Below are 249,122 nucleotides of genomic sequence, written 5' to 3'. Positions count from 1 at the left end.
ATATGCATTTCAATGGACCACAGTGACCAAAACAGTCATGTGAATACCTAATGTGTCAATGTGCTGCTCAGGCCAACACACCTTCCATCTGCCACAATCTGGGCTATGTCTGTAGAATAATATACCTTTGTAAACTTGATAATACAACTGTACTTTCACATAACCTTTCTTCCCAAAATAACTTTTAACTACTTTCCAGTTGTCATCAAAGTTTTCATTTGTTCTGAACTGACTGCAGACTTTTTTCATACCTTTCTTATCTTTCACTCCTTAATGTAGATAATTCTGAAATCTCTCTCTTGATTTCCATTCCTGTGTTCATCATCACACTACACTGGTAGCCAGATATTGCATCAGCAATACCATTCTCTTTCCCTTTCCAGTGTTCTACTGTGGTTGTAATAAATGGCCCACCTTGTTACCCTTCTGTGATACAATTTTATTTCCAAACATAATAAAGGTTTTGTGATCTGAATAAAGTTTAACTTCATGATGAAATAAATAATTACTGAATTTCTTTTTTCAATGATGATATATTTCTTCTTGTGTTTCTGTCCTGTAGGTGAATATAATTGAATTGGACTATACAGCGCATTTTACTTCTGTTTCCTGAAACAAATGAACCAATCAAGCCTGAAACACAGCTATCCATTATTATACAGAATGGCAAAGGAAGGTCAAATATACATAAATCTCACTCTAAAAAAAATCTTCTGATATCTTATCAAAGGTGACTTGACAATCCTCACTCCATTCCCATACAACATTCTTTTTCAACAGATTATTTAACAAGGTGCATTTAAGGCTCAAGTCCTGACATACTTTGCATCAATACCTAACACAACACACAAACCCATATCATACTAACAAATGTTAATCTGTAAGATGATGGAGGTTTAAGCCTTAGAAACGCTTTGTGACTGGTAACAGTAAACGTTTGTATCATTTGACGTCAATAACATTTATGATAAAGCCTAACCAATCGTTTACATTAAAAACGTACAAGGCCAGAAAATGACTTTAACTCCTTCTTAGACGTATGTGCAGGGAATTTTGCAGTGATTTCATCTTTTTCATTACTAAGCGAAATGTCCTGGTCTGTTATTGTGTGACCAAGAGAAGTAAGTGGTATCACTGCAAATTTGCAATTCTCTAGCTACAAAGTCGTATTTCCCTGTATCAGCTCCTCCGTAAAACCAGAAGTTGAGTCAAGACCAGTTAAATATTTCACATCCTGAAATTTATTCCGTAATTCATGTGTGTTTTCGAAGTGAACGTTCTCTCTCTTCAAGTACTCTTTCACGTGTCTTGTGCTCAAATCTAGCCTAATCCCATCATATTTTTTGGAAAGTACATTTAAATATTAAATAATTAAATATCCAGAAGCAGAAGAAACATTATTAATTTTGAAGAACAATAAAAGCAGCCTGGTAATCACTTTACAAATTCCTCCAGTGGCACCTTTGATCTTGACTCAAGTTTCTGAGAAGGCAACAAAATCCTCCCAATCATTTGTTCTATCCCAAAGATTATTCGATATTCCACAAGTATTACATCCAATATCGACTAGTCTCTAACCCCTCCTATTATCAGTTTGAACATAAATATATGGACTCCCCTGGTTATCACAATTATAAATCTTTTCATTTTCATACAACAAATGTCTTCTGTATCTCTTTCTCTTCAGGTTTTTCACTCTCCATAGGTTGTAAATTTCTCAAAACTACTGACGCTTTGTTGTGCACATAATTACAAGTATGTTTCAAGATCTAATAACCAATCAACTCACTTTGCTTTCTGACTCCAAAACAAGTGGACACTGTTTCTTTAATATTAATTGGCATAAGCAGATCATCATGTACTTCCATATTATTCACGAAATCATCATTAAGAGCTACAAATATGCTCTTATTACCTTCCATCAATCTTTTCTCTTTAACCTCAACATAAATCACTCCATCTAATTCTTCACAAAAAATGATATCATCATCACTCTCAACATCACAGACATTATTAACAGAATCATTGCCTACTCCATCATAAACGACATCATTCTCAATAGCATAAGCATCAGAAAAATCATCATCACCATCAAGACGACTTCCAGTCCTATCTTCTCTAGCCTCAAATGTATGATTCTCTGTCTCCACACATTCAATCTCAGGACAAGCAGTTTCACCACTCTTCTCCATAATTTCATTACTTATCACCCTTACAATACCAGACTCATCACAATTATCATCTTCAAAATCTTTAGCGAAACTCTGTTATTGCGACGATACTCATCAAATAAATTTATCAAGACATCATCATGAAATCAGTTTCCGCCTTCAGCTTGCTGTTTTAGTCCTCTTTTGTTTCCCTTAATACATCTTCCCTAAATTCCTTCCCAATATTTATCCTAGTTACTTGGTGCAAATTACTGTCATCACTACTGTGGTACCCCTTCTGAAATTAACCTCTTCCACTTCTGAAAGTATTAGTAGCCTGATTTAGCTATCAATTTCGTCTCGGTCAACCCAACAGACTCCCCATGAGGCTCTGTCTAGTTTTACAATCCATTCCTTGTATTTTCAAAATCCGTGTCACCCAATCTTCTTTCATTATTCTCCAATCGCCTATTTCGTTGATCATGTCGCATTTCATCAGCACTATATCGATCATTACAATTATTTTTTCTGTGGTCATAATTTCAGTCTCTGTCATTCCAATGATTCTCTCTCGCCATGGTAAATAATTCTGTTATCCATTCTTCTATCCTCCATCCACATGGTGATAGATGAGCCACTCAGCTTATGTTGGTAACATCCGTATTCTCTTTGCCTTTCCCTCATACATTCACATTTTCCCGTGATATATCTCGACTTATCAACATATTTTAAAAATTGTTCACTAGGGTCCTCTGGTCCCTGTACTAACATCCATTGTACCATGTGTGGCAGTAATCTCTTTAATGCATCTATTTGTATGTTTCATCTAATAGCTTACCAAGTGAACAGCTGTTTTAAATTATTGTTTACAGAAGTCCTTCATACAAATACTACCTTCTCCCAAACATGTCCCATTCAAAAGCTCTAATTTGATCCTAGCTTTTTAGCCTTATGACTAAAATTTGTTCGAAAATTAAGTTCTGTGGAAGTCATATCTGTACATATGTTCTGATTAGCCCACGACAGTGCCTCTCCATCTAAAAATATCTTCACAAACTCAATTGTCTGTTGTCAGACTTACGGTTAGTAAAATTATCCTTACAGTAGGCGCCTCAGTGGTCCATGTCGCCTACAGTGGACTGGATAGGCGAGCGGTGACCTCTCCAGTTGTCAGGATGCTAGGAATTGGCTGTAGAAGCGTCTGGAACGCCAAAGAAACATTTCCTAACTCATAACATCTTTATTCCTGCCGAGTACAATGTGGCTTGGTGATATCAACGATCTTCCCCGAGTCCTCGCTGACTCGTAGCGATGACACCAGATCCGGGCCGCGCAGTCTTGCTAGCGCAGCGTGCTGTGACGTAGCGGAGGAATGTCCTTACATCGGCCGCGCGTGGCTGGCGGCGTCCAGCTGGGCGGTCGGCCTGCTCGGCGGCGGACTGCAGGGGGCTCCGGGTTTGAGTCCCGGCGCTGTCGGCACGAGAGGCGTTCTCGTAGTGCGGAATGTACTCTATCCCACCCTGTCTTCTTCCGTGGTCCTCGTGGTGGCTCGTCCGCGGTGGAAGGCGGAACGGGCTGCAGTCCCCCAGCATCGTCGGCTCACCCAGTTGTGACGGCGGATCACAGGGCCTAGGCCCCGCACGATCTCGACGACGGCTCGCTGATGTGGTCAGCATAGGCGGCGAGCGAGTCTGCAGCAAAGTTTGCAAATCCTGGGTTGATGATTGACAGCGGCAGCAGAGAGGACTAGAGCTGGTACTGTCCCCTCACGTCTGCTGCTGGATGCGCCGCCCTTACTGCAACATTTCCTTAATAAAGATTAACATGCCGATCACCGAGCAGAGCGCTACGCAGCGACCCATTACACATCTAACTGCAAGTCTAGCTGCGCGTGCGAATGCCCTGTTGCTATCAAAGCTGGCGTATTTAAAGGAAGCACGAGCGACGTCCTGACGTTAGGCTCGTTTATAATGACCGCTTTCGTTCCACATATACTGTTGATTCATCTGTCGTACTCGCCCCTTAGTTGTTCTTGCGACAGAGTTACGTGTTGGTACGACAGACTTACGCGAAGTTGTGAAATGCAGTACAGCTGACGCTATACCTCTGTCTTGCACTCTACGAAAGTCTCCGTCTAACACAAACCCGTGTGCTAAGCAATTCTCTCTCGCCTGTTGTGTGTAGCCAGGCCATTGCCCCTGCGCGACGACGCATTCCGAAATATGAGAAATCCTCTTAGCTCTTGGCTAACGTGCTGCCTCTGGCTCTCGGCATAGGCAACGAAACTTTGACAATATTCCACGTTTCCAACTCATTACTATTCCGCGACACCACACTGAAGTCCACTGGATGGATTTTGTTTTCTTGTGTTCCTGTGGAAAGCTCTTTGCAAATGATTCCAGCATCCACTTCAGAATTTTGCTTTCCATGTGAAGTTGTCTTTCAGCCTTGATGTTAAAAGTGATCAACCTGAAACTCAAATATCAACTTTAGCACTTTGACGCAAATTGCATTACTATCCATGCTGCGGTATAGCTGCAACTGTGGGGATAAAAGAAATGTTACCACAGAAACAATAAGAAGTGAATGTTAACCAACTTGTCGTAATATTAATGTCAGATAAAATCGAAGTTATTGCAAATTGGTGGCTTTAGCTCATTATGTTCAGAATAATAATTAACTATGTGAACTTATCTTGTTCTTGACGCTCTTGATGATTCGCTGTACATGATCCTGGAGACGCGCATGGTAGCCGAGTGGTCACGGACCCCATGTCACGGTTCGCTCACCTCGCCCCGTCAGAGGTTCGAGTCCACCCTCGGGCATGGATGTGTATCTTGTCCTTAGCAAAAGTTAGTTCAAGTCAGATTAATTAGTGTGAAAGCCTAGGGACCGACGACCTCAGCAGTTTGCTCGCATAGCCGTTACCACACATTTACAATTTTTTCCTGGAAGTTTGTTAAGTGAAAATATGCTGCGTACTGCTAGATTCTCAATGATCACGTAAAGACAGGTGTAGTATTTATTAGGTCACAGAGGCTTCATAGACATCTTTTACCTCCCATGCTGCTGCTAGTCCCCTGCACTTCTTCTCTTTACGCAGTTTTTACAACAATCAAGACTTTTTAGACACAGTAAATTCACTGATTACAAAAATTTACATCAGCCTATAGATACAATTGAAATGCACTGAATATCATACCACCTGAACTATAATTCTTCTCTTTTTAACGAAACATCGAAACGCTTTGAACAAACAATGCTGATTACTTTTCTGTTTATTACGCAAAAATTACCATTTCCCGGAGATTTATAAAATGGTTTTGATTTCAAATATGTGTACACTATTTTCTTGGAACGAACAGAATTACAATAAATATTGCAGTAGTCAAAATAATAACTTTTTTAACATCATCAATAAGATTTCGTATTTTCAGTAACTACTAAGTAATTAGATATTTCTGTGATTAGCAGTTGCATAGCAAGTTGACAGTATGTTAAGCAGGGGTATGAAAAGTTTCAAATATTATAAAAACACAATTTTTTGTCTCTTTTTATCTCCTTGTATGTAACAGAAGCTTTGTAACCTCCCCCTTCCTAGTCGAACTATTGGATTGCTATATAATCGACAGTGATTGCATTTGCCTAACGAATTATTACACGCAGTAGGGTTATCGTTACCAAAGGCAAACAACGGCGGTTAGCAGGAGGAATGTTTACATCTACATCTACATCTACATCCACACTCCGCAAGCCACCTGACGGTGTGTGGCGGAGGGTACCCTGAGTACCTCTATCGGTTCTCCCTTCTATTCCAGTCTCGTATTGTTCGTGGAAAGAAGGATTGTCGGTATGCTCCTGTGTGGGCTCTAATCTCTCTGATTTTATCCTCATGGTCTCTTCGCGAGATATACGTAGGAGGGAGCAATATACTGCTTGACTCTTCGGTGAAGGTATGTTCTCGAAACTTTAACAAAAGCCTGTACCGAGCTACTGAACGTCTCTCCTGCAGAGTTTTCCACTGGAGTTTGTCTATCATCTCCGTAACGCTTTCGCGATTACTAAATGATCCTGTAACGAAGCGCGCTGCTCTCCGTTGGATCTTCTCTATTTCTTCTATCAACCCTATCTGGTACGGATCCCACACTGTTGAGCAGTATTCAAGCAGTGGGCGAAAAAGCGTACTGTAACCTACTTCTTTTGTTTTCGGATTGCATTTCCTTAGGATTCTTCGAATGAATCTCAGTGTGGCATCTGCTTTACCGACGATCAACTTAATATGATCATTCCATTTTAAATCACTCCGAATGCGTACTCCCAGATAATTTATGGAATTAACTGCTTCCAGTTGCTGACCTGCTATTTTGTAGCTAAATGATAAGGGATCTATCTTCCTATGTATTCGCAGCACATTACACTTGTCTACATTGAGATTCAATTGCCATCCCTTGCACCATGCGTCAATTCGCTGCAGATCCTCCTTCATTTCAGTACAATTTTTCATTGTTGCAACCTCTCGATACACCACAGCATCATCTGCAAAAAGCCTCAGTGAACTTCCGATGTCATCCAGCAGGTCATTTATGTATATTGTGAATAGCAACGGTCCTATGACACTCCCCTGCGGCACACCTGAAATCACTCTTACTTCGGAAGACTTCTCTCCATTGAGAATGACATGCTGCGTTCTGTTATCTAGGAACTCCTCAATCCAATCACACAATTGGTCTGATATCTCCGTATGCTCTTACTTTGTTCATTAAACGACTGTGGGGAACTGTGTCAAACGCCCTGCGGAAGTCAAGAAACACGGCATCTACCTGTGAACCCGTGTCTATGGCCCTCTGAGTCTCGTGGACGAATAGCGCGAGCTGGGTTTCACACGACCATCTCTTTCGAAACCCATGCTGATTCCTACAGAGTAGATTTTTAGTCTCCAGAAAAGACATTATACTCGAACATAATACGTGTTCCAAAATTCTACAACTGATCGACGTTAGAGATATAGGTCTATAGTTCTGCACATCTGTTCGACGTCCCTTCTTGAAAACGGGGATGACCTGTGCTTTTTTCCAATCCTTTGGAACGCTTCGCTCTTCTAGAGACCTACGGTACACCGCTGCAAGAAGGGGGGCAAGTTCCTTCGCGTACTCCGTGTAAAATCGAACTGGTATCCCATCAGGTCCAGCGGCCTTTCCCCTTTTGAGCGATTTTAATTGTTTCTCTAACCCTGTGTCGTCTGTTTCGATATCTACCATTTTGTCATCTGTGCGACAATCTCGAGAAGAAACTACAGTGCAGTCTTCCTCTGTGAAACAGCTTTGGAAGAAGACATTTAGTATTTCGGCCTTTAGCCTGTCATCCTCTGTTTCCGTACCATTTTGGTCATAGAGTGTCTGGACATTTTTTCTTTGATCCACCTACCGCTTTGACATAGGACCAAAATTTCTTACGATTTTCTGCCAAGTCAGTACATAGAACTTTACTTTCGAATTCATTGAACGCCTCTCGCATAGCCCTCCTCACACTACATTTCGCTTCGCCTAATTTTTGTTTGTCTGCAAGGCTTTGGCTATGTTTATGTTTGGTGTGAAGTACCCTTTGCTTCCGCAGCAGTTTTCTAACTCGGTTGTTGTACCACAGTGGCTCTTTTCCATCTCTTACGATCTTGCTTGGCACATACTCATCTAACGCATATTGTACGATGGTTTTGAACTTTGTCCACTGATCCTCAACACTATCTGTACTTGAGACAAAACTTTTGTGTTGAGCCGTCAAGTACTCTGAAATCTGCTTTTTGTGACATTTGCTAAACAGAAAAATCTTTTTACCTTTTTTAATATTTCTATTTACGGCTGAAATCATCGATGCAGTAACCGCTTTATGATCGCTGATTCCCTGTTCTGCATTAACCGATTCAAATAGTTCGGGTCTGTTTGTCACCAGAAGGTCTAATATGTTATCGCCACGAGTCGGTTCTCTGTTTAACTGCTCAAGGTAGTTTTCAGATAAAGCACTTAAAAAAATTTCACTGGATTCTTTTTCCCTGGCGCCTGTTATGAACGTTTGAGTCTCCCAGTCTATATTCCGCAAATTACACAGACTCTTCTGAAGAAAGTATCTATTCTAAATCTGATTTAAATACTGATGATACTTTTGAAATGGGTGGAATGTAGTGCAGTTGCTCACGAACGCAGAAGGGAAAAGAGTACTACGTAATATTTGATACAAAAATACTGATTAGCTGAAAAAAGGATAATTAAACGGTTGTCAGCCCGCCATGGCAATGAATGTAAAAAAATCATAAGGAAGGTAATGACAAAGAAATTTAAGCAAATAACCACTAGCATGGCAGCAGAAGGTTGTCACGATTTTCCACAACACAACAGGTCACAAGAAAATAAATTAAACATAAAGCACAGAGTTCGCAGTTACTCATTCTGAAATACTAAATTTTGAAAGTCAAGTTAACTGAAATTTCTGACTGGGTGTAATTTGAACTTTGTTATGTAAATAATGACTTTCAGTAATCTTAGTGTAACCTACTGCAAAATGCAGAAAAAGGCAAACACTTCGTTTTCGATTATTGAAAGACTGAATTGAATTTACTTTAGGCAAATGAGCTGCTGATTTAGTTCTAATATAACAACGATGAAATACATACCAAGACAGAAAAAGCCACTCGCTAAGCTAAAAACAACATAGATGAAATTGAGCGTTTTTAATTTGTGCTGTATCTGTAGTTACTAATGTATGCCAGTCAAATTTTACGTTACTTTATGTGAATGGAGTTAGTACTCAGAAATGCAAATTAGTTAAGCCGCTGCAACACAATAATGATCAGTAACTGAGCACAGGGTGAAACCAACTGCAGGTGTTTGCTCACGTCGGTACTAATAATGTGTGTCACTTTGGATCTGAAGATATTCTCTCTGGGCTCGAGCGGCTAACAGAAGTGGTAAAGACTGCCAGTCATGCTTGCAGGATGAAAGCAGAGTTTAACATTTGCAGCGTAGTCGACAGCACGGACAGCGGACCTCTGGTGCAGAGCCGAGTGGAGTGTTTGAATTAGAGGCTCAGACGGTTCTGTGACCGTGTGGGCTGTAGGGTTTCCGCTGAATAGGTCAGGTGTCCACTATACGCAGGAGGCGGCTACATGGGTAGCAAGGGCTTTGTGGCATGGAGTGAGAGAATTTGTAGCTTAGAGGGCCTCGGGAAAACTCGAGATGGGCTTCAGTCACAAAGGGTGCAGGCTGAACACAGAGAGAACATAGATACAGGAACCATTTGTATAACAGTTCTAAATTGTCGTAACTGTGTTGGGACACTACCAGAGCTCCAAGCGCTATTAGAAAGCACTGATGCTCAAATCGTTATAGGCACTGAAAGCTGGCTAAAGCCGCACATAACCTCAGTGGACATATTTGCGAAGAACTTAACGGTGTTCCGATAAGATAGGCTAAACACGGTTGGCGGTGGCGTGTTTGTTACAGTTAGAAGTAGTTTAACTTGTCGCGAAATTGAAGTAGATACTTCCTGTGAGTTAGTATGGGCAGAGGTCATTGTTGGCTACCGGAATAAGATAATAATTGGATCCTTTTACCAACCTCCCAGTTCAGATGATACAATTGCTGAAAGGTTCAAAGAAAACTTGAGTTTGATTTCAAACACGTACCCGACTCATACAATAATAGATGGTGGAGACTTTAATTTACCCTCGATATGTTGGCAAAAATACATGTTTAATTCCGGAGGTACGCATACAATATCGTCAGAAATTGTGCTAAACACATTCTCTGAAAATTATTTCGAGCAGTTAGTTCATGAGCCCAGGCGATTAGTAAACGGTTGAGAAAATACACTTGACCTCTTAGTAACAAATAATCCTGAGTTAACAACGAGGATCAAAACCGATTTAGGGATTAGTGAACACAGGGTTGTCGTAGCGAGATTGAATACTGTAATCCCCAAATTATCGAAAAATAAGCCATAAATATCCTATTCAAAAAGCAGATAAAAATTCCCTTGACGCCTTCCTGTGAGACAATCTACACTCATTTCAAATTAATAATATAACTGTAGACCAGATGTGGCTTGAATTCAAAGAAGTAGTATCGGCAGCAATTGAGAGGTTTATACCAAATAAACTAACAAACGACGGAGCTCATCCTCCTTGGTACACAAAACTGGTTAGGACACTGTTGCAGAAACTACGAAACAATTTAGTCAGACGCCAAATCCCCTAGATTCGTGATCCTTTACAGAAGCTCTAAACTTACCGCGGAGTTCAATGCGAGACGCCTATAACAGTTCCCACAACGAAACTTTGTCTCGAACCCTGGCAGAAAATCCAAAGAGATTCTGGTCGTATGTGATGTGTGTTAGCGGCAAGAAACAATCAATGCATTCTCTGTACGATAACAATAGGGGTACTATTGAAGACACAGCTGCCAAAGCAGATTTACTAAACACAGCCTTCCGAAATGCCTTCACAAAATAAGACGAAGTAAATATTCTAGAATGCGAATCGAGAACAGTTACCAACATGAGTAACGTAGAACTAAGTAACCTCGGAGTAGTGAAGCAACTCAAATCAAGGTCCAGACTGTATATCAGTTAGATTCATTTCGGAGTATGCTGACGCATTATCTCCATACTTAACAATCATATACAACCGTTCGCTCGACGAAAGATCCGTACCCAAAGACTGGAAAGTTGCACAGGTCACACCAATATTCAAGAAAAGTAGTAGGAGTAATCCACTAAATTACAGACCCATATCGTTAACGTCGATGAGATGCAGGAGTTTAGAACATATATTGTGTTCTAACATTATGAATTACCTCGAAGGAAACGGTATATTGACACACAGTCAACATTGGTTTAGAAAACATCGTATCTGTGACACACAACTACCTCCTTATTCACATGAGGTGCTGAGTGCTATTGACAAGGGATTTCAGATCGATTTCGTATTGCTGGATTTCCGGAAGGCTTTTGACACTGTACCACACAAGGGTCGCGTAGTAAAATTGCGTGCTTATAGAATATCGTCTCAGTTATGTGACTTGATTAACGATTTCCTGTCATAGAGGTCACAATTCGTAGTAATTCACAGAAAGTCAACGAGTAAAACAGAAGTGATTTCAGGCATTCCACAAGGCAGTGTTATAGGCCCTTTGCTGTTCCTTATCTATGTAAACGTTTTGGGAGGCAATCTGAACAGCCGTCTTCGGTTGTTTGCAGATGACGCTGTCGTTTATGGACTAATAAAGTCATCGGAAGATCAAAACAGACACCAAAACGATTTAGAAAAAATATCTGAATGGTGCGAAAAGTGGCAGTTGACCCTAAATGACGAAAAGTTTGTCATCCACATGAGTGCTAAAAGGAACTCGTTAAACTTCGGTTACACTATAAATCAGTCTAATCTAATAGCCGTAAATTCAACTAAATACCTAGGTTTTACAGTTACGAACAACTTAAATTGGAAAGAACACATAGAAAATGTTGTGGGGAAGGCTAACCAAAGGCTGCGTTTTGTTGGTAGGACACTTAGAACATATAACAGACCTACTAAGGAGACGGCCTACACTACGCTTGTCCGTCCTCTTTTAGAATACCGCTGAGCGGTGTGGGATCCTTACCAGATAGGACTGACGGAGTAAATCGAAAAAGTTATAAGAAAGGCAGCACGCTTTGTATTATCGCGAAGTATGGGAGAGAGTGTCACAGAAATGATTCAGGATTTGGGCTGAAAATCATTAAAAGAATGGCGTTTTTCGTTGCGACGGAATCTTCTCACGAAATTCCAATCACCAACTTTCTCCTCCGAATGCAAAAGTATTTTGTTGACATCGACCTACATAGGGCGGAACGATCTCCACGACAAAATAAGTGAAATCAGAGCTCGTACGGAAAGATATAGGTGTTCATTCGTCCCGCGCGCTATACGAGATTGGAATAATAGAGAATTGTGAAGGTGGTTCGATGAACCCTTTGCCAGGCACTTCAATGTGATTTGCAGAGTATCCATGTAGCTGTAGATGTAGATGAGGCAGAAAATTTGGACTGGAACTAGTCATTAGCAAACAAACAAAATTGTCAGTAAATAATCAGTTGATATATTTTTATGATACTCCGAAATTGCATGGAAAGGAAAGGGAAGGCGCTTTGTAATACTGTCGGAGAACAATGGCAACACAGGTGTCCTACAAATTTTAAATATCGCAGATAATTATTTAGGTTATCCATACTTTGGGAAAGCAGTGTGACTGGGTAATGCGTCTAGAATACCAGTTATATTTTGTCAGTTAACAGTCTTACTATGTTGTAGCTGAGCGGACGAGGATGAATGTTGCCAACGACAATCCTGAACTGCTACTGTTTATGGTGCTGGTTGAGAACCACGAGTCGCCTCCAGAGCCACGGATACTTATCGAAGAATCAATAGTTTGAACAGAGGGTTCCTCCGCCTGTCCACTGTTAACGTGCTCCTAATACTCGCGGGTTTACGAATTAGGCGCGCATACAATGACGCAATAATAGCTGCTCACCATATCTGAGGAAGTGCCCAACAAACACTCCCGCACTCTTTCATGACTGAAGCTACTCTGCCTTCGCTCTGCTCGCAGCGCGACAGAGACCCTCCATACGCAAAGGTACAGCTACTGCCATTTCGTCGTTGATATCTATATATGAAAGATAAAGTTTCCTTGGTTATTAGAAATTTCAATTTTTATATTATAACAATCGATTACATACATTAAAAATAATTACAGTATTACATTCACTTACATATAAAAAATAGTTTCTTTAACAAAGCCTACAGATTCAGAAATAGAAGTACAGTACAAGTTATCAACAGATATTAAGCGCTGAAAAATTTTTGACGGTGTAGAATGCATTTTATCTGCATTTTTGGAGTTACAGCTTTTAATTGCAACTATACAAATTCATTTTACATGTTCCTAGCAATGGATTGATGTAATATTGACGAGTACTTTGACTGATGGTATTGAAAGTTTAATTTTAGTATTCAAAATGTGAAATTACTTAAATAGGTTCTGTCTAATCACACGACAGTTAATTAGCAAACTGAATTAGTTTTAGACTCGTGCGAAATATAAGGTAAATTAGTTCTGTTAAGCGTTATGAGCCCGCAGCTCGTGGTCTAGCTGTTGCGTTCCCGGTGTCGATTCCCGGCGGGATCGGGAATGACTGGGTGTTGTTGTGTCGTCTTCATGATCATCATTCATCTTCATTATGGTCGAAGGAAGGCAATGTCAAAACCACCTCCACTAGGACCTTGCCTAGTACGGCGGTGCGGGTCTCCAACATCGTTCCCCTACGCTCTGTCACGAAGTATGGGAGGACTTCATTGTCGTCAGTCGTATGAAGAATGAACGGCTACGTTTCATCGTTTAATCTGACGTCTTCAGTGTAATATTTTCAATAAATTAACATCTATCGTAGTAAATCCTGACTTGAATGTTATAACGTCTGATACTCCTCATTACTTTAATTTTCCTTCGGTTTATTTGTCAGACGATATTCTATTCGATTGTTCGTCCCATTCAACAGGCCTTTCAGTTTTCCTCACTTTCACCGAGGACAGTGATATCATATGCGATTGTTATCGCTGCCTCTCGATGTAGTGCTTGAAAATTAGAGGACAAAGCGCCTTGCGCACTTTTTAATGGGAGATCATATCTGAGGTTTCCCTCTGTTGTACGTTACCCGTCCTTCCCTGTAAACTATACACCTATTTTTCCAGAATTTCATAAATGTTGCAACATTTTCCGTTGTCAAAGGACTTCCATAGAACGGAAGTCCTACTATCTTTCGAGTTTTCGTAATTCTTGTCCTCATTATTACGCGGAACGACATGACTGTCCCACTACGCCTTTACCTTTTCCAATACCGAATTGATTGTCAAGTTATACATCATTTATTCTCTTTTCCACGTTTCTGTTTGTTATTCTTGTCTACAAGCTGGATGCATGAGCTGCCGAAGTGACTGTGAGAAAGTTGTCACATATTTGTGTCCATGCTATCTACGAGATCTTGCATATGATGGGCTTTCGAAAGTTCCATGTAAGTCCCAAATCCCATGCATTCTACACAGGAACTTGGAAAGTCGTTTTGTTCCGAGTTCCCGCAATTATTCAGGAAATGCTGAGTTTTTCCAAAGCTCCATCATGCTCCTTCTCTCATAATGTCTCGCTTACTTCGGGTGATATACATTCTTTTCTTTCATCATGGTCATATAATGTCCCTCCTTTTCATGGAGACCTTCAAGGTTCTCGTTCCATCCATGTGATTTCTCTTCTCCATTTCTAAGACTTTATTAAATATTTTTTCTCGGCCACTCGTTCAATCTCTTCTTCCCAACTCTCATAATCCAGTACTTTGAAGGTATTTACAAACGCTTCCAATTAATTCTTTTCTGTTTTTTTCACTCTTCAGTTTTCGCATACAAACATACTTTTTAACGATCATTTCTTCGGTTAAAGCTTCATTTTTTCCGTGTTAGCATCGGTTCCTTTTTATAGAATTTGATTTCCCCTTGAACAAACATTGTTTCCTAGCTCTCTTAACCAATTTCTCTGAACTTTCTTCAAAGGCTTCCTGTTCTTTCATTTCTGTTTTCTCCACTGTTAGCACCAATACACACATTTGTTCTAAACATAGTTCTTCATCATCCTTTCTCTGGCTTACAACTTTATATTTTTCTACGTTAGCAGCAGAATTTATTTTTCTACAAAAATCGCTTTCCACATGTGCAATCTTTGTTACTGTATATTTGTGGCTTGTTCATTCGTATTCTATTTTCTTTCCAAGTTATTAAAATTAGCCCAACATTTCAAAGAGTCTTTTGACCAAGATGTAGATTTAGTCATTCAGATTCTCCAATACCTTACTTCAAAGTTACCTTAGCCTACTATTGCTCATGTATACATTACAGCTATCTGCTACCATGAGGTCTTTTCTATTTTGGCGAATACGGCTTTGTCTTTAGAAAATCGGGTCATTCCGATTTTCAATCAATGACAAATCACTCGCACGTGGAAACAATCCCTGACTTACTTCATTACCATTTCAGTACACCTACTAACCCATTCTTGTCTGTGGGCAACAGTGTACAATTTGCAGGCAGATCGCCGAGACGGGCACTTGCGTAGAATCCTGCCAACGCTGACGTTATCTGATCTTCTTTGTAATGTTGGCAAGCACTGCAGTATTCGTTTGCTCTGGGGCTCTTTCTGCTCCCAAAATCGTCTAACAGATGCAGCTTGATTTACTAATCTCCATAACACAAAAGTTACAATCATATACTATCTGGAGGGTATCAATTATCATACGGAACTGGTGTATCACATGTTGCAAAAAGAGAACAGTGCAGTTAAAGCACATACAGGGTATCAGTAACATTCGCTGCCACACGGAACAGAAGACGGTAAGAGTTTTCAGAGTTGCACTAGGATCTGCTTAGTTTAAAGTATACACTACTGGCCATTAAAATTGCTACACCACGAAAATGAAGTGCTACAGACGCGAAATTTAAGAGACAAGAAGAAGATTCTGTGATATGCAAATGATTAGCTTTTCAGAGCATTCACTCAAGGTTGGCGCCGGTGGCGACACCTACAACGTGCTGACATGAGGAAAGTTTCCAACAGATTTCTCATACACAAACATCAGTTGACCAGTGCTGCCTGGTGAAACATTGTTGTGATGCCTCTTGTAAGGAGGAGAAATGCTTAGTATCACTGTTCCATCTTTGATAAAGGTCGGATTGTAGCCTATCGCGATTGCGGTTTATCGTATCGTGACATTGCTCCTCGCGTTGGTCGAGATCCAATGACTGTCAGCAGAGTATGGAATCGATGGGTTTAGGAGGCTAATATGGAACATCGTGCTGTATCCCAACGGCCTCGTATCACTAGTAGTCGAGATGACAGGCATCTTATCCGCATGGCTGTAACGGATCGTGCAGCCACGTCTTGATCCCTGAGTCAACAGATGAAGACGTTTGCTAGACAACAACCATCTGCACGAACAGTTCGACGACGTTTGCAGCAGCATGGACTATCAGCTCGGAGACCATGGCTGCGGTTATCCTTGACGCTGCATCACAGATAGGAGTGCCTGCGATGGTGTACTCAATGACGAACCTGGGTGCACGAATGGCAAAACGTAATTTTTTCGGATGAATCCAGGTTCTGTTTACAGCTTCAGGATGGTCGCATCCGTGCCTGGTGACATCGCCGTGAACGCACATTGGAAGCGTGTATTCGTCATCGACATACTGACGTATCACCAGGCGTAATGGTATGGGGTGCCATTGGTTACACGTCTCTAACACCTCTTGTTCGCATTGACGGCACTTTGCGCAGTGGACGTTACATTTCAGATGTATTACGACCCGTGGCTCTACCCTCTACCCTTGCGTGATATTGTCAACCCCAGCTCTTCATTCACTACACTTACTACACTTTTTTTGTAAAGCAGTTTCTACGGTTCTCTCCACCAATAACTGCTAAAATTTTTATTAGACAATTTGTCTCATGTTCTCCCAAGTTATTCTGAGGTCTTAGTTTGTTCAGCTTATATTGTTTCTTAAGTTTCAAATGATTTCTTTGGTTAGTGAATGGCCACTGGGTATCATTCCAAGTAGGTATCGGTTACTGTCAATCCCAGCACAAGGAAATCTCTTTCTGTCCTCCGTATTTTGCCAAAAGGTATGCAGCCTGGTATCTTCGTTTATCAGCTGGCACCTATCAAAGGGTTTTCAAAAATTGTTTGTTATGACTAACTTGTTTCGTGTGCCAAGTTCAGATGAACTTAATTTTTTCTAAATTCGCTTTTGTTGACCCATCCCTCCGTTCCAAACTTCACCAATAACAACTTTCCAGTCTCCCATTATCATTAAATTTTTATTACCTTCCATTTTTCTGAAGAACTCATGCAAATAAAAACTGTCGCAATAACTAGGTGTAAGCTGATATATGAAAGCTGTTGTTGAGGTCTAAGCTTCCCAATTGTTAATTTTTTGTTTCTAGTGTACCACACAATCAAACATATAGTTTCAACGACGCAAACCTACCACAAAATAGGCACAATACAATCTGCCTCATGCTGAAGGGGAACACTCGGGAAAGCAATTATACAATTATCAGTTTGATACCTTATGTTTTTCAACCCTTTCAGACCTGAATTTTTTGTAGAAAACGGAAAATTTTTCTTCATGTGGAAATGCTCCAAGGTGATTTTTTTAAAATGATTTTTAGATGCAACATTTATACACAAAATATATAGACGTTTTCAGAACTTACTTTGTAGACTTGGTTCCATTTTATGGTCTAAAATAGTTAATTCCGAAAAATTATCTATTGTAATAACTAGTAACATTATCATTGAATAATTATCAAGCAAAATAACAGCAATATTCAGTTACACAGTACAATATAGGGAACCAACCACTTCCGTGTAGACTTGTTGAGTTGAGCTACTGTTCACTACTGCATACAGGTGCAACGACTTGGTGATATTTTCAGGGTGATTGGCAACAGTTGGCTGCACTTGCGCGTGATGAAAGGACTGAAAATTCACAAATGTGCACCTCAGGTCTCCATTGTAAAAAATAGTTCTTTTGCAGCGAATACACAGTAAAAGTTAATATGCACAGTTGTAGCCAAACAGCCTGAAAGGGTTAATAGTTTGGAGAGGTGTGTTCCATATAGCCAGTGTATTGCGCTTGATAAACGAGTTGTATAGTACACATCAACAGTGAGACTAAATATTAATTAATATGTCTACAACCATACGCATGGTTTCAACACCATAGTGTTGTACCAGCCAAGGTACTGAAGATGGTAATGTCTTACCTTTAACTGACCTTTGAAATTACTTACCTGGCCAACTGCTGAAGAGACACAGTTTAATGTCAATTCAGAATCATTGCATTTATAGTAAGTATCTTCCATAAGGCTGCAACAACTTTGTTTTCTTCATCAAAAATAACTATATGTCGTTGGCGGTTTCTGTTTAGAATTATCAGAGTGCAGTTAGCCTGCGAAGTGTTATTGGTGCTTTGTGACAATGTGATCTAATCAGGAAGAGATCATTAGGAAGTGACTCACACACATGTCAGTGCGTTTATGCCTTAAATGAGCAGTTCTGTCGTCATGGAGTATATTATTTCGTATCAGACTTGAGTTAACACTTCTCTGTGGGTAGAGTAGGCAAATTACACAAAGGGTGATGACCAATAGCCCTGCACATATTCTTATCCAGAACTGTTGCTTCAGTAACTTGGAGAGTGTCATGTAATTTGTAGTAGTCCCTTGTAAGGAGGTAAGTAGCAGTGTCAATATGCAACCAAAACATTAACAGAACACGAAATAACTGAAATATATTGCATAAATGGATTCCATTGGCTTTTAAACTACATGCTCTCCACTATAAGTCTGCATAACCCTTAGAAAAATTAGATAATAGAAACCTCTTCAAATTGCATTGTGCCACTTTTGCAAGTAATTAACGCTACCCAATGAATCTGATAATATTCTCTGACAACAGACACAAGATGATGTACAGCCTATAGATCTTTCCAAATTTAGAGGCGTTCCTTGTCTATGTCTATACACCACATGCAGCTTACGACGTTTGATGGCTCCTTACTCTTTCTGAAAATGAAATGCAGAGTAACAAAAGTCCCTAGGTGCTGTTTTATAATTTCTATGTAGAAAATAAAGACACAATTTCATATCGTCAAGGTGGGCGATCTTTGGAGGCCAGAGGAAGAACTGTCATTCATTTTGGAACCAGGATATATGTGTATGCAAAAAGATGAGGCTCCTCCTAATGACATATTTTCGCTGTATTCTGCCATCCAGTTTTCTTTGAATAAGGCAGATGTCAGCACAATTCAGTGATATTTATACTCATGGTAGTCACATTTCCAAGCAAATCACCAACTTTTAATAACTAAACACAGCACGCCACTGAGCACAGAAACACTATCTTTAACTTCTCACTCTATATTGGTTAATGATGAGACAAATTTTTTAAGAGTTTGAATATTTATAGTTCCTGACTCCAACTTAAAATTCAAGAGACTAGAGTGAAATGTAATTTCATAGTTACAGGCTTCTCGAGAAGCTTGTGAACTGTAAATGAAAAAATTTGTATTTTACAGACAGTTACCAGACTGGAAAAAATTGCCTTCTTGTAATTGCACTAACTGACCATAAGTCAGAACTATCGAAAATTAATACATTAATACCACACAATTGTGAAACATGGCTATGTATTTGTTAGTAATGCCAAGGAGTAAAATTTAATAAATCATAGGTATATTGAAGTGAAGCATTCAAGAAAAGTGGGGAATTACGATGAATCTGAGTACACTTTTGATACGAACAGAGTCATCAATAAAATAGCAATATATTATAAAAGGGAAATATTTAGAAATATGGACATTATGACAGATATTAATAGCAACAATGAAAAAAACTTGACTATAAAGGAAATAATGTACTAGACAATCAGTTAGCACACAAGACAGCTCACAGTTTTATGGAAAATTGTTAAGGATAAATCACAAAATGAAAATATATTTAATTAATTATTTATTAATTTTTGGTAAAGACAGGTGCAAGAGGTTCATTGAAGGAGGAAAGAGATGGACTTAAAAAGTTATTCCTCATAATATCCATTGTCAGACAGCACTTATATCAATTATTAAAATTATGGGACTAACAGAGTGCCACAAACTCTTGTTTAGTGTGGAAGTAACTTTCAACCCAATTCTGAAGTATATTTCCTGATCTCTTTGTTAAATATGCTTATAAGAAAGATGGCATGGAACTTCGAAATAAGTCTGTTGAGTTTCCTTAAAGGCATCGTTTTCCTAATTATCTGAGCTAGAAAAGTGTTCTAAAGTATTTTCACATTTAAATATTGAAAATTTAAATAATATATTTTATTTGGATATATACTCACCTAATATTAATGAAGAAATTAGCAGTATATAATTTTTAATCTTTACAAATATGTAAGTCGACTTCTTGCCAAGTTACATATGAAGCAACTAATTTTGAACAACATATGTACAATGGAACAAACACCTCTTTTAAACATTGCTGGAAGGAGACATTTTGAGATTGGGGAAAAGTGATGAGCTATATCCCACTACATTCAATTAAGTGTCCTCGTTATATTTTTGAGTGTTCCAACACTACACATACGTCAAGCAAAATTTATAATAGTAGTACAAAAAAGTTGCTGTTGTTAATCTTGTCAGAGACAGCGATAGAAGAAATTTTCATTAATGCTTCTCGAAGAATTAGTAGGTCCAGTTGTTTTCCAGATGAACTCATAATAAGCAAAAAACGACACACTAAATTCTGTACTGTAACCAGTATAACACAAAAACTTAATGCAGCGTAGTTTGTGAATATTGTTAGTGCAGCATTGGGAAGCATGTAGAACAACTAGAAATTCAGAATAAATCATTTGTAATGTTAGAGTTACATCATGATCCTGAAGCTAGTTTTAATCATTCATCAATCAACTTGATTCCCTGTTGGCCTTTTTAACAGTACAGACAAAGAAATTACCTTTGTCTGTCTTTATAAGAAAGACTTTCCTATACATGTCTCCAAAATAATTTGTTGCAGCCATTGAAAGTATCTCCTATGGAAACTTCTAATGTAGGGAGTAATATTACAAAACCAAATCCAGTGTCCTCTTGAATCACAGGCTATAGTTCCTTTTGCAATGTGTTAATACTGATCAAGGTACAAAATCTACTAAACATAAGATGATTAAGAGAGTCAGTAAGCCAAAATTGCTTATTTTAGGAAACACCTTGAAGACATGGAGTGGAGTGGTGTATACAGTTCTTGTGACATGAATTAAACATTTAGAAATTTTATAAATAAAATCTTCAAGAAGGATTTCATAACTTTTTTGATTGGGCATTGCGAGAAATATCTCATACAAATCATTATAAATTACTTTAGTAATTTAAATTAAACCCTGCTTTAACAACAGCAGTGAAGTCCACCATAAAATCTTTAAAGTAAAAGCATTTTATTGATCATATAAAGTATCAATGAAAATAACGAAAGAGTTTTCTTCTGAGTTTAGGAATATATTTAGTTATTTGTTTAATCAGTCATTTGTCAGTGTCACATTTCCTGATTGAATAAAATTTTTCAATGTAATCCTTTAAACAATATATTAGAAGAAAAAATACTAAGAATGTATTATAGGAAAAAATACTGTCAAATTTTCACCCACTTTTACTTTTATCTCCATATTAGAAAATTCTAGAAGAGGTAACATTCAAAGGACTTTGTAAGTGTCTGACATCAAATAATATATTGTCAATGTAACAGTCTGTATTTCTACAGATTTCTGATACTATGAAGGCTACTTACACATACAGCAAGGATATGTCTAATTCTTTAGACAATTAATTACAGCTTGTTTGTGTACTCAGTGATCTTCCAAAAGCACTTGACTGTGTAAATCACAATGTCCACTCGATTAAAGAGGAATACTATGATGCCAAAGAAGATCTACAGGTTGCTTCCAATCTTATCTTCCTGGCAGGAAACTTAGGGTGTCAACACCAGATAGATATATCTTAAGGTATCAGGCATCTTCCAACTGAGAACAAGTTACATGTGGTGTCCCACAGCTTTCCATCATAATTTTGGGGTAGATCAATGACAAATCATTACAAATCATATCCTAGTTCATTTTTCTAGCAGATAAATAACAAATCAAGTATAGATTTGGAAATGTCATTAATGGTAATTGTTATTAAGTTTAATGTATGGTTTCTAGCTAATATTTTGTCACTATTAAAAAAACGCTCAGTATGCTGTGCAGAACTTGTAAGAAGCGCTCATCCCACCACTCCCCGGTATATTCTTAAAATATGACACCAGGTAGAAGGGGCTGAAAGTTTTAAACTTATGGGATTCCGAGTTCATAATGAATTCAACTGGGAGTAGCATATCACACAACTCTTTAAGGGCCTAAACAAATGACTTTTTTGGCAATGTGGATGCTGCAACTCATAGCCAGTATAAAGATAAGAAATGTAGCATATGTCACTTCTTTCCCTTCCATAAAAATGTGGTAAGGGATAATTTTTTGAGGGAACTAATGAAACGAACTGAAAGTACCCCACATTTGAAAGCATGTATTATGAATTATTTAATGTTTGAACTCAGGAATGTCCACCATGACATATTCAAAGTGCTTCGGATACTAACTTCTTCTTCTTCTTCTGTGGTGGCCAAGCCAAGGATTGGTTTTGCAACAGCTACCCGACATCTTTCACGATGTGATCCATGTACCTCAACTGTGGTCTTCCTCTTGTTCTTTTTACCTTGACATATTCCTCTATGATTGTGTTCAGGAGTCCTTTATGTCTTAATAGACATCCTGTATGTTGCACTGTTCTTTTAACAATGAAACTCCAGAAGCTTCTCTTCTCACCTGCTCTTTCCAGAACCACTTCGTTTGTGACCTTGTCGATACATTTTATTTTGAGCATGTGTCTATAGCACCACATTTCAAAAGAATGTAGCTTCTGGTCTTCCTCTGTCCCAAGAGTCCATGTTTCACACCCATAAAATGCAACTCTCCACACATATCATTTCAAAAATCTTTTCCTGGTTTCAAGGCTGATGCTCTTAGATGTTAAGATCTTTATCTTCTTGTTAAAAGCAGCCTTTGCTAGAGCAATTCTACTTCTCACTTCTGCCTTGCTCCTTCCATCCCTGGTAATATTACTGCCCAGATAAGTAAATTTACCAGCTTGTACAAGCAGTTCATTGCCTACATGAACTTTGACTTTCACTTGATCTTTTTTGTCACATGCCATTACTTTTGTTTTTGCTTTATTAATTATCAAGTGCTATTCTTCCCCCATAACTTTAGCCATTCTATTCGGTAGAACTACAAGAACTTCTACACTTTCAGCTAGGACAGCTATATCATTGGCATATTTTATCACATCTATTCCTTGGCAATGAATTACTACACCTGTTTGTGAATTTAACCCTTACTTTTTTCAGCGCCTCTCCAACGTATAGGTTAAAGATAACAGGGTATAGTGCACAACCTTTTCGGACACCTTTCCGTATCTGCACCTCTTCTTGTTTTGTCCATCCTCAGATAACTGCTGTATCGTTTTTGTACAGGTTCCATATAATTTTTCTATCTTTATAGTCTATTTCTACTTTTTTGAGTACCTCAAACACCTTATACCATTTACCATTATCAGAGGCTTTTTCTACATCTACGAAAGCTATGTAGGTTGTCAGGTTCTTATCTAATCGTTTCTCTATTATTGGTTTTTGAGCAAATATTGCTTCTCTGGTTCCTCTATCTTTCCGGAATCCAAACTGATCTTCGGAGAGTGTAGCTTCGACTTTTTGTTCTATGCATTTTAGAATAATTGAGGTTATTATTTTAGAGGCGTGGGTAACTATGCTGAGCGTTATATAAATTTCACATCTCGTAGCATTTGCCTTCTTTGGAATGGGGATCATAATGTTTTTCTCAAAGTCTGTAGCAACTTTACCCTGCTCGTACATGTCGAAAACAAGATTATACAACTCCTGATTCAGTTTTGCTCCTCCAGATTTCAGAAGTTTGTTGTTTTTAAATTTTTTTCAGAGCTAGTTCAAACTTTTGCTTTAATATACGTAGGTTCACCTATGTTGTGTGCATCTACTTCTGTTTCTTCTTCAATGATGTTTTCAGACAGTTCTGGTCCGCTGTACAGTTTTCCTATATATTGTTTCCATCTTCTTGCTACTTCATTATCTTCATCCAATATATTGCCGTCACAGAAGTATCTTCTGTCTCCAAAGAAATGTCTCATACATTTATAGGTCTTGTCAATATTTCCCTTTCTCATGTTGTCCTTAACTGAAATAGAGAGATCATCAAGGTATTTTTCTCTTGCTTGTTTTGCCTCTCTATTGATTTTGTTTTTCAGGATACTAGCTACTGCACAATATAATTATATTTCAATAATGATTGTCATAAACAATATAACTCCTTTTCAAACTAAGAGGTCGGTTCATGAAAGCATTACCAGAAATAAGTTAGCATTGACAGATATTAAAGTCACTATCTCTTTTTCAGGAAAAGAAATTTTTATTAGTTTTGAAGCAGATATAAAAATTTAGCTGCTGATAATAAAGTTCAGTCCAAGAGTAACTTAAAGGATTGACTAGTGGCGAACTATTTCTAACAAAACGACATATTTCTTATTAGATGTGTGAAACTATAAACACATCTAATCTAAATTCCGGTTTCTTGGGTGTGCCTACACACGAAAACTTAAAATTAAAAAAAAATATTGCTCAGTTTTTCATATAGCTAAATTCTCTTCATACAGCTGCTTTTTTTTTAGAAAAGATGCAAATCAGTATCTTCTTTTATTTCTACATTCCACTTATTAACATCTTACTGGACACTTCTCTCAGGTAGCTATTCAGAAGAAGTAGCGTGAGTGCAAGCAGCGAAAAATATCTTTCACATGTAGCATTTCAACTACCAAAACATACAGGATGTCCCAGAATTTGGGTCTATTCATTTTCCTATGCTGTACTACATTTGATTTTCAAGCATAAATATTAATTATCTTTTGAGCTAACGTTTACACTGTTGATATACATGTTCAGGCAAAGCTGCACTGAGAAGAGCTACATACAGTGAGGGCAAATTGTTAAAGAACAGTAAGTAATATAATTCACCTCATTTGCCAAGGGGATTTCAAAGTATGACATTCAAATTTTTTTTTAGACTGCAATAGACAGGAAACGGTCACATGTTTAATTAAGTGCTGAACCCTGAGAAGACAGTGCTGTAGGTTCAGTCTCTTATATCAGTGTTCGAAAGAATTTATGCCACAGTATTGACACCTTCTTGAAAACCAGTTGAAAAGTGCTACTAATAACTTCAGTGTCTTTCATTTTAATCAACTATGCATTTTTAATTACAATAGTATTGTTATTTCGGCTAGGAATACATTAAAAATAGGAGTAGGAAATGGCAAGATTGGAACTCTGTAACTTTGTTAATCGTGACTAGCTTGTGAGATACACCAGGAATTGTGCATGGTGTTCGAATCGTGAGACATGTTGAAGAACGTTCCCCTTCGTGCAGGGTTGCCACAGTATATGTTTTTTTTTCAAAGGTGTTCACACAAACAACAGACCATCGTACATTTTTGGGAATTTAGAACACCATGAACATATGCCCTAGCGAAACTGGTCAAAAGAAAGGTATCAAATTTTTAAAATAAGAGTGATACCTATAGAATCATCACAAGAAGAACCAGTGTAATCATATTATCAGTAAGGCTGTCAGTTGATCATAATGCTGTTTTCGATATGCTACCAGAAATATCTTTGATAATTTGAAGAAAAACGTAAGCTTTATTACATTTGTCAAAGCAAATTTGAAATATATATTTATGTTAGTCCTTCTGGGAGCTTCTCCTAAAATAAAAATGAAACGTTACAGTGGCATCAGCTGTATGGAAGGAAAAAGAGGATTGCCTCTTCTGCCACACTTGTTCGACAAAACGTACATTTAATCGCTAAAGTCATAACGTTCATTTCTAACAAAACTTAACCACTGCACTATTCTTTAATACTTAATTGGTCTGCATTCGGACTGATTCAACATCAGACCGTTGTAAATCGTGACTTTCGTCTCTGACACAAGGGATAAACTAACGTCATTTCGTTGGTGAGATACCAGCCATTCCTTGTGTCATAATTATTTCTATTGTTTTGGTTTTACTAACGGACATGTACTGAGAGACCAAAACAGGTGCCACAGCGCTTGCCATGAAGAACTCCCTTTCGAGCGGATAACAATTCAAATCCCCTGCCATCGAGATTTTGAATTGCTGTGATTTCCCTGTCCTTTAGGCAAACAATCGGATAGAGGTTATGAAAGGACACAGCCAACATTCTTCCTCTGTCCGTTTGTATTCCGTCCTTAGTGGCCTTAGCGTCGACGAGACTAGAAGTCCTAGGTTTCTCTCCTTTATTTGTGGCTCTATGAGAATAAAATGATATAAATTTGCGAGTATAACATTTTTACGTTATGTGTGTTTGAGTGTAAATGTGACAGTTAACATTTAAATTGATTATCGAGGGTGACTACAATTAAAATTACTATGTCACAATGTAATAAATTTTAATTTGCATTATTCTGCGTCTTAAAAGTGAGTACATTAAGTTCGTCTTAATTTTTTGCAGATTCTGTATTTATTTCTTAGCAATATTTCATACAGTGGTAATTACATTAATTGAACCTTGCTGATTCAGTAACTTCCTCCACACATTCACAAAATCAAATCTGTTGGTACACAAAACTAACATTCTATATTCTTTATGTCAATGTACAAAATATGAAAGTTGTTTTCAGAGTAGTTGGTCGTATTCGTCAGAAATGATGTCATTCGATTGCTCTTTATATATAATCCTTGTGTTTTGGGATCTATGTCGATGCTGCTGACAAACTGTAGACGTTCATCGTCTTGAGCTATCATGCGAAAGTTCTTTGGGTCGTGAGGCTTGCTCGTGTTCCAACAGTAGATTGCCATTTCATCCAGCACGGGGAAGAATAGCAGCTGTCCCTTCGGGTCCACCACCATTACTCCACTCTGTCCAGATAATTCCCCTGGCAGATCAACCTGAAACGGGTACACCAGCCTCTATCAGAAAGTTGTGAACAGATGACAGAGCAACACTACCCCTTCCACACATTTCAGAATTTCCTTAGTAATATCCCTTAGTCGCTCTAAATTAGTGGAGTTATATACCGTCTATGCAACTGAATGAAGTCAGTTTATTTATTTGCATACGGGTGTCGCTTCTTTTATTTGGGATGCATTATCAGTAGCCTGAAACAGAAGTTTCTTTTTATACATACAATAAACGTATTATGAGATAGATGTAATACGCTGCTGTATTACATGTTGTCATGTATTTTTATTGCTTTTTAAGTCAGGAGCAACTTTTATAGCACAACTTCCGTATTGTAAATGTGTCGTTAAGTGCTACGATTTCCAGCGCTATTAACACATGTGTTTGGTCCTGGAGACGTATTTGTTATCTTTCATACTCCAACTGGCTGGTTACTGGCTTCTTTCATCCACATTCGTCACATCACATGCTTCTCTTTCACTTTCCGTTTGGTGATAAACATAAGTGTGTTTTTGATATGTAGTGATGTCAACTGTTGCGTGTTTGTCTTATGTTTGTGTTGGTTTTGACGTTTTTCATTTGTTATGTGTGTGTGTGTGTGTGTGTGTGTGTGTGTGTGTGTGTGTGTGTGTGTGTGTGTGTATGTGTGTATTCTGCTGTGTGTAAACATATTTTCAAAATAAATATGGGTTTGTATGTGTGCGTATGTGACATTTTTGGTTACACCACAATATCCATACTGAGAAGAGTATATTCTGAAATTAGTGATTAGCTGACCAAATATTTCGTAAACATTATACAGGATAGTGAGTGCCCCGCAGAAACGCAAGTAACTTCAAACGAGAAAAAGGGCGCGAAAAATTTAGCAGAGATGATCAGCAACCTCATAAGACTATACACTGGGAGCCAGTTGTATTCATCAAAGCGTCATATTTGGACAATTTCATTAAATAGGTGAAACATTTTGACGTAATTTCAACTTGGTTTAACGAGGGGTAGTCTTTGAATGCCTTTAAAAAAGAGAAGTACGTGACAGTATGTGATTACAAGTTTAGTGGCGGATAACTAAAGTTGGTGACATCTTAAAACTATTTAGTGATAATACTAAGAAACGTTGTGAAGAGGGACGATTACGCAATTTTAGTATCAGGTGAAAAGAATGGAAGACAAATTTTTTGCAAAGTATCTACAAAATGCAGTACATTAGTAAAGGAAATCGCAAACTAGAAAATAATGCGACTAAACCTACAGTAGCTCACAATTGGTTCCCCTCTTACTTTAGCAACAGGCAGCAAAAAGTCATTATTCACAATGTTGATAACGGCTGTGATGTGGCGTGTGAGTGGGGTAGCCGGCCGCGGTGGCCGTGCGGTTCTAGGCGCTTGAGTCCGGGGCCGCGCTGCTGCTCAGAGCCATTTGAACATTTTTTTTTTTTTTTTTTTTTTTTTTTTTTTGTGAGTGGGGTACTGTCATATGGAAGGTGCCCCAGGGATCGGTGTTGGGCCCGCTCCTGTTCCTTGTTTATATAAATGATATGCCCTCTAGAATTATGTGTAGCTCTAAAATATTTCTGTTTGCTGATGACACTAGCTTGGTAGTATAGGATGTTGTGTGCAACATTGACTCAGTTTCAAGTAGTGCAGTACATGACCTCAGTTCATGGCTTGTAGAAAATAAACTAACTTTAAATCACAGTTAGACTCAGTTTTTACAGTTTCTGACACACACTTCAACAAAACCTTACGTTTTAATCTCACAGAACGGGCAAATAATTAGTGAAACTGAACAGTTCAAATTCCTAGGCGATTAGATAGATAGTAAGCTGTCGTGGAATGGAAAGCCCACGTTGAGGATCTTGTTCAAAGACTTACTACTGCCATTTTCACTATTCGAACGATATTGAAAGTGAGTGATACTTCGACACGTAAATCAGCCTACTTTGCTTATTTTCATTCACTTATGTCGTATGGTTTTATGTTTTGGGGTAACTCTTCCCATTCTAGAAGGATATTTTTGTCTCAGAAACGGTCGGTTCGGGCAATAAGTGATGTGAGTTCACGAACCTCCTGTTGAGCTCTGTTCACGAGTCTGGGTATTTTGACATTGGCCTCTCAATATGTATATTCCTTATTGTCGTTTCTTGTTACCAATATTAGTTTATTTCCAACAATAAGCAGCTTTCACTCGGTTAATATTCGGCAGAAATCAAACCTCCATTTGGATCGGACTTCCTTAACTCTTGTGCAAAAAGGTGTGCAGTATACTGCTGCATCCATTTTCAATAAGCTGCTACACGAATTCAAAAAACTTTGCAATAATCCACGCGCTTTCAAATCGAAACTGAAGAGTTTCTTCATTGGCCACTCCTTCTATTCTGTCGAGGAGTTCCTAGAAAAATTAAGCTGATTCTCAGTGTATTGCTGACAGCGTTTGCTTAAACTTATAGACTGATTTTCTTTCAGGTTCATGAACATATATTTTTATCTGTTATTACTTTTATGTTGTAAGTTCATGTACTGACACGTTCCATGACCTTGGAGATTTGCTCCTCAATTTGATCCTACGGAACTTGACTTGTAAATAAACAAATAAAAAAAAGTCGTCCAGCTGTTGGAGTCCTTACTAAGTGATCTTGAAAACAGAGATCTAGCGCGTCTTCAGAGACACGACGTTGGGATCGTAATAGTTCTGTGTAACCCACATGAAAGTGTAAGAGAAATAATGGGGGAACAGAAATGGGAATCCTCGGAGAAATACCCGTAGTCCGCGAGAACCACTGTTATTTCTATTTAGAGAACCCCCATTCGAAGACGTGTATGTAGAATAGAAATCATGTCCCTACTCATGCATAATTCTTTCTTTAAATTTCGCGAATAATGTCACAGCTTTCCCTTGAACTGTGACAATGCCCACAATGTCTCAGCCGTAGTGTGCCTAAAGCTGAATATAAAACGAATCTACTCTTACTTCCGAATGGGGTTCATCATTTACTCCGCTATCTGTCCGCCCGCCAATCGGCAGAATGTAGTCACTATGCTCCTACAGGATGAAGATAGAGGTCCCGCTCAACTTACAGAAGCGAGAAACGAGATAGAATATAACCCACATGACGTTTCCTGGATAATGCATGGATAATGGAAACTCCATTTCTACAGAAAGCATAGAAAGAGGTGCATCCTGTAATGGGCAATTCCACTTATAATGTAATGACGTAGCGTGTACGCGAATCAAAGTTAAGTTCTGCAGTAAACATAAAATGAGACCAGTTTCTTGTAATTTAGCACGTTCGTTACCTAAATATTTTGTTCGTAGACTATATAGGTAAATTTGGTAGGTAACAACTTGACAAAAAGTGTCTCTAGCAATAGCCAGTTTCCTAGGAAACTGTACCGATGAGTTCAGTCTCTGCTGACGTCTCAAAAACACTGATTCTTTCCTTTTGTTTTGTGAGTAAAACTGTAATTACTTATTGTCTTAGTGATAACTAAGGATAAAATTAACTCTCTTTTCTCACCATGGATCGCAGATGAGCTGTAAACGTTCAGGAAGTATCCAGTGGTAAACACGAGTGGAATAACGGTGCATAACCGTTCTTGTCTCTTGATTAATTGGAGTTTCATAGATACTGTGACAGTAGTGACAACCTCACCTGTTACACTCCACATTAAAGGCTCTATACTGTCACATCATACACTCCTGCGACAAACGGAAACGCAGTTGCCTAGGAAAGCCGTTGTGTGAATCTTAGTAGAGTGAACTCGGATACCTTTATACTCGACCAATATGGTACATTTCTTTGCAGTTCTGAGAAACTGAAGGGTACAGAATCCGGGCATCACACCAACATAAGTATTCGCTCCCTGCCGAAGTGTTTCACATACTGTGTCACAGTGGATGAAAGATGACGTTACCTGCGTCTTGACGTCCAAAACGTCCCCGTCGCTTGCATCTCGGATGACCTGCTTGTCGACAACGCCCTGGATGTTGCTGGCGAACGCCTGGAAGTAGAGTTTGCCGTCGCAGCTCTCGTCGGCGGTCACTCCAGTGAGGCCAGCAGGTAGGTAGTAGGCTGGACCTCCCGCCTTCGTGAAGAAGTAGCCGGGCTTGGGGTGGAAGTACTGGCTCTGCAGGATTTTGGAGGCTCCAGTGGTGAGGTCCGTCACCGACAGCACGTTGCCTCTGGGGTCGGTGGTGTAGGCCGTCAAGCTACCATCTGGACACGCATCCACCTGAAAACAAAGTGATGCCCGTAAATGTCCTTTAACACACTGGTCATCTGTGTTCTGAAGAAACCACAGTGCGTAGGTTAGACAACTCTCAGTTGACTGACATAACAATTTACTTAAATAACAGAAAAGAACTGCAAATTTTTTTCAAGGAAACAACGTGACTGCACCATGGAATGTTTCCGAAAACTATTTATCTTTCCTTCCAATGTCGACATATAATCAAGATTTACCATAGCAGTAGATCAATCCCAGTTCTTTCAATTATACATTCACTCTCTTAACTATCTGACAATAAAGGAACTTCTTCCATAATATATAACAAACAGTTAAAAGAATAGTATGAAAAGGGGCTGAGTTATATTACGGTTTATTCCCACTCCAAAATTTTGTTTAAATACAGCTAGGTCTGAGAACTGATTTAATGCTGATAGTGGTGTATAAATGTTTTATGTGGCGGGTAAGTACCAAATTTTGAGTTAGCTCTAGCATGGGGTGGTGCTTTGCCTATTCAAACTCCGCAGTTTAGTCATCAAGTGCGCAGTATCTGTTAGACATCTCAGCCTGAATTACTAGTAAACGTTATCCATGGCGCACAAGGCGAACTTTGGTACTGTGGCAATAAGGGCGGCCCTGTACACGGAGAGTAATATGGGTACCTCTTGTTTGTAATATGCCTGTCAGAACTCACAATGGGTGACTCCTAGAACCGTGAAGCCTCTGCCTTCTGCAGACTTTGGGTGATTCGTTTGTCATTGCACGGTTTTGGGAAACACAGCTCCCACCTGTCAGATACAGACTGTGTAAGAGAAACAAAATAAACCTATTTCAGCTCACTTCTCAGCCCCATGTTCCCTCCAAACACACACACACACACACACACACACACACACACACACACACACATACACACACACTCACACACCACATTCTCTCTTCTCGAGCATCAGATGGGATTCTTGCTCTGCACTTGTAAGGCTGTTATGTGTCCGTATGTATTCTCAGTGTTAACTCCCCCGCGTCGACAGTGAATTTACAAATTGCGAACAAGGTGACAAGTGCTTAGGAATCAAGTGGTCAAACTTGAAGACATATACAACTCGGCTATTAAATTCTTTCGAATGAAAGAAATCAGAAATAACGAAGATGAGGTGGTTCAATCGAACAAGATTAAAAGGGTTACACGACTTGTTTGCTAGTATCTTGTACTATGAGAAATAATGACCCTATTGCTGTCTATTGGGAAGCCAACAGCCTCATCCAGAATTGGATTATAATATTACCGGATGCTGTAGCCTACAGAAACTCACAAACATATAAGACGGGGTTAGGGAGACCAATAGTTTCACAACAAGACCAAGTCTTCACAACCTTAGACAGACTACTTTTCATTTCGTTGACTTTCCGGGCTTATCACTGTTTTTTACTGAATACCACTCAGAACTATGTGGGAATAATTCCCAGGGTTGCTATCACAGTCATGGAAGAAATGGACAAAGTACTCATTAGGGCCTCAGACCATCTCTTACATCTGGCCAAGGTTCACATCTACAGTACTTTTTCCGCATCGTAGTTACACAAGAAATACCAATTTTAATAGGACGGGTAGTGTAAGACAGTAGTATGGTTTGATTGCCTATAATGACAATGTGAGTAAATAATACTGACTAATACTAAAAAATTTATTACTGACTATTCTTCTACTATTACTCCTGCTTCTGCCACTAATAATGATAACAGTGATAATAAATACGAAAATAGCAACAATATAAGTAGCGACATAAAATGACTTATTTACGTACAAAACAAATGTTTTCTGATACAGTGATTTCCGTGGAAAGGAAATGTAAGGAGACTACACCAGCTAAGAATACAGGGAAGATCTGGTTGGTCGAAACAAGGATTTATAAGGAAGGGCAACGAGCGCATCTAGTGAAAATGGTAGTCTTTATTGTTGCTTTATGTCATTGAGTGTCTTAAGGAGTTTTCTCTGATGGAAATAGGTGTTTCGGCCCTGTTATTCCAACAAAGGCATCAGGCTCCAGGAGAGATATGAGTGACAGTGTTTATGTTGATAGGACAGCACACGAGACAGACGGGATGTAAATCTCAGCACTTGTCTGCAGCCCGCATCTCGCGGTCGTACGGTAGCGTTCTTGCTTCCCGCGCCCGGGTTCCCGGCTTCGATTCCCGGCGAAGTCAGGGATTTTCTCTGCCGCTTGATGGCTGGGTGTTGTGTGTTGTCCTTAGGTTAGTTAGGTTTAAGTAGTTCTAAGTTCTAGGGGACTGATGACCATAGATGTTAAGTCCCATAGTGCTCAGAGCCATTTGAATTTTTTGAACTTGTCTGCACGCAGGATAGCTGTGAGTATGATGGCGAAATATGGCCAAAGAGTCGAAAATCACTAATATAACAAAAACACAAGCATTGTTCTAGTCGCCATGAGCTTTACTGACAAAGATCTTGGAAAATAACATTGCAGTAATCAATAACTGAAAGTATAAGTGTTCGTATAAGTTTATTTTCCAGGTCAAGAGGGAAGGGCCATGGAGAGATGTTAATGCCTTCTTGCCCTTACAGTTACGTCCTCATTCCGGTTTAGATTTTGTCTTTCATTATTCATAAACTATTTGCTGGGGGGATAACTGGGTATTTGTCACATTTATAGCTATTTATGGTAGGAATTCCCTATAAATTGGACTAATGAGCCTAGAATGATCTATCACTACTGCTTACGTTTTGTATTGGTTCAGCTTTAACGCTACATTCTGTTCCCTTTTTGATAGTGCACTCAGGTCATTATTGAGATTCTCAGTAGGTCTCTTGGGGATTTTTGGTTCTTTGCTTACAACCGGAGGTCGTCAGCTTACATGTTGTATATGCAGTAGGAAAAATGTATCCCACTTCATTGACATACCACTACAATGGAAAGAATATAGGACCGAACCCTAAGGGGCGCCTGCCTTCATTGGGGTTTAATGGTGCCTGACATGACGCACAGCTGCCGGTATGAGGGAAGCTTTTCTAAAATTTAGGCTGCTCAGTTTAAGAAGAAAATGCCGACGTCGACTGTGTCCAATGCTTCGCTGCAGTCTAAATGCACATGATATTCGCATCCTTTGCTTCCATAAGAAGCTTGAAGTCATCTTTTACCTTTAATAAGGCAAATAGGCTGCGATGTTTATGGCAATCAGACTGGTATTCGTCTGGTAGGTTGTTTGTAGTTAGATTGTTTATTGGCTAGCTGTAGAGAAAAATAGAGTAGCGAATCCACTATGTAGTGGAATGCCTTAGGGAGAATAAGGCATTCCTGCTGAATTTAACCTAACCTAACCCTCATTTAATGACTGAACTGCGTTGTTTGTTGGAAAGAGTGTTACATTCCATAGAATATGCGCGCCAGTAAGAAGAAAGTAACAGCACTGTCAAATATATGTGGAAGTGTAAACAAGTGCCTAAACTGCAAAACACGGAAAAAGACACGTTAAAAATTTTATGAGACTATGACTGTGCCTAGTTTACTGAACAAAAATGAGTCATTTGTCAGTAAAAGGTTATACAAGAAGGGATGTAATTAAGGATATTGGTATGAAGAATGAAATAACATCTGTTTACAAGATAGCCGCATGAATACATCAGTAATACATGTAATGAAAGATTAGTTTTCATAATCATTAGATACTAATATAAAGAAGGAAGAAGTAGAGTAAATCCGTTAAAAGGCTGTGTTTTGGAAAGATGTAGATGGGTAACGCTTGAAATGAAGACGAACAGTGGGCAGAAAGAGGAAATTTCTAGCGTATAACAAGACTGTCATAGTTTTGTAGAAAGTTCCCAGATAGAAAATGTAGATTTTTTTTATACATATTCTGTCTTTTCTAGTAAATACTCACCCACAGATTGTTGTACCATGAATCGCAGAATGGGTTCTGAATTACTATGGACTTGATGATCTCATCTGTTCGCAGGTCGAAGATGACAATTTTTGGCGGACACACATTTTTGGAAGTCGTACACAGGTCCAAAGCACCGTTGTCGAGGACGTATAGAGTATCATCATCCGCCCATGTTTTCTGAAACAAACGGCCAGTGAAGGAACTCACAGCTGAAACATGACGATGTATCTCCATAATCGAATCGTTGATTACTGCTAGGAGGACAAGACTGTCGACGCTGTAAATTAGTATACCTGGTTCTTACTAGGTATATCCTTATGGCTTACCCAGTTTGCTGTCTATGAGTTAAGTCATCGAAAACAATGAGAGAAGAAACAATTAAGAAGAAGAGTTTTCGTCACTTATTGACTGAAATTGTGATAGCGAAAATAATGGACAGTCCTGAAAGGAATGCGAACCTCTAGTAACGAAGAGAACGATTTCAAAACTAAATTCATTTTAAGGTAAAATAAAAACTAAGGCAATGACAAAAGTAAGAAGAAGTCGACCTCTGTATTAGTAAAAGATAAAGTGTCCTACAACATATTCAAGGTTTTGTTCGACAACGGCAGCTATGAAGCAATAACGAGAAGACTGGCATAACATGAATATTATTTCACCATCGAGGGAAATTATTTGATTGTTTATTAATTTATTTACACAAACATTTTACCAAATAAAATTAACAGCCCGCGTTTAGCATGCACGCAGATATCCTTGGAGGAGGTATATCAATATGAATGTAATTAGCGGTACTCAGAATCTTATTATGAATAACAATAATAAGGAAAATACAATAATTATCCTAATTATTACTACATTCTCAATTAAAATTGTGATAGAACCAAATTTCACACTGTAACCTTACCGTAAAATGAACTAAATGCTAACAACGAGACAGGGCAGAAGCACTGAAAATAAATTCTTTGTTTGGGAAAGGAAAATAACAAAAGTCAGAGACAAAACATAATGAAAGGAGAACTTGGGGAATGGAAGAAAAGGAAAAAGGAAACGAGATAAGCATAAAAACGCCAGGATCAGTGCAGCACAGAGGTTGTATGTATACAGAGTTCCAATGTACATGCCACATAAGTCTTACCGTCGTTCTGATGACGTCCACCAACTGGGAGTTGCAGTCGGTGATGGAGTCCTCGGTAGTGTGGTGGATTTCCAGGTTGGGGTACGGCTTCAGGAGCGGACTCCGCTCTCCGTTGTAGGAGATGGTGCTCAGAGTTACCGGGATGTCACCCCAGGCAAGAGGCGTCGTGACAAACATGCGGTTACGCTGGTGATTGTCCACTGCGACCCGACGAACATGGGCAGATCGTATTGTGTTTTATAACCAGACATCGAAATAGGCATTAGATTCACTGCAGAAGCAACATGACCATAAGGGCCTCTTAAGATACTGTGTTTACCTTTAGTGGAGTGTACTGTGTATTGAATCTGGGACCTAGAAACGTCGGAGAGGCCTCGTCCCGCCGTAGCCCTCAGTGGTTCACAGCCCCACAACGGACCACAGCAGTCCACGCGCCCCACCGCCACCCCACGTCGAACCCAGGGTTATAGTGCGGTTCGGCCGCCCAGTGGACCCCCACCGGAACGTCTCATACCAGAAGAGTGTAACCCCAATGTTAGCATGGTACAGTAATTATGGTTAACGCATTCGTGGAGACAGTGTTTGTGCAGCAATAGCCGACCTAGTGTAACTGAAGCGGAATAAGGGGATCCAGCCCGCATTCGCCGAGGCAGATGGAAAACCGTCTTAAAAACTATCCACAGGTTGGCCGTCACACTGGACCGCGACGCGGGGACCAGCACGGCATCCCGCTCGGGAGGCAGCGCGTTTGACCGCGCGGCCGGCTAGTCGGGCGGGTTCATAGTAGAGGTCTCGCTGAGGTAAATCGGTCCCACTACGTACTTTTCTATCTCCCATCATATCTAGTTCTACTATTAAGCCATGAACTCATTGATTACTGGGTCCTATACTTTGGTATACATGAAATAGATATAGTGTGTACCAGTTAATACAGAAATGTCTACAGATAAATAATACAACCGTGTATTTAGAAACCAGTAACATTTGTGTCAGTAACATACAACATACAATCTTTATCACTTTCATCTCATTCCTTTTTGTAGGAAACACGACAGCAGAGTTACTGATTTTATTGTACTTATTCCACCTGCTTGACACGAGAGCATCATGGGGGAACAAATATGTAACGATTATGAATGTGAGAAATGTATTTCTAACTGGGACTCTTACTTGTCAAGTCATACTTCCAGACCATTTTAGGGTCGTAGCGCCTGGTGGCCGTCATTTCCTTCTTCAATTTCCCATCGTCTCCAAATCCGTTTTTGAGCTATTTGGCGGCTCTGATAGCGACCAGCAGTGGTTCCTCTGAATCACTGTGGCTCGTTGCCCCCTTCGTCCCTGGGGGCGCCTTGCATTCACCTAACTCTTTCCTGAACGTTAGATCTTCACACACATGTCCAGTCGGTGATGCTTTATTCACAGTTCTGGGAGAGAAGAACGTGATGTAGATTACTATTGTGATAAAGACACCGTAGCTGCCACACATATTATTAACTCAAAAGTTTTCCGGCAACAATAGCATAAATATTGGCAGTGTGTCACATATAGTGCGCTTACACACCCAGAAAGACTTTATTGACATAGCCTTTGTCCTCGCGTTTCCTACGAGACCGATACATGGCCAGCTGTGACATTTCCTTCATTACAAACATCGTAATGTTACTAAATAAGCAGCCACCAGTCGCAAAATCACATTATCTTTATTTACTTTTGCAAATCGATTTCAACTGATTAACAGCCATCATCGGTGCTTTCAACGAATATGTGCCCTGAGTAGTAACACTGTATTAAGCAGAGGTCACATAAACTTTATGTTTGACCTCTGCTTAATACAGTGTTACTACTCAGGGCACATATTCGTTGAAAGCACCGATGATGGCTGTTAATCAGTTGAAATCGATTTGCAAAAGTAAATAAAGAAAACATGATTTTGCGACTGGTCGCTGCGTATTGGGTATTTTTATGGCTTACGGTTGCTGCACAACTTGGGAACCACATGGAGCCAACCATTCAGAAATATCGTAACGGTTCGTGAATGTCAACAAGTATTCCGGAGATCCAGCTGTCTTCAAGCATCTAGCCAGCAAGGATTTTCAGCATTTTCGTGACGCTCTTCTATGACTCAAACAAACTGTTGCCCATTCCAACTTCTCTTCATATTATGTGGTAAACATCACCTGGTATGGGTCCGACACACTAGAGCAACATTCTAGTGGAAGCCTCTAGTGGTTACTTTCAAGTAACCTTGTTTGTAGTGTGATTGTCTACGAAAGAAGTCTACCACCTGCCTTGTGTACAACTGTGCCTATGCGATCACATTTTTCAAGAATCTCATCAATTATCATAAGTTTACCACCCACTTTGTCTACGACTGTTCTCCTGCGATCGTTTAATTTTACATCCTTACACATTCTTACACACAGGTATTTACGCCTGTTGATTCGTCCAATTGTGACTCACGTTTTCTGCAATATACGCCCATTTCAGTCTACAATGTAATATAACAAGCTAAATAACGTTCTCTCCCACAGATTCTATTCGCTTGGAGCGAATTCAGATGCTGAAGAAATGTAGCTAGAGTATCAAGTCCATGTGGCCACAACACAATCGAAGATATGGAAATTAATTGTGTATTCCAACCATCTACTGACAAAGCTGTTCGGTTCGCTCAAGGATGGCCTTAGCCTGAAGAAATTTGTGTAGAAGATTCCTTGTCAATGTGGGGCAGAGTATATAAGCCAGACATGCCACACAGTTCAAGAACGCTGCGATCAGATAAACATTAGCGTCATACACACCTTCGCCAACCTGGAATGTCAGCAATTGCGGAACACTGCCAGAATACAGGACATCGCATGATTTATGAAAAGACGGAAGTTTTATCCCCGGCATCATCTTCCTGGTATTGCGTCATTAAGGAAGCAATACATATGCGTACAGCCGATAATCTCATCAACAGGGATGCGGGGTTTCAACTGAGCTCAGCCTGGAACCCTGCATTGACTGCTATTAAATCGAGATTCATTGCAGAGAGACCCGTCATAACACTGGTCTAGTAGGCCGTAGGGCAGTAGCGTCTGGCCGCGCTGTTGGCAAACGCAGCGTACAGCGCACGCGCAGGAGAGCCGCTCTGGAATTTTCGCCAGAAGGAGTTTGGATATGGCAGCATGTATCTGTTCGGAAAACGCGCATACGCATTGTGCACGCCAGCGTTCTAGAAACGGGGTGTCGACGTGGGGATACCGTCAGTAGTATCTAGCCACCAGCAAGGCTGAGGCACCTGAAGATGTCGGACAGTGGCTCCGAGGAAATATTATCGAATTAGCACAGCGTGATCAGGCGGCAAACGCGTGAAAACTATTTACAGCGTACCAGCCGGAAAAGTTTGAAGAATCACTTCCTAAATCTAGCTTGACCGATCCCACAGTCGTATACTGCTCTATATCGTTCTTCTTATTCCCTTACTATACTCCCCTTTGTAGGAAATAGCACGAGGTTACCTTTTCGTCACTTGCTTCGACATGATAACAAACACGTTAACAAATACGTAGTGACAAAAAATATGAGAAACGTATTTTTAACTGGGATTCTTACATGTTAAGTCAAATGAAACGACCAATTTAGGGTAGTAGCGTCCAGTGTCCTTCATTTCCTTTTCCAACGTCCCATTGCCTCCGAAGTCGTATTTGAGCTCTTTGGTGGTCTTGATGGTGACCAGCAGCGGCTCCTCGGAGGCGCCCTTGCTCCTGGTCCCTGGGGGCGCCTTGCCGGCCCTGTGGGCCGCTCTGACTCGACCTCCGTGCCTCGAGGCGTGGCCTGGCCTGTGGAGAGCCTCACCAGCCGCCACCAGCAGCAGCACCAGCAACGCGAGCGTCGACACGCGAGGTCCCATCTCGTACCTGTTTGCGAATATTTTGTATATGAGGTTCAGTACCCTATATTAAAAAAAAACTAGTGGGAAACGAGAAATAAAGATCTCTGTAGATGTGACGTATTGGCATTAGTCCTAGGAATATGTGTGGAATATTTAGTGTTGATTGACGAGTCTGTGTTCAAGTCGGAACTATTCACTCATTGTAGAGTTCCTTATAAATTACGTAAGGCAATCTCGAAAAATGTTACCTTAACATTTGCCACCGATGCCACTGATAATTTTCCGAGTAACAATTCGCCTTGCGTTTTTCAGTAAGCTGTACTGGGTAATGTGGCAAATTTTCTGACTTACCCAAGTTACTTTTAATATTTATAGCTGTCAAACTATCTCACAGGCTTAGTTCTTTTTGTAGAATTACAAACACTGTTTGAATAAGACTTCCACTTAAAAACATGTGTGCAACTTAGTAGAACAGTAATAAGAGAACGCCGTAGGATACGGTGTCTCTGTGTCTGGAGAAGAAGCACCACATCTGTACGAAATGTTAACAAACACGTAATTACGTAATTCGAATGCTGTTTGTCAGTTTATTATTGTGACACCCACATCCAGCATACACATTCTGATCTTTAGCGCTAACAAAAGCTAAACTGCGATTCTGGCATCACAGCGTTTCATGTCTTCGACAACGGTCGGTGTTTCATTGAGCTCTTGTTTTAATTGCCTAATCGGGAAAAGTCCAAAGCTGCTAAATCAAGTTTGCGTAGAAGTCATTTTTTGTATCCGAACGACCCATCCAACGAGCTCCGACTGTTCTGTCAATAAACTGTGTTTATTTCCACGCCTTACAAGACGGGGGGGTAGGGGGGGGGGGGGTGGGACCATTCGATACGTAGATACCATACATGCAGTCCCTTAGATACAGTGGGATATCTTTCGATAACAGCGGCTGGGTTTGTTGGAAACTGCACGTTCGTCAATAAAATTGCAACCTATGATGCTATTCGGGAAAGCCCCCACCACACTTTTACAGACCAAGGTCGTTGCTTACCCAGTTCCCCCGGCCTTCACGTATTATGAACCGATCAGTACAGCATTTTAAAAATTGATTCGCCAAGCATTATATAGAAAATGTTGCTTGGAGAAAAGCTGCAGTTATCGTAGTCACCATTGTACCATGGAGCGAAAAGTTGGAAGCATGAAATTCATAATGTGTGTGTGAAATCTTATGGGACTTAACTGCTAAGGTCATCAGTCCCTAAGCTTACACACTACTTAACCTAAATTATTCTCAGGACAAACACACACACCCATGCCCGAATGAGGAGTCGAAACTCCGCTGGGACTAGCCGAATATGAAATTCATAGAATTATACTGTGGTATTCCTAGAATACTTCTTTCTTTTATTCTACTCGCATACTCAAGCTGTGTCGTGTGGATTTACTAAAAGTTCAATTGTATTTCTCTCTTCAGTTCATCTTCGCACCGCGCGTACGTTATTCTACAGACCTTCTGTTACATGAACTTTTTTACAATGTACGCAAAACCAGATCGTATGCGCTTACCTGGGTCAGGATACGTTTCTGCATTTGACTTCACTGCTGCTCTTACAGCTTGACGACATTCAGTATAAAAGAGAAACACATCCGCTTCTTCGAATGTTGTAACGTTGTGAAAGTCTGAATAGCTTCATAAGCAAGTTATGTGACCACAATAAAAGCAAAGTACCGACTCACAGATTGCTCACTAATAAATATAAGAACCATGCATAAGTTAGGTGTTTGCTTACATTTCGCACAGAAATAACTTACAGGAGATCTTTTCCTATTTGACAGAGTTTTGCGGTAGCGTAATCTTGTTAATATTTGTTTTAATTCTACACATGTTGTGTCGCCGAAGTTCTGTTTGACGCCTCGTTCCATTTTCACAAATGAAATATGTTGTTACTTGAGGAAAGTAATTCAGCAACTCAATTATAAAACCTACTAGCATGCCACAGGTAATTCATCACCTAATGAGCTGTAACTTGGCGAAAACTGCACCTCAATAAATTTCCTCCTCACATATGTATGTGGAGTGGACTGTGTTAGTTGCATCTCCCTGTATATACTACATATTTTAAGTCTAAATAACACACGCTCAAATATATAGACTATAAATGTACGTATTTATGTTTACCATATTCTGAACAGCTCGATCGATTTAATCCAAATTTTTGCCCATGTCACTTGCTGTCCAGAAAGAAGCACTTTGGGGATAAGAACCGACTCCACAAAATAATGAAGGGATAAAAGTTTGTCGCTTACTAGACTTTCTCTGTTCATGCAGTGTGTTGTTGTTGTGCTCTTCAATCCAAAGACTGATTTGATACAACTCTCTAACCTACTCTATCCTGTGCAAGCCTCTTCACCTCCAAGTAACTACTGCAGTCTACATACTTCTGAATCTGCCTACTCTATTCATCTCTTGGTCTCCCTCTTTGATTTTTACTCCACCGCGTTTCCCTCCAGTCCTAAACTGGTGATCTCTTGATACCCCAGAACGTGTCCTACCAACCAACTCCTTCTTCTAGTCGAATTGTATCACAAACTTCTCGCCGGCTTCTGTGGCAAAGCTGTTCAAGGCAATTCAGTCCGGAACCACGCTACTGCTACGGTCGCAGGTCACAATCCTGCCTCGGGCATGGATGTGTGTAATGTCGTTAGGTTAGTTACGTTTATGTAGCTCTAAGTTTAGGGGATTGATGACCTCAGTTGTTAAGTCCTATAGTGCTTGGAGTCATTTGAACCATTTATGAACAAATTTCTCTTCTCCTCACTTATATTCAGTATTTACTCATTAGCTACGTGACTGCTCATCTAATGTTCAGAATTCTTCTGTAGCACCACATAACAAATGCTTTTATTCTCTTCTTGTCTAAACTGTCTACACTCCATACAAATATTTTCAGAAAGGACTTCCGGACACTCAAATCTATACTCGATGTTTATACATTTCTCTTCTCCAGAAACGCGTTTCTTGCGATTGCCAGTCTGCATTTTATATCCTCCCTACTCTACTTCCCAAAATGCAAAACTCATCTACTGCTTGAAGTGTCTCATTTGCTCATTTCATTTCCTCAACATCACCCGATTCAATTAGACAACATCCCAGTAGCCTCCTTTTGCTTTTGTTGACGTCCATCTTATATCGTCCTTTAAGACACTCTCCACTCCTTTCTACTGCTCTTCTACGTCCTTTGCTGTCTCTGACAGGATTACAATGACATCGGCAAACTTCAGTGTTTTATTTCTACTCCCTAGACTTTAATTAATTTTCCAAAATTTTTCTTTTGTTTCTCCTATTATGTTGGACAATATATAGATGGAATAACATCGGGGATTGACTACAAACCTGCCTCATTCCTTTCTCAACAACTTCTTCCCTTTCGAGCCTCTCGACTCGTATAGCAGCTGCTATCCGGTTTCTGTACAAGTATTAAATAGCATTTGGCTCGGTATATTTTACCCCTGCCACCTTTAGCATTTGGAACAGAGTCCATGCAACTACTGAAAAGACTGCATCCCCTCTTCAGGCACCATTAAAACTGCAGTCATAAAATAATATTTTACCAGATATGACGTCATAAATAAGCAGATGCTTGTAAAAGTACGGTTTCTTGAAACTGTGCGTAAATTAACCAGACTATACCCAATCAGTAATTCATAATAAGTGCACTTAGCGACTTCCAAGAAACATAATTTCAAACGAAACTTCCTGACAGATTAAAACTGTGTGCCGCACCGAGACTCGCACTCGGGACCTTTGCCTTTCGCGGGCAAGTTCTCCACCAACTGAGATATCCAAGTCCGACTCATGCCCCGTCCTTACAGCTTTACTTCTGCCAGTATCTCGCCTCCTACCTTCCAAACTTTACAGAAGCTCTCCTGCGAACCTTGCAGAACCAGCATTCCTGAAAGAAAGGATATTGCGGAGACATGGCTCAGCCACAGCCTGGGGGATGTTTCCAGAATGAAATTTTCACTCTGCAGCGAAGTGTGCGCTGATATGAAACTTCCTGGCAGATTAAAACTGTGTGCCGGACCGAGACTCGAACTCGGGACCTTTGCCTTTCGCGTGCAAGTGCTCTACCAACTGAGCTACCCAAGCACGACTCACGCCTCGTCCTCACAGCTTAATTCTGCCACTATCTCGTCTCCTACCTTCTTAACTTTACAGAAGCTCTCCTGTGAACCTTGCAGAACTAGCACTCCTGAAAGAAAGGATATTGGGGAGACATGGCTTAGCCACAACCTGGGGGACGTTTGCAGAATGAAATTTTCACTCTGCAGCCGAATGTGCGCTGATATGAAACTTCCTGGCAGATTAAAACTGTGTGCCGGACCGAGACTCGAACTCGGGACCTTTGCATTTCGCGTGCAAGTGCTCTACGAACTGAGCTACCCAAGCATGACGCACGCTCCGTCCTCACAGCTTTACTTCTGCCAGTATCTCGTCTCCTACCTTTGACAAGAGGGTGTGACTTAAAACTGTTTGGAAACGATCTGTTCGTATTTATTGCCTGTATTTAGTTGCCTTTGGAGCCAGTTTAAAAGTGTAAAGTGCAATGTGTCCCTTGCTTGAATTCATTAGCGCGCCAAGCAGATCGCGAGAGTGAGTACTGAAGCGAGCCAATAATTTTGTTACCGTGTTACGTGACGTAATATCAAGCCATACAACTGAGTATCACAGGTAAATTTAACATCCTCTCTTGTCGTATGGTGTAAAACAGAAGAAAATCAGACATAACCTATATGTGCAATATATATCAGGACGAGATGCAAAATGCATGCGTATCTGGTCGAATTTAACGAAACTTGGTGCATGTTATAACTTTCTATACTTAAAGAAATATTGTGGGGGTAAAATCCATCAACCTCATACTTTGCTGGGGGTTAAGGTTAGACGGGCTTGAAGAGGGAGGAAGACAGAGAGAGGGACTAACATGAACTGACAAAAGGCACTGGACAGATGTGCAAAGATATAATACAGTCTTGTGTAATATAATATGGCAATGTAACATGTAAACAATATGTTGGTTGTTTCTTTCCTCTGTGAAATAGTTTTTCGGCAAAGGCGTCGCGTAATTTACTACTTGAAGTCTTCTGCACCATCGTAACTGCACCACTGCATTGACTGCCCCTGTCAGTATATAATAACCCTTTTGAGTTTTGTGTACCCGTGTCTGCACTTCAACACCTGAGTATCTGTCCAGTGAAAATAAGGTTTAATCACCTGTTATGCTGCAGATACTACCAAACCTAAAAGCATACGACTTGTAATAAGTATAATCATTGGTCTAGAAATGACGTAAATATTGATGTCATAGAGCTCGTTACATCATCCTCAGTCACCAACAGAAATATCTGTTGCTCAGTGTGTTACAACAGATGTCTAGGAATGGTAGACCACATCACGGGGCACAGTTCTTTTGTCTTGTAGCCGTTCCGCGGCGCTTCCCAGCGGTTCTAGACGCCGTTTTATAGAATTCGTCGGTCCTCGGATGACGCGATATCATCGAGCTGTCAGTATTTAGCGAGCATATGTACTGCATCTGCATATTATCTACTGCAGTTAATGGCTAAAGTGATTCTGAACAGGAAAATCTTAAAAATGATTTTGTCTAAGCGGGAAAAGGTATTTTAGAAGCAACGTCTTTCCGCTTCGGGAGGTCAGTTCGCCTTATTTTGAGGGACGTAGGTAGTCAACGAAGGGTGCCTGTTAAGCAAAAATGTGTCAATCTCAAGTCTTCTATGAACAATTGATTGTTTTACCAAGAAATTTCATACCAGAGAAAACCAGTCGTATGCCTATCAACGACTAGTATTCATTCTATGTCAAATGTTACTCCTGAAAGCAAAGGCCAGCGCAAATTTGTCAGATTTTCAAGCAAGAGCGTTGTTTCTTCACTACTAATTGGTATGTATTACTACCCGCTTTTTAGCGAAGGTATTACTGCGAGAAGGTCCTCTCAGACAGATACATATTTCAGGTGCCGTCCAGTTGAAACGTTAAGAAAGTAGCCTGTGTGCTGCTGCCAACACCACAGTCTCGAGAACTGCCGTAATAAGTACACTTACGGAAGCAAGCATCTAGATACAGGAAATTAGGAACACTGTGGCGGTCTGAAGTCTTCTACGAACAATTGATTGTTTCATCAAGGCATTTCATACCAGAGCAAGTCAGTCGTACAAGTACTAATGTCGACTACTAATATATTCATTGTGTATTACCAACCGCTCTTCAACACAGATATTACTGCAAAAAATTCGTCTCAAATAAACACATATCTCTGGCCTTTCATCTGAAACGTCAAGAGTGTCAACTCCATTGTACTGTCACCATTAGAATCTAGAAAATGGCCGAAATAACTAATACACACACTGCTTCGGACTCTGCACTTACCTGACCTCGGTCCACCGGGAAGTATAACGCAGGGACTACGACTGTGGAAGCTATATATAGGCGCATTTCAGTAATAGATGTAACCGGTTACAAGTTATCAAAGAGTGCAATATCAGTATGATTAGGAATATTTAGAGCTATGTTAAAAACATGTATCTAATCTGCTCTAAGTAATGACACAAGTAGATAGGAACCGTGTTGACAACTTGGCACTACTCATTTTTCATCGTCTAATTTTTCTCGAAGAAGATATGCTTGACGCTTTCATGGCATACTTGAAAACCACACGTGTCTCCCATGTGGGTGGGGCGATGGAGGTCGTGGGGGGGGGGCTATGGGGGGCGAGGGGGGGGGGGCATTGCTAGATCACCAGATAGCGAGCACTCCAGGAAGCTCAGTTTTCGTCTGACGAACCCGCTGTTCATGGCCTGGGGTCTGCCGAGCGCAACCAGTTCTCTGTAGCCATTAGATCTGAACACTCCTCACCGACCACCGTGCTGTGTGGCGCTATCACTGGAATTTTGAGTTAAGATCCTGGATCGTAAATACGGCATAGAATTCGATAGCCGGCCGGTGTGGCCGAATGGTTCTAGGCGCTACAGTCTGGAACCGCGTGAGCGCTACTGTTGCAGGTTCGAATCCTGCCTCGTGCATGGATGTGTGTGATGTCCTAAGGTTAGTTAGGTTTAAGTAGTTCTAAGTTCTAGGGGACTGATGATCTCAGAAGGTAAGTCCCATAGTGCTCAGAGCCATTTGAACCGTCATTGGGCGGTCGGTACACTCGACGCCACGCGTCATCTACATCTACATCTACATCTACATTCATACTCCGCAAGCCACCCAACGGTGTGTGGCGGAGGGAACTTTACGTGCCACTGTCATTACCTCCCTTTTCTGTTCCAGTCGCGTATGGTTCGCGGGAAGAACGACTGTCTGAAAGCCTCCGTGCGCGCTCGAATCTCTCTAATTTTACATTGACTTATCCATCGCCCGATCGCAACTCGTTCCACCATTCAGCTCTGCCCTGTTACTGTGCTGTTTGTTTTATTGAAAACACACTGCTGTGCGCAATAGCCTTTTGCCGCCACACGACTCCAAATGTCTAGTGCGTGCACTTCACTTCGCAACGTTCGCTCGGAAACTTTGAGATAGTCTCGCAATCATGGACAGCAACAATTCCTGAGAGGTTTCAAGCCGGTTGTCTTTGACAATGACACTCGTCTGCGGTCCTTGTCGGTTAGGATATTTTAACGACCACTTACAAAGTACCTCTTAAAACTGTGTTGAAGCATATTACAGACCGTAGTCGAAAGTGTATTATAGTCCAATTAGCCACAGAAGTAGTTTCAGTAAGCAGTTAAAAGGAATACTTTACAATGAAAATAGGTCTTTTACTTATCTTGAAGTTGGCGTTAGTGTCCGAGGTACTTGTTTCGTGGATAAGTTTAATGAAAGTGTACAACAGTCCCTAGTTGTTTTTCCAGTGAGTATGATGTGCAACGCTTAAATTTTGACTTATCCAATTTTGATTTCCATATCGTTAAATTCAGTAAACACATCACTAATATTTTCAATGTGAAATGAAGTTAAATTTTGCGTAATAAAATTTTTATGTGTAATAACTTTGTTATAACACCGCCAAATCGGGAATGTACAGCGCAGGAGAGAAGTCGGAACACTAGTAAGCTACTGCTGGTGGCTTGGGCGCCAATTTAAAGTAAATAATTATGAAACTGATAAAGTTGTTGAAGCTTTCAGCACTCTCCATGGTGCAAAATAGATGTTGCACAAATTTCTGCCTATGCAGTCAAGTATAAATCCATGTTAGTTAATGTTTTCCACACATGAAAATATTTTGAAATTATTGTGGAGATAAAATACATTTGTTTGTTGTTGTGGTCTTCAGTCCTGAGACTGGTTTGTTGCACCTCTCCATGCTCCTCTATCCTGTGCAAGCTTCTTCATCTCCCAGTACCTACTGCAACTTACATCCTTCTGAATCTGTTTAGTGTATTCATCCCTTGGTCTCCCTCTACGATTTTTACCCTCCACGTTGCCCTCCAATACTAAATTGGTGATCCCTTGATGCCTCAGAACATGTCCTACCAACTGATCCCTTCTTCTAGTCAAGTTGTGCCACAAACTTCTCTTCTCCCCAATCCTATTCAATACCTCCTCATTAGTTATAAGATCTACCCATATAATCTTCAGCATTCTTCTGCAGCACCTCATTTCGAAAGCTTCTATTCTCTTCTTGTCCAAACTATTTATTGTCCATGTTTCCCTTCCATACATGGCTACACTCCATACAATTACTTTCAGGAACGACTTCCTGACACTTAAACCTATACTCGAAGTTAGCAAATTTCTCTTCTTCAGAAACGCTTTGTTTGCCATTGCCAGTCTACATTTTATATCCTCTCTAATTCGACCATCATCAGTTATTCTGCCCCCCAAATAACAAAATCTCATCTACTACTTAAAGTGTCTTATTTACTAATGTAATTCCCTCAGCATCACCGACTTAATTCGACTACATTCCATTATCCTCGTTTTGATTTTGTTGATGTTCATCTTATACCCTCCTATCATGACACTGTCCATTCCGTTCAACTGCTCTTACAAGTCCTTTGCTGTCTCTGACAGAATTACAATGTCATCGGCGAACCTCAAAGTTTTTATTTCTTCTCCATGGATTTTAATACCTACTCCGAATTTTTCTTTTGTTTCCTTCACTGCTTGTTCAATATACAGATTGAATAACATCGGGGATAGGCTACAACCCTGTCTCACTCATTTCCCAACCGCTGCTTCCCTTTCATGTCCCTCGACTATTATAACTGCCATCTGGTTTATGTACAGATTGTAAATATCGTTTCGCTCATTGTATTTTACCCCGGTCACCTTTTGAATTTGAAAGAGTGTATTCCAGGCAACATTGACAAAAGCTGTCTCTAAGTCTACAAATGCTAGAAACGTAGGTTTGGCTTTCCTTAATCTAGCTTCTAAGAAAAGTCGTAGGGTCAGTATTGCCTCACGTGTTCCAATATTTCTACGGAATCCAAACTTATCTTCCCTGAGGTCGGCTTCTACCAGTTTTTCCATTCGTCTATAAAGAATTTTGCATCAGTGACTTATTAAACTGATTGTTCGGTAGATTTCACATCTGTCAACACCTGCTTTCTTTGGGATTGGAATTGTTATATTCTTCTTGAAGTCTGAGGGTATTTCGCCTGTCTCATACATCTTGCTCACCAGATGGTAGAGTTTTGTCAGCACTGGCTGTCCCAAGGCCGTCAGTAGTTCTAATGGAATGTTGTCTACTCTCGGGGGCCTTGTTTCGACTCAGGTCTTTCAGAGCTCTGTCAAACTCTTCACGCAGTATCGTATCTCCCATTTCATCTACATCCTCTTCCATTTCCATAATATTTTCCTCAAGTACATTGCCCTTGTATAGACCCTCTATATACTCCTTCCATCTTTCTGCTTTTCCTTCTTTCGTTAGGACTGGGTTTTCATCTGAGCTCTTGATATTCATGCAAGTGATTCTCTTTTCTCCAAAGGTCTCTTGAATTTTCCTGTTGGCAGTATCTGTCTACTACAAATCGATTGGTTTCCTAAAGTATAGACGTTGAGCTGTGTCTTAAAATCAACACATTACATGTTGGTAAATTAACGAAAAATTAAGTAACCATTTTTCGTAAAAGATGGTATTTTGACCTTATAATGTAATATTGTCTACAAAATTGTGTTTCAGATTATATTTTGGTATTTATAGGTAGACTCATTTTCATAGTGCAGTCCGGTGATAAATAAACTCATCCAACCTTACGTGGAATAACTTCGCCAGACTATATAACATTTAATAAATATCCAAAAAATATAAATCAGAATCTGTACTTCTAAAAATAGATGTAACGGTGTTTGAAAATAAAGAAGTATCATATCGTCCTTTAATCTAAAACGTAAGTTTCATAACATACTGTTGATATAACAAAGTATCGGTCAGTTTCATTCACATTACTGTAAAGGATAAGTCTAAATAGCGTAATCTACATGAAATCTCCCTTGTACCTCGGAACATGTATGCTATGTGTTTTGTAGAATTTGCGTCACATGTAAGTCTCCATCAGCCGCTGTGGCAGAGCGGTTCTAGGCTCTTCAGTCGGGAACCGCGCGACTGCTAAGGTCGCAGATTCGAATCGTGCCTCGGGCGTGGATGTCTGTGATGTCCTTACTTAGGTTTAAGTAGTTCTAGGTTCTAGTGGATCTATGAACTCACATGTTAAGCCTAGTAGTGCTCAGATCCATTTGAACCATTTGTAGGCCTCCGTTGTCGGTTCCTGCACCACTGAGTGTATACTTCCTCCAGTATTTAAGTAGTAAAACATTCCTCCATGGCCTTTCATCTGGGAGGCCCCTTTCAAGAGCAGAATGAACCACCTCGCCACACACTCATGTGGTTTTTACCACACCTACGAAGTCATTGTACTAACGTGTACGAATCGTTGATGGTTTTGTGCGGACTTAAACCTTTCTTGTTCGCCCAATTTGTCGCAGGTTTTTGATATTTCTGCAAGAGGTACTGGTGCAGTTCGTAAAAGATGTATCACTAAGTTTTTGCGTATATGAAATGCCATTGCATTTTAGAATTCCTGCTCGGGACCATTTCTAGGAAACGCTCCTCATATTTTCGCATCTCACAACTACTATAGTATTCTGTACCAATAACATATACATGCTACACCGCAGTTCTTTCATTTCGTTTCATTTAGGTTGGAAACAAGAAAAGCAAAAAGCAGTAAATACTTTCTGCGGCAGTGGAAGTAGAACATACACGATATTTGCTATACTTCAAAACCCAGCACTTGAGCTGAGGCCTTGAACATAACGGGGACGGGAGTGGGGGCTGGGGAAGGCAGCCAGTAACTGCTCGGTTGGTGCTCGTGCGTGATATAATATCAGTTCACTTCGCTGCGATAGTCCTACAGCCTACACCAGTCCCTAGTTAAAGATAAGTAACAGAGATTGTGGTCTTGTGACAGCGGAACAGAAAATGTTGTTGTCGTCGGACCTGCTTCGATTTATCAGAATATCGCAGGTAACCTACGTAAGCACTAAGTTGCCTCGTTTGGTCTGCTTCCTGTTAGCATTCCAACGTCATAAAAGTTGCATGATGTGCATGGGTCTGGCCACTATGGGACTAAACATCTATGGTCATCAGTCCAGCATGATGTGTAACACATGTTTGGATATGCAGACGGTTAGCAGCACTACCACAGAAGTAGTTTGGAGTAACGCCATCTTCATTTGTATATAAGGAAATATCAAGCTGCGGGTTTCTTATCCCGAAGACGCATTTGAACGTTAGTAGGGAGACCGTGTTATATCTCGTGTGAGGACAACTGTCTGCCTTCAAGTGTCGGAATTTGACAGCGACTGGATCGTCGCCAACAGAGGCTGTAGTTAATCGTTCTGTGCTACTGCTTCTCACGTTGGTTGCAGTCCCACGACTACCATGTGAATACGCAATACATGAATTAGCAGGACCATACTCGACGCTATGCAGTAACTCAACGGTCCCAAGCGACTAGACCCCAGACACTTTGTTTGCTTAACCATGAAGGATCTTTAGGTCAAGTACTGTTTGACATAAAATACTGCCAGTGGCCGTCCACCACAGTCGTAAACTCCGAGTAGTTTACGGGAGGCAATATACTTGGCCCCTTCCCAGAACCACAAGTGCTGCCACCTGCAGCAACGGCCAGCCTCCACGATGCGAAGTTATCTGGAGGAATTGTTTTCCAGTCGAGCTGCTCTCGTGTCGTACCTGCTCATGCTCATGGTCTGATGATGATGCCAACTGTCTCGGCAGGGTGTGGTTTGCGGCAGCTGAACATCGCCTGACCCGTCCCCGCAGTCAGTTTGTGCTGCAGAGCGAGGTAGAGAGGTTGCTGCTATTGTTGACTATTCTAATTCGGCAACGTCGAGATGAACATCAGACGACATACCATTAGATTCAGCTTTCCAAACGGATTCATCCCACCACTGACCATGAACGTTTATATCTGGCTTCAAAACAAGAGCTAGACAAATTTTATCTCTCTTTCAGAAGCCATCTTCAGAAATATAGAGGAGCTGAGGAAAGACTGATATCCCGAAGTGTGTATATGTAAGGTATTACCTTATAATGGCAATATGGAATCAGCAAAAATATAATGGACAGTTTTAAATCGTTGTATACACGCAGCGGTAACAATGGCACAAAAGTATGTGACTGGTCAACACAAGATGAAAGTCATTAACAAATTATGCAACAGCAAAATCTGGCTTTTATGGAATCTTTCAACACTAAACTGGAGCATAGTGCAATGCATCGTCAGTATACAGCCAGAAGTTAACTGCATCTAAGCTACGAGACATGCGTTAACCATGACACATATTTTCACATGAGCCAACCCACATCTCGAGTCGACAGGTGTCAGCAGGTCATAGGCGATGAAACATGAAATACATGACTAAATTGACACCTCATCCGTACAGCAGATGGAATAAAATTTTATACAAGAGTTTGTTTGGTCGACTGCTCATAACAGGTCTAATTTCAGCTTACTTTCTTTACTGCATTCGGAGATTACGAAATTACTTGAAATACAGAAATTAGAACATTCAAGAATTATTAATTTTCCCACACGCTTACACGTATTAGCTGAGGTCAGCGAAGTTGTTTCATGAAATACCTAGCCTTTCAGCAACAAAGAAAAATACATTTCTGTGAAATCCTTTACTTTCCGTAATGCTTTTATATTTTCATATACAATAAATTTTTTGGTAAATAGGGACAATTTCATTTACTTTACTGCTTCAGTGAACGAAGGAACAAGTTTTATATGTGTGTGACATACGAATATTTGGAATTCTAAGTGGAATCACGAGAATGTTGTTTTACTTCATCTCAGATGTTCCTCTTTTGAGTGTTCAAAAGAGTTTCGCAGATGAAAGGAGAGGTGTGAAAGTAATTCGATTTGGATACTGGAGAATGTTCCCTCAGTGGTGCAGGAACCAAGGACAGAAGGTAGCGTAAACCATCTGCCGATCTCATAGTATAGGCCATCGTAGGTAGTATTGATGGAGTTCACATTGAGAATACTACACGTTGTTGGCAGGTGCATGAATATTTTGGGCAAAGACCAGAGAAATCGTATTCAAGTTCCTTTAGATTCGAGAAAGTGCCTTCACCTCAAAGCTGATACTGCATTGGCTCAGAGGAGCACCTCCATTGGCTGTGTCGACTGTGATCTTCACGGTTTGTCACAATTGTTTCTCTAATCTCGCCAAAATTCTGTGATATAGGATCCAGTGAAAATGGAAAAGTTGTCAGTTCAGAAAGAGACGTTCTCCTCCGTACGCTGTGGCTGTGAATATATTATAGGACCTGTTCAAATCTTTTACGTAGTGAGTTATCGGGGGTACATTTTATTTTACCATATGTTAATCTTTCTTCCCCTTTGATTCTCGGAGCGAAGGGAAAATGAGTACTTCTTAGTCTCTGTGCTACCTGTTTTTTTATCAGTGGTCACTTCAGAATAGGCATTACACTATATTATCAAAAGTAACCCTACACCGCCAAAACCATACATCTTTTATATTAGGTGCACTGTGTTGCCACCTACTGCCAGGTACCTCATATCAGCGATCTCAGTAGTCATTACACATCGTGTGAGAGCAGAATGAGGCGCTCCGCCGAGCACACTAACTTCGAACGTGGTCAGGTGATTGGGCGTAGTGTCATACGTCTGTACGCGAGATTTCCACACTCCTAAACATCCCTAGGTCCATTGTTTCCGACGTGATGGGGAAGTGGAAACGTGAAGGGACACGTACAGCACAAAGGTGTACAGGCAGACTGACTACGTCTGTCGACTGACAGAGACCGCCGACGGCTGAAGAGGGTCGCAATGTGAAATAGGCAGACATCTATCCAGACCATCACACACGAGTTCCAAAATGCATCGGGATCCACTGCAAGCTCTATGACAGTTAGGCGAGAGGTGAGAAAAATTGGATTTCATGGTCGAGCGGCTGCTCATAAGCCACACATCACGCCGGTAAATGCCAAACGACGCCTCGCCTGGTGTGAGGAGAGCAAACGTTTGTGGAGTAACGAATCACGCTATACAATGTGACGATCCGACGAGAGAATGTGGGTATGGCGAATGCCCGGTGAACGTCATCTGCCAGCGTGTGTAGTGACAACAGTAAAATTCGGTGTCGAAGGTGTTACGGATAGGTAGTGTTTTTTGTTTGAACCGCTTGTTGTTTTTGCGTAGCATAAGTTGATGTTTTAAGCACCTCCTTGCTTACCGCCGTTTAAGAGCAATTCGGGGATGGCGACTGCATCTTTCAACACGATCGAGCACCTGTACACAATGTACGGCCTTTGGCAGAGTGGTTACACAACAATAACATCCCTGTAATGGACTGGCCAGCACAGAGTCCTGTCCTGAATCCGATAGAACGCCTTTGGGATGTTTTGGAACGTTGACTTCGTGCCAGGCCTCACCGACAGACATCGATACCTCTCCTCAGTGCAGCACTCCATTCTTCATGGGCTACCATTCCCCAAGAAACCTTCCAGCACCTGACTGAATGTATGCCTGCGAGGGGTGAAGGGTAAGGCAACGGCATATTTAATTCCAGCATTACCCATGGAAGGCGCTAAGAACTTTTAACTCATTTTCAGCCAGGTGTCTGAATACTTTTGATTACATAGTGTAGGTATTTGGTGAATGTTCATAGCTCTTTCCCTGAAAGACAGTTTTTAAGTTCACTATGCAATTTCTCTTGAGAAGTGTGGCCCTTTTTTCGCATGTATCAAAATCTCGTCAGTAAAACGAGCCACTGTAATGTCTTACCTCCCTTATATGTATGTCTTCATAGGCACCCGACACACTTAAAGAGTATTTAAAATATGTATTTAGTTTTTTCAGTTTTGATTTCTATAGAACAATTACGAGTTTCAAATTTATTTTGCTTCATGTTTTAAAATCATTTCAGTCCTCTACTAATTCCTCAGTTTCCCCGTAAAACTACACAAAACACATTTAATTTGGGGAACCCCTCTCATCTAGCAAAACTTCACCTAGTTGTCCCGTACCCCATATTCTCACATTATGGTGGTTCACCTTTCCTTGTAAATGGAGTGTTGCCTTGTTACTTCACACTAAGTGTGAAAGAAACCTGTCATCCTCCATCTTCCGAAGAATGAAATTACAGTACTGCAAACGTTGTTGTTTGTCACCTTCACGCAGAGCTTGCAGAAGTTGAATTTTGCTTGGTTTCATGTGTAAACGTCGACGCAATATACGCCAGATGGACATCGGGGTCGTGTTGAGCTGTCTAGCTGAAGGGCAAACGGATTTCTGCGGTCTCCTTATGGAACTGTGGTGGATGCGTTCGACCACTGTGTCAGACACTCGGGGCCAGTCCGGCGATTAGGCTCTACACAGCCGGCCGCTGTGGTCTCGCGGTTCCAGGCGCGCAGTGCGGAACCGTGCGACTGCTACGGTCGCAGGTTCGAGTCCTGCCTCAGGAATGGATGTGTGTGATGTCCTTCGGTTAGTTAGGTTTAAGTAGTTCTAAGTTCTAGGGGGACTAATGACCACAGCAGTTGAGTCCCATAGTGCTCAGAGCCATTTGAACCAGCTCTACACAAACAACCTGTTTCTCGGAGTTGTTTATAAATCGTCTAATACTGTGTGCTGTAGGGGGATCCACGTCATACCTACTATGAGAGTCACGCTGAAAAGTTATTGCTAGCCCGCACTGTACAAAAACGTAGAACACAAAACGCTTTCTGTTGTCCCGACACCATTTTTACTAGATCTCAAATAACATAATGCACACATCCTCATAAATTAAGGATAATGCTGATGCATGGTGAAACAACGGTCTAGTGGGCGGCTTGTGGGTTTAAATCACCTCAGGCTATTACCATGCAGTGCATCTGACCTGCGGTCGTCGCACGGTGGCGCTGGCAGCAGTCTACAAACGCAGGGGTGTGTTGGTGCATGCCAGAGTGCGTTGCAGCGGGTAAGTGTGCAGACATTTTCAGACGTGGAAATGGTGACTTTGTGTTGAAAATGGCACAAAGAACACATATTGATGACGTTATGCAGAGTAGACTATTAGGGCGACTGGAGGCTGGTCAAACACAGCAGGACGTAGCACGGGCCCTCCGTGTGCCACAAAGTGTGATCTCACGATTATGGGAACGATTCCACCAGGCAGGAATCATGTACAGGAGCTAGAGTACGGGACGTCCACAGTGTAAATCACCACAAGAATACCGATATTTCACCATCAGTGCCCGCAGACGGCCACGGTGTACTGCAGGTAACATTGCTTGGGACATTACCACAGCCATAGGAGCAATTGTCTCCAGAAACACAGTCTACAGACGACTGAACAGACATGGTGTATTCGCCCGGCGACCTGCAAGGTGCATTCCACTGACCCCTGGTCTCAGGATAACCCGTAAAGCATGATGTCAAGAACACAGAACATGGTCATTGTAACAGTGGTCCCAGGTTATGTTCACTGACGAGTCCAGGTATAATCTGAACAGTGAATCTCGTCGGGTTTTCATCTGGCTTGAACCAGGAACGAGATACCAACCACTTAATGTCCTTTAAATGGTATAGAGGGTCTGATGGTTTGGAGTGGGATTATGTTTGGTGCACGTAAACCCCAGCATGTCTTTGACAGAGGAACTGTAACAGGTCAGATATATCGCGACGTCATTTTACAACAGTATGTCCGCCTTTTCACGGATGCAGTTGTTCCCACCTTCCTCCTGATGGTTGTTAATGCGACGTCCCACCAAACTGCCATCGTGGAGGAGTACCTTGAAACAGGCGAATGGAGTGGCCTGCCTGTTCTCCAGACCTAAACACCATCGTTCACGTCTGGGGGGCTCTCGGTCGACGTATCGCTTCACGTCTCCAAAACCCTACGACACTTCAGGAGCTCCGACAGGCACTGGTGCAGGAATGGGAGACTATACTCCAGTAGCTGCTCGAACACCTGATCCAGAGTATGCCAACCCGATGCGCGGCCTGTATACGTGTGCATGGTGATCGTATCCCAGATTGATGTCTGGGTATATGCTCATGAAACAGTGTCGTTTTGTAGCACAAGTGTTTATGGACGGTTTTCTAAAGTTATCACAAATACCGTGGCCTTACAGGTCTGTGTCGTGTGTGTTCCTTTTGTGTCTAACCTATTAGCGCCAGTTTTGTGTAGTGCTACGTTGTGTGGCACCACATTCTGCAATTATCCACAATTTAGGAGCATGAGTGTAGTTAAGATTTTTTAAAAATCGAATGATTTTTATATGTCTTGGAAAACTGTGTTTTGGTGTCAATTTTATTATTCAGTTGTTCGTAATGAAGAGTTCTAATAGTAATTAGACAAAGTGATTCATCGTGTTTCTAGCAAAGGATAGATGTCATTTTGACGGGTCTTAGACTTGCCATTATTGAAAATTATATTTCCTTATTCAAATGGTGAAATTACCTACGTGGGTCCAACCTACTGATACAATAGTTAATTAAGCAACTCGAATGAGCTTTAGTTTTGATTGAAAGATAAATTAGTTGTTGGAATCGCGTGAGGGATGGGCTGTTTCATCGGATATTCCGCTGTCTTCGCGCTCATATTTCCAATAAATGAACATCTTTTATGCTAAATCCTGAGGACCGTATTTAATTTCTGATGCTCTCCAGTCCTTTAACCTCTCTTCGGTTTATTCTCAATCCAAGGTATGTGCTCATCAGGCTATTTATTCCATTCAAGAAGTCCTCCAATTTTCCTAACTTTCACTGATGATAGTTATGTAATCTGAAAAGTTATCGTTGATATAATGCCACTGAATTTTAATCCCTCTTTCCTTTTATTTCCACCATTGCCTCTCGATGGAGTGTCTGAAAAGTAGAGGAGAAAGACTATATCCTTGCCCTGCACAGGTTTGAATTTAAAACTTTTCTGTTAGTTCCCACTTGTTTGTTTTACATGTTGTACGCCACTTGCTTTTCCCTGTACACTGTACCCATTTTTATCGAGAATTTAACGAGTCTCGCAACATCATCTGCTGTTAAACAATTTTCCTGCAACTGCAAACCCTTACATGCCTCGAATTTTCGTAAGTTTTCCAAAGCTTCTTCAAACTCTTTCTCTAACATTGCGTCGCCTACATCGTCTAATATCCATTTTTTCTTCTGTCATCCTAATATGCTGTTCCATCTCCTCATAGAGACCCTCAGAGTGCTGTTTCCACCTATGCGATCTCCTTTCTTATTCCCAAGTTTCTATTAAAGATTTTTTTGTCGTCGACTCTTCGCAGGAACTCTTCTTCCTAACTCTCTTAACCCACTTCCTTGATCATTCCTCAGAGGCTTCCAGTTGTTTCATTCCTGTATTCTTTACTCTGCTGTTTTCACACTCATACAGAATTCTGCTCTAAACATAGAATTTCATTAATATTTCTCTAGATTAAAGCTTTATATTTATACATGTTAGTAGAAATCACGTTCACCCTGGGCAACCATTGTGACTCTATCTTTCTGGCCTGTCTATTCTTTGTCTGTCCTGTTTCTGAGATAGAGTTATTCCATCTTTTCAGATGGTCTTTTGACCAAGATTTACATTTATCCATCCAGGTAATCCACCGTCTTATCTCAATGTTACCTTAGCTCCTTATTCTTTATGTGCATATTATAGCCATCAGCTAGGTCGAGACACTTTTATCTTTCGGCGAATACTTGTTTGTAACAGTAAATCGTGTCATTCTGCTTTTTTGTCCATGAGAAACGACTCACACGTTGAAATTATCCCTCACTTCGTTCATCGCCATTCCAGTACACAAATGAATTTTTTCATAGCTTCAGGCACACATGTAAATCTACAGGTAGAATGCCCAGAAGCTACTCACCTGCCAAAGTTTTTCTTTTCTTCTCTTTTTTAACGTACGGATACAGTACAGCATTCACTTGCTTCCGGGCCGTTTGTGCTTATAACTGCATGTAACAGAGGCATTTTGATTTATTAATCTACACAAGACAGAAGACACAAACACGTATGAACTGAAGGGCATGAATTACCTTACAGAACTGACTTATTAGATGTTGCAAAAAGTGAACAGTGCAGTAAAAGCACATGCAGGTTCTCAGCAGCGCTGGTTACCATGCGGAACAGAAGACGGTAAGAGTTTTGGGAATTGTGCTAGGAACTACTCAGTTTAAAAGTATATGTCTTGAAATGTATGTGTCTGACGTTAATGAAACTCTCATTAGTTTGTTGCCACCATAACCCAGTGGAATTAAATTCCCATGAATCTCGATTAACAGAATTTTTCAATTAAAAATAAACAAGCTCATATAATTTTCTGAAGTAACTTTTTCTTAGCCCAGGATACACTTAAAACGGAAAACTTGCGATCGTTTTGCAGCTGTCTTTCAGCGCCACTGTGGTCGTACAGCGTGATGCTGATTTTATAAAGAGCATTGTTGCAGGCTGCCTGTATGCGCGCTGGATCGTGCGGTTAGCCGCCAGTGGCCGTAGGCTGTAGCGGCCTTTCTCTCTGACTCATCCGCCTGCGCCTGGGCACGAATTATCATGCATTCCGCCCCGGAAGCAGGCGGGATAGGCAGGACGCTCGGCCCCAGCAGCTGAAGCTAAAGGGTTCATTGTGAATGGTTATAGGTACGTACTCTCCGTATCAGATTCCTAATTTGGACTCCATATATCCTGGTGTTTCTCGCGAGTGACCAATGTACTACACGTAGATACAATGAGTCAGGAGTGCCAATAGTTGACAACACAGTGCTTTAATGAATATTCGTTCCGTTCGCAATTATCGGATCCCGTCTCGAAATTTACTAATGCAATATATATTTTCTAATTTTCCCTAAGCTTACCCTCTTTTGTCAACAGGAGTGTTAAATTGCCTTCTCGAGTTCCCCCATATCTCTTAAAACAAAGCTGGTCCTCTGTTAATCTACTTTCAGTTCACATCTCCAATTGTCCATAATTCACTATTGTTTTCTTATATTAGAAGCACAAGATAATATGCGCGGTAATTTTGTGTACCCGATCTTGCTTTTATCGGGAAGTAACACATTCATTCTCTTGTTAATCTCATGAAAGTCCCCAACTGCATAAATTTTACGAACACATCTTTCCTGGTGTACGAAGACTACTTCTGTATCTCACCAACACCAGGGTGTATACACTTAAAAGTTTGTGCAAGGGTTATTTGAAATTGTGATGTAAGGACTGAATGTGTCCCATCATCATCCTGAACAGTGCTGCCATTTTTAATTTACTCTTGTTTTCTTAAGTTAGACATACAAGGTAAAATATGTGGTAATTTTAGTTGCATTGCCAAATTAAGTCCACTGGACGAATTTTGTTTCCCCATTCACTTCTTTATGTTTATGTTGCTCCAAGACTACCATTGTCACTAAAAAAGTCTAGTTGCAACATTTCCCTCAGCTTCATCTGCTCTTCACAATATCCTTTGAAGTATTACCGCCACATGCAAGAACAACACCTCTTACACCTGTAAAATTCTTCGTTATATATGCTACTGATTTCACTCAATTTTAAACGGAACCTGTCGCCTTTAGTTTCAATCATGAAATTTTCAGATTTACTATGCTCTCTGTGTATAGGTGTTTTAAAAACATTTAATTCTACTTCTTCTTCGGTTGTCTCTGCTGTTTTCTGTGCCTGAATCATGATATTTTGTAGATCTTTCCTAATGAATTTTACTGCCTTACCGTGCCTCTCTAAATTATCTCCCTTGTTAATCCAACTGTTGTCTAATTTCTCATTCTGTTTTTTTAAGTTTTTAACTCTTAATTCCCAAATTTTACCGCACTCCAGATGTCTAACTTCGGGAATTGCTTCTCAATGAGTCCCGCAAGACTATTAAAACTGCTATTGCTATAGCCAACCATCTCCTCCTGACTGAACCAAGGATCGTTGAACTAATACTGTCTCCATCTTCCCCTGCTCGTTTTCCTTCTGATTGTACATTACTAATATCGTCCTGAACTTCATTATCGTGTGTCAGATTTTCCATCTCCTTCATCTCTTCGCTGTTATCCCTGCTTTCGTTACATATTTTTACGAAAAAAATATAAAAATCCAACAAAAAATCAAGAAAACACACCATAGAAAAAGCTTTTCACACGACCTACTGACTATGACGTCGAACAGAAGGTGAAACAAATGTAAATGGAATACCTCCGTAGTTTCGATGTCCAAGTTGATTGTAGTCACCGGTTCCCTTAATTCCATTCTTCAGTTTTCACATCGAGATTTTTCAGTTTCAAATGAATCCAGTGTCCAGTCATGAATGTTATTTTTCATATTAAGTTGTATTTCAGTCTTGATGTTAAAACTTGTCAAACTGAAACTCAGAAATGAACTTGAGCACTTATAGCCGAATTGCATCACTGTCCCAGCTCGCACCACCATGTTGTAGTACACCTGCCATTCTGAGTAAGAGAAATGTTAGGAATGTTGCCCTGAAAAGAAAGTAAAGTGAAAGTTCACAAACTTTTACTGAAATTAACGTCCAGTGAAATGAAACTTGTTGCAAATTCCTAGGTGTAACTTAGTTCCATCACAAGAATAATTAAGTTACCTTGATATTTATGCTCTTGATGCATCATTGCATATCCTGTTTCCTTCAAGTTTGTTGAGGGAAAACAGGCTGGACAACTGCATGGTCCTCAATAACCATATAAAAATAGTTGTTGTTTCAGATGTACTATTTATTACATTACAGTTTCCCCATCAAAACGTCATGTTTTACTAGCCATCCTATCTCCTGACATTATTGTTATAGCACATAGTGCATGGTTACTAACAGTAAATTCGCTAATTACAGTTACATAAATTATCGACAATTACTAAAATTAGATCATCTTTTCCTTAAAAAGGAATTGAATGAATATGATAGCTATTAAATTACATTATCTCTGTTTCTATAGAAATGTTGTTGAAATGCTTTGAATAAACAATGATCATTACATTGTTGTCGAAATGCTTTGAATAAACAATGATCATTACATTGTTGCTAATTACACAGAAACTGCTCCACCCCAAATATTTCTAACATGCAGCTGGTTTCAAATAGGGGTATGTTATTTCTGGTACGGAACTTAAAGGTTTGAAAAATATTAACAGCAAACTATCTTAAAGTAAAGCACTCATAGTAAAGGCCGACAAAGTAAGTTCCTTAACCATAATGCATGAAAGAGAATAGGTAGAGAAAACCTCACAACTTTTCCATAGCAACAGTATTACTGAAATAATGTCAGATACTACAGTAAAATTCCAAACCAAACTCCGTAAGCTATTGCAAGACTGTAACGTTTTACTGAACAAATATGAAGTATGTAACTGTATGTCAATGAATCAGTGAGCACCAAAACTGCGTGCACAGCGAAAGGTTCATACAGAAAATTGTCCCACTCGCCCAATGTTAACTCAAGAAACAGCGATTCATAATTCATAAGCAGTAAACTAAAAAACCTCATTACCAAATTCTGCACATTTGAAAATAACTACACCATGCATAACACACATGAACTCATAAGCTTAATTAAGGACATCCACATCCCACCGACAGCTAAATTAGCATCACTAGACATAGTCAGCCTATACACAAACATCCCTGTCAAAGAGACTATTAACGATATAAGAAACAATCTGCTTGGATACAAGAAAATTAGTATTGCAAAGATATATAAACTAATAGATATACTTTCACTTATTCTAGAGCATAATTACTTTAGCTTCAGCGACAAGATGTACCGACAACATGATAGTTTGGCACTGGGAAGTAGCTTAGCTGGGATATTGGTTGATATTTACATCAGTCATATGCATCACTCAGACAGACAGCACATCTCAAACAAAATAATCTACTACAGAAGATATGTTGATGATGCAGTCTTGCTTTTTGATGTACAGACAATGAAACTGACACATCAGCAGCAGATGTAAGCAAAATGTTTTATATGTTCATGAAACTAATAAAAGAATTAACTTTCTGACCTGCAGATTTGTAATAGTAACCATAAACATCAGTTTAGTATTTACAGAAAACCTACCACCACTGATGACGCTACTGACAGCTCTTCTTGCCACCCTTGCCAACACAATATGCCAAATTTCAGAGCCATGGTACACAGAATTAAAAAAGTACCAATTAGTGACACACACCAACAAAATGAAATCAATATAATTAGAACATTTGCGTATTATAATGATGGATACGACCCCATAATAATAGAAAAACTCTGCAATAAAATGCAAACTAAAACCATGGATCCACTTAATAGCAATCTACACAACATTCACTTCAAAGCAAATCAGTGTTCTGCAGAAGGTAAACCTAAATATGCTGCTCTCTCATACGTAGGCTCACTATCATACCAGATGGCAAATTTTTTAAAAAGAAAAATATCACAATCAGCTTTTCCACAATCAAAAAGTAATCCATGACGTAAATACCTCCAAGAGTCCCTACAGTAAATCAAGAATACACAAGCTCAAATGTGACAAATGCCCAAAATTCTAAATTGGACAGATGGCAGAAGTTTTGAAATTACATACAAAGAACACATTGATGTTTGAAGGCTTGTCAACTTGAACAAATCTACATTTGCAGCCCATATTGGTGAAGAAAACCGTTCAGTGAGAAACATTGAGAAAAACTTAAACATTTTACATCTAGCAGGAAAAGGAGCCACTATGAATATATTAGAAGAAATAGAAATACCCACAAACAAAAGCAGCACCCTCAGACTTTATCCTTAATGAACTAACTGAGATAGCTAAGTCCCCTTTCCTGAAAAATTTCCAATAATTATTTTCCACCCTCGAAAGCAAATAATATTGCTACACCTAACTGCAGATCAAGTAGCTAATTTATATGTTACTACAATTCTCATGAAGTTAAATGTAAATAAATAATGTATTCATATAAAAATATCTTTGACATAGAACATCTTTAACTTGTAACAGTATTCAGTCTAAAATTCACAACATGAATGTCTCTCTGTAGTAGTGTAAAATGTGTTCCAGTTGCATAGGTGAATATATGACCCTTTTCCAGCCATGGGATGTCTTTATAATGTTACGATTTATCATAGCATCTTTGACACTTATGTACATGTAAACACTTTGAATCTATCAAAATATGTGAGGCTCGTTAGAAATGTATCCTGTGACAAATCTGAAGTACTCAATGATACAAATTTACATGTGCAACGATAAGAATATGGTGGAAACGTATTCTGTGAAAAATCTATAGTCCTCAATGATACAAATTTATGTGTGCAATGATAAGAATGTGATAAAAACTATGAACATCATTTGTTGGACGAAAACTATGAAAACAAATACTCCAGACCGACATTTCACGTGAAGTCACATCCTCGTGCAAATTTGTAACACCACCATCTGTGTGCCATGCTTATAATTATGTATTATTTAAATTTTAAGACAACTAATAGATAAGAAACGAACCACATGTCCTAACGAAAGCACGAAAGCCGTCTGACGATGAATTGTAATGATTCGAAACTGGTCATGGTACCTCCTCAATAAAGGAACTTAAAATAAATTTGTAGCGGGTTGCTGTCTCAACACCATCGACATTTGCTTTCAAGTAACAGCCACGGTTTCCAACCACGTCATCATATGACAAAATTGTATTAAAGTTTTTAGGTTCTCTTCTTTTCGTCTTAATTCGTCTGCTATCCATTGCTGGCGCTTGCGTGGGTCTTTATCTACTAATTCACCTTTTTTTACGCAATTCTTGCTGTTCTCTTTACCAATAAGTACTTGAAATATTGTTGTACCTTTGGGGACGTATTATGAGATAGTCTAAGTGTTGTGTTACTTCAGGTTATCTTGTTTTTAAAGTTCCAGACGATTTCTGTGAGCTGGCCGGGGTGGCCGGGCCGTTCTAGGCACTACAGTTTGGAACCGCGAGACCGCTGCGGTCGCAGGTTCGAATCCTGCCTCTGGCATGGATGTGTGTGATGTCCTGAGGTTAGTTAGGCTGAAGTATTTCTACGTTCTAGGGGGCTGATGACCTCAGAAGTTAAGTCCAATAGTGCTCAGAGCCATTCTGAATTCGATTTCTGTGAGGTCTTGAATGACCACTGGGATTTCATTACCACTAGGTTTTGGTCACTGTCAACGTCAGCTCGTTGATAACTCTTTTTGACCTCTACATTTTACCAAAAGTTATTCGGTCTGGTATCTTCTACTATTTTCTAGCGTTTTCCGTGTATTCCACTAATTGAAAAGGCATTCAAAAAATTGTTTACTATGACTAACTTGTTTGGTGCGCAATATTCAGTTTTCCTTCATTTTGTCTGAATTATTTCGCCCAGAGCGATACCTCTACCCCTACCTTCATCTATAACGACATTCCAAATTATCATTATGATTAAATTCCTATCATCTTCGGCATATCTTAAAAATTCGTACAAATTACAATTGTCAGAATAACTGAGGTATGGCGATATATGAAAGCTGTAGCCGAGCGTAAAATTCCAATTTCTTACAGTTCTTCTTTCTACGATACTATGCAGCCACACGTTGATTTAGGTTGATTTAGTGGAGGAGTTCAAACAGCGTGGTCATCGGTCTTGTCAGGTTAGGCAAGAGTGTTGAAGGAAGTGGGCTGTGCCCTTTCAAAGGAACCATCTCGGCATTTGCCTAAATCGATTTAGGGAAATCACGGAAGACGTCAATCAGGATGGCTGGACAGGGGACTGAACCGTCGTTCTCCCGAATGCGAGCCCAGTCTGCTAACCACTGCGCCACCTCGCTTGGTAACCAAACGTTCGTTTCAACGATACAAACCTACCACACAGTATCCGGGATGCTGTTTGACATATGCTGACCGTGAAAACGCGGGGAAACAATTATATAATCATCAGTTTGATACCTCAAGATTGTTAATTGTTTCCAGTATTATACTTGTGTTCTGTGCAACCAGTGTATTGTGTATAATAAATGAGTCATATATGACGACTCAACAGTAAAACTAAATATTAATAACAACAAAAGGCACGGATTCAACACCATAGTGGTTACTATGCAAGGTGTTGAAGATGGTAAACTCTTGTCTTCAACGGGCCTTGGAAACGACTTACCTGGCCAACTGCAGAAGGGACAGAGTTTAAAGTGGAGTCCGCATCACTGTATTTGTCGGACATAATTTTCCATATATGTATCCCGGAGGTGAAAGAAGCAAAAGTCGTAGTACCTAGAAAGAATTCGGTCTCGGTCATTTGGATTTTAAGTCTGCCAAATATCCTTTTAGTTGTAAGCACACTATCCTGCTCCTGCTCTGTCCCGACAGCAGAGTCAGTGTCCAAAGACTTTATCGGTATTAGCTATTGACTAAACAGAAAAGCTCTTCTCAAGAAGTTAATCGATATTGGTAAATACAGTAACAGAAATGAACCTTCTGAAATAGCTGGAAATTCCAACAAAGGAAACATTTAGACCGTACATATATCAGATTTCTATGACTACTTTAAACGTCTTAAGGCAAATGCCGCATCGGTCCTATGAGAAGTACATGACAGATTTAGTTTCACATCGTCTCCCAATCCAAGGATGTTCTGGGTTTCTAGTAACCTCGCTGTTCGCCAGACGTTAAACCCTAAGTGCAGCGCGGGATTAGCCGAGCGGTGTGGGGCGCTGCAGTCATGGTCTGTACGGCTGGTCCCGGCGTAGGTTCGAATCCTCCATCGGGCATGGGTGTCCTAAGGACAGTTTAGGTTAAGTAGTGTGTAATCATAGGGACTGATGACCCTACCAGTTAAGTCCCATAAGATTTCACACACATTTGAACATTTGAACAAACCCTAAGTTTACTTCTAGAAGTTGTGGAAGACCAGAATTTATACACGAATTTGTGTTCCGAAATCGTACAAGTGCATGTCACAAGAAAAACAAAATTGATTCACGGTTCTATATCTCTCATTAATAACGCAGTTCCATATTTTTCACAGTTATCTATCATCAACAATGACTTTCTGTAGTTTTCACTCACATCAAATGTTTAGGTGATTCGATAGTCTGACGTCCTCTGTTAAAAAGTTCATTAATTGCTTTGGTATTTATTTCCCATTTGCTCACTTAGATGGTTTGGCGCTGCAGTCGTGCATCTATCGCGAAAGGAGAGCCATCTACAAATCTTCTTTTCAACCTTATGGTTGGTTAGCACCAACACGCTGTGTTTTCGTGTCTTTGACCTCTATCTTGAGAGCGGTGAACCTGGTGCACCTAATGTCCTTCACGATCTTGTTTACGTCTCCCATTTACAACATGAAGTAATATGTGGAGTACCCCAGTGTTACCTAATAGGACCTTTAGTCTTCACGACATACATCAATGATATAGCTGATAGAATTAATTTCAACTCAGATTTTCAGAGATGTTGCCTATGACGGTGACCCTTTCGGTAAAACACGCAGTATCATCGGAGCAAAAACCTTAATATGTGGTAATGCAACGTTGTTCCTTTCACGAAAAAAACGTGTATACAAGGATTCTCGTACTTGGAGTAACGGTACTCTGCGCCCACCACCCCGTCATCCTACCTCTCAGCGAAAGGAAAAAATATAATGTAATCTCTTTCAAGAAAATGATTTTTATGTAGGTATTACGCATGTTCTTAACAGGGTCACCATTCATCACCCATAACATTGAAAATGCTCCTTACCCTTAAGTACTATCCTCCACCCCTCCCTACAAATTATCGTCTGTCGTCTGGGTGGTCCTGCCCGTATCCGATAGAGACAGGAAATATAATCAGTCATAAAGAACCGTTATGGCTTAAGAGAGATATAAACTTGTCCCCTGCAAAAATTACGCGATTCTCATTCACTTTGAAAACTGTACCTACAGCATTATATACTAAACTACCGCCTTAAATTATCATTTTCTGGAAACAGTGCTAATTTTCTGTTTTAACCACAAATATCCTACCGGCCCTCTTTTTTCTGTAACCGTGAACAGTCTTGAACCTTAGCTGACACTAAAAAAATTGCATTACCTGCATACTTCGCCATCACTCCTATCACTTTATATACCAGTAAAGAGCGATAACAAACTACGCAGCTGTCTTATTGCAACCACCTAAGCGCAGAGTGGTTGTCGGAAGTGCAATGAAATGAATCTCACGCCACAGCCTCTCGATTTGGAATTCTAATTATAGTAAATTTGTTCCTTTCAAGAACCGATTCTGGTCTGCTCTATGAAGAAACACCGCTTGTCTCCAGTGAGTAATGGTGAGTTGCACTTCAAAACGTCATCACGTTTGTAGCCCTACATCCGAAAACCCAAAATCACGTAAAATAACATACATTTAGAATACAATGTATTGGAAAATTTCCCTTCCTGCATAACAGGTATCCTATAACCACAATATCAACACACACTTTCCACTGAGCACACTTTTGTGGAAAAATTTATTACCAGCACATTTTACTAAGTTCTTAAACAGTTTCATCAAATCAGCTTAGTCCACTTGCTAAAAAAAATAAATGTGACTTTTTAGTCAAAACTTATTAGGATTTTCAGCTGAAAACTACTATGTTCATGATACGTCTTGTCTTATTGCTGTAATAGATCAATATTGAGAAGTTGTTTCATTCAAAATCATCTAAGTACGTAAAAACACTAAAGCATGTACCTCTTCTATGCAACTAGTGAATATTTCACTGTTGGCCTCCAATATACAGGGTGCAACAACATAACTTCCTGATTTCGAAACGCAGCCTATTCGTAAATCAGAATTTTGTTTTATTTTTTACTAACCCACGAAAAACTGAAACAAGCTCTGAACATTTCGTCTAGGTTTAGTGCAATCGAGCTCACGTCTTTGGCCATTGCCTTACTTCAGATCTGTGCTTATATCAGACTTCTCTCTTCTCCTAAGTTTCTCAGCAGTGGACAATACTGATTGTATTGATATGGAAACAAAAAAAAAGTGAGGATCCTATTTCGCTCGCTTAATTCCTACCTAGCCTAAATTGATAATTGTGATAACTTTTCTTCTTCATATTGACGCTCGTATTTAATATCTGCTGTAACTGCAATACAACGATCATGGATTGTTATCGAATTTACAAATACTTCTCAAAACAAACGTGGAAAAAGTAATAACCATGATAACCAATTGTTACAATTTACCAAACATGTTTCTAAATATCTAACCACATTTCTTCTTTGAGCACCTATCCAGGTTTACTGTTTTAGTGGTGAATGTAACTCAGACAGAGAGGTAGGGAGTGAAACGGAAGAAATGAGTGTGGAAAAAAGGAGAAAATATGTGAACTTAGTGGACTTCAGTTACGAGTCCAGAAGCTGTCCACGTAAAGCCGTCGCGCTAATTCAACGGAACCTAAAGTGTAGAATTTGGTATGGAATAAAAGGTAAGTTGAAGTCATAATTTGTTCTCCTCCTAGAAGTCTTACGTGTGCTCACTGCAGTTAATACAAAAGAAAATTTCCAAATTTTGTGTAACTTTATTTTCATCATCTAATACGTAACTTTAATTATATTGTCATTACTATGCTCCACTTGAACTGGCTGCGTCACAGACAACAGAATCTGGAGAAGTCGAAAAGGCATATTTCACAATGCTAAACCAGTTATTGATGGATTAAAATTTGCATTCATGCCTATACACTAATACACTAATGGCCATTAAACCTGATACACCACTGAGATGACGTGCTACAGACGCGAAATTTAACCGACAGGAAGAAGATACTGTGATATCCAAATGAATAGCTTTTCAGAGCATTCATTCAAGGTTGGTGCCGGTGGCGACACCTACAACATGCTGACATGAGGAAAGTTTCCAACCGATTTCTCATACACAAACAACAGTTGACTGGCGTTGCCTGGTGAAACTTTGTTCTGATGCCTCGTGTAAAAAGGAGAAATGCGTACCATCACGTTTCCGACTTTGATAAAGGTCCGATTGTAGCCTATCGTGATTGAAGTTTATCGCATCGCGACATTGCTGATTGTGTTGGTCGAGATCCAATGACTATTAGCAGAATATGGAATCTGAGGGTTCAGGAGGGTAATACGGAACGCCGTGCTAGATCCATCCTAACGGCCTCGATCACTAGCAGTCGAGATGACGAATCGTGCAGCCACGTCTCGATCCCTGAGTCAACAGATTGGGGACTTTTTCAAGACAACAATCATCTGCTCGAACAGTGAGAAAAAAAATCTTCAATTTCTCACTCTATGTTAATTAATGAAGGGACAAATATTTTAAAATGGCTCTAAGCACTATGTGACTTAACATCTATGGTCATCAGTCCCCTGGAACTTAGACCTACTTAAACCTAACTAACCTAAGGACATCACACAACACCCAGTCATCACGAGGCAGAGAAAATCCCTGATCCCACCGGGAATCGAACCCGAGAACCGGGGGGCGGGAAGCGAGAACGCTACCGCAAAATATTTTAAAATTTTTAATATTTTTTAGTTCCTGATTCCAATCGAAAACGTTTACGAGTAGAGTTAAATGTATTTACCGTGTTGTTTGCTCATCTAGTAACATATAGTTGTGTTTTGTAACTGAATAATATGTATATTACAGTTATGTAACAGTTTCCGGAACTTTTTGTTATTCATGAGATCAAGATGCTTATTATACTATGTGTTAGAAATGTAGCAGCAATTTATTTTTTAAAGCAGATTTCTTCAAAAGCACTGACATATAAAAGTATCCAAGAAGTATCATGAAGCTACTAAAATACGTTTCCAGTACCGAATTGTTAACTTATTACAGGAATATATTGTGACTTCGTATCTCTCATTGATAACAGCTTTTCAGTTGTGATCTGACTGGAAAAAATGCACTAACTCCGAGTTACAACCATAGGAAATGGACAATGTAGCACCATATAATTCTGAAACATGAACTGTATTTGATAATTACTTATACCAAGGTGGTAAATTTTACAAATCAGAGGTACATTAGAATGATGCATTCAAACAGAGTGTGTAATTTGATTATATATGAGCCCATTTCGAAATGAAGTTTCCTTAAATGCTACCCAGAAACACCATTAAGAACAAATGAGTACTTATACATAGCTGTATGGATTCAAAAGATGTAAATCGCTAGAGAAAAATATAGAGTTATCAAAACGTGTGAAGACCCTACATTGCTTGCATTCTATAAGAGTTCCCACAATATATTAACAAACGAAAACGTCATAAATGTGCACATTATGGCAGACGTTAACAGTAACAATGAAAGAATTCTGTCTGTATGCAAAATGAGAGGCTGGACAACTAGTTAGTGCTTCACAATTTTATTGACTAACTATGTGGTGAATGTTAAATCACAAAAGTAAACACTTTTACTTCTCATTTTTTAACGTAAATTAAAGGTAGGGTCAGGTATTTCATTGAAGAAGGAAGGAGATATACTGAAAAATTTATCCTACATAATTTCCGTTGTCAGACAGCACTGTCATCTGTTGTTAAAATTATGTGACAAATGGAGTTCACAAAAATGAATGCTTGTGCAGTGAAGAAGTAATCTTGAACCAAAGTCGTAAGCCTTTTTCCGGATCGAGGGTTATATGCCTCTGTTATAGGTGCTTATCGTAAAAAATTACATGAAACATCTATAAAAGTCCATTGATTATCCAGAGGGGTATAATTTTCCAAGTAATCTGCGCTGGAAAAGTACTCACCAGTAGCTTCATATTTAAATATACAAAATTTATATATTACATCTTATTTGGATATACACTAAACTAAAATGAAATGTATTAAAAGATAACCTGTATGTAATTATTAATCTCTACAATCATTATATCATCATCTTGTCAAAGCTCTTTTATTGTTTACACCATGACATTCTTTAAGGAAAGCTCTAATTTTATGGATTCAGTAATACTTCAAGCAAATAATTTTGAACAACATACGTAAAATGGATTAAATGGAGTAATTATTTTAAAGATTGGTGGAGGGAGATATTTTGAGATTAAGGAAAAGTCATGAATTAATCTCACTGTGTTCTGTTTAGTGACTTTTTTACTCTACACAACATCAATCAAAGCTTACAGTAATAGTAGTAAACGTTATGGAGATGCTTTGGGAACTCAAATAGGAATCCCTAGAGGGAAATTAACGTTCTTTTCGAGAAATTCTATTGAGAAAATTTAGAGAGCCTGCAACTGAAGCTGGCTGCCGAACGATTCTACTGTCACACACATATATTGCGAAGGGACTGATGCCCTGTAGTTTGATGCCTTTATACTCCAAACCAACCAACCAACCATAAAATGCTCGTAAGGACCACAAAGATAAGCTATGAGAAATTAGCGCCCATATAGAGGCATATACACTCCTGGAAATTGAAATAAGAACACCGTGAATTCATTGTCCCAGGAAGGGGAAACTTTATTGACACATTCCTGGGGTCAGATACATCACATGATCACACTGACAGAACCACAGGCACATAGACACAGGCAACAGAGCATGCACAATGTCGGCACTAGTACAGTGTATATCCACCTTTCGCAGCAATGCAGGCTGCTATTCTCCCATGGAGACGATCGTAGAGATGCTGGATGTAGTCCTGTGGAACGGCTTGCCATGCCATTTCCACATGGCGCCTCAGTTGAACCAGCGTTCGTGCTGGACGTGCAGACCGCGTGAGACGACGCTTCATCCAGTCCCAAACATGCTCAATGGGGGACAAATCCGGAGATCTTGTTGGCCAGGGTAGTTGACTTACACCTCCTAGAGCACGTTGGGTGGCACGGGATACATGCGGACGTGCATTGTCCTGTTGGAACAGCAAGTTCCCTTGCCGGTCTAGGAATGGTAGAACGATGGGTTCGATGACGATTTGGATGTACCGTGCACTATTCAGTGTCCCCTCGACGATCACCAGAGGTGTACGGCCAGTGTAGGAGATCGCTCCCCACACCATGATGCCGGGTGTTGGCCCTGTGTGCCTCGATCGTATGCAGTCCTGATTGTGGCGCTCACCTGCACGGCGCCAAACACGCATACGACCATCATTGGCACCAAGGCAGAAGCGACTCTCATCGCTGAAGACGACACGTCTCCATTCGTCCCTCCATTCACGCCTGTCGCGACACCACTGGAGGCGGGCTGCACGATGTTGGAGCGTGAGCGGAAGACGGCCTAACGGTGTGCGGGACCGTAGCCCAGCTTCATGGAGACGGTTGCGACTGGTCCTCGCCGATACCCCAGGAGCAACAGTGTCCCTAATTTGCTGGGAAGTGGCGGTGCGGTCCCCTACGGCCCTGCGTAGGATCCTACGGTCTTGGCGTGCATCTGTGCGTCGCTGCGGTCCGGTCCCAGGTCGACGGGCACGTGCACCTTCCGCCGACCACTGGCGACAACATCGATGTACTGTGGAGACCTCACGCCCCACGTGTTGTGCAATTCGGCGGTACGTGCACCCGGCCTCCCGCATGCCCACTATACGCCCTCGCTCAAAGTCCGTCAACTGCACATACGGTTCACGTCCACGCAGTCGCGGCATGCTACCAGTGTTAAAGACTGCGATGGAGCTCCGTATGCCATGGCAAACTGGCTGACACTGACGGCAGCGGAGCACAAATGCTGCGCAGCTAGCGCCATTCGACGGCCAACACCGCGGTTCCTGGTGTGTCCGCTGTGCCGTGAGTGTGATCATTGCTTGTACAGCCCTCTCGCAGTGTCCGGAGCAAGTATGGTGGGTCTGACACACCGGTGTCAATGTGTTCTTTTTTCCATTTCCAGGAGTGTAGATAGTCGTCTTTCCCTCGTTCTTCTTGTGACTGGTATAGGAAAATAATGACAAGTATGAGTACAGTGTACCCTCCGCAACGCACTGTATGGTAGTTTGCGAAGTATCTACGTAGACGTAGATGCAGGATAAAATTTTCCTGTTCTCAATTTTGTCAGAGACAGGAACAGAAGAAATTTTCAGTTATGTTTCTCTAAGAATTAGTAACTACAGTAATTTTCCAAAATGAACTGATAATACAGTACATTCAGTTCTATACTATAAATAGAATAACACAAACAGTTAATGCACTGGTAGTTAGTGAATATTGTCAGTGCAGGACATGAAAACATGGGGAACAAGTAGATTTTCATAATAAATCATTTGTAATAGCAAAGATATCCCAAGCACTTGCAGCTGATTTTACTTGTTCATAAGTCAACATGAAGCTCTGTTGGCTTATGTAACAGTAAACACGAATAAATTAGGGTTGTTGGTGAGTGCACTACAGATTTTACTAAACACTCCTGCAATAATCATATATTTCAGTCAGTAACAATGTGCATTCCTAGTGAAAATTTCAAAATTTACGCTAACTAATTGCTCAGCCAATGACAGTATCAGTATAGAACGTTCTGATAAAGATAACAATACTAAAAAACCAAAAGTCAATGGCTTCGCAGATTATGGCCTACAATTCCTTTTGTTGTGTGTTAATACTCATCAAGTTACAAAATCTGCTAAGTCACTTAGGAATATGGTTAGTAAGCATTAAATTGTTTTGTCAGAAAACTTCTTGAAGACATGCACTGGAGTGATGTAAACAGTGTTGGTGACATGAAAAATGCCCCCCAATTGTTTCTTGAAAGATGATAATGTCAAGAATATATGACACCAGCCATTAATAATAACTTCAACAATCTGAATATAGTACTCGCTATAACGATAGAAATAACGTGCACCATGTATATTTAGAATCAAAATAAATTAGTGAATATCATAAAGCATCAGCAGAGTTAATTAAATACTTTGGTTCTAAATTTAGTAATATATTAATTTGTTGGTGTTGTCAGTCATTTTGTCAGTGGCACATTCTGAATGAGTGAATGTTTTTCAACTTAACCCTTAGTGTACGTAAATAGATGAAAAAAGTACTGTCAAGTTTACATCCAACCTATTTTTGCCTACATATTAGAAAATCCCAGAAAGGTAATATGCAGTTGACTTCTTACCTGTCTGACTTCAAATAATACACCGAGATAAAATATTAGAGCAACAAACGGAAATTTTGCAAGGTTGCATTTATTCTGCTAAAAACAATATAAGCAGGTGATAATAAAGTGGAAAAAATGTAATTGATAATGAACATAAGCAACTGCAACTTACATAAAGGTAGACAAAAATGTTCTTCGCTTTGTCCCAAGTTAACGGATTTTTACACTCATTCCTACAATTGGTTAATACGCTCGGTATGGGGTGTGATCACCTTTGGCAACAATAAATGCCTGGCAAAGACCGGACATGCTGTGAATGATGTCACCAATCTGATGACGCCCACTCTTCCTGCGACGCTGCTCACAAGTCTTGGGGAGCGGTTGGTGGATGCTGACGTGATGCAAGCCATCTCGCTAGTGCATCCCTGACATACCCTACGGGATTCAAATCGGGAGAGCGAGCAGGCCTCGCCAATCGTGCAATACTTTCCGCTTTCAAGACAACATCAACCACATTTGCTGTGTTAGGTCAGGCGTTATAGTCCGTCAGTACGGATTCTGGGTCCACAGCACCTCACAACAACCACACATGAGCTCCCATGATATCGCCGCAATACGTGATAGCAGTTAAACCTTGCTGTGTCATCTGTGCAGTCTCATGAAGAGAGTTCGAATACTCGATAGTTCCTGCCCAAACCATTAGGGATCGTCCTGGATTTCGGTCTCTTTCCACAATGTTTGGGCCCCGAAATCGTTCCACGTTCCCTCCACATACGAATCCGTCGAGAATCACTCTCCAAATCAAATCTGGATCCATGTGTGAAAAGAATATTTGCCCACTGTTCGTCTGTCCAGGTGGCATGCTCACGACTCTTTTCTAGACGTTCCCTTCAGTGAAGATACGTTAGAGGTATGCATACAGCAGATATCCGGCAGTAAAGACAATCTGTGGAAGACTTGGGTGCACTGTTTGGCTCAATACAGCATCAGTGGATGCTGCGAAGTCAGGTGCCAGTTGTCGTGCAATATTGAGGTCGTACGGTCGTGTACTTACAGCCAAATGAGGGTCCTCCCTTTCTGATGTTACAGGTGGTCGACCCTAGATTGATCTTCGATATACGGGTTCGAACTCTGTAAATTGACGTCGCATCCAACTAAACAACATAACGATTCACATTAAGCCATCAAGCCACATCTATTTTCGACTCTTTTCTTCCATTCTTCCTATAGCCCTCTGCTGCAGACAATATACAACCCGTTTTTTCTGTGCCATACCTTACTGTCTATAACTAGTGCACAGGATTTGTGGGATGTGGGACTACACGGCAAGCACTATCCCATCTGACAGTGGCCCTGACGTCATAGCAGGCGTGGTTGTCTATTGACTAAAATGCCATCATCCGTGCAGAACACGATCTTATGGACATCTGTTGACAGTTGGTCTGATTATATCGTGAATTAGACCTAGGATGGGGAAATAGCAATTTGTTGCTTTAATTTTGAACATCAGCTTACATTGTTGACGTGACAGCCTGGATTGATACAGGGTTGCGATAATGTGAAGGCTACTTACACATACAGTAAAAATGTACTTAAATCATTACACAATAAATTACAGGCTGTTGGTGTATTCTGTGACCTTTCAAAAGCAGCTCACTTTGTAAACTACAGTGCCCATTCAAAAAAAAAAAAAGAACACTGATACTTTTGTGCCACAAGAAATCCACAAAATGCTTCAAATCGCGTCTTCCTGACAGGAAACTTGTGGTATCAATACCAAAGTGACCTGTATTAAGCTCTCAGGCATCAACAGCTCAGAACTAATTATGTGAGGTGTCCCATGGGGTTCCATCTTACTTCTCTAACATCTTTGGATGCCTAGTATATTTTGTTTGCAAATAAAGAAGAAGTCAGGTATAAAATTTAGAAACGTCATTGGGTTATTATCGTTAATGAATGGTTCCTAGTCGAATTTTTGTCACTACATGTTCAAAACATGTAATAACTACCCCCCAACACCCACACCCAGTATATTCCTGCAGTATGATTGACATGGAGAAGAGGCTGACAGCATCAAACTTTTGAGACTACAACTTCATAATAAATTCAAATGGGAGGAGCATGTCACACCACTACTAAAGCACCTAAACAAATCATTTTTAGCATAGTGCACGCTGGTACACATAGGTCACATAAAAATAAAAAATGTGTTATACGTCGCTTCTTTTCATTCCATTAACCCATAGAGGATAATTTCTTGAGGTAATTCATTAAGTGAAGCTAAACAGTTGCCACGTTCAAGGGTGTGTATTATAAATTGTTGGTTGCATGCACTCAAGAACGTCTATGGTGGCACATTCAAGGAAATTAGGATACCAATTAATGTTACCCAGTATATTCATTCTTTAAAATATTGCTCATAAGCAATATATCTCATTTTCAAACTGAGCGTTAAGTTCATGAAACCAATACTAGAAATAAGTTAACTTTCATAGAGATTAAAGTCACCTCCTTTAGTCCAGAGAGATGTCTGTTATTCAGGACCAACATTTTCATAAACTTCCCAGCAGATATAAAAAGTTTAGCCACTAACAATAAATTTCAGTCTAAGGAAAACTTAAATGATATATCACAGGCGAACTCCTTATAATCCAACAACGAATTTCTCAGCAGATATTTAGATCAAAAAGTAAATCTAATACAAATTCCAATTTCTTCGGTGTGAATACTCATGAATATTTGACATTGGGAGAAATATTTTAGAGCCTTAAATATAGCTAAATTCGGTTCACACAATTGCATCTTTTGAAAAGATGCAAACAAGTATCTTGTTTCAGTTACGCATTTCAACTTATTAGTATCTTATGGCAATCTTTTCTGATATCATTCTGAAGGAAAATTGTTTTAAATACTTATATTTTAAATATTCTTTGTCAAATTGTTTTATGATCTAACGTTTACCGTGATGAAACACATAGTTTGGCAAAGCACCACTGTAAAGAGCCACATACAATGAGGACAAATTATAAAGAAAATTAGGTAATAAAATTCACTTCATTCTTTGTCAAAGGATTTTGAAGTTTAACATTACCAATATTTTAAGAGTGCTATAGGAAGGAGATGGTCGCATTTTTGAAATAACAGCTCACCGTCGAGGAGGTAGTGCTGATGGTTCAGATTCTCGTCTCAATCTACAAAAGCACGTGTAGCGCAGTATTGGTACCTTCTTCAAGCAATGGAAAATTGCTGCAAATACCCTGTCATCTGTCATGAATTGGGTGGGGGGGTTGAGTCCGAAAGTCTCATTCATCTGTCATGCAGAATAAAATTAGAAAGGAATATATTGAAACAAGAATCGTAAATGACAAGATTGGAACGTGGCAACATTGGTAGTCGTAACTAGCATATTAGATGCACCAAGATCTATGCATGGTGTTCGAGCCATATGCTGAACCACATTCCCCTTCTTGCATGGTTGATACAGCATATATTTTTCAGAGTGTTTTCACAAACTGTAAACTGCCATACATTTTCGCGAATTTTAGAACACCATGTACACGTACCCTTGGGAAAATAGTCAAAAGAAATCCTCCACAGTTTGAAGAAGAGAAGAAATACCTATAGATGCAACATGATAAGAAATTAAATTATCATACCTATCACTAAGGCTGTCAGTTGACGATAACAGTGTGTTATATATACAGCCACACAAATATTTGATAATTAGAACAAAAACGTAAACCATATAAAATCTGTCAAAGCAAATTTTAAATATATATTCATGTTACTCCTTTGGGGTACTTCTTCTAAAAAATAAAAGTAATACGTCACAGCAGCCTCATTTGAAATGAAGGAAAAGTGGAATACCTGTTTTGTTGCACTTGTTTCACAATAAATACTTGTAATGGCTAAGGTCAAAACGTTAATTTTTAAGAAAAGAGAACCACTACACTTTTCTATAACACTTACGTGCCCTGTACAGAGGAGGCCTAAACGTATCGAGATAAATGGTGTCCTTGATCTCGACGCATGCACTTCATTTCCTTTTGAGATTCCGGCCATTCACAGTTTCCCCATTATTTCTTTTGTTGTTTTGTTAATGGACATGTACTGAGACACCAAAACAGATGAAACAGTAGTTTGCACAGAAGGCTTACATTGACGACGATAATGGTTTAAATCCCCACCTTACCATTGAGACCTTTATTTTCTGTGATTTCCCTAAGTTGCTTTAGGTAAATGATGGATCGCTGTTATGAAAGAACACGACAGATGTTTTTCCCCTGCCTGAGGTTGAACGCCATGCTTAGCGGCTTTCCCGTTGACGTAACTGGAAATCCTATCTTTCTTACCGTTGTTTAAGTCGGATGAGATTGAAATAACATAAATATGCATGTGTACCATTTTCAAATCACATATTTTTGAGTGGAAATATAAGAGTTAACATGTAACCTGAGGATAGCTAGTAATTTTAGTTCCTTTTTTTAAATGTCACAAAGTAACGAATTGTAATATGCATTAATCTGAGGTTTAAGAAGGAACGAAGTAAGTTCCACTTAAATTTTTCGAGATTCTATATTTCATTATTTTCAAAAATTTCATACACTGGTAATTAGTTTCGTTGGATCTTGCTGAGGCACCATAATTCTTGGAGTTCATTAAACAAAATCTGTGCTACGCAGAATTAACATTCTGTATTATTTATGTCACTATACAGTATTTGATAGTTGTCTTCAGAAAAGTTAGTGGTATTTGATAGATAGGATGTCAATCGATCGCTCATTATATATAGTCCTCCTGTAATGGGATCTATGTTGATGCTGCTGACAAACTGTAGACGTTCATCGTCTTGAAATATCATGCGGAAGTTCTTTGGGTTGTGAGGCTTGCTCGTATTCCAGCAGTAGATGGCCAGTTCATCTAACACGGGAAAGAATAGCAACTGCCCCTTTGGATCCACTGCCATTACTCCACTCTGCCCAGGCAATTCTCCTGGCAGATCACCCTGAAACACATATACCAGTCTTAAGCTACGAACAGATAACAGAAAAAGCAGTATCTCTTCCACTCATCTCCGAATACGTTGAGCAATAGTAAGCAACACTACTATTAGTGTGACAGTTTTGGTCACACCACAGTTTCCACCATCGCAAAGGATATTTTCTCAAATGTGTGACTGGTGGAATGAATATCTCATCAGCAGAATCTAGTACATTGCACAGGATGGCGAATGTCACACAAAACGCAAGTAACTTCGGATGTACTTCAGGCAAGCTAAAGCATGTCAAAACATTTATCAGAAAGCATCAGCAGCTTTGTAAGTTCATACACTGACGATGCTGTTGCACTGATCAAAGGACCATCGTTGGACCATTGCAATAAATAACAGAAACACTTTGACGACATTTCCATTTGGTGCAATGTTTGGCAGTCCTTCAATACCTACGGCAGAGAGAAATAACGCGATCATATCTGATTATAAGATTAGAGGTTAATAACTAGAGCAAATCACATTTAAATGTCTTTAGTGGTAGTACTAAGAAGCGGTAGTAATAAGGACGAATTTCGCTGTTTCAGTGATAAGAGAGGCGAATGTAGGGCAAATCTGTAGAAAAGGTTCTACCAAAGTGCAGGAACACACACATGGCGCTACTTCGAATACATCTAGATTAATGGTCCAGCTTGTAGAGCCCTTATGCAGCCAGCTTGTGAACAGACAATAGGCAAGAGTTAAGACACGCGATGCAGGAATAGTAACAGCTCAGTGTAGACCACATGGAAGTATAATAGAAATACCTGTTGAACTCAAATCGAAATCCTTGAAGAAAGATGATGTCGTCCATGAGAACCACTGTTGGTTAAATTTAGAGAACCGCCATTTGATGCTGTATAGGTAGAGTAGAAATTATGTTCTTATTCATATATATATATGTGTTTCTTTAATTGTCACGAATAATATCATGGCTTTCCCTTCGACGATGAAACTTCCCACAATCTCGCAGCTGTAAAGCTCTTCAAGCTGAATGTGACAAATTTGCTCCTATTCCTAACTGGGATCCTCCATTTACTCCAGTATCAGCTCGTCTGGTAATTGTCTGAATCCAACCGCTGAAATACTAGAGGTGGAGATTGAAAATAAAACAAAAACCATACCTTGAACTTCCCGATCCACTGCTAGGTATGAAGAATGGAAAATAAAATCATTCACGTGTTGGCGCACAAGATTACTGCGTTGGTAATGGGAACCCCTTCTTCTACAGAAAAAATACTATGAGGATAGTTTTTTGTAACAAGATGCCTGGGCACTACTGATTACAATGGGATGTCATAATATGTTAACTTCAACCGTAAGCAAATAACGACAACAGTGTCTTGTAACTAGTCGCTGGAATATTTTCGTTTGCTAAATAGCTTTCTCATAGTTTACAGTGTTAAATTTCGTAGGCAAAGTCTTGACAAAACGCATCTAGCGATAGCTTGTTGCACGAGGGATCGTATGATAAGTTGAATGAAAAAATCAGTCTTTATTGAGTGCTCAGAATAACCAACGATTCCTTCGCTTTTGTTAGGAATAAGACTGTAATTTGTCATTCTCTTAGTAGTAACCAAGGGCAAATTATTTTTGCTTTCATGCCATGTATCACAGGAGAACTGTAAAATCTCACGAAATGTCCACTGGTAAACACGAGTGTAATAACGTTGCATAAATGTGAATTTGCCCTGGTTAATTAGGTTCTCGTAGACCCTATGATAGCAGTAACAACCTTACCTTCTATAATCCTCATAAAAGGCTCCATTGTCAGTAGAGACTGTTGCGATTATGGGAATGTAGTTGTCCGAGACTCGTTTTGTAGAACTTAGTACAGTCCACTTGACTTATTTTGTACCTGGCCTTTATCGTATATTTCACTGAGGTTCACAGAAAGAGAAGGGTATATATGCCAGAAAGTGGGCATCACATGAGTACAAAAATTCTCTCCGTGTAGATGTGTCTCACATATTGTGCGACAGCGGAACCCATGTGACGTTACCTGCATCTTGATATCCAAAACATCCCCATCTTTTGCATCCAGGATGACCTGCTTATTAGCAAAACCCTGGATGTTGCTGGCGAATGCCTGGAAGTAGAGTCTCCCGTTGCATCTCTCCTCGGCCGCCAATCCATTGAGGCCGTCGGGCAGGTAGTAGGCTGGACCTCCCGCCTTAGTGAAGAAGAAGCCAGGCTTGGGGTGGAAGTACTGGCTCTGCAGGTGTTTGGTGGTCCCAGTTTTGAATTCCGTCACCGACAGTACGTTGCTTCTGGCGTCAGAGCTGTACGCCGTCAAGGTATCCTCTGGGCAGTCGTCCACCTGAAAACAAACTCGTGTCTCTGATACGTCCTTTACCACAGTGGTCACCCGTGTTCTAAATGTACTGTAGTGCTTTCGTTAGATAACTTTCAATTCATTGGCATAACAGCTTGTATAACTAACTGAAAATAACAGCAAACGTCTTTCAATAAAACAATTTGACTGGATAATTAAACGTTTCCAAAAACGATGTTTGTCTGTTGTGACGGTACAGACCCCGTTACTAGATGAATATTTCTAGTATTCAAGCATTACTTTGTGCAGAACGAATGCGCTACATGGTGTGCGATTAGCGTAAGCGCGTGGCGCGCTCGCGCGAGACTTGCAACGTTCTGTGTAATGTCTCTGCCGCCGGGCGGCCACGTGGCCCACAGCTTGGGGCATTTCTTTTTTCGCACATTACGCGAAAACTAGGTACGTTACGGTGAAGAGCGATGCAGCAGTGGATTGTGGACCACAGCTTGGGGCATTTCCTTTTACGCACATTACGCGAAAACTAGGTACGTGACGGTGAAGAGCGATGCAGCAGTGGATTGTGGTCAGTAATATGCACCTCCTGAAAGATCATGTCACAAGACGCAAAAGTTATAGTAACCTCAAAATCGCTCAATATCACGAATATTAAAAGGTTAATAGAAAAAAGTAAATAACAACTTACAGGGATGAGCAAGCACTCATTAAAAAAACGTCTCGTCATAGCGGACCGAGTGCCATAGTCATATGTTAAGATTCATAAATAATTAGTCCTTTAAAGAGCAAAGAACTATGTACCATGGACCTTGCCGTTAGTGGGGAGGCTTACGTGCCTCAACGATACAGATAGCCGTACCGTAGGTGCAACCACAACGGAGGGGTATCTGTTGAGAGGCCAGACAAACGTGTGGTTCCGGAAGAGGGGCAGCAGCCTTTTCAGTAGTTGCAAGGGCAACAGTCAGGATGATTGACTGATCAGGCCTTGTAAAACTAACCAAAACGGCCTTGCTGTTGCGGTACTGCGAACGGCTGAAAGCAAGGGGAAACTACAGCCGTAATTTTTTACTTGGGCATGCAGCTTTACTGTATGGTTAAATGATGATGGCGTTCTCTTGGGTAAAATATTCCGGAGGTAAAATAGTCCCCCATTCGGATCTCCGGGCGGGGACTACTCAGGAGGACGTCGTTATCAGGACAAAGAAAACTGGCATTCTACGGATCGGAGCGTGGAATGTCAGATCCCTTAATCGGGCAGGTAGGTTAGAAAATTTAAAAAGGGAAATGGATAGGTTAAAGTTAGATATAGTGGGAATTAGTGAAGTTCTGTGGCAGGAGGAACAATACTTCTGGTGAAGTGAATACAGGGTTATAAATACAAAATCAAATAGGGGTAATGTAGGAGTAGGTTTAATAATGAATAAAAAATAGGAGTGCGGGTAAGATACTACAAACAGCATAGTGAACGTATTATAGTGGCCAAGATAGACACGAAACCCATGCCTACTACAGTAGTACAAGTTTATATGCCAACTAGCTCTGCAGATGACGAAGAAATTGAAGGAATGTATGATGAGATAAAAGAAATTATTCAGGTAGTGAAGGGAGACGAAAATTTAATAATCTGGGTGACTGGAATTCGACAGTAGGAAGAGGGAGAGAAGGAAACATAGTAGGTAAATATGGATTGGGGTTAAGAAATGAAAGAGGAAGCCGCCTGGTAGAAATTTGCACAGAGCATAACTTAATAATAGCTAACACTTTGTTCAAGAATCATAAAATAAAGTTGTATACATGGAAGAATCCTGGAGATACTAGTAGGTGTCAGATAGATTATATAATGGTGAGAGAGAGATTTAGGAACCAGGTTTTAAATTGTAAGACATTTCCAGGGGCAGATGTGGACTCTGACCACAATCTATTGGTTTTGAAGTGTAGATTAAAATTGACGAAACTGCAAAAAGGTGGGAATATAAGGAGATAGGACCTGGATAAACTGAAAGAACCAGAGGTTGTACAGAGTTTCAGGGAGAGCATAAGGGAATAATTGATAGGAATGGGGGATAGAAATACAGTAGAAGACGAATAGGTAGCTCAAAGGAATGAATTAGTGAAGGCAGCAGAGGATCAAGTAGATAAAAAGATGGGTAACAGAAGAAGTATTGAATTTAATTGATGAAAGGGGAAAATATAAAAATGCAATAAATGAAGCAGGCAAAAAGGAATACAAACGTCTCAAAAATGAGATCAACTGGAAGTGCAAAATGGTTAAGCAGGCATAGCTAGAGGACAAATGTCAGGATGTAGAGGCCTATCTCACTAGGGGTAAGATAGATACAGCCTACAGGAAAATTAAGGAGACCTTTGGAGAATAGAGAGCCACTTGTATGAACGTCAAGAGCTCATATGGAAACCCAGTTCAAAGCAAAGAGGGGAAAGCAGAAAGATGGGAGAAGTATATAGAGGGTCTATACAAGGGCGACGTACTTGAGGCCAATATTATGGAAATGGAAGAGGAGTAGATGAAGATGAAATGGGAGATACGACACTGCGTGAAGAGTTTGACAGAGCACTGTAAGAACTGAGTCGAAACAAGGCCCCAGGAGTAGACAACATTCCATTGGAACTACTGACGGCCCTGGGAGAGCCAGTCCTGACAAAACTCTACCATCTGGTGAGCAAGATATAGGAGACAGGCGAAATACCCTCAGACTTCAAGAAGAATATAATAATCCCAACCCAAAGAAATCAGGTGTTGACAGATGTGAAAATTACCGAACTATCAGTTTAATAAGTCACAGCTGCAAAATACTAACGCGAATTATTTACAGACGAATGGAAAAGCTGGTAGAAGCCGATCTCGGCGAAGATCAGTTTGGATTCCGTAGAAATATTGGAACACGTGAGGCAATACTGACCTTACGACTTATCTTAGAAGGAAGATTAAGGAAAGGCAAACCTACGTTTCTAGCATTTGTAGACTTAGAGAAAGCTTTTGACAATGTTGACTGGAATACTCTCTTTCAAACTCTAAAGGTGGCAGGGGTAAAATACAGGGAGCGAAAGGCTATTTACAATTTGTACAGAAACCAAATGGCAGTTATAAGAGTCGAGGGACATGAAAGGGAAGCAGCGGTTGGGCAGTGAGTGAGACAGGGTTGCAGCCTATCCCAGATGTTATTCAATCTGTAAATTGAGCATGTAGTAAAGGAAACAAAAGAAAATTTTGGATTAAGTGTTAAAAACCAGGGAGAATAAATAAAAACCTTGAGGTTCGCCGATGGCACTTTAAGGAAAGGACTTGGAAGAGTAGTTGAACGGAATGGAGAGTGTCTTGAAAGGAGGATATAAGATGAACATCAAGAAAAGCTAAACGAGGATAATGGAATGTAGTCGAATTAAGTCCTGTGATGCTGAGGGAATTAGATTAGGAAATGAGACACTTAAAGTAGGAAAGGAGTTTTGCTATTTGGGGAGCAAAATAATTGACGATGGTCGAAGTAGAGAGGATATAAAATGTAGACTGGCAATGGCAAGGAAAGCGTTTCTGAAGAAGAGAAATTTGTTAACATCGAGTATAGAATTAAGGGTCAGGAAGTCGTTTCTGAAAGTATTTGTATGGAGTGTAGCCATGTATGGAAGTGAAACATAGACAATAAATACTTTGGACGAGAAGAGAATAGAAGCTTTTGATATGTGGTGCTACAGAAGAATGTTGAAGATTAGGTGGGTAAATCATATAACTAATGAGGAGGTACTGAATAGTATTGGGGAGAAGAGAAGTTTGTGACACAACTTGACTAGAAGAAGGGATCGGTTGGTAGGACATATTCTGAGGCATCAAGGGATCACCAATTTAGTATTGAAGGGGAGCGTGGAGTGTAAAAATCGTAGATGGAGACCAAGAGATGAATGCACCAAGCAGATTCAGAAGGATGTAGGTTGCAGTACGTACTGGGAGATGAAGAAGCTTGCACAGGATAGATTAGCATAGAGAGCTGCATCAAACCAGTCTCAGGACTGAAGACCACAACAACAACAAGAGCAATAAACAAAGTTCGAGGGAAAATCGTTTATAAAATGTAGTAAAACGTTCATGACCTAGAGAACGGCACAATATAATATTTTGGGTGGCATTACACGTATTTGAAACTAGTTAAGTTATACTATACACGTAACGTGCAATATTTTTTATTGCTTGCAAATTATTATTAACATTTTTCGGCCATAATTAATTAATTATTATAGATATTAAGATTTTGAGCAGCACAATTTGAAGATCGCTATAGATTATGTCTAAAAACCGTGCTTTATGTAGTTCTATGTTAAAACTTTGCGACACAGGTCTAAACAAACAATCTTGCGCGAAGTGGCGAAATTTTGCAAAAGCTAAAAATTGATTTACGGGCGATAGAATAATCCTAGAAATTAATGTAAAGTAGTAAATAAGATGTACTTTTTAGCGCTTTTCCGATGATGTTCTTATTTCTGTCGAGGGATGTATGTATCAAAATTTGTGACCTTAACTGGTGAGATTGGTACTTAGATAACCAAGGGGGTTGACGTCCGAGCCTATATAAGCGAGCGGCCATCTTGGCCAGGGGTCAGTTGTTGGTCAGTCGTTTTGGAGTGTGGGAGGCGAGCAAGCCCCACTTGAGGGTAGCCCGTGTGATCGTTTGAGAATTCTTTTTCGCGACGATTTATTGTTCAATAGTGCAAGTGTGCAAGCACTTATTTGGTGAACTGGAAGTGCTACGATTGTTTCTGTGAGTACGATTTACGAGGTATACATCGTCGTAAGTGATCATGTGGCGTACTGTGATTCCACGCCAAAACTGTTAGAACAAAGACTGTGGGACTTGTGGTTCTGTTCGAATTATTTGAATAATTTTAGTTTATAGCAGCCTACATTACTGCTATTAGGGGCTCAGAGTCAAAATTATTATTAAAGTAAAACTGTCTCAGCAGTGCTAATTTCATTATGTGAAAGAAATGGACAATGCTAATAAATAATGATTGAGCTGTGTCGTTAAAAACTGATTTTAGTATAATAATCGCCTAATTCTTGTTCCCTAGCATAAACTATACTTATATCTGAGTCAATAATGAATTCAAAAACTATAAAAAAAATGCGTGGGTGTGGAAGTGTACTAATGCACCAAGTGTGGAAATCATTCCCTGAGACTTAAGTGAGAGCCAAAATTTGCAATAACATTTTTAACCAACATTTGTATATGCACATTCGTGTGAACTCTTCAACCGCACTTCTTCTTTATTTTACCACCCCGTCACACTGTCATTTCAAGTTGATGTCCAATCTTAATTGACCATAGGTGTAGGTGAATCCCACTTCCCTCAATTACACATCCACTCTCTTAGCCAGTCGGACAATAAAGGATTTTCCTCTACGTAAAATAAACACGCAAAGGAATGACAAGAAAGCAAACTCCGTTGTATTTAGGTTTATTCCTGTTTCAAAATTTTGTTTAAATAGCACCTAGGTCTGAGAACAGATTTAATGACGGCGGTAACACATAAATGTTTTATGTGGCAAGTAGGAGCCATATTTTGAGGCAGCTCTCGCGGGGAGTTATGCCCCTGCTGATTCAGATTTCACAGCACACTGATCCGTGCGCAGAATCTTGTAGGTATGTCAGCGTGAATCACCAGTAAAGGCAGAAACGGTATCTAAGGGCGTATACGAGGACAAGGAAAAAAAATCCCGGATTTTTTCGGGATCTCCCAGTTAAAAACGTACTTTTCCTCACGTAAAAATAAACTTCTTCCAAGGTTATTACACCCTTTTTCCTTGATAAGTGACAGTGTGTTTTCCCTCGGAGCTATCAAAACATCAATCCTTTGAATGGTTAAGGTTTTATACACCAGCGAGAACTTCCCGGCACCTTAGAAAACGAAACAAGGCAAGGGGAAAAAAAGAAACGCTTTTTGAAATGATCTTTTAATGTGCAGCAACATGTACGCTACATGTTTTTTTTATTAAGAAAGTATATATTCGGATTCCACCAAACACAGCACGTTAGTTTCCGAAGTATTGAAACAGAGATAGCAATGCGCCATTGTAACCAATCATGGGTCATATTACCTGATCTCGCCAGCCAATTACAGCAGATATTCAGAGAATAGGAGACGTTATGTATTCAGCGAATAACAACATCACTGTTAAGTAGCGTGCACGCACAAACAGGAAAAGTTAATGGTTTAAATTATACATTGTGCAGCTAGAAGAAAAGTTAAGTTTTCACATATAGTACTGGTCTTGAAGAATAATAAGCTACAAGAAAAGATAAGCTTTCACGTATAACATTGGTCTTTTTAGCATGTGTTAGACTTTCAGATACATCACACAAATGTACGAGTAAAATTTTAAAAAGTGGCGTTAGTGTCTGGTCTTCTGTGGCCGAAATTATTCCAAGTGGCTGCACTAGAAATTTTTTTAAGTTTAAAATGAGACTCAAAGGCTGTCTGATTTACGAAATTCATTGCACATTCTCACACGTAACATAGTTCACCTTGCGTAAAGGAAACGTTTCTTTGAAAATAACACTTTTTGAAAAACCATTCACAGTACTTTCCCGCGACCTCTTAGACATGGGTTCGTTTAAGCAGCTGCCACAGAGCCAAAAAACAGGCGTTAATGTGACGTAAACATAATAGTATTAACATGTCTTACATTACGTCATAAAAGAAATAAGACATCAAAGGTTACTCTAAGGGCATAGGAATTTCATAAAACATACTGAAATGCATAATTCGGCTTATAGGACACATTCACATGTCCAGATTGACAATGAAGTAGGTACCAACCTGATATTAAGCTGTTCAGTGCGCTACTCTGGAAGCAAATTTTCTTGATGTACCAGTACTGTATTGTCTCAGGTTTGATTCTTTGTTTCGACACAATGCGACACGGGCCACAAGATGAAAATGTGCACTTGAAATTCAGTGAACAGTTGAAACAAGTTAATACTGTGGAATCAAATACTTCGTTTCTTATAAACTGACTGCATCTGTGCAAAACATCAATAAAAGCCACATTTATTTATCAGATAGACAAAGATAACTTCATTTTTGTGCAAGGCGATTAATGCTTGACTACAAAAAACATGGAAATAAAATATAATCAGAAAACTGGAACTTATAACAGCCTTCCGTAATTATATGCATGTATTTTAATTCACTTGATTGCTACCGACCACAGAAATCTGTTTTGTTTTCATTTGACGGGTGAACTGTAAACGAAGAGGAAATCAGGAAACATCAAAATGACTAAACGTGAACGAGGGTCACTATCCCCCTCCCACTAAAACCCTGGGTACTCTGCGCATGCGAAAATGTGGCAGCTTGCGGTCGCCAGAAAAAAATGTGCTTTTTGCTACTGCTACAGAAGACATCAAGTAGTCAGAAAGGGGAGAGGGCAATGTTCGTAAGCCAGTCAACTGCGCACGCGTATGAGCCCTCTCAAAACGAACTTGATGTAAACAATTGTGACGTCACGCTCATTGGAAGAAGTTTGCTGTTGTGAAGTATTCCATAGTCTTCGTCCTAAAGCCTTTGACACATTTTGGTGTTTATGAGTTCTTACCAGTCAAAATTATAAAAAATTAACTGTAGGCTAAAACAGTGAAAAATTCCCGGAGATCTAGAAAATGTCTGAGTTTTTCCCGGTTTTCTCCGGGATAAAATAATTCCCCGGTTTTTCCCGTATTTCCCGTTTGTGCCGGAGCGTGTACATCCTGTATCTGCATCGGGAGAGGTGTACTTTGTTAGAGTGCTATTAAGAGTAGACGTGTACTCGGGGAGTAAAAAGGTTAATCCTTGCTAGTAATGTGTCCGTCAGCAGCCACAATTGCTGGCTCTCAGAACAGTGACGCGGCTGCATTTTGGTGAGTTTGGGTTATTGTTGTTGGGCTTGCATGGGTTTAGGGAACACAACCCTCAGCTGCCCGATACAGGTTACGTAAAGGAGCGAAAATAAACGTTCTTTAGTCTGCTCCTCACCCTCCACATTTGCACCAAATACTCAGTTCTTGAGGATTGGATTGGATTCTCGCCCTGCACATTTAATCCTTTTATGTGACCATCGTTGTTCTCAGTGTTTATGGTCGCACCTGGACAGTACATTTACAAATTGCGAACATCCTGACGAGTACATATCCAACAGGTGTTCATGACTTGAGGACATATACAACAATCAGGATGTATCCTCTACTTTAAGGAATAATGCTCATATTACTGGTTTTTCCTATGCCAACATTTCCTCAGTTTGCATATAACATTACCAGATGCTGTAGACTATGGAAACTTGACAGACACTTGGGAGGGGATCAGGGAGACCCATCATAAAACCACAGCCTCTACAACCTTAGACGTTATCACTGAGTAAGGCTAACTTCTCACTCGTCGGGTCGGTCACTGTTTTCAGCGGCCTGTAATTGAGAACAATCCGACCAAAGTTCCGACGGTTGCTACCACAGCTACGTCAGTTACTGCAGTACTAGGCTGGGTATCTGCTATATCTGTTTATTTACGTATTTTTTTATTTAACCAGACCTGATTTGGGTCGTCTGGCCATGACTTACATTAGACCAAAGTTTCACAATACCTTTTTTAAGTCATATTTACCTGAGGAATAACAATTTTTATATGACAAGCAGTATTAAAGTAGTTTGAATGCCTGTAGCAACGATGGGAGTAAATAATACATACTATTAACTAATGAAACTGTTGCTGACAGTTTTTTTGCTACTACTCTATCTGCCGTCATTAATATTGGTAGTAGAGATAATAATGACAACAATAAAAATTATAGTAGTAGGTAAAAAATAATTTATAGGTATACAAAACAGATGTTTTCTGATGTAGCGAGCTCTGGGGATAGGAAATGTAAGGTGACTACACCAACAAAGAATACTGGAAAGATCTGGTTGGTTGAAACAATAGTGTACAATGAAGGGTAACGAGTGACAACAGGGACAGTTGCGGTCGTTATTGTTGCTTTATTGGATATGCCATTAACAGTGTTCTGAAGCTCTAATGTAAGTTCATTACAAAGATAGGTGCCTGCTACTGAGAAGGACTTCGACAAGCCGTCTGGCCGATGGTGTAGGACAGAGAGAATTTTGTGCTGATAGGAACGGGGGTGTCTGCATCTGGTGATACAAGAGCGTTAAGGTCGAGGAGATGAACGAGTAACAGTGTACATTGATGACACAGTAGAGAAGACAGAGGGTGTGGAAACCGCTGTGCTTGTGTGCACGCAGCCGGGATAGCTGTGCATATGATGGTGAAACGTGATTACAAAATTCTAACATAACAACAATAACGAACACAGGCATTCATAATCAATCCGAGCCGCACGGAGCTTTCCTGAGAAAGATATTGCAGGATAATCAATAACTGTAATCAATAACTGAAAGTATAAGTGTTTGCCCCAGTTTGTTTTCCAGGTCAAGAGGAAAGAGCTTTTTATATTTTTGTATGGCATGGAAAAGTGCTTATACCTTCTTGCACACTGCAGCTACGCGATCGTTCCTATTTAGATCTCCATCTTTCATTAGTCCTAGACACTTCGCTGAGAGAGATAAACTGATATGTGACCCATGGTAGGAATTCTCTATATATTGGGTTAATGGACTTAGAATGAGCAACTAGTGCCGTTTACATTTTGTACGGCTTGTCATTTGATTCTGTAATCTGTACCCATTTTGACAATGCTTATAGGTCGATACTGAGATCATCAATAGCTTTTTTCAGGATTATTGGCTTTTGACTTAAATTCAACTGCAGGCCATCAGCGTACGTGTAGTATTTGCAGTAGGGCACAGCTGATGAGGCTTTGTTGACATACTGGTATAATGAAAAACCGAGCGAGGTGGCGCAGTGGTTAGACACTGGACTCGCATTCGGGAGGACGACGGTTCAATCCCGCGTCCGGCCATCCTGATTTAGGTTTTCCGTGATTTCCCTAAATCACTTCAGGCAAATGCCGGGATGGTTCCTCTGAAAGGGCACGGCCGACTTCCTTCCCCATCCTTCCCTAATCCGATGAGACGGATGACCACGCTGCCTGGTCTCCTTCCCCAAACAACCAACCAACCTATAATGAAAAGAGTACTGGTCCTAATACCGAATCTTGAGGGACGCCTGATATTGCTTTCCTCCACAGTTACTGTTCTGACGTAACGACAAGCACCGACACGACGGTGAGGAACAGAAGAGCAGAGAGGGCTGTGAGGCGACATCAGCCAATAGCACGCTGACTAGGACGACGCCAAGACAGGGGCGCCATCTACACGAATATAAGCGTGGCGCCGCGTAGCCGCGGCCGGAGGAGAAGGCAAGATGCCTTACAAATGCTACAGCAGTGATTTATGAGGTGTTTTGTTTTGCTTGCATTGAATTTGTATACACCAAAGGACACTGACTATTTGCATGTCGCCATTTTTGTGAATGTGCAAAGCTAAGTATTGTCAGTTTAATTTATTGTAATATGATTTGCTTCAAATGTTGTCTAGCGATCTTAGAAAACAGCTTCCTAGGCACCCTATATTAGACGAGTGGGCAAGATACTGAAGTTACTTTATGGTGCAGGACATGGCCCTTTGCTAGCGAGACATAAGGCATGAGCTAAACCATTGAACTCCACTTTTCAGGAAATTTTGGCTGTTTAGTTTGCCAAGTAAAATGTCGAAGTTGAAGGTATCAGTGATTTTATAGAATTCTAATAAGCATATGATAGTCGGACCTTGTACATTCTTGCAAGCTTCTGGTCATCTTCTGTGTTTAATCTGATTGGTATTCGTCTAGTGGATTGTATGTAGTTAGGTGTTGTATTAGCGGGCCGTGGAGAAAAATAAAGGAGCGAATCGACTATGTAGTGGAAAGCCTCAGAGCGTATATTATTGCTGAATTTATAAAATGTAGTTCTTCTTTAATGTCTGCACCGTGTTATTGCTTGAAAATGGGACTAAATTCCTTGTGCAACTGTAAACAAGTGCCTGAAAACAAAACACGGGTACTGATACGATTAAAATTTTTTAAAACTGTGGCTGCCTCTGCTTTACTGAATAGAAACGAGTCCTGGGTCAATAAAAGGACGTAAAATAGAAGGGACGAAATTAAGAAAAGTGATATTAGAAATGAAATAACATCTATCGATTACATAGCAGAATGAATACTTCAGCGTGGTGTGTAGTTAAAGATTACCTCTCATAGTCATTAGATACAAAAATATAAAGAGAGAAAAGGTAGAGGAAATACTTGGAAAATACATGTTTTGGCAAGAAGCAGATGTATAACTCTTGAAGTGCACGAGAAGACTATTAGTCAGCAAGCGGGTATCTTAATTTTATAAGTTTCTCAAGCAGAAATAGAAGGTTATTTTAAAAAATAATTTCTTTCCCAAAAAATACTCACCCACAAATAGTTGTAATACGAGTTGCATGCTGCGTTCTTGATAAATAAGGAGATCATGGGCTCATCAGACAACAGGTCGAAGACGACTATTTTGGGTTCACACACTTGTTTGGGTGTCGTTGTGACGTCCAAAACACCGTTGTCGAGGACGAATAGCACAGAATCATCCGACCATATTTTCTGAAACAAACGGTCAGTGAGTCGTTGATTACTGCGTTAGGAAAAGGTTATTCACTCTGCAGCTTAGCATGTCTGGTCCTTACATGGTATGTTGTGTACTGTTTACTATGTAAGTAACCCTAACAAAAGTGAGAGAAGAAACAATGAGACGAAGAGTTTTCGTAAGTTACCGACTGAAATTAAAATAGCGAGAATGAGAGACAGTTCTGAAAGGAATGCGATCCTCTAGTTACAATGAGGACAATTTTTAAAAAAATTGTTATTTTGAGGTAAAATACAATCGAATTCAATTACACTGCTACATTTTCATTTAAAAAATTTTGCGCTCTGAGCTAAATGCTAACAAGATAGGGTAGAAGCACTAGAAACAATGAATACAAGTTATTTTCTCCGAAAAGGAAATTAATAAAAGTCAGACAGTATGCGTAATGAAGGAAAAACCTGGGGGATCGAAGAAAAGGATAAAGAGTACAAGATGTGGGTCAAAACGCGAGGAACAGTTCAGCACAGAGATTGCGTGCCTCTGGAGTAAGAATGTACATGGCACAGGAGACTCACCGTCGTTCTGACGACGTTCACCAGCTGGGTGTAGCAGTTCGTGACGGAGTCCTCCGTGGTGTGGTGCATTTCCAGGTTGGGGTAGGGCTTCAGGCGCGGACTCTGCTCTCCGTCGTAGGGTATGGTGCTCAGCGTCACCGGGATGCCGCGACGGACGTTAGGCGTCGTGACAAAGATGCGGTTACGCTCGTGATTGTCCACTGCGACATAACGAACATAGGCAGATCATTGTGTTTTATAACCGGGCATGTAAATAGGCAGGAGGTTGACTGCATGAACAGCATGACCATAGGGGTGCCATACGATATTTAATCCATCAGTTGCAGAGTACTTGCTGTAGTAGTTCTGTCCTACTACCTGCTTGTGTTTCTACCTTCATATTTAACTCTCATTACCTGCAGATTGCTTTTCTTTGGCGTACATTAATTATATGAACTGTGTTAGTCTGAATCAGTTTATACAGGAATGTTAACACACATATTGAAAAATCATGTACTTCGAAACCACAAACATGTGTATTAGCAACATACAACAATACTATGGGATAATTTTAAAAAGGTATTGACCGTATCATTGCAGTTTGTAATCGATGATGTGTTTAAACTTTCACAAATGTGAACATCTACTTCTTTCACCGGTAGTATTGTCAGATCTGATTGCTCCAATAAAATAACGTAAATTTCCCATCTCGATTTTTTACTCAGCAGCATAATGAGCTTCAATACACGTGAGAACAAATTCACAACTGCGTTTTGATAGATTCGAAAGTAAATATGTTCTCTAACCGTGATGTTTGGTTTCACGTGGAAAATTACTTCCGACGTAAGTCTTGAGGACAATACCTTTGCGTTCACTTAGCTTTTTCCTGTAAGTCAGAGCTTCACTGACATTTCATCTCAATGATACCTTATACACACGTATACTAGATAAGAATCCGATTGAGGTTGCTGTCACAATGAAACTACCATACTTGCCACATGCATTAATAATTTGGAAGGCACCGAAGTGTAGGTTGTTCATCACATTTGGTGCTGTTGCACACCGAGAAAGACTTTATTGGAACAGTCTTTGTCGTTGTAGTCCATACGAGATACGTGGCGGGCTGTGACACTTGCCTTGCAAACAGACTTACAACTGAGGAGAAGCTTAGATCTGTCTTCAAGCATTTTGCATATCAGGTTCGTCAACATTTTCGTGACGGTCTTCTGTGACCCAAATAAACCGCTGACCATTCAGCTATCCGTCCTGGTTCCTACACACTAGAGCAAAATTCCACAAAGGGTCCGACGAATGTTTTAAGCAATCCTTTTTCTTGAGTGATTGCATTTTTCATGTATCTGACCAATGAAGTGAAGTTTACCATTTATTTCGCGTACAGCTGTGCTGATTTCATTATTTAAATTGATATCCCCACACGTTGTTACTCACAGGTACAGAGATAAGGTGACAGCTACCTATGGTGACTCACTGGTATTTTGTGCAACATATACATGTTTGAGTCCAACATAACATAATATGCTAAATAACGCATCTCCCATAATACGAGAGGCAACCTTAGATGCCTGTTTCACCAGTAAATGTAACAATTACGTCCACTTCACATGGGTTATCTTTCTGTAGTTTTCATATAAACCGTAATCAAATTCCTAAACTTATTTGGCAAATCCCACAGTCGTCAAAAATCTATCTCCTTCCACTTGTTCCCTTACTATCCTACTTTTTGTAGAAATTAGCACAGTTTAATTACTGATATTATTGTCTTTGGGTGACCTGCTTGGACATGATCAGCATCAAGCGATAATAAATATGTAGTAATAACAAATACGATAAATGTATTTCTAATTAGGATTCTTACATGTTAGGTCGTATCCCAAAACCTGTTTTGGGTCGTAGCGTCCGGTGGCCTTCATTTCCTTTTCCAACGTCCCATCGTCTCCGAAGTCGAATTCGAGCTCTTTGGCGGCCTTGATGGTGACCAGCAGCGGCTCCTCGGAGGCGCCCTTGCTCCTCGTCCCTGGGGGCGCCTTGCCGGCCCTGTGGGCCGCTCTGACCCGACCTCCGTGCCTCGAGGCGTGGCCTGGCCTGTGGAGAGCCTCACCAGCCGCCACCACCAGCAGCACCAGCAACGCGAGCGTCGACACGCCAGGTCCCATCTCGTAACTGTCTGTGAATATTTTGTAAATCGCTTTCAGTTCCCCATCAAAATTAACGAGCTATAAAGATCACTGCAGATGTGACAAATTGGCTTAGTCCTCAGAGCGTGCGTAGAATATCTAGTGTCGACTTTAGTTACTGCGTTAAGCTCTAGGCTATTCGTTCATTCCAGTCCTCATTATAGATCAGATGAAGCAGTCTCGAAAAATGTTCCTTTAACAAGTTCTAGCAATAGTATTGAGTAAATATATCATCTTATGTTATAGCTTGCAATGTGGCATATTTTCTGTCGTATACAAGTTATTTTTCACGTTATTGGCTTTCACACCATTTGACCGACGTAGTTTTTTTATGGAACTACAATATTTTCGAAGTAATTACAAATAGCCCGCAACGTAAGCTTTTACGTCATAACATAAGTGAAACTTGATCGAACAGTAATAAGATGCTGGCTCATCACTCTACTATCCCGCCGTCAGGAGAAAACGTACCACAACTGCACTAAATGTAACAATACACGTTATCACGTAATCCGAATATTATTCGTATGCTTATTAATATGGTACAAAATCACGTGTTCAAAGTTTTGATCTTTACCGTTAACAAAGAGAGATTGTGGCGAAACGATAGTACCTGTCTCATCGCAGAAATCATATCTTAGACAGTTGTCGATGTTTCATTGTTCTATTGGTTTCATTTCCCTCTTCGGCAAAAGGGCGCAGGTGCTAAATGTAGCTTCCTACACGTCAGTTTTTGTTAGAGACTTTCATTAAGTCTCTTGATCGGGGCGTTGGGAGAAGGGGGGGGGGGGGGGGGGAACATTCGTGCGATAGGTACCACATAGATCGTCTTTCAATAACAGCGGCAGAATATCTGTTGCGAATTGCAGATTCGTTAATAAAACAGCGACCAATTATGTCATTTCTGGAAGCCCCCACCACACCTTTCCAGACCGAGGTCGTTGTTTACCCTCTTCTCTCGGCCTACGTGTGTTACGAACAGAACAGTATAGCGTATATTTGTCAAGCTTCGTAAAAAAAAGATAAAATGTCGAGAAACAGTTAGTAGTTTTCGCAGTCACCAATCGGCCATTGAGCGAAAATGTGGAAAGCATGAAATTCAGTGCGTTATACTGTGGTGATCGTAGAACACCTCTTTGATTCTACTCGCACACTCAAGCTAGCCCTTAGTATCATGTGGGTTAACCAAAAGTTAAGTGGCATTTGTCTCGTCGGTTCTTCTTCGTAGTAAGCGTAATTTATTCTAGACACAACCGCCTACTTGAGATTTTTACAGTGTATTCAAAGCCAGATCGTGAGGGCTTAGCTGGATCAGGATACATTTCTATAGCTGACGACACTGCTGCACGAAGAGCTTGGCGACATTCGCTATAAACGGGAAACATATCCGCTTTTTCAACTATTGTAACGTTGTGGAAGTCTGAATAGCTCGATATGCAAATTGTCTGATCACAACAAGAACATAGCACTGACTGACAGGATTGATGCTCACAAATGAATATAGGAACCACGTATGATTTAGGTTTCTACTTACATTTTACTCAGTAAAAGTTTATACGACATCTTCTACTATTTGACAGTGTTTTGCGACAGTGCCATCTCTATTTGATCAAATTCTACAGATGTTTGTCGTCGAAGTTCTGTTTGACGTCTCTTCCTGTATTCACGAATCAAATTTCTTGTTTCATTAGAAAAGTCGGGTAATAATTTAGCAGTCCCATCGTGGTTCAACAGCAAAGTTAGGAAATTATTGCGAAAGCAAAGAAAGCTTCACTTCAAATTTGAACACAGCCGAAATCTCTCAGACATACAGAAGCTAACCGATGTGAAAGTTCGCGTAAGGAGGGCAATGCGTGAAGTGTTCAGTGAATTCAAATGTAAAATTCTATGTACCGACTTGACAGAAAATCCTAGAAAGTTCGGGTCTTACGCTAAATCATTAAGTGGATCGAAACAATACATCCATACAGTCTGGGATGATAATGGCATTGAAACAGAGGGTGACACGCGTAAAGCTGAAACTAAACACCTATTTCCAAAGCTGTTTCACAGAGGAAGACCGCAACGCAGTTCCTTCTCTAAATCCTCGCACGAACTATAAAATGACTGACATCGAAATAAGTGTCCCAGGAATATAAAAGCAACTGAAATCACTCAACAGAGGAAAGTCCACTGGACGTGACGGGATACCAATTCCATTCTACACAGAGTACGAGAAAGAACTTGCCCCCCTTCTAACGGCTGTGTACCGTACGTCTCTAGAGGAACGGAACGTTCCAAATGATTGGAAAAGAGGACTGGTAGTTCCAGTTTTCAAGAAGGGTCGTCGAGCAATGCGCAAAGCTATAGGCCTACATCACTAACATCGATCTGGTGTAGAATTTTAGAACATGATTTTTGCTTGCGTACCATGTCATTTCTGTAAACCCAGAATCTACTCTCTAGGAACCAGCATGGATTCCGGAAACAGCGATCGTGTGAGACGTAACTCGCCTTATTTGTTCATGACACTCAGAAAATATTACGTACAGGCTCCAACGTAAGTGCTATTTTCCTTGACTTCCGGAAGGCGTTCGATACAGCTCCGCACTGTCGCCTGATAAACAAAGTAAGAGCCTACGGAATATCAGACCAGCTGTGTAGCTGGATTGAAGGGATTTAGAAAACAGAACACAGTCTGTTGTTCTCAATGGAGACACGTCTACAGGCGTTAAAGTAACCTCTGGCGTGCCACCGGGTAGTGTTATGGAACCACTGCTTTTCACAATATATATAAATGACCTAGTAGATAGTGTCGGAAGTTCCGTGCGGCTTTTCATGGATAATGCTGTAGAATACAGAGAAGTTGTAGCATTAGAAAATTGCAGTGTAATGCGGGAAGATCTGTAGCGGTTAGGTACTTGGTGCAAAGAGTGGCAACTGACACTTAACATAGACAAATGCAATTTATTGCTAATACACAGAAATAATGATCCTTTATTTTATGGTTATATGATAGCGGAACAAACACTGGTAGCAGTTACTTCTGTAAAATATTTGGGAGTATGCGTATGGAACGATTTGAAGTGGAATGATCATATAAAATTAACTGGTGGTAAGTCGGGTGCGAGGTTGAGATTCATTGGGAGAGTCCTTAGAAAATGTAGTCCATCAACAAAGGACGTGGCTTACAAAAACACTCGTTCGACCTATACTTGAGTAGTGCTCATCAGCGTGGGATCCGTACCAGGTCGGTTAGACAGAGCAGATAGAGAAGATCCAAAGAAGAGCGGCGCGTTTCGTCACAGGGTTATTTGGTAAGCTTGATAGCGTTACGGAGATGTTTAGCAAAGTCAAGTGGCAGATTCTGCAAGACAGGCGCTCGCAGCCTATCCCCACTCAGTGTTTGAGAATGAGAACACATAGAGACTTACCACAAACTTCAAACATAATTTCAGACCTATTCGAAGCTTTATCAAGCTTTCATGTTTAACGTCAAATATTTAACACATTAACCCATTTCTAAAGTGCTGAGAAGTTTGATGCTCTTTTATAGAGGGGAAGTCTTTTTAAGGAATCAGTGGTTTTGCTAGTACTCACTATTTGGAAAAAGGCACTGAGGAGTAAAGATTCCCTACATACCACAAGGCTTGCAATGAAGACGCATTGAAGCATAATCCAGCATCACCTGGAGCGATTTCGGCCCAACTTGCTAGGTACATTAGTTTTTATTTGTATTGCCATAGGTGGGACGTAAAAATGCCCGAAAATACATCTTACAATTTACTTCCACTATGCGGTTTCCTTAGAGGACTGTTAAACGTATGTTATGCAATTTGTGCCTTCAAAAAAATGGCTCTGAGCACTATGGGACTCAACTGCTGTGGTCATTAGTCCCGTAGAACTTAGAACTACCTAAACCTAACTAACCTAAGGACATCACACACATCCATGCCCGAGGCAGGATTCGAACCTGCGACCGTAGGAGTCGCACGGTTCCGGACTGCGCGCCTAGAACCGCGAGACCACCGCGGCCGGATTTGTGCCTTCCTTTTGTCGTTTTGTGCGTCAACCAGATCGCAAGAATGAATACTGCGCGAGACAATAATTTTTTCATCGTGCCTCGTAATGTAAGATCAAGCAACACGACTGAACACCACAGGTAAGTTCAACATCCTCTCGGGAGTCATGCGGTGTAAAACGAAGAGACTCGGACATTATATATATGTGTAATACATGTCAGGAGAAGATGTAGAAATTATGCGTATCGAATCGAATTTAGCCAAACTTGGTAATGTTTTACTCACTACCTGCAAAGAGATTCTGTGGGTATATTTTGGTGAGGGTGATGGATAGAGAGGGGGTTAGGGTAGATAGAGAGTGAGACAGGGATGAGAGATACAGGGACGGGGGTGGGGGGGGGGTCAGGGGCAAATAGACGAAGACAGGAGGGAGGAGCAAATGGACTAATGGAAGACTGGAATAAATGTTGCAAAGTTTTGCTTCGACGCCCAAGATTGTTAAATCTCCACATGGAGAACAACTTTTGTTTAGGAGAAACTGTTCCGTGACGCTACCCAGCATTTCTAGACGCCCTGTTTTAGAATTCGTCGGTCCTGGGACTACGCGATTTCATCCACCTATCAGTGTCTACTAAGCAGGTGTGTCTCCTCCGCATGCTATGTACTACAGTGAATGGATAGTTATTCTACATAATAAAACATTAAGGATGATTTAACTCTTCAGGCTCTCCCGGCGAGATCTTGACATGTGGGATAATCGGGTCTACTGCCGAATGTTTGTGTCGCTCTGGCACAGTATTTCGGCCACGTAACTCGTTGCCTTCTTCAGGTGCTACCCGAGACTGCCGTATTGGAGGATCTGTCCAGTATTTATGCCCAGACGCTGGGTGCTCTATCTGCCGTCCGCGCCCGCCTGCACTGCCTGTAATGTGTTGTCTCTTCCCCAGTGTTCCCTCGGACGTCCGCGCCCGTCTTAGTCACCATCTGTGGCAGCTGTCTGTGTCCCGTCCTCCAATACGGCAGCCTCAGGTAGCATCTGAAGAAGGCAACGAGTTACGTGGCCGAAATATTGTGCCAGAGCGACACAAACATTCGGCAGTAGACTCGATTATTCCACATGTCATTAAGAATGATTCTCTCTGAGGTCTGCCTACTCGCTTTCAGGAGATACAGAGGACTCGCATATACCAAACAAATATTGTCTCTAACAGGAAGTGTTCCCAATGACTTGATAAATAACCTGCAAACCTTTGTTGCAGAGACTTTGAAAAATCGTGTATGTGTTCCTTTCTGCCTTCATATGTCTCTTGATTGCCCTCTCTCTCACTCACTCTAATTTGTTATTTAAATAACTTACGTGCTTAGGAAACTGCCATTTCATGCCTTGGGAATAAAAAAAGTTATTTCTTCTTCCTCTGAGGGAAGTAGGTAGTCAATAACGGGTACTTGTGGAAATAAGCACCTGTGTAAAGAAAAGAAGAAATAGTGGGTCAGTCTGAAGTCTTCCATGAACAATTAATTGTTTCACCACATTTCATACTGGAGCAAGCTAGTCACACTATTATCAATGTCGACGACTAGTATTCATTCTGTGTCAAATGTTATGCCATTAACCAGATCCAGCACAAAATGAAGTGCCACAATTTTACGCAAAAGGCTTCTTTGTCATCACTAATTCCTAGTTTTTACCACCGGCTTTTTAACACAGGTAACACTACAGGAAACTCGTCTCAAATAAGTACGTATCTCTTACATTAGATTATATTTGATTCAGTTTTCGTTCCATACACCCAAAAAAAAAGAGATGATTCTTGTGGGTGTGGAACATGTCAGAATGTACAACACACAAACACAAAACATTTGAATATAAATCGAGGGTAATCCCAAAATTAAGACCTCCCATTTTTTATAAGTACATAGACTAGTTTATTTCTACAATGGTTTACATTAGTTTACAGCTTGAACATTTAGATATTTTTCCACATGTTACCCTTTCTGTCGATGCATTTTTGTAGACGATGTGGCAGCTTTTATATGCCCATATCCTAACAGCTCGCCGCCATGCTGTTTACAAAGTTATGACTCTATTATTTCACCTCGTCATCGGTGCTGAATCGCTGTGACCACAATTAACGCTGACAGGTACTGTGAGACCCTGAAAAAACTCTAATGGGCAATTCAGAACCGGAGAAGAGGAATGTTGAGCAAGGGCGTACACATTCTCCATGACAACGCTCGCCCACATATCGCTCGGCAAACCGTTGCTCTCCTGCATCAGTTCCAGTGGAACATAATCCCCACCCACCCTATAGTCCTGAATTGGCGCCCAGTGACTCTCACCTGTTCCCTATGTTAGAAGAACAATTGGCCGGAAATGATTCAGCTCCGACAACGAGGTGAAAGAAGAGGTTCATAACTTTCTGAACTGCATGGCGGCGAGCTGGTATGACATGGGCATACAAAAACTGCAACAGCGTCTACAAAAATGCATCGACAGAAATGGTGATAAGTCGAAGAAAAACTAAATGTTCAAGCTGTAAACTGATATAAACCATTGTAGAAATAAACAGGTCTACGAACTTATAAAAATATAGAGATCTTAACTTAGGGATTACATTCGTCCTTAATGTGCAGATAATTTGTCACGCGATTGTCGAAATAGGTGAATACAGTGCGATAAACTGGGATATCTGATATTTACAGAATTAACACGCAGTTAGAATGAAACACTGTTATGCACTATTAATAGATTTATCATACACATAATACCTAATCTTGATTGTTGTGACCAAGTGCTGCCAAAACTGAAATCTAACAGACGTCTTTACTTAAGCTAGCTTAACAGTCCCTGTTAAGATATTCATATATAGAGCAGGAGGAGTTGCCTATTAAGAAATTTTTCAATCTCTGCTTAAACCGTGTTTCATCTGAAACCAAGTTTGTAATGGTTGCTGGCAATTTATTGAAAATGTGTGTTCCTGAATTTTGTACCCCTTTTTGGACCAAGGTAAGTGATTTTAGGTCTTTATGTAAATTTCTCTTATTCCTAGTATTGATACTATATACTGAGCTAGTGGTTGGAAACAGAGATGTATTACTCGCAACAAATTTCATTAAGGAATAAATATACTGAGAAGCAATGATCAGAATACAAAATTCCTTGAACAGCTTTGTACATGCCGTTCTTGAATTTACTCCACAAATAATTCTTATCACACGCTTTTGGAGCCTTAAAAATTTTTCTGTTTGATGAGTTGCCCCAGAATATAGCCTCATTTGACTTGGAATGAAAGTAAGCAAAGTATGCAAGTTTTTTTTTATATTTATATCTCCTACACCTGATATCGTTCTCACTGCAAATACACATTTGTTTAGATGCTTAAGCAATTCTGTGCTATGTCCTTCCCAATTGAATTTATTATTGAGTTGTAATCCCAGAAATTTAACACTGTCTACCTCTTCGATCTGCATGTCTTCACATGTTACACACACGCTGGAAGAAAATCTCTTACAGAATATGAACTGCATATAATGGGTGTTCTCAAAGCGTAACGGCAGTGAATTAGCTTTAAACCATTTATTAATATCAGTGAAAATTTGATTAGCAGCTATTTATAATTCTGTACTTGACTTGCTACTTATTGAAATGTTTGTATCTCCTGGAAACAAAACAAACTTAGCATCTGGCAATGTAACAGATGAGAGATCATTAATGTACGCAAGAAAAAGCAATGAACCCAAGATAGAACATTGAGGAACACCATATGTTATTAATTCCTAGTCAGATGAAAACTGATGGCTTACCTTACAGGTATTTAGCAACGACACCTTTAGTTTGCTGTTAAATAGCTAAAGATCTAAGCATTTTGCAGCATTGCTGGTGACACATTAATATTCTAATTTACTTCAGAGAATGCTGTGGCTCACACAGTCAAAGGCTTTTGACAGGTCACAGAAAATACCAGTAGCCTCTAATTTATTATCTAATGAATTAAGTACATTCTCACTGTAAGTGTATATAGCTTTCTCTATTTCAGAACCCCTGAAAATCCATGCTGTGACTTGGACAATATATTATTTGCAGACAGATGCTTAGGCAGAAACCTGAACACAACCTTTTCAAGTACTTTTGAGAAAGCCAACAAAAGTGAAATTCGTCCATAGTTTGATGGTATCGCTTTATCCCCCTTCATTTAAGGACGCTTAACTTCAACATATTTTAGCCAGTCTGCAAATGTTCTGTTTAAGAGGTTTGGAACACTACGTGCAATTGTTACCAAGGTCTCAGTTATTTTTAGAGCTACCTGTTGCTCTTGCTTTTTGGCCCCACCTGTCTGCCTTTACTATATCCTATACAGTTTTTATTTTACCGCCTGATGTAATTATCTTCTTCTCATGATAAAGTTACTTTGATGTCTGGATCACTTGCTTCTATATTCTACTGTATTTTTTGTAATACATTACAATTCTAACATCAGAGCTGTTCCTATATAGTAGATCACATCACAGATGATATCTTTATTCCTTGTGAAATCCACGGTTTATTTTTTGCCTTCTCTGTGATTTGAATTTTCAAAATTGGAGATAACTTTATTAATGAATGCTTTGTATTTTACACTTGAGTCATAAGTATTATAAACATTTATCTAGTTCATGTCTTTGAGTAATTTCTTAAATTTCTCAATGTTTGAATTATTTGTTACCCTCCTGTACCCAGATTAAATAGATTTTTTTATTCTGAAAAGTTTCAACGTTTAACACAAGATGCTGCATGTCATGATCAGATAGCCCATTTACTATGGGTTTTGTGATATGACTTTTATCCCTACATTTGCCCGCAAAGATATTATGAATAGCAGTCTCTGAGCATTTACATATCCTAGTAGCAAAGTACACAGTAGGAACTGAATTGAATGGTAGTGTTACTGACTTCAATAATTGTTCACTGACAGGGCTTTTCAATAACGCCACATTAAAATCACCAGCAACCACTATTCCTTTTTTTTAATCATGAAATGAGGCAACAGAGATTCCAGATTTTTTATTAAGAGTTTAAAATTTCCTGAATGTGATCTGTATATACCTACTATTATAAAGGACTTATTATGAAATACTACTTTTGTTGCACAAGCTTCTAAGTGCTGCTCTGAGCAAAATTTATTAATATCAATATTCTTGAAACCAAAACAAGTTTCTGAAAAATATGGCAACTCTCTCTTTCTCCATATTTTCTCTACAGAAGTAAGAAGCTAACTTGACTCCTGTAACATTTAACATATCTATACCAGTAGTCACATGAGGTTCAGAGAGGCAAATTATACCAACTGGTTTGCTCAACTCTAATTCTTCAACACAAATAAGCAACACATTAAGCTTACCCCTTAGTCCTCTGATATTCTGATGCCATAACGATAACTGATTTTGTGTACTGGCTGAATTACAACTGGGTGAACCTGCTGATAGTGTCAACAGAAGACCTTGTATATGATCCAAGCAGCCGTTCCATCTCTAAATTAACTCACCTAACAGAAGAGTTTAAATGAGGCCTCAGAACAGACACAAGCCCAAAACCAGTATATCTTTACCAGGTCACTCTCAATTGAATAATTGGATTTCCTGTCTATGCTGTTGTCTGCCCCACCCACTATCACCACGATGTCTTCCTTTGTGAAGTTTTTGCAAAGCGAACCTACAAGCTCTATCACCTGACCCAGACTTGCACTAGGTTTAAAAAATCTTGTGACTTGGTAACGTGACCCAAGTTCATCGTGCAACACTTGGCCAACACCTCTGTTTATTTCCCCAATTCCCACACCAATGTGAAACGTTAAGAAAACAAACTGCATTATATTGTCATCATTAGAGTCTAGAAGATGGCCGTAACGACTAACACTCTTCAACAGCGTGAGGCACTACACTTACCAAAGGACGGTATCCCAGAACGTATGATGAGGCGAGTCCTGAAAGTACTTGGGTCTGCGGAAGTTATATATAGGCGCATTTCGCTACTAAATAGAACCGGTTGCAAATTATCAACTTGTGCAAGGCCAATATGGTTTACAGTATCTTGTATCATTGTCTGCAGAACGTTTCTGCATTGCCCTTTGGAAAGAACAGAAGTAGATACGAACTGTGCCGATAACTTGGCACTGCCGTATAATTACTGTCCAAGTGCATATTCTCGACGCTTTCATGGCATACGATAAAAAACACACGACTCCTGATGTGCAGGGGGCAGAGAGGGGGTCGGTGGTTGGGCTGGGGCGGGGAGGGGGGGGGGGGGGGAATTGCCAGACTGCGGCAGCGCGGTTCTTTCCGTCCCTTTACGACGGACCTGCACCTACCTGTGAACATTGTCAGCAGATCATCAGTAGGAAAGCTGAGTGAAACTACTGTACTTCGACGTGAACCAGGCTGCAAATAAATTCACTAATCTACGTTTCGGGATGTTCTGAACCTTAGGTGAACAAGTATCACTGCCAAGCCCGTGCTAGTTTTAACACAGTCACCCACAATCCCTTTCACTCACGTTAGAAAGTTTCTGGTGTTGCAATTCCATAAAACGTACTAGCTATAAAAATACTGATTGTTTTTGATTGATAATGCTCGCCGAATATTAAGTCTGTCAGCACCAAATGCAGTCACAGCTTTTAGCCACCGACCTGCTCAACATGCTACACGGAATACATGTATTTTCTGGTCACAAAAATCACTTAAGATTCCGAAATTTCTACACGGCCATCGGAATAATTATGTGGTCCCTTTACCACACTTCTGATGTATGAAACACTGCTACATCCGGCAACTTATCGTTTCCATAGGAACTACTACCACATACGTCCGATCTGTTTCATGGCTAGGCTTCCACTCTTCTCTATAACACTCTGTCTTCTCTACCTGCAGAGAAAGGCGCGCGAAGAATATTGCTTTACTATTGGTCAGTTTACTCCACAGCCAATAGCAAATCAACATTCTCCCGCGTCAGTCCGCGCTTTTCATCCACAACGAATCGCAAAATTGTAAACCTCACGACTGCACTTTTTACAGACGTAATTATCTAATATGCTGAAGTTTTGTTTATGCATAAAGTTATTTACTATTGTTATTTATACCTGAATTAACTTTCCCTTTACCATGAACTTACTTCACAAATCTATTCTACAAAAATCCCCTTTGTTTATGTCCATACTTCGAAATGTCCCCACACTAAATCCTACTACATAACTGATTAAAAAATATTTTCATATTAACATTAATCCACACTCACGCATCATTCATACTGCTAAAACACATTTATAACATTTCACACACACAAAAATACATAACACTTTAAGAAAGTACTAGAACAGTTTATGAAAAACGTTCTACTACTTTAGTGCACTCTACTGGGCACGGTCGAAACTAAATCAGTCCCCTGTCCAATACTGTCCTCTATCGGCTGATACATAAATTACGTGCGCATCCAGTCTCGCGTTACCATCTGTCACTCTCCAGCTCTGAGGCACATCTCCCACTTAACCGCCTCCAAGGCAGGATCGTTATATGGCACTACGCCTCAAGACGGCGAGCACCCCAGGAAGCTTAGTTTTCGTTGGCTAGTTACGAGTCTGGCGAACGCGCCGTTCATAGGCTGGAGTCTGTATGATGCAGTTAGTCCGCTGTAACCGTTTAATCTCAGCATCCGCAGCGACCACCGTCCAGCGTGGTGGCGGATCATTGTCTATCACAGGACATTTGGTTTAAGATCCCGGGTCGTAAACATAGTATAAATCTCAATACAAAATACCCAGCGTAAAAATTTGCTACGTTCCAATGGGGAGAACACTTTAATGACAATCGCATGTCATATTAAAAATAAATAAATTCCCTGTACATGTCCGCTAACCCAGCCAAACATTTCTCTTATTAACACACACCATATGCTATGGGACTTTAGAGATCGAGCCAAAAGCTATTGGTAGAAATTCATGTTTCTGAGAGGTGGCTGAGCACGCACTTCTATAGCGAAATAATAGTCGCCTCTCAGTACGCTCTTGGAGACTCTATTACGTTGGAAGTTCCTGATGATTTGCACTCTAGTGACACCTTCTCGCTCTGGATTCACCTACCACACATACCTGTTCCCCAAATAAAGCCACAACGATTTGTGCTTTTGTTAAACGTGACAACATCCAGGTGTACGTCTGCGTATCTCCCACACGATGCTCCACGCCACTGATGCAGCTAATTCACGGCCTTCAGGTCAAGAATGAAGCCAATCTTTCCCCTGGTGCAGCACACTATGGGTGGGCGGCTTAAGTTCATAACTGAGCTACCGAAGTGCACAAACTTACAGTTAGAAACCGCAATATGATTAGAGTTATTTGAGAAGGCAAGAAGAAATAATGACAACAGTCCGTGAGCACCATAAACACATTTTTTAAAAGTGCTCAGTGGCTGCTTTCTACCATCCGTCTACCGACCACATTGATGCGGCCCGCCCAAACGTACAAAAAATTGCTTCAAATGGCTCTGAGCGCTATGGGACTTAACATCTGAGATCATCAGTCCCCTAGACTTTGAACTACTTAAATCTAACTTAAGGACATCACACACATCCATGCCCAAGGCAGCATTCGAACCTGCGACAGTAGCGGTCACGCGATTCCACACTGAAGCGCCTAGAACCGCTCGTCCACGGCGGCCGGCTCCAAACATTCTCTAATGTACCAACTTCGCCGCATCAGTCTGGCACTTACACACCATGTCTTTCATTATGTGTTGGATAAACGATGTCGTTCTTCCCCTTGAGTGTTTGCCTTCCACGTCTTCCTTTGGTAGCGTGGAAGTTATTTCGTGATGTGTTAACACACCTCCTATAACCCAGTTTCTTCTTCTCCTTAGGTTTCTCCACACATTTCTTTCCTCGGATGATTCTCCATAAAACATCCTTGCGTGGTATTATTACTGATCACAAAATTTTTAGCATCTTTCTGTAACACCATACACTAGAATTCTCTTCGGTTCTCACCCATTTACAATTTACTTCTACACAACGCCGTGGTCCACATTTGCATTCGCAGAATTACCTACCTCGTATGAAAAAATATATTTGTTGCTGCCAGACTTCTTGAAGCAAGAGACGACATATTTTCCTGTGCATATTTACTTTGTACATCCTTCTTGTCTTGTCCGTCTTTCATTATTTTGCGATCAAGGTAGCAGAATTCCTTCACTTCGTCCATTAGGAAATCAATTTTAATGTGAAGCTTAGCGATTATATAATTTTCTTAAGACACACTTGTGTCAAGACAGCAACATACAAATAACGGCACTCGCATGCGAAACATAAATGCACACAAGAGTCTTTATTTGGAAGTTTTTCTTTTCAGTTCATAATGCAGTCTGAAGTATTTCAAAGTATAAGCCACCGTTCTATATCAGTAATCAATAGCGCCACCAATAAGTAGCAGAAGAAATTGTTTGCAGTTAAATTGCTATTCCTGTCACAGCCCTTTAATATTGGTGGCAAATATTCTATGCTTAATCTATTATTTGGTTCAAATGGCTCTGAGCACTATGAGACTTAACATCTTAGGTCATCAGTCCCCTAGAACTTAGAACTACTTAAACCTAACCAACCTAAGGACATCACACAATACCCAGCCATCACGAAGCAGAGAAAATCCCTGACCCCGCCGAGAATCAAACCCGGAAACCCGGGCGTGGGAAGCGAGAACGCTACCGCACAATCGATTATTTCAAAAGCAAATTAGTGTGTTTGTCAAAAGGGAGCATGGTAGGTGAAGCATTTATTGTACTTGTACGAGGGCTACAGTATTTAGATAGAAACTGGCTTTTTCGTAACAACTCTGAGACTAGTAGTCTGTGGCTACCTGTTCTTTGCGGCAATGGCGTGTGCTCGGTGTGCACCTGTGAACATCCTATAATGACCGCTGAAATACTTATGTTGGAATATTTATATTATGGCCTTATATGGAGATACTAGAAGAAAACATGTCACTACGTAATAATTGAGGTAAAATGACTCCAAAAGTTACGAGAAAGGAGATGTACATTTTTTCTGCCACTGAAATGCGATGTCACAGCGAGTTCCAGCTAAATGGTGATTACTTGTAAAGTGCAGTTTCTCATTAACAGCTATCATTTACATTCCAAGACTGTTGAATTAAAATCGGTATAAACAACTAATTTCTTTAACGACTTATTTCCACAACCTTACAACACAAACTAAACTGACGGGAAAAAATCGTAATACCAGGAAGGAGTTGTCGACGCTAACGAAAGTTCGATACGATACTGGAGTGCTTGTGTTATTCCAAAAACCGATGCAAGGTGCCTTCGAACATGCATGTGCCGGCCGCTGAGGCCGAGCGGTTCTAGGCGCTCAGTCCGGAACCGCGCTGCTGCTACGGTCGCAGGTTAGAATCCTGCCTCGGACATGGATGTGTGTGCTGTCCTTAGGTTAGTTAGGTTTAAGTAGTTCTAAGTCTAGGGGACTGATTACCACAGATGTTAATTCCCATAGTGCTCAGAGCCATTTCAACCATTTGAACATTCATGCATGTCCGAAGGAACAGCCACTGCGGCGACTACGGCTGTTATGAAATAGATTAAAAGTATTCGCAGTTACGAATAGGACAACTATCAGCTGTATAATGGAATGACTACAATGAAAATTTGTGCCGGACCGGGCCTCGAACATGGACTTCCAGCTCATCGCAAACGATCGCTTTACCATTAGGCGATCCGAGCACCGCTCACGTCCAAACCCAAAATTCCACATGTCTGTTGTGTTTTCTGATGATAGCTGGTACTGCCTTGGTGCCTATAATGACTGTGTTGTGGATAAAAGGAGGACAGCCGAGGGCCAGCAACCAACCTGTCTTCAAGCTAGACACACTGGACCCTGACATGTAGTTACGGTCTGGGGAGTGACTCCATATGATGGCAGGAGGACTATGGTGCTTATCCTACCAACAGAGACTGAAAATTTGTAAGTAATTCCACAGCCATCATTAAATTGACTCACCAAGTGAAGCAGGCACGGAACCCAGTGCCACAAACTCACGTCTTACACCTGTAAAACACAATTCATGCACGTTAGCATGTTTTCATTCAACAATCTGGCAGTTACACCTGTTATTAGTGTACCAGCATTTCACGTTTGCAATGGCTTACCTTGCGCTAGCATTAAACCCCGATCTTACAATTTTAATAACTTAAAGCCTTTGTTGACACCCACATACGTAGGGATAAATGATCATCATAACAAAATAAGAGAAATCAGAGCTCTAACGGAAAGATTTAGGTGTTCCGTTTTCCGACGCGCCATTCGAGAGTGGAATGATGGAGAAGTAGTATGAAAATGGTTCGATGAAACCTCTGCCAGGCTCTTAAGTGTGAACTGCAGAGTAACCATGTAGTTGTAGATGTCCTGCCACGTCCACGGTTTTGAAGCAGCAGTTCAATACTAGCCCAGTGAACAACGAAACAGTTGACTACTTTCAAGAAAAGTTGTGCAGGCTGCAGCTAGCAGGCTGTGATGTACAGTCGTGGACAAAACGAGCGAGACCCCTCGCCTTCTCGTAGTGCTGATCCGCACAGCTTTGAAGTCTGCTACACAGCATAATAGGCAAGGCGACGAAGGGCTACCAACATACTACGCACAGGCGTGAAATTGGAAACTATCCGAATTTTGTCAGACTGTTTTCAGTCATGTGTAAAACTATATTAATGCCGATTAGTGTGTTAAACACAACACGTAAATATAAGATATAAATGAGAGAAGAACTAATTAGGACGCACTGTACCAATAAAAATTAATTTCAGCTTATCAAGATAACATAACTGTTTTAGTAAGACATAGTACCCCAGATCGTTACGAATTAGCAAAATACTATGCACATTTGGCCGCGAAACGGTCTGTGTCAACGTTCGGACCGGTCATACTGGATTACCGTGTTTTAGAAGTGCGATCATTCCCATTGCTCGATAGCATAAGAAACACTTCGGCTAATGAACGTTTCCTGGCTGTGGCGAGTCTAATGGAGAAATCGAAACATTGTAGAATTCGTTTGACAGGTATGTTGCCGTTTATTTCCTGGGGTGTTGCCGAATTATCCTACTAAATTTACTTGCTAATAACAGTATTTTGTTATTTCGATAAACATCCCGAATGATTATCACATAAGCGTGACACAAAAGGTAGAAAATTCATGTTTTTGAGTCCAGAAAGCTCTATGCCACAGAAACTGCAGATCATTTTGCCATTTTCATTGCGAAATTGCAGGCTTATTCATGTCTGTGGTAATAATAGAGGGTTGTTTTTGCCTGGGTGGTCTGCTTGCGTAGTCTAAGGTGCTTGCTACTGCAAGGGAGGTCTGGTTTGTTTTCGGTTTTAATCTTGATGGAGGTAGATAGACTAACAGTAAAGCAATTTTAAGAAATTCTCGCGCCCGCAATACGTTTTTTTTTTTTGCTACCTTTATCTGTACCAGCACCCTGTAGATGTCAATATGCAACTCTTGTAGAATTTCATACTTGTTACAGCCTACTTTTTCCGCTTCATTCAGTAACTGAATTGACTTGGGGACTGAATGATTTTTAGCTGAATTTCGTTATGAATCTTCACGCATTGCTAAATTTCCACACTTTCATGGTGGGTCAGCACCGGTAATCCAGTATGACTGGTCTGAACGTTGACACAGACTGTTTCGCAGCCAAATGAGCATAATATTTTGATAATTCGTAACGATCAGGGGTACTTTGTCTTACTAAAACAGTTATGTTATCTCGGTAAGTCGAAACAAATTTTTATTAGTACAGTGCATACTAATTAGCGTTTCTTCTTTCATTTATATCTTATATTTACGTGTTGTGTTTAACACGCTAAACAATATTAATATAGTCTTACACATGATTGAAAACAGTCTGACAAAATTCGGATAGTTTTTCAATTTCACGCCTGTGCGTAGTATGTTGGTAGCACTTCGTCGCCTTGCCTGTTATGCTGTGTAGCAGACTTTAAAGCTGTGCGGATCAGCAAAACGAAAAGGCGAGGGGTCTCGCTCGTTTTATCCACACTCTACACTGCTTGGTTTTACAGATCATCTGTGACCCTCATTCATGTCTTACAAACAATAATAGTCTCTGAATTGACTCGTATCGAAACGACACCCTATTGCTACATTTGCATCTGCTACAGTTATCAGAATTGCGACTGACTAAGTAACTCTAGTATTTATAGAAGGGAACGTTTTGAGGACGAAGATAGTAGAGAGAATTGGCCTTAGGAAATATCGCTCGAGAAATCTTGAGAAAAATAGCAGAATACAAGAAACCAGAAGAGAAACCTTGAAGGGAAAGACGACCGTGAGTACAAATCTAGGTCCTTCTGCAGAGATGACACAAGAAAAGCGTTAATTTGAACTTTAAATTGAATTTCCTGAAAATATTGTTTTTTGAACTTTATTTAGCTTTTTCTCAGAATCTATGAAGGTACGAATTATGGAATTATGTGCATTTATTTCTATAACCCAAATAAATTTGGTCACGAACTTAATTTTCTATAATCTGGAGTGTAAGCTGAGATATGGAGCAAAGTGCTTGGCATTTTGCATGAATTCTATTTTACAGTTATAGAATTATAATTAAAATTATTGAAATACTCCTACTCTCCTTATTAAGAAATCCTGATGAGAGAAGCTTAATATACTCAAAGAGATTAAACAGAGAAAGTTCTGTAGAAATCTCATGAATAGTTTCTGAGAAAGCGATAAGTTTATTATATTCCGAAAATAAAATTTTTAAATTCCATAAGTTACACGTATATAAACCAAAGAACTTAACAATTAATGTGTTAATGTCATGTAAAGCTTGGTACAAAATTTCATTGTCATATTTCATAGTTCTAGATTTGTTGGATCTTTTAAATAGTGTGAGATTTTCATGAACGTCCCCCCTTAGGGAAAGTTTGTAATTGTCAGGAGTTATTTTTCCGTTGAGACTGAAGTGTAATCGTTTAAGTATGACTTATCCACTTTTTATTTCCATATGGTCAAATCCAGTAACCACATCACTAGTATTCCTTATGTGATATGGAGTTACATTTTTTGCGACAAAATCTTTGTGGGTAATAACTCTTTTTTATACCACACACAAATCAAAGAGTCTTCAGTGTACAGTATAGGAGCACAGTCGAAAGACTAGTAAGCAACTGTTGGTAACTTATGAACAGATAATTTTCTGGAAGCTTCCAAGACTGTCTGTGATTCAGAATAGAAGTTACACACATTTCCGCCTTTGGAAGTTAGCACAGATCAATGTTAGTTAATATGTTCCACAAATGAAAATATTTTAAATTTATTGTGGAGATATAAGATGTTTATAAAAAAGAAAATTCGTTGTTTTTCAAAACATAGACGTTGACTTATATAATCAGCACATTGTATGTTGGTAAACACTAAATATTATTTAAAATTGTTCAGAAGTGATAGTATTTTGACTTTATAAAATAAAATTTAAAACAAAGCTGTAATTTAGATTTCTTATTGCATTTATAATACTACTAATTTTATAAAACAGCCATATTATCTAGAAACTTGTAAGCTGTGATCTCAGAAGATTTTGCAACACGTGTAAGCTTCCCTTGTCGGTTCCCACTTACTTCATTGTCTGTTGACGTTCTTCGGTATCCAAGACGACTTCCTTTCATCCACCGCCTTTCATCTGGGAGGCTACTTTGAAGAGTCGAAAGAACCATCTTGACACACGCTCCTCTGATTTTTAGCACACCTACAGTATGAAGTCACTGTTTGAATGTGTACGAATCGTTGATGGTTTTGTGGGGACCTAAACCTTTCTTCTTCACCGCCCAGTTTGTCACAGGTATCTGAAATTTCTCTAAGAGGTACTGACGTGACATAAACTTTTGGAAAGAAATGCCAGCACATTTTCCAGTTCCTGTTCGGGACCACCTCTGGGAAACCCTCTTCACATTTTCACATCTCACAACTATTGCAGCGCTCGTTTTAATATCACATAGATGCTATGATGTAGTTTTTCCGTTTTATTTAATTTAGGATTCAGACAAAAGGAGCTGTAACTGCTGCCGCGACAGTGGAAGTAAAAAAAAAAAAAAAGGAAATATGACACTTGCCACACTGCAAAACCCAGAGCTTGAACTGAGGTGTTGTAAATTGCAAGGAGGGGAGGGGGAGGGGACGGAGGAGGGCAGCATGTCATGGCGTAGCTGCTACTAGCACCTGGTATCATATCAACTAAAGGAAACGCCGTACTTTGTTGTCAAGGAGGTACAAGTTACACCAGTTCGTAGTCAAATGTAAGCAACAGCTAAGGAAGTAATGATTGGGCTTGTGACAGCACAATAGAAAATATTGCTGTGGCCTCGACCAGCTTCGATTTATCAGAATACTGTAGTCCAAGTATCTAGGAGGAAATTGGTGAGTTTAGCCTATTTGAATTGCAATATAGTGAAAGTGTAATGCGGCAGTCGGCAAACTGGCATGATGGGTATTAGACGCTTGGATATGCAAATTATTAGCGTTTCAGCGCGACCACACAAGTAGGCTGAAGTAACGCAATCTTCATTTTGTATATAAGAAAATATTACCCAGTGGGTTTCTTATTCTGAAGCGCATTTGAATATTAATTCTTGGTGGAGAGTCGGTGTTACGCTTTGTGTACGAAGAAATGTCGGCTTTCGCGAGTCGGAACTCGACGGTGACCGGATCACAACCTAAGGAAACAGCTTCTCACGTTGTTTTCAGTCCCATGACGTCATGTGAATACGTAGTGGATGGATTAGCAGGGTCATGTTCGACGCTATGCAGTAATTAAACGGTCTCAAGCGATTTGACCCCAGGGGGGTTGACATATTGTTTGCTAGTCCGTGAAGGATCTTAAGCTCGAGTACAGTTTTCATGTTGTAGTAGTAGATTTGTTCATCCATAGATCTCTTTTTGGAAGGATATAGGACGTGTCAAAGTTCAGATCAATTTAAAATAAGCTAATTCATATACACATATATTTACAGAATTCTAGTTAGAGACAATCATTAGATTTACTGCTGCTATACAATACTTTTCTTACAAAGAACTTATTAAATAATGTAATGCCACATTGTTCACTCATATCTCACTATCAGTCACTGCACACACTATACGCACATTGTTTCATAACACTTCTATCACTACACACATACACACACACACACACACACACAAACCCACTTTGGTGATTCTGGGTCATTTTCTGTACCACAACTTCCCATTTGCTATCCTGAAAACCTGAGTCAGCATCCCTCCATAATGAATTACATGTTGAGCTCAAAAAGAGGAGAGGTGTTAGTATTGTGTTATGCATAGCTTGGGGGTAAGTATTTCTAGAACTGAAAGGGGAAAAAGAAAATAAGGTGAAGGTGCTATGTGGAATGTTGGATGTTTTATAATCATTATTATTATTGTTAATTATTCATTTTTATAACATTTTTTATCAACCCCCTACTCTCTTTTATCTCAGTAATCTTCCAATGTATAGAATGTATTGCATAACAGGTACTTTTTAACTGCCCTTTTAAATAAGTATATTTTTGCAATTTCTTTAATCTCGTTTGCTAATTTATTTTACAGCTTTATTCCTTGATAGAAAATGGTGTTTTCAGTTTTATGTTTATTCTTTATTGGTAAATGTAATTTGAGTCTATCTCTTACTGCATGGCCATGGACAGAGCTGTTTGTGCAGTAATCACCAGTGCTATTTTTTATATGTACATCTGACTGATAAATGTATTCACTTGGAGCAGTTAAAATCCCCAATGTTTTGAACAGATCCTTACAATGAGCTCAGCTAGTATTTTTTGTTATTATTCCTATAGCTCTTTTCTGGAGTTTGAAAATTGTGTTCATATTTTGTGCGTTTGTTCCCAAAAAAGAATGCCATAGCTATGAATTGAGTGTACATGTGTATACAAGTAACTAAAAGACACTGCACGTTACACACTAATGACAGGATTCTAAGGGCATAACATGTTGATGACATTCTGTTTAATTAGCCTGTGGCACACTCATCTTTATGAAGAGCATCAAGTACAACTTCTGTTAATTCTACTATGGCTGACTCTGTATTTTTACCACTCTGGAAATCAAACTGTGAATCGTTAAACGATTGTATTTGTTCAGGTAATCCATTAATCTATCTTTCATAATTGCTTCTATTATTTTGGAGAATGCTGACAGCAGGGAAATGGGCTGGTAATTTTCTATGTCTTCTGCATTACCTTTCTTAAGCAAAGGTACTACTCTTGCCTGTTTAACAGCTCTGGAAATGTCCCTGATGTGAAAGATTCATTTATTATATTAGTTAAGGGGCCCTGTATAGTACCTATGCATTGTTTCAGTACACACATTGGTACTTCATCTAAGCCTACTGACATTTTTTTAGTTGTTGAACAGTTTTATTGACTTCATTCTCTGTGGTTCGAAATATCATTGCATTTAGTGCAACATTATTTACAGGTGTTATAATTGCTTTGGGAAATTTTTGCTGTAACTTCTCTGCAATACTTGAAAAATGTTCGTAAAACAATGCCAGTGGGCGGCCGCCATAGATATCAAGTTCGATCGGCTTCCTCGAGGCAATAAAATTTGTAGCCTCTTAGAACCCTAAGTCTTGCCACCCAGAGCATTTGTCGTCACTATATGTGCGAAGTTATCTGGTAAAAACGCATGCGTTTGGAGATATTCGGGTTCTGTACCTGCTCATGGTCTGATGTGGGTGGCTTGTCACCTACGTATCACATGAGCCGTCTCTGCAGCCAGTTTGTGTCGCACAGCGTGGCGGAGATGTTGCTGCTGTTGTTAAGTGTTCTCATTCGACAACATGGGGATGAGCATAAGATTCATTTTCCAAATGGAATCTTCCAACCACGAATTGTGAACGTTGGCGTCTGGCCTTGAATTAAGAGCTAGGGAAACGCAATATCTGTTTGACTTGCCATCTTCGTAAATATAAAGGGCCTAACGGCATATTGATACTCCGAATTGTGGATATACAAGGTATTACCTTATAAATGCAATCTGAAATCAAGAAGCATTTGTACAGTTTGTCGTACCGAACGAAATGGCACTGGTCCAGTGGTGGGTTTTTAACTTTACACCTGGAGTTGGTCAAGACGATACTAAAACATACAAATTATAAGATCACTTGATTAAAACTTAAACTTACGACCATAAAACATGTCCACAGGGATATCATCAGTATTAGTTACTGTCATTGAACATTAATGCATCATTTGATACAGTACTAGATACTAGTGTCCTGTCACTGAGTCCAACTGGCTATAAGCTTCTATGCAGGGTTTTGTGTAATAAAACCGTCGCACTATTGACTCTGGAGAGAGACGACGCTGTCGTCTTGGGCTGTGGTTGCTGACTGGGCTCAGAGGCACTGGGCTCACAAGGGGACCATACATACGTCTTACCCTCACCGATTTGATTCATGTCGACAGGGTGTGCAGAGCATGTGTAGGATTTCAACTTATTTACAGAAGAAGGCGCAACTCTCAGCCGCTTTCGAGAAAATAGAGTTGGAAGATTTTAGGCATGCGTGTTTATACTATTCTGTGTCGCTATCGGACAAGAAATCGGCGGCCAAGTCAGTAAGTGCTTAGTTTCAGAAGCGCAATTTCTTTGGGTCAAATTTCGCTGCATGTACTTCTTTTTATTCAAACGTAACAATAACAACAGATATATTATTGATGCCCAGACTATCAGTATTTAATGAATCATTTATTATTTGCATAATATTTATCCTGAAAAGTAGAAAACCAAATTGTCTATAGGAGGACATTGTAAATAAATGAGGATACACGACTATTCTGAATAAAATCAGTACAGCCTTTACCTTGACTTTAGGGTACCTTCATTTGTGACACAAATGGAGCACGGCATGAATCAGGATGTTACTGATCGTAAAAACACGTAAAACATTAGTTCTTGTGACGTACAGCACATATAATGAACCAAGAGTTCTTGCATGAGCATGGTTTTTTCAGTGTCTCTACTGCAAAACAAACTTCGTCTCTGTTCCTAAACGGTTCTCGGTCATCACACGATTTCGTGGCATACTACACATATCTGATCACGTCACCGAAGATTGGTTCAAGTACTGATGGTGCATGATTTATTGAAATTTTGTACAGGATTCTCCTGAAACTCTCTCTCTCTCTACATTGTTCGATAATGTACGAACAATTCTGTGGTCGCTTTATAACGTTTTTCGCGTACCTATAAAAAAAAGTTGCAATCTGCATTTACAGAGTACATTATGGAGGAATTACTTTTACATTGTCCGTTGGCAGGCCCTCTCTGTCTTGAAAAATTTCCTCGTACAAAACTAGTTTCGTTTGCTATACCCATGAATCGAGGAGCAAAAGAAGTTGGTCTTCTCTCAGGTATGGCTTCAGGACGTCAATTACAAATTTCCTGTATGGTACTATTGTGAGCTTGCCAGACTTTGAAGATGTTACTGCAACGTGTTTGTATTTGTGTGTTTATTCGTCAGTTGATTTTCTCACTCTTGGTCCAAACGACCCAGTGGTCTCTTGCACGCAAACGAAGATCGTTGGTAGCAGTTTTCCAGATAAGATGACAACATATTTTGAGGTATACGAATTTGTCACATTGCAAATATCATTTCACTGCACAAGTACCACACTTGTTCAGCGTTCGACGAGAGTTCTTTCATAAGTTGATTGACGTTGACACCCTAGAACAAGAATATAACGAGAAAATTCCCAACTAACTGACATTCACAAAAGAAATGTATGTTTACTTTCATATACTTAGTCACTATTATTATTATTATTATTACTATTATCATTATTATTATCATTATTATCGTTGATTGTTATAATTATTTTTATTGTTATAACTATCATTGTACTACTGTTATAATCTCAATTTTTTTTCGTTTGACATCAGTACTGCATAATACGTTAAATGTTCTTAATGTTATTTAGTAACTGTAACTCGTTCAATCTGAGTATGCCTGGTTAGGTGTAAGAGAGGGCCTGAAGGCCCTAATCATGCCAGGTAAAATAAATGCATAAATAAATAAAATAAACAAACATCCACAAATTAGTACCGTTTGGTCTATAAAATATTACAGCAATTTATGTAAGTCAATGAGGTACTTTTGTGTGTAATACCTGTTTGATCAATGTTGATAACGAAATCCTTGTCGTATTTTGGTATGAGGGCTCGAATCTCCATTCTGAAATTTGCTGCTGCATCAAGAACCTACTGAAGTTAAGCGTTTTGGATCTCAAATGTGATTGCTTTGACGAGCCTGATATATTCGTTTGAAGAACATTTCCCACGAGCCAGTAGCTTGAAAATTTAAATCAGGAAATTGTCTAACAACAGGAAGAGCCCAGTGCTCCAGGTTTCTCGTAGTCACTTTCCTATTACATTCTCGAGCTTCTATGAAACAGGTTCATGAATCAGTTATTTTAAGTTGCTCATGCCTTCTTCCGCTTTTTTATATGATCTTCTCGTATTTTCAATTCTTTCATCCTTTTGAGGCGTGAAACTATCCTACGAAGAGTGGCCCAACTCCGCCCTACATGCTATTTAGCTAGATTGACGACCATAATCTTGTAATATTGCGTAACGGAATAGCTGTCCATTTTCGACTGTTTCTCTGCGGCCTCGTAATAGCGTGATGAAGATGAAGCCAGTTCTGCAATTTCTTCAAACAAGGCTCATCATCGATGTTACGGTGAGCAGTTAGTTTGTCTTGTACCACGAGTTGTTCCTGGGCAAGGAATTTCGAAAATTCTGAAACATATTTCTTCTACAATTTCCATGTGCTCTTGTGTTGCTACTGCAAAAGGCTTCGAATTGATGAGATTGTTTTGGAGAAGGAGCTGTTCACTGTACAAAAGTGTTCACTGTACACAAGTGTAGTTTTTAACTGTAGTTTTGAAACTTCACTGTAAAGCGATTCGGTTTCACAGTGAGGTTCAAGTTGTCTTGCTGTCGATATATCAGGCACGTCAATACATTTACTCGTAAAATCGGACACGCTGGAGCGTTGACATGTAATTGCTTTGGAAGCTACCGTACGCAATTAAAATTTTTTTGTGTCTGTAAACTGCGTTTCATTACTATCTCAATCAACCGAAAGTTGTTTGAGAACATGCAAATATTTCAGGTGGATCAAACCTAACTACAGGATTAGTGGGACAATGGGCTCATAGTGGGCCGAAATGAGACTGCAGGACTACGGTTATACTGCTAAAGTTCTATCAAAACGTTAGAACAAAACTCGAATTTTCAAGGTGAAGATTATGATATCGATAAATGAATCAAAAAATAAATGATTCCTTAGATACTGATAATCTGCACAGATAGTAAACGAAAAATGGTAAAGAAACAGTGACAGGAGCGAGATTCGATCCAGAGTCCTCTAAGTTGTGGAAGTGTTTATTCGCTCGGCTATGGATTGCGTGGCTGGTAGCGACCTAACATTAGTACATATGCATGCTAAAAATATTCAAACTCTGTTTTCTCGAACACGGTTGAAAGTTGTGCCTTCCTTTTTACAAATCCTATCCATGATCTACACACCTTATGAATATGAATCAAATCGGTGAGGACAAGTACGTACTGCCCCCTTGACGCGAACTGAGTGTGGTGGCGTAAGGAAACTGGGTGTATCTACGTCATAGCCTCTTTTTCGTCGTTGCTTCTGCTGGTGGCCATGTTTTATGTGGTTCCTTCGCGAAATACCTACCTCGCGTTGGCACTTCGCTCTTCGGATGACATCGCACAGTTTTCAATCATTACGTGTATCCAGTGGTAATATTCACACGAAAGTGAGTGAGTGGTCGCGATGCGATGAAACTCATCAACAATTTATACAACACACAATGTCGATTTCATGTAATCTTTCAACAAGGGGTCCATGGCGTAACACCATCATCGTTCACATAGAACCAAAACTTAGCTGCATATGTTCTGAGAGATGTTCGTTAACCATGTCGGATGTGGGCTCGCTTGAACCAACCCGCAGCTCCAGCCTATAGGCTGTCACACCACCTTACGGACGATGAAATAGTAAAAACTCTATTATAAGTTATGTGGACTTTTATGATACACGCAGTGGAATAAAACAACTTAAATTTAACCTTGGTCTGTACAGCACTTTTGGACATTTACAAATTTCTTAAAACACACATTTTAGAACGTCCACGAATTAGTAATTTCCTGACAAGTTCACACGTACTGGCTAAAGACGAATTAAGGTGTGTAATTACATATCTAACCGTACAGTAACAGAGAAAAACACTTTTCTGCAAAATACTTCTTCTAATGATTTTTCTATTTTCATTTACATTATATTATATATTAAATGTCAGTTTCATCTGTTTTTCTATATTAGTGAATGAACGAAGCAGTGTGGAATCTATGTGACATATGAATACTAGAAATTATAAGTATCTGAGTGTGACAGCGTGGGAAAATTGATCTGTATAGTATTGACCAGTTATATATGTAGAGAAACGTCGTGTACTAAGGTGGCAGTTTACGGTCCTGGAGAAACAGGAAGCGTATTTCAATAATTCAGTCATTTAATGAGGGGATTAACTGATTTTGTTTTTTATTTGAAAATTATTTTTGGTACAATTGGTCTTAAGTCCCTTTATAAAGCAACAGGTTCAAAATGGAAAACGTAGGATGCAGACGAATCACGAAAGCATACTGCGTGCATTTGGGTTCACATAGTAAGAGGACAGTATTTTCGAGCTCAATAGTAGGGCTTCCACGACTGCTGTAGGCAGTTAAGGAGGAGTCAGTGCTCGGATCTTCTCGTGGTCTCACGTGTTTGCATTCACCATTGAAAAAAATATTGAATTTCAAGTAACCGTGAGATTTAAAAGATCGTGGAGTGTATGAAAATATTAACAGACTTCCATGTGCAAATTCCGCGTTTTCTCTATAAAATGAACTTAATTTCGAATAACTAATTACGCGTGGCGTACTGTGCAACTGCAAACGGGAACTCATAGTTGAAAGTGAACGTTCGTAGAGCACTGAGCGTGTATTCGAGCCACAGACCCTCCATGTGTAAATTGGTGTAAGCTTTGAAACTAAGCTGATTTAATTTACTTCGCTTGTTTAGTAGGTAGCAACACCCGACAGGAAAAGACTTTGTACCGTCACCCGTAGTCCGACTAGTTTCGATTTCAGTTTTACAGTTGAAAAACAATTACTAGTAGCTTCAGGGAAAGCTCATGTACTGCAGAAGAAGTCACCACAAGGTTAGTGAGACGTTCTAGTGTATGCTACAGAGTGTGCCGCCAAAGGACGTTAGATTGCAAGTTCCAAACCCAAAGCAGCCACAACGAATAATTTCCTATGGAGATCTGCCTAATGGATACTATTTTCCACTGTCGGAACACGCCATGCTGAATTTGTAGCAATCAAAATACTGCTTGAATTCGCACTAAGAAGACTCGAAACTTCCGTAAACGCCATCGACATCAAGTCACAATCTTTTATGAATTAATACCATAACCCACACTACCAACTTAATTTGATGTTAGCAAAAAAAATTATCAGTGCACCAGGATAGATGACCTCTTGTCACTAGAGGGCTCCCTCAGACCAAATCGCAAAATCATATCTTGTGCCGAAATTGCGTTAAAGACCTCTGCTCTGACTGGCCGAAGAGCCAGTCATCTTCCTGAAGAAGTTAGAGGTACGACTGCAGCAGAGGGCGGATAATTTATTAGAACAACTCTTGTCAGCTAGATAACTTGCTCAGAGCTGATACAAAGACCGCTGAACATCCCTGAGTCATGCATTAAGATATCAGCTGATTAAGTTGTTTGGTTTTTTACAGAAAATGTATGTTAACATTGTACCCTTTCCATATCATTGTCCACTTTGTTAAGCACAGCATTGTTCAGATCAACATTATGTCAGAAGATCACGCAGAGCTTTACTCTGTCCTTTCGAATACAAACTTCATTCTAAAATCATATTTTGAAATATCATTTCATAAGATTAGTTACTCTCCCCATTCCACTCTTTGAACCTTTATCATCACGAATTATCACATGCCCCATGTAGTAGACAACATTTTGAATATTCCAGAATGAGATATTCACTCTGCAGTGGAGTGTTCGCTGATGTGGAATTTGCTGTCAGATTAAAACCGTTTACTGAACGAGACTCTGACTCGGGACCTTTGCCTTTCGCTGGCAAGTGCTCTGCCGACCGAGCTACCCAAGGAAACCCGCGACCCGTCCTCACAGCCTCAGGTCTGCCAGTAGCTCGCCGCCTAGCTTCCGCTTCACAGAAGCACTTCTGCGAACCTTGGAGAACTAGCACTCCTGGAAGAACTGAAGCTATGAGTACGGCTCACGAGTCGTGCTTGGATTGCTCAGTCGGTAGAGCATCTGCCCGCAAAAGGCAAACGTCCAGAGTTTCAGTTCATTTCTAATCTGCCAGGAAGTTTCATATGGACGTACACTCCTCCGCAGAGTGAAAATCTCACTCTGGAAACACCCACCAGGCTGTGGCTTAGCCGTGTTCCCGCAATATGCTGTCTTCCAGGAGTCTTAGTTGTGCAAGTTCCTAAGAAGAGCTTCTGTGAAGTTTGGAAGAGAGGAGACGAGGTATTGTTAGAACTGAAGCTGTACGGACAGGTCGCGAGTCGTGCTTAGGTGGCTCGGTCGGTAGAGCACTTGCCCGCGAAAGGCAAAGGTCCCGAGCTCTAGTCTCGGTTCGGCATACTTTGTTAGTCTGCCAGAAAGTTTCAATTTGAATATTTATTTAGAAAAAGAAACTACCTTAGACGCTATCTGCTTCCTGTTGGCTGTTGTGTTTTCGAGAAATCTACATCAGAATTGTCGAGATGCGAAGTATTTAGAAATTTTGACTATTGACGGATAATTGTTTCTCTTCAGTTGCGTATTTAATATATAGACAAAAGTTGTACTGAAACCAGTTCAGTTCAAATTACGTTCTGTTCAAACGTTAGTGTACGAGTTTAAGGTTTCTAACAGTTTGAGGGTACATAGTTTTGATCATTTGCAGACTTTCTATAGAATGAGAGGTAAAGATGCGTTAAATTAGATAAAGGTACACATAGTAGGGAGCTTACATATGTGGATCTTGTCTGTCAGGATAGTTTGATGGTATTTGTGGTAATACGTAATAAGATAGATGGATTTCTCGAAAGAAAAATATCTCTGCGCTAATTTTAATAATACTGTAAGTCTTTTCCAGCCATTTCATCCACAATTTTGTGTTCAGTTTGTAAAATTTTATGTTGTGTGTCGATTGTCGATTACTTCATCACATAAACTTTGTAACCGTCTTTAAATAATTATTGAGTGAATGTGTGACTTCGGATTTTGTGCAGCTTACTTTACTTAATAGCGTTCTTTAAAATAACTCTTCTTTTTAATACATTGAATGACTGAACTTATGATGCATACATAACTGGAGTTATTGTGTAGCGTGTGGAAACTGGAAGTAGCGTACTTATTCTGCATTATTATTAGCAAAAACTTTATACGAATTGATTGGGCAACTCAATGCCCAATACCAGTAAAGGAATACAGTCACAGCAAAACACATTCAGCACCTTAGGCACTGAATGCTTTCTCCCTGTTCAAAACTGATAACTGTTGTCCCTTTGCACATAATAAATAAATAAATTTGTCTTACCCCTAAAGCAGCAACGGAATATCGAGATATATCCTGATCTCTCATGAAGAAGAACAGAATATACTACCTACAAGCTCAACGGTGTGCAACGCTGGTCGTAATACTTTGATATGTACGTGAAGTTCCTCTGGCTGCTAATAAAAGCATTTAAGAAAAATTCAGTGTTTTTGGAAAACGGGTGACCTGGACAGGGAGGCGGTACTGATTTGGAAGAATTACTAACAATTATCTTTTCAATAGTGAAATTGTGTTTGAAGTTAAACTTGGCTTTTCTAAACAACTGACAATTGAAATTACACTACTCACAAGAATTACATCCCTTTTAGTAACTGAGTCACAACAATGAGATTTATACACCAAGTGTTATATAACCTCACTAAAAAAGCATAACTACCAATCATCAAATTACCTGTATCAGTGTTAAGAAATCTTAGAAGCATTACAAAAGGGAAATATCTAACTAGCCTTTATATCCAATCAGTTTACGTACATTCTGAGGTTACTTCAACAATTGCCATTTATCAGCAAACACTTCTACACTAACGCGCTGGCAAAACGAGACTCAGAAATATTTAACATGTTTACCTTGTTTGCTAGAAGACTTCTGCTTCCACATTGGTATTTGCAATAATACGGGTACTCGTAATTGCTACATTATACTCTTACATTTGGTGGCTTCACACAGCACACCACTAAAACTGCCTACTCAATCTTCTTTCGCTCACAGATAGCCACCCACCGCTGTGTGCCAAGCGCTCTCTTACTTCAACACTACAATCTCAGACTATAAACGTATCTTTGGCTCTACGATCATGCACAGTCCGTCATTCGCTTTGTAAATCCTATGAGAGACATACATAGTTTATAATGTAATAGTTTCATTTTAGTATACATTAGTATTTTTAACATACTCGTGTGCCACATAAAAGTGTACCCCAGTAGACTTCTTTCAACTTTTGGCAAGTAGTACAGGTTCTGTATGGATCTGCGCCCTTGATAGTGTAGTTCTTATTTCTGGACATTGTAGCAGTTTTGTTTTTCCAAGAAACAGTGTTTCATGAGGTTTGGTACAACAGAAAACAGTACGAAAATCGGTCGTACCACAAAACAGATTGTGTTACAAAATAATGATCAGTTACAGGATAAGATAAACCACATAGAGCAGTTCGGAATTACATGAGAAAATTGTGCGGATCCACTATTGTTCACCAATTTAGCAAACAATAGTGAAACATAACGAACAATGATTAAAGAAAATCTAAATTCGGAATTTGAGTCTGTCAGCGATAAGTCGCCGCAGTCCAGGGAAAGCTTACAAAAGTCGCCAAAGTCATACGAAATTTTACAACTGCTAACAGACATAGCAATCAGATTTTGTGTCAACATCTTTTGAACAGACACAACATACATCACCTTGAGTGAACAGTTACACAGAACCACTCTGCGCCAGTCCAACAAGCTTTCTAGAATCAATTCGTCCAATGCTTAAAGAAGCACAAGATGAAAATAGAAAATTACTGGAAGAAAAGAGAAAACCTCAGGAAGAAAGTGGTGAATCACTTACGAAAGCAATAAAAAAATCACAGGAGTAAAGTCTTAAATCATTAGCAATTGTACAACTAGAATACGTAACCTTTAAACAGTACACAACACGAAAACGAATGAGGTTAATGATAAGGACGAATTGTTAGCTAAAATCAACACCGTATTTCCGTGTGCTATAATTTCGCAGATAAAATAAGAGAACGAACAGCTCGGCATAACGCTAAAAGAAATAAACGTACAAGTGGAAACTTTGAAGAACAAAAAGAACAGTTACGAACGATTGATGACCTGAAATGAAAATCGGAAGTTTGACAGTCAGCGCAGATAGTGTTAAATGACACAAGGACCAATTTGACCGTGTATATTCATATTCAGAAAACTTTGCTGACCGCACACATCTATAGAATTTAGATGATTTTTCACGAGAACAGTACGACACATCCAGATACTACAATGACTCGCCGACATGGTGCAATAGAGCAGATACTGGTTCACACAAAAATGGTAACTTCAGTTGGAAAAACTTTTCACGGAACATGAATTCAAAGATTTCAGGAAATACAAGAACGTAATTCGCCCCCAACCTTGGACTGATAAGTTCTTGTATTCTTTACCACCATACATCTTGAACACTAATTATAATTTCTCTGGGGTTTTTTGGAAAATGAACCAGCACCAAATAGCGCTCAATAATGAGAGAACGCCAATGCGTTACTGATTTCTACCGAGAATTTCTGTGAGCCTACTGGTCGCAGGTCACATAATATCGGATGAAACAAAGAGCAGCAAAATACTCTGAAGACCTGATAGGCGGGAATCAGTACTTATCAAACCCAAACAGTCCGTCAGAGCTAATTCACATTTGTTTAACAAAGTTACCTACACATTTGAGACACGTAAGTTTGGGTAGCACGTGTAAAGACGATTTACAAGCATTCCAAACGTTGCTTCAGCAGTTGGAATTTGATGGCCTCCCCCCATGAACCATGGACCTTGCTGTTGGTGGGGAGGCTTGCGCGCCTCAGCGATACAGGTAGCCGTACCATAGGTGCCACCACAACGGAGGGGTATCTGTTGAGAGGCCAGACAAACGTGTGGTTCCTGAAGAGGGGCAGCAGCCTTTTCAGTAGTTGCAGGGGTAACAGTCTGGGTGATTGACTGATCTTGCCTTGTAACACTAACCAAAACGGCCCTGCTGTGCCGCTACTGCGAACGGCTGAAAACTACGGCCGTAATTTTTCCCGAGGGCATGCAGCTTTACTGTATGATTCAATGATGATGGCGTCCTCTTGGGTAAAATATTCCGGAGGTAAAATAGTCCCCCATTCGGATCTCCGGGCGGGTACTACTCAAGAGGATGTCATTATCAGGAGAAAGAAAACTGGCGTTCTACGGATCGGAGAGAGGAATGTCAGATCCCTTAATCGGGCAGATAGGTTAGAAAATTTAAAAAGGAAAATGGATAGGTTAAAGTTAGACATAGTGGGAATTAGTGAAGTTCGGTGGCAGGAGAAACAAGGCTTTTGGTCAGGCGACTACAGGGTTATAAACACAAAATCAAATAGGGGTAATGCAGGAGTAGGTTTAATAATGAATAGGAAAATAGGAATGCGTGTAAGCTACTACAAACAGCATAGTGAACGCATTATTGTGGCCAAGATAGATATACGAAGCCCACACCTACTACAGTAGTACAAGTATATATGACAAATAGCTCTGCAGATGACGAAGAAATTGAAGAAATGTATGATCAAATAAAAGAAATTATTCATATAGTGAAGGGTGGCAAAAATTTAAGTCATGGGTGACTGGAATTCGGTAATAGGAAAAGGGAGAGAAGGAAACTTAGTAGGTAAATATGGAGTGGGGCAATGAAATGAAAGAGGAAGCCGCATGGTAGAATTTTTCACAGAGCACAACTTAATCATAGCTAACACTTGGTTAAAGAATCATAAAAGAAGGCTGTATACATGGAAGAACCCTGGAGATACTGACAGGTTTCAGATAGATTATATAATGGTAAGACAGAGATTTAGGAAGCAGGTTTTAAATTGTAAGACTTTTCCAGGGGCAGATGTGGATACTGACCACAATCTATTGGTTATGACCTGTAGATTAAAACTAAAGAAACTGCAAAAAGGTGGGAATTTAAGGATATGGGACCTGGATAAACTAAAAGAAACAGAGGTTGTACAGAGTTTCAGGGAGAGCATAAGGGAGCAATTGACAGGAATGAGGGAAAGAAATACGGTGGAAGAAGAATGGGTAGCTTTGAGGGACGAAGTAGTGAAGGCAGCAGAGGATTAAGTAGGTAAAAAGCCGAGGGCTAGTAGAAAGCCTTGGGTAATAGAAGAAATATTGAATTTAATTGGGGAAAGGAGAAAATATAAAAATGCAGTAAATGAAGCAGGCAAAAAGGAATACAGACGTGTCAAAAATGAGATCTACATTAAGTGCAAAATGGCTAAGCAGGGATGGCTAGAGGTCGAATGTAAGGATGTAGAGGCTTGTCTCACTAGGGGTAAGGTAGATACTGCCTACTGGAAAATTAAAGAGACCTTTGGAGATGAGAGAACCATTTGTATGGACATCAAGAGCTCAGATGGAAACCCAGTTCTAAGCAAAGAAGGGAAAGCAGAAAGGTGGAAGGAGTATATAGAGGGCCCGTACAAGAGCGATGTACTCGAGGAAAATATTATGGATATGGAAGAGGAGTAGATGAAGATGAAATGGGAGATACGATACTGCGTGAAGAGTTTGGCAGAGCAGTGAAAGACCTGTTTCGAAACAAGGCCCCCGGAGTAGACAACATTCCACTGGAACTACTGACGGCCTTGGGAGAGCCAGTCCTGACAAAACTCTACTTTCTGGTGAGCAATAGGTATGAGACAGGCGAAATACCCTCAGACTTCAAGAAGAATATAATAATTCCAATCCCAAAGAAAGCAGGTGTTGACAGATGTGAAAATTACCAAACAATCAGTTTAATAAGTCACAGCTTCAAAATACTAACACGAATTCTTTGCAGACAAATGGAAAAACTGGTAGAAGCCGACCTCGGGGAAGATCAGTTTGGATTGCACAGAAACGTTGGAACACGTGAGGCAAAATTGACCCTACGACTTATCTTACAAAATGGATTAAGAAAAGGCAAACCTACGTTTCTAGCATTTGTAGACTTAGAGAAAGCTTTTGACAATGTTGACTGGAATACTCTCTTTCAAATTCTAAATGTGACATGGTTAAAATGCAGGGAGCGAAAGGCTATTTACAAAGTGTACATAAACCAGATGGCAGTTATAAGAGTCGAGGGGTATGAAAGGGGAGCAGTGGTTGGGAAGGGAGTAAGACAGGGTTGTAGCCTGTCCCCAACGTTATTCAATCTCTATATTGAGCAAGCAGTAAAGGAAACAAAAGAAGAGTTCGGAGTAGGTATTAAAGTCTATGGAGAAGAAATAAAAACCTTAAGGTTCTCTGATGACATTGTAATTCTGTCAGAGAGAGCAAAGGACTTGGAAGATCAGTGAACGGAATGGACAGTGCCTTGAAATGAGGATATAAGGTGAACATCAAAAGCAAAACGAGGATAATGGAATGTAGTCGAATTAATTTAGGTGATGCTGAGGGAATTAGATTAGGAAATGAGACAATGTAGTGAAGGGGTTTTGCTATTTGGGGAGCAAAATAACTGATGATGGTAGAAGTGGAGAGGATATAAATTGTAGACTGGCAATGGCAAGGAAAGCGTTTCTGAAGAAGAGAAATTTGTTAACACTGAGTATAGATTTAAATGTCAGGAAGTTATATCAGAAAGTATTTGTATGGAGTGTAGCCATGTATGGAAGTGAAACATAGACGATAAATAGTTTGGAAAAGAAGAGAATAGAAGCTTTCGAGATGTGGTGCTACAGAAGAACGCTGAAGATTGGATGGGTAGATCACATAACTAATGAGGAGGTATTGAATATAATTGGGAAGAAAAGGAGTTTGTAATGGTAGCAACAGATGTCTACATTTCTAAAAAAAAAAAAAAAAAGAGTGAAAAGGTGTCATTATTGTTTTACTACAATTAATTACAGAAAGATGAGGCAAGTAAATCATGTGATACAGTGTATGTTAGTAGGAATAATAAGAAAAAATTACTGTATGTAAAGAATGACCTATAATATATTCCAAATCTATTGAAATAAATATGTTTGTGTGGACATCAGTGGAATACATGAAGGTATAGGGAGTAAGATAGAAAGGGACACTTGAGTATAGTGATCACACACACGAAGTTAACATATGGGGTTATGGGTCACACACACACACACACACACACACACACACACACACACACACAGAGAGAGAGAGATATGCAGAACACAAATATATAGTTAGGAAAAACATGAATTAGGGAATAACTAAGGTTCATATCAAAGTATACCCTATGAAATCGTCGACTATCACTCTATTACTATACCTAATACGGTCTATAATAGCATGCTATCTAGTTATAGTTCATCCTTTAGTTTGGACAATTCTTAATCTTCTTACGCATAATTTCATGTTCATGAAACTACCACCAAATACAACTGTTTACTTTATCTCTTTGTTCCTTCTGTCATTATTTCACAGATTCTTATAAATTTGTATTACCTAGCTCAGCTACTTAACTATTTGCTCTGACTAACCATTTCTCATATTTATCCTACCCACCTATTTGTTTTCTTTGCCCTACCTAAGCATTTCTCATCTCAAATTCAACTCTGTAACCATTTATTTGCTCACACATGTGTTGTCTAACTTCTTTTCTAACCTTTTGCTCTTTGATTCCTCCTTACACATGTTCCATGACTTATGAGAGAGCACTACAGTACTGTACTTAACATGATTATCATACTAATGGCGCTCCATCCTATTGTATCGGTTTGTGCAGAGAATATGCATTACAAAGAAACTCAATAAATAACACATGTTTAAGACGCAAATTCAACCTCAAAATTCCTTAAGCTAAGGCAATGCATCTTGTTACATTACATCACATGTAAATGCAAAAAGACAATTAGTCTTTAATGTTACACATGTCAGCAGAAAAATATTTATAAAGGAACCTTACCCTAATCTATGGCAAAAAGAATGAAGCTGGAAAATAAAAAACATCACCATTAATATTCCTTAAATCTCCAGAACGTCCTTATTGCAGTGCATTTTTTACCCATGCCATCTTCATTTCCAAATTTCGAAACAGCTATACTGATGGACAATATTGTTATGACATAGTTTCATACATATGTGAAGTTTACATGTTACACAAGGAAACAGCACTTAAGTTCTACAGAACTAAGTAGGGGTTAAATTTTGCATGGATGTAGCTATATACAAATCATAATAATTTGCCATCACTATAAACAAGAAAACAGACAGTCTCAAAAGACAAGTCACGAAAAATTCTAATAGGGTGTCACAAAATGTTGAATAACATTGAATAATTTGCATCAGATAACAATCAACTCCACACTAGTGAAATGACTGTTGTATCAAATCATGTTACCTTCATTCACTATCATTATATAGCCACAACCTTTAAAAATCTTACCTTTTACACTTATGAACGGAAATGCGTCCACATGACGTAGAAACTGACTGTTGACAGATACAGGGTCCCTAAGCCCTAGCCATTACTTACCCACTCTTTCTCTACGTTAATCATCATAATCATTGCCTCATGCACCATGAATCTTATAATTAGCGACTTGTGTGCTTAATTAACATGAATCTCATTACTATATTACAACATTAATCATATTCGAAGGATTTTTCTCAATATACTTTTCAAATAACAATCCCCTGCTGTGTTTTCGTCCACATATTTCCACGTAGGCAACACCTCGTAGCTGTAATTGTAGACCTTACAGTTCAGTAAACACAACTCCACTATCTCTTAATAGTTCCGGAAAAACTCTTCATTCCAGACAACACAGTTACCATCCTAATAGTCTACATATCTTATCTAAATTGGTAGAAAATGTTATACTTCTTTTTATTATCATCAATGAGTACAGTCAAGAACATTTCTCAGGTGAACAAAACATGTCTAATTATCTACGTATATTTTCAGAACTGTTTTTAAACATGCTGTCATCGTTCATTTTATTTGAAATTATTGGCTCTTATTGGTATTATAGCTGAGATTTCGAAGTTCGTAGCAGTTTGTTTAGCACACGCGTCGTGACAGGAGATTGCTCGATTACTTACTTGTTATGCCACGAAAGATGCCCGATCGTTGACAAAAGTTCCCTGCCGCGCGACGGGAGCCATTCTGACAGTGCAATAGTACATATTGTATATCGTTAACTGTTGCTGTGCGTTGCTATGCAAGAAATACTTTTGAAATAGCTGAGATGTAGTTCTATCATCCATGTATAATTTTCACAAATAGAATTATTCTCTATACGGTTTGATATGCGAAATATGATGAAATCCCTTGCTCTCATGTGTCCGTATCGTTTCAATTCCCACAACGTGGTCGTGTACAGTTCTACAAATCCATAACGTCCCTTAAATACAAGAAAGAATTTGTGACTAAGATGCTTGCATTTATTAAGTAAATGGTGAGATTTAGCCACAATTTTCTGTCCGGCCTGTAGCTTTTTGACGTTTACTTGTCCTTGCTGAGGTTTCTTTCATCTTTCTGCAGCCTTTTTGATGTTGTTTAGCTCTATGTTTACTACTTCCTTACGACGCAATTTTTACTGTTGAAACTAATATAACCTCCCTGATACGACGCAGTGGTTGTAGAATTTTGAGCACAAGTGGCGGAGATAGTGATGTAAATCGTGTGGTTACTCATTGAGAATGTCTTGAAAAGTGTGAACGTGTTTGTCCTTTACTGGTTCCTCGTCACTGATTATCTCGTAGATTTGACTTACGTTCAGTTATTTATATGTGTCGCAGTGTGTTTTCCCTTCAATATTTTGCCACTGTGAGCTATGATGTTGATTACTCTGGCTGTAGTGGTTGCTATTTGCATAATTGTTGTGCCATATATTTCGCGGATTAGGCCTACCTGAACAATGCCCTTGAGAATTTGCCTACTTACCGTTTGAGTTAGAGTATCGTCTCTGATTTTTATGACTTATATACTGATTGTACTTATACCTGTTGTCAGTACCATAATTACTGTGATGTCTGTTATTATATTCAGAGTCAGAGAGTTAGAAATTACTCGTATCCCAGTAATCATTACTTAACTACGAGAATTGTGCGTCATACGGAAGATGTCGGTTATCCCGTCTGTAGATGTTTTTGTTTACCTCTTTGTTATGTGAGTCCCGGTAACTTTTGTTTTCGTGACACAAAACTGCCTTGAGTGCCATAGTCTCTTGTGACTATTATGGTGCTTTTTTACTAAACCATTATCACTGTTGTTGTTGTGGTCTTCAGTCCTGAGACTGGTTTGATGCAGCTCTCCATGCTACTCTATATTGTGCAAGATGCTTCATCTCCCAGTACCTACTGCAACCTACTTCCTTCTGAATCTGTTTAGTGTATTCATCTCTTGGTCTCCCTCTACGATTTTTACCCTCCACACTCCCCTCTAATACTAAATTGGTGATCCCTTGATGCCTCAGAACATGTCCTACCAACCGATCCCTTCTTCTGGTCAAGTTCTGCCACAAACTTCTCTTCTCCCCAATCCTATTCAATATTTCCTCATTAGTTATGCGATCTACCCATATAATCTTCAGCAATCTTCTGTAGCACCACATTTCGAAAGCTTCTATTCTCTTCTTGTCCAAACTATTTAACGTCCATGTTTCACTTCCATTCACGGCTACACTCCGCACAAATACTTTCAGAAATGACTTCATGACACTTAAATCTATACTCGATGTTACCAAATTTCTCTTCAGAAACGCTTTCCTTGCCATTGCCAGTCTACATTTTATATCCTCTCTACGTCGACCATCATTAGTTATTTTGCTCCCCAAATAGCAAAACTCCTTTACTACTTTAAGTGTCTCATTTCCTAATCTAATTCCCTCAGCATCACCCTACTTAATTCGACTACATTCCATTATCCTCGTTTTGCTTTTGTTGATGTTCATCTTATATCCTCCTTTCAAGACACTATCCATTCCGTTCAACTGCTCTTGCAAGTCCTTTGCTGTCTGTGACAGAATTACAAATTATCGGCGAACCTCAACATTTTTATTTCTTCTCCATGCATTTTAATACCTACTCCGAATTTTTGTTTTGTTTCCTTTACTGCTTGCTCAATATACATATTGAATAACATCGGGAGAGACTACAACCCATTCTCACTCCCTTCCCAACCACTGCTTCCCTTTCATTTCCCTCGACTCTTATAACTGCCATCTGGTTTCTGTACAAATTGTAAATAGCCTTTCGCTCCCTGTATTTTACCCCTGCTACCTTCAGAATTTGAAAGAGTATTCCAATCAACATTGTCAAAAGCTTTCTCTAAGTCTACAAATGCTGGAAACGTAGGTTTGCCCTTCCTTAATCTAGCTTGTAAGGTAAGTCGTAGGGACAGTATTGCCTCACGTGTTCCAACATTTCTACGGAATCCAAACTGATCCTCCCCGAGGTCGGCTTCTACTGGTTGTAGTGCTCAGAGACATTTTGAGAGCTTCCTCTTCCATTTCTCTCCCCCAGTTCACATTCACCCACTATGTTACCTTCTCTCCCTTTTCCTACTCTCGAATTACAGTCACCCATGACTATTAAATTTTCGTCTCCCTACACTACCTGAATAATTTTTCTAATCTCATACATTTCATCAATTTCTTCATCTGCAGAGCTAGTTGGCATATATACTTGAACTACTGTAGTTGGCATGGGCTTCGTTTCTATCTTGGCCATAATAATGCGTTCACTATGCTGTTTGTAGTAGCTTACGCGCACTCCTATTTTTTTATTCGTTATTAAACCTACTCCTGCAATAACCCTATTTGATTTTGTGTTTATAACCCTGTAGTCGCCTGACCAAAAGTCCTGTTCCTCCTGCCACCGAACTTCACTAATTCCCACTACATCTATCTTTAACCTATCCATTTCCCTTTTTTAAATTTTCTAACCTATCTGCCCGATTAAGGGATCTGACATTCCACTCTCCGATCCGTAGAACGACAGTTTTCATTCTCCTGATAACGACGTCCTCGTGAGTAGTCCCCGCCCGGGACTATTTTACCTCCGGAATATTTTACCCAAGAGGACGCCATCATCATTGAACCATACAGTAAAGCTGCATGCCCTCGGGAAAAATTACGGATGTAGTTTCCCCTTTCTTTCAGCCGTTTGCAGTACCAGCACAGTAAGGCCGTTTTGGTTAGTGTTACAAGGCCAGATCAGTGAAGCATCCAGACTGTTGCCCCTGCAACTTCTGAAAAGGCTGCTGCCCCTCTTCAGGAATCACACGTTTGTCTGGCCTCTCAACAGAGACCCCTTCGTTGTGGTTACACCTACAGTGCAGCCATCTGCACCTCTGAGGCACTCAAGCCTCCCTACCAACGGCAAGGTCCATGGTTCATGGCGGTAGGAGCCAGTCTTAATCGCCGGTTATTTTTCTTAGCACAAAAGGATCCCATTCGCTAAGACATCGGTTCAGATCCCCAGCCTGCCAATGAGATTTGGATTTTCTGTAACTTCCTAATTTCTTTATGCAAATTCTGGGATGACCGTTATTAAAGAACACAGTCGATGTCGACAGGAACAGAACACCCTGTTTTGCTTCCTTTCTTTGTGATGGAAGATAAGATATTAAAGTATATGTCTATGTATTCCAGTTTTAAGCTATCTGTGTTTCAGTGTAAATGTAGGGATTAATATTTAAATTGATCATCATGCGTGATTTTAATTTTCACTTTCTCTGTTACAAAACAATAAATTTTAATATCCGTTCCGCATCTTAAAACTGAAAAAATTAGGTTAGACTTAAATTTTTGCAGAGTATGTATTTCATTCTTTTCAATACATCATACAGTGGAAATTACATCCGATGGATCTTGCCGAGGCACCAAGTTCCTTCGAAATCACAAAACAAAATCTGTTACACATAGAACTAACATTCTATATTCTTGATGTCAACATACAATATCTGGAAGTTGTCATCAGAGCAGTTGGTGGTATTTGATAGATAGGATGTTAATCGATCGCTCATTATATATAATGCTTGTTTTTTATGGTCTATGTTGATGCTGCTCACAAACTGTAGATTTTCATCGTCTTTAACGATCAACCGGAAGTTCTTTTGGTCGTGAGGCTTGCTCGTATTCCAACCGTAGATGGCCAGTTCATCTAGCACAGGGAAGAATAGCAACTGTCCCTTCGGATCCACCGCTATCACTCCGCTCGGCCCAGATATTTCTCCTGGCAGATCAACCTGAAACACATACATCAGAGTTCTACCTGCACCATACATTACCGAATTTCTCTAGTAATGTCAAGCAACACTACAATTTGTGGCACTTTTGGTTACGTCACATTTTCCACGATCGTAAAGATTATTTTCTCAGATGTATGACTCACTAAATGAATATTTCTTAAATAGACCCCATTACATGGTATAGGACAGTGAATGTCCCATAGGAAAGCAATTAATTTCAGATGTGCTTTAAGCGAACGAAAAAGGGCAAAAAATTTATCAGAGAGGATCAGCAACTTCATAACATTGATATTGATGATGCTGTTGAACTCATCGAAGTGCCGTGGTTGGAGGCAGAAACATTTCGACAAAATGTATACTTGATGTAACTAGTGGCAGTCCTTCAGTGCCTAGAATAGACAGGAATAACGTGATAGTGTCTGATTAAAAGATTAGTGGTTAACAACTAGATAACACTCTTGCAGTATTACATAGCTGATGCGAATAGAAGACAAATTTGTTGGAAAGGTTGCAGGAAAATGCAATACCCTACTGCGACAAAATCTAGAGTAATGGTCCATCTTTGTGAGCCGCTGGGAATTCAGCTTGAGAAAAAGACATCAAGCGAGAATTCAGAGACGCAATGATAGGATCGTAATAGTTCGTGTAGGTCTCATGGAAGTGTAAGAGAAATACTAAGGAACTGAAAAGGGGGATCTGGGCAGAAAGACGAGAACCACCGTTGGGTAGATTTAGAGAACCTCCGTCTGACGGTGTATATCCAGAGTATAAATTACTTCCTTACTCATATATGCGCATACGTTTTTTCAAATAATGCGATTAACACCAAGGCTCTGCCTTTGACAATAATTCCTACGGTCTCGCAGCCGTAATATGCTAAAATATAAACATAACACGAATCTGCCCAATACTTCCCTGAATCCAAAATATCTTCAGAGCATCGTTCTATATGTAAGCGCCGGAATACTTTCGTTCGCTAAACAACTGATTCACAGACTGCACGAAAACCTTACAATCTGCATTCTAGCGGTAGCCGTTTGCAGTTGGAACAGTTCGATAAACTGAGAGAAGAATAAATTGTAAGTGAGGTTTACAAAAACAGAAATATACATATGCATCACATTAATACAAGTATTCGCTCCGTGCGGAAATATTTCACGTACTGTGTGACAGAGCTGAGCATGTGACGTTACCTGCGTCTTGATGTCCAACACATCCCCGTCGCATGCATCTCGGATGACCTGCTTGTCGACAACGCCCTGGATGTTGCTGGCGAACGCTTGGAAGTAGAGTTTGCCATCGCAGCTCTCATCGGCTGTCACTCCATTGATGCCGTCCGGCATGTAGTAGGCTGGACCTCCCGCCTTCGTGAAGAAGAAGCCGGGCTTGGGGTGGAAGTACTGGCTCTGCAGGTGTTTGGAGGCTCCAGTGGTGAGGTCCGTCACCGACAACACGTTGCCTCTGGTGTCTGAGCTATAGGCTGTCAGGCAGCCATCTGGGCACGCGTCCACCTGAACACAAACTCATCTCTGTGTATCTCCTTTAGTCTCGTTATTCGTATTCTAAGGAAAACACAGTGCTTAGGATAGAGAACTCTCTGCTGACTGACATAACTAATTAAATAAATAATAAAAAGAACTGCAAATCTCTTTCAATAAAACAATATGACTGCACCATTAAACGTTTCCCCCTCCCCCCCCCCCCCCCCACCACACACAAAAAAAGATATATCTATCTTTCATTTCAATGTCGACGTGTAATTCAGAATGCCCATTGGGGTCTGTGAATCCCAGTTCTGTCAGTTACACCACAACCCTCTTAACTACCCTGACAATAATGTATCTTATTGTCCAAAGAAAATGGTTAAAAGAATAACATGAAAAGGGGCTCAGTTGTATTATGGGTTATTCCAGTTTCAAATTTTTATTTGAATACCGCTAGACCCGAAAACTGATTTCATGATGGCAGTAGTGTACAAATGTTTCAGGTGGCAGGCAGCGACAATATTCTGAGGCAGCTCTTCCATGGAGTGTACGCAAGGTGGACTTATAAGAGGTGATTTGAACTCGGCCAGTAATATGGGTAACACTTGATAGTAATGCGCCTGTCAGCACTCACCATTGGTTACTCCTATAACTGTGACACCGCTGCCTTTTGTTCACTAAGGGTGAATGCTGTTGAATTTTCGCGGCCTTAGGGAACGCAAGCCACAGCTGCTATATGCAGAATGTGTGAGAGAAACAAAATGAACCTCTTTTAGCCTGCTTCTCACCCCCCAACTTCACACCATATATTCACTTCTTGAGCATGAGGGTGGATTCCTGCCCCACACATTTAATCCTTTTATGTGCTCATAAGTGTTGTCAGTGTTTACCCTCCAACCTCAACAGCGAATTGGCAAACCGCGAACAGCCTGATGAGTACAAAGCTAACATCCCAAATGTCTAGAGCCCCTAATGACATCTTTTTGGTAGCAAAAGATTTTTTAAAAAATTAGTTATTCTGACCTTTACAGGAGCTACTGACAACAAAGTATTAACACTATTGAAAGTTAGACTAACAGAAAAACTATGTAACTAACAAAGTTTATTACAAGGAAAGAACTAATTGAAAGACTATCACATAATACGAAGCATGAAACTGTAAATAAAGAAGTCAAAATATATGCCTTACCAAGATTAACACCCATACAAGACAGTGATCACAGATAACATTTATCCAAGAAGAGATTTGTAGCCGCATGGAGCTGTATGTTCGCTGCGACTACAATGTATGTCGTCAATGGAGATGTTGATTGTTTTTCTTGTAGACGTTGCGATAACAGTACGTCTATTGACCGCTACAAGATTGTTTCACTCCGATCTGGAGTTTTAAAGCTTTTCCACTATCTTCTTGACTTACTAGTCAGAACTCTGAACAGATGTAAGATAAGTTACCGTTTAGCTTGACAACGGAACAGTTATTATACGTGAAGGAAAAGTAAGTCGCGTGATGCTTAATCAATTCTGGGACTTAACCGTCGTGACCTGTTAAAGTCATGAACATTGAAGTGTACAGCAGCATACCAACCGCCGACATACTCTCTACAAATACCCTTGAGTAGGAAACATCTACACGCGATCGTTAAGAATTCACAGGTACGACGTGCTGTCGGGAGTTGTAGTCAATGTCAGAATTTCCGATGCAAATAGGTTCAATTCCCTGAATGACAGATCGGCGTGCTTTCAAGTGCAGTGATTAAATAATTCAGAAGTTCAATAAACGTTAATGCTTCGTGTCGGATATATTATTTAATGGAACTTTACTGTATAACAGTGTAATAATTATTTCTTTAGAGAAAGCTGAAGTTAAAGTTGATTTAGTGAAAGTATTAATAGGGAATAGTAAGTTTACATCGCAATACGACGCATTCTGTACGTTGTTTAGAGAATTACTTATCTCTGGATTTACGACGTAGGAGTTGTAGAATTAGCACCATAGCGACGCCTTAACGACGCTATAATACTTCACAAATCAACACCCTATCAAGACTATAATATGGCATCGGCTTGAATGGTGCAACTTATAATTCGAGATATCATGTTATCTACGTTTGAACATTCATTTGCAAACTGGTCATAAAGAACTACTGTTATCAAGTTTCGCGTAAGCTTATAAGCCCGTCGCGAACACGCGAAGGATATTTGGTTTATTATTCCAGACACAGGGAGTTATTGCGGTACCGAGTGGTGCAGTCATTGTGTATGGCACTGAAGAAGACAGACATCCTTCGAACACCAGTGCTTCAATTATAAGCGAGAGCCGCTTATACACTGCGGCGTGCTACTCCATCGATACGCGGGTATCTGTTAAAGGGAGGTACATCTGAAACTAGCCTAACAAAGAGAGGAGTTTGTTTGAACAGTTACAGATCGGAGTTGTCGCGTTTGACGGACCCCGACCTGTGTCTACAAGACTTGAACAACCATCCCCATCGAGCCGACTCACACACACACACACACACACAAACAAACACACGCGCGCGCCACAATATGCACCAAGTGTTTATGACTCGAGAACATATACAAATCGGCTATGATTTTTTTCGAATGAAGGAAATTAGAAACAACCAAGATGTGAACAAGCATAAAGGAGCTCCACTGCTTAGTTACGGTACTATCCCTAGCGCCGTAAGCAATAATGCATTGCTCCTCTTCGTACGCCAGCAACTATTCCAAAATTACCGTATCCTATCACCGGATGCTGTAGGCTGTCGAAACATCACAGACATGTGAGAGGGGATAAGGGAGACCTCTAATTCTACAACATTACGTAGACAACATTGCATCTGTGCATGATAGTCGAGTTCATTATTGTTTTTAAGTGCATATCATTCAGAACTATGTGACGGAATTCCCATGGTTGCCATCACAGTCACGTTAGTTATGGAAGAAGCGGACTGAGTAGCTGCTATATATACTTATTTGCTTCTTTATTTATTTATTTACGAGTACCCGTATTTCATTAGGGCCATCAGGCCATCTCGTAATCTGATCACGTTTCCACTTGTACAGTACCTATTTAACATCATAGGTATCTAAGAAATAACATTTTCAATATGTAAAACAGTATTAAAAGGTTTGAGTATCCTTAATGACAAAGCGAATAAATAGTACTACCTATAATCTGATGAGTTATTGTTGACTGTTCTTCTGCTACTGCTCTTGCTGCTGTCAGTAGTAATGATAATACTAATAATAATGACAACAATATCTATACTAATAGTAGCAAACATAAACATAATTTATAAGCATACTAAACAAATTTCTTCCGATATAGCGAGTTCTGGGGAAAGGAATTGTAAGGAGACTACACCTAAGGTTGGAATAGAGATATATAGAGGAGGTACAGTGCAACAGGGACAATGATACTCATTGTTGTTGCTTAGGAGATACTTGATTAAATGTCTTCTGAAACTGGAGACGTTATTCAGATCTCTAAATAACGCAGGTCTATACTCCAGAATTGCGTTCCTGTTCCTGAAAGAAATTCGACAATGCGGCCGTAAGATGTTGTAGACAAAAAGGATTTTGAGCAGATGGGAACAGCTGTTTCTGCCGTGTTGGTTAGACAACAGCATTAAGGTGGAGAAGTAGTATGAGGGACAGTGTACGTTAAGTCAGTAGACAAGACAAACGGTATGGTAATCTCTGCACTTGTCTACAGGCAGCCAGGATAGCTGTGAATATGATGATGAAACATGATTAAAGAGTCGAACATCACAAATTTAACGAATCCAGGAATTCATGACCAGTTTTAGGCGCCAGGAGCTGCCCTGAGAAAGGTCTTGCAGGATGACATGACTGTTATCAATAAGTGAAAGTATATGCCTTTGTACAAGTTTCTTTTTCAGGTTACAAGGAAAGAGATTTTTATATTTTTGTAGGGTTCGCAGAGATGTTGGTTGATATTTGTAGCATTTAGGGTTAAACGTGCCAGGGATTCGCGATATATCCGGCGAATCAGTCTAGAAAGACCTACCAGTACCCTACTCGTTTTTTCCCTTTTTTCTTTTTTTTAATTGTTTGAGCTGTAATCTTATATTTTGCAACCATTTTGATAGTGCACGCAGGTCGGTGTTGAGATTCCCGATAGCTTTCTTCAAGGTTATTCGCTTTTTACTTTGATACAACTGTAGCTCATCAGCATACATGTGGTATTTGCAGTAGGAGAAAACGAAAAGAGTACAGGGTCTAACCCTTGGGTATGCCTGATACTACCTATCTCCATTGTGACTTTACATTGCCGGACATGATGCATTGCTCGCGAGATGTAATGTACGAGCGAAAACATTGCGCTGCACTTCTCCAGAAATTTGTGCTACTTAGTTTGGCAAGTAAAATATCGAATTCGAAGATGTCAAAGATTTTACGCAAGTATAAGAAGAACATGATAGGCGCCTCTTTTACATCCACGGTAAGTTTCATGTCACCTCTTACATTTATTAAGTTTACGAAAACCTGGTTGGTACTAGTCTAGTTGGTTAGTCGTAGTTACGTAGTCTTTTAGCTGGCCGTGGACAAAAATGCCGTAGCGAATCAACTATATTGTAGAAAGCCCCGGGGCGTATAAGGAACTCCTGCTGAATTTGTAAAATGTTGCCGTTTTGTAATATCAGCACTAAGTTTTGTTGTTGTTATGAAGGGTACATTCCCTGGTATGTGCGCACCAGTCATAAGCAGCACTCTCAAATATAAATGAAACTGCAAACACGTACCTAAAAAACAAAAGGGTATGAGACACGATTACAATTTTGTAACACCGTGGCCGTCCCTACTTTATTGAAAGGAAATGAGGCATGTGTCAGTAAAAGGATGTACTGGAGTGGTCATAATTAAGAATAATGATATTAGAAATGATATAACATCTGCTTATTAGGTGATGGAATGAACACATCAGAAGAATCTGTAGTTGAAGATTACCTCTCATAATCATTGGATGCAAATGTAAAGGGTGTCTTTTGGCAAGATGAGCTGTATAATTATTGAAGTGGAGAAAAAGACTACTAGTCAGAAAGCGGACATTATTAGTGCGTCTCGAAACTATCTTAAATTTGTAATAAATTCTCGGGCATGAAACGGAGATAATTTACAAATATACTACCTTTTCAAATAAATACTTACCAACAAATAGGTGTACAATGCGTTGCAGGCTGTGTTCTGGATGACTATGGAGTTGATGACCTCATCAGTCCTCAAGTCGAAGATGGCAATTTTTGGTGGACACACATTTTTGGGACTCGTTGTCAGGTCCAAAGCACCGTTGTCGAGGACGTATAGTGTGTCATCATCCGCCCATGTTTTCTGAAACAGACGGTCAGTGAAAGAACTCACCGCTGAAATCGTCGTCAACAGATGTCTCTACGACAATCGTGAATTATTGTACTGAGGAAAAGATTACTCACTTCGCAACTTAGTATCGCAGTTCTTATCTGTTAAGTCCTTACGGCCTATCGAGGTTGCTGTCTACAATACAAGTAATGTAACAAAAATGAGAGAAGAAATAGCGACGAGAAGAGTTTTTATAAGTTATTGACGGAAACTGGGAGAGTAAATGTAAATGTCGTGTGACTAGGGCCTCCCGTCGGGTAGACCGTTCGCGGCGACTTGCGACTCGATGGGGACGAAATGATGATGATTAGGACAACACATCACCCAATCTCTGAGCGCAGAAAATCTCTTACCCAGCCGGGAATCGAACGAGGGCCCTTAGGCATTCTGTCGCGCTGACAACTTTTTTTTTTTTGTCTTTGATCTCATTGTATTCGGTACTGTTCGTTGTATTTGTTCGGTGTGGATGTCGCAAGACACGCGTTCCAGTTCAGTCTTGAGCCGTTGACTCAGTTTTTTATTACAGGCGGGAGCTAACCCTCTCACCGAACACGCTGAGCTACCGTGCCGGCTTCCACTCAGCTACCGGAAGCGGACACTTGGACAGTGAAAATGTCAGACACTTCTGAAAGAAATGTGAACCCCTAGTTACAATGAGAGCTTTGAAACAAGATTCTTATTAAAGCAAAATACAAACGAAACCAACGGCAAATCTAAGAACTTGAACTTTTGTAACGCTAGAAGTTAAAATGTCGTAGAATACATTCAAGATCATACATGACAGCCGAAGCTGCGAAGGAATAACGAGAAGACCGGCATATCCTCAATACTACGTCATGGACGGTAATGGTTATTACTTATTTATTTATGTTCACATTCTTTTTACTTAGTAAAATTATGGACCTCATTTCATACGAAGCCACGTTACATTCGACGTCATATGTAAATATGTATATAACTAGCGATGCATATATCTTATTATGAATAATAAAATAAAGAAAATAGCTGCAAAATTATCATTATCAATTGGACATTTTAAATTAATATAAAAAGAGTTTCCAACACTGTAACGTTACATTAAAATGAACTCAACACTAACAACAAGATAGGACAGAAGCACTAGAATCATTTATTGAGTATTAGTGCTTTGTTCCGGAAAGAAAGAGAAATGATAAGTCAGACAGGAAAGATGGTGAAGGTAGATCATAGAGAATGGAACAAAAAGGCAGAGAGGACGAGATCAGGATGAAGTGCCAAGAAAATTTCAGCACACAGACTATTCGCGTGTGGAGTACGAATGTACACGCCACAGGAGACTCACCGTCGTTCTGATGACGTCCACCAGCTGGGTGTTGCAGTCGGTGATGGATTCCTCGGTGGTGTGGTGGATTTCCAGGTTGGGGTAGGGCTTCAGGAGCGGACTCTGCTCTCCGTCATAGGGGATGGTGCTCAGCGTCACCGGGATGCCGCGACGTGCAAGAGGCGTCGTGACAAAGATGCGGTTACGCTGGTGATCGTCCACTGCAACAAGACGAAGATAGGCAGTTCGTCTTGTTTTTTATAGCCAGTTAGCGAAATAAACATAGGATTCACTGCAAGTGCAACATGACCATAAGGACATCATACGATACTGAATTCACGCATAGCAGAGTACTATCTAAAGTGTATCTGTCATATTGCCTGGTTTTGATTCTCCTTTTATCTCTAATTATAGGTTACGATTGTGGGCTGCTTCACTTTTGCGTACATGAATTAGACATAGTATGTTAGCCTGAATCAATTTACACAGAAATGTTTACAAGTAAATCAAAGAATCATGTATTTCAAAACCAGAAATACATACCGGTAAAAGCAACAAAAAACAATACGATGGAATATTTTACGGATGGGATTGTCCGTACCACGGTAGTTTAAAATAGACGATATGTCTACCATAACTGTGCACTTTTTCTACATACTTCGTCGTTGGTATTGCCTAATATGGTTATGATACAATAAATATAACAAAGAAAGCTGATCGAAATCTTTCACTTTGGATCATAATGACCCTGAATACACGAGAGAACAAAATCAAACCTGACTAATCTGTTCTACTACAATGATGTTAGTTCCATGCCGACAATTATATCATATCCAAGTCTCCAGAGCAAGACATTTACCATCACGTAGTTCTTTCGTAAATGTTAGAGCTTCACAGACATTTCTAACCGATAATGCATTATCCACACTCACGCTAGGGAAGAAACCGTTGAAGGTTACTGTTACTATAACGACTCATGTGAGCTCACCCCAGTTCCTCTGAGCATTAAAATCTTAATCATAGCAGTGTAAACTTCGGTAGAAGTAATTTCTACTATTATTCTTTTACCAGAATAATGAACCCTTCTTTGTCCATGACTTCCTTGTTGCATATCTTACAGTACTACATCTTTATATTAATACTTATATTCCTCAGGAGCCGGCCACTGTGGCCGAGCGGTTCTAAATGCTTCAGTCCGGAACCGCGCTGCTGCTACTGTCGCAGGTTTGAATTCTGCCAAAGCCATGGATGCGTGTAATGTCCTTAGGTTAGTTAGGTTTAAGTAGGTCTAAGTCAAGGGGACTGATGACCCCAGATGTAAAGTCCCATAGTGCTCAGAGAGATTTGCACCATATGAACCATTCCTCACTAATCAATTGCACATCCTTTCTAGATACCATGCCCATTACAAATATTAACAGCTCGGAAGGCTGCCCCAAATATCATCCGGAAAGCTGGCACTTCACCACAAATGAAGCGGTTGCACACCAAGAAAGGTTTTTTTTTGTCGTTTCGGTCCGTATGAGACCGATATGTGGCAAGGTGTGACACTTGCATTGATTGCAGATTTATTACTGCTTTGTGAATGTGAAAAAGCATTCAAGAGATAGCTTCTGTCTGTCTTCAAGCATCTTCCATATCAGGTTTTTCAACATTTTCGTTACGCTCTTCTGTGGCTATAACAAACCATTGTCTGTTCCAGAAGCCCTTCATTTTACTGGTCAGTATCACCTTATTGCCTTCTTTGGCATGCGCCCAATACACTAGAGGAACGTTCTAAGAGGAGTCACACGAATGTTTCGTAAGGAATCTTCCATGTAGAGTGACTCCGTTTTTCGAGTATAGTCAACCGATGTGACCGAGCGGTTCCAGGCGCTACAGTCTGGAACCGCGCGACCGCTTCGGTCGCAGGTTCGAATCCTGCCTTGGGCATGGATGTGTGTGATGTCCTTAGGTTAGTTAGGTTTAAGTAGTATTAAGTTCTAAGGGACTGAAGACCTCAGAAGTTACGTCCACAGTCCTCAGAACTATTTGAACCATTTTTAATTTTTTTTTTTTTTTTTTTTTGGAGTATCTGTTCAAGGAACAGAAGTTAGCCACCTACTTTGTTTAGAACTAATTTTATGTGATCAACTAATCTTTCATCCCCACAAATTGTTACGCAGGCATTCAAAAATGGTGAATGGTCCCAGTTGTGACCCACTGATATACTCTGCTGCATACTTGCCACAACTGTGTTTCCAATGTATCACATTCTAAGCAACGCACCTCCCATGATCGGGGCATCAAACATAGCACTCATTCACTATAATTAAACGTTCATTCTGTGTTTGTTCACACCGACTGCAATCATACTTCTAAAGATAATTTGGCAGATCTCACAGTCGTCACTTTTAGATATCCTTCTTCTTCTTGTTCTGCTATTCTACTACTGTTTGTAGGAAATAGAGCGACAAAATTACTGATTTAATGTCTTTCTCTGACCTGCTTGAACACGATCAGGACCATGGAAAAACAAATACGTAATGATTAGAAATATGAGAACTGAGTTTATGAAAAGAATTCTTACTTGTAAAATGATAGCCCCGGACCATCTTAGGGTCGTAGCGCCCGCTGGCTATCATTTCCTTCTCCAGCGTCCCATCGTCTCCGAAGTCGTACTTGATCTCTTTGATGTCCTTGATGGTGACCAGCAGCGGCTCCTCGGAGGCGCCCTTGCTCCTCGTCCCTGGGGGCGCCTTGCCGGCCCTGTGGGCCGCTCTGACTCGACCTCCGTGCCTCGAGGCGTGGCCTGGCCTGTGGAGAGCCTCACCAGCCGCCACCACCAGCAGCACCAGCAACGCGAGCGTCGACACGCGAGGTCCCATCTCGTAACTGTCCGGGCATTGTTTTTTAAACGTGATTCAGTATCTTATCTAAATTAAACACTTGGTAAAGAGGAATAAAGTCGTCTGTAGATGTGACGTATTGACATTAGTCTGGGAGTATGGGTCAAATGTTTGGTGTTGTTTTCATGTCTGTGTTCAGGTTTTGACTATTCGCTCACTGCGGTTCTAGTTGCTTCAGTCCGGAACCGTGCTGCTGCTACGGCCGCAGGTTTGAATCCTGCCTCGGGCGTGGATGTGTGTGATGTCCTTAGGTTTAAGTAGTTCTAAGTCTAGGGAACTGATGACCTCAGATGTTAAGTCCCATAGTGCTTAGAGGCAAACCATTATTCGCTCACTGTAGTGTTCATTATTGATCACAATAAGCAAGGCTGGCCACTCTGCTTTGGGAAAAAATGATGGGAGGATAAAGGTCTAGCACACATTTCTGCTGTTAATGCCTTAAAATTGTCATTTTATGACACATAGTTAGCATATATCATGTCATAAACAATGAGAATCGTGTAAAACTACGTTTTCTTAAAATGGGGCATAGCTTACCCAAACTATACCCATTCACTGTTTGAGAATGTGTACACTTAGAGACACCTAACAAACTTCGAAAGTAATTTCTAACCTTCTCTAATTTTTGTCTTCGTGAAATGCTTAACGTCTAATATTTAACAAATTAATTCAATTGTAAAGTAATCTGAAGTCTGAAGCTTTTTTACAGAGAGGAATTCAATTCTTTAAAGTATCGATTATTTATTACTAACTATCTGGAAAAAGGCCCAGCAACGAAGAGCCATCTACGTCCTACAGGTTTTGCAATGAAAAGAAAGTGATAGTGAAGAATAATTCAGGATCAAGTGGAGCAATTTAAACACAGTTCGTTAGGTAAATGAGGTTTTATTTGTCCCAAAATACTGTGCGAGTAAGACTGCACACTGAAAATAGGTGTAAAGTAAAAACTTTCGTACAATGCCTGTTTTTATTTATTCCCTGCATTTGGTTGTCTTGGAGGCCTTTTAAAAGTGTGAAGTGTGATTTGTCCCTTGCTTGTGTTATTCGGTGTGTCAGGGAGATTGCGAGAACGAGTACTGCCGCGAGACAATAATCTTGTCACCGTGTTTCATGACGAAAGATGAAGCCACACGACTGAATACCACAAGTACATTTAACATCCTCTCTCAAGCCATATGTTGTAAAACAGCAGAAAATCAGATATAGTATATGTGTGCAGTGTACTCGTATGTCAGCAGGTGATGTAGAATGTATGCTAATCTGATCGACTTCAACCAGACTTGGTGCATGTATTATTTACTATATTGAAAGAAATACTGTCGTAATAAAAAGCATGTACATCGTACTGGGACAGATATGATAATGGGGTGATGGATATAGAAATGGGGAGGACGCGATGGGAAGACAGAGGTCACGGGATAGATGTACAGAGAGAGGGACGGATGGGCTGATCGACAGAGAGAGAAGGAAGCAGGAGATGGACTCAGAGAACATTGGAATATATATTTACACAGGCAAGTCCAGCTTTCTCAGCTGGTAAGTGTACGAGTTTGACTCTGTGTGTTGCACCTTAACATGTACACGAATCAGTGTGTTGGTTGCTTCTTCTCTGGTTGAAACAGTTTTTCCTCAAACAAGTCGCATTCTTCACTAACTGAAGTTTTTTATACGATCATGACTCCATCACTAGGTAGACTACTGCTGTCAGTATAGAGTAACCGTGAGGCGTACACGTGTCCACGTTTCAACACTTGGATTACTATCCAGGGAAAAAGAAGCATTAACGGCTTGCCGCATCTACTACCCAACGTAAAATCATACAACTTGTAACTGCTATTTTTATTAGTCTGCAAATGACTTAAATATTGACGTAATGATGTTCGCTTCAACATCCTCAGAAACCAATTGAAATATTATGCTATTTACAGCCGTTACACGCTCTACATATATGGTGGTGCAAATCTTTGCGATAGATGCCTAGAGGTGATACATTATGGCATGGGAAACGACTTTTGTTTAGAACAAAATGTTCTCTGATGTTTCCCAGCAACGCTAGAGTCATTTTTTTGAATTAGTCGATCCTGAGAAGACGAGATTTGTTTCGAGATCTACTAAGCAGGTGTACTGCATTTATCTATGGAAATGAATTATATATGGAGTTAGAAAACATTGGCAATGATATTCTCTAAGCAGAGAAAGGTATTTTAGAAGCTCGGTCTACCCGCTTTCCTGCGGTGCAGAGGACTGTCTTATACGCACAAGTTTTCTCTCTAACAGAAAGTGTTCTCCATGACGTGAACTATCACCACTGTACGTTTTCCGCAAAGATTTTCAGACAGTGTGTATATATTCTTTTTCGCCGTCTTGTGTCCATTCCTCGACGTCACTCACTCACGCAAATTTTATACTTAAATAAATTACTTGCCTGGGAAACTGCCAATCCATGGCTGGGGCAGAAAAATAGTCAGTACCTTTTTCTGTGAGGTAAGTAGATAGTAAGGTACTACCTTCGGAAGTAAGCACCTAGATACTGGAAAGACGAAGCAATATATCGGTCTGAAGTCTTCTATGGCAATTAATTGTTTCACCACGACATTTCACACCAGTCAGTCGTATAAGTATTAATGTCAACACCTTGTCATCATTGTATGTCAAGTGTTACGCTAGAAAGCGAGGACCGGCGCAAATTCAAGTGTTCTTTGTCATTACTAATTAGTAGGTGTTATGACCTGCTTTATAACGCAGAGATTACGGTAAGAAAGTCGTCTCAAATAAATACATATCTCAGATCTTTTATATCTGAAACGTTATGAGAGCCCACTCCATTGCATTGCCACTGTTTGAATCTGTAAAATGACCACAATAACTAATACACTTAGATTGCGTGAGAATCTGCACCTACCTGACGTCGGTCTACAGGAACGTATGATGCACTGACTACGTCTGTGCAAGCTATATATAGGCAATCGTTTACAAGTTATCAACTTGAACAATGACAGTATGATTTAGAGTGTCTTGTGAGTGTCATGTTTCTACGTTGCAGCTAAGGAAACAAAAGAAGTAGATACGAACTGTGTCGATAACTTGATACTACTCATTTTTCATCATTTAATTTCTCTCCAAGGTGACATTCTGGACGCTTCCGTGGCATACGATAAACCCCACGTGACTCCTGGGTTGGTGTCAGAGGGCGAGCACGCTAGGAAGCTCAGTATTAGTTGGTTGGCTACTTGCCTGGCGAACCCGCTGTTCGTGGCCTAGCGCGTGGGGAGTGCAACCAGTCTTCCGTAAATGTAAAATCTGAGTACCCCTCAGCGACTGCTGTACGGCGTAGCGGTGGTTTGTTGTCTAACACAGGGATTTTGATTTAAGATATCGTATAGTAAGTATGGTACAAACCTACAAACAAAAATAGCCAGCATCGAAATGCGCTACGTTCTGATGGGGATAATGGCTGTTGAGACGAAACATTTGTTAGCTAGCAATAACCCCGTCCTTGTCTCTCTCGCCAACACGTTAATACATTAAATATAGGTTCCATCAACCTGTCCTGTAACGTAGATCAAACATTTCTCTTGTTAACACACATTTGCTACGGGACACTAGGGATCGAGCCAAGGGCCGCCGATAATTTAGCAGTGTCTGGAGAGGGGGCTGAGCACCAGTTTCAGCAGTGAAACTTTAGTCGACCCTCAATAAGCTCTTGCAGAACTTAAACAGGAATTTCTCGATTTGCATTCTGGTAACCCCTTTTCGATCTGGATTCACGTATCAGACAGAGCAGTTCCCGAAATGAGGGCCCCACGATGGATGCTCACTAAGACGAATTGACCACCGTAAGCCAAATAAGCTGCTTTTGTGCACCGTTAGATCGTCCAGGTTTGGGTCTGTGATATATCCAACACGATGCACCAAGCTACTGATGCAACCTATCCACAGCTCTCAGGGTCAGGTAGGAAGCAAACCTCTCTCTAGGTGCAACACGCTGCTACGAGAGATACATGGGCGATTTTGGATTTTGCTTAAGTTCATACCTTAACAACTGCGGAGATTTTTACAACCCTACAGGTAGATACGGCAAACTACTTCAAGTTATTTGATAGAACAAGAAGAGATTATCACAGCCGTCCATGAACACCATGAATCGATCTATTAAAAGTACGATTATGAAAAACGGAATGATTTGTTGGAGAGATAGGAAGTGCTCAGCGGCTGATTTCTTCCTCAGTTTTGTCTGCTTTGATGTGGCCCAAAACCTGTATCAACCTCGTCGTGTCAGAGCAGCACTTACATCCAAAGTCTTTGAGTGAGTATTGGATATGCTAATACGTCATTATTTCCCTTGACTGTTTCCCTCATACAATTATAGTTATTCCGTCACTTGTTAACGCATGTCCTATAATATAGTCTCTTTTTTAGTTCGGTGTATCCACGTATTCTCCGCGAAACATACTTATTTCGTATTACTTCTCACCACAAAATTTTCAACAGACTGTTGTAACACCATACACTTTCATTCTCTTCTATTGCGGTCCTCCCGCAGGCTAAGATAAACTTGTCTAAAGATATACTATCTCAATAATATCTTCCTCGTATTAAAACATATATCTGATACTAAGAGATTTCTCGAAGCGGAAAATGCCATCATTGTCCGTTCATTTCTACTTTATTTATCCTTCTTTTCTTGACTGTCTTTCATTATTTTGCTTCCAAGGTGGCAGAATTCCTCAACTTCATCCGATGCGTTGTCAGCAGCTTTTCTTTTAATTTTATCATTAATCTCATTTTGCAACGACACACTTAATTCAAGAAAGGAACATGCGCGTAAAGTCACTCACTTCTGGAACTTAAAAGCACAGAATAGTTTTTATTTGCAAGTATGTTAATTTCAATTCATAATTATATCTGAGGTATTTTAAAGTATGAGCCATTGAGCTATAATCGTAACCAGTATTAGCAGCATAACTGTCTGCAGTAATATTGTCATTCCTGTCTGAGCTCTTTAGTAGGGGTAAATAATATTACTGGCGCAAGCAGTTGTTTAAAAATTTAAACTATACTGAAAAGTATAGTGTGTGTTAAAAGGAAAAAAAGTATGTAAAGAAATTATTATACTCGTGCGAGAGCTGCACTACTTAGGCAAGCACCTCCTTTATCGTTACAACTTTGAGAGTAGTACTCTGTGACAGCCTGTTTGTTGTGGCAATTGCGTGTGACCTGTATGGAACTTTGGGAATGCTGTGATGATCGACGAAAGATGTGGGAGTGGGGGGATACTTATGGCTTGCCTGTATATGGATATACTACAAAAAGACAGGTGCCACTACGTAGTAATTAATGTAACATGGCTGTAAAAGGAACAAAGAAGGATATGAAAATTATGTATGTCACAATGAACAGCGCTGTCACAGCAACAGTCCATATAAGTGATAATTATTTGTAAAGTGCCGTTTCTCAGAAAGATTTTGCGTTCAAATACTGAGACTATTGAATTATTAGTTATTTCCACAACGTTTCATTACAAACTATTTTGGCATTGAAGAATAAAGTTTGTTACTGATTGAATCACTGTAGTAAATGAATCAGTTTAGTAACTGCGTTAGTTTATCTGTGTAAATAATTGTTTTGATTAATCCTTGAGCAGTATTTCAATGTGTGTGCATGATACTATGAAAGATTATTGTAGTCATTATGTTATAATGTTATCATGTGATCCAGTGCTGCATTGGTTTCTGATACTCTTCATCAATGTAACCATTTTTCGTTTTATTCTCAATCCATCTTCTGTGCACATTACACTGTTCATTGTATTCAATAGGCCGTGAAATTTTCTCACTTTCACTGAATATAGCGATATTTTCAGCGAACATTATTGATGAAATTATTTCACTGAATTTAAATTCCTGTCCTTCCTTTTTTCCACCATTGTCTCGATGTAGTGGTTGAAGAGCAGAAGAAAATGGCTGTGTCTATGCCTTGCGTGCTTTGTAATGGTAAATCGGACCTTGTTTCCTGATTGTTCCCCCCTGGTTCTCGTACACATTGCGCGCTATCACACTACACGAATTATTTCCGAGAAGTTGCTACATCTTGCAACATTTTCCGTTATCAAACAACTTTGCCAAAACGCCAAATCCTAAAATGTCTATCGAGAGTTTCCGTAAATTTTGTCTCCATTGTCAATCACCACGACAGATCTGCCTGCTGACTGTCTTTACCTTTTCTAAAACCGATTTGGTCGTCATCTAACACATCATTTATTCCTAAATATTTTATATTTCGGGCAACTGCAGCTGGTGAAGGGCATGATGTTAAGGAGAACTACGATCTCAGCTGGTAAAATTGTTGTTTATTAAAACACGACCGGTTTCGCGGCTTTAAGCCGCATCATCAGATGAACAATGTTAATACATCATAGGCATCCCCACTGCTACTAGTCAAAATTTACTATTCAGAGAATATCGTCAATACTATGGCAAGCGGAAGTTAAAGAAGAAGTTCCCCCATTCTTTATAATTTGCCTGCATCATCATGACAGTAGGACAACTCAGTGCTGGGCAAGGCAAAATGGGTCCGCCCGAACGACAAAGAGAAACTCTCTTCCATATTATTAAGATCCTTCTTAAAATCTACTCATGTAATACGTGTTACCTCAGTTTTTCTGAAAGAAAAAAGTGTTCTTTTATCAACGGGAGTGGTAAATTCACGCCGCACGGGATTAGCTGAGTGGTCTCGGACGCTGCAGTCCTGGACAGTGCGGCTGGTCCCAGCGGAGGTTCAAGTCCTCCCTCGGGCATGGGTGTGTGTGTTTGTACTTAGGATGATTTAGGTTAAGTAGTGTGTAAGCTTGGGGACTGAGGATCTTAGCAGTTAAATCCCATAAGATTTCACACACATTTGAAATTTTTTTTTTGTAACATTTCTTCTCGAGTTCCTTTACTTCTCTTAAAACTAAGCTAGTCCTCTGTCAATCTACTTTCAGTTCTTCCTTCCATGTATCCAAAATCTACTATTGTATTCTTACGCCCACCATTCAGGATAAAATGTGAGGTAATTTTATATATATACATTCTTGCTTTTATCGGATGTGTAACAGCTACAATCACTTCAAAACCTGATGGAAATTCCCAAACGAGCTTGCTCTGATGCACGAAGTGTACCATTGTGTCTCACCAATAACTGGACATGTACGCTTCCACGTTTGTGTCAGGCTTATTTCAAATTCTGATAAAAGGACTGAATACCCTGTGCCACCATCTTGAACACTGTCGCCAATTTAAGTGCCAAATTTCAGCTATGCAAATGCAAAGATTTCCTAGGTACAGATTCTGTCAGCTCGTGTTATCTTTTATTTCATTATCTGATTAGTTTTTCCATCTTTAAACTCTACGATCTTAGCTCATTTCTCCCAGAGAAGATTATTTATATGTTAGTACGCAGCATGTACCTTACCCAGCGTCAGTTTCGTATTTATCTCTTAACGTTTCACCTAAGTGCATTCTTTCTTAGTTTTCATACTTTTTTCGGCTGGATTAATTTCCGAGGACTCATTGTGATTATATTTTTATCATTTTACAGATAATTTAAGAATTCATATAAAGGAAAACTGACAGAATAACTAGTGTGTAAGGTAAATAATGAAATCTGCAATCGATGGCTAAGCTACCAGGTAGTTACATTTCTTCGTTCTGCCTCATGCTGAAGGGGCACACTCTGAGAGACAGTTACATAATGATCAGTTCAGTATCGCAAGCTTGTTAAGTGTTTCCAGTATAGCAGTTGAGTTCTGTGTAACCATGGTGTTTAACAAAGGAGCCGTGTACCACGACTCAACTAGATCACAAAAGAAAATAGTAGTAAAGCTCACTACAGCAATACAGCTGGATTGAACAACATAGTGCTGCGCTAGCCAACTTATTAAGGTTGGAAACCTCTTTCCTTTACCTGATCTTTAAACTGATTTGCTCAGCCAGCTATAGACGCTTCACAACTATTTTACAGGAAATAATTTACCACAATTGTTTCCAAAGGTGAAAGAATAAAAAAGCTTATGACCTAAATGGCATTAAAATTCCAGACATCGGAATTCGAAATCTGTCAACTATCCGCTTTATTGCTTGTCCTCGATCATTGCCCTCTGTCCCGAAAACATTTTAACCGTTAGAAACCTTCACCAGCGTTATTTCGTCGCTAAAAGGACATATTGTTCTAAATAAATGTATCCATATTGGTAAGTAATCCGAGGAAGACAGTAACGAGAACGAATCTTGTGAAATAACTGAAATTCCAACAAAAGAACACAGAGCTTATTCCATTTAAAATCTTGAGGAGTGAGCCAGATAGCCACCAAACCATACAACATACAAGTTTATTTTCTACGTAATAAAAAAGGCTACTGACATTGAGTGATCCGACTAGTACAGCAGTAGCATCCTTCTAGGTTTCTTGTGGTCACATCGAACCGCATATTTCCTATGAGGAGGATATGGGCGATCTATTTCCTGATCTTTCCCTAGTCCTAGATTAGGCTCCGCCTAAACCTCGTCGTCCACAAAATCTTAAACAATAAATAAACTTCGAGAATTTACGGAAGACATATAACAATCTATGCAGGAATATACTCGTAGTTCATAAATGTTACGATTGGACGCTAAAAAAAATCGATTCACTGTTGTAGGTTTCTCATTAGCAATATCGTTCCATAGTTCACACTAACTGATGGTGTAATAGTAACGTTTCGTGATTTTCACTCTTTGTTGTTGCTGTTGTGGTCTTCAGACCAATGACTGGTTTGCTGCAGCTCTCCATGCTACTCTATCCTATGCAAGCCTCTTCATCTCCGTATAGCTACTGCAGTTCGTATCCTTCTGAATCTGCTTGGTGTATGCATCTCTTGGTTTCCCTCTATGGTATTTACCACCCTCACTTCTCTCCATTACTCAATGGATGATCCCTTGATATCTCAGAAAGTGTCCTACAACCGATCCTTTCTTCTTGTCAGGTTGTGCCACAATTTTCTTTTTCTCAACAGTTCTACTCAGCACCTCCTCATTACGTGCATGATCTACAGCATTCTTCTGAAGCACCATATTTCAAAAGCTTCTATTCTCTTTTTGTCTAAACTGTTTATCGTCCGTCTTTCACTTCCATTCATGCCAATACTCGATATAAATACTTTCAGAAAGGACTTTCTGAAATTTAAATCTGAACTCACTTTTAACAGATTACTCTTCTTCAGAAACGTTTTTCTTGCCATCGCCAGTCTGTATTTTATATCCTCTCTACATCAACCATCATCAGTTATTTTGCTGCTCAAGTATCAAAATTCATCTAGTATTTTAAGTGTCCTATTTTGTAATCTACTTAACTCAGCATCACCTGATTTAATTCGGCTACATTTCTTTATTCGCTTTTTGCTTTTGTTCATGTTCATCTGATATCCTTCTTTCAAGACACTATTCATTCCGTTCATCTGCCGTTCCAAGCCCTCTGCTGTCACTGACAGAATTAAAATGTCGTCGACTTAATTCAAAGTTTTTATTTCTTCTCCATGGACTTTGTTTTCCTTAAAAAAAATGGTTCAAATGGCTCTGAGCACTATGGGACTTAACAGCTGTGGTCATCAGTCCCCTAGAACTTAGAACTACTTAAACCTAACTAACCTAAGGACGTCACACACTTCCATGCCCGAGGCAGGATTCGAACCTGTGACCGTAGCAGTCACACGGTTCCGGTCTGGGCGCCTAGAACCGCGAGACCACCGCGGCCGGCTTGGTTTTCTTTATGTGCTTGTTGAAAGTACAGAATAAATAACTCACACACAAATCAACTATCATTCCCTTTCCTGCCCCTCGACTCTTTCACTCATTACTAATACCTTTTCATAGTTTCATTCACACTGAGTGTTTACCTGATGCGATCGCTAGTTGTTACGTCGTGTCTCCCATTAACGAGTCTGATTATCGGTTCGCTCACAAACTCCCATTTGCTTACTTCCGTGGTTCAGTTCTGCAGTTAGTAAATCACAGTACAAGTAGTCATAATATACCTGCACCTGTCACAGAAGGAGAGTCATCTTCAAATCTCTTTCCTTTTGGATCTCCATCCGTTAGGTTGGTTACTAGCAGCGCCTTCGGCCTACCTCCTGAGAGCAGAATAGGTGATGCATATGAAATCGTCTATGATATGGTTGATGTCTTCCGTCAACATATAGTGAAGTAATATATGGAGCGACACAGCACTATGTAAAAGAATCCTTACTGTTCGTGAGATGCAAGAGTGATATAGTAGATAGTACTAGATGCAATCTCAGATATTCATATCTGTTGTCTATGACGGTAATCTATTAGGTTAAATTTTGTAAAACTTCTGCAAATGTTATTAACTACCTCATAATGTAGCCAAGTTATTCACCAGAAGAAGCGTCAAATAGTAGAAAACTTTGCCTATGGGATTAATGATCTAACAATAGTCAGTCGTCCCAAGCACGCTTTTGACAGCTCTGTACTGAATTATGTAGTGCAACGATCGCGTAAGATCTGAGAAAGATTCCAATTTTTGGACCAATTGGTTTTCCCTGCAAGAAAATTTTCAACATTACAACAACAGCTGAGAGAAAACAGGACGTCCGGAGTCAATATAGCAAACTTTTCTCCTCCAGTGAGTCTACGCAGTATCGACTTTGCAGTGAACCTGCGTACACTGACTAAAAAGCTGATCACACTATAACGTGCGCCTCTCCATCAATACTCTAATTCACCAGTTATTCATGTGCACTTTATAAATGTAATGAGGTTAAGTCTGTGCAGCCATTTTAGGAGAGAAGTAAACTCGTAATAATACGAGAACTTAAAACGAAGCACTCATCTGGTTCTTGTGGCTCTTCGTCGAAATCATAGCCAGTCGAAAGCATGGTTCTACAACACAATAATTCCAGAATGAGATTTTCACTCTGCAGCGGAGTGTGCGCTGATATGAAACTTCCTGGCAGATTAAAACTGTGTGCCTGACCGATACTCGTACTCGGCAACTTTGCCTTTCGCGGGCAAGTGCTCTAGCGAAAGGCAAAGGTCCCGAGTTCGAGTCTCGGTCGGTCACACAGTTTTAATCTGCCAGGAAGTTTCAAAACAATAATTGTCTAGACGGTACGATCAAGTTCACTCTTAAGAGTTTAACATTCCTACTTTGTTTCTTCAGCGTAGCTTTTATTTTCATCATGTGATACTTCATTATAATGTTACAAATTCTGTCTCTGTTATGGTATATTCAGTTATTCTGAGCTACTAATTCTTGCGCCAACTCCATAACAACTACTACTCTGACAGCTACTTAACATCTACTGACTTTAAGAAGAACAAAGCTCTAAGAAGTAGCAGCTCATTGATCTTATAACAAATCGGTATTTCACATCGAAAGACACTAATCACGATAAATGCTATATTTTACAAATGTAGTCAACTTGTTATACAGGATAAATTGCAGAATTACACTGGTAATTCCAGTATTGTGACAATTTCGAATTAAATTTGAAGTGAGAAAAAATAATGAAGATATCTGAAATGCAATCTTACGTGAATCGTCTGTTTTATTTCTGTTTATGAAAAAGTAGCTAACACGAGAGCGCTTTGCAAACCGCCAAGTACGTATGGGAATTTCAGAGACATCCTAAATTTCTTCCCTCTCTCTTTGCCCATCTTCCCATCCCCCCCTCTCTCCCCGGATGCCTCCTTGTCCATCACTCTGTGCATAACCTCCTCCTGCTTCTCTCTGTATATCTCCTCCTCCGCTTTCTATAATATCAATTTCCGTCGGAATATTAATTAGAGTATCGTGTAGAAATACTGAAAGTAAACTTGTCAAGGGTTTTTCGAGATTTTGGTTAACCACTCTTGATTTTTTCGTTATGAAAACATGTGACAGCTGAACTATCAAAAGGATGGCAATAATTTTTTATTTACTTTTTCATTCAAAAAATAGCATTACCATCTACAATTACTGACACACAAAAATTTTAAAGACAAAAACAAACTAAATCCATCGAGCAGTAGTTAACTAAAGATATTCCATACATGTGGCAACTGATGTTAACTTCCTATTGTTCCATTAGATTTTCACAAAATTTTCTTTTATAAAAACCTTGTTCTTATAGTTATGAATGCAACAAAAACAAACATCAGGCAAATCTATCGAGCAGTTCTTAGCTGATGTTAATTCTTAGATGCATAAACCGATGTTAATTTTAGAATTTTCTGTTAGGCTTCCCAAAATTTTTCTTTTACACAATTCTTTTCCTGACAGTGACGAACACAACAAAAACAAAAAACAACTAAATCTTACAAGCCGTCCTCGAGCGATATTTCACACATGGGGCAACTGATTTTCATTTATGTACATTCGTACTGATTATAAGATTAACTTGTGTTATCAGATTTACAAATAAATGCAGCGTTAACATTTGATTCTGTTACATCATGTTATCAATTTAATATGAGTATCGATTTCTCCAACACCTGGCAAAAATAGCAGCACCGACCACTGCCCTCACAACCCCCAGGAGCCAACCCGTTAACAACGGACAATAACTTTATCTTAGAACTTTTTCATATTGTCCGTGTTTGCATAGAAAAACAACAGTATTAGAAATTGAGTCCACCTTGATGCAAAACACCTGGTTATTAGTTGATTTAGTTTATTTTCCCAAGCTAGTTTCTGCGATAAATATCACCATCAGTGTTTTCCTTAATGTTATTTATTGTATGTTAAATCATGTTTTTGAGAATTATTGGTCCTTTTTGCCACATATTTACTGTACTCTTTTTCTTTGCCGTTTTTTTTCTCAGCGAACATCATGTCATCTACAAGTTTGTTGGGTGTAATGTAGTGATTCTACACACAGAAAAATAAAACTTCCTTTATGATCAACAATATTACGCCATCTTGCTGTTCGCGTGATAGTGAAATTCGTCGATGAAACTAGTTTGTGAAAATAAACAAGGAAACAAATAACAATGTGTTTTGTATCAAGGCGGACTCAATTTCTAATACTGTTGTTGTTCTTTATAATGACCTCAATGCAACCAAGAAGGACACAAAATTTATTCCGATATACCACATTTCCGTCTGAGACAACTCCTTAGACCCCAAAGAGCTTCCGAATTCATCTGAAGCTGATTAAGTTATTAACTTTAACCCACTGTTCCATATAGAGCCAGATAATTTTCACGGGATTAAGAACATGTGATATTAGAGGGCAGTCGAGGTGCCATAGGATGCCTGATTGTTCGTCAGACCAGCAGTTTATGCCGACACGGGTGTAGACTTCTTGTCGCCAAAGATGGGTTCAAGTGTAGCCCTTGCGTAGAACGATCTTCAGGAGTATGACTCATAATTCACTGCGTCAAACATTAAGTGACAAACATTGGTAACATTTAATCGAAATTAAAATATCGACCGAACGTAGTTGAATAATTCGTGAAAGTAAAAGGCTGGCAACTAAATTGCCGAACGTATACAGTATGCTTCCAAGTAGCAGTTATACTTGTGCTTAGCCAATCCGTTTCTAGAGCGTCTCGTACTTGAAGGGCATGACAGCATCCGCCACACACTTAATATGAAGTTGTAGAACGAAGGGCGGCAGAGTTTCATTTAGAATGTTGAAATAAACAAGGTGATCATGAGAGTGGTAACCTCAGTGAGCTGGTGCAAGCGATGCTACGAAAAAGAGCCCCAAATCACTACTGAACCACTTACGGCCAGAACTTTCGCACTGCAGGATTCAATCGTCATTGGACAGTAGGTCCACTAGACACCTTGCATCATCATCCTATCATATCTCTTTACTTCCTTCAGAAACTGGTCTGTCTTACTTGATTTATAGAAAACATACTGAGACAGGTGACTGCAGTCATTGACTGTAACAATTCCTGTGAGGCTTGAAACCGAGTGTCTTTGATAATGTGTTAAGCTCGACAGCGGTCCTTCTCGGTTAAGATACTTTCAAGACCACTTATAGAGTACCCTTTAACACTTTTTTTGGAGTATATCTAAATTACTTTCAATGTCTACCACTGCTATAGCAATTGTTTTACTAAGCGGTTGAGAAGAATACTTCGTAATGCAAATAGATCTTTTACTTGGCTTGCAGTTGGCGTCAGTGTTCAAGCATTGGCTTCAATGATAACCTTAATGAAAATGTGTAATCGTCTGAGGGTGTTTTCCCCATGAGACTGCGGTGCAAAGCTTTCTCATCCATCCACTTTTGGTTTCCATATCATTAAATCGTCGTGAAATGAGGTTTCATTTTTCGTAACGAAAACTTAGTGCATGGTAACTGTTCGTTATACCACACTTGCATCAGAAAAGAGAGTGCACAGCACAGGTGTACAACCTTCAGTTTAAGAAGCTTACTGACATCCGTGGGCTGGGTGCGGCTACTTTACCTCAACAAATCACGTAACGCGATTATGTGAACACCTCTATGGCAACGACTCAATGTTGCCGGAACTCTATATTGTTTCAGCCTGCAGTAGTGGCCACTTTCCAGTTGAAAGCTGGCAACAGCAATGCCAGCTGTTACGGATCAACACGCCGACTCGACTGTAATAAGGAACTCTTGGTGGTTTTGTCGCCAGTGTACAGTATAAATGAAACAGACAACGTACTTGTCGCCTCCACAACCTTCTGTGATTCAAAGTACAAGTTACACGCACCCATGTTAACTAATGTGTTTCAGACACGAATATACTTTTATTATTAATATGGAAGTAAAAGATATTCATGAAACTAGAGATTTAGTTGTTTTGGGAAATTACGAATCTTGAGTTATGTCATAAAACCATCACATTATATGTTACTGCACTTACCAAAAATTAAGTAACATTTTTTCATAAATGATAGTATTTTGACTTTTTGAAACGGAGTTGGAAACAAAGTTGTGTATTGGGTTTTTGTGGTGTTTGCAGGAAGACTGACGTCTTAACATAGTACACTGACGTATTTAAATATCAATGTATAAACTCATCTCACTTTATGGATGTAATGTATCTAAAAATATTTATGTAATTACGGTACGTAATGTATATAATAAACAATGTAATCATGCTTACGGTAACCTGAAAAAGCCAGTGCAAGTGATGGTACGAAAAATACCACTAAATTGCCACTGCACGAATTCCGGCCACAATTTTATAACATAATTTCGTATCTTTGTAATAACACATTCATGAAAATAATCCAAACACATGATTCACATTTTCTATATCCGAAAACGGATATAACCACGCAGAAAAATAAAGAGGTGTCTTAAGTTTCTATAATCTAAATAATTGCATAGAATCGTGAATGACAATACAATGTACTTAAACCATTTCTATAACGTGAAATGATGTATCACTCTTTGTACACTTGTTGGATGGTCTGCTTTGATATACCAAAGTATCTGACAGTTTTATTCGCAATACGGTAAAGGCCAATTCAAAAATTATGTACCACTCTGCCATTATGTCATGCATGCACGTCGTACCATCTTACTGGGGAAGGTCCTGCATAATCTACTGCTCACCATTGCGTCCATTATACTTTTTTAAGCGAATGGCTGATAGTTAGTCGCGTATGTCTAGTTCGGTGATCAGTTGGGAATCTGCATACCTGATCTCGGGCCACCGTATATGACATAAATATAGCTACCTACGTCGCGTAGCTTAATTTATGATGGGCGTTCAATAAGTAACTCATCTCATTTTTTTTTTCTCGGACAGTTCTGGTTGCAAAAAGCGGAATTTCTTGTGGTACATTGTGGAATATTTCCGCTTCAGTCCCAATAGTTCCATGAAGCTCTGAAAGGTGGCGGTGCTATACGTAGCCTTCAAAATAGGGTCTGAAACGGATGTGCGTTCCGCACAGATTTTGTTGAAAACAAGAGCATCGCATATATTAATAGTTGCTAGCAGAGTACCTATGGAGACGTGGAAATGAACAAAAGCGCCGTGAGTCACCGGGCGAGGCATCTGACATCATCACTAGAAGGACTCGCAAACATCTCCCACGTGCTGGCTGGACGCACGCACCTGTAACTCCCCCAGAGTTGGACTTCAGCAGCCTCGTCGCCACGAATATGCAAACAACTCTTCCTTTTTCATGACAACGCAAAACCTCACATTGGTCTGACCACCCGACAGGAGCGGACGTAACTTCTTTGCACTGTTCTTCTTCGTCCATTGTACAGCCTTCATATCGCACCTTCTGTCTTCCATCTATTGGCCCAGTGAATGTGGATGGGGTGGGGGGGGGGGGGGGCGGGATTGTCAATGCAAGTCCACGTTGGCACGATGTCTCTCGGCAGAGTAGTGGCATGTGGGCATACAGGAAAGCTGCTACATGAACATTACCACATTGCCTTGAGAGGTGTGCGCTTACGTGCTCGGAAGGGTTTGCACCACTTGTAAGCTTCCGCTGTCATTCAGCACAACCTCTTTAGACGTTCCACAATATCCAGTCCGACTTAATTTCACCCACGGACTCCATTGAACAGTTTTGCCACACTCTTCTATCGTTTTTAGCAGCCTTTAGAAGCCGTTGTATGAACGTACGCGGATCGTTGACGGTTTTGTGGGGACGTAAATCTTTCTTCTCCATCAAAGTTACCACCTGTATCTGACATTTATGCTAGAGGTACGGGTGTAATTAGCAGAAGATCTAAGGATAAGCGTTTACAAAGAAATGCCACCATATTTTGCATTTCCTGTTCGGGACCGACTCTAGGAAACAATCATCACATTCTCGGATCTCATAAGAACTGGGGCCTTTTGTGTCATATACGTGCTACGCTTTAAGCTTTTTTTTCCATTTCATTTCAATTTTGCTGCAGAGAGAAAGAGCTGTAAATGCTTGCTACGGCAGTGGATCCGTAATATGTTGCCATACTGCAAGGCCCTGTACTAGAGCTGTGGCCTTGAAAATAATGGGGAGGGGCTCAACGCAAAGAAAAGGTCGCACTTCGCTGTGAAGGTGATATAAATTACACCAGTTCCTTGTTAAAGATAAGCAACCGCGAAGAAATAATACCTGGTCATGTGACAGAAGAATAGAAATTATTGCTGTCGCCGGACCTGTTTCGATTTCTCAGAATATCTTAGATAACCGGTGCAGCAGGAAGTTGCCACTGTTAAAAATAATCGTCAAAATGGCATGAAATATTCACCATGCTTGGATATGCAAATAATTAGCTGCACAACCACACAAGTAGGTTCGAGAAATGCAAGCTTAATTCTGTATAGACAGAAATTTTACACAGCCGGTTTCTTATTCCGAAGCCGCATTGCAATGTTAATTGCTAGTGGAAGACCGTGTTATGTCTCCTGAGAGAAGGAATATCTGCCTTCATGTGTCGAAACTCAACAGCGATCGGATCGTCGCCTATGGAGACTTCAGCTTATCTTTCCACTATACTGCTTAACAAGTTATTTTGAGTAGCATGAGTTTCATGTGAACACGTAGTCTAGAAGGTGAAAAATATTTAAACTGACAAACTCTGGGAGGTTGTCGGGGACATCAAAGCGAATATTTTTCCTTAATGTCATTTTTTCCTACGAGGATTATTTCAACCGGTGGAGGCCGTATTACGCACTTCAGTTGTTATAGGCCGTATTACGATCTTCAGTTGTTATAGGCCGTATTACGATCTTCAGCTGTTAGAGGGCATATTACGCTCTTCAGTTGTAGGCAATTGCTATCCACCAGTGTAGTAGTGCATTGTCTCTTTTTACTAATGGAGCGATACACATGGAGTGAGTACGCTGATATGGCTGGTGTGTACTACGTAACGCACCACAACAGACGAGCTGCACAGCGGGTTTGTCAACAACAATATCCTAATCGCCGTATCCCGCATCATACTTTACGACCTTTGCTCTCGCATACCAACGTCTGCGTGAGACCGGGTCATTTAGCAGATTACCTGGACAGGGACGCCGTCGCACGGCAAGAACGCTGCAATTTGAGGAAGCTGTTTTGCAGCATGTGGACCGTAATCCTTCAGTCAGCAGTCGTAAAACTGCACGTAACATGGGGACGAATCAGGCGAATGTAAGAACAGTCCTTCGAAAGCAGTTGTTACGTCCATTTCACTTACAGCATGTCTACAACCTATAACCAGTTGATTATCCACCCAGAGCACAGTTTTCGCAGTGGTACCTGGAATAGTATGAAATGCATTCTACATTTTCATCCTCTGTGTTGTTTAAAGATGAAGCAACGTTCGGCCGTGATGGAGTCTTCAACATGCACAATTCGCATGTTTGGAGTGAGGATAACCCACATGCCACAGTTACTAGTGCTCCTCAAGTGCGGTTCTTCGTTAATGCGTGGGTCGGTGTTGTTGGGGACTGTTTAATTGGACAGTATCTTCTACCTAGGTCATTAAATGGCAGGCACTAATACAATTTTTCTCGCCAGAATTACTGGAAGACGTCCCGCTCCCTAAAAGACAACGCATGTGGTTCCAACATGACGGGGCGCTACCACATTTCAGTCGTCGTGTGCGTTGATTGTTGGACCGACGGTTCCCAGAAACGTGGTTTGACAGAGGTGGTCCTGTACCATGGCCTGCTCGTTTCCCAGATTTGTTCCCTCTGGACTTTTTTTGTGTGGGGAGATATGCGCAACCTTGTTAACGCAACACCTGTTGCATCAGAAAAGGATCTGGTAGCCCAGATAGTAGCAACAGCAGGAACAATTCAGGATACTCCTGGGGTTTTTGCCCGTGTCAGACAGAACATGATCCGACGGTGTAACCTTTGTTTACGTGTCAATGGAGACATTTTTGAAAATATACTGTAATTGAAATTGGGGTGTGTTAATGTATTGTCTCTTGGTCATAAAAAATGGAAAAGTGTTTGATGGTTTACTTAATTTGCCGCCAGTGGAATCTTCCTCTATCCGTTTAAATACTCCTCGGAAATAGTGACATTAGGGAAAATATTGGTTTTGATGTCCCCTACAGCCTCCCAGAGTTTGTCAGTTTAAATACGTTTGACCCTGTATGCATTAGAAGGGCCGTGCTCTACGCCAGACAGTAACTTACCACTCCCAAGTAACTAGACCGCAACATATTGTTAAGTTGGTCATGGAGGGTCTTAAGCTCAAGTATAGTTTTCACATAAAACATTGCAACTGGACGGCGGTGATTGAGCCTAAGTCCGATGAGTTCGCCGGAGGCAATAAATTTGGGGACCTCGCAGAATCGTTAAGTCCAACTATCTGCGGGAACTGTCAACACAACTTGATGCGTAAGTGCCCGGTGGAAGTTAAACTTATGTACGTTCCTTCTGAGTGGACTTCGTTCAGAAATATAGAGGAACTAAGGAATGATTGATCTCCAGCATTGTGGATGTCCAAGGTATTATACAGGCAGTATGAAATCCAGATAGAAGAAGAACCAGGAGTCCATTTAGAAGAGATAGGAGATCCAGTATTAGAATCGGAAATTAAAAGAGCTTTGGAGGACTTACGGTCAAATAAGGCAGAAGGGATAGATAACATTCCATCAGAATTTCTAAAATCATTAGGAGAAGTGGCAACAAAACGACTATTCACGTTGGTGTGTAGAATATATGAGTCTGGCAGCATACCATCTGACTTTCGGAAAAGCATCATCCACACAATTCCGAAGACGGCAAGAGCTGACAAGTGCGAGAATTATCGCACAATCAGCTTAACAGTTCATGCAAGAATAATATACAGAAGAATGGAAAAAAATTGAGAATGCGCTAGGTGACGATCAGTTTGGCTTTAGGAAAAGTAATGGCACGAGAGAGGCAATTCTGGCGTTACGGCTAATAATGGAAGCAAGGCTAAAGAAAAATCAAGACACGTTCATAGGATTTGTCGACCTGCAAAAAGCGTTCCACAATATAAAATGGTGCAACTGTTCAAGATTCTGAAAAAAGTAGGGGTAAGCTATAGGGAGAGACGGGTCATATACAATATGTACAACAACCAAGAGGGAATAATAAGAGTGGACGATCAAGAACGAAGTGCTCGTATTAAGAAGGGAGTAAGACAAAGCTGTAGCCTTTCGCCCCTACTCTTCAATCTGTACATCGAGGAAGCAATGATGGAAATAAAAGAAAAGTAAAGGAGTGGAATTAAAATACAAGGTGAAAGGATATCAATGATACGATTCGCTGATGACATTGCTATCCTGAGAGAAAGTGAAGAAGATTTAAATGATCTGCTGAACGGAATGAACAGTCTAATGAGTACACAGTATGGTTTGAGAGTAAATCGGAGAAAGGCGAAGGTAATGAGAAGTAGTAGAAATGAGAACAGCGAGAAACTTAACTTCATCGACTTCGTGACCATCAATCCTGATGTTAAGGAATTCTGCTACCTAGGCAGTAAAATAAGCAATGACGGACGGAGCAATAAGGACATCAAAAGCAGACTCGCTATGGCAAAAAAGGCATTTCTGGCCAAGAGAAGTCTACTAATATCAAATACCGCCCTTAATTTGAGGAAGAAATTTCTGAGGATATACGTCTGGAGTACAGTATTGTATGGTAGTGAAATATGGAAATATGGACTGTGGGAAAACCGGAACAGAAGAGAATCGAAGCATTTGAGATGTGGTGCTATAGACGAATATTGAAATTTAGGTGGACTGATAAGGTAAGGAATGAGGAGGTTCTACGCAGCATCGGAGAGGAAAGGAATATGTGGAGAAGGAGGAGATTAGTGTTTAACGTCCCGTCGACAACGAGGTCATTAGAGACGGAGCGCAAGCTCGGGTGAGGGAAGGATGGGGAAGGAAATCGGCCGTGCCCTTTCAAAGGAACCATCCCGGCATTTGCCTAAAGCGATTTAGGGAAATCACGGAAAACCTAAATCAGGATGGCCGGAGACGGGATTGAACCGTCGTCCTCCCGAATGCGAGTCCAGTGTGCTAACCACTGCGCCACCTCGCTCGGTGGAATATGTGGAAAACACTGATAAGGAGAAGGGACAGGATGATAGGACATCTGCTAAGACATGAGGGAATGACTTCCATGGTACTAGAGGGAGCTGTAGAGGGCAAAAACTGTAGAGGAAGACAGAGATTGGAATACGTCAAGCAAATAATTGAGGACGTATGTTGCAAGTGCTACTTTGGGATGAAGAGGTTGGCACAGGATTCGTGGCGGGCCGCATCAAACCAGTCAGTAGACTGATGACAAAAAAAAATTATCCAGAAACATATAACAGACAATTTTGTTGAACCGGACTAAATAACATTCGTTGATACAGTGGTGGGTTTTCAGCTTCACACCTGGAGTGGCTGAAACGACAAAACATCAAATCACTTTATTAATACTTAAGGAAGATGAAATACTGAACTTTGTAACAATCGATGTTCACAGAAATACCTTGAGTGTTTATTAATTTCAATTATCATTAATGCATGTCCGAAAGAACAGGCACCATATCGATATCACATCAGTCATGGTGAACGCATGTCTCTTTGCTCGAATGCTTGGTAAGAATATCTTCCACGAATAATGAGTGTGTTGGGTAGGGACACCACGAATGTAGTGCGTTCAAATGGCTCAAATGGCTCTGAACACTGTGGGACTTAACATCTGAGGTCATCAATCCCCGAGAACTCAGACTACTTAAACCTAACTAACCTAAGGACATCACACACACATCCATGCCTGAGGCAGGATTCGAAAGTGCTACAGTAGCCGTGGCGCGCTTCCAGACTGAAGCGCCTAGAACCGCACGGCCACACCGGCCGGCAGTATAGTGTGAGGACATATAAGCATGTAAGCAGGAGATCCCGGTTTCGAGTCCCCGTTGATATATATCAAAGCCCGTCAGGAGCTGAAGGTATTAATATACAGTTCTAATGACGGATGCGGTCTCTCGTGAGCCTGCTTGTGATTCCAGCCTACAGGTGTCACCACTCTACAGGCCACCATGACACATTAATTATACTATTATAATTTAAGTGGCGTCTTTGCCACACAACCAGTTGAATAAAACAATGTCAATTTGTGGATAGTTTCTACAACTTTTTCGGACATTTGCAAATTTCTTAAAACACAGATTTTAGAACGTACACGAATTAGTAATTTTCTGAGAGGTGCACATGGTTAATGGTGAGTGAAGGTATTTAATGAAGTATCTAGCCTTTCAGTAACGGAGAAAACCACCTTTCTGTAAAATAATGTTCGTAAATCTTTTGTTTTCGTTTGCAGTATGTTATGTATATTAAATAATGTCAATTTCATTTGCTTTACTATTTGACTGAATGAAACAACAAGTGTGGTTGGTATGCGACATTTGAAAATTCAGAATTGTAGATAACAGATTGTGATAGCGTGGGAACACGGATCTGTATCGTGTGAATTAGTTACAAATGTATTGAAACTTTGTGTACTGCAAGATGACAATTAACGTTAGTGGAGAAACAAGCAAAGTGTTTTATTAATTCAATCGTTTAAGAGGGAGTACAGTTTGAATTTATTTGTTCATTTTAAACTTATTATGTGATGCAGTTGGTCTAAAATGCCTTGATAAAGTAATGGCTTCAGAAGGGAAAAAGCAGGATATTTAATTTCGAGTACCCGCGAGATCTAAAAGATCGGGCCAACGTAAATGACTATTGTGCATATACTGGATTTTGTCTCTAAAGTGTAACTTAATTTCGAATAACTAACTCCCTTGGCGTACTGTGCAATTGTAAAGGAGAACTGATAGTTGAAAGTGGACTCCTGTGGAGTATTGATCGAGGATTCGAGCCACAAACAAACCTTGTCTATAGTCAGATTAGCTTTGAAACTGTATGCTGATTTTCTTATTTCGCTCGTTTAGTAGTTAGCAAGACCTGACACAAAAAAAAATTTACCTACACAAGTAGTCCGACTGGTTTCGATTATAGTTTTCCAGTCGAAAAACCATTTCGAGATATGAGCACTCGGTCACTATTTAAGTCTAAAAATAGTGACCGAGGGCTCACTTCTTGCAATTGTAAACTAGAAACGGTCTCTGAACTTGCAGCCATGTTTAAAACTTGGCATTGCTTGTACGTAACTTCAGGAAAAATGCATATCATTCACAAGAAGTCACCTACAGACGTTAGATTGCAAGACCCAAACCCAAAGCCGCCGGAACGAAAAAAACTCACTAAGAATTTCTGTCAAAGGCTTTGGGACATACTACTGGATACTTCGGTCCATATTTTCAGTCACTTATTAAGGGGTAGGCAGCTGCTATGAAGAGTTAACTGGTGGAGTGACAGTATTAGTTCCGAAAGTAGAGAGGCGGCTGAAATGAATGCCGAAAGACCCATGATTTTACGCTCTGTTAATATCACAATACATAACGGAATCCTCAGTAGAAGAATTAGGTGGGTAAATAACAGGATTTTATTAAATCTCAATATCCTATAATACCTCTGTGTTAGATGCATAATATTACGCTAGTTTACAGGGAATTAGTGCATTTAAAGAGTAACTACGTCAGTAGGTTACCACAGCCTCGTCCATCGATTTCCAAATATTAAACTAACATTAGTGAGCTCTTCAGAGGCGGGGCTTGCCATGAAGCGATATATAACTTATTTCAGCCAAGAAAGGCCACTTTACACACTACACTGCACAATAAGGTGCATGGAACTTCCACCTCATCACTGTAAAAAGAGTTAATTCTGTTAGGTCTTGCTGTAGCTGCTAATTTACAAAAATTCTTGAATAAAACATCTGTGCCTTGTTATCACTTAGTGTACACAAGTTTTGCAATCACGTCTGTCCTAACACACTGTTCCAGAAATAAAAACAAGAAAATTATCGCAGTTTGTACCAACGCTTTCACACATAAAGCACCATCTCTCTCGAAAACAGATAAAGTTTTGAACTCTCTACTTATTACTCAAAGAACAACTATTATTATCACTTAATAAGCAGTTTGTAAATACAAGAGATGTTTAACGGTTACGAATGCACACTCAGATACTACGTAGTTCAACACACTTTAGGACTATGAAAGTTCTCGATTATGACTGTCGTGCACGACATGCTGCATTATTCAGTTCTCACAATAAAAGGCCTCGATGTGTCCATAAATGTCATCAACACCTAATCACAATCATTTACAAATTAATCCTTTTCCCCAAACTAAAAACTTAATACGATGTTAAAATAAATAAATAAATAAAACATGGTTAGAGCCGACCACTTGTCACAAGAGCTAGGCTAGTGCTCCCAGGAAACAGTCAATCAGTTTCCTATTTCTACTCCTAAAAAATACCGGTAATCTCCATCTTTTGACTAACTTCAGTTCCTAAATTCAGTTCCCGAGAGAGATTGCGCAGTGGTTAGGACACTGGATTCGCATGCGTCATTACGTCGGTTCAAATTCACATCCGGCCACCCAAATTCAGGTTTTCCCACATTTTCCTAAATCTGTTTCTTTTAAAGAGCACGGCAGATTTTCTTCCCGCTCCTTGAAACATTGTCAACGGGTGCTCCATCTCCAATGACCAAAATGTCAACAGGACGTGGCTCCGTCTCTAATTACTTAAATGTTGACAGCACGTCAAATCCTAATCTAGTCTCCCTTCCGAAACCAGTTAAGACCAAAACCTAAATTAATAAATTCCAAAAATCAAATAAAAAATAGCCCCATTTCTGCCTTCTATTGGACCAAAGTAAACACTGCCTTACTAAAATACCGCTGCATTCCTTGCCCCTCAATGTAACTTACAGCGAAGCCGTACAGTCCGATTCCCCCTCTCACACCCAAAACACATTAAAATATCGGCAAGCTATTTATTATAAAAAATCGTTATTCTGAGCGTTGGGTCATTTTCTGTGTTTCAGAAGTTACTTTAAATGTTAAACAATGTACATAGTGCGTTACAAAAGACTACACAAAGTTCATAGCAATGAGTTTGCTAGGAGTGTCTTTGCTGATTCGGCTTTTTCGGCTTCATAGATAACTATGTGGGCTTCCAATGCGGTAGATATCAAGATCGAGAACTAATACTAGAATACGATCACAAGAATTAATCACCCTCGCAAGTTCAGTCCACCATCATAGACGGCTTTGCTCTTTGTTTGCCACGTTATATGCAATCCATTTTATCCGAGGAGTGGCATTATCCTACACAGATGGCTGTTGCATTATACGGGACATTTTTCAAGGTGCCCTTCATTAGTACTGCCCCCCTCCCCCCTTAGAAATCCCCAATAGCAAGCACCATACTAAGTCCATCTTCCTGCCCTACTCACATATTCTCATCAGCGCGGGGTAGCCGAGCGGCTTTTGGGCGCTTTGTCACGGTCCGCGCGGCGCCCCCCGCAGGAGGTTCGAGTCCTCCCTCGGGTATGGCTGTGTGTGCTGTCCTTAGCGTGAATTAGTTTACAATTAAGTAGTGCGTAAGCTTACGGGCCGATGAACTCAACAGTTTGGTCCCATAGGAACATACCACAAATTTCCAAACATTTTTCACATATTCTCAGAAGGGAGACCCGAACTAACTAACCATTCCGGATCAGTTATTCGCAAAGTTGGAAGGAATCATCTTCCACCTACCTTTGACCGTTATTCGAAGATGTGACGTACGATATCTCTAAGAAGAATTTTGCGTGTTCTCTAGAGAATGGCTTTGATTCTTCAAGCTGACCTACACTATTATTATTATTTATTATTATTATTGTTGTTGTTAGCCGCTACCTTATCAACGTCTATACACATTTGGCACTTCATAAGGAGTTCCCCATCACGACCTCCGGGAGGGGACTGCCAAGGGGGAAGTGACCATGAGAAAAAGATTTAATAACCAACGAAAGGGTAACGTCCTACAAGTCTGAGCGTGGAATGTCAGAAGACTGAGTGTGGTAGAGAAGCTATAAAATCTGAAAAGGAAAATACAAAGTCTCAATCCAGATATAATAAGGCTGAGTGATGTGAAATGGAAAGAAGACAAATATTTCTTGTCAGATGAGTATAGAATAAAATCAGCAGCAGCAGAAAATCGAATAACGGGAGTAGGATTCGTTATGAATAGGATGGTAGGGAAGAGAGTGTGTTACTTTGAACCTTTCAGCGATAGGTTTGTTATTATAAAAATCTACAGTAAACCTACATCGACAACGATAGTTCAGGTATACATGTCGATGTCGCAAGCTGAAGATGAAGAGATAGAGGAAGTATATGAGGATATTGAAAGGGTAATACGGTAAGTAAATGGAGACGAAAATCTAATAGACATGTGGGATTGGAATACAGTTGTAAGGGAAGGAATAGAACAAAAAGTTAGCGGAGAATATGGGCTTGGAACCAGAATCTGAGACGAGAAAGATTTATTGAGCTCTGCAATAAATTTCAGACAGTAATGGCGAATATTCTGTTTGAGTATCCCAAGAAGAGGAGGTTTACTTGCAAAAGGCCAGGGAAGGAATAGAACAAAAAGTTAGCGGAGAATATGGGCTTGGAACCAGAATCTCAGACGAGAAAGATTTATTGAGCTCTGCAATAAATTTCAGACAGTAATGGCGAATATTCTGTTTGAGTATCCCAAGAAGAGGAGGTTTACTTGCAAAAGGCCGGGTGATACAGGAAGTTTTCCACTAGGTTACTTCATGGTCAGACAGAGATTCCGAAATCAGATACTAGATTGTAAGGCATACCCAGGAGCAGATATATACTCACATCATTTTGTAGTAGCGATGAAGAGTAGGTTGAAGTGTAACAGATTAGTCAGGAAGAACCATTATGCAAAGAAGTGGGATACCGAAGTACTAAAGAAAGATTGGATATGCTCAAGTTCTCGAAGGCTACAGATACAGTAATAAGTATTAGCTAAGTAGCTAGTACAGTTGAAGAGGAAAGGATATTTCTAAAAAGGGCAATCTCAGAAGTAGGAAAGAAAATCGTAGGTACAAAGAAGGTAACTGCAAAGAAACCATTGGTAGCAGAAGAAATGCTTCACTTGATCGATGAAAGTAGGACGTACAAAAATGCTCAGGGAAATTTAGGAATACGGAAATACAAGTTGCTGGGGAATGAAATAATTAGGAAGAGCAGGGAAGCTAAGATGAAATGGCTGCATGAAAAAGGTGAAGAAATCGAGAAAGAAATGACTGTTGGAAGGACTGAGTAAGCATATAGGAAAGTCAAAATAACGTTCCGTGAAATTACAAGTAAGAGCGGTCATCTGAAGTGCGTAACGGAAATTCCTCTACTAAATGCAGAGAAGAGATCGGATAGGTGGAAAGAGTACATTGAAGGCCTGTATCATGGGGAAGATCTGTCTTATGTGATAGAAGAAGAAACAGGAGTCGATTTAGAAGAGATGGGGGTCCAGTATTAGAAAGAGAACTTATGAGAACATTTTAAGTCTTAAGATCAAATAACGCAGAAGGAATAGACAACAAACCATTAGAGTTTCTAAAATTTTGGAAGAAGTGGCAACAAAACGACTGTTCAAGTTGGTGTGCAGAATGTGTGAGTCTGGCTACATAACATCTGACTTTTGGAAAAATATCATCCACACAATTCTTAAGACTGTAATAGCTGACAAGTGCGAGAATTATCGCACAATCAGCTTAACAGTTCTTGCATCTAATTTGGTGACGAGAATAATATGCAGGAGAATGGAGGAGAAAATTGAGGAGGTGTTAGACGACGATGAGTTTGGCTTTAGGAAAGGTAAAGGCACCAGAGAGGTAATTCCGATGTTGCGGTTGATAATGGAAGCAAGTCTAAAGAAAAATCAAGACACGTTCATAGGATTTGTCGACCTGGAAAAAGCGTTATACAATGTAAATGGTGCAAGATGTTACAAATTCTGAGAAATAAATGGCTCGGGCTTAAATCCTTTATCTGCCTCATATACCCCCACAAACTCATTCCCTGTCCGTGGGGCTACTTAGGTATTGACTGATATGGCGCTAGAGGAGGACGCGAAGTGTGAATTTGATCCGAGATTTTCTCTGGCGCCACATTTCTTTCACCTTCTCATTATGCATTTTCTACTCTTTATACCGAACATCCTCGAATTTTTTGACCTCTTAGCTCTCTCTCCACATGAGTACTTTGTAGCTGAATGATTGTATGTCTTGCATATCTTTGTATATTATGCTACCATCCTTCAGGGCTTTTCTGGCTTCGGTGATCCACTTCGTGCACTGAATGTTTGCTGTGTACTCAACGATGTTCTTAGTTTGTCAAGCGATAGGAGTTCTCTTGTCATGCCCGTAAAATTTCAGTCGGCGTTTCTTCTGCCATGTGATGTATTACATACTGTCCTTTCTCTTGTCTACTCTGCAATCTGTATCTTTCTTAATTCTCACTGGTCCCTAGAATTCTTCTGCTGATTCTTCTGTTTGGTTTCTTCGTATTTCCTAGTTCACCCCTGCCATCTCTGTCCTACATTTCTGATGCGCGTAAGGTTTCTGGCTCGATGACAGTGTTGTAATCTCCCACTTTTGCTCTACGTGACAGGAATTATATATTGTAGATGTTTCCAGTCTTCCAGAGTGCTACATTAATCTTATGATTTATCTGTCGTGAGGTTCTAACTCTATCCCGTTTGCCTATAACATCCCTTCAGGATACTTAAATTCGTCAACTCTCATGAGCTCACCATATTTCGTCATAATCCTTTTTGGTACATCTTTTTGGTTTAAATATGTATTCTGTTTCTTCGAAGGAGATCTTTTTCAGCCTCTCTTTTACGACTTTGATTTGCTTTACTGCAGCCTCTGTGCTATTTGTGAGTATTGCAATATCTTCAGCGAATACCAGTCAGCCAATAACTAGTCCTTTACCTTTCCTTCCCTTCCTGATTGGTTTTAAAGTCCAGGTATCATCAGTTCTTTTTCCCATTCTCTGGCAACTTTATCTAATGGTATACTGAACAACAGTCATTAAATACTATCGCCCAGTCTCACTCCCAATGTCGAAGGATTCTGATAGCTCCTGTGAGCTTAATTCCAGGTCTGTGTTTGCTAGTTTCTAATAATGTTCACTCCCTTCTTTTGAGTCCCCATCCTCCAATTCTTGGATATGTGATGGTCTCTAGAGTAGTATGCGTTCTAGAAATTTACAAAGCTGCACACGGTCTCTGTGTTTCTCATCGCTTGATATCTTAAGACGGTTTTTAAATTGAGTATTTGTTCAGCGCATGATCTCCCCGGCCTGAACGCTGCTTTGTATCGTCCTATCTAGTTTTACAGTTGGTTCTGTGCCCTATATAGTAGTTCCTGTGACAGAATTTTGTATGTGTGAAGAACAGTAAACTTATCCCCCTGTGGTTGTTAACATCGATCATGGACCCCTTCTTATGTAGGGGTGTATAGCTGTGCACTTCCTGTCTTTTGGTATTACTTCGGTCTCCTGTATGTGTGGCATGTTATTTGCTACTTCCCTGACGCTAACCGATCCAGCTTCCTTAACACTTCAACTACAGTTCCATATTCTCCTGCTATTCAAGACTTTTATGGTTTTTGTTTTCTTTCATTAAGTGTCTTATCTCCATAGCGTCTTCCGCTTTAGACCTATAATATTTTTTCATCTGTTAACTCCTTGGGCATCTCTCTGCCAGTTCAGCACAGTCCAGTAGTTCAGTGATGTACTTTGCCAATTTCTCGTCATTCTTTTGTTGTTCAATGCCAGTTCAACCTTTTTTCTGAAACACAAAGTTTGTGGTTGGTTTCCTTTGATTCTAGTTTTAAATGAGTTGTAGAAGTCTCTTCTATTCCTCTTAACTGATACTTTTATATTCTCTTCCAATTCTTTCATGTATGTATTCCTCACATCTTACTTTACGCACCCATACAGAGTTCTGTCCAAAGCATAGCTTTTCCCTAAACCTTTCTATGCGTTAAACGTTTACGTTTTTCCGCGTTAGCAGAGGTTTCTTTTTATAAAAATCGCTTTCCCCTTGAGCAGTCATTGTTACAGTATGTTTCTGGCTGGTTCATTCTTTGTCTATTCTGTTTCCGGCCAGCAAAATTTGTTCACTTTTTAGGGAGGTCTTTTTGCCAAGATTAACATTTAGCCACCCAGAAGGCCCACTACTTAGCTGAACGTTACTTTACTTTCACTTTTCCATTTCGGCTGATGCTGGTTTGTCATCAGCAAATCGTTTCATTTCGATTACCAGTGTCACGTGGATATAATCCCTCACTTACTTCATCACCATGTCAATTCACCAATCAACCATTTTGTGCCTGTCCGCAGATATATCGCCCATTCGGCTGCATGTGTACATTAGTGCCAACATAGTTATTACCTGATCCTCTTTGTAACGTCGGCAACCAGAACAGAATTCACTCGCTCTTATGTCCTTTCTGCTTACAAGTTCATCTAATAGATGCAACTTTGTTCAGAAATCTGCATAAGGAAAAAGACAAAAAAAATGTTCAAACGTGTGTGAAATCTGCTAAGGTCCTCAGTCACTAACCTTACACACTGCTTAACCTAAATTATCCTAAGGACAAACACACACACACACATGCCCGAGGGAGAACTTGAATCTCCGCAGGGACCAGCCGCACAGTCCATGACTGTGGCGTCCTAGGCCGCTCGGCTAATCCCGCTGGACATATTTCGTAAACCACATCAAATATTGACGAATCGATTCCACAGACAGAACGTGAGGAGTGGGGCTAGTGTAACTGGTTAATACAAACGATAAAAAAATACACGAAAGTATGTTTTTTAACATAAACATAAGCTTTTTTTTAAAAGGAACCCCGTTAGTTTTGTTGGTACATCTGAACATATAAAAAATACGTAATCAGTGCCGTTTGATGCATTGTAAGATGTTAATTATATCCAGAGATATTGTAACCTAAAGTTGACGCTTGAGTACCACTCCTCCGCTGTTCGATCGTGTGTATCGGAGAGCACCGAATTACGTAGGGATCCAAAGGAAACGGTGATGGGCCTTAGCTACAATAGAGACTGGAACAGCACATTAAGTCCACATGCTAACATCTTTTTATTGGTCTTTTTCCCTGACGCACATGTACATTACCATGAGGGGTGAGGTACACGTACACACGTGGTCTCCGTTTTCAATTACGGAGTGGAATAGAGTGTGTCCCGACATGTCAGGCCAATAGATGTTCAATGTGGTCGCCATCATTTGCTGCACACAATTGCAAGCTCTGGCGTAATGAATGTCGTACACGCCGCAGTACATCTGGTGTAATGTCGCCGCAGGCTGCCACAATACGTTGTTTCATATCATCTGGGGTTGTAGGCACATTACGGTACACATTCTCCTTTATCGTAGCCCACAGAAAGAAGTCCAGAGGTGTAAGATCAGGTGAACGGGCTGGCTAATTTATGCGTCCTCCACGTCCTATGAAACGCCCGTCGAACATCCTGTCAAGGGTCAGCCTAGTGTTAATTGTGGAATGTGCAGGTGCCCCATCATGCTGATACCACATACGTCGACGCGTTTCCAGTGGGACATTTTCGAGCAACGATGGCAGATCATTCTGTAGAAACACGATGTATGTTGCAGCTGTTTGGGCCCCTGCAATGAAGTTGGGACCAATGAGATGGTCGCCAATGATTCCGCACCATACATTTACAGTCCACGGTCGCTGTCGCTCTACCTGTCTGAGCCAGCGAGGATTGTCCACGGACCAGTAATGCATGTTCCTTAGATTCACTGCCTCGTGGTTTGTGAAACCTGCTTCATCGGTAAACAGGTAGAACTGCAACGCATTCTCTGTTAATGCTCATTGACAGAATTTCACTCGATGATTAAAGTCATCTCCATTCAATTGCCGGTGTAGCGACACATGAAAGCGGTGACGATGCAGTATGCGCATGACACTACTTTGACTCAGTGCACCGGCTCTCGCAAGGTCCCGTGTAATCATGTGTGGGTTCATTCCAACAGCAGCTAACACATCAACTGCACCCGCTTCTCCTGTGACGGGCCTGTTACGCACCCGTTTGCGTGATACGACCATACCTGTTCCATACAGTTGACGGTAGATGTTTTGCAATGTGCGGCACGTTGGATGCTCTCTGTCCGGGTACCGTTCTGCAAACACCCTGCAGGCTTCAGCTGCATTTCGTCGACACTCGCCATAGATGAGTATCATCTCGGCTTATTCAGAGTTCGAATACACCATGGTCGCAGTTTCTACAACACTATACTATCACAGACGTCTGGTAACACGGTGTACTACACTTGGTGTGCGTGCGGAGACGAATGCAGAATAATAATAGCAGCCAGCGCTACATGCGGACACTGCGACAGCTAGACCAAACCACAACAGTGCACTACAGCCACACTCGCAAACACGGTCGTCATCGTAAACATGTCCCTGCAGATGCTGCTCGCCGACCGTGGCCCGTGTTTGTTACAACACGTAAGTAAACGTCGGAGGTTTCAAGCGTCAACTTTAGGTTGCAATATCTCCGGATGTAATTAACATTTTACAGTGCAACAAACGGCAGTGATTGCGTTTTTTTTATATGTTCAGATGTGCTAACAAAACTGACGTGGTTCCATTTAAAAAAACGTAGGTTTGTATTACAAAACATACTTCCATGAATTTTTGTATGGTTTGTATTAACCAATTACACTTGCCCCTCTGCTCACGTTCGGTCTGTGGAATCGATTCGTCAGTATTTGATGTGGTTTACGAAATATATCCAGCGGTAACGTTAGGTGACTCACCCTGTATAATATGAATGGATGAATTATGACACAGAATTAACAGAGCAGATGTTTGAAAAAGGAACAGCACAGTAAAAGGATATGCTGGTTCTCATCAACGAGCCCTGCCACGTGGAACGGAAGACGAACGGAATTTTGAGCGTTGCGCTAGGAGCAGCATACTTCAAAAGTATGTATCTTGAAACGCCTTTATTCGCAGTTAATAATATTTGAGTAGTTTATAGCATCGTATATTGGTAGTGTAGATCTCAGTTTACGGTATTTATCGATGACAAATTAACAAGTTCTTATCATTTGCGGTAACTTAACCTTAGCCCAGTGGTGGTGCTTGTTGGGATGTTTAAGGGGGACATAAACAGCTAAGGTCATCAGTCCCCCACTTAGCCCAGTATAGGCTTATAAAAGGAAACGTGAGTTAGTTTTGAAGCCCTCTCTCATTGTTATCAGGAAGTACACCACTGTCGCCGTACTGCGTGATAGTAATTTAGTAATGAGTGCTGTTGAAAAGTTGTTCTTTGCACGCTGGATCTTGCGGTTAGCCGACACTGACCGTGCCTTGTAGCGGCCCTCCGACTAAGTCAGCCGGCCTCCAGCTAGGGCGCTGTGCTCTCAGCCCCGTTACCGACAGCCAGGACGCTTGGCCCCAGCAGCCGCGAACTCTGGCGTATCACATTCCTGAGTTTTACTTTTTGTATCATTCCGTTTCTCTTGATTGTAAACCATACTATTGAGGCTGCACTAATGCACGAAGAGCTCCGCTGTGTCTCACCAATACCTGGGCATATATACACTCCTCCAAATTGAAATAAGAACACCGTGAATTCATTGTCCCAGGAAGAGGAAACTTTATTGACACATTCCAGGGGTCAGATACATCACATGATCACACTGACAGAATCTCAGGCACATAGACACAGGCAACAGAGCATGCACAATGTCGGCACTAGTACAGTGTATATCCACCTTTCGCAACAATGCAGGCTGCTATTCTCCCATGGAGACGATCGTAGAGATGCTGGATGTAGTCCTGTGGAACGGCTTGCCATGCCATTTCCACCTGGCGCCTCAGTTGGATCAGCGTTCGTGCTGGACGTGCAGACCGCGTGAGATGACGCTTCATCCAGTCCCAAACATGCTCAATGGGGGACAGATCCGGAGATCTTGCTGGCCAGGGTAGTTGACTTACACCTTCTAGAGCACGTTGGGTGGCACGGGATGCATGCGGACGTTCATTGTCCTGTTGGAACAGCAAGTTCCCTTGCCGGTCTAGGAATGTTAGAATGATGGGTTCGATGACGGTTTGGATGTACTGTGCACTATTCAGTGTCCCCTCGACGATCACCAGAGGTGTACGGCCAGTGTAGGAGATCACCCCCCACACCATGATGCCGGGTGTTGGCCCTGTGTGCCTCGGTCGTATGCAGTCCTAATTGTGGCGCTCACCTGCACGGCGCCAAACACGCATACGACCATCATTGGCTCCAAGGCAGAAGCGACTCTCATCGCTGAAGACGACACGTCTCCATTCGTCCCTCCATTCACGCCTGTCGCGACACCACTGGAGGCGGGCTGCACGATGTTGGGGCGTGAGCGGAAGACGGCCTAACGGTGTGCGGGACCGTAGCCCAGCTTCATGGAGACGGTTGCGAATGGTCCTCGCCGATACCCCAGGAGCAACAGTGTCCCTAATTTGCTGGGAAGTGGCGGTGCGGTACCCTACGGCACTGCGTAGGATCCTACGGTCTTGGCGTGCATCCGTGCGTCGCTGCGGTCCGGTCCCAGGTCGACGGGCACGTGCACCTTCCGCCGACCACTGGCGACAACATCGATGTACTGTGGAGACCTCACGCCCCACGTGTCGAGCAATTCGGCGGTAAGTCCACCCGGCCTCCCGCATGCCCGCAATACGCCCTCGCTCAAAGTCCGTCAACTGCACATACGGTTCACGTCCACGCTGTCTCGGCATGCTACCAGTGTTAAAGATTGCGATGGAGCTCCGTATGCCACGGCAAACTGGCTGACACTGACGGCGGCGGTGCACAAATGCTGCGCAGCTAGTGCCATTCGACGGCCAACACCGCGGTTCCTGGTGTGTCCGCTGTGCCGTGCGTGTGATCATTGCTTGTACAGCCCTCTCGCAGTGTCCGGAGCAAGTATGGTGGGTCTGGCACACCGGTATCAATGTGTTCTTTTTTCCATTTCCAGGAGTGTACTTCTGCGTTTGTGCAAGGTTTTTTTGAAAGTGTGATGTAAGGATTGAAAGTCCCATCTCATCATTTTGAACAGACCATCATTTCTAACTGGTCAGATTTCGTTTGGGGTCCGTATCTCGTGGTCGTGCGGTAGCGTTCTCGCTTCCCACGCACGGGTTCCACGGTTCGATTCCGGGCGGGGTCAGGGATTTTCTCGGTCTCGTGACGACTGCGTGTTGTGTGATGTCCTTGGGTTAGTTACGTTTAAGTAGTTCTAAGTTCTAGGTGAGTGATGACCATAGATGTTAAGTCCCATAGTGCTCATAGCCATTTGAACCATTTCGTTTGGTTAGTGAACGCTTTCCTAGATGTCGTTTCCTTTACCTCGTGTTATCGCTTATTTCATTATGTGATTACATTTTCCATCCATTACTTGTGCGATTCTTCGTCATTACTCCCTAAAGAGATTATGTATAGGTTGGTTACAGCATCTGCGTTAACAAGTTTAAGTCTAGTATTTTCTTCTTACCATCTTATCTATATCCGTACTTTCTTGGTTTTGATACTTTTCCGTTACATTTATTTCTGAGTAAGTTGTTGTTTCTCCTTAATTCATCTCGTCTTTTATCCGGTACTGGTTCTTATGTGATTTTGACAACCTTAGCTCATTATCTGCTACATTTGCCCGCCCGGTTGACCGTGCGGTCTAACGCACCGCTTTCCGGACGGGAAGCAGCGCCCGGTCCCCGTTGCGAATCCGCCCGGCGGATTTGTGTCGAGGTCCGGTGATTTTTAGGCGGTTTTCCATCTGCCTCGGCAAATGCGGGCTGTTTCCCCTTATTCCGCCTCAGTTATACTATGTCGGCAATTGCTGCTCAAACGAGTTCTCCACGCACGCGTACACGACCATTACTTTACCACGCAAACGTAGGGGTTACACTCGTCTGGTGTGAGACGTTCCCTAGGGGGTCCACCGGGGGCCGAACCGCACGATAGCCCTGGGTTCGGTGTGGGGCGGCGGAGGGGTGAAGTGGACTGCGGTAGTCGTCGTGGGGTTGTGGACCACTTCGGCTGCGGCGGGGACGGAGCCTCTCCGTCGTTTCTAGGTCCCCGGTTAACATAAAATACAATACAATACAATCTGCTACATTTACTACGTCTAGTTTTAAAGGAGTACTTCGGTTCTCTTGGCCAATAACTACTTGAGGGGTTATTATACCTTTTGTGTCACATTTTTCGAAGGGAGTCTGAGGATTGGGTTTCCTCAGCTCCTCTTGTTTCTTAAGTTTCAGATTTATTCTTTGACTTCTAGGATGGCCACTGCGATTTTATTACCACTAGGTGATGGTCACTGTCAATGTCACCACAGGAATATCTCAATCAGTCCTCCATATTTTATCAAAAGATATTCAGTCTGATATCTTCTTTCATCTTCTGGCACCTTCCAGGTATACCTCTTATTCAAAGGGTTTTCAAAACTTATTTGCTACTACTAACTTGGTTGGTATGCATAATTCAAATTGCCCTTCCTTTGCCTAAATTAGCTTTCTCAGACCGACCCCTCCGTCCAACCCATCGACCAACAACAAAATCCGAGTGTCTCTTTATAATTAAATTCCTATCATCTTCGACACATCTTGATAATTAGGACAACTAAAAGTTGTAGGAAAAACTAAGGGTACGCCGATAAATGAAAACTGGTGTCGATGGCCAATTTTCCATATTTTTGCAGTTTTTCTTTCTACGGTATTATGCTATCAAACGTATAGTATCATCGATGCAAACCTACCACGTGATGTACAAGTTACCAGTTGTCTCATGCAACTTAATTGTTTCGAGTACTGCACTTATGTTCGGTATATCCAGTGTGTTTTGCTTAATAAACGAGTAATGTACCGCGACTATAACAAAAATAAATGTTAATAAAGGTGTCTACAACCATATACATGGATTCAAGTCCGTAGTGCTGCACTAGGTAAGGTGGTTAGCTGGGGCCTTTAAGTGACCTTTGAGATGACTTACCGGCCAACTGCTGAAGGAACACGGTTTCATATGGATTACGAATTATTGTATTTACTGGAAATAATTTCCCATAAATGTTTTCTGGGCGTGAAAGAAGCAAGAAGCGTAGTACCTAAAATGAATTCAATCCCAGACTCCGGGATTTGAAGTCTGCCAACCACCTTTTTTGTCGTCGCCTTCTTTCCTCTCCCTCTGTCCCGACATCATACTAACAGTTCGAAGCCTTCATCGGAGCCCGCATCTCGTGGTCGTGCGGTAGCGTTCTCGCTTCCCACGCCCGGGTTCCCGGGTTCGATTCCCGGCGGGGTCAGGGATTTTCTCTGCCTCGTGATGGCTGGGTGTTGTGTGATGTCCTTAGGTTACTTAGGTTTAAGTAGTTCTTAGTTCTAGAGGACTGATGACCATCGATGTTAAGTCCCACAGTACTCAGAGCCATTTGAACCATGTTGAACCTTCATCGGAATTAGTTGTCGGCAAAGCAGACAAGCTCTCCTCAAGAAGTTTAACCGTGCTGGTGAATACTCCGAGAAAGACAGTAACAAAAAGAATCTTCTGAACTAGCTGAGAGTTCCAACAAAAGGAAAAATATCTTGTTGCATTTAAAATTTTGAAGAGAGAACCATTCAGCCATCGGGCTACTAAGTACAAAAGTTTATTTTCTTACGTATGAGCAAAACCTATTGCCGATGGGTTGCCAGACCAGTAGAGCGTTGTGACTGTACCACGCCTCGACTGATGAGACCATTATGGTGGGCCTGTTCCACCATCACTGTTACTCGCTCGTAGAAGTCGTTTCAGGCGAGATGGCCTGTTGGGAAGAGACTTCACCTGCAGTAGTTTAGGAAGACGTTTGAAATCGCATTTAGAACATCCATATCTAATATTTCTGTGGTTATTTAAAAACCCCTTAATGCAAATGCCTATGAGAAGTACATGGCAGATTTATTTCCACACCATTCCATAATCCAAGGTTATGCTCCAGCTCTACTAGCCTTATTGTCTACAAGACGTTAAACACTAAGTTTACTTTTAGAGATTGCGGAAGACAAGTAGTAATTTACGTAGAAATTTGCGTTCCGAAATAGTGCAATTGCATGTTGTAACAATAACAAAATCGATTCACTGTTTTATATCTCTAATTAATAATGTACTTCCATAGTTTTCACTGACTAATAGTGTCGTGTCATAGTAGTCTCTCATTAACAATGACATTTCATAGTCTCCACTCACATAGTGTGTTTACGTGATACGATCGTCTGGTGTTACGTGATACTCTCTGTTAACAAATCCATTCATCGATTTGGTCCCCACTTTGCTTTTGCTGACTTCGATAGTTCGGTTCTGCAGAGCAAGTGGACAGCGCATTCCTGCATCTGTCGCGGAAGGAGGGTCTTCCGCGAATCATCTCTTTCTGAGGCATTCAACCTTAAGGCTGGTCAGAAGCAGCGCACCGTGAGTTCCTACGTTTGGCCGGCTACTTTAGAGCAGTATAGCTGATGCATCCGGTATCCTCCATAATGTGGTTGATGACTCCCGTCTACAGATGGCGTCTCAATACTCGTACATCGAGTGCCCCAGCGTTGTGTAATTGGACCCTTACTCTTTATGAAATACATGAATGATATAGCTGACTCTATAAGTTGCAGTATCAGATTTTCACATATGTTGTCTTGAATGATAACCTATGCGGTGAAATACGCAGTAAAATTAGTGCAGAGGCTGGTACCTACCACTTAATATGGAGAAATGCAAAGTTATTCATTCCTGGAAGAAGAACCGGAGGCTCTGGAGATCCGTGCCTCCTCTCACCTACCTCACAGGGAAAGCCAAAACTATAAGTTTCGCAGCTGTTTCTCTTTCGACAAAATGATTCAGAGACTTAGGTTCTTAACAGGGTTAGAACTATAACCCTTTTAGAGCTACTTAAAAGTCGCCATTCAGCTTCCAAAACATTAAAAGTTCTCCATACCCCAACGTTTAACAACATCTACAGCATTCCCACCCCCCCCCCCCACCCACTCTCTCTGGAATTATCGTCTGGGTGACCTCACCCGTATCCGAAAGAGACAGCAAGTATAATCATTCTTAAAGTACTGTGATGGATTAAGAGAGAAATAAACTTGTCCCTATAAAATTTCACGATGTGCATACACGTTCAAAACTTCTGCACCTACAGCATCATGCACGAAACTACCGCTTTGAATTTTCAGTTCACTAGAAAGAGTGCACTATTTCTGGTTTAGCAATAAATAGCCTACAGGTATGGTGTTTTCTGTAACCGTGAAATAATCTTGAACCACAGTTGACACTACAAAAATTACAGTACCTGAATATCTCCTGATCACTCCCACCACTTTACTTACATATAAAAAACGGTAACAAGCTACGCAGCAGTTTGATAACAATATTCTTGCAACCACCTAAGTACGGAATGGTTTTCTGACATAAAATAGAATGTATCTCACGCCACAGTAACTCGAAATGGATTTCTAACTGTTATGCCGGAGCCAACATAGCCCCTGACTGCTGGCAACCCATATTACACCACAGACGACGAGCTTGTCTATGTCCAAGACGTACCTTAAGCACCAAGGTAAACACCGGCTATTCACATACAAGATAATGGAAACAGACATTCCGAGCAATACTTCCTGCAGGGGGAGCTCGAGCCACAGCCTGCAGGAAGTATCACTACGCCAAAACCTGATTGGCTGCAGACAGCTATTTTACGGGCTAGAACCAGCTCCAAAGTTCAGTTCACTCCGGATTCCAACCTCGTGTATTGCGGATTGCCAGTCACAACACTAACTATAACATATTCCTCCTTTCACAACTGATTGACATCTACTCTTCGAAGAAACATTCTCTGAATCTCCAATAAGTAATCATGAGATGTGTTTCATGATTCCTGTACGTTTGTAATTCTGACAACCGGAGACGCTAAATGACGTAAAATAACATACAATGACATTTAGAATAGAATATAGGCCTACTGATGAATTTACACAATATCGTAACTTAACTTCCACTAGGCACACTTTAAGGGAAAATTATCACGTCACATTATTAAGTACTTAAACAACCACATCAAATTAATTATGTCTAGTTCCTAAGGAAATAAATGTACCATTTTAGTGGAAAGTTATGAGCATTTACAGCCAAAAACTACTTTTCTATCTTAGGTTAATGATATGTCTTACCGTTTGATTTCCCTAATAATCAACATTTTCATGTTATTTCATTCAAAGCTGCCTAATTACGTAATAATATGAAATCATGTATTTGTTCTATGCAACTTTTGAAGATGTACCTTTTGGCAGCCGTTACACAGGGCGCTGCAAAATAACTTCCGAACTTTGAAACGCAATAAAATCCACTTTATGAATCAGTATTTTGTTTTATTTTTTAATAATGTAGTTACATATTTGTTTTGTTTTACTTAGTTTTGAAAATCGTATCCAGTAGGTGACACCTCCCACTACCCATACACACAGTAAGCCGGTTTCTGCCTTTTATCTGGACTATTACAACAACATGAATATTGGCAGTATGTGCCCAGATGCAGGCCTTCCGGTCTTGTGTCGTTCTTGAACGATTCAAATGAATGCGAAATTGAAAAATTCCTGCCCCCCACACCCACCCACCCACCCACCCACACACACACACACACACACACACACACACACACACACACACACACACACACACACGCACACACACACGCAAAATCTCAAGAGGCCAAATCTAGGAACGGACTGACCACGCCCAATGGCTCCTTACTGAGATGAGGCGCTCTCTTGAAGTGTGAGCAGTTGCACCGACCTACTGGAGCCAAATGTTCCCTAAGTCAATTTTTCTCAAAAAAAAAAGAAAGAAAGAAAAGGCAGTGACCAACAATGCAACAAGGGACCAACAATCCCAGGTGAGGGACTTGCGCACCACACCGTGACTTTAAATGACTGCAGAGGCCTCTGATGGAATGCTCGGGGATTAGTGTCCGTCCAGTAGCACATTTTCTGTTTGTTGACGCATCCAGTCAAGTGACAATGTGCTTCATCACTGAAGAAAACAATTGCGTCCTCAGGAACGTTCTCGGGAAGTGCATCACATGTGTTCATCCGAGTGCTTGCACAATCGCCAACTGCCGGTGATGGAGGTCATTGCGAAGAATTCCTCTCACTGAACGATCAGAAAGACCATGTGCAGACCCATGTCTGATTGCAGATCTCCGTGGTGACAGCACGATTGAAGCTCTCCCTGTCTCAATGCTTCATGTGATCTCATGGGCCGAGGGACTCCCGTTCTTCGTCTTGTCGTACTTGCGGTTTCTATGAACATTGTGACCCATGTAACAAACGATTTTCGGCGCGTGATACAGAATTTCCCCGCATTATTAAAAAAAATGTTACTCATAAAATGAGTTTTATTGCGTTTTGAATCAGGGAGTTATGTTTCCACATCCTGTAAGTGACCAACAAAAACATTTTATGGTGTCAGACGAAAATTACAGCTGAAACAGTGGTACTACTCTGTTCACACATATTATTAGTATTTTTGCCATCAAAAGTTCTGTGTGGTATACTGGAATTCATGACATGCTCTACACATGACATGTGGCCATTATTTAAGTAATGACAGATGTGATGATGTGGCTTAATATGTTTCAATCCTGACATGTGAAGATGGCCCATGGTTGAAACTGGTTGATATTTGGACTTTAAATAAAAGAGCAGATGATGATTATTCATTTCTTTACGGCTGTTAACAGTCACCTTCCAGAAATTTTCAACAGTCAATGACCTCTTAGACCATAACCAGTGCTTGCTTTTGTTACTTGTTAATACTGTTCAAGGTACGAAATTTACTAAAACTGAGCTGTGTTTTCAGGAAACTCCTCGGAGATGTATACTGATGTGATGTACACAGAGACATAAAAGCATGTCATAAATGTTTCTGGAAAAATGATATTGTCAGAAATAGCTCAGACCAGTCACTTCAAATGCATTAAATAATGTTCACGATAATATCTGCAAAAACAAAATGTTTTTATGATTATCCTAAAGTATCAACAATGTGAATTGAAGAGTTTTCTTTTAAGTCTAGTGACATATTAAGTTATTTGTTTAATCAGCCGTTTGCCAGTGGCACATATCTTGAATGAGTGAATCTTTTTTAAATTTAATCTTTTGTAGAAGAACGTATATGAAAAAATTTCACTTTTGCCCACGTATTACGAAGTCCTAAAAAAGGTAATTTGCAATGGACTTCTTAACTGTCTGACGTCAAAAAATTTACTGCCAACAGTTTGGATTTCTACAAGGTTCTGATCCTGTGATGGCTACTAGCACACACGTAAAGAATGCGGTTAATTCTTTAGTCAATAAATTACAAGCTATTGGTTTGTTCTCTGATTCGTCAAACGCATTTGACTGCGTAAATGACAGTGTCCACTCAGGTAAAACGGAATACTATAATGTCATAAGACATCAACAAAAGGCTTCAAATCGTATCTCCCTGACAGGAAACTTAGTGTGTCGACAGCAGAATGACCTGGTTTAAGCTAACTGGCATGGTTCAACTTAGAACCAATTACATTCGGTGTCCCAAACGCTTCCATCATATTTTCAGTGGTAAGTCAATGATGTATCGTTAATAATATCACAGGAATCCTGATATACGTTGCTTGCAGATAAATAGCAAGTCAAGTATAAATTTAGAAACATCATTTACTGCAATTAACGTTCATTTTAATAAGTGTATGATAATCAATTTTTTGTCACTACATTTAAAAAAAAATCGCTATACATGCAGTTCACAAGTTGTAAGAAGTCCCCCTTCCTTCAATATATTCCTCAACTATGACAAGCAGGTAGAAGAGGATGACAGTGCTAAGCTTCTGGGATTACAACTTCATAACGAATTCAACTGGGTATGCACATCACACAACTGTTCAAGCACCATAACAATTTTTTTTCTTTTTTTTCTTGGCCGTGGGGAAGCTGGTATACCCAAGTGATATAAAACTAAATAATGTTGCATATCTCGCTTCTTTTCATTCCATAATGTGATAGGGGATAATTTATTGAGGTAAGTCATTAAGCTAAGCTAAAGTACTCTACATTCAAAAGCGTGTATTATGAGTTATTTGTTGTGTGAATTCAAGAACACCCAGCACGTTGTACTGAAGGAACCTAGTATGCCCGCTGCTGCTTCCCAGTACATTTATACTTTAATAGTATTTATCATAAACAGTATTTCTCTTTTTCAAACCAGGTGCTCAATTCATGAAATCTGTACTAGGAACAAGTTAAGTCACTCACTTTGGTCCAGAAAGGCACCTCTTTTTCATGAAAAGACATGTTCGTTAACTTCCCAGCAGATATGAAAAAGCTACTAATAACAAAACTCAGTCTAAAGGAAACTTAAACGATTTGCGAGCGCCGAGCTCCGTCTAATTCCAAAAACATATTCCTCAGTAGGTCTACGGAACCAAAAGCAAAGCTAACCTAAATTTCAATTTGTTAGTAAGTCTATGGAACCAAAAGCAAAGCTAACCTAAATTCCAATTTTTTTTAGTTTGAATACTTTGAAATTTACAGAAAATATGGATATTTTTATATAGCTAAATTCTCTTGATACATGTTCTTCGTTTGGAAAGCTGCAAATATATATCTTGTTTGATCTCCGCATTTCGACTTTTTAATAACTGATGGTAAACTTTTCTCAGCTATCTGCATTGAGGAATAGTTCGACTGCGAATAGCGAGAAATAACAAATGCATGAAGCAGTTCTACCATCACAATGCACAGGAAGTTCCGAAATTCATGCCCACACATTTTCCTATACAACGCCCCATTAGATTTTAAATCATAAATATTCTTACTTAAATTGCATTATGAGGTAACGTTTACCAAGATGAAGTAGGTATTTTAGCAAAATTCCACTGTGAAGAGTCACATACAGTGAGGACATATTATTTAAATTACAGTAAGTAGTATAATTAACCTCGTTCTTCGTTACGTTTAGCGTTATCATGGTTTTAAGAGTGTAATAGGCAGTAGACGTCATGTTTTTGAACTAATAGTTCACCATGAAGGAGATGGTGCTGATGGTCTCTCGTCTCGACCTACGAAATTATGTGTAGCACAGAACTTAATCCTTCTTGAAAACCAATCGAAAACTGCTGGAACAGCCTTCAGTGTCTTTGACTATAATCAGCTACTTTCAACAGTATTGTTAATTCGATTATCAGTCGTGAATGAATGAAGACGCATGGGAAGCCCGAGTGTAAAAAGCCATTCATGTGCATCACAAGATAACATTAGAATGGAAAGGATTAGAAATAAGAAGCTGGAATGGCATGGCTGGAGATCGGAAAATTTGGTAATCGTAACTTGGCCCTACTAGAGACATGAGGACCAATGTACAGTGTTAGAGTCATGAGAATCGCATTCCCTTTCCTGCAGGGTTGCCACATCATACGTTATTCCAGAGGTCTCCGCAGAAACAGTGAGTGTCAAACATTTCCACGAATTTTATATCACTGTGTACATATACTCTTCGGAACTGGTCAAAAGAGCTCCATCACATTTTGTACAAGTGCAGTAATACATTTGCAACACAAGAATATACGTTTAACATGAAACCACAAAAAAAACATTTTGATAATCTGAACAAAAACGTAACGTCTATTAAATTTGTCAGAGCAACTTTTAATTGTGTGCTGATGTTGCTTCTTCTGGGTACTTCTTCTAAAAAAATTAAAGTGAAACGTCTTAGTATTGTCAGCTGTATCGAACAAAAAAGGGAAATACCTTGTTTATAACACTAGTTTCAAAAGCAATACATTTAATTGCCAAAGTCCTAACTTTCATTTTTTTAAAATTAAACTACTGCGCCGTTCTCTAATACTTAATTGGCCTGTGAACAGACTGGTTCAACATCATATCATAGTAAGCCGTGTCGGTGAGCTCTGAAACGAGGAATGAACTAACTTCATTTGTTTAATGACATATCTGCTATTGTCAGTGCCCTAGTTATTTCTATTGTTTATTTTCTATTGACGGACATGCATTGAGGGACAAATAGAAGCCACAGTGGTTAGCACAAAAGGTTCCCGCTCCTGAGGATAATGATTCAAATGTCCACCCTGCCATCGATATTTTTATTTTATGTGATATTGCTAAGTTGCAAATGAGGCTATTGTCGTTATGAAAGAACATGGCCAATGTTCTTCCCCTGTTCGAGTTTGTACTCCATCCTTAATGGCCTTTGTGTCGGTCACACTGGAGATCCTAGCTTTTCTTCATTTCTTTTTCTTGGATGAGAATGTAATACTGTAAAAGTACGTATGTTCCATTTACATATTATGTCTAAGTGTAAATGTAACGGTTAATAGCTAAATTGACGATACTTTGTGATTGTAATTTTCATTTACTATGTCATAAAGTAATAAATTTTAATATGCCATATTGTGAGTTTTAACAGTCAATGAAATAAGGTGGACTTAAATTATTTGCAGATTCTATATTTAATTCTTTTCAGTATTTCATAGAGTGGTATTCGTATCCGTTGTATCTTGCTGAGGCACCAAGTTCCTCGAATTCACAAAACAATATCTTCGGTAGGTAAAACTAACATTCTACATCCTTTATGTCAATGTACAAAATCTGGTAGTTGCCTTCAGAACAGCTGGTGGTGTTTGATAGATAGGACGTTACTCGATCGGTCATTATGTATATAATCTTTGTGTTTTTGTGTCTATCTTGATGCTGCTGACGAACAGTAGATGTTCATCATCTTCAACGATCAAGTGGAAGTTCTTGCGGTCGTGAGGTTTGCTTGTGTTCCAACAGTAGATGGCCAGTTCATCCAGCACGGGGAAGAATAGCAGCTGTCCCTTCGGATCCACTACCATTACTCCACTCTGCCCAGGTAATTCTCCTGGCAGATAAACCTGAAACAAATACACCATTCCCGATAAGAACTTTACGAAGAGATAGCAGAACAAACTCCATTCCACAGAATTCAGAATTTCTTAAGTAACACTAAGCAATCAACCAATGCGACATATTTGATTACATCACATTTTCCACTACTGTAAAGGGTATTTTCTCAAGTGTGTAATTGGCTGAATGCATGTTTCTTAAACAGTGTGCAATGTTCCGCAGGCAGACAAGTACATTCGGGTGTGCTTCAGGCAAGCGAAAGTTCGTAAGAGATTTAGCAGATGGGATCAGCAGCTTTATAAGTTCGTACAATGACAACGCTGTTATTCTGATCAAAGTGTCACCATTCGACGATTATTATAAGTAGCAGAAACACTTTGTCAAAGTTTCCACTAGCTGTAATGAGTGGCAGTGTCTCTACGCCTGTAACAGAGAGATATAACGCGATAGTATCTGATTACATGACTAGTGCTACATAACTACAACAGATCACTTCTTAGAAGTTTGAAGCGGTATGAATGCGGACGACTGCACACTTTCAGTATTAGGTGAGGTGAATAGAAGATACATTTGTTACCAAGGTTCTACGAAATTTCAGTTCAGTAGTAAAGGAAATGGGATACAAGACGCTGCTCCGACTAAATCTAGAGTAATGGTCGAGCTTGTGGAGTCCTTACGAAGTGAGCTTGAGAACGGAGGGGAAGTGAGAATTCAGAGACGAGATGTCAGGATAGTAACAGTTCGGTGTGGGCAGCAAAAAACTGTAACAGATACCAGGGGAATTGGAACGGAAGTCCTGGAAGAAAGACGACGTGCTGTACGAGAACAGCTGTTGAGTAAATTCAGAGAACCTCCATTCGAAGGCATATGTGCAAAGTAAGAATATCCTGACTCGCCTATAAGACTTCTTTCAAATATCGCGAATAGCATTACAGCTTTCCATTGAGCGGTGACGTTGCCTACAATCTTGCCGCCGTAGTAAGCCTCAAGCTGAACATAAGACGACCTGCTTTATCTGCTAACTGGGATATTACGTTTTACCCCGCTATCCGATTTTCTAGTGATTATATGAACAATACCTCTCCACTGCTATAGGTGGAGAATGAAAATAACGCAAAACCAGGATTTGGAATTGCATCATTCCTAAGGGTGGAGAACGAGAAATAAAATCATTCACATGTTGGTGCACAGAGTAGCATGTAGATTTTGGAAACACTGCTTCTACAGAAAACATACTGTCAGGACAATTTCTTGTAAGTAGGGGTCTGGGTACTTTCGTTTACACTGAAATGTCATAACTTGTACATGAAAGAAAGTTAACTTGTACAGTAAGCACACAACAAGGGCAGTTTCTTGTGACTGGGCGAAGGAGTACTTTTGTTTACTAAATAACTTTCTCAGAGATATATATGTCAAAATTGGTGGGCAAAGACTTGACAAAATACGTCTATCAATAGCCAGTTCCACTGTTAATCGCACGATAGGTTGAATGAAAAAATTCAGTCTTTGCGGAGTGCTAAAGAAAACCGTGATTCCTTCTTTGTTTTATTATGAATCAGATTTTAATTTCTCATTCTCTTTGTGATAACCAAGGAAACAATTTGTTCTGCTTTCACGCCATGGACTGCAAGTGAACTGTAAACGTTCAAGAAGTGTCCAGTTCTAAGCACGATTGGAGTAACTTTGCATCAAAGTGAATTTATCTTGGTTAAATAAATTTTTATAGATACCACGACATAAGTAACAACCTTACCTGCAACAATTAATGTGAGTGGCTCTATAATCTGACGATATTCACTGTTGTGATAGATGGAAAGCAGTTGCCCATGAAATACATTGTGTGAAACTTAAGGTGGTCGACATGTGTTATTTTTTACCTGAAGTACCTGAGGTTTACAGAAACTGCATGATACATACATCAGAATCTGGGAGTCACATCAGTACAAATATTCACTCTGCACAGAAGTATTTCACATATTATGTGATAGCGAAACACATGTGACGTTACCTGCGTCTTGGTGTCCAACATATCCCCGTCACGTGCATCTCGGATGACCTGCTTGTCCACAACGCCCTGGATGTTGCTGGCGAACGCCTGGAAGTAGAGTTTGCCGTCGCAGCTCTCATCGGCTGTCACTCCATCGATGCCGTCCGGTAGGTAGTAGGCTGGACCTCCCGCCTTCGGGAAGAAGAAGCCGGGCTTGGGGAGGAAGTACTGGTCTGCAGGTGTTTGGAGGCTCCAGTGGTGAGGTCTGTCACCGACAGTGCGTTGCCTCTGGTGTCGGAGGCGTAGGCCGTCAGGCTCCCTTCTGGGCATGCGTCCACCTGAACACAAACTCACATCTATGTATGTTCTTTAAAGCACTTCTAAGTTAACAACAGTGCTTACGTGAGACAACTATCAATTACTGGCATAACAATTTATATAACAGAAAAGAACTGCATATCCCTTCCAATAAAGCAGTGTAATACATCTTATTTCAATGTCGATGCCTTGTCGAGATTGGCCATAGGCTTACATGAATCTCAATTCTCTCAATTACACCAGCAATCTTTTAACTAGTCCGACATTAAAGGCCCGTCTTAAAAAAAACGAACAATTAAAAGAAGTTCATGAAGGGGTTCAGTTTCATTTCTTTTATTCCAGATTTCAATTTTTTCCTCTAAAACGGCTAGCTCTGACAACAAATTTAGTGATGATAGTAATATAGAAATGTTTTAGGTGGCCGACAGCGGTCATAGTTCTAGGGGGTTAATTCAGAGAGTTGTGCCCCTACTTATTCATGTTCCACAGCACACTGATCCAGTGTGCAACATCTTGTGGAGAACTCATCCCGAATTACCTTAAAAACCAAAATGTTATCAGCACCGCGCGAAGTGGACTTCGGTCGTGTTTCAGTAAGGGCAGACCTGTACTAGGCGAGTAATGTAGGTAAACCTGAAGAGTGATATGTCTGTCAGCACTCAAAACCGGTGACTACTAGAACTGTAATGCCTCTGTCTTTTGGTTAGTTTACATGAATTTTTATGACTTTGTATGGCTTTAGGAAAGCCAACTCCCATCTGCCAGGTACACATTGTGTCAGGAAATCAAAACAAAACTTCTTTAGCACACTCCTCGTCCCCCACACACACTCACTTGACACTCACCTCAATCATCGGAGTGAATTCTTGCCCAGCGTATGTAATACTTTTATGGTTCCCGCAGTGTTTACCCTCCCACATCGACAATGGATTTACAAATTACGGAATACATGACGTACACACATTGATTAGGTGTTCAGGACTTAGCATGTGTACAACTAGGCTATTAAATTATTTCGAATGAAGAAAATTAGAAACAACCGAGATGAGAATGTTTCAGTAACAAAAGTAAAAGAGCTACACTGTTTGCTTACTGAAGTCATCCAAGTGCTGTGTTGTATCGTAACGAATAATGCTCGTATTGATTTCCTTTTGTATGCCAACAGCTTCTTATAGAATTTGCTTATAATATCACCGGTTACTGTAAACTATGGAAGCATCACAGATAGGCAAGGAGGATAAGAGATCAAGAGAAACCCACAGTTCCAGAACCTGCAAGTCTGATCGTCTACAAACTCGAAGAGACAACTTTGTGACTGACCGTGCTCGTCGGGTTTCCCTCTGTTTTGAATTGCATATCATTCAGAACCAGATAACCAAAATGTCCGTTGCTGTCATCAGTCATGTCAGCTATAGAAGAACAGGACTTAGTATATGCTATATTAATTATTTATTCGTTCATTTATTTAACTTGATCAGATTACAGCCATCAGGCCTTCTGTTATATCAGACCAAGGTTTCACATATACAGTACATTTTTTACATCATAGTTATGTAAGAAATATTAATTTGAATATGACAGAAAATAGTAAAATTGTTAGAATCTATAGAAGATAATATCAGTAAATAATACTGACTACAAACTAATGAAGTTACTACTGACAGTTCATCTACTTCAAATGATGTAGTTGTCACTAATAATGTTAATGCTAATACCAATGAGACTAATAACAATGATAGTACTTGCACATACAAAATTGATTTATAGGTATACAAAACAGATGTTTCCTTGTTTAGCGTGTCCTGGGAAGATCTGGTTGGTTGAAGTAAGGTTGCACAATGAAGGCTAACGAGTGCATACAGGGATATGGATAGTCGTTATTGTTGCTTTCGGAGATACGTCATTAAATGTCTTCCGAAACTGGAGATGTTATTCAGATCTCTAATACAATACAAGTGTTTACTCCAAAGTTGGGTTCTTGCTACTGAGAAAGACTTCAGCAAAGTGACCGGACGATATGCTGGACGAGATCGGATGTTCCTACGACATTGTTACGAGAAGAGCATTACAAAAGGAGGAGAGATATGAGGGACAGACTACGTTGGGTATACGTTGATACGACAGTAGAGAAGACAGAGGATGTGGATATATCTGCACCTGGCTCCACACAGTCTGAGTGGCTGTGGATATGGTGGCGAAATGAGACCAAAGAGTCGAATATCACAGATATAAGAAACGCAGGAAATCATGGTAAGTTCGCGGCGCCAAGTATAAGTCTTTGAATGAATTTAGTTTTTTCAGGTGAAAAGGGAAGAGATTTTTATATTTTTGTAGGGCTAGCAGAGATATTGATGCATTCTTGCACATTCCCGGTTAGATTTTCTTCTTCCATTACTCCTCCACTCTTTGCTGACGGGTGTAAGTTGGTATTTGTTCCATTTAGGTTTAAAGATGGTAGGGATTCCCTATATTTCTGGCTAATGAGCTGTAATTGTAGAATGAAGGCTTTCACGACCGGGTGACATGGCTGTTGATATACTTTCCGGGATGTGAGGTCGTGGTTCGAGAACTTTTTCTGCTCCTTACGTTTCGTCCAGGACTGCGCTGGACTTCCTCTGAGGCGCTGCTCCGCTAAGTCTTGCCGACTGACTGGTCGGGTGTCTGAGAGCGACTTCTATATTGTGAGAAAGGGGGGCGTGGTTCAGGTGACACGTGATGAGCAGTGATAATCCATAGCAAAGATAAGGTTGACTATCGATTACCACCTTGTCAAGATAAAAATTGTTAGCAATTTTATAGAGCCACTGTCCATATATCGCTGAGTTTCATAGCCTCCTCTTTCCTATTAAAATTATCGAGATATTTATAAATTTCAATAGCTTCTCTGTATAGGCGTGGATAGTAATTTAACGTTGTAGATAAAACTTCGGTATCCGAAAACTTCACTTGGTGGTTTCCTGGTTGAAGAGCATGTTCCGCTACAGCTGATTTTTCTATTTTTCCAAGTCGACAAAGACTTTTATGCTCTTTCAGTCGCGTATTTACGCTTCTTTTGGTAGTACCAATATAAACTCTCCCACAGGTACATGGAATTTTATACACACCACATATCGACAGAGGAGGGCGTTTATCCTTCACAGATCGTAGGTACACCATACAATCGGGGACACATAGCTTCACTTTTCAACAAAGTTCTTTTATCTTCTTTTTCGATAGAGGTAGATGACTTAATCAAATTATTAGTTTTCCTGAGTACACTGGCTGTAGGATCTCTCGCAAGCTTTTTATACTGTCCTGACGTTAAAAGGTTCAAAATTTTTCTTCGGTAATCTTCTGTATTCATAAAAACAGTAGCGTCCCCTTTATCTGCAGGAGAAACCACTATTTCTTCATCTGCATTCAAATCCATAAGAGCCTTCCTCTCACCTTTTGTTAAATTACTTTCTAGAGGTCTGCTATGGCTTAGAACTCTAGTGGTTTCAATTCGAATTGCATTCGCGGTTGCCTTAGGGATATTCCGTATACCTCTTCTATATTCGCGATAATATCTTCAAGTAGTACTTTCACAGGTGTTATAGCGTAATTTCCTCCTTTTGCAAGGACGGAAATCTCGTCTTGAGATAACACTTTCTTTGACTTGTTTATAACAGTATCAATCATCATCGTATTTCGTAAGGAGCAGAAAAAGTTCTAGGACCACGACCTCACATCCCGAAAAGTATATGAACAGCCATGTCACCCGGTCGTGAAAGCCTTCATTCTACAATCAGAAGACTCTACGGGGAGGATTTCTCAAAATCAGTTAGACGCCTGGAATTTTTACGTAAGAAGAGAGCACATTTAATTTGTACTTTAACTTTTTTGTTACGTTGTAGAGATTCGTCTTCTATACCGAACTTTTTAAAGCTCAAGAGGATGTTCCGGACAGCTCGTGTACATCGGATTTATAATCATACAGAAAGAGCACTACTTCGAGAAAGGATACATCACACAAGACGAGAAATGGATTCTGTTGACTGTGAGTTACTGAATCTTCATTTATTCTTAGCCTGTTATGATGATTGATACTGTTATAAACAAGTCAAAAAAAGTGTTATCTCAAGACGAGATTTCCGTCCTTACAAAAGGAGGAAATTACGCTATAACACCTGTGAAAGTACCACTTGAAGATAGTATCGCGAATATAGAAGCAGGTATACGGAATATCCCTAAGGCAACCGCGAATGCTATTCGAATTGAAACCACTAGAGTTTTAAGCCACAACAGACCTCTAGAAAGTAATTTAACAAAAGGTGAGAGGAAGGCTCTTATGGATTTGAATGCAGATGAAGAAATAGTGGTTCTTCCTGCAGATAAAGGGAACGCTACTATTGTTATGAATACAGAAGATTACCGAAGAAAAATTTTGAACCTTTTAACGTCAGGACAGTATAAAAAGCTTGCGAGAGATCCTATAGCCAGTGTACTCAGGAAAACTAATAATTTGATTAAGTCATCTACCTCTATCGAAAAAGAAGATAAAAGAACTTTGTTGAAAAGTGAAGCTATGTGTCCCCGATTGTATGGTGTACCTAAAATTCACAAAATAGATTTTCCTTTAAGACCCATAGTCAGTGCCATCAATTCTCCCACTTATGAAATAGCAAGATATTTAACAACTTATTTACAACCATTTATTGGAAAAACGGACTCATATATAAAAGACTCGCGTCATTTTATTGAAAAAGTAGAGGGACTAACTCTGGCCCCTGAAGATATTCTTGTAAGTTTTGACATTGTGTCCTTATTCACAATGATTCCTCTTAACGAAGTTATGATTTTCATAGCGGATATTTTTCCAGAAAACTTGACTGTTCTTTTTAGACATTGTCTCACATCAAGTCAGTTCCAGTGGGATAATGAATTTTATGATGGAGTGGCAATGGGTAATCCATTAGGCCCTGCGATTGCCAATCTTTACATGGAGAGATTTGAACAATCAGCTCTAGAAAAAGCTAATAACAAACCATCTCGTTGGTATCGATATGTAGATGACACATTTGTAGTTTGGCCCCATGGCAGAAAGGCCTTGGACGATTTCTTTGATTATTTAAATAAAATTCACCCAAAAATACAGTTTACCATGGAAATAGAAAAGGATAACAGAATATTTTTCTTGGATGTCTTAGTTATGAGACGGTCTGATAGAAGCTTGGAATATAAAGTTTTTCGGAAGGCAACACATACGGACAGATATTTACATAAAAATTCTAATCATCATCCACAACAAAAAAGGAGTGTCATAAAAAGTCTTGTCGATCGAGCGCAACGGATATGTACACCTCAACATTTGGATGCTGAAGTGAAACATCTGAAGCAGGCTTTTGAAAAAAAGGGCTACTCAAAAAAAGAGATAAATAGAATTTTGCGTCCAAGGAACAGAAGACCAAAAGATAAGAATGAACCACAACGACAGAAAAATACAGTAGTTCTCCCTTTTATTAAAAAAGTAACAGATCGGATCGGTAAGATTTTACGAAAACATGACATAACACCGGTCTTTAAACCAACAAAGAAAATAAGTCAAGTACTACGATCTGTGAAGGATAAACGCCCTCCTCTGTCGATATGTGGTGTGTATAAAATTCCATGTACCTGTGGGAGAGTTTATATTGGTACTACCAAAAGAAGCGTAAATACGCGACTGAAAGAGCATAAAAGTCTTTGTCGACTTGGAAAAATAGAAAAATCAGCTGTAGCGGAACATGCTCTTCAACCAGGAAACCACCAAGTGAAGTTTTCGGATACCGAAGTTTTATCTACAACGTTAAATTACTATCCACGCTTATACAGAGAAGCTATTGAAATTTATAAACATCACGATAATTTTAATAGGAAAGAGGAGGCTATGAAACTCAGCGATATATGGACAGTGACTCTACAAAATTGCTAACAATTTTTATCTTGACAAGGTGGTAATCGATAGTCAACCTTATCTTTGCTATGGATTATCACTGTTCATCACGTGTCACCTGAACAACGCCCCCCTTTCTCACAATATAGAAGTCGCTCTCAGACACCCGAGCAGTCAGTCGGCAAGACTCAGCGGAGCAGCGCCTCTGAGGAAGTCCAGCGCAGTCCTATACGAAACGTAAGGAGCACAAAAAGTTCTTGGACCACGACCTCACATCCCGGAAAGTATATCAACAGTAATGAGCTGTAACCCTATGTTGAACTATCATTCTGACAGCGCACACAGGTCGGTACTGAGATTTCTTCAGGATTATTAGGTGTTTGCAGAAGGACAAAACTGATGACAGTTCATTAAATACCTGTTCAATGAAAAGAGTGCAGAAACCAGGTAGGCACCTGATACTGCCTGCTCCGATAGTGACTTTATAGAGCCAGACATGACACATTCGATTGCATGAGCGAAATCATTGCTCTGCACTTTTCTACTAATTAATGCTGGTTATTTTTGCAAATAAAATGTCGAATTGAATGGTGTGAAGTCCAAGAAGTCCATGATAGTCGCCTCTCATATATCCATAGCAAGCTTGAGGCCATTTCTTACCTTTAGTCAGGTAACTGTTTTTCTGCGGTGTTTACAGAAAGCTGACAGGTTGTTTGTAATTAGGTAGTTTGTTTAGTGGCCATGGAGGAAAAGGCAGTAGTGAATCAACTTCTTAAAGGAAATCCTCAGGGAGAATAAGGCATTCCATATGAATCTGTAAAATGTAGACCTTTTCTAATGCCGGTACTGCGGTATTTGTTGGAAATAGGGATACAGTCCATAGAATATGCACTATGGTAAGAAGAAACGAGCAGCACTTTCAAATATATGTGGAACTATAAAGTGGTGCCTAAGAAGAAAACACGGAAAGAGAGAGGATTAAAATTTTATAAGATCATGGTGGTGCCTATTTTATTGAAAGGAAATAATTCATGGGTCACTAGAAGAATGTAGTAGAATGGATATAATTTAGAATAATCACATTAGGAATGAAATAATATTTATCGGGGAGTGGTTCAAAAATGGTTCAAATGGCTCTGAGCACTATGGGACTTAACATCAGTGGTCATCAGTCCTCTAGATCTTAGAACTACTTAAACCTAACCAACCTAAGGACATCACACACATCCACGCCCGAGGCAGGATTCGAACCTGCGACCGTAGCGGTCGCGCGGTTCGGGACTGAGCGCCTAGAACCGCGAGACCACTGCGGCCGGCCATCGGGGAGTGGAATCGACACATCAGCAAAATGTGTAGTTAAAGATGCTTTGTCACAATCATTAGATAGAAATCTAAGGGGTGAAGAGGTAAATGAAACCCGTGGAAAAGATGTGTATTGGGAAGATGAAGATGTACAACGCTTGGAATGGAAAAAAAGACTAAAAGTCAGGAAGTGGACATTGCTACCATATCGCAAGAGCATCTTAATTTTAAAATAAATTATGAGGCAGGAAACGAAGATTATTTACAAATGTATTCTCTTTTCGAATAAATACTCACCCACAAATAGGTGCACAATGAGTTGCAGGCTGCGTTCTGAATGACTATGGAGCTGATGACCTCATCACTCCGCAGGTCGAAAATGACAATTTTGGGTGGACATAGTTTTTGGGCTTCGTTGTCAGATCCAAAACACCGGTGTCGAGGGCGTATAGTGTATCATCATCTGCCCATGTTTTCTGAAACAAACAGTTAGTGAAGGAACTCATAGTCGAAAATGACGACAGAGGTCTGTACGTGAATCATTGATTACCGCACTGAGGAAAAGATTACTCAGTCTGCCGTTTAGTATAGGTGATCCTGTCTCCGATTTAAGTAATGCTAACAAAAACGAGAGAAGAAACAATGACGGAGAAGTATTTCCACCGGTTCCTGATTGGCAATGAGATAGGGATAGTGGTAGACAATTGAGAAAGGAATGCGATCCTCTAGTTACGAAGAGATCGATTTTTAAAACGAAATTCATTGTAGGCTAAAACACAAACGAAAACAACTGGTATATCCAGGAGTTTCTTTTATCATCGAGAAAAATGGTTGAGTAGTTATTTATTTATTTTAAGTTTCATTTTACTAATAAGAGTAAGTCTCCTCCTTCACATGCAATCAGATTTCTTGGGAGATGATATATCTGTACGTATATAACCAGCGATGCACACAGCCTTATTATCAATAATAAAAATAATTAAAATAGCTACATCATATTTAATGCAACGTTTTCAACTAATATTGTGACAAAAATTATCCACAATATACCCTTACTACAAAATGAACTAATTACTAACAACAAGATATGGCAGAAGCACTAGAATCAATTATTGAGTACTAGTTCTTTGTTCCGGAAAGAAAGAGAAATGATAAAAGTCAGACAGGAAAGATTATGAAAGAAGAACATAGAGAATGGAATAAAAAGACAAAGAGAAAGAGATCAGGATGAAACGCCAAGAAAATTTCAGAACAGAGACTACTTGAGTGCAGAGTACGAATGTACATGCCACGTGAGTCTTACCGTCGTTCTGATGACGTCCACCAGCTGAGTGTTGCAGTCGGTGATGGAGTCCTCCGTGGTGTGGTGGATTTCCAGGTTGGGGTAGGGCTTCAGGCGTGGACTCTGCTCTCCGTCATAGGGGACGGTGCTCAGCGTCACCGGGATGCCGCGACGGCAAGAGGCGTCGTGACAAAGATGCGGTTACGCTGGTGATCGTCCACTGCAACAAGACGAAGATAACAACTGGTTTTGTGTTTTATAACTAGGTATCAAAGTAAACACGGTATTCACTGAAAGTGCAACATGACCACAAACACATCATAAGTTACTGAATTCACTGGCTAAATTAGTTCTGTCCTACTAACTGCTTGTGTTCCTCCTTTCATCTCTAATTTTAGGTTACTATTGTAGGCTGCTTTACTTCTGCATACTTGAATTGAACATAGTGTGTTAGTCTGAATCAATTTATTCAGAAATGTTTACAAATAAATTATAAATCCATGTCTTTCGAAACCAGAAATATATGTAACAGCAACAAACAACAATACCATGGAATATTTTACGAAGGGTATTGTCCATATCACGGTAGTTTGTAATAGAAGATATGTTTATCATAACTGTGCATTTTTTCTTCTTTCTTCGTTGATGGTATTTTCTAATCTGATTATGTTACAATAAAATAACTAAAAAGGCTGATCGAGATCTTTCACTCTGGATCGTAATGATACTGAATACATGCGGGAATAGGTTCAAACCTGAGTCTGTTCACATTTATAAGCAGACATGTTCTATGAAAATGATGATAGTTTCACGCCGAAATGATGTCCCCTGTAAGTCTTCAGGACAATACATTTGTATTCACGTAGTTCTTTCCTGAACGTTAGAACTTCACAGAAATGGACATGATCATTGCAATGTAAACTTCGGTAGAAACAGTGTCTATTACTCTTATACTGGTATGATGAGCTCTTCTTTGTCTATTACCTGCGACTCCCTTGTTGCGTATATTATACTATTGTAATGAATTACACATTCTTTCTAGATACCATACCTGTTACAAATGTCAAATCTTCGGAAGGTTTACCACAAATTGTGTGGTTACGTACCCAGTAGGTCTTTTTTTGACGTAGCCTTTGTCGTCGTGGTCCCAGTGAGACCAATATGTCGCGGGCTGTGTCACATTCATTCACTATAAACTTATTACTGGTTCGTGGACGTAAACATGTATTCGGGAGACCCCCTCCCCCCCCACCCCCACCCCCCATGAACCATGGACATTGCTGTTGGTGGGGAGGCTTACGGGCCTCAGCGATACTGATAGCCGTACCGTAGGTGCAACCACAATGGAGTGGTATCTGTTGAGAGGACAGACGAACGTGTGGTTCCAAAAGAGGGGCAATAGCCTTTTCAGTAGCTGCAGGGGAATAGTGTGGATGGCTGACTGATCTGGCCTTGTGAGATCAACCAAAATGGCCTTGCTGTGCTGGCAGTGTAAACGGATGAAAGCAAGTGAAAACACAGTCGTAATATTTCCCGAGGGCGTGTAGCTCTACTGTATGGTTAAATGATGATGGCATCCTCTTGAGTAAAATTTTCAGGAGATGAAACAGTCCCCCATTCGGATCTTCGTGAGGGGGCTACTCAGAAGGACGTCCTTATCAGGTGAAACAAAACTGGCGGTCAACGCATCGGAATGAGGAACGTCAAATCTCTTAATCTGGTAGGTGGCTAGAAAATTTAAGAAGGGAAATGGATAGGATTAAGCTTGAGATAGTGAGAATTAGTGAAGTTCGGTGGTAGGAGGACCAGGACTTCTGGTCTGTTGAATAGAGGATTCTTAATGCAAAATAAAGTAGGGGTAATGCAGGAGTGGTTTTTTTTATAATCAATAGAAAAATAAGAAAGGGGATAGGCTAATATGAACAGCATAGTGAACAGATCATTGTCGTCAAGACAGACACAAAGCCCACACCCACGGCAATGTTTTTATGCCAACTAACTCCGCAGATGAGAAGATTGAGTAAATATTCGTTGAGATAAAACAAATTATTCATATAGTTAAGGGATACGAAAATTTAATACGCATCGGGAACTGGAAATCGACAGTAGAAAAATGAAGACCAGGAAAGGCAGTAAGTGAATTTGAATGGAGGAAATGTATGAGAGAGGAATTCGCCTAGTAGAGATTTGCACAGAGCATAATTCAATCATCGCTAACACTTGGTTTAAGAATCATGAAAGCAATTTGTTACACAGAAGAGACATGCGGGCACCAGAATGTTACAGATTGATTATACACTCCTGGAAATTGAAATAAGAACACCGTGAATTCATTGTCCCAGGAAGGGGAAACTTTATTGACACATTCCTGGGGTCAGATACATCACATGATCACACTGACAGAACCACAGGCACATAGACACAGGCAACAGAGCATGCACAATGTCGGCACTAGTACAGTGTATATCCACCTTTCGCAGCAATGCAGGCTGCTATTCTCCCATGGAGACGATCGTAGAGATGCTGGATGTAGTCCTGTGGAACGGCTTGCCATGCCATTTCCACCTGGCGCCTCAGTTGGACCAGCGTTCGTGCTGGACGTGCAGACCGCGTGAGACGACGCTTCATCCAGTCCCAAACATGCTCAATGGGGGACAGATCCGGAGATCTTGCTGGCCAGGGTAGTTGACTTACACCTTCTAGAGCACGTTAAGGTGGCACGGGATACATGCGGACGTGCATTGTCCTGTTGGAACAGCAAGTTCCCTTGCCGGTCTAGGAATGGTAGAACGATGGGTTCGATGACGGTTTGGATGTACCGTGCACTATTCAGTGTCCCCTCGACGATCACCAGAGGTGTACGGCCAGTGTAGGAGATCGCTCCCCACACCATGATGCCGGGTGTTGGCCCTGTGTGCCTCGGTCGTATGCAGTCCTGATTGTGGCGCTCACCTGCACGGCGCCAAACACGCATACGACCATCATTGGCACCAAGGCAGAAGCGACTCTCATCGCTGAAGACGACACGTCTCCATTCGTCCCTCCATTCACGCCTGTCGCGACACCACTGGAGGCGGGCTGCACGATGTTGGGGCGTGAGCGGAAGACGGCCTAACGGTGTGCGGGACCGTAGCCAAGCTTCATGGAGACGGTTGCGAATGGTCCTCGCCGATACCCCAGGAGCAACAGTGTCCCTAATTTGTTGGGAAGTGGCGGTGCGGTCCCCTACGGCACTGCGTAGGATCCTACGGTCTTGGCGTGCATCCGTGCGTCGCTGCGGTCCGGTCGCAGGTCGACGGGCACGTGCACCTTCCGCCGACCACTGGCGACAACATCGATGTACTGTGGAGACCTCACGCCCCACGTGTTGAGCAATTCGGCGGTACGTCCACCCGGCCTCCCGCATGCCCACAATACGCCCTCGCTCAAAGTCCGTCAACTGCACATACGGTTCACGTCCACGCTGTCGCGGCATGCTACCAGCGTTAAAGACTGCGATGGAGCTCCGTATGCCACGGCAAACTGGCTGACACTGACGGCGGCGGTGCACAAATGCTGCGCAGCTAGCGCCATTTGACGGCCAACACCGCGGTTCCTAGTGTGTCCGCTGTGCCGTGCATGTGATCATTGCTTGTACAGCCCTCTCGCAATGTCCGGAGCAAGTATGGTGGATCTGACACACCGGTGTCAATGTGTTCTTTTTTCCATTTTCAGGAGTGTATTATGGTAAGACAGAGATTTCTAAACCAGATTTCAAATTGTAAGACTTTTACAGGGGCAGATGCGAACTCCGACCACAATTTATTGGTTATGAACTGTATTTTAAAACCGAAGGAATTGCAAAAAGGTGGGCATTTAAGGAGATGAGACCTTGATAAACTTAGGAGCAATTGACAAGGACAGGGGAAAGGAGTGTAGTAGAAGAAGAGTGGCTAGCATTGAGAGATGAAAAAGTGTGGGCAGCAGAGGATCGCGTAGGTAAAAAAACGAGCGCTAGTAGAAATCCTTCGGTAACGTGAGAGATATTGAATTTAATCAACCAAAAATGCAATAAATGTAGCAAGGGAAATGCAATACGAACGTCTAGAAAGTGAGATCGGCAGGAAGTGTAAAATGGCTTAGCAGGAATGGCTAGAGGACAAATTTAAGACTACAGGATAAGATAGACGCTCCTACAGGAAAATTAAAGAGACCTTTGGAGAAAAGAGAACCACCTGTATCAGTATTTCGAGAGCAGATTAAAAATCAGTCGTAAGTAAAGAAGGGAAAACAGAAAGGTGGAAGAAGTATATAGAGGGTCTGTACAAGAGAAATGTACTTGAGGGCAATATTATGGAAATAGAAGAGTATGTAGACGAACATCGGAAGGGAGATGTGATACTGTACAAAGAATTTGACAAAGCACTGAAGGCCTAAGTTGAAACAAAGCCCAGAAAGTAGACAACATTCTGTTAGGGCTTCTGATAGCCTTGGGAGAGCCCACCGTGACGAAACTCTTCCTTCTGATGAAATGCATGTGTGAGACAGGCGTAATAGCCTCAGACTCCAAGAAGAATACAGTAATAAAAATTACTAAGAAAGCAGGTGGTGACAGGTATGAAAATTAGCAAATTATCAGTTTCTAAGTCACGGTAGCAAAATACTAACACAAATCCTTTACAGAAGAATGGAAAACCTATTAGAAACCGAACTCAGCGAAGGTAAGTTTGGATTCCGGAGAAATGGAACACTCAAGGCAATAATGACCCTATGACGTTTCATAGAAGGTAGTTAAGGAAAGGAAAACATACTTTTCTATCATTCGAAGACTTAGAGAAAGCTTTTGACAATGTTAACGGGAAAACTCTCTTTTAAATTCTAAAGGTGGCAGGAGTAAAATAAAGGGAGCCGGGAGCTGAAGGCTATTTACAATTTGTACAGAAACCTGTTATCAGTTATGAGAGTGAAGGTGCCCGAAAAGGAAGCAGTGATTAAGAAGGGAGGGAGACAAGGTCGTAGCCTATCCCTAATGTTATTTAATCTGTAAATTGACCAAGCAGTAAAGGAAACAAAAAAGTAATATGGAGTAGGAGTATGTCCAGGGAAAAGAGAATGACTCTGAGGTTTGCCAGTGACATTGTAATTCTGTCAGAGACAGCGAAGAGCATGAAGAACAGTTGAACGGAATTGAGAGTGTCTTGAAAGGAGGACGTAAAATGAGCATATACAAAAGCAAATCGATGATAACGGAATATTGTCGGCTGAAATCAGGTGGTGCTGAGGGGAATTAGATTGGGAAATATGACACTTAAAATAATACATGAGTTTGCTTTTTGGGATGCAAAATAAGTGTTAATGGTCAAAGTAGGGAGGATATAAAATGTGACTTCCAATGGCAAGAAAAACGTATCTGAAGAATAGAAAATTGGTAACATCGAGTATAGATTTAAGTTTCAGGAAGACCATTCTGAAATTATTTGTATGGAGTGTAGCCATGTATGGAAGTGAAGTATGGAGGACAAACAGTGTGGTGAACTGAGAAATCTTCTATGCTGTCGGACATGAAATGATAAGGAGATGAGAAATTAGACTGCCCCTCGTTAGAAGACAACGATGGAATGAAATCAAACAGAAAGGGTAGGATATTAAGGGGTTCATGTATGAATGTAAAACATTGCTTACATGATCAAAAGGTGAATGAAATGTATGTATTTCAGTGCTGTTTACACAAAGAAAAACCAAATTAGAGATGTCAGGACCCATCAGACAGTGCGTAAACACACTAGGTCACAACTGGAAACCTAATATCCCTGCAATATACCACAGTGAGTGAAGAGTTCGTGTTACTATTAGGGACTGGGGATTTTTGTTTCATTTTTGAACTGTGTGTGCGATGGGCCAAGTGAACATAGACGGGCCGCTATGCCATGACCTCCAGGCTTCCGTATCAGAAGCTTAATAGTCATGACAAGGAGGTGTGTGACAACTGCGGCCGTGGCCTTAGAGGAAGAGGCAGCCGGACAGCTTGCGGGGAGCGCCCGAGGAGAGACCACTGTAAGCACACAGTGTGCAGCCGGGCGGACACCCCAGCCTCGCTCAAGGAGGGATACGTTGCTATGAGTCTGTCAGACAATCAGAAGCATACCTAGAATTGATGGATACCTGCTGCCATTAGGACGGAACGTCAAGAATGTACGCGGGAGTTCTTCTGGCCTGGCAGCAGTCATTTTACCTGGAATAGAAAACAACACTGCGCCGTCAATTCCAGCACCCGAAGGGCACAGGGAGAAGCGTACACAAAGCGCTGAAAATTCACGTGTAAAAGAAGTCAGTGTTCTTAAGAGGATGTTTTTCTCTACAACAAGGAAGTTCGTTATAAATCACGGACGCTAACAGACTCTGAGACGAAGCCCAGATATGATTCTGTCCAGGCCTTACGCAGATAATAGTGTATGGATACAAAGAATTGCTGTGTAGTCGCTCTCTCAAAACAGCTTCGGAATGCAGAAAAACACCGGAATGTGAAATCGTGCGAAATACGCCAGTTCCCCAGGCAAACTCCTGCCCATGCCAGATAGGAATTTTCCGTCCTGCTCGTAGAGGCGAGTTCATGAAACGACAAACTGTCATTGGGCTGAATTGAATTTTTGTTTGCCAACGACAACGCCAAAAAGAAGGAAATTTCGAAGAGGCGTTGAGATGGAAGATGGGAGAGGAGAAAGTGTGAGTGTGCGAGGCGGCGCGGAAGCGAGAGCATTTGAGGTCCCATCCATCCACCGCTAATATCCGCCGTCCGACACCGTGAAACCACAGCTTCGGCCACGCAACCAACGAGATGGCAGACAACGCGGGGATCGTACCTGGACCTCTTAGCAAAGCCGTGATGCTGATGAGGACAACCGGTTCACACGGCACAGCTCTCAGGCGCCGTACCGATGCAGCGCCTGACGCCGACAGCAGCACACCACGAATGATAACGAATAATGATAAGACGATTCGTTCCTCTCCTCCTTCCTCTTAATAACTGATCCGTGTCCGCGCCCAGTCAAATCGACCCTGAGTTTCGTAATTTTGTTTTGGTCTGTGTAAACAGCACTGAAATAAATACATTTCTTCATCTATTGATCATACAAGCAATGCTTTCTACTCATACATGAACCGCTTTATTTCCTTCGTACCGTTTCTGTCTGATTTAATTCTTGATATGAGTTCATTGTTGGCTCCTAATGTGGGGATATCTCGTTAGTCATCTACTCGTCATTACATGCCCGACAGCAGAGAAGAATTTTCAGTTCACTAATTACTATGGCGCCCAACGTGCGGCAATCTCATTGGTCATCTACTCATTTCATGTCCCACATCTGAAAGGAGTTCTCAGTTCTACACATTTCTTACGTCCAACATGGGGCCTCGATTTGACTTCATTCTCACGTTGTTGTTACTGCGAGAAATTATGAATTTTCAGACATGACTCGGGAAGAATTCCCTTTCCTTTATTAGGGTATGTAAACCCCTTTGTGTGTGATCTGAAATGCACTGACAATGGTAGATATGTTTCGATTGAGCATATACAGTATACCGTGGTAGCTGGTGTATTTAGTTTCCGTTCCCACAGCTTCTCCTGTATTTTATGATGTAGTTTTAAAACGTATAGTTTATTGTTGTAATGATTTCGTTCCACGATTTCTGTTTTCGGATACCAGCGTTGTCACCAGTGTTGTGTTGTTTCTTTTCGTTCTGAGGAGTGCATTTAGTTGAGGATATTTCGTGTGTTGCGTGAGGAAACGAGAGGCACGTCTGTATGGAGAACGCAAAGTCAGAGTACGCTAGAAAGAGGGAGGCCAATTAAAGAAAGTTCTGGGATGACCGAGGAAACACAAGGCTTGTCTGTGGCGGATCCATAACGTCGGAGTCCACTGGGTCGAATTCCCGCGATATTAAAAAACCACACATCATAGTTAACAGCCATGTGAGAGCAGAGTGAAACGGTTTGAAAGGCTGGGAATTGAGCTAAATCTTTACGGTCAAAAGCTAGGTGGGCAGGTAGCTGAAGTTAGGCACGAACTGAAGACCTAACCTAAAATACATGAAAGGAGGTCACTAACAGCCTGGGCGAGGAGAGAGGAGAGTGTAAAATGAATGTTGACAACTTAGAAACTCGGGTAAACGAGAAGATTACTGACACCTCTGTGCACGTAGGTGGGGAAAGCAAATCATCCAAGAAAACACAAACACGAGTGTCAGTCCTCGACCAAGCGGTGGCTGCAATGCAACAAGGTAATGTCCTTGTAAGGCAGGTCACGCCAACGAATTTGCATACCGTACTCCCGATGCACGGGGTGGACATCCCACTGCAAAAGTTCTGCCGAATGCGCGTACTCACTCGAAGACATACTTAAAGAATTTAGACCCGTATCTGCGCGTGAAAGGTGTAGAGGAATGTAATGTTTTGCGCTTTGCACAGCAAACGCTCTATCATGAGGAGGTTGCTTGGTTTGACCTAACAACTAGCGAGCATAGTAGTTACAAGGATTTGTGCTCAAAGTTTCTGTCAACATACTGGACCGTGGTTGCACAGCCAAATGCAAAGATAAGTATGTATCGGGGACAGTATGCTCCACAATCTCGTCAATCCGTGGCAACATACGCTGCTCGCTTCGTCGTTCTGATGGATACTTGGATGACCAACTGAGAGATGAGGAATGGTGTAGCCCGATGCGCTCATATTTTCCTGCTCAGATATACCGTCCACTCGTCGGAGCACTGTCGAGAGAACATTTCCTCGATATTTTAAGCTTCTGGGAGGCAATCGAACAGCAGGAGAAACGAAGGACAGCACACGCTAACTCAATGTGTACAGAAAACACGTCGCTACAGGATTTTTGCAGTGCAATGACAGGCAGAATTGGGGCGATAACGGCCGAAGTAGAGAAGAGGGCAATAGGCAAGAGAGAGATAGACGTCATGCTCCACACCACAGATGCCACGTGAATTACGTGCAAGAGTCGGTTATGAGAGAGGTCGTGAGAGTAATGGAGGTTCACTACCTCAGTAACCACCTCTGGCACAGGAGCGTGATGTCACACAAGTGAATGATGTAAATAAGATATCATAGGGGGCGCCACAGTAGAGAAGGGCCATCACAAGCCCAAGACGACATTCACCAGTATTGTGATGACCCATAGTTGCAGAAAAAAGTGGACAATAGGTGTTTCCTAATTGCAATAAGCATTGAAGGAATTAAAACGACAGCATGTTTGGATTCTACGTCAGAAGTGACAGCACTTTTGACATATTTTTACGAAAAAGTGGTAGAAAGCGGCGGTAAATCAGCTTAGACGCACGTAAATGTAACCTCACTAATTTCCGCTTTTGTGGGGGTGAGGAGGGAAGAAGATAATCAGGTCTTGGTGTCACTAAGTGACTGAAGAAGCAGCTTCCAGATGAATTGTTAGCTTTTGGTTGTCGCTTGATTTTATAATCGCTAATGATATACTTTTGAGTAGAGCGGTGGTCATGGATTGGACGACTAATACCGTGGTTGATCTGTTCGAAGATCCCGATCGCATGGGGTGCAGAGGGGGTAAACTGTTAGGACGAGCGTATTTTATAGTTGGTGATTTATTAGAGGGGACAGGGATTCCAGATGAAGTCAGTTGGCCGTCAGCAAATCGTTACGATGATTCCACGTACACAGCCGACGGAAGGGAGTCTGACGGACACGATGCAACTGGTCTTGCGTTAGAGACCCTCGCACACAAATTATTAGGATCAGAGGGCCAGAGGCCGTTAATGAATACGCTTCCGTGACACACCAAGCCGCCTGTGCAAATACAGATGAAACGTTCAAAACGTAACACAAATATACACACAGAGAGACCCTAATAAAATGCCGTGACAAGCGTGCCGAGACAATGAAAATGTTGAAGGTGAAGTCCCCATAGCAACAAAGAAGGGCTTGTGCATTATAGAAAGCGAAAACGATTGCAGAGTGTCAGAGGAGCTCTGTGAAGTGCGCCACAGAAGTACTAATGCCCATTCACCAGCAGTAGAAAATGTTGTTCCCTCCACGGTCGCCAAATCTGCTGAAGTAAGACGGTTTTTGGAGACCAGCAGGTGTTTTCATGTGTCGAAATGGCGAGATAAGTTGATCACGTCTCACTCAGAAACAAGGTAGATTGTGCCCTGTGTACAGACGGTCAGCCAGAAGTGTGCGAGGATATCGCAGACGTTAATTCGATAGGAAAACGGAAATAGTATTCAAGTTAACCCGTGGTTTAAACTGTAACTGAGTCAGGAGGTGGAAAAAAACAATGATGGAATTCAGGGATACACTCTCGTTCCTACTGGGAAGATTTCTGGGAGTGGTCCACAAGATTAGAGTAACTTGCGACCGGCAGTCGACAAGCAAAGCGTACTCATTTGTCAGCGTCCTCTAAGCACAGAAAACAGTCAGCCAGTCGCAACCGGCCGAGAGAGAAGCAGTCGCAGAGACGTAACTCATTTTGTGACTTCTACGAGCACCTAACCAGAAGTGAATTGTATAATCTCATCCGTGTACTTTGGTAGTTTAGTTTCTTGAGTGTCTGAGTGTTAATTTAAAATCTAATAGAGACACTTCAGGCATTATCAAAAATGGTTCAAATGGCTCTGGGCACTATGGGACTTAACACGAGGTCATCCGTCCCATAGAACTTAGTAAACCTAACTAACCTAAGTACACCACACACATCCATGCCCGAGGCAGGATTCGAACCTGCGACTGTAGCAGTCGCGCGGTTTCGGACTGATGCGCCTAGAACCACTCGGCCACACCGGCTGGCCTAGCGTTGGGACGTAAACCGATCTTGTGTCATATTACAAGTTTCTAACCAGAGACGAATTATTTAGCCTCACCTGAGTGCTTCGGCAGTTCGGTTTGTGAATCTCTCATTTTGACACTGTACGACACAAGCCGCTTCTCATGAAACTGCGTGCCTATGGAATATCGTCTCAGTTATGTGACTGGATTCGTAATTTTCGGGCAGAGAGATCGAAGTTCGTACTAACGGACGCAAAGTCATGAAGTAAAACAGAAGGAACTGCTGCCGTTCCCCAAGGTAGTGCTATATGCCCTCTGCTGATCCTTATCTACACAAGTATAAATGATTTTGGACCCAATCTAAGCAGCCATCTTTGGCTGTTTGCAGATGATGCTGTCGTTTATCGACTAGTCAAGTCGTTAGAAGATCAAAACTATTTAGAAAAGATATCTGTATGGTGCGAAAAATTTGCAACAGAGCCTAGATAACGAAAAGTGTGAGGTCATCCATATGAGTGCAAAAAGGACTTCGTTAAACTTTGGTTATACGATAAATCAGTCAAACCTAAACGCCGTGAATTCAACTAAATACCTAGAAATTACAATTACGAACAACTTAAATTGCAAGAAACACACAATATATTGTGGGGAAGTATAACCAAAGACTGCATTTTATTGCCAGGACTCGTAGAAAATGTAACAGATCTACTAAGGAGACTGCCTACTCTATGCTTGTCCCTCCTCTTTTAGAATACTGCTGAACGGTGTGGCATCCTTACCAGATAGGATTGCCGGAGTACATCGAGAACCTTCAAAGAAGGGCAGCACGTTCTGCATTATCGCGAAACAGGTGAGACAGTGTCATTGAAATTATACCGGATTTGGGGTGGACATCATTGAAACAAATGCGTTTTTCGTTTCAGCGGAATCTTCTCCCGAAATTTCAATCACCAACTTTTTCCACCGATTGCGAAAATATTTCGTTGATGCCGACCTACATAGGGAGAAACAATCATAATAATAAAATGCGGGAAACCACTTTTTCGGCGCGCTGTACGAGATTAGAATAACAGAGAATTATTGTGTAAGTGGTTCGGTGAACACTCTGACAGGCATTTAAATGTGATTCACAAGGTATCCACGTCGATGTAGATATAGAAAAACTACCAGGCGATGGAGGCAGCCGGATTCAGATCGCGGACCGAGTCGGAATATGTGAATGCGCTTGCAATTAGTGCATAAGGAGGACAGATCGGTCCGTTGCTGCTTCTGCATCTACATCTACATGATTACTCCGCAATTACATTTAAGTGCTTGGCAGAGAGTTCATCGAACCACAATCATACTATCTCTCTACCATTCCACTCCCAAATAGCGCGCGGAAAAAACGAACTCCTAAACCTTTTTGTTCGAGCTCTGATTACTCTTATTTTATTTTGATGATAATTCCTGCCTATGTAGGGTGGGCTCAACAAAATATTTTCGCATTCGGAAGAGAAAGTTGGTGACTGAAATCTCGTAAATAGATCTCGCCGCGAGGAAAAGCGTCGTTGCTGAAATGACTTCCATCCCAACTCGCGTATCATATCTGCCACACTCTCTCCCGTATTATTTGATAATACAAAACGAGCTGCCCTTTTTTGCACCCTTTCGATGTCCTCCGTCAATGCCACCTGGTAAGGATTCCACACAGCGCAGCAATATTGTAACAAGGGACGAGCGAGTTTAGTGTAAGCTGTCTCTTTAGTGGACTTGTTGCATCTTCTAAGTGTCCTGCCAATGAAACGCAACCTTTGGCTCGCCTTCCACACAATATTATCTATGTGGTCTATCCAACTGAAGTTGTTCGTAATTTTTACACCCAGGTACTTAGTTGAATTGGCAGCCTTGAGGACTGTACTATTTATCGAGTAATCGAATTCCAACGGATTTCTTTTGGAACTCATATGGATCACCACACACTTTTCGTTATTTAGCGTCAACTGCCACCTGCCACACTATACAGCAATCTTTTCTCATTCTCTTTGCAACTGACACTGGTCTTCGGATGACCTTACTAGACGGTAAATGACAGGGTCATCTGCGAACAACCTAAGAGAACTGCTCAGATTGTCACCCAGGTCATTTATAGAGATCAGGAACAGCAGAGGTCCCAGGACGCTTCCCTGGGGAACACCTGATATCACTTCAGTTTTACTCCGTCCGCCCCCGGTAGCTGAGTGGTCAGCGCGACAGACTGTCAATCCAAAGGGCCCGGCTTCGATTCTCGGCTAGGTCGGAGATTTTCTCCGCTCAGGGACTGGGTGTTGTGTTGTCCTAATCGTCATCATTTCATCCCCATCGACGCGCAAGTCGCCGAAGTGGCGTCAAATTGGATGACTTGCACCAGGCGAACGGTTTACCCGACGGGAGGCCCTTGTCACACGACATTTCATTTCATTTCAGTTTTACTCCATGATTTGCCGTCTATTACTACGAACTGCGACATTCCTGACAGGAAATCACGAATCCAGTCGCACAACTGAGACGATACTCCATAGACCCGCAGCTTGATTAGAAGTCGCTTGTGAGGAGCGGTGACAAAAGCTTTCCGGAAATCTAGAAATACGGAGTCAACTTGAGATCCCCTGTCGATAGCGGCCATTACTTCGTCCGATTAAAGAGCTAGCTGCGTTGCATAAGAACGATGTTTTCTGAAACCATGCTGATTACGTATCAATAGAGCGTTCCCTTCGAGGTGGTTCATAATGTTTGAATACAGTATATGCTCCAAAACCTTACTGCAAACCGATGTCAATGATATAGGTCTGTAGTCCCATGAATTACTCCTACTACCCTTCTTAAACACTGGTGCGACCTGCGCAATTTTCCAATCTGTAGGAACAGATCTATCGATGAGCGAGCGGCTGTATATGATTGCTAAGTAGGGAGCTATTGTATCAGCGTAATCTGAAAGGAACCTAATCGGTATACACTCCGGACCTCAAGACTTGCCCGTATCAAGCGATTTGAGTTGCTTCGCAACCCCTAAGGTATCTACTTCTAAGAAACTCATGCTATCAGCTGTTCGTGTTTAAAATTCTGGAATATTCCATTCGTCTTTCCTGGTGAAGGAAAACTGCGTTCAATAACTCCACTTAGCGGCACAGTCGTCGGTAACAGTACCATCGGCACTGCGCTGCGAAGATATTGACTGCGTCTTGCCGCTTGTGTACTTTACATATGACCAGAATTTCTTCGGATTATCTACCAAATTTCGAAACAATGTTTCGTTGTGGAACCTATTAAAGGCATCTCGCATTGAAGTCCGGGCCAAATTTCCCGCGTCTGTAAATTTTAGCCAATCTTTGGGATTTCGCGTTCTTTTGAACTTCGCATGCTTTTTCCGTTGCCTCTGCCACAGCGTTCGGACCTGTTTTATGTACCATGGGGGATCAGTTCCACCTCTTACCAGTTTATGAGTTATGAATCTCTCAATTGCTGTTGCTACTATATCTTTGAATTTGAGCCACATCTAGTCTACATTTGCATACTCAGTTCGGAAGGAATGGAGATTGTCTCTTAGGAAGGCTTCTAGTGACACTTCATCTGCTTTTTAAATAAAATTATTTTGCGTTTTTTTCTGGTGAATTTGGGAAAAACGATATTGATCCTAGTTACAACGACCTTGTGATCACTAATCTCTGTATCAGTCATGATGCTCTCTATTAGCTCTGGACTGTTTGTGGCTAAGAGGTCAAGTGTGTTTTCGCAACCTTTTACAATTCGCGTGGGTTCGTGGACTAACTGCTCGAAATAATTTTCGGAGAAATAATCTAGGACAATCTCGGAAGATATTTTCTGCCTACCACCGGTTTTGAACAAGTATTTTTGCCAACATAGGTTTAAGTCCCCACTAACCGTATGAGTGGGGTATTTATTTGTTACGAGACTCAAATTTTCTCTGAAATGTTAAGCAACTATATAATCGGAGTCCGCGAGTCGACAGAAGGAGCCAATTATTAACTTAGTTCGGCTGTTAAGTATAACCTCCACCCATTCCAATTCGCACGGAGTATCTACTTCGACTTCACTGCAAGATAAGCCACTACTGATAGACACAAACACTCCACCACCAATTCTGCCTAATCTCTCTCTCTCTCCTTGACACCGTCTGAGACTTCGTAAAAATTTCTGCAGTACTTATTTCAGGCTTTAACCAGCTTTCTGTACCTTTAACGATTTCTGCTTGTGTGCTTTCTATAAGAGCTTGAAGCTCAGGGACATTCCCAGCACAACTACAACAATTTACAACTACAATTCCGACTGTTCCTTGATCCAAGCACGTCCTGTATTTGCCATGCACACTTTGAGATTGCAGCCCGCCACGTACTTTCCTGAGGCCTTCTAATATAAAAAACCGCCCAGTCCACAACACACAGCCTCCGATACCCGTGTAGCCGCCAGCTAAGTGTAGTGAACTCCTGACCTATTCAGCGGAACCCGAAACCCCACCACCCTATGGCGCAAGTCAAGGAATCTGCAGCCAACACGGTCGCAAAACCTTCGGAGCCTCTGATTCAGACGCTCCATCTGGCTCTGCACCAAAGATCCGCAGTCGGTTCTGTCAACGATGCTGCAGATGGTGAGCTCTGCCTTCATCTCGTGTCCACAGCTCGTGGTCGTGCGGTAGCGTTCTCGCTCCCCGCGCCTGGGTTTCCGGGTCCGATTCCCGTCGGGGTCAGGGTTTTTCTCTGCCTCGTGATGACTGGGTGTTGTGTAATGCCATTAGGTTAGTTAGGTTTAAGTATTTCTAAGTTCTAGGGGACTGATGACCATAGATGTTGAGTCCCATAGTGTTCAGAGCCATTTTGAACCTTCATCTCGTAAGCAAGACCGGCAGCCTTCACCAAATCAGAGTCCAGAGAGAATTTCCTCAGATCCAAAGCGACACACACCATTAGTGCTGACATGTGCCACCACCTGCAGCTGGCTGCACCCTGTGCTCTTCATGGCATCCGGAAGGACCCTTTCCACATCAGGAATGACTCCACCCGGAATGCACAAGGAGTGCACACGGGATTTCTTCCCCTCCTTAGAGGCCTTATCCCTAAGGGGCCTTATTACGCGCCGAACATTGGAGATCCCAACTACCAATAAGTCCACCTTCTGCGATTGCTCGGACCTTGAAGGCTGAGAACCATCCTCTGAAACAGAGCAGACAGCTGCATTTGGCTCAGCCAGAGACAGTACCTGAAACCTGTTTGTCAGACGCACTGGGGAGGCTTTCTGATCAGCCCCCGGGAACGTCTTTCGCCGCCTGCCACGCCTTGGAACGACCTCCAAATCAACCACAGGCGAGGGCTCAGCCCCATTGCGGGCAGCAACCGGGGCAACCACAGCGGCAGACCGATCTGGGGACAGACGGGACGAGGTTGACATCCCCGTGATACCCAAGTCCGGCTCCCCACAGCGGTGCCCGTTGGCAACAACCTCAAGCTGCGCGACTGAAGTCAGCGTCGCCTGCAGCTGTGAGTGGAGGGAAAACACAGTCCATGTCCTTTCTAATCGTTGCTGAACAACAGTTACTGAAACACTAGTGTTAAATGATGACATTGAGGCAGACAGAACAACGCTGGGAACCTATCCAAGGCATAATGCGCCAGTTCCCCGGAAATTTGTTGACAACCTTCGATACTGCAGTTGGTTTCAGTGAAGCTGTGCTCGATACATAATGTTGAAAACACACTGCCTTCGTATTCCGAGGGGAACATTACGTGTACCAGCGAGTATCATTAGGGCTTAAGAACTCAAGTTCGCCGTTTGTGAGGGCCCTAAAAGGTATATTCACACCAGAGATGAAGGGATTTTGCGTTGCTGCTGTAGTTTCCTCCGGTCCCTGAACGTCGGCGCTGGCGATATACAAGTGGACCGGTGCGCTGTGTGTGTACATCAGGGAGGTGCAGGCGCAGGATGTATGAGTGTTTCAGTGATCTCTGATATCTAACCACGGCACTACTGCTACATACTGGATCGTGGTTTAAGTGTGTTGCGTCCAGCACTTCTGAATACATTGCAGTGGACTCTATCTTGTAGCTGTGTTTACTGTTGTCTCTGTCCCATCACGCAGAAGAACTTTCCTTCTTCCGAATGTTGGGGAGATAACCAATTCAGGAATTGTATAGTACTTTACAAACCTAGTGGCGACGCCAAATTCCCGACTGATAGCGATCACCAACCTCTAGCCATGACAATTACTGCTACTATGGATTCGGTTGGGGTTTTAGTGTCACATTTAGTGCTTCTCATTACATAGTAGTGGTATTTGCTGTTGTATCTATTCTATCATGCAGTAGAATCTTCCTCCCTCCTTTCGAATTTAGCGGAGAGAACGAATTCAGGAAGTCTATAGTACTTTTAAAAACTCAATCGCGACGTCAAATTCCAGATTGATCAATTTATTGCTTCCAATAGTTGTTCTGCGTGCACGCATGCGTTTGGTATGTTCGTGCATGGCTGGTGCAGGTGTGAGTCTCTCCCTTGCAGGTGGATTGGGCTACCCTGCTGTCAGCGGACGGAGCGCTTCATTATCGCGAGTTTTTGTGATCGTTAAGATTATTTTGTCACCAGGGTTTGTTTATTTGTGAAGGACAGTTTTTGTGTTCACAAACACTGGTGGGTTCAAGACCTCTGATATATTTAGCATTACGATCTATTTGTGACTGACATGTCTTTACTTCATTTGCATTATGTTTGCATATGATACTCAAACGTTGAAAATATGTTTTATTATGAGGAAGGATAACTGTACAGTGAAAGTGACAGTTTTAAGCGATCTATTTGACTCCTGTAAATTGTTAAACAATAAATGCACTATTTCTCTCAATCTAAATTGCGTCAGCTTTCCCTTTGTCTCCAGCATTAGCCCAAAGGGGTAGAGTATTCTGAGGAGAGATGGAAACAATCTTCGTGTTCGGAATCGCTGGTCCACACACAGTCAGAGACAGTGAGTGTGGAATTTGCCAATCAACAGAATGCGGCCACTTGATGTTTTGTTTGGGGCCCGTGAGACCAAAGGAGGCTGATATCTGGTCCGCGTCAGTGTCATTTAGTAACGTGATCTGTAGTTAGGAAGTGGGGCTGTTTTGACCTTTGTGGCGGCATCCTGACAATACACACACATGCGAGAGACCCATCACGGTGGCTACTGTACCACACTTCATTCCATTCACTGGGAGATTACAGTTATTATCCCTGTCTCACGCAAACTGATTAAATAAGGAGAATGTATCAATTAATAGTTGGATTTGAATTTCCTGTCATGAGATCCTTCCTCTCCAGCACAGAGAGAGTCTTTTTCCTACCATTTTTTTTCTTTGAGGGCCGGGATGGTGAGATAGGGAGGGGATGAGTGGTAGGGAGGGAACGTCCTCTGATGGTGGACGTGTGCAGTAGCTCTGCCAATCCCTGCATGTCAAGGTGAGCGCACACACGAAAATTTTGCAATAAGACGACACCCCCAATCTGCAGCACTGTCATTATGGTTCAAATGGCTGTATGCACTATGGTACTTAACATATGGGGTCATCAGTCCCCTAGACTTAGAACTACTTAAACCTAACTAACCCAAAAATATCACACACATCCATGCCCGAGGCAGGATTCGAACCTGCGACCATAGCAGCAGCTCAGTTCCGGACTGAAGCGCCTAGAACCACTCGGCCACAGTGTCCGGCTGTGTAATTATGTCATTACGATATGTAGTTGCTGTATGTGAGCTTTTTCCACTAAATAAAATTGAAATTCTGCCCCTGTGAATTTAATTTGATAAATAAACAATATATCCTATGTTATGTATTTGAGTTCCCAATTGTGAGATCCATTCCTCTCCAGCACAGAGCTGCCATTTTCCATGTCGTGGGAAGGGCGGGGCAAGAGGTGGAGGGGAGCGAAATGTTGGTGGTTTACCACAGGGGTGGGGTTAATTAATTTATCGATTTAATTAAGTAGTCAATAAAATTCAAAAAGTAAGAGGAGACTATTCGAATAAGTCAGGCAAGTGTATCTGTGTCAGTGAGTGGGAATGGGGAGGGTTGTAAATTTTATGAGGGGCTGGCAGGGGGAGGGGCAGGGGAAGAGATTAGAGGAGGTTTCTCAGAAGAACAGATTATCTCCAGGCAGTCATAATCCATTTAGCAGAATGATGGGTTAAGGACCTGTCAATTGAAAAGATGGATTATCCCCAGTGAGTTATAATCTTCTTAGCAGAACAATAGGCTAAGGACCTTTCAGTCAAAAGAGAACAATATGGTTTCCCCTGAATGTATACTCGCCCGTGATATAGACTGCCTACAATGTGGGTTGATGCTCTCCTTGCCCCCTACTGAGAGCACCCTACTTGCCCTATTCAGCTCTGAGACGACACGCCATACCGATGCAGCACCTGTCGACGACAATACTACAAAATTGTCATAACGAACAGTGGTCTGACAATTCGTCCCACCCTTCGTCCTCTTGATAACTAAGTTGTGTCCATGCTCATTCAAATCAGCCCTGAGATTTGTAATATTGTTTTGGTTTCTGTAAACAGCACTGAAATAAATACATTTCTTCCATCACTTGATCATATAAGCCTCTTTTACATTCGTACATGAATCCCTTAATTTAGTATCCTTTGTCTGATTTCATTTAATTGTTTGTATTAATTAATCTTTGGCTCCTAATGTGGGGCAATCTCATTTCATGTCCGAAAGCAAAGAAGAAATCTCAGTTCACTACATTTTATGGCGCACAACGGGGGGCAATCTCATAAGTCATCCACTTGTCATTTCATGCCCGACGGCAGCATAGAATTCTGAGTTCACCACAACAGTTTAGACAAGAGGACAATAGATGCCTTTGAACTGTGGTGCCGCAGAAGAATGGTGAAGATTAGGTGAGTTGATCATGTAACCAAACCGGGGGTACTGAATAGAATTGGGAAGATGAGCAATTTTTCGCACAACCTGATTAGAAGAGTGATTGGTTAGAGGCACACATTTTCAGGCATCAAGGGATCACCAATTTAGTACTGGAGGGAAGCGTGGGGAGTAAATATCATCGAGGGAGACCAAGAGATTAATACATTAAGACACTTCAGAACCATGTAGGTTGCAGTAGTTACTCAAAGGTGAAAGGGCTTGCACAGGGTAGAGTAGCATGGAGAGCTTCATCAAATCAATCTTTGGACTGAAGATCATAACAGCAACAATAATTCAGGATACAGCGTCTGTCGGTCTTCTAGAATCTTTCGTATCAGGTTTTACAATATTTACGTTACACTCTTCTGTAACTCAAACAAACTGTCGACCATTGCACATGATGTTCATTTTATGTGGCCGACATCGCCTGTTCGCTCTCTTCAGCGTACATCCGACACACTAGAGCAACATTCTACGAAGGTTTTCAACAATGTTTTGTAAGGAATGTTCTATTTAGAGTGACTGCGTTTTTCAAGTATCTGACGACTGAACAGCAGTCAACCACATACTTCGTTTACATCAAAGTTTATGAGATCGACTAATTTTATATCCTCACTAACTATTATGCACAGGTATTTAGAAATTTTGACTGGTGCCAGTTGTGACTCAGTGATATATTCTGCAACATGCATGCCATATGTCGGTTTCCAATATATATGTTCTAAATAACGCACCTCCTATGATTGGTGCAGCAAGCATGGTACTGATTCTATGAAACAAAATATTAACCGTCACTATAATTAGATGCTCAGTGTGCAGTTCTTCACATGAACTGCAATCATATTTCTAAACCTAATTGGTCATATCTCACAGTCGTCATTATCGATATCATTGTTCTTAATTCCCTTAGTATAGTACCCTTTGTAGGTAATAGGACGACACAGTCCTATGATCAGCACTATGCGATAACAAATAGGTAAAGATTAGAAATATGAGGATTCTGTTTTAATCTGGGACTCTTACTTGTCAAGTCATACTCACCGACCATTCTCGGATCGTAGAGCCCTTTGGCTCTCATTTCCTTCTCCAGCGTCCCATCGTCTCCAAAGTCGAATTCGATCCATTTGGTGGCCTTGATAGTGACCAGTTGCGGCTCTTCGCAAGCGCTCTTAATCCTCGTCTCTGGGGACGTCTTGCCGGTCCAGTGAGCAACACCGACATGACCGCCGTACCTCTGGACGTGGCCTGACCTGTGGTCAGCGTCACCACCCACGACCAGCAGCACCACCAGCATTGCAAACGGCGACACTAGAGGCCTCATCTCGTACCTGTTTTGGCATATTTCTTAAATTAACTAGATGGAAATGAGGAATACAGACCTATGTAAGTGTGACGTATCGGCATCAGTTCTAGGGGCATGCATAGAATACTTATTGTTGACTTTCGTGTCTGTGTGCAGGCCGACGCTATGCACCTATTGCAGTGTTCATTACAGATACCGTGAAGAAGTCTTGACAAATGTTCCTTTAACAAGTGCCAGCGATAGTTTTCCGAGTAAATGTATTGCCTTTTCTTTTTCGCTAAGCTACTACGGGAAATGTGTCATATTTTCTGACGTATGCAAGTTATTGTTAGCGTTTGTATCTGAAAAACTGTCTCTCCCACTTTCTTTTTTATGAAGCTATAATTATCTCGAAGAGAGTACAAAGAGCCTTCGAAGAAAACTCCGCATTATAACAAGTGAGGACCTTGATCGAACACTAATAAGAGAATGGCGCAGCAAACGACTGTCTCTCCTTCAGGAAAAGAGCTGCCAGTGCTGTACTAGATGAACGCAAACACGTATCTCCAACACGGTTTACTATTATGACATCCACATCACGCAATCAAAATTTCGATCTTTAGCACTAATAAATATTCCATAGCGATTCCGGCGAAACGATAACACTTGTCACATCACGGCATTTCCTGTCTTCGAGAGTCGTCGATGTTTCACTGATCTGATGTTTCAACTTCCTTTGTCAATAGAAGTCTGCAGGTGTTAAATCTAGTTTTTATAACCGAACGACCGATCCAGCCAGTTCCGACTGTTGTGTTAAGAAGGACTCTAATTATCTCTCCGGTCATGGGGGTGGTGGAGGGGGACATTCGTCGTGTAGGTACCATCTGAATTGCCTTAGATACAATGGAATGTCTTTCAGTACCAGTGGTAGGTTATCTGTTGGGAACTGCAGATTCGTAAATAAAGAAGCTACCAATGATGTCATTCCTGAAACCTTCACCACACATTTACAGGCCAAGGTCGGTGTACATCCACTTCTTTTGGCCTTCATGTAATTTGAAGTGGTCAGTATAGCATATTGATGATTGATTTGCCTTGCTTTGGAAACAAAATGATCACAGGGAAAACGTCTATCCTTACACAGCTACGCTGCTCATTCCTTATAACTGTATCATTGTATGGCATATGGTTAACAGATGTGACGTCATAAACATTGAGTTATTTACTTAGTTAGCTGCTTTCATGATCCATGGATCACTTTGTACGATAAATCCTCATGATGTGGAACGAGTCATTTTACATTCATATTGCAAATTAATTTGTACAGCTATTTCTACTCTAAACATCACCACATACTTTTCTTCACGAAGTGAAAACAAGATATGAAGATTGAGTTAGCAATTCCTACCCACCATCTCTTCTACATTACAAACATAGAAATTCTTTTACAGAATAGAAGGACTTGTCAAGGAGAAACTTTTTCAATTTATTTTCAAATTTTACCTTGCTGTCTGTTAGACATTTTACATCACTGGGTAAGTGGTCAAAAATTTTGGTTGTAGCGTTGTGCACCCCTTTCTGTGCTAAAGACAACCTTAATGTTGAGGAATTAATGTTATTTCTTCTTCTAGCATTATAATTATATACCTCCTTGTTCCTTCTGAAGTGTATTGGATTATGTACAACAAACTTCATGAGGCAATAAATACGCTGTGAAGCTGTAGTCAAAATGCCCAACTCCTTAAACAAGTGTTTACAAGATGATCGCGGGTGAGCACCACATATTGTTCTTAGAGCACGTTTTTGGGCAGTGAAGTCCACCTTTCTTAAAGAAGGGTTACCCCAGAACATTATTCCACATTATTCCATATGACATTACTGAATGAAAATAAGTAATATATGTCAACTTACTGATTTCCCTCTCTCCAAAATTTGATAAGATTCCAAGTGCAAACGTGGCTGAACTAATTTTTTTAGGAGTTCCAAAATGTGTTTTTTCCAATTTAAATTCAATTCAATATGGACACCTAAGAATTTAGAAGTATACACCTTATGTATTATTTCATCAACATGTGTTGCACTTATCACTAGTGCAGTACGCCTAGAGGCGCAGAACTTGATATTATGTATCTTTGTAAAATTCAGGGTGAGACCATTAGCAGAAAACCAATCAATGATACCTTTGAAAACTCTGTTAACTTCTTCCATTACTGTATGTATACTGGGAGTGATTACAATACTGGTGTCATCTGCAAAAATAGCTAATTCTGCTTATTGTGCATTACATGGTAGATGAGTTACATAAATGAGAAACACATTGAGCCTTGGGGAACCCCATATGTGATTCCTCCCCAGTCAGAACTATGTCCCTCGATTCTGTTGGTTGAATTACTACTATGTACAACTTTCTGCATTCTTTTGGTTAGGTATGGCATGATCCATTGGTTGGCTATACCATCAGTCCCATAAAACTTCAATTTATCTAGGAGTATATTGTGATTCACACGATCAAATGCCTTTGGTAGAACACAGAAAATGCTTATCGGAGCTATTTTGTTATTTGATGCTTGTAACATATGGTGTGTGAACATGTAAAAGGCATTCTCAGTAGAGCAACCCTTTTGAAACCCAAACTGTGATTTGCTGAGGATACTATTGTTGCCAAGGTGAGATACTATTCTGGAATACATCACCTTCTCAAAAAGTTTGGAAAATGATGTCAGCAGTTAAATAGGTCGGTAGTTACAGTCGTCTCTCTTATCACCTTTATTAAAGAGGGGTTTAAAAACGGCATGTTTTAGTCTCTCTGGAAAAATGCCTTTAGTTTGTGATGCATTACATATTTCGGACAATACCGGATTTACTATATGGGAACAAATATGTAGTACTCTATTGCAAACGCCATCAAAACCAGAAGAGCTTTTGTTATTGAGAGAATGTTTGAGTCTCTTAATTTCAGAAGTAGAAGTTCGTGGTAAATTCATATGATGTAATTTTATGATAGTTACTCCTTCAACATAGTGCAGTGATCTTTTTTTGTACTGTTGTCTCCTATGGTTTCTACTATGTTTAAGAAATGATTATTTAATACATTTGCTACCTGTGTCTTGTCATTTATAATCATTCCATTCCATTCAATTCAGTAGTAATGGTATCCTATAATCCCATTGGGAATCGTGAGAAACTACGTTTTCTTAAGACGGAATCGTAATTACCAAGACTATCCCAATTCAGTGTCCGAGAATGAGAGCACTTAGACACATCCAACAAACTTCAAAAGTAATTTTAACCCTTTCTAAACTGTTTCTCTCTTTGATGCTCAACGCCAAATATTTAACACACTATTTATTTTGTAACTTAATCATAAATTGTTTTATAGAGGGGAATTTGATTCTTTAGAAAACTGACGGTATACTGGTACTAACTACCTGGAAAAAAGCACTGAGGGGTTAAGAGCCACCTACATCCCACAGGGTTTGCAATGAAAGGAAAGTGACTCTAAAGCATAACTCAGGATGACGTGGAGCAATTTATGCAGAATCTGTTAGGTACATAATGCTTCATTTGTCCAAAAAATACTGTGGGAGTAAGACAGCCCCCTTCCACTAGATGTGGCGTAAAAATGTTCGTAAACGGCATGTTTGTATTTATTACCTGTATTTGGTTGGCTTGGAGAAGGCCTCCAAGGCAACCAAATACAGTTAAAAGTGTCGAGTGCAATTTTTATGTTTATCGTGTTATTCAGTATATCAATCAGATCGCCAAAATGAGTACTGTAACGAGCCAATAATTTTGTCAACGTGTTTCGTGATGTAAGATGAAGCCACATTGAGGTGATAACGGGGTGATGGATGAATAAGGGGGAAGAACGAGATGGGCAGACACAGGGCAGGAGAGTAATATACAGACAAAGGGGTAATTGGGAGGTAGACAGAAAGAGCAGGGAGCAGGAAATTGACTCAGAGAACATTTGAATGCATAAATACACAGGAAATTCCATGTTTCCCAGCTGGTTCGTGTACGTGTCTATGTGTGAAAGTTATGTACCTTAACATGTACTCGAATCAGTGTGTTGGCTGCTTTTTCTCTGCGTCAACCAGTTTTTCCTCAAATATGTTCCATGCTTTACTAGCGCAAGTTTTGTGCACTATTTTAACTGCACCACAGGGTGGACTATCACTCTCAGTATAGAGTAACTGTTAGACATACACGTGCCCTCATTTCAACACCTGATCTGCTGCCGAGGGAAAAATAACCGTTAAGACTTGCTGCATCTGCTACCCAGCGTATAAACATGCAGCTTGTAACTGCTATTATTATTAGTATGCAGATGACTCAGATAGTCATGTAATGATGTTCAGTTCACCATCCTGAGTAACCAATAGAAATATTATTGCACTTACACCAGTTACACTCTGCACAAAGATGGTATCGCAAAATTTTGCGATAGACTTCTAGAGATGAAAGATCACGTCTTGAAGAAGAACTTTTGTGTGGGGCAAAACGTTCTCTGATGCTTCCCAGCGACACTAGCGTCATATTATTGACTTCCTAGGTCCTGATACGCCGATATTTCATAAAAGTGTCATGGTCTACTGAACATGTGTGCTGCATCAGCATACTGTCTACTAAAATGAATGCTAGAGTCTGAAAACATTAAGAATGATTGTCTCTAAGCAGAGAAAGGTATTTCAGACGCTCGGCCTATCCGCTTTCAGGCCTTTCAGAGGACTGTCTTATACGCAATAAGTGTTCTCTCTAACAGAAACTGTTCTCCATCACGTGATCTATCACCATTGCACGTTTGTCGCGAAGAATTTCAGACACCGTGTATATATTCCTTTCTGACATCATGTACCCATTCCTCGACGTCACACGCGCTAATTTTATATTTAAATAACATGCCTGGGAAAGTGCCAAACCATATCTCGGCCAAAAAAAAAAAAGAAAAACAAACAAACAAAGTCAGTTTCCTTTACTTTAAGAAAAGTAGGTAGCAATAACAGGTACTTGCGGAAGTAAGCATCTAGACACAGGAAAGAAGAAACAATGTGTCGGTCTGAAGTCTCCTGCGAACAATTAATTGTTTCATCATGACATTTCATACCAGTGCAATTCAATCGTACAAGTATCAGTGTCGACGACTAGTATTCATTGTGTCTCAAATGCGACGCCAGGAAGTGGAGGTCACCGCAAATTCAAGTGTCTATTTTTTACGCAGAAGCGTTCTTTGTCATTACTAATTTGTAGGTGTTGTCACCCGCTTTTAACACAGATATTACTGCTAGAAAGTTGTCTCAAATAAGTACATATCTCTGGTCTTTTGATCTGAAACGTTACGAGTGCCAACTCCATTGTACTGTCACCATTAGAATATGGAAAATGATCATAGTAACTAATACACTTCCATTGTATGACGCACAACACTTACCTTACCAAGGTTTACACGAACGTACCATGCGGCGACTACGTCCATGGAAACTACATATATACGCATTACAATAGTTAATGATACCTGTTTCAAGTTATCAGCTTTTGAAATGTCAGTATGATTTATAATGTCTTTTAACTCCGTCACGAACATGTTTCTACGTTGCAGCTAAGTAAACAACTGAAATAGATACGAACTACTTCGATAACTTGACATTACTCATGCATCGTTTAATTGCTCTCCAGAGCGATGTTCTCGACGCTTCCATGTCATACTAGAGACCCCATGTGACTCCTGGGTTCGAGCACTCTAGTATGCTCAGTTGTCATTGCTTGGGTACTTGTTTGGCGAAACCGCGGTTCATGTGTTAGGGTCTGGGGAGAGCAGCCCGTCCTCCATAACCGCTGTGCGGCGTAGCTGTGAATCGTTGTCTGTCATAGGGGTTTTAGTTTAAGATCCTAGATCGTAAGCGTGGTATAAATCGCAGTAAAAATACCAAGCCTAAAAAAGTGCCGTGTTCCGATGGCTGTTGAGGCGAATCATTTGTTAGCTGAAATAGCCCCTGATCTGTCTCTCTTACCAACACGATAATAATAATTACATTCTACATTAGAAGTAGGTTTCCACTACCTGTCCACTAATATAGACCAAACATTTCTCTTATTAACACACACCGGCTATGGGACCCAAAGGATCAAGGCAACAGCTGTTGATAAAAATTGATGTGTTCTGAAAGGCGGCTTACGAAAACTTCAGCAGTAAAAGAGTAGGCAGCTCTCAATATGCTCTTGTAGACACTACTTAATGGGAAGTTCTCGATGATTTGCACTCTGGTGACCCCTTCTCGGTGTGGATTCAAGTACCATAAATAATAAGCCGCCGCGACAGGTGCTCAGTAAGGTAAACTGAATACCGTACGCCAAATACTCTGCTTTTGAGCACCGTTAGAGCGTCCAGTTTTAGGTCCCACAGGGTCAGCCAATCCTCAGTAAATATTATTTTTTTTTTAGCGTATGTCAAGTACAAATCACGTTTATAGAGAAATAAGCTGCTACAATAGCTTTATAACTTTGGCACTAAAAACAAGACATAAAGAATTATATACAGTTATGCCATGAACAGCATATATATAATTACAAATTAACATTTAGGGTTTTAATATACTGAACTGCACTTCGAGTCGCATCCAGGAAGTCCGTTGTTTGACCTGAGTAGGCTCTCAGAAGGCACTCTGCAATGATGTGCCGGATCGTCTAGTTCTCAGCGCCGCAGTCGCACTTTGGGGATGGTGCTCTTCCCCATTTGTGTACAGTGTCCGCACATCAACCATGGCCCGTCCTGATCCTGTTGAGGATGGTCCAGGTTTTACGTGGTAAGCCAAAGCCTGGACGTCTGTTCGACGGTTTCAGTAAGGTGTTCACTTGCGGTGGTGCTGATTCTTCCCATTCCACTTTCCAGCGTTCTTCAAGACAGAAACCATTTTCCTCCAGAGCTTTGGCCCTTATAAGAGGTGGATGTCTAGAGCGCAATCTAACTCTGTCAATGCCATTGCCCAAAGCGTGAATCTGAAGTAGCGGGTTGTCTTGTATTTTTTTAAATTCTCTGAGAAGCGCATATTCTCTTCGTAAGTGAGGTGGCGGTATGTGGCTCAGTACAGGTAGCCAGTGAATGAGGGTTGATTTTATTGTACCTGAAATAATCCTCATAGTTTGGTTCAGTACTGTGTCCACCATCTTGGTGTGAGCGCTCTTTAGCCAAACAGGGCAACAGTTCTCTGCTGCAGAGTAGACAAGTCCCAAAGCAGATCATCGCAAGGTAGACGCGGAGGAGCCCCAGCTGGTACTAGATAGTTTCTAAATGATATTGTTCCTAGTACGGATTTTTGCAGCAGTGTTGATAAGGTGTTGTTTGTAGCTCAAGGTTCTATCTAATGTCAGTCCCAGGTATTTTGGATTTTTATTATAAGGCAGAATATTGTTATCAAAATATATATTCCCCAAGTATTCTGTGGGAGACTGGTATAGGTTTGTTATTAGTGTCAGCCATAAGACAAACATACACTCCTGGAAATTGAAATAAGAACACCGTGAATTCATTGTCCCAGAAAGGGGAAACTTTATTGACACATTCCTGGGGTCAGATACATCACATGATCACATTGACAGAACCACAGACACATAGACACAGGCAACAGAGCATGCACAATGTCGGCACTAGTACAGTGTATATCCACCTTTCGCAGCAATGCAGGCTGCTATTCTTCCATGGAGACGATAGTAGAGATGCTGGATGTAGTCCTGTGGAACGGCTTGCCATGCCATTTCCACCTGGCGCCTCAGTTGGACCAGCGTTCGTGCTGGACGTGCAGACCGCGTGAGACGACGCTTCATCCAGTCCCAAACATGCTCAATGGGGGACAGATCCGGAGATCTTGCTGGCCAGGGTAGTTCACTCACACCTTCTGGAGCACGTTGGGTGGCACGGGATACATGCGGACGTGCATTGTCCTGTTGGAACAGCAAGTTCCCTTGCCGGTCTAGGAATGGTAGAACGATGGGTTCGATGACGATTTGGATGTACCGTGCACTATTCAGTGTCCCCTCGACGATCACCAGAGGTGTATGGCCAGTGTAGGAGATCGCTCCCCACACCATGATGCTGGGTGTTGGCCCTGTGTGCCTCGGTCGTATGCAGTCCTGATTGTGGCGCTCACCTGCATGGCGCCAAACACGCATACGGCCATCATCGGCACCAAGGCAGAAGCGACTCTCATCGCTGAAGACGACACGTCTCCATTCGTCCCTCCATTCACGCCTGTCGCGACACCACTGGAGGCGGGCTGCACGATGTTGGGGCGTGAGCGGAAGACGGCCTAATGGTGTGTGGGACCGTAGCCCAGCTTCATGGAGACGGTTGCGAATGGTCCTCGCCGATACCCCAGGAGCAAAAGTGTCCCTAATTTGCTGGGAAGTGGCGGTGCGGTCCCCTACGGCACTGCGTAGGATCCTACGGTCTTGGCGTGCATCCGTGCGTCGCTGCGGTCCGGTCGCAGGTCGACGGACACGTACACCTTCCGCCGACCACTGGCGACAACATCGATGTACTGTGGAGACCTCACGCCCCACGTGTTGAGCAATTCGGCGGTACGTCCACCCGGCCTCCCGCATGCCCACTATACGCCCTCGCTCAAAGTCCGTCAACTGCACATACGGTTCACGTCCACGCTGTCGCGGCATGCTACCAGTGTTAAAGACTGCGATGGAGCTCCGTATGCCACGGCAAACTGGCTGACACTGACGGCAGCGGTGCACAAATGCTGCGCAGCTAGCGCCATTCGACGGCCAACACCGCGGTTCCTGGTGTGTCCGCTGTGTCGTGTGTGTGATCATTGCTTGTACGGCCCTCTCGCAGTGTCCGGAGCAAGTATGGTGGGTTCGACACACCGGTGTCAATGTGTTCTTTTTTCCATTTCCAGGAGTGTAGATCTGGATGGGTTGGAGTTCCCCATACAGCTGACGTAAATGTACTTTGGTCTTTGGCGTCAAAGATTAGCTGTGTATTGCAATCTCCAGCCCATTTCACCAAGTCTTCACCATTCTGGTCAGATGCGCGGTATTTCCACAGTTCGTGGTGGCTGTTGAAGTCACCCACATATATTGTGGGGTGAGGCAGGGGTTGTAGAACTTGTGGAGGCCACGAGTGGCCTGGAGGTTTGTAGATGGTGTTCATTGTTAGTTCACCTACTTTTGCAGCTACTTCGTGGACATCACATGTAATAGATGTAGAAATAAGGACTGCATCCTCTATGTCCTTTCTAACGTACGTTGCTGTACCATAATGCCTGTAATGTGTAGCACCTATCAGGTCATAGCCCGTTATTTTACCTCTTGATCTTAGCTGCTCATCGTTTTCTGTATGGGTCTCCTGGATTGCAACTATGTCAATGTTGTACAATGTTAAAATTTTATGCATGTTTTAGCATTTGGCTTTACATATGCCTTCAATATTAAGTTGGCAGACTCGTACGATCGGTCCGGCGCTGTCTAATCAAGTTGCCGTCAGAAGGACACTCAGCATTCCGTTTTCTGTGAGTGATCGTGATTTGGTTATGACCAGGAGATCGTTTACCGATTGTTTGGTCACCAGTACGCTGCTAGTTCGTTTAGCGTCACCCAGGGTGCACGTGTAGTTTTCAGCTACGGACGCGAACTAGCTTTACAGTCCTCAGGTCACATGCGAAGCCAGTCTCCCTCCTGGTGCAGCACACTACGAGTTGAGGTAAATGGGCGATTCTGCTTAAGTTCGGAGCTGAACAACTACACAAAATTTCGCAACCTTACAGGTGGACACAGCCAGCTATTTCGGTATATTTGATAGAGATTATGACAACAGTCCACTTTTTACCATCAGTCTTCTGACCGCTTCGGTATGTCCCGCACAAACAGTCTCTTCTGTAGCCGTCTCATCGGGTCACAACATCACTTACAACCCATATCTTTGATTGTGTATTGGATACGTTACAATGCCATTCTTCCCGTTGCCTTTATGCCTCAACGTCTTCCATTAATAGCATTGTAGTTGTTCCGTGATATGATAACACACGTCACTTATTCTAGTTCAGTTTCTCCACACACTACTTTCCTGGGATTATTTCCAGAAAAAATCTTAATTTCGTAATATTTCTGACCACAAAAGTTGTTAGCATACATTTGTAACACCATACACTTTGATTTTTTACCATTCCCGTTCTCCCACTGGCTAAGTTTTACTTGGCTCCAGATATATATTGTCAGAAATATATTCCTCGTATTAAGACATTTGATACTAAGAGACGTCCCATTAAGCAAGAAAAGCCAAAATTGTCCATTCATTTCTGCTTCGTCTATCCTTTCTGTCTTGTCCGTCTTTCATTACTTTCCTTCCAAGGTAGCAGAATTCCTCCATTTCGTCCCCTACATTAGTAGAACAACAAACTGTTTCCATTAATATTGTCATCTTGCCTGAGCAATTTAGTGCGGGTGAACAATGTTATTTGAGCAAACACTGTTTCAAAAGTTAAACTACCCTGAAAAATATAGCGTGTGTTAAAAGGAGAAACAGTATGTAAAGCAATTGTTGCACGAGAGCTGCACTACTTAGGCAGACACCTCCTTTATCGTAACAACTTTGAGAGTAGTAGTTTGTGACAGCCTGTTCGTTGTGGCAATGACGTGTGGCCTGTGTGCAGCTGTGAGCATTCTGTGATGACCAACTAAACACGTGTGGAAGAATATTTATGGCTTCCCTTTATACAGAGATACTACAAGAAGAGATGTGTCACTACGTAATAATTAACGCAACATGGCTGTAAAAGGAACAGAAATGGATATCGAAATTTTTCGTCTGCCACTGAACAGCGATGTCACAGCAACAGTCTCGATAACTGATAATTATTTGTAAAGTGCAGTTTCTCACAAATTTTTTTCAGTTCACATTCTGAGACGACTGAATTAAAACCACTATGAACAAATTATATTTTTCATCAATTATATCCCAAACCTTACATTACGAACTATTTTGACAATGACGTAGAAAATTTTATTACGGGTGTGGTGTTTAAATCATTCCAGTCGTTTCCGATACTCTTCGTTAATGTAAGCTTTCTTCGGTTTATTCTCAATCCATATTCTGTACACATTGGACTCTTCATTGATTTCAACGGGCCGTGCAATTTTCTCTCTTTTACTGAACATAGCGATGTCATCAGCGAACATTATTGTTGAAATGATTATAGTTGGTCCTTTTATTTCCACCTTAGTCTCAATATTGTGGTTGAGAAAGAAAGGAGAATTGCTATATACATACTTCGCGTGCTTTATAATCGTAGATCGTTACTCTTCGTTCCCTATTGGTCCTGTCCTTGGCTACATACTACACGAATGTCTTCCGGGAATTTGATAAATCTTGCAACATTTTCCGTTATCAAATGGCTTTTCTAGAACGTCCATTTCTAAAATGTCTGTTGACAGTTTTCGTAAGTCTTGTCTCCATTATCGAGTACAACGATAGAACTTCCTGCTTATTGTCATTAACTTTTCTATAAGCGAACTGACCGTCATCTAACAACACTTTCCACATTTCTGTTTGTCAGTTTTGTCCACAGCTTGGAAGCATGAGCTACCAAAGTGACTGTGAGAAATATGTAACATTTGTGTGTCTATTCTACCAACGGGATCGTACGTATGGTGTTCTTTGGAGAATCTCGTGATGTCTCCAATCTCATGCATTATACACTCTAACTTCAATCGTCCACACAATCGTTATAGAAAGCCAGAAATCACTGAACCTCTGTCTCTACTCCGAATCACTTATTTCGTTCATATCGATGTTCTTTTGTTCTTCTAGCACGACAATATACTATTCGCCCTCATCATAGAGGACCCCAAAGTAATCTTTACACCTATCTCATCTCTCTGCTCCACTCGTACATTGTTTACTAAATACCTTTTTCTCGTTGATTCATTGCAAAATCCCTTCTTTCCTAACTCAATACTTCAAAGGCTTCCAATTACTACATTTCTGTCCTTCTCACTGTACAGTTTTCCCATCTATACTGAACCCTCGTCTAAACATACCCTAAGCCTTTCTCAGGGCTCTATGTTAGCAGCAGTTTATTTATGTCAAATTACTTTCCCCTTCTACCATGTCGTTTATTGTATTTTGCAGGCATGTTTCTTCTCATGCGCACTTTTGAGGACTCTGTGTAGAATTATGTTGTGCAAGGATCGTGTAAGAGTATTTCCATTATTTCGACCAATTTGTTTTCCTTACAAGAATTTTTCGAGATTAGAGGATCAGCTGAGAGAAACTAGAACGTGCACAGTCAATATAGGAAACTGTCATCCTCCAGTGAGTCTACGTATTATCGACTTTGCAGTGAACCTGGGTACACCGCCTAAAAAACTGGTACCCCTATAACGGAAGCCTCTCCATTAACTCTCATATTCACCAGTTATCCATGTGCATTTTTAAGTGGAATGAGATTAGGTCTGTGTAGCCATTTTAGGAGATAGGTAAACTCGCAATAATACGAGTACTTAAAACGAAGCACTCATCCGGTTCTTGTGGCTATTCGTCGAGAATATGGCTGATCGGAAACATGGCTTGCTGTAAACAATAATTGTCTAGGCGATAGCGACGTATTTGCTCTTAAGATTTGAACATTCCCACTTTCTGTTTCTTCAACATTCCTTTTATTTTCATCATGTCGTATTTCATTATAATGTTACAAATTCTGCCTCTGTTCTGGTACATTCAGTTCTTTCGTGCTACTAATTCTTGCGCTAACTCCTTAACAGCTACTACTCTGACAGCTGCTTACCATCTACTGACATACAGAAGAACCAAATGGATCAAATGGCTCTGAGCACTATGGGACTTAACATCTGAGGTAATTAGCCTCATAGAACTTACAACTACGGAAACCTAACCATCCTAAGGACAGCACACACATCCATGCCCGGGGCAGAATTCGAACCTGCGACCGTAGCAGCATCTCGGTTCCAGACGTAAGCGCCTAGAGCCGCTCTGCCACAGCGGGCGGCTTATAGAACAAAGCTATAAGATGTTGAAGTTCAATAATCTTGTAATAAATTAGTATTTTACATCGAAAGTGATTAATACACGATAAATGTATTTTACAAATATTTTTGGTATACAGGACAAATTATAGATTGACACTGGCAATTCAAATATTATTACAATATCGAATTAAATATGGCGTGTGAACAAATAATAAAGATTTCTGAAAATATAGTCTTATGTGAATTGTCCGTTTTATTTCTGTTTAGGAAAAGCTGGCAAACACAATGCTTTCCCATTGCTAAATATGGTTGGGAATTGCAAAGACATGCTGAATTTCTTCGCCGCCTCTCTTGGCCCATCTTCGCATCCCCGCCCCCCCCCCCCCCCTCACTCTCTCTCTCTCTCTGTCTCTCTCTCTCTGTACGCCTCCTGATCAGCTCCCTCTCTGTGTGCATAACCTCCCCATAATTTCAGTTTCTGCGTGAATGTTATTATAGTACAATGTAAAAATTGAAAGTAAATTGGTCAAGAACGTTTCGAGATTTTCGGTAACAACTCTTCTCCTTCATTATGCACTATATAAATGTCAAATTGATTTTTTCGTTGTGATGACGTGACAACTGAACTGTCAAACTGATGGTAATAATTTTTATTTTCTTTTTTCATTCCAAAAATACTATTAACATCTACAATTATTAACACCAAAGAAATTTCAACCAAATATGTTCAGCCGTTTTTAAGTGATGATCTTTCACAATTCGTTTTAATCTCTTAGTTTTCCAAAAAATTTCTTTTTTACAAACCTTATAGTGACAATAACGAACACAAAGACCAAGCCAAACCAAATCCATCAGCCCAACATAACTAATTATATTCCACACATTCGAGCACTGAAGTTAACTTCCGACTTTTCCATTAGATTTTCCCAAAATTTTCTTTGGTACAAACCTTTTCCCGCTAATTATGACTGCAACAAAAACAAAAGACAAACAAATTCATCGAGCAGTACTCAACTATAGTTAATTCATATATGCGGGAACTGAAGTTAATTTCCGATTTTTCTGTCACACTTTCCCAAATTATTATTTCATACTAATCTTTTCCTGACAGTACCGAACACTACAACAAGAATAATCAACCCAACCGGCCAAGCTGTTCGAAGGCGATATTTCACACATGGGACAATTGATTTTTATTTATATACATTGATATAGAAATGTGATTAAGTTGAGTTATCAGATTTACAAATAAATTCAAAATAAAGGTTTTGATTCTGTTGGGTAGTCTCATCAATTTAATGTGAGTACCGTATTTTCCGATATGTGACACAAACATCAGCACTGACCAGTCCTTAATAACGTGCAACACTGTCTCACTGACCTCAGTTCGGCCAAGAAGGACACCAATTTCTTCCGGTATACTATATCTGTCTAAAACATCTCATAAAAATATCAACTGAACATGGTAGAATAATTCGGATCCCTCATGGAAGTAAAAAGATGGTCACTAAGTTGCCGAACATAAGAAGAATTTAGCCAAGTAGCAATTGTACTTGTGGGACGAAAACCACGTTTCCTAAGCCAATCCGTTTCCAGAGCGTCTCCTACATGAAGGACATGACAGTATCCACCAGACACTTAATATAAAGTTGTAGAACGAATGGTGGCAGATAGTCACTGAGAATGATGAAATAAACAAGGTGATCCTGTTCGTGGTGACCTCAGTGAGCTGGTGCAAGTAATGGTACGAGAAACACCGCCATATCACCACTTCCGCCCAGAACATTGCACTCGTGGACTGCGGATTTCAATCCTCATTGGGCAGTCGACCCATTCGACACCTTCCATCGTCATCCGATTAAAACTCGTGCCTCCAGTGAGCTGCTGTCCAGTTTCTGTGCTGTTTGATGTACTGAAGACATATTGCTGTGAGGAACGGTCTTTCGCGAGGTATACGAATCCAAATGTCTACTGAATGCGGTTTCCTTTGCAAGTTTCACTCGGAAACAGTGAGACAGACTTGTAGTCTTTGACAATGACAATAACTGTGAGGTTTGAAACTGAGTATCTTTGATAATGCTTTAAGCCTGTCAGCGATCCTTGTCGGTTGGGATATTTTTACTACCATTTGTAAAGTATCCTTTACGCTCTGTTGAAGTATACTCGTATTAGGCTAAATTACTTTCAATGTGTACTACTGCTATATCAATAGTTTCAGTAAGCAGTTGGGAGGAATACTTTGTAATGAAGATAGATCTTCACCTAATCTTGCAGTTAGCGTTAGTGTCGATAGCACTTCCTTTGATGATAACCTTAATGAAAATGTGTATCGTCCTTGGTTGTTTTCCCAGTGAGACTCATGCATCCACTTTTGATTTCCATATCGTCCAACTTCACTAATTTGTTCGACGTCAAATGATGTTACATTTTTCGTAATGGAAACGTAGTGCGTAATAACTCTTTGATATACTACTCTCGTACCAGGAAATCGTCAGTTTACAGCACAGGCACACAAGCTTCGCTGTTAGAAGGTTCCGGACACCGTGGAATAGCTGAGGCTACTTTACCTCAAGAAATCGCGTAACGCGATTATGTGAACACCTCTATGGCAACGACCCATTGTTGCCGGAACCATTTGGTCGGCTCTTGCTTCCACCTGCAACCGTTCTCACTTTACTGTTGAAAGCTGGCGACAGCCATGCCTACTGTTACGGATCAGCCCACGCGGACTCGACTGTAGAAAGCAACTGTTGGTGGTTTTGGCGCCAGTTTACAGTATAAAGGAGACAGATAACGTTCTTGCAGCTTCACAACTTTCTGTGATTCAGAGTAGAAGTTATAAGATTCCATGTTAACTAATTTGTTACACACATAAATATATTTTAAAACTATTCTGCATGTGAAAAGTATTTACGAAACTCAAAATTAGTTGTTTTGGAAAAATACGACTCATGAGTTAGGTCATAAAATAATTACATTACATGTTGCTACATAAACCAAAAATCAAGTAACAATTTTTCATAAATGGTAGTTTTTTACTTATTAAAGTAGATTTGACAACAGAGTTGTGTTTTAGGTTTTTGTGCTATTTATAGGAAGACAAACGTCATAACATAGTCCACTGACGTATTTAGTTATCGATGTACAAACTCATCTCACTTTATGTATGTAATGTATGTAACAATATGCATGTAATTAATGTATGTAATGTGTATTATAAACAACTCGATAATGTTCACGGTAACCTCAATGAGTCGGTGCACAATGTTGTAATGTGACATAGTAACTATGCAATAATACAATAATGAATATAACCCAAAAACATGAATCAGATTCTGTATAGCCACGTCGAAAACTAAGGTTGTATGTTAAGTTCCTGAAAACTACAAAAGTTACCTAGAGTCTTGGATGATAATACACTGTACTTAAACCATTTTCATAACTGCAAATGATACATCACTCCCTGTAGACTTTTTGGATGGTCCACGTTGATATACGAAATTATCTGACAGTGTCATTCGTAATGTGGTATAAGGCAATTCTAAAATTATATACCACTCTGCCATTCTGTCATGCATGCACGTCGAGCCATCTTCATGGGGAGGGTTCTACATAATATATTGCGCACCACTGCGTCCATTATACTGTTTTGAGGGTGGTGCCATGTGGGCGTACAGGAAAGCTGATACATCAAAATTACCATATTACCTTTAGAGGTGTGCGCTTAAGAGCTCGGAAGGTTTTGCATCACCTGTAAGCTTCTGCCGTCATTCCGCACACCTTTGTGTAAACGTCCTCCAGTATCCAGTCCGACTTACTCTCACCCACGGACTTCCATCTCCATTGAAGAGTTTTGCCACATGTTTCTGTCATATTTCGCACACCTAAGAAGTCGTGGTATGAACATACAAGAATCGTTGATGGTTTTGTGGGGACGCAAATCTTTTTTCCCCGCCAACGTTACCACAGGTATCTGAATTTTCTGCTAGAAGAAGATGCAAGAATAAGTTTTTACACAGAAATGCCACCACATTTAGCAGGTACTGTTCAGGACCGTCTCTAGGAAACAATCATTACAGTTTCGCATCTCATAACAACTGCAGTAGTCTGTGTCTATGTCATGTACTTCCTACGTCCTAGCTTTTTCCGCTTTACTACTTTTACGTTTCTGAGAGTACGAGATGTAAACGCTTGCTACGGAAGTGGTACTAGATCATAGCTGCCGTACTGCAACATCCTATTCTAGAGCTGGGGCCACGAAAATAACGAGGGGGGGGGGTCGGGTCAACGCAAAGGAAAGGCCGTACATCGTTGTAAAATTGGAACAAGTTACAATAGTTCCTACATAGAGATAAGCAATAGCGAAGGAATATTTCTTGGTCTGTTATATGGAACCAATATTGTTGACGCAGGACCGGTTTTGGTTTATCAGAAATCGTAGATAACCGGTGTAGCAGACAACTTCCGCATATAGGCTGTTGGCTGTTAAGATTAATCGTCTTTCTGGCATCGAATGTACTTCATGATTTGATATGCAAATGATTAGCTACACACAATTAGGTTGAAGAAACGACATCTTCGTCTGTATAGACAGAAATAATGCGCTGCGTGTTTCTTGTTCCGAAGCCGCGTTTGAATGGTGTTAGTGGGAAGACAGTGCTATGCCTCGTCGGAGAAGGAGGAATATCTGCCTTTATATATTGGAATTCGACAGCCATTAGATCGTCGCCTGTGGAGACTACTGTTTATGTCTCCAAGACACTTTTCTCAAGTTAGTTTCAATCCCACTACCAATCAAGCGAATGTGTAACCGATGCACTAGCAGTACCGTACTCTACGCCAGGCACTAACTCACCGCTTCCAAGCGACTAGACTCCAGAGCATAGAAAAAATTTTGAAATTTGTGGTAATGTCTTAAGGGATCAAACAACTGAGGTCATCGGTCCCTAAGCTTACACACTACTTAATGTAACTTAAACTCACTCACACTAAGGACAACACACACCCCCATACCCGAGGGAGGACTCGAACCTCCGATGGAGGGAGCCGGTCGGACCTTGACAAATCGCCTAAGACCGCTCGGCTACCCCGCGCCGCAGAACATAGACATATTCTTTGTCTGGCCATGAAAAGTATTAAGCTCAGGTATATTTTTCACATAAAACATTGCCTCTGGCCGGCGATCACTGAGATTAAATCCGACTAGATCAACGGAGGCAATTAATTTGGCCGCCTCGCAAAACTCTAAGTCACACTATCTGCAGGAACTGTCATACAGCGTGATGCGAAAGTATCTGGTGGAAGCGTTGTCCGCTGGAGTTATTTGGGTTTTGAATCTGCCCGTGGTCTGATGAAACTCCCCACTGTTTTTGTAACAGGTGGCTTGTGGCACCTGCACCTCACGTGAGACGTCCCCGCAGTCAGATTGTAGCGCAGACCGAGGCGGAGAGGTTGTCGCAACTGTAAAAGTAAGTATTCTCACTCGGTAACGTGGAGACAAGCATCAGGCTACAAACCGTTAATTGAGCTTTCCAAATGGATTCTGCCGACCATGAATTGTGAACGTTCATCTCTGGCCTCGAACTGAGAGCTAGACAAACCCAAGTTCTGTTTCAGTTTGCCTCTTCAGAAATATAGAGGACCTAATGTGAGTTTGATCCCCCTTCATTGTCGATGCCCAAGATGTTACACAGGCAATCTGTAGTCCGGAAACATCAGAGCTGTATACCAGACAATTTGTTGTCCGGAAGAATTAACTTCGTCGATACAGTGGAGAGTTTTTGTCTTCACACCTGGAATGGGCCGAGACGATACTACAACGTACAAAATATGAGATCACTTTATTAGTACTTAAGCAAGATGAAAAACAGAACTTTGTAACAATACTTGCCCACAGGAAAACCTTGAGTACGTATTACTGTCACTGAACATGAATGCATCACTTGATACAGAACAGGATACTGGTCTCTTCTCGCTGAGCATAACTTACCATAAACCTTTATGCAGAGTCTGATGCAAGTGTCGTACCGCTATCTCTGTTTAGAGACGATGCTGTCGTCTTCGGTGACGATACTGACTGGTCTGAGTGGCACTGCGCTCAGACGTAATGGAGCGAACTGATGCTGTGGAAACTGTTCTGGATCTCTCTACGCCACGGCCTTTTTCCGCCGTTGCTTCAGGTAGAGACTATGTTAATTGTGGTTCCGTCGTGACGTACCAACCTCGGCTTGGTACCTCGCTCTTCGGTCGACTCCACGCAATTTTAAACCATTACTTACATCCAGCGGTAATATTGGCATGGAGGTGAGTGATTGGTCACGATGCAATGAAAGTCATCAACAAATAATGCAACACCAAAATTTGGCTTTTGTGGAATACTTCAACACGTAGGACCACGGGGTAGCACCATACATCGTCCAAACAGAACCAGAACTCAGTTACACTCGAACTAAGAAACATGCGTTAACCACGATGGATTATTTCTCTCGTGAACCAACATGCAGCTTCAGACTACAGGTGTCCCCATCTTGCACGCTGTGAAATATTAAATATACTACTATAAGTTAAATAGTGCCTTTGCCATACACGCAATGGAATAAAACTGAAAATTTCAGCTTAGAATGTACGACACTTCTGGGCATTTATAAATTTCTTAAAACACAGATTTTAGAACGTACAGGAAGTAGTAATATCCTGACAAATTCGCAAGTACTGCTAAACATGAGTGAAGGTGTTTGATGAAGTATCTAGCCTTTCAGTGACAGAGATAAGCAATTCTCTGTAAAATATTCTTAATAATGATTTTCATTTTTTCACTTACATTTTGTTACGCATTAAATAATGACAGTTTCATTTATTTTAATACTTGAGTGAATCAAAGAACGGTGTGTTATGTTTGTGACATATGCTTATTTGGTATTGTAAGTAACTGAGCATGATATCGAGTATCGATGTGTATCTTGTGATACGTTACACATGTAGCCATTTAAAAAGGCGACAAATTTGAGTACATTTCTTTATTTGAGGTTTATTATGTGATACTATTGGTCTGAAGTGCTTTTATAAAGGAATAGGTTCAAAACTGAAATCGCTGGATATAGACGAATCTCGAAAGCAGAATCGCTGTATTTGGGTTCACCCAACAAGAAGACAGTATTTTCGCGCCCTATAATAGGGCTTCCATGAGTGCTATAAGCAGTTAAGGACGAGTCAGTGCTCGGACCTTGCATAAATCATAAATGCATTCAGCTTTGGAAAAATTATTGATTCAAGTAACCGTGAGATTTAAAAGATCGTGGAGTGTCGGAAAGTATTAATGGACCTCCGTAAACGAGGACTATGCCAATTCTGCATTTCCTCTATAAAATGTGACTTAATTTCAATTTAACAATTCCACATAACGTAGTGCGCAACTGTAAGCGAGAACTAATAGTTCAAAGTGAACATTGGTACAGTACTGTGCGAGGATTCCAGCCACAAACACTACATGTGTATATTCAGGTGAACGTTGAAGCTGTAAGCTGATTGAACTTATTTTGCTCGTTTAGCAGTTACCAAGACCTGGCACGAAGACCACTCGTAGCGACACTAGTAGTGCGACTGGTTTCGATTACAGCTTTTAAAGTGGCAAAACCTTGGCTCGAGTTTCAGGGAAAGAGCGTACGCTGCAGAAGTCACCGTAACGTGCGTGGGACGTTCTAGTGTAGACTACAAACTACCCCACCACAGGCCATTAAAGACGTAGTATTGGAATTTTCCGAATGCAAAGCCGCCAGAATGCGTAAACTCACTGTGGAATTCTACCAAAGGCTTTGGGACATGCTATTGAATGCTCTGGTGGATATTTTCATTGACATCAGGAGGCAGGCAACTGCCACGCAAGTTCGCTGATGGAGTGACAGTTTTAGTATCGACAGTGGAATGTTCGGTTGAAATAAAGACCAAAGTACCAAGATTTGATGCACTGTGAATGTACTTATAACAATACAGAACGCTATTGTTGGTAGAAGAGTAAGGTGGACAATGTACAGTATTTTACTAACCCCTCAGTACCACGTCCTGTTCCACCAATATAAAATGGTTGAAATCGCTCTAAACACTATGGGACTTAACATCTGAGGTCATCAGTCCCCTAGACTTAGAACTACTTACACCTAACAAACCTAATAACATCACACACATATATGCCCGAGGCAGGATTCGGACCTCCGACCGTAGCGGCACTGCGGTTTCGGACTGAAGCGCCTAGAACATCTCGGGCACAGAGGCCGTGGTTCCACCGATATCCTTACATCAAAATTACCTTTGTGAGCTCTTCAGAAGCATGGCTCGCCTAGCATTGATATGTAACGTATTTCAGCCAAGAAAACCTGTTAGAAAACTAGCTGCACCACACACTGCACTGTTGAATAGGAGTCCATGGAACTGCTGTCTCATCGTCGTAAATAGAATGTTAGGTCT

At 40.7% G+C, this 249,122-nt stretch overlaps 3 protein-coding genes across 3 annotated transcripts; all 3 read right to left on the bottom strand.

Annotated features, from left to right (window-relative positions):
* Window positions 1-26,385: 26,385 nt before the first annotated feature.
* LOC126355490 (uncharacterized) lies at window positions 26,386-115,962 on the bottom strand. Its single transcript, XM_050005807.1, has 12 exons — window positions 115,943-115,962; window positions 96,955-97,259; window positions 95,100-95,299; window positions 94,362-94,541; window positions 82,638-82,955; window positions 80,294-80,611; window positions 46,495-46,529; window positions 39,770-40,074; window positions 36,176-36,375; window positions 35,035-35,214; window positions 30,826-31,143; window positions 26,386-26,901 (listed from the first exon to the last, which is right to left on the bottom strand). The coding sequence occupies exons 1-12, from the start codon at window positions 115,945-115,947 to the stop codon at window positions 26,581-26,583; spliced, it is 2,685 nt and encodes an 894-aa protein (XP_049861764.1). The 5' UTR covers window positions 115,948-115,962; the 3' UTR covers window positions 26,386-26,580.
* A 22,549-nt stretch (window positions 115,963-138,511) lies between these two features.
* LOC126353959 (protein yellow-like) lies at window positions 138,512-150,022 on the bottom strand. Its single transcript, XM_050003263.1, has 5 exons — window positions 149,717-150,022; window positions 147,169-147,368; window positions 145,641-145,820; window positions 140,172-140,489; window positions 138,512-138,975 (listed from the first exon to the last, which is right to left on the bottom strand). The coding sequence occupies exons 1-5, from the start codon at window positions 150,012-150,014 to the stop codon at window positions 138,655-138,657; spliced, it is 1,317 nt and encodes a 438-aa protein (XP_049859220.1). The 5' UTR covers window positions 150,015-150,022; the 3' UTR covers window positions 138,512-138,654.
* A 45,647-nt stretch (window positions 150,023-195,669) lies between these two features.
* LOC126355489 (uncharacterized) lies at window positions 195,670-198,203 on the bottom strand. Its single transcript, XM_050005806.1, has 2 exons — window positions 197,895-198,203; window positions 195,670-195,894 (listed from the first exon to the last, which is right to left on the bottom strand). Exons 1-2 carry the CDS (start codon window positions 198,201-198,203, stop codon window positions 195,670-195,672), a joined length of 534 nt encoding a protein of 177 aa, XP_049861763.1.
* Between the last annotated feature and the right edge of the window lie 50,919 nt (window positions 198,204-249,122).

The sequence above is a fragment of the Schistocerca gregaria genome, chromosome 3, assembly GCF_023897955.1.
Source record: "Schistocerca gregaria isolate iqSchGreg1 chromosome 3, iqSchGreg1.2, whole genome shotgun sequence".
Classification (NCBI taxonomy): domain Eukaryota; kingdom Metazoa; phylum Arthropoda; class Insecta; order Orthoptera; family Acrididae; genus Schistocerca; species Schistocerca gregaria.
The sequence above is the reverse complement of the archived record's forward strand: the minus strand, read 5'-3'. Positions and strand labels throughout refer to the sequence as shown.

Coding starts and splice junctions, on each gene's coding strand:
- LOC126353959 (XM_050003263.1), bottom strand. CDS start 150,014: ATGGGACCTCGCGTGTCGACGCTCGCGTTGCTGGTGCTGCTGGTGGTG. Junction 145,821..147,168: donor TGGACGTCATCAGAACGACG/GTGAGTCTCCTG, acceptor CGTCTGTTTCAG/AAAACATGGGCGGATGATGA. Junction 138,976..140,171: donor TGTTGGACATCAAGACGCAG/GTAACGTCACAT, acceptor TATGTGTTTCAG/GTTGATCTGCCAGGAGAAAT.
- LOC126355489 (XM_050005806.1), bottom strand. CDS start 198,203: ATGCCCAGAAGGGAGCCTGACGGCCTACGCCTCCGACACCAGAGGCAA. Junction 195,895..197,894: donor TGTTGGACACCAAGACGCAG/GTAACGTCACAT, acceptor TATTTGTTTCAG/GTTTATCTGCCAGGAGAATT.
- LOC126355490 (XM_050005807.1), bottom strand. Junction 94,542..95,099: donor TGAACGTCGTCAGAACGACG/GTGAGTCTCCTG, acceptor CGTTTGTTTCAG/AAAATATGGTCGGATGATTC. Junction 80,612..82,637: donor TTTTGGATATCAAGATGCAG/GTAACGTCACAT, acceptor TATGTGTTTCAG/GGTGATCTGCCAGGAGAATT.